Below are 279,943 nucleotides of genomic sequence, written 5' to 3' on the forward strand. Positions count from 1 at the left end.
TCAGATAAAACCTTTGATATAGATTCTTTTGAATGGATATGTTTCGATGGAGTGACCATGTATTTATTTTATACAGATGGAGTGCTTTTTATTTTAAAACAAATGATTTTAAAAACTATGAATCATTTACTCCATCTGTTTGGAATCCTGATACACGAAAGCCAATCATTAATCCAGAATTTTATATGTTGAATATAATAACGGTAAATTTATGGGAATGATAACAGTTGGAGATGATTTTTGCCCTTGTTATTCATTCGATTGTATCCAATGGTTCAAATGTAATTTAAATCAAGATGCTAAATTTAAATATCCAAATAATCCTATTAGATGTGTTAATAATAAATGGGTATAATTTATGAAGTCAATCAAATTTTCATTAGTGAGGATGGGATAAATTATTATATGTTTAGTATGATGTCATCAGATTTGAAAATTGATTATACAAGTAAGTGGTATTACATTAACAGCATGTATTTTATCCTACAAAATGATAAAATTTATAGATCATCTTCAATACCACAAGGTCAATTTGAACAAATTTTTCAAGCTGATGGAGACATTGAAGCTTTATGTTATGGATCAAATGTTTATGTTCTGTTTCAGGTGGTATGGTCTATTCATATCCTGTAAGTTATAACAGACATATTTATTTATCACAAGATTTATCAAATTGGGAATTGGTTTATTCATTCACTCCAAAACTTACTCGAAATTATAGATTTACTAATTTATTTTATATTGATGGGTATTTCATTGCTTTAGGATGTGGTGATTTAGTAAATAACAGTAATGATGGAAGAAATTGGTCTGAAATCACAAAATTTCAAGATGTTAGAAAAGCAATTTTCAAAAATAATACGTTAATATTGATAACAAGACCAGTTTTAAATACTCACCCAGTTTCAATATTATATAATAAATTCAATATTCATAATGGATTAAATACAATTCTTGAGATGATTTACCCCATTGGTTCTATTTATACGTCAATGAATTCAACAAATCCCGCAACAGTTCTGGGTTTTGGTACGTGGGAACAGATTGTAGATAAATTCCTCTATTGTGCGAACTCTTCGAAGCAAACAGGTGGTTCGAAGAAAATTAAAGAAGCAAACCTTCCACCGCACACTCATACAGGAACTACAAACTTTTCTGGCGACCATAGCCACTCATTAAGAGACCACCATTATACAACTCAGAATATTATGCTGGCAATGACGTTTTATCTCCAGATTATAACATTCGGCAAAAAAGACTTTTCGACAACTGAACCAGGAGGAAATCATGTCCATACTTTCACAACAAATCCAACAGGCTTGGGTAAAGATTACATGCCACCATTTATGACTGTATTCGCATGGTATAGAGTTCAATGAACGCTCGTCGACATAAGATTTTATAAATTGCACATTTGACGTAAATTCATTTCCCCAGTTATTCAATAATTAATTATTTTTGAAGAACTGAAGGTGTCACTACGTCACTCAGTGTCACTCGGTTAATTAACTTCTCTGAAAAAATGAGACAACATGACATTTTGACAACAGTCTTGGAAATTTGATGCAGCCCAAAAATAAAGTTAGTTTTAAAATTATTTTTATTTTTTTATTCCTATATAAATGACAACAACAAACAACAACAGCAACTTTATCGTTTCTGATGAAAAAGTTATTGATTCATTAGCTGAGGAATTAGTTGTGGCAGAAACTAAAACCCTCAACGAATTGGTGAAAAACAAGATTGATTTACATAACTACCTCAAACACGATGGAGGAAGAGGAAGGAAAACTGGTGTGGCTTTATTAGTAAATAAAATATCAAATTTAACGATTATAGATGTTGATATCAATAAATCATACAATGATGAACTTAAAGAAACAGTTAGAAAAGACATTTTATCAAAACTTTTGGATAAAGATGTTATCGTTAAAACCGCTTCAGGAGGTCTTCACATTTATTGTAACACTAATTTCTTCTATTCAGTTTCGAACAGAATGATTAAATGCTATTCCTGCAATGATTACGATATTGATATAATGACTTCTATGGATGATTCAAAGCGTTCATTAGTAGTTATGGCTGATTCAAGAGTTCGCAAGAATGCAACAGAACCAATCAATACATACATTCATTCGTGGAAGTTACGACTCGACCATAACCAGAACAGTGAATGATATATTAAATGATTTGAATATTAAGGTAAGAGTTGAACAGAAGAACGAAGAAATAAAGACTATCATGAATGAAAACAAAAATGTAAACATTGACGATAAACTTGCCCAGGCATAGTTGATGGTATTAGTGATTTTGAAGTACATAATGACGGTGGAAATATGAATTTAGAAAAAGAAGTTACATTATTCACACTGTTTAAGCAATTAATTCGTTACCTAATCATTTAATTAATGAAGCATACGATAACGTTTATAACTTCTGCAGCTTAACTGAAAATGCAAAAAGTTTTGAAAAAAGCACGTAGTAGATATGCATATTTAATGACTTCTCCATTTGTTTTGGTGAAGATTCTAAAACTATATCAAAAGGAATATTATGATGAATATGTTTTGCCTTTATTACGTAAAGCCAAAAATAACATTTGATATCAAACTTGATGACTCGTTTTTTGATAACAGATATTAGACGCAAGGCTGAAAATCATCAGTATAAAAACAGTTCTGAAGTAATTGAGGATTTATCACGTGTAATCCGTTTTTGTAGATTGTGGAAATAAATATTCATTCAAAAAGATTACAACATACACGACAAAATGAATCAAATATCATTTGTTCTTCAATCAAACATGAAAGAGTCACTCAAATGATTAAAATTATTTAAAGAAGAAGGTAAAACCATAACAGCATGGGATGTACTACTAAATCATTGTCTTCATTAACCGTTAAGGGTGTTTGCTTTAAATCTGATTCTCCAGATGTTTTCTCAACGTTTCAAGGTTATAAATACAACATTCTTGAAAAGCCTGATTACTCAAAAATTGAGAATGTTTATGAATTTCATTAAGAAGCCATTTGTGATAATAACGATGAAGTGTATAAATACCTTCTCGGCTGGATTGCATCAATGATTCAACATCCTGGAATCAAGAATGAAACAGCAATTTTGAAAGGACTTCAGGGAACAGGTAAAAACAGATTCACAGATATTATTTCTGAACTTCTCGCTGGTTATTCATGTAAAAACATTACCGAAATAGGTGAGCTACGGGTAATTTCAAATTCAGTAGTTGAGAATAAAATGTTTCTTGTACTTAATGAACTCAAGAATGTAGGTGAAGATAGACTCGCAAACTTCAACGCTTTGAAATCAATTATAACGGATAATGAGATTAGAATTAATGAAAAGAATCAACCCAGAAGAACAGCACAGAACGTTGCAAACTTCATTTTCGTAACTAATAACGTCTACCCTGTCAAAATTGAAGTTGGAGACAGAAGATACGTAGTTTTAAGGTTAATGGTAAATTTAAGGGTCAATTTGATTACTTCAAGAATTTAATGGATTCATGCACTAAAGAATTTTATGATAATTTACTGACGTATTTTATGCAATATGACCTTTCATCATTTAATGTACGAATCATACCGATGACTGAAGCCAAACAAGATTTAATTGAATTATCAACAAATCCTTTAGATGTATGGATAAATACACATTATGATGAATTGTGTGCAGGTATGACATGTAAAAATGCTCTATTCTGCAAACCATCAGACATGAAAGACAAAAACTTTCAAATGAGTATTAAGGATAAATGTGATAAGAAACAGAGAAGAATAGATGGTAAACAGACATGGTATTATGTTTTGAAAGAAGAAATGAAAGGATTATATAAACAGGTTGAACCAAACGATAATGAGGAATCATTTACTGACGATGAAATACCCGTAAATGAAGCTTTATAAAGTATGATTTGAATTTATTTTTGCATTAATCCTGTGATGTTGTCAAAATGTCATGTTGTCTCATTTTTTCAGAGAAGTTAAATAACCGAGTGACACTGAGTGACGTAGTGACACCTTCAGTTCTTCAAAAATAATTAATTATCGAATAACCCACTATGTTCAAAATGTCATGTTGTCTCATTTTTTCAGAGAAGTTAAATAACCGAGTGACACTGAGTGACGTAGTGACACCTTCAGTTCTTCAAAAATAAGTCATAAATACTTCTCCTGTGTTGTTGTCAAAATGTCATGTTGTCAAAACTTTAGAACGGCATAATTTAAATTTTTATTTTTATCATAAATGAATACCCCACAAGCTCAAAATTTACCACGAATCATAACAAGGGAGGAAATGATAAAAATGATGCAAGAACATGTTAAAAATAACAAACCACTAAAACTGAGAAAATGTGGTTATGCAGTAATGATGGAAAGAGAGATGTTGTCGAAGAGGAATAAAAATTAAATTTGGATAGAGTTTAAAAATTCATCTTTATTAAATTCATCTCTTCCAATCAATTTATTTATTCTATTAAATTCTTTTATTTTTGCTTCACTCAGTTTAAGGATTGAACGGTAAGTTTCTAATTTTTCGATTATTTCTTTCCTCGTTTTCAACCCCACCGCATTGCGACTTCTTTTTGTAATAGCATATTTTTGATTTAATTCTGTTTAGTTTCTTTTTATATTCATCGTCTGGACTCTTGGATGCTTCGTTGTCACTCATTTCTTACGAAATAAAAAAAATTAAATATTATTTAAATATAATGGAGTAATAAAATAAATCGGAATTTCTATTAATTTATTGTTAACTTCAACTAATGCATTGCCGTTAATATATCTAACAAATTCAGCTATTGTGTCAAATCTTCGTCTTCTTTTTGTCATTGATTTATCAGTTTTTCCATAATCGAGATGAATTAAAACTTTATCCCCTTGTTTAAAATTCATGAGCCCAATTAATTTGTTCACGTTTAACATCATTCAACCTTTCCATTTGCTTTCTAATATATTCCCATTCTTTTGAAATATCATTTTTCATTTCCACCGGTTTCATGTTTATTGTTCTATGCCATGTATTATTGTAATAATATACTAACTGCTGTATGATGGAGTCATGATTTCCATCCCAGTATATCTGACCGTTAACCCCTAACGCATCTCTAAGAGTTCTCATTACCGCATCAACTATTTTATTATGAAACGTATATGGAGAGGATGAAAAGTAAAAATTAATTTGTGGGAAATAATGAGTCATAGCTGCCTGAAATCCTTTATCACCATCACCCCTGATATTATCTACTCTTTCATGATCTAGTAAGTATTGAATAGCTCTTCTTGTTTCCTGTTCTGTTTTCCCTTTCACTGGAATGCAATATAAATATCTGGTGTTAATGTTAATGGCAAATAAATAAGTAACGTTTCCTTTTGAATATTCTAAATGATCGATTTCATATGAATATGGATATGGTGCAAATGAAGGGCGACTAAATTTTTCCTTTAACGGTTGAATTTTTGGGTCAATTGGTTTATTTAATATCTTGAAATCCTTTTTAAAATCTTTTTGTTTCTTTAATGTTTGAAATGGATATAATAAAGTGAATGATGAAGGATTAACTGAAGGAGGAGGCGGTTTTGGTGTTGCAGGTACTGTCGTTAGAGGTTTTGGTGTTGCAAGTGGTTTAATTTTATCTGCTTTGATTTTGGATGATGAAGTTTTGGAATTCATTCCTTCCTTCATTAATTCTGGATGTATTCTATTCATTTTTTTAAATATGCTGTATATAAAGGTTTAATATACTTTCCCGCTTCGAGTTTATGTTGAAGGATGAATTCCAAAAGTTGATCTTCATTTAAAAGTCGGGCTGAATATGGTTTAACTAATGAATCATAAATTAAAGCTTGTGCTTCATTTATGGTCTGAAGGACCTGGGCGTTTTGCACCTTTTGTTTTTGCTCCTTTTGCTTTTGCGGCTCAGGATTATATAATTTATATAATTCATCAATATCTTCTTCTGTTAATACTTTATTTTTAAAATCTTTCAATTGTTTAAGTTGTGATTTAGTTTTTCCCTTTGAATATTCATTATTTTTAATTTTGTCTTTAATTTCAGAAATTATTTTATTATGATATTTCAAAATTTCATTTTTATAATATGGATAATAATATTCCATATGATCACCCGTTATATTATTATTATATTTTTGGAGATATGATTTTAATTCATAATAACTAAGAAATTTTTGATTAAGTACTAAATCATCAATTAAATTTTCTAAATCTGAGTTATCCATTTATATAAAAATAAAATAAATGTTTTAAGGGTGCCCACCTCTTTGAATCATAGTATCAAAAACATCATTAACGGTTCCTTTTGTCTCTTCTGTGGCATTTTATTAAATAAATGGCATACAACATCCATTTTCACAACACACAGCCTTAGTGTGTGCTCCTGTTAATGCAGTCTTACCAATTGTTAAGCGAGTCATTGACCCATTTTTAAGTTGTAAATTAATATTCTGACCATCAAATATCACTTTATCATTTATTATATCCAAATAATTTTTAGGTGTTAATTGTTTATTTTGTCGTAAACTAACTCCTTTCATTTTTTGTGCAATCTTTTTAAAATCACTTCCATCAATTGAACCGTTGAATGATGTATAACACTTAGGACATAAAGCAACCATGTTATCGCCTTGTTTCTCAATTGCTAAACCCAATAACTTCTTCTCATGTGCTTTTTCTTCAGCTTTATTCTTTAATTTAGGTTTAAATTTCTCATCAAAACAGAAGAAATCAAATGGTGCGAATTTGTAAATGTTTTTATCATAAAATTGTTTATCAGTAACAATTGCTTGAAATGCTTGAGTGTTAGGAAGATTTGGGTCGCCAGCGATTGCCCAATAAGATGAATCAGTATCACCTTCAATGAAATGAAAACGATTAACATTCATGCATTTATACATAAAATCATAAATGAAAACCAAATACCAGTATTTTGCGTTATCTAAAGTGAAGAATGCCTCTTGTAAACATGTATCACATCTATAAAATCTATCTTTAAGCATCACTTGATACGTATCTTCACCTATTTCTCTTATGTTTTTAAACTTATTTGACATACATGCAACGCGTGCCTTCTGTGCATTCATTATTTTAGTCTTTGCGTAATTTTGTGTATTCATTGCATCGTAACCATATGATCCATTAAGTGAAATCTTGCAAAATAAACTTTTTCCTTTATTTCCTTCTAATTCAGCCTTTTGTCTTTCGTTCATAAATTCGTTCGCAAATTCATTAAAGCAAGTGTTTTTCGTAAATGTTAAAATTGATTGAATATCATCAATGATAAAATGAAATCTGTCTATTAGATACCAAAGATAATAAGAAGAAAATGGTTGATATTGGTTGTGTGTTGATGCTAACTGAGTTAATTTTCTCTGTTTCTGGTCAACTGGTAGATTGTTTGATTTCATGTAATTATACATAAAACTGCCAATTGTTTTTTCATCTGTGATAATATCTAAGTTTCTTATTATCGGTAAAAAGTTTATGTAATCATTAATGTATTTTTCATCAATGTGACCCTTTACTTCAGCCACGAATAAAGTATTTTTTTCTTCTAATTATTCCCAGTGCTTTTGCTTTCTTTGTTGCTGTATCACAAATGATAACACCATTCAATCTTCCCGGCATATACATTTTATGGTCAGTATATTGAATGAAATCATGAGGATTAGATGAAAATGATGAAGGATATAATGAATTAAAGTCAACTCCAACGAAATGAGTCATAATGTTGGTGGTGTCCTCATTTGATACAGTTTTAGTTTCTGGATTATATGAAAGTTTATTAATGTGCGTGATTCCTTTAAGATTAACACGATGTTGAACATTTGATAGACCACCAGTAATTCCATTACGGAGAATGTGATAAGCTTCAACTGAATCTAAAGTCATTGGTAAATTATTTTTTAATGCATAATTTCTTAAATTGATTCTTAAACGTTGAACATCTTCATCTTTATTTGATTTTACGACATTGCAATAACAACACATTAACTGACAATTTTCTTTGGTATGTGGTTTTTCATTATCGATTCTATCCAATGTTGGTTTATTAGCATATGTAAACGCTTTACCACACATTTTGCATTTAGATGAAAGGATTAAATCGTGATAGTATTGATAGTCATCATTGAAACATTGTTTTTAGTATCCCTTTCTGCTTTTTCATCTTGTTTCTTATATGATCAATTTTATATTTCCAATACTTTTTTGTTAATTCAAAACTTGATTCCACATTTTCTTCTTCTGGATATGTTTCGTTAGGATTGAATTCTATATGCGCGTAACGAATCATTGATGCATTCGATGATAAAGAAAGATTATGAAGCATGTCAATTTTATAAACAAATGTTTCTTCGATAATTTTATCAATTGGGTCAATCATAATTTCAACGTCTTTATTGCAATAATGAATAAAATATTCTAATCTATTCTCAAAATTTTTAGCATCATTGAGATATATTTGATAATCTGAATCGGATATAGTTTCTTGAGTTAATGCTGAATAAAATGAATCTTGAGTGAATGGTTCCTTTATATAATTCTCTTCGTAATTCCCCATGTGATGAATTGATAAGGGAAAAAGGATTTAACACGTGATTTATTGTTTCCGAAATCTTGAGTGAATTGGTCTAATGTCCACCCGCTATATAATTTCTGATGTCAATAAATCTTAATTCATATGGACAGTTTGTTTTCTTTACAATGATTGCTTAAATTGAGAAGATGAACCCAGCATTGATTTTATTTTCCATTTTGCAGTGTTTAAATCACGAAGAATTAAATTTAAATCAAACTTTCCCGAATTAAAACCTATGATATTCACTTTATTGAATTCCTCATCTAAAAGCTCTTTCATTGCTTCCTTTTGTTTCTCATTTAATGTATGGACAAAGTCCCCGCCGTTGGTCCGTTGCGGCTTCATTAATTCTTCATATTGTTCAATATTTGATTTAGCAACTAATGAACAGGTTGAAAATAAAAATCAATCCAATCAGAGATGAACGAATCACTCGATGTTAAGCAAAAATTCCTCGTAAATGTTTTATCACGGTCTACGACCTCGCCGCTTTGCGGCTTTATTTTGACAGTTGATGATACCATAAATGGTTTTAAGTAAGCGTTCAAAGTTGCACATTCAGAAAGTTGAAGTTCTTCTTTAGTCTCTAATGTTTCGAAGTCAAAAGTAATATAATATCTTGTTGGTTTATAATATTCCTGCAAATTATGTGCTAATAGCCATTGATATATCTTCTGTTTCGTGATATGTGGTGCATATGGTTGTTGTGTGTTTTGCAATTGAACGTCTTGAATTAATCTTCCATTATTTTCTTTACATTTCTCACAATGTTTTAAAAATCTTCTTTGGTTTTTCCTTTCTGGATCATCACGGATAGAATATACTTCTTCTTTGCAAAAGGGCAAACTTTATATCCTGTGAGTGCTTCAACGTCTGTAATTCTGTCAGCGTGAAGTTTTCCACATGGACTCTGTGTTAATAAAATATTTACTGTTTCAAATTCTGGATCTATCATTATTGATTCCACTAATGGAAAGTCTACCTTATTTATGTCTACGTCTTCTGGTTGAGGGTCACAATAATAAAAATCAATATTAACATTTAACATTCTCGCTAATCTCACTTTCTGATGAAATGTCAAACCTTCATATGCATCTATTGCTTCATTTAAATAGCTTCTACGAGTTTTAGGATTAACACCATCAGGAATGTTATAGAAGCGTTTAAATAACCTTCTACCTTCTGCTCTTATTTGATTATCATTCATTTTAGCTGTTCCGTTTTTGTTCATTTATGTAAGAAAAAAATTAAAAAATAAATAAAAATAAAGTTTATTTTTTTTAAAGTCCGAGACTCAGAGATCCAGGGCTAAAGTCCATAAAATGAATTAAGAACACATAAATTTTTATCATCTGCGACGTGACGAATACATTTTAATTTACTCAAGAATGCGTACCCTGATACATTAAATCTAATTCCTGTCTTATTTAATTTCACAACTTTGAAAAGGAATGTATGAATAGCTATAAAATGATGAGATGATGTTTTATGGGTTGCTTCCATTTTTTCTGAAATAAATGAATAAATATAATGTTTATAAGTTTTCATATCTTTTATGTTCTTAATAACGAATGGTATAGACCTTTCAACTTCGTCTTCCTTCGGTGCTGTTCTTTCATATGAAACATTATTGGTATCTTCAATAATGAAACCACAATCGCATAAAATTTTATATTACCAATTGTTTCTTTTGATATTTTATCTAACAAATCAAAAACTTTATCAACACCTGTACATTTATTTAAATAATAATTTGTGTAAATATCATGGTCTTCTTTCTTAATCGTATTTGTTGCATATGTTACATTTTTCAGTGCTTTTTTGAATTTTTCAGAATCAAGAGGAGGTGAAAGTAATATACATGGATAATCTCCATCGTCAATAAATTGTAACTTATGTTTATGAATAAATTTTGTGCCTTCTTCTGAAAGTGTTTCGTCAATATCACCATCTAATAAATTTTTAGTAGATTCCAAAAAGTAATTTTTATATCTTTCTTCATGAGATTTTTGAACTTCTGATTCTGAAGCTGGGATATTCATTAAACCCTCTACTTCATTCTCATTATATTTTTCAACTTCTCTTAATTCCTTAATTTTTTCATCTATTTCATCTCTTATTTTTTCCAGTCTTCAATTTCATCATATTCATCATCTTTAATCCGTTCTTCATAATATTCAGGGAAAACATCAGGTTCTTTAGGTTTTTCTTCTTCAGATGTGGGATATAAGAAATTTATAACATCATCTTTATTCATTTTTCCATCATAATCTAAATCATTTAAAAACTCCGCGAATTTTTGACAATTTCTTAAATAATATTTATCAACCTCATAACCTGCCTCCTCTAATATATCCTTTATTTCCCTGTTTGTGAATCCTAATTTTTTAACGTCGTTAGTTTTGACACTCATTTTCTACGAATTAAAAAAAATAAATTATTCAAAAATGTAAGACATGAATTTTTAAAGTTTATTTTTTTATTTTTTTATTTTTATTTCATTATGTATGGGTTTAGTGTAAATGTCTTACAATTTTGAAAATTTTTTAAATCTTGATTTATTCAAAAACGTAAGAATAAAAACCGTAAGAATCATACATTTTTTACTTCATATGTAAAAAAAATGATACAAAATCGCTCAAAATGTATGAATTCTTACGTTTACAAAAAAAGTCACAAAACCCGTCATATCCTACTACTAAGATTTGAATCAAAATCTTCGAACTAAGCCGATCGCTTCGCTCGCGGCTTTCTTTATTATTTTAAATTTGCATATTTCCATCAAAGTTCATAAGGTAAAAAATTTCGTTTATTTTACTAAGAAAAAAAAAAGGTTTTTGATAATAAATTTATTTTATTTCGAAAAAGTAGCAATAATCGTAAAAAGGGTATTGATAGGCTTGCTAAAGTAACTAATTTTAGCTGTCAAATACTTTTGTATTTTGAAGTAAATTAGTATAAATTTTTTTTACTTTTATTTCGAAAAAGTAGCAATAATCGTAAAAGGGTATTGATAGGCTTGCTAAAGTATAATTTTAGCTGTCAAATACTTTTGTATTTAAGTAAATTAGTATAAATTTGTTTTTACTTTATTTCGAAAAAGTAGCAATAATCGTAAAAGGGTATTGATAGCTTGCTAAAGTAACTAATTTAGCTGTCAAATACTTTTGTATTTTGAAGTAAATTAGTATAAATTTGTTTTTTACTTTTATTTCGAAAAAGTAAACAATAATCGTAAAAGGGTATTGATAGGCTTGCTAAAGTAACTAATTTTAGCTGTCAAATACTTTTGTATTTTGAAGTAAAATTAGTATAAATTTGTTTTTACTTTTATTTCGAAAAAGTAGCAATAATCGTAAAAGGGTATTGATAGGCTTGCTAAAGTAACTAATTTTAGCTGTCAAATACTTTTGTATTTGAAGTAAATTAGTATAAATTTGTTTTTAACTTTTATTCGAAAAAGTAGCAATAATCGTAAAAGGGTATTGATAGGCTTGCTAAAGTAACTAATTTTAGCTGTCAAATACTTTTGTATTTTGAAGTAAATTAGTATAAATTTGTTTTTACTTTTATTTCGAAAAAGTAGCAATAATCGTAAAAGGGTATTGATAGCTTGCTAAAGTAACTAATTTTAGCTGTCAAATACTTTTGTATTTTGAAGTAAATTAGTATAAATTTGTTTTTACTTTTATTTCGAAAAGTAGCAATAATCGTAAAAGGGTATTGATAGGCTTGCTAAAGTAACTAATTTTAGCTGTCAAATACTTTTGTATTTTGAAGTAAATTAGTATAAATTTTTTTTACTTTTATTTCGAAAAAAGTAGCAATAATCGTAAAAGGGTATTGATAGGCTTGCTAAAGTAACTAATTTAGCTGTCAAATACTTTTGTATTTGAAGTAAATTAGTATAAATTTGTTTTTACTTTTATTTCGAAAAAGTAACAATAATCGTAAAAGGGTATTGATAGGCTTGCTAAAGTAACTAATTTTAGCTGTCAAATACTTTTGTATTTTGAAGTAAATTAGTATAAATTTGTTTTTACTTTTATTTCGAAAAAGTAGCAATAATCGTAAAAGGTATTGATAGGCTTGCTAAAGTAACTAATTTTAGCTGTCAAATACTTTTGTATTTTGAAGTAAATTAGTATAAATTTGTTTTTACTTTATTTCGAAAAAGTAGCAATAATCGTAAAAGGGTATTGATAGGCTTGCTAAAGTAACTAATTTTAGCTGTCAAATACTTTTGTATTTTGAAGTAAATTAGTATAAATTTGTTTACTTTTATTTCGAAAAAGTAGCAATAATCGTAAAAGGGTATTGATAGGCTTGCTAAAGTAACTAATTTTAGCTGTCAAAATACTTTTGTATTTTGAAAGTAAAATTAGTATAAATTGATATTATTTTAACTCCCTTTGAAAAACCCCAATTTCCATACAGAGGAACGGAAATAGCATCCAATATTCCCTGAGAATGGTTGCGCATCTCAGTTCCCTCTATATTTCGAACGAAGCTCTCATCGGTCTTTTTTTTAAATACTAAACGTTTTTTCCCCTGTCACTTTTAGCTAAAATTTGGGTTTGCCCATATTTTAGAAATTCTAAACTCAATCCCAAAAGCAGCTGATAATTGATGCTCGAAAAAACTATAGTAAGATTAAATTTGATTTTTCTGCAAATTTTTATATTGAAAAGGGTAATGGATCAATTATACAGACATATGATTTGCGATTTGTTATTTTGAGGGGATATTAGGTCATTATTTTGAAAGAATTTCAAAAGAGTATTCAAAATGAAATCCAATCCGCAATAAAGTTTAAACTTTCGTTAAATTTACATTAATATTTCAAATCCATAATAAGGGTTTCGTTTTGCGAAAAAAAAACGTACAATACGCAATTTCGCTAAAAAACATTTAGCTAGCAATTTCGACCTTTGACTCCACTCAAGACGTCACTTTTTTAATTTTGCGGTATCATATTTTTGGAAAATCTTTATGAATATTATATAAAAAGTCTCTTTAATATCTATATTTCATATTTTTATCGATTTTTAAAGTTTTTGCGAAAAGTATTCAATTATTTTTGCTATTTGGTCGGGTAAATATCAGATTTGCGACATTTTCTGATATGATATTCAGATTCTACGTTGATAATAATGCTTATAGAATAAGGGTTTCGTTTTGCTAAAATTGTCACTTTTATAGCATATTTGTTTTTGGATGTTTTGCGAAACCAAAAAAAAAACTATGATATACAATGTGTGTGTAAAGAAAATACTTTATTTACTAGTTAAAAAATCATTTGGTATTGATCAAGTTATTTTTCTGGATAAGATATTATATGGATAATTGGATAGAAAATACAATTATATAATCTTGTACCTGGTTTAATTAAGCTAATTGTCATCAGAAACTTGTAATTTTTATGAATTTCAGATTTTCTTTTCATTACTGCTTTTCTTAATAGGTCAAGTTCTTATTTACGTTATAAAGTATGATATTTACAAATATCAAGTTATCATGTTTTTTGAGAAATTATGAGAAACAAACAAAAATGAAAAAGATAGGAATAGCAATGAATAGTGATGTGGGTTAGAAAATGTAAGATATGAATGCAAAGCAATCAGTATTTAGGACATTGACCATAGATTTCGAAAAAAAAAATGCTGCATATTGAGCGAAAACTATGATTATATTATAAGGCTGTCATTTAAAGCATAATGAAACTATTCCCTTTTCATTTTAATCGAATAAGATAGTAAAGATTTTTGAATTAGCTAGAAACTGATGAGATGTTTTCACAAATCAGATTTTTAATCTCTATAATGCATAATTCACTCAATATCTCAATTTTGATATTGCGAGATATTTTTGCTATCGGTTGAGTAGGTGACAAAAGTGCATACTCTTAAACAACCGTCGGATTTCCGGGTGAAATCGTGACACACTTTCGTCTTTCGTAGGCAGTGGTGGTTGTTACAAAAGGTAACTTCGAATGTAGCGTGAAATCTGCAAAAAAATTCTGAAATTTGAATGGAGAACACAAAAATTGAATAGTTTACGTCAATAAAAAAGAGAAAAATGAAGCCAATGTGTCTCGAACCTAGGACTTAGAGCAGCAATCCCACTGTTTATCACATTACATATTACACTACATGCATCTCTCATCTTAGTCAATGAGATCAACTATATGATAACTTTTTCCCCATTATATTCTTGTGGAAAAGTGACAAATAGCAACTTTGACCCTCTCTCCTATCGGTTTCGCAATTTTGACACAATAGCAAGAGGGTTCTATATAAGGGTTTCGTTTTGCGAAAAAAAAAACGTACAATACGCAATTTCGCTAAAAAACATTTAGCTAGCAATTTCGACCTTTGACTCCACTCAAGACGTCACTTTTTTAATTTTGCGGTATCATATTTTTGGAAAATCTTTATGAATATTATATAAAAAGTCTCTTTAATATCTATATTTCATATTTTTATCGATTTTTAAAGTTTTTGCGAAAAGTATTCAATTATTTTTGCTATTTGGTCGGGTAAATATCAGATTTGCGACATTTTCTGATATGATATTCAGATTCTACGTTGATAATAATGCTTATAGAACCCTCTTGCTATTGTGTCAAAATTGCGAAACCGATAGCAAAAATATCTCGCAATATCAAAATTGAGATATTGAGTGAATTATGCATTATAGAGATTAAAAATCTGATTTGTGAAAACATCTCATCAGTTTCTAGCTAATTCAAAAATCTTTACTATCTTATTCGATTAAAATGAAAAGGGAATAGTTTCATTATGCTTTAAATGACAGCCTTATAATATAATCATAGTTTTCGCTCAATATGCAGCATTTTTTTTTCGAAATCTATGGTCAATGTCCTAAATACTGATTGCTTTGCATTCATATCTCTTACATTTTCTATACCCACATCACTATTCATTGCTATTCCTATCTTTTTCATTTTTGTTTGTTTCTCATAATTTCTCAAAAAACATGATAACTTGATATTTGTAAATATCATACTTTATAACGTAAATAAGAACTTGACCTATTAAGAAAAGCAGTAATGAAAAGAAAATCTGAAATTCATAAAAATTACAAGTTTCTGATGACAATTAGCTTAATTAAACCAGGTACAAGATTATATAATTGTATTTTCTATCCAATTATCCATATAATATCTTATCCAGAAAAAATAACTTGATCAATACCAAATGATTTTTAACTAGTAAATAAAGTATTTTCTTTACACACACATTGTATATCATAGTTTTTTTTTTGGTTTCGCAAAACATCCAAAAACAAATATGCTATAAAAGTGACAATTTTAGCAAAACGAAACCCTTATCCATAATGACTTAACCGAAAATTTTTCATTCAAATTATGCCTCAGAAAATTTGAAATAATTATTTTATTTCCTTTGAAAAGTGAGTGATCAAAATTGAATTCTGATTGATTGGAAAATGATTTCATTTTAGGAAAATTTTATCCGCAAACTCTGTATTCCAACGCCATGCCCTTAAGGCATTCCAAGGCAATTACCAAGAGTTTAAGAACCTCATAAAGAATGCTCGTGATCTTGTTGTTATAAACTTCACTGCAGATTGGTCACTCCCTTGCCAAACATTAGCACATGATCTTAAAGAAGTTTCCAATTCTTTTCCCAAGATGACATTCATCAAGAGTGATGTTGAAGAGTGTGAAGAGATCGGAAATCATTTCAATATTGAAGTTGTTCCTCAGGTTAAAGTGTTCCGCAGAACAGCTACAGAATTACACGAAATTAAGACATACATAGGCCACGATTCCATTAAAGTTAAAGAATTACTCCAAACAATCACAGAATGAAAACCTCTTAATGTTCCTTAATATAAACAATAGAATATTATCTCCAAAACATTTTTTTTATACTTTTTGAATCTATTCTTTTCTTTTATAATGAATGTCACCAAAACTAAGTGTAATGATTGTAGATCCATTAACAACAATGGGTAATAGCTTTATACAAGCATAATTCCCAAAAGAAATCCAACTCTATAAAAGGAAACAAATTTTTATCATTGATTGTAATTGCTTTAATAAAGGATCATTATATTCTAACTCACTATCTTATTTTTGTAATACGAGCTTAGAATGGATAGAATAAGAACTAATACCCAAAAATTTTATAAAATTTAATTTCCATTTGATGGAAATCATTGAAAAATAAGAAATAAATGCGAAATACAAACATTTTAAATACAAAATAATATAAAATAATCTAAATATTATAATCAGCAGGTAATTCAGGAAGAATTATCGCTTTAACTTCGTCTAAACGCATTTCCTTGTTATCAAAGGCCCAACCTTCGATATCAGGGAAACTAGGAACAATTTTACTCTGCAAAACTGCTAAAACTCTATCAGGTTCAACTAAAATTTTTTGACAATTGATCAATCTGAACATTGCGTACATAAACCACTCACCTTGCATCTCAGGAACGACGTATTCATAGAATTTCCTCTTGTTTACGATGTTTTCTCCGAAAGCAAAGATATAAAGTAAAGAATGCAACAAAGGAAAGTTATATTCCTTGAATTCGTTGATGAGAGGTCCCATATTTATGTTATTTGTGTCCAAATCGAAGATCCATTTACTTACTACTCTGAAATCAACAATTTGCAACATTATCTGCATAATTGACTGAAAGAAATTCTGTCCGTAGCCACTCATTATCAACTGCTCTTGGAAAACTTCTATTTGGGTTATCAAAAGCTTACAATCATGGGCAACTCTTTGTATCGAGTTATTAAAGTAGGAAAGGAACTTAGATAATGTAGTTTGAGCTGCAGAATACAACATGGCAAGTAGACTAGGATATTTTCCAGGGAATTCTGAATGAATAAAACGAATAATATTATAACTTGAAGTTAATAAGTAAAAATTGAGGTCATCATTGGTTTCTTTTGTACAAGCAAGGTTACATACAATCAAAATAATACTTTCAAGGAAGTCTTCAGTAATATTTTTGTTGTTTTTAAAGAAATTACAAATAACTACTGATAAAATAGGAATTATTTGCCTTCCATGTAGTTGTGACATTGTTCCGATCTGATCATCCGGAGTTACGTATAATATATCCTTACTTGTTATCAATTTTGAGGTAATTAAAAGTAATTTTGTCGCATTATTGATATTCATCTCTTTATTTTCAATTCTAGTCTGTAAAACTTCAAGTAGACTTATATCTTCGAGTGTTCCGTCCGATTTTGATAGTACATCTAGTAAAGCAAACAATCCATTTGATCCTCAAACGTCGCTTGCAGGATGTATTTTGTCTGCTTGCGTTTTGAGCTGTGAAATGATCTCTGAATATTGCTCTAATGGTGCTAAAGTGCCTTTAACTGCAGGAGAATCTGCTGCATTTACTTCATCATCGTAAATTCCTTTTTCGAATTGAATTGTGATTGTAAATTTACCGATTTTAGAATCTATTTCGATTAATAATGTTGGTTTCTTCTCTGCACGAATAACTTCTATTGGAATTTGTATTTCTCCGTTTCCGATTTGATATCTGTAGCCGTTTTTGTTAAATGCGTTTAGCGATAAGAACATATTAAGAGGTTCTTTGGTATCCCACTCAAGAGCAATCTGATCTTCGGTCGTTAGAACAGGTTCATCTGCTGAATAACTGGGCAAAGATCCGGATTCTCCATTAAAAATGTATGAAACGTATATGTCTGAAGGTAATACACGTGGGATTGTAATACAAGTAATATGACATAGAATAGGTTCTTTCATTTTGATTTTGATAATTTCAGTTTTTGTGAAGAAAAGTCATTTGTCAATAAAAATGATAACCGCACAGCTTAACATATATATAATTCTTCATTCCAAATCGTTCTTCGAAAGATTTAGTATTTAATACGTTTTCCTTTCAAAATTAAACAAGATTCTGAACTGTAAAGGAAAAATTAATAAACAAAAATTTCAAAAATTTGATCAAATCGGCTTGATTGACCTATAATTTATGCATAGAATTTTTATTATTTACATAAGACAATTCAATTTTGGCATTTACCCTTAATAATTGTTGTATTGTTGTCATTCCAATTTACACCATAAGTTGTAAAGACAATAAAGCAATTATTTTAGATTCAGATTAGATGAGATAGTAAAATTCATTGCAATATTTACCATATACAAATATTTAATTAAAATCATCACTCACATGAAAATTAAATAATATTAATAAAATAATTCAAATTCACATGTGAATACAATGATAAATCCACAATTTGGCAAGACCGTGGATAAAATAAAAGCAATATCCAACTGATATTCAAATTCTTTAACCAGATTGTGGAAACCATATCTAATTCAACATGAGATTAGAGAATTATATCTTTCTTATTCAAAGTTAAAATCTCTGATCCAGAAATACAAAAATAATTCAACAAATTAAGAACCTTATATAGACTTAGCTCCAAAAATCAAATAATCAATATTTACATCCGAAATATTTTTGAGCCAATAATTTCAGTTGTATTGAAATTTTTTAAAATATTCAATTGATTTTTGAAGGTCTCATTTAAAATTAAATTTCGATATATGTATTCATATTGTATTGAATTGTACTATAAGGATCATTAAAAACCCGTAAAAATTCCACCAAGTCAATAAAATTTTAAACCTTTATTCAAGGAAGGCTATCTAGTGCTAAGGAATACAAAAACACTTTAATGGCAATTTCTATTTCTTTTGAATCTGCCAACCAATTTTATCTCCATTCTTCAATTTGATTGATTATGATTAATTTTATTTGCCTCGAAAATATTTTCAATTGAAGGCTTAAGTTTTCAATTGAAATATTTGTAATTAAACTTAACCTTCCAATAGTAGTATATGAGTGCGGGTTTAGTGACTTTTTTTGTTGCATCTATATATAGACGATGCATTAAAATATATTTATTTATAAATCATTAAAAAATTAACATTAATTTTAAAATAATTTATTTTTTATCTTTTATAAAAGAAACTATATATAGATGATGTCAGATATTCCGCGATTAATTAAACATTGTTTAAATCCTGAATGGGTTAAACTTCAATTTAAAAATGAAGATTGTGAATTATTAAATGAATATGAAAGCCAAAATAAGCTAATGAGGTATAAATATAATGATAAAGAATATTTAATTTCATGGAATCAATGGAGTCATAATCAAAGACCTCATAAACGAGAAGAAAAATTGAAAATAATGAAATGGAAATCATTGATGACATTAAAGAGGATGGAATTCCTAAATTTTGTAGAAAAACCTTTAGAACTAAGTTAGGAGCATATAAACGTAGAGTATTAAATCCTGAATATCTTAAACATCAATTTAAAAAGGAAGACTGTGAATTATTAAACGCTAATGAATATGAAAATGCTAAATCAAAACTGAGATATAAATATATTGGAAGTGATGAAAGGTGTAAAGATAAAGATAAAGTTTATACAGTTTCATATAATAACTGGCACACGTTAGGGATAAGAAAACATTTAGGAGATTATGGTAAAAGTTCCGAATTCTTCAAATCTAGTATGTACGAGAGAATAAAAGAAATCAGATATAATTATCATTCATGAATGAAAAATAAACTTTAAAAATAAATTGAAACTAATGATTATTTGAATTTATGAAATCAATAATTTGATTTATTCGCTCTTCAATAATTTCTATTCTTTTTGTTAAATCATCTATTTTCATTAATGAGGTGATTCTTGATTGGGGAATAGATTTCAAACTAACCACTCCTTTTATTTTTGAAATTTTGAATCCATGACCCTCCGGGTCTTGGACTCTGTCCTCAACTTTAAACATTTTATTCAATTTACATGTTGTCAATTCTTCAAATAATTTTTTATTATTAGCATAATAGTCATTAAATTCTTCAACAGATGAAAAAATTTTTATTTCAGTAATTGGTTTAACAACGTTTATTTTTTGTTGAACATTTTCACTTTCATTTATTTCTTCCTCCTCTGTTTCATTTATTTTTAAAATCGGTTTCATTTATTATTAAATAAAAATTAGAATATAAGTGATGAAATATATTTTTTAATTAATATTAAATCAGAAATGGCGGCAGGATTCTTTAAAAAATTATGGGAAGGAATTAAGAAAGCAGCAAGATGGGTTCATCAGAAAGTAATAAAACCCATTGCAAACTTTTTGGCACCAGTAGCGAAAACGGCAGGAACTATCATAGGTGGAGTATTAGGTGCTAAAGCAGGTAATCCAGCGATGGGAGCACAAGCAGGTAACGCAGTTGGTGGAATTGCTGAAGGAATACTTAATAAAATAGGAGGAAAGTAGTGGAAAAATAAATATTATTTTTATCTCAATATCGGTTGTAGTCGACGATAAACTTTATCTCCTTTATTTAATACTTCCCTTACCGGAACATTAGGTGCTATTTGTTCTGCAACGTCACTAATTGCTTCTTTATTCTTAAATATCCAATTTGCTCCCTTCTTCATTGTTTCCCAAACTTTATGTGCTCCTCTTTTTACTTTATCCCATAACTTTTTAAAGAATCCTGCAGCCATAGTTGATTATTTCATTAAAATTAAAAATTCATTTTCATCTTTTAATTTTGATTTTTTTATTTCATCATAAATGACGACTAACTATTTGGTGCCAAACACTAAACCGATTAATGGAAATGTATTTCATTCATTCGAAAAGATAAATGAAATATTCGCAAAGAATGACGGAAGAAGATATTATAGAGAACTTGAAAGTTCATGCTATGACTCTGATGCTCCATATTTTGATGATAAACAAACTCATTTAAGAATTACAAATCCGGCTCATGATGTGAACCAATTAGGTGACACATATATTAAACGCAAAGTTAAAGTAACTCTTGTTTCAAATAAAGCTTTCACATGTGATGCCGCTTTTAAATGCATGCGTTTATTCGTTGGTTACAAATCATCAAATCAAAGCTTTAAACAATTAGAAGCAGAAAGTGAAAGAGGTGATGTCGGTTATCTTCAGATGGATTGCGCCCGTGAATCTTTCGCATTTGCAACATATAAACCAAAATCAGAAAGGAAAGTTAAAAAGTTTGTTCATTCGCTATATAATAATGTTCAAAAATATGATAACTCAGTATGTGGTAAATATGTTGACCCTTCAGAAGTTTTCAAGAAAGCAAATGAAGAAGTTGATGTCACTTTTGATATGATTATTCCGATAAATGATTTGTTAGCATTTCAGGCGTTCGATGATTATCCTAAATCATTTGGTGATATCATTCTTAAATATTATGTTTTCAGGGATACTTTAGTATTTTGTCAGGTTGACCCATTAAGAGTTGCTGATTTACAAAATTACGTTTATGAAAAGATAACTGATGAAAATTATGAAAAGATTATGAATCATGTTTATAAATATGATCGCAAATTCCAACAAATCGGACTTCCTGCCAAATTAATTACAAGCTTAGCCGCTACATCTGCTGACGCAACAGTTGATGACGTTATTATTTCATGCACAAAGATGGAAGTTTTAGAGGATAAATGCATTACACCAGGATACGGTTTAATTGAAGAATCAGTTAAAGCAATACCACGTTTATTCAGTAAGGAAGATCCATTCATGATTCCAGCTCAACATATTGACGTTCGTTCACTAAATGGAGGTTGCATCACTCCTGAAGGTATCAGTTCTGATTTCTCATACGCTCTTCATAATGTTACAGATGTTGTTAGCATTTCCGAAGAATGCAATGCAAAGAACAGTTTTAGAAAATCCAATGCTTCGAGGTCTTCAAGTCACTATAGATTCCAGAAACTTCCCCGATCAAGCGATGACAACAGTGGGTGACATATTCTTTACACGTATGCTTCAAGCTTCTGATTTAGATGGAGTGAATGAATGCACAGAAGAATACGAGGACTCATTAACTAGACCACTGAATGATGATGATGGCACACCATTAGCTAGAACATGGAAAGACCAAACTTCATTCTTATGCACTATTCCAGTTCAACGTGATGGAGCGGGTATATTCTTTGATGGATTAGAAACTTTCAACTCACAAGTTACAGTACAAGTGAAAGCTTATCCAATCATTCAGGGTGTAAATGACACTTACTGTTCAAAGGTGACAAATCCTCCTCAGGTTTGGTTTACTAGGACTACATATTGGACATGGACACCGGATGAAGGTTTGAAATATCATCCAACAGGTACACCACCACAGTATAGAAGTTCATATGATGAAATATTGATGAATAGAAATGTTTAAAATTATAAATTTATTTTTGATTAAATGGATTTAAATTCTGAAGAATTAGCGGGAGTATATAATACATACGTAGATGATATGATTAATGAAGCATTGAGTGATAATAGAAATGCTCTATCTAAGGAAAAATTAATGAAAATTCCATATTCTGAATGTTACTTAAATTCAATCACTGCAGCAATTGGTAAACAAAATAAAGGTAAAACATTAACGATATTAAAACAAATTATCATTATTGCTAACACTTCACCCCATTCACATGTGTTAATTTATATCAACCATTCAGGTTCACCTTCAGATGATACATTTGAATCTTTAAAGCATTTAATCAAAATTCCAATTATTTATTTATCACAAGAAGAAGCAGAAGATTATTTAAAAAACTTTTTAATGTATAAAGAATTATATAATACAATCAAGAAGCAAGGATTAGAGGATAAAATTATTGATAAACAACGGGATGAATTATTTGAAACACTTTCTATTTCAAATTTTGATAGAGAATTTTTGCATTCACTCATTTTTCTAGATGATGCGGTGAAATCAAAACTAATAACAAATGAGAAATCATATTTTAATCAATTATTAACTCAATGTCGACACATTCAGTGTTCATTCTTCATGGCTGTTCAATACTTCAAAGCATTAAGCACAAACATTAAATCAAATCTATCAACACTTTTCATTTTCAGTGGGTTTAGTCGTCAACAGTTGAACGTTATGCTTTATCAAGTGAATTTACCAATGAGCATTAATGAACTTTACACACAATATCAGCAATTAGGTGAACATGGAAAAATAATAGTTGATTTAAATAAAGGAGGTGTTAAATTTGATTAACTTTTTATAATTAATTTTTATTTTTTATTTATAATTAAACATGACAGAAATAGCAAATCTTCTACAGGTTCCATTAAAACAAGGAACAAACAAAAAGGGTGCATATAATAGAACCATGAAAGTTCCTGATGGAATGAAAGAACTAGTTCATATTGTTGCTGGTCTTCAAAAAGATGTTAAACAAATGAGAAACGTTTTAACATTACCAGAAGCTCAAGCATATGCCAAACGTCATGGTCCAAATTGGGAAGCACACGAAGCAGACATTACGGGTCCAAATGGAAAACCTGATGGTATAAATGAAGTTTTCGTTACTGATGGTCAAGGAAATATTAAAGTCATAAATGGTTATAAATTAACTATGTCTGATTATCCTAAACGTAAAGCATATAATGAACGTTATCCTATGCAATTTGATGAAAATGGAAAAGCTGTTAAACAATACATTGGAGAAGGTGAACATGGTCCAATTAATTTATACCGTCATAATCCATATTCTTATTTCAATGAAGAATTAAATGCTATTGAAGAGGGACCGGATGGATTACCACGATATTCTAACCAGTTTGATGGTCAATATGCAAATATTAGACCTGAAATTCAGCTAAGAAATTCTTTAAAGTTTCTTTATTCGATCCAGTTTTCGCAAATGTTAAAGATGAACTTAAACAGCAATTCCAACCAATTATAGTAGCAAGAATTGCATCAGGTGCTTTATCTCAAGCATTCAAAGATTTAATTAAGAAACCATTTATCAGCAACGAGGTTTAACTTATGATTTAGTTAAGGAATCAGATAAAAGAAAATTTGAGAAATCAGATGATTATAAGAATGCAATTAATGAATATATTGGTCTTTAATTACGATAATGAAGCTAAAAATCAACTTCAAAACAAATACAGGAATAATAGATTCAAAAGTTCCGCAAAATAAAAGTTTAAATATATTTTTTTATTCGATATAAATGAGAAGACGTTTCACTAATCAAAAGAACACTAACGCAAAAGCAGAGATTACGGTTGGTTATAACGTAAATGATGATAAATCACGAATTATTCAAAATGTTAAAGTTAATGTTAGCCCTGAATTAACAAGGTCAGCAACTCAACCAAATTTATTAACTCGTGACTTACCGAAGAAAGGAGAATGAAGAAAACCATGAGAATGGAGACCCAATCATTTTATCTGAACCCGGTAAAGAACCTGTTGAAATTCCCACTTATCCAACATACCCCCACCTCTTTCATCAAACATCGAGAACCCATATAAAATAGACATTAATTCTGAATTAATGAAAATTTACCGTGATATAATAATTAATAATTATGATTCAATAATAAATTTAATTGACCAATCCGGTTTAATTATTTTACCTTATGAATCATTAATTCACATTATTGCCATTCTTTGTGATGTTCAAGATTCAGACGTTAAGATTCAATTTTTCATAGATGATGAGGTTTCATGCTGCGGAACAGTTGCAAAAATAAATCCTATAAAGGATATTAGCACAATTAAGATATCAAAGAACGGAACAACAACTGAACTTCATTTAACATATAATGATATTTATAATAAAATAGTTGATGAATATAAAATATCACTTGAAAAATTCTTTGTTAAGGCTATTTAATATTCAAGCATTAACATTATCGAATAATAATCCTTTGAATCATAATCGATAATAATTGACCTTTCACCAGTTTCTATCGTTTGTTTTATTTCTTTTTGTTCCCCACTATCTGGATCGGTCATTGTAATTGTTTTTGTTATAGTATCTACTTTATCTTTAACTTCATCTTTTTCCATCGGGATATTTAAACCAAAATTCCAAAAATTCGATATTGTCAATCTGTTCATATTTTAATCTATCAATTACATTTTTAATACCATCTGAAAATCTTATGAAATGGTCATTATATGGGTTTGATTGAACTAAATTTGAATGAAGTGAAATATAACCTGATGATGAATATGACATTGACTCGTATTTTCTGAAAACACTAAAATTTATAACATGAATGAATTTCTTATTCGTTGAATTTATGAATTCTTGAGGTAATCTTATTCTAGTTTTATTTATCACTGGAAAATAACGCTTTACCATATTTTTAATCGTAATAAAAAATGTCAATTATCAATATTATTTCGAATAATAACTGTGAATTAAATTTAACAGTTAGCGGAATTTATAATGTTACTCTCGTTTCTGTGAGTGGTAAATTTAATCCCATTCTTTTAGACCCTTCAGATTATATATCATTTATTAAAGATGACCATGAGCCGCATAGCGGCGGGGTCGTAGACCTAAAAACGTATGATATGTATATAAAAAATGTGATAACGAAATGGGATATTAACATGATTTTAAGTTATTTAAATGAATCATTTATCGTATGGTATGAAGAAAATTTTAAATCAAAACCTGATAAACTTTTTGAACTTGATGAAATAAATAACCTTATTAAATTTCCGCTGAAAATTAAATTTTGTACTCCTCATCTTCGTTCATTGTTGGGGATATTAAATTTTGAAAAAGATGTTGGGGATGTTTTGTATTCTGACACTGGTTCCAATTTCATTTTAATCAAATGTGATAAAGTTAATACCCCAATGAGATTTTCACATCAAACATTAGACCCTAACTCTTACCCATCAATACAAAACATTTTATCCATCAACTTAAACACATTTTCTTTATCATATCCATTTCAATTATCCGGGAATTCATTTATTCTTCATTCAAAAGATTTATCAAATATTAAATTTAGAATAACTGACCTATTTGATTGTGATTTAGAATTCATGAATGAAATATTATGGCAATTTCAAATAGAAAAAATAGCTGATGAGATAACGGATTAAATATTTATTTTTAAATCGTAATAAATGATTAAACAACAGCAACTACAACAACTTAAGGCGCAGACCATTACATACGCCATATATGCATATAATTCAAAGACGGCAGAACAAACGCAAAGGTTGAAATATGGAGATTTGGAGATAGTATTGAAAAATGACCATTTCGAATTCGTTTGCAAAGGTGGTGCAGTGATATCAAATATAAAAGAAATTTTATTTATGAATTCAAAATTAAAGGTATAACGGATGATATAACATCAATTCCACCAGAAGAACAGAGATATTACGCATTAAATGCATTTCCTAAAGTTTTGAAGATTGGAAGATTTAATTTAAATGAGGAATTCATAGAAGGTTTCCTAAATGACATAATGAAGAAAGCAAATTTGGTTTATGTTGATGAAAAAGATAATGAAATTAAAGAAAGGATTGATAGTGAATTAACGAAGAAAGCAAATTTGGTTTATGTTGATGAAAAAGATAATGAAATTAAAGAAATGGTTGAATGGTATCATGAATGGACATCAAAGATTTTAAAAACAAAAGCCGATACAGGATGGGTTTCAGGATGTTTAGACCTTAAAGCAGATAAAACATATGTTAACGATGAGTTAAATAAGAAGGCGGATAAGGAATATGTTAACGATGAGTTAAATAAGAAGGCGGATAAAACATATGTTAACGATGAGTTAAATAAGAAAGCAGATAAGGAATATGTTAACGATGAGTTAATGAAAAAGGCAGATAAAACATATGTTAACGATGAGTTAATGAAAAAGGCAGATAAAACATATGTTAACGAAATATACCAAAGTTTGATAGGAACAAAAAATATTGAAACTATTGTTGGTGACTTTTCTGTCAATGAAGAAAATAAATATTTTAGATGGCAATTGGTACAGTCCTTAAGAAATGGTATACGGTATAAACTCATTCCGAAAAATAACAATGAAATGTATGTAAGTTATAAAAAGAACGATGGTACACAAGTTAAAGTTCCATTAGACAACAACTGCTACTTAAACTTATATGGAGACGAACAAAAGAAATATTTAAGAGTTTATGAAATGACGGATATGACGTTGGCTGACCCAGCTCCAGCACCATATTATTATGACTATGGTGTTGACGCACGTGTAGACCCAAAAAAGCAAACATTATATTTAGAATATTATAGATATAAAAGATATAATGCAATAGAAAAAACGAGAATGGTATACTATTATGAAGATGACAGAAATAAATATTATAGTCAAGATTTTACCTACCCTGAAAACATAAGATTATATTATAAAAAATATTCTGACACAAACCAGAAGAAACCTGAAATAGTTACACTATATTTTAAGTTCAAAAGAGACAATCCTATAATATCTCATATGTTTGATTTAATGAACCCAGTAGGTTCTATTTATACATCTATGGATGCAAGAGGTCCTCAAGTAATGTTTGGTGTTGGTGCATGGGAACAAATAGTTGACAGGTTTTTGTATTGTGCAAACTCTTCAAAGGAAACAGGGGAAGTAAAACGATTACAGGTGAAAATTTACCTGCACACAGTCACTACATAGATTTAAGCACATCTCAAGCGGGTTGGCATAAGCATAGATATTGGGATTGGTCAGGAATGACAAAAGGTAAAGGATATGATGTTAAAGACAACGTTAAGTTTGCTATAGATTGTTACTGGAGTAACACTGAGGGAGGAGGAAACCATACACATTTCGTTTCAGGATATACGCAAACAACGGGACAAAGTAAAGAATACATGCCACCTTACATGACTGTATTCGCATGGTATAGAGTTCAATGAACGCTCAATGTTTGTGAAACAAACTTTAGGAGCTCCAAAAGAGCAAACGACATAATTTAAATTTTATTTTAGTATAAATGAAGATTCTACCATATGGTGTTATTGGAAGAGATAAAGATGGAAACCCAATATTTGATCCTAAAAATTAAAGTTACTGACAAGACAACAACTTGAAAAGTTGCTGAAACCAAAACAGAATGAAAAATGAGAAAATGAGAAAATGAGAAAGAAAAAAAATTTAAATTATGCAATTTTATTTTTATCATAAATGACCAAATTAATTAAGCCAACTATTTCTAAATTAATGATACCAATGAAATCATTTCATGGAGTACTTATCCCAGGTTCTTCACAATTAGCCGGGGCAAGTGTTGTGACTCAAGGTGGAACATTAGCGAATCCATTCAAATTATTAACTAAAGATGAACTTAATAAAATGATGATAAAATAACTGATAACAAAATTTTATTTCACTACTACCATAAAAACAGGTGAAAAAACAGGTGACATCTCACCTCTTCACCTAAATTATGGGCTTCGCCCTTGCCGCTAGCGGCTTATTTTAGGTCAAAGCTTCCACGAGAGAAAAGATTCCTCATTCGCTAAGGATTCCAAAAATGAAAAAATCATTGATTTCGGCTGAGAAAAAACAGCAAAACCCTTCTTCCACGGGAACAAAGAAATAAAGAAGAAATAAAGAAGAAATAAAGAAGAAATAAAGTAAATTTTTTATTTATTCCCGTGGAAGATAGAGCACTTTTATGATACTTTTTATTCACGACAAACAAGACAAACAAAGAAAATAAGAAAATACGGCGCTGTCGCGGTTCGAACCACAGACCTTGACCCCTCCATAACACCACCTTAGACCACTGTGCTACGTAGCCTGTCGACATAAGATTTTATAAATTGCATATTTGACGTAAATTTATTTCCCAGTTATTCAAAAAATAATTAATTATTGAAGAACTGAAGGTGCTACCATGTTACCATGTTGACAACATGACATTTTGACAACAGTTCAGGAGGAAGGTAGTTATGAATTATTTTTTGAATAACTGAAGGTGCTACCATGTTACCATGTGCTACCAGGTCATTTAACTTCTCTGAAAAAATGTGACAACATGACATTTTGACAACAGTTCAGGAGGAAGGTAGTTATGAATTATTTTTTGAATAACTGAAGGTGCTACCATGTTACCATGTGCTACCAGGTCATTTAACTTCTCTGAAAAAATGTGACAACATGACATTTTGACAACAGTTCAGGAGGAAGGTAGTTATGAATTATTTTTTGAATAACTGAAGGTGCTACCATGTTACCATGTGCTACCAGGTCATTTAACTTCTCTGAAAAAATGTGACAACATGACATTTTGACAACAGTTCAGGAGGAAGGTAGTTATGAATTATTTTTTGAATAACTGAAGGTGCTACCATGTTACCATGTGCTACCAGGTCATTTAACTTCTCTGAAAAAATGTGACAACATGACATTTTGACAACAGTTCAGGAGGAAGGTAGTTATGAATTATTTTTTGAATAACTGAAGGTGCTACCATGTTACCATGTGCTACCAGGTCATTTAACTTCTCTGAAAAAATGTGACAACATGACATTTTGACAACAGTCATGAAAGGATTAATGCAAAAATAAATTCAAATCATACTTTATAAAGCTAGACCTTCAGGTCTCGCCGCTTAGCGGCTCATTTACAGGTATTTCATCATCAGTAAATGAATCCTCATTATCGTTTGGTTCAACCTGTTTATATAATCCTTTCATTTCTTCTTTCAAAACATAACACCATGTTTGTTTACCGTCTATTCTTCTATGTTTCCTATCACATTTATCCTTAATACTCATTTGGAAATTCTTGTCTTTCATGTCTGATGGTTTGCAGAATAGAGCATTTTCACACGTCATACCTGCACACAATTCATCATAATGTGTATTTATCCATACATCTAAAGGATTTGATGATAATTCAATTAAATCTTGTTTGGCTTCAGTCATCGGTATGATTCGTACATTAAATGATGAAAGGTCGTAATTGATAAAATACGTCAGTAAATTATCATAAAATTCCTTTGTGCATGAATCCATTAAATTCTTGAAGTAATCAAATTGACCCTTGAATTTACCATTAACTCTTAAAACTACGTATCTTCTGTCTCCAACTTCAATTTTTGACAGGGTAGACGTTGTTAGTTACGAAAATGAAGTTTGCAACGTTCTGAGCTGTTCTTCTGGGTTGATTCTTTTCATTAATTCTTATCTCATTATCCGTAATAATTGATTTCAAAGCGTTGAAGTTTGCGAGTCTGTCTTCACCCACATTCTTGAGTTCATTAAGTACAAGAAACATTTTATTTTCAACAACTGAATTGAAATTACCCGTTAGCTCACTTATTTCGGTAATGTTTTTACATGAATAACCAGCGAGGAGTTCAGAAATAATGTCTGTAAATCTGTTTTTACCTGTTCCCTGAAGTCCTTTCAAAATAATTGCTGTTTCATTCTTGATTCCGGATGTTGAATCATTGATGCAATCCAGCCGAGAAGGTATTTATACACTTCATCGTTATTACACATATGGCTTCTTTAATGAAATTCATAAACATCTCAATTTTTGAGTAATCTGGTTTTTCGAGAACGTTGTATTTATAACCTTGAAACGTTGAGAAAACATCTGGGGAATCAGATTTAAAGCAAACACCCTTAACGGTTAATGAAGACAATTGATTTAGTAGTACATCCCATGCTGTTATGGTTTTACCTTCTTCTTTAAATAATTTAATCATTTTGAGTGACTCTTTCATGTTTGACTGAAGAACAAATGATATTTGATTCATTTTGTCGTGGATATTATAGTCCTTTTGAATGAAATATTTATTTCCACAATCTACAAAACGGATTACACGTGATAAATCCTCAATTACTTCAGAACTGTTTTTATACTGATGATTTTCAGCCTTGCGTCTAATATCTGTTATCAAAAACGAGTCATCAAGTTTGATATCAAATGTTATTTTTGGCTTACGTAATAAAGGTAAAACATATTCATCATAATATTCCTTTTGATATAGTTTTTAGAATCTTCACTAAAACAAATGGAGAATTCATTAATGTGCATATAGCTTACGTGTGTTATTTCAAAATTACTTTTTGCATTTTCTGTTAAACTGCAGAAGTTATAAACGTTATCGTATGCTTCATTAATTAAATGATCCGGTAACGAATTAATAGCTTGAAACAGTGTGAATAATGTTATTTCTTTTTCTAAATTCATGTTTCCACCGTCATTATGTACTTCAAAATCACAGATGCCATCAACTATGCTCTGAGCTAGTTTATCGTCAATGTTTACATCTTTGTTTTCATTCATGATAGTCTTTATTTCTTCATTCTTCTGTTCAACTCTTACCTTAATATTCAAATCATTTAATATATCATTCACTGTTCTAGTTAATGTTGAATCATAACTTCCACGAATGAATGAGTATGTTTTGATTGGTTCTGTTGCATTCTTGCGAACTCTTGAATCAGCCATAACCACTAAAGAACGCTTTGAATCATCCATAGAAGTCATGATATCAATATCATAATCATTGCAGGAATAACATTTAATCATTCTGTTCGAGGTTGAATAGAAGAAATTAGTGTTGCAATAAATGTGAAGACCTCCTGAAGCGGTTTTAACGATAACATCTTTATCCGAAAGTTTTGATAAAATGTCTTTTCTAACTGTTTCTTTAAGTTCATCATTGTATGATTTATTGATATCAACATCTATAATCGTTAAATTTGAAATTTTATTTACTAATAAAGCCATACCAGTTTTCCTTCCTTCCTCTTCCTCCATCATGTTTGAGGTAGTTATGTAAATCAATCTTGTTTTCACCAATTCTTTCGTTGAGGGTTTTAGTTTCTGCCACAACTAATTCCTCAGCTAATGAATCAATGATATTTTCATCAGAAACGATATAGTTGTTGCTGTTGTTTGTTGCTGTCATTTATATAGGAATAAAAAAATAAAAATAATTCATAACTAACTTTATTTTTGGACTGCATCATATTTCCTATGTTGTTGTCAAAATGTCATGTTGTCACATTTTTTCAGAGAAGTTAAATGACCTGGTAGCACATGGTAACATGGTAGCACCTTCGGTTATTCAAAAAATAATTAATTATTGAATAACCTAAAAACATTAACGATAAAATAAGTGATAACAAATTTTTATTTTTATCATAAATGAATACCCCACAAGCTCAAAATTTACCACGAATCATAACAAGGGAGGAAATGATAAAAATGATGCAAGAACATGTTAAAAATAACAAACCACTAAAATTGAGAAAATGTGGTTATGCAGTAATGATGGAAAGAGAGATGTTGTCGAAGAGGAATAAAAATTAAATTTGGATTGAGTTTAAAAATTCATCTTTATTAAATTCATCTCTTCCAATCAATTTATTTATTCTATTAAATTCTTTTATTTTTGCTTCACTCAGTTTAAGGATTGAACGGTAAGTTTCTAATTTTTCGATTATTTCTTTATCGTTTTCAACCCCACCACATTGTGACTTCTTTTTGTAATAGCATATTTTTGATTTAATTCTGTTTAGTTTCTTTTTATATTCATCGTCTGGACTCTTGACTGCTTTGTTGTCACTCATTTCTTACGAAATAAAAAAATTAAATATTATTTAAATATAATGGAGTAATAAAATAAATCGGAATTTCTATTAATTTATTGCCAACTTCAACTAATGCATTACCGTTAATATATCTAACAAATTCAGCTATTGTGTCAAATCTTCGTCTTCTTTTTGTCATTGATTTATCAGTTTTTCCATAATCGAGATGAATCAAAACTTTATCCCCTTGTTTAAAATTCATGAGCCCTGAATTAATTTGTTCACGTTTAACATCATTCAACCTTTCCATTTGCTTTCTAATATATTCCCATTCTTTTGAAATATCATTTTTCATTTCCACCGGTTTCATGTTTATTGTTCTATGCCATGTATTATTGTAATAATATACTAACTGTTGTATGATGGAGTCATGATTTCCATCCCAGTATATCTGACCGTTAACCCCTAACGCATCTCTAAGAGTTCTCATTACCGCATCAACTATTTTATTATGAAACGTATATGGAGAAGATGAGAAGTAAAAATTAATTTGTGGAAAATAATGAGCCATAGCTGCCTGAAATCCTTTATCACCATCACACCTTATATTATCTACTCTTTCATGATCTAGTAAGTATTGAATAGCTCTTCTTGTTTCCTGTTCTGTTTTCCCTTTCACTGGAATGCAATATAAATATCTAGTGTTAATGTTAATGGCAAATAAATAAGTAACTTTTCCTTTTGAATATTCCAGATGATCGATTTCGTATGAATATGGATATGGTGCAAATGAAGGGCGACTGAATTTTTCCTTTAACGGTTGAATTTTTGGGTCAATTGGTTTATTTAATATCTTGAAATCCTTTTTAAAATCTTTTGCTTCTTTAATGTTTGAAATGGATATAATAAAGTGAATGATGAAGGATTAACTGAAGGATGAGGAGGTACTGTCGTTGGAGGTTTTGGTGTTGCAAGTGGTTTAATTTTATCTGCTTTGATTTTGGATGATGAAGTTTTGGATTTGACACCCACTTTCATTAATTCTGGATGTATTCTGTTCATTTGTTTTAAATATGCTGTATATAAAGGTTTGATATACTTTCCCGCTTCGAGTTTATGTTGAAGGATGAATTCCAAAAGTTGATCTTCATTTAAAAGTTGGGCTGAATATGGTTTAACTAATGAATCATAAATTAAAGCTTGTGCTTCATTTAAAAGTTGGGCTGAATATGGTTTAACTAATGAATCATAAATTAAAGCTTGTGCTTCATTTATGGTCTGAAGGACCTGGGCGTTTTGCACCTTTAGCTGTTGAACATTTGCTACTTTCTCTTTTGGTGTTGTTTTCGGCTTTTTCTCTTTTGGTGTTGTTTTCGGCTTTTTCTCTTTTGGCTTTTGCGGCTCAGGATTATATAAATTATATAATTCATCAATATCTTCTTCTGTTAATACTTTATTTTTGAAATCTTTCAACTGTTTAAGTTGTGATTTAGTTTTTTCCTTTGTATATTCATTATTTTTAATTTTGTCTTTAATTTTAGAAATTATTTTATCATGATATTTCAAAATTTCATTTTTATAATATGGATAATAATAATCCATATCATCACCCGTTATATTTTTATTATATTTTTGGAGATATGATTTTAATTCATAATAATTAGGAAAATATTGATTAAGTACTAAATCATCAATTAAATTTTCTAAATCTGCATTATCCATATATAAAAATAAAATAAATGTTTTAGGGGTGCCCACCTCTTTGAATCATAGTATCAAAACCATCATTTACATATTGAATCACATCATTAACGGTTCCTTTTGTCTCTTCTGTGGCATTTTATTAAAAATAAAATAAATGTATTAAATAAATGGCATACAACATCCATTTTCACAACATACAGCCTTAGTGTGTGCTCCTGTTAATGCAGTCTTACCGATTGTTAAGCGAGTCATTGACCCGTTTTTAAGTTGTAAATTAATATTCTGACCATCGAAAATAACTTTATCATTTATTATATCCAAATAATTTTTAGGTGTTAATTGTTTATTTTGTCGTAAACTAACACCTTTCATTTTTTGTGCAATCTTTTAAAATCACTCCCATCAATTGAACCGTTGAATGAAGTATAACATTTAGGACATAAAGCAACCATGTTATCACCTTGTTTCTCAATTGCTAAACCCAATAATTTTTTCTCATGTGCTTTTTCTTCAACTTTATTCTTTAATTTAGGTTTAAATTTCTCATCAAAACAGAAGAAATCAAAAGGTGCGAATTTGAAAATGTTTTTATCATAAAATTTTTTATCGGTAACAATTGCTTGAAATGCTTGAGTGTTAGGAAGATTTGGATCGCCAGCGATTGCCCAATAAGATGAATCAGTATCACCTTCAATGAAATGAAAACGATTAACATCCAAGCATTTATACATAAAATCATAAATGAAAACTAAATACCAGTATTTTGCGTTATCTAAAGTAAAAAATGCCTCTTGTAAACATGTATCACATCTATAAATCTATCTTTGAGCATCACTTGATATGTATCCTCTCCTATTTCTCTTATGTTTTTAAACTTATTTGACATACATGCAACGCGTGCCTTCTGTGCATTCATTATTTTAGTCTTTGCATAATTTTGTGTATTCATTGCATCGTAACCATATGATCCATTAAGTGAAATTTTGCAAAATAAACTTTTTCCTTTATTTCCTTCTAATTCAGCCTTTTGTCTTTCGTTCATAAATTCGTTCGCAAATTCATTAAAACAAGTGTTTTTAGTAAATGTTAAAATTGATTGAATGTCATCGATGATAAAATTAAATCTATCTATTAGATACCATAGATAATAAGAAGAAATGGTTGATATTGGTTGTGTGTTGATGCTAACTGAGTTAATTTTCTCTGTTTCTGGTCAACTGGTAGATTGTTTGATTTCATGTAATTATACATAAAACAACCAATTGTTTTTTCATCTGTGATAATATCTAAGTTTCTTATTATCGGTAAAAAGTTTATGTAATCATTAATGTATTTTTCATCAATGTGACCCTTTACTTCAGCCACGAATAAAGTATTTTTCTTCTTAATTATTCCCAGTGCTTTTGCTTTCTTTGTTGCTGTATCACAAATGATAACTCCATTCAATCTTCCCGGCATATACATTTTATGGTCAGTATATTGAATAAAATCATGGGGATTAGATGAAAATGATGAAGGATATAATGAATTAAAGTCAACACCAACAAAATGAGTCATAATGTTGGTGGTGTCCTCATTTGATACAGTTTTAGTTTCTGGATTATATGAAAGTTTATTAATGTGTGTGATACCTTTAAGATTAACACGATGTTGAACATTTGATAGACCACCAGTAATTCCATTACGGAGGATGTGATAAGCTTCAACTGAATCTAAAGTCATTGGTAAATTATTTTTTAATGTGTAATTTCTTAAATTGATTCTTAAACGTTGAACATCTTCATCTTTGTTTGATTTTACGACATTGCAATAACAACACATTAACTGACAATTTTCTTTAGTATGTGGTTTTTCATTATCTATTCTATCTAATGTTGGTTTATTAGCATATGTAAACGCTTTACCACACATTTTGCATTTAGATGAAAGGATTAAATCGTGATAGTATTGAAAATCATCCATTGAAACATTATTTTTAGTATTCCTTTCTGCTTTTTCATCTTGTTTCTTATATGATTCAATTTTATATTTCCAATACTTTTTCGTTAATTCAAAACTTGATTCTATCTCTTCCTCAGGATATTTTTCATTAGGATTAAAGTCTTTATATGCTAAAGCGTAACGAATCATTGAAGCATTCGATGATAAAGAAAGATTATGAAGCATATCAATTTTATAAACAAATGTTTCTTCGATAATTTTATCAATTGGGTCAATCATAATTTCAACATCTTTATTGCAATAATGAATAAAATATTCTAATCTATTCTTAAAATTTTTAGCATCATTGAGATATATTTGATAATCACTATCTGATATAGTTTCTTGAGTTAATGCTGAATAAAATGAATCTTGAGTGAATGGTTCCTCTTTATATAATTCTTCTTCGTAATTCTCCCATGTGATAAATTGATAAGGGAAAAAGGATTTAACACGTGTTTTATTGTTTCCGAAATCTTGAGTGAATTGGTCCAATGTTCCACCCGCTATATAATTTCTGATGTCAATAAATCTCAATTCATATGGACAGTTTGTTTTCTTTACAATGATTTGCTTAAATTGTGAAGAAGAACCCAGCATTGATTTTATTTTCCATTTTGCAGTGTTAAAATCACGAAGAATTAAATTTAAATCAAACTTTCCCGAATTAAAACCTATGATATTCACTTTATTGAATTCCTCATCTAGAAGTTCTTTAAATGCTTCCTTCTGTTTTTCATTTAATGTATGGGACAAAGTCCCCGCCGTTTGGCCCGTTTGCGGTTTCAATAATTCATCGTATTGTTCAATATTTGATTTAGCAACTAATGAACAGGTTGAAAATAAAAATTCAATCCAGTCAGAAATAAAAGAATCACTTGAAGTTAAGCAAAAATTCCTCGTATACGTTTTATCGCGGTCTACGACCTCGCCGCAAAGCGGCTTTAATTTAACTGTTGATGATACCATGAATGGTTTTAAGTAAGCGTTCAAAGTTGCACATTCAGAAAGTTGAAGTTCTTCTTTAGTCTCTAATGTTTCGAAGTCAAAAGTAATATAATATCTTGTTGGTTTATAATATTCCTGCAAATTATGAGCTAATAACCACTGATATATCTTCTGTTTCGTAATATGTGGTGCATATGGTTGTTGTGTGTTTTGCAATTGAACGTCTTGAATTAATCTTCCATTATTTTCTTTACATTTCTCACAATGTTTTAAAAATCTTCTTTGGTTTTTCCTTTCTGGGTCATCACGGATAGAATATACTTCTTCTTTGCAAAAGGGGCAAACTTTATATCCTGTGAGTGCTTCAACGTCTGTAATTCTGTCAGCGTGAAGTTTTCCACATGGACTCTGTGTTAATAAAATATTTACTGTTTCAAATTCTGGATCTATCATTATTGATTCCACTAATGGAAAGTCTACCTTATTTATGTCCACGTCTTCTGGTTGAGGATCACAATAATAGAAATCAATATTAACGTTTAACATTCTCGCCAATCTCTCACTTTCTGATGTAATGTCAAACCCTTCATATGCATCTATTGCTTCATTTAAATAGCTTCTACGAGTTTTAGGATTAACACCATCAGGAATGTTATAGAAACGTTTAAATAACCTTCTACCTTCTGCTCTAATTTGATTATCATTCATTTTAGCTGTTCCGTTTTTGTTCATTTATGTAAGAACAAAAATTAAAAAAATAAATAAAAATAAAGTTTATTTTTAAAGTCCGAGACTCAGAGAGTCCAGGGCTAAAGTCCATAAAATGAATTAAGAACACATAAATTTTTATCATCTGCGACGTGACGAATACATTTTAATTTACTCAAGAATGCATACCCTGATACATTAAATCTAATTCCTGTCTTATTTAATTTCACAACTTTGAAAAGGAATGTATGAATAGCTATAAAATGATGAGATGATGTTTTATGGGTTGCTTCCATTTTTTCTGAAATAAATGAATAAATATAATGTTTATAAGTTTTCATATCTTTTATGTTCTTAATAACGAATGGTATAGACCTTTCCACTTCGTCTTCCTTCGGTGCTGTTCTTTCATATGAAACATTATTGGTATCTTCAATAATGAAACCACAATCGCATAAAATTTTATATGTACCAATTGTTTCTTTTGATATTTTATCTAACAAATCAAAAACTTTATCAACACCTGTACATTTATTTAAATAATAATTTGTGTAAATATCATGGTCTTCTTTCTTAATTGTATTTGTTGCATATGTTACATTTTTCAGTGCTTTTTTGAATTTTTCAGAATCAAGAGGAGGTGAAAGTAGGATACAGGGGTATTCTTCATTATCAATAAATTGTAACTTATGTTTACGAATAAATTTAGTACCTTCTTCTGAAAGTGTTTCGTCTATTTCACCATCTAATAAATTTTGTGTTGATTCTGAGACATAATTTTTATATCTTTCTTCATGAGATTTCTGAACTGCTGATTCTGAAGCTGGGATATTCATTAAACCCTCTACTTCATTTTCATTATATTTTTCAACTTCTCTTAATTCCTTAATTTTTTCATCTATTTCATCTCTTATTTTTTCCAGTCTTTCAATTTCATCATATTCATCATCTTTAATCCGTTCTTCATAATATTCAGGGAAAACATCAGGTTCTTTAGGTTTTTCTTCTTCAGATGTGGGATATAAGAAATTTATAACATCATCTTTATTCATTTTTCCATCATAATCAAACTCATTTAAAAACTCCGCGAATTTTTGACAATTTCTTAAATAATATTTATTAACTTCATAACTCGCCTCCTCTAATATATCCTTTATTTCCTCGTTTGTGAATCCCAATTTTTTAACGTCGTTAGTCTTGACACTCATTTTCATACAAATTAAAAAATAAATTATTCATAAATGTAAGACATGAATTTTTAAAGTTTATTTTTCATTCATGAATGATAATTATATCTGATTTCTTTTATTCTCTCGTACATACTAGATTTGAAGAATTCGGAACTTTTACCATAATCTCCTAAATGTTTTCTTATCCCTAACGTGTGCCAGTTATTATATGAAACTGTATAAACTTTATCTTTATCTTTACACCTTTCATCACTTCCAATATATTTATATCTCAGTTTTGATTTAGCATTTTCATATTCATTAGCGTTTAATAATTCACAGTCTTCCTTTTTAAATTGATGTTTAAGATATTCAGGATTTAATACTCTACGTTTATATGCTCCTAACTTAGTTCTAAAGGTTTTTCTACAAAATTTAGGAATTCCATCCTCTTTAATGTCATCAATGATTTCCATTTCATTATTTTCAATTTCTTCTTCTCGTTTATGAGGTCTTTGATTATGACTCCATTGATTCCATGAAATTAAATATTCTTTATCATTATATTTATACCTCATTAGCTTATTTTGGCTTTCATATTCATTTAATAATTCACAATCTTCATTTTTAAATTGAAGTTTAACCCATTCAGGATTTAAACAATGTTTAATTAATCGCGGAATATCTGACATCATCTATATATAGTTTCTTTTATAAAAGATAAAAAATAAATTATTTTAAAATTAATGTTAATTTTTTAATGATTTATAAATAAATATATTTTAATGCATCGTCTATATATAGATGCAACAAAAAAAGTCACTAAACCCGCACTCATATACTACTTCCAATGCAACGAAATCATTATCAAAACATCTCAATGGAACTTACTAGCCAGACACAAGACGAGTTGGACACTGTTAAGCAGACTACTGATATTCTCATAGACGATTTTGAGAATGCCACCATCGACTCCGAAAAAGTTGTTTTAATTGGTTGTAGATACTTAATGACCAAATATTTATGGTTAATACTATTTCTCTCCCTATCGTACCTTGTAATTATGACAGTTCCATCTCAAAATATCCAAAGATTTTCGGGATCAAATAATAAATTTAATTCGAGCGAGGATCCATCACTTTTCATTCATATGACAGATACACACGTAAGTTCTTCTAAACAAAACAACAACATAAATTACAATAATGCGTTAAATTTTTCAAAAAGATATAACCATACGGCAATTGTTAACAGCGGAGATCTTGTTGACGATTGGACATTTCCTGGTAAGACAAGTGCCTATTTGGGCACAAGGATTGCCATTCAAAACGAAAACGACTACAAATTATTAAGAAATTTCAAAGAAAACAGCAAAATCGATCCGAAATACTTCATTGAAGCAGCAGGAAACCATGACATGTTTAATACATACTCTCTTGATATAAGTTCTAACTTGTACATGAATTCAGTCGGAATTTTTACCAACAAAACTAGTTCTGAAACAGATTTTATCATTACAACAAGAATTTACGAAAATATTGCATTTCTTATAGTTAATCCTTATGATTTTCCTCGTTCAAGAGCTTTACTTGACATATTTATCCATCCTTCTAAGAAAATTCTTGATTTGATTGAAGCAAAAATTGTTGAAACATTGAGATTAAATGAAAAGAAACAAATAATAATTGTTACACATTATCCTGTTGGACAATGGGGAGAAAGGAAGTCTTCCAATGGTTTATCATTCAAAGAAATGATCATTAAATATCATATTTCTGTTGTCTTAACAGGACATTCGCATCCATATGAAATTCAGCCACAACATCATGAATCTTCTCTTGAAATAATTTGTTCTGATCTTGTTGGACACAGAAACATTGGAATAGTTACAAATGACAATGGAAATATCTTTTACCACAGCTATAAAATATATGATAATCCATCATTTGTTGTTACTTATCCAATAGATTATAAACAAATATCAAAAATGTCAATGTTTAGTTCAAATCACATCGATGTCAGAGTTATTGTTTTCTCTGATTCAGAAAATGAAACATTACTTTGTGATAGATTGAAAATGAAGTTTGAAAGACATTTGAAACCAGGAATGTCACTTTATCATGTTGAAATGTTCTTTAATAATGGATTTCAACATGTTGAAGTTGTTCACGTAAATTCATCAACAAAAAACATTGTGAATTTCTTTGTTGGTGGACTTTCTCCTTATATGAATGAAGTAATTGGTGATGAAAGGCAGATCTACAAATATACACTATACTTGCTAATATTATTGTTTATAATCATGCTTGTTGTTTTGATTCCTTTCAATATAGAAAGAAGATTTTCATTTTTAGAAAAGTTTTATATCAGTTGCATGGAATACATTGAAAACAAAGAGAAAGCACATAGAATATTAGATCATTTGAAATTCATATTATTCGGTTTCTTGTTTATCAGGTTCTATCTTGTTAAATATAACAGAAAAGTTCTTTTATATCTTTTCCTTTTACTGGTTTCTCCAATAATTATTCCAATTGGTGTCACAGATGTAGAAGGAAATTACGGAGTTTTTGGAATTCATGGCACTATCATTAAATGGAAATCATATCCAACACAATTTACATATGTATTCTTCTTGTTACATATAGGAGTAGTTACAATTCCATATACTTTTGTTTCAATGATGCTTTGCAAACCAAGGAGATTTAATATTATGTTTATTGTTGATGTTTTGTTTGCTCTATTTTGCATTGCTTTCACTGTATATTTCTCCATATATAGTATTTCTCATGCAACTACTTTAGCACTTGCTATAACAAACTTCTTATTTGTTCTTGTTCCTTTTGTTTTCGTTGTTTTTGTTACTAATAAATAGATTTATATTAGATTACATAAATTGAGAAAATTTCTTTGAAGAATCATTTAAAACCCATTGAATTAACTTATTGTTGTAAACAGAAATTCATCAAAAGTGACACCTCAGAAAAGCTAAAATATTGAATTTTTGGAACTTTTGATAGAGCACGTTTTTAAATATTAATTAAAGTAAATGTATATTTTGTAAAGATTCTTTTTAATAAAAAAATAAAATTTTGAAGAAGAACACAAAATCTTCTGAAAAATAATATCACATAAACTCATATTATTTTCTAATATATAACTATTTTATATAAAAATCAAATTCAATGATCTTAAAAGCGAAGGATAAACCTCAAAATTTACGAATATAATGGGTGGGAATATAATGCTTATCTATCATAAAACCATATGAAATATCAATTTTTGCTTTACGCCTAATTTTTGACGACAATTAGCAAAAAATGTTAAATGTTAACACTCAGTCCATTTGAATATGAAAAATAAAATTGACTTTGATTAAATGTTTTTATTTATCATGCAATTCTTCTTGCGACCAAAGATTTGAATCAAATTTCAAAAAATAAGATAGCTTAAAAGATAATATACGGTAGTGTTTACTAATAGATGAATAGTATATAAATTCCATTAAAATGGATTTGATCCAAAAAAATATATAAAATTTGATCATAAATAAAATCGTTTTAAATTACTTCTTCATTTAAATTATAACAATTATTTTTGGTTTTATATTTTTTTGGATCAAATCCATTTTAATAGAATTTATATACTATTCATCTATTAGTAAACACTACCGTATATTATTTTTTAAGCTATCTTATTTTTTGAACTTTTATTCAAATCTTTGGTCGCAAGAAGAATTGCATGATAAATAAAAACATTTAATCAAAGTCAATTTTATTTTTCATATTCAAATGGACTGAGTGTTAACATTTAACATTTTTTGCTAATTGTCGTCAAAAATTAGGCGTAAAGCAAAAATTGATATTTCATATGGTTTTATGATAGATAAGCATTATATTCCCACTCATTATATTCGTAAATTTTGAGGTTTATCCTTCGCTTTTAAGATCATTGAATTTGATTTTTATATAAAATAGTTATATATTAGAAAATAATATGAGTTTATGTGATATTATTTTTCAGAAGATTTCATTCTATATGCCTATGAAAAGTACTCTCAAAACTAACTTTTCCTAATTATAATTAAATCTAGAATATTGTATTATGCTTAGTATTATTTCATTTTTCTCATTCAATTTAGAATTTACAAATGTCAAAAAATTGAGAGCTGTCACTTTTGATGAATTTCTGTTTATTACAACTTATTAGAAACTACGAATATGATTGTCTGTTTATATTATTTTTTAACATTGAAGTTATTGCAGAGATAAATTTTATATCTTTGATGAGGCTTAACCTTCATTCTTTCATACCTTGAAAATTCTGATTATTTCTGTCATATGTCCATTTATGTTGTACTGATTCCTTCTATTGATAGACGAAAAATAATTACAAAATATTACAAATAGAAAAACATGTTTATTCATTAATATCTTCTACAGACAACATCTTTGTTGGTTCAGGAAGATTTGAATCCATAGCAACTTCGTATGAAACATTATCATCTGTGGCGTTACTTACAACAGAAGATTTAACTAAAGGACTGTCACAAGTATGAAGCGCCTCAACGTTGTTGCTTAATGAGGATATGGCAAACTTAGCAGTTCTTTCATCAGGAATCGAATCTGATGAGTCAGAATCTGAATCAGACGTAGAACTTTTCTTCTTTTTCTTCTTCGGTTTGCAATCACAACAAACAACAACAAAAACAACACATATTATTGATAATCCAACAATATTCAACAAAATTAAAAGTAATTTGTATTTATCTGAAATTAACTTGGACAAATCTTTTGGTTTCTGCTGTTGACCAATCAACATGAATGCATTGAGAAATTTGGATTGATTTTCTGGTAGAATCTGGAACAATTCAACCATGTATAAATGGATCAGGTAATCATCATGAAATGTTAGTGTTAGAGTTCAAAAGAAACAGAATGAGTGGAAATCAAACACAATCTGAATAATTTTAAACGTATACAATCTTTAAGTTTGTATTTTGAATTCTACATATATGATTGTGTAATTCGTTCTTTCAAATTTTCGGATTCAGGCATGTTTTGATAAAATTCATTCCCAAAAACGTCAATTAACAATTAAATTTAGTGTATTTTAAACATATATACGTATTATATTTTATAAATTATATTAAATTCGCAAAATTTTAAGTTTTAAACAAAAATAAAAAATGTTCAAAATATGAAATTATGCATAGGATATTAAAATTTACATGTTAGCAATTTTTTTGAATTGCTTTCAATTTTCATATTGAAATTTTTAAGATTTTTTTCTGAAATAATAAGCAAGAATATCAACCTAAATAATATTAAATTCCATGCGTTAATTTCCCCTCAAAAGTCATTGACCGCCTCTCAATCTAGATTTTGTGAGTACTTTAATATATTGGTCTGAAATTTTGATCGTAATTAGGTAGTTGTTATTAGAGAATGTATTTTCACCAGTTATGGTGAGACCGTTTTTGTTGACTGTTAACAAATTAATTGATTTGAGCTTCGTATTTGAAAAAGATGATGATCGTGCTTCAGAAAGTTTTGAAAAATCAAAAGTTGTAAGTCCAGAATTGGCAAACGCTTGTTCGTGAACATACAATTGATCTCCTTTGAAGTCGAAATTTTCAAAATTTTTCAAGTTCATGAAAGTTTGAGCTGGGATTGTAAGGGAATGTCCACTCGAAGTAAAATAATGTAAATTATAACATTTTGTGAACAAATCTGAAGGAAGTTTAGAAATTTTACCGTTAATTTTGATATCTTTCAAACCTGAACCATCAAATACATGCTCACCAATAAATTTGATGTTTTCAAGTATGATAGCATCAAGATTGTAGCAAGAATGAAAAGCGTAAGGCTCAATTTCTTCAATTTGTTCGAGAGTTATTTTCTTGATTGAAGATGCTTGAAAAGCACCTCTTCCGATTTTTGTTATTTTTGAATGCAAAACAACTTCCCGAATATCGGTATTTTTGTAAAATAAATGATCAGCAATTTCAGTAACGCGTCTAAACTTATGAGTTTTTCGTTAAAAAAGATATCAATAAAAATTCGAATCTAAAATGACCAATTTTATATTAACATCAAGATACAATTTTATTATTTGCTGAGGATCTTTGGTGTAGCACCACTCTTTTTGATTTTTCTTAAGATGTCTGAAATTGTTTTATCTTTTTTAGGAGCACCGCTGTTATCGATGATATTTCCATTTTCATCAACGTAAATCTTAAGATTTGGGGAAGGAGCTGGTTCGTCTTCATCTGAGTAATAATAATATTCTTCGACAACTGGTTTCGGCTTTGGCTGTGAATTGGATTTCCTTGGTGACTTGCTTCTCTTTTCCTTCTTCGCTGGTTTCTTCTTTACTTCCATATGACTCTTATGCTTCCTTGGCGATTTGAGGCTTCTTGATTTCTTCGGAGAATATTCTGGTAAAATTTTTGTATCTGGAACAGGAAGAGTGTTGATCAGGTCGTAATTACCAGCTGGTCTGAGGAAAGCTAACCTGACCTTGACATCCTGGACGTCTGGACCTGGATAAAGTGTATCAATAATCTGAATAATTCCATCAACGTTCTTCTTGACGAGTTTGACAAATACCATGCCTGGAAGTACTTGTTCGCCTGTAAATGAAGTGCTATTCTTTGGATTTGTTCTTTTGATATTCCAGTTTTCGAATCTAAAGGTATCAATGGTTCGTGGTTGGAGTCTTTTATTAACACAATCTAATATAATGTGTTCTGCTCCTGTGAATGCAAGCGATGTGAGTATGTCGACTTGGAAAGATTTATTTACCTGACAGATTAAAATTGATGGAGAATTTTTAGCTGTTTCTGGAAAGGCTTTTGTAATGTATCTGTTGCTTCCATCAATTTCAGTAACCTTACCTTCTTCGAAGTAGTAATATGGATAAGTAGGAGGAAGACGTCTTGGAACTGATATGACTTGTTGGAAAACAATGGAATTAGTGTAGTTTATTTCCGGTTTGCTTACGTTAACTTTAATCATTTCCGGAAATCCTTCGACCAACAATGATTCTATGCTTTCGAATGCCGATTGTTCAGTACCTGGCATAAGGATACGTAGAACTACGCCAGCCTTTGGAATCGGATAAAATGAATCGATTTTATTGTTGATAAAATTCAAATGATTGATCTCACCGTTCTGATTCGTCATTTTATCGAGTACTATAGATCCTCCTTCTGTTTCTCTTGTAATTGTTATTGTTGCTTTTGTTGGAATTAAGGAATGTGCAACACAAGTTAGATAGTTTCCATCATATCTTATGGCAACAGTGTACAATTGACCCTTTTTTAATTCAGCAAGCTTCGGCAAATTCTTTATTGTGAAACTTTCTGGCGATTTCTTAGATGATCGCTTCATTTTGTATTGAAATGAGCTTACCTCTTTACCGTTCTTACTTTCTTCTTGTGATATGATGTAGATATACGGATCGGCAGGGCCGTTATCAGTTTTCGATTTTGCTGACGTCATTTCCGTTCTCCTGTTACTTGCTATGTAATCAAAAGTATCATTTGGCGCATCTGAATACTCTGAATATTCCGAATAGTCTGACATCGTTGATAAAGAAAGCTGTTGTTTGATAAAAAAATTATATAAAAAAATTTCCGATCGAAAATAAAATATTTTGAAAGACGAAAATAATTTTGAATGGTAACGCTTTTTGGACATCGTGTTAGAGTTGTGAAATTCCACACTTTTGAAAAGTTTATAATAAGATCAATTATTTGAGACGGCCAGGATAGTTTTATTTTGATTTAATCTAAATATTTAAATGCTATTTCACTTTAATGAAATTGAAAGTTCTCTCAACTTTATTTATAAAAATCGCCTCAATTTTCAACCACAGTTCAAACATTATATTTTCAGATCAATATGCAAAATATCAATGCGTATAAATAAATATTCAAGTATTCGGAGAAACCTTAAGGGTGCACACGAGGGGATCATGTAAACTTCAGAATTTAGAACCTTATTTTTAGGCATTATCTTGGCTACCTATTTAGGCTCGAAAAGCAAAAAATATCAAAAAATACAACTTGACTCCATTATGACCCTTTCATGGAGGTAGTTTTTATCCGCTAGTATTTTCCCTTTGAATCTCTTTACAATTCGAAATCAAATTCAAAACTCAGTAGAAGAAAGGAAGAATCGACTTACTACGGTTGTAATACGAATAAATACATATATTTAATTATTTTTATTTACATAATAATTGTTTGAAGCTCATATTCCATCAAATTTTTAAATAAAAACATTAAAATGTTGAAAATGTTCATATATTTTAATAGGGTTTTGGCACTTTATTGAGGAATTACTACATACATAGTCGAACTGAACTTGATATTTTGAAATTTAAATTATTTATCAAAATTAAAATTTAACTTGAAATTTATAATTATTTAGTCATATTTTGCATAATTCTAAGTAGATTTTGTAAAAAATCAAGAAAGAAAAATTTTAACGTGCTTTATTTTTTCTTTTTTATAATAATACATATTATTGTTGCATGCTAAGTTCGGTCAACGATAGAAATTGAGTGGAAATTAATCGTCGAGGAAGTACGATTATGTAAAGTAAAAAAATGTTGTGGGATTTTTAATATTATATATTATTTTATAATAAAAATTTTTTGAGTCATTTTAAGAAGCACATATAATTTTTTGAATTTAAAAATTAAAGTAGTGTCAAACGAATTTATCACTTAATTTAATACTCAGATTTCTTAAAATTAATGAAAAAAAGGTTTTCTGAGAACTTTTGAGAATGGTTTTCAAATTCCATTATTGAAAATATATAGGTATTGTATGAAATTCAAACTCTATATTTATTAAAATTCTAAATTTTTAATAAAATAACTTTTCAGAGGAATATGATTTTGAATGGTTGATTAATAAGTATAAAAATGTCTACGATTTTAAGGAGGGAATTGTTCCTTATGAGGTATACATCATAACTATATACCTCATAAGGAACAATTCCCTCTTGATAGCTGGGAAACTTTCTCTGAATAACTTATCATTTGGAGAAAGTTTCCCAGCTATCTATTAGAAACTAAAGGCTGTGAGGCACTAATATATAATCAGTGCCTCATAGCCTTTAGTTTCTTATTAAAAACGAGAAAACTTGTTCGAAATGATAAACAATTTCGAACAAGTTTTCTCGTTTTAAGGAGGGAATTGTTCCTTATGAGGTATACATCATAACTATATACCTCATAAGGAACAATTCCCTCTTGATATCCTGGATATTTTTGAATATATTTTTTTAATTAAAGTTCTCAAAAGTATTATCAAAAGTGATTTTTTAAAAAATATCTCCAATTAATTAACTAATTAAAAGTATTATATTTTTTAAAATTAAATAGTTTTTCAATTTTTTTGAAGGAATTGAGATACTTCCCACGACAATAAAATTGAGAGGTTTACATTATGACTGATCTTAGCATGCAACATTATTATATAATTAACATATTCATAATGTTTCACCCTTTCAAAAATATAATCCTCCTCCTCTCAAATAAACGTACATATATGTGGCCTCTTTTTTCAAAAAATTAAAATTTGAAATTTTGGGCTCAAATATTAGAGATTTTTTCAACCTTCAACGATATATGTTGTCTATATCAGACCTCCTTTCTTTTTGATACTTAACATTGTTCCTAAATCTTAGCCGTTAAGGCTGTTCTGAAAATATTTTTTTTTTCGAAAAAATTCGAAAAAAATTCTTAAAATTCAAAAATCCCTTAATTCCTGAGGATTTTGGAAAAAAGTTTTTACATGAACATGTGTATATTATATGAAGTATATTGATAAGGTAAAAATCAAATTTTATTGCATATTCATCGAGAAAATAAACTAACGAATCCCTCAAAATTGAGAGGGTAATCCTCCTCCTCTCAAATAAACGTACATACGGGTGCACCCTTAATACACCAATATCTGAATATCCTTAAAATATCCATTTTTCGATTTCGGACTTGCAAATACATAAAGAACATCTCAATGGATGATATGTTGAAGAGTTTAATAATACACACAAGAACATTAGTAAGAAATGTTATTCGTAAAATATGCCCATCAACTCATAATTATCATGTACATGACTATCATTCCAACACAAAATAGTTTTCAACTCATTAATAAGAAAAGATACTGAATATAATCGAAATTTAGGTAAAATTATTTATTATAATCATTATTTTCCAAATATAAGTAAGACCGAAGGATTCTTTGACTCTTAGTTGCTGAATAGTTAACAACGATCTTCTCAAAAATCATAGTCCGAGTGTTTGAAAATGAATTTCGATTCGATAATGAGTTTAAAGCCATTACATTTCTTATTTAAAACTAAAAATCCATATGAGGGATTTAAGTGTTATTTCCTTGAAATTACTAAAATATTTTTTTATATGAAAACTTTACTAAAATCTACAGACATATTTCTAGCTGCATATACGATTCATAAAAGAGAGTATGCTCCAATGTTGTTAACTTGCATTTCTTGTTTCGAGGGGAACTTCTCTTATCCTAAGGAAATTTGTCACTTTTTATAACAAATCAAATTAAAGCCACTAATAACCGGGGAGCTTTTGAATCATCGAATTCAACTTCTTGGTCATTTAGCCTCATATCAGATAGTAGTTCAGATAAATTAGATCAAACCAATAAAAAACAGATGAATGATATCTTTTTATCAGAATCAGAATCATTTGTATCAGAATCTGATGTCGAACTAGATGCACCAGATTATTTATCTCCTAAACCATTTAGTTTTCTATCAAGTTCTACTTCATCTGCAATTCCTTCTCCTGTTAGACCAACTCCAAATCAGAATATCATAGATGAGAATACTACACCACCTGAAATTTGTGCAAAAATGAATTCAAATTTCCAAAAACCTTCAACAATTACAAATTTTTTAGAGAAAAAACAAATTATTCCGACCAAATCATCTGAAAAGCCGAAAACTGTCAAAGCGAATAACTTTTCTAGCGATGATTCTCTTGAATTAGAACTTTCTTCAGATAATTATTCTTATACGACTTCTACCACGGAAACAACATCTTCTATACAGAAACCGAATAAGCCAATTAGATCTCCACCGCGTAAGAAATTCAATTACAGGGCGAAACAGTTCAAATTAACTCAAGCAGAACATTCAAGTGATGACGACGAGGATGAAGAAGAGGATGTAATGAATAGTTCTGATAGACGGTTTATTGCGGATTCCAGTACAGCTTCACAGTCCCAAATCGATTCTACAACTCTTTATCGATTAATGGACATTTCCCAGTCATATGTTCCAATGAAAAAGAGAAAGGAGCCAAGGAGAGTTAATTTGTTGAACGAATACTCTCCTTCTCAATCAGAAAAAGAGTCTGAACTTGAAAATGCATGATTTTTTATTAGATTTCATGTATTGTTTATTAAGTAAATGTTTTGTATATTTATATTAGTAATCAACATCATATTTAAATGCTATTTAGTCTAATGTAAAAGAAATTTTTTACAATATTTGTATAATAGCCATTGATGAGAGTGATTTATCATATAAATTATCTAGTGGTAATGTTTCAAGTATTAAGCCAATCATTGTAAGTCTAAAATGAGATATTGTTATCCAATTTTTTAATTCTTTCTCAACATCGGATGATACAGTTGATTTTTATGTGTATCAGAACTTTTTCCAAATGAAACAAAATAATTTTGACTGCTATTCAAATATGAAGCATATTTTTTTCTCTTTTTCATATGTCTTGGCTAGATATGATTCTATCCTCCTTGATAGTTTCTTATTGCATGATACTTAATACAAAAGGATCGAGAAATGATAAGCGATCAATTTGGAATTGCTAAAAAATTGAATCTTTTGAATATGATTTCGGTATGATACAAGCCAAAGATCATTTTATCAAAAGCAGAACAATAAAAAAATTAAATATTTTTCTGCATCGACAATAAAAAATAAAAAATAATGCTTCAAGGGATTTTTTCAAATATTAAGGCTTCAAATAAATCGTCTCTTACCAAAATATTCATACTTCGAGACAAACTTGATAATGATGACGATGAAAAGATGTGGGCTGAATTGCGAAGTCAATTACCAAAAATAGATTCACAAACACTCACCAAAATAGAAAACGAGATAGGTCAAGGCAATTCAATTGAGAATGTCTTAGCAGGACGCTTTTCTTTTAAGTATGATCCCCGGGCTGTCAAACAATTTTCAAGCATTTTCTCGACAAGTTCATCCGCGAAGCCATCATTAACGCAACAAATGGTAATTTTATATCAATCACTTAGTTTTATTTGCAATATTTCAACAACTTTGACAAATGAAAATTTATTTGATTTAATATCAGCTTTAAACAAAGGATTCCATAGCATTTATGCATCTATATTTACATATATTTACATTTATACAATTCAAACTGTTATTAATGCAGATAAATTAAAATGGGCTAAAGCAACAGCAGATGCAGCGTTATCAACGTTCATTTCATCTAAACATTTTACAGTCGAGTCATTCGATGTATTTGTTTCTCTTGTCAAATCAATCCTTTCCAGTCATCAAGAAAATGAAACTAAAGATGTCGTTTTTACAATTCTTATCAACCTCATAACTACTCAGCGCAACAGAATTGAAAACTCCAGCCTTCAAAGACTTGTCGAAATCATTGAAAAATGGGTTTTAAACTACGATATTCTCGCATTACGGTTATTATGGGCCATTTCAACTACCCATAGCGTAGATACGAGTTTACTGATGAAGTCTCTCAGTATATCTCTCATCAGTCCCATTATTCCTAAAGCTCCAAAATCTGATGATCCAATTGTGACTGTAAACATCGATCACATTGATGCTTCACCGAGAACCATCAAGTTCAAGAGCGATTTCAATGGCGAAATACTACCACTTCCGTTTGAATATTATATATCAGATAATATCTTTGCCATTTTAGACGAAATCATCGATGTTCTTAATACAGTTAAAGAGTCCATGTCATTGACCGACTCCACGACCATTTTTGAATTTTTATCATTTTTTGATACAAATGACGAAATTATTCCACTTCTTGTTCTGTTATGGTTCCTGGGAAAGATGAATAGCAACATAACGAACATGTTTTTGGACAAAATCAAAAAATCATATTTATTCAAAATGGACGAAAGCGACATTGGTCCAATTCTGATGAACAAGTTTGTTTCACAGATGAGGACATACGCAATCCATTTATTCGCCAAGGAAAACTATGAAAGCATCATGGCGATCATTAACATCAACACTAATTTTTTAGTTTTTGTTGATGTTATGACGAGAATCATCATCATTGATCCGAAGAGGTTCAGGACATATGTCAATACACAACTTTGTGAACATTTAAGTATCTTGTACAGATTGATATCCAATGCTCAGCTCCAAAATCCAACAAACAGACAGTTACTTATTGCTAGATCTTTGATTTTATATGACATTTTCGAATTATCTAAGACAGGAAATGCGAAATTATTACCTTTGTTGATTGAAATTGCTTATGAACAATCATTGATTAATTTCGCATCATTGTCTATTATTAATGCTTATCCACATTTAAATGAAGAATCTGTTTTATTAATAGGAAAAGCAATGGATGAAAATCAAGAGTTTTCAAAGTGTTTGATACATCATTTCTCTTCTTATTTGAGAACAACGAAATCTAAAGTATTAATCAATCCTTTGATTGATCACATCATCCAGACTTTAGATACATTTTGCGATGTTGAAATAGTTTCAGATGTAATTGATATTTTACATACAACATCTATTGATTACAAATTATCTCCAAAACTGGCGGATATTATGATAAGAGCAATAAGATGTGTAAACAGAAAACACATCTATACGAAAGTGTTGACATTGAATACTATGGAATCTTTTGTTGGTCCAATGCTGGCTTTGCATCGACCAACTTTCATTGTTTTGATATTGGCTGATAATTCACCAGAAACTCAGGAATTGTTGATGAAATCTACTTCGGAAACACAAAATGTTGTGAACATGCAGGAGTCAAGGATTGATTCTATGTTGGTTTCTTATTTGGATGGAAATGGTCCGATCTACGGAAACTACAAATTGTTGATTGATTTGGATGAAGAATTTTGCATTAAATTGTTGTCAAAAATCATTTCAACTTCAACAACAAGAGAAGTTCTTTCTTACGCGTTGAGTGTACCGAAACTAATGCCAATGATAGAGAACATTGTGTTTAATAACGCTACATTCATGCAGTGTCCTTTATTCATTGGAAGAACTCATCAATTATCATCTAAAATTGATAATTCAGTTATTTCCAATGGATTTGCAATTTTGTTTTGGATCCATATTGATAGACATATTATTAAATCTTCTGAAGCTTTCGAGAAATATATTATAACAATTGATGATAGAGTGACAAACAAGTTCTCTTTGATGTTAAGAATGGAAGCATCAAGGATATTCTTGACTGTTGAATCATACAACAAATTTAGAACAAGTAGAGTTGATATCGCAGAATTTACGCGTCCTTTCGATTCCAATGACCAAAAATGGACTTTGATTTGCATGAATATAACTAATGAAAGCAGGGCAAGCGTTGACACAATGATTGCTGCAAGTTCAACAATGCAGGAAAGACATACAAAGGATTTCGATTCCATTAAAATGAATCCAAAACCTTCAATAGTTATCGGTTCAACAGAATTAACAAATATTGCAGGTTTAATTGGTCCGGTGTCACTTTTTTCAAGAAAAGTGACATCTCAAGAATTTGAATATTTCTATTACAATCCAAGTCTTATTCCTAGGGATTGTTCTTTCACTACAGCTAGATTCCACATGATAATTGATAATAATGATGGATTAATTGCATCGAAAGAGTTGAGTGATTTCATTAAAAACAATAATTTCATTGATTGTTTGTGTTCGAAGAAAAACGCCGAGTATTTGATAACAAACAAAATATACTCTATAGCGAGATTCATCTTCGAAAGAAGCTCGATATTTACTTCGGATAATTTCGATATCCTCAAAACTCTCAAAGGACAAAAACACGATTTTTGTTTGTATTATAATTTGTTTTTGTTAGTTTCACCTCATTTAAGAAGAGGTCAATATTTCAAACCATTGCTTTTCTTGTTGATTAATCCTTTCATATGGAAAGATTGTTTGAAAGATGTTTCGAAACATTGGGCAACTGTTTTAGTTACAAATATCTCTGATTCTATGTCTGATGACATTTTCTTCCATACTATTTCTATTTTGGCTTCTGTTTTCTCGTCAATTGATGATGTTTGCAAAGAAAATATTTATGAGTTCATTTCAAGACTCGCTCTTCATGATATAACAGAAAGAAGTGCTCAAACATTGGCCGCAATTATCTATAATTCAAGCGGAAAAAGAGCAAAAGCTTTCATTTATATCTCGAGAATTATTGGAAAGAAACTCAAGAATTTTCCAAATATTATTAATTTTGATTTGTTCGATAAGTTTTTGCAGGATAAAGACAACAACCGCGAAAACATCGAAATATTTGGAGAAACAATTCTTGCTTTATCTTCCATTTTCGGTGCTGCTTTCCATTCTTTCATTCCAACACTTTTGAAGAGATTTTCTGAGAATAATCAGAATCAAATACAAACAGAGATATATAAGTATCTCATGAATAACTTGGAAAATGAACAGAACATTTCGATTTTCTTGATTTGTTTGGATTTCGGAAATATCGACGAAATCACGAAAAAAGTCGAACCATTTAATATCCAAACAGAAGGAGATTGGTTTAGTAATTTAGTTATGTTGGCTTTGTCTTCGAATGAAGAAAAGATGAATAAGATAATCATATTCCTTTCGCAGGTTGTGAAATCAATTTCGGATTTAAGACACATTTTCTATTTGATGGCAAATAATAAGACAGAATCAGAAATGGATCCTGTTTTGATGTTTGCAAATAACATTTTTGCTTTTGCATCGACTGTTGGACAGTTTAATGAGTTGTTCATCTGGTGTGCGGCTACAACATTCTTCCATCCAATGACGAAAGAGAATTCGAGAGCTTTCGTTGATGTAGTGAATTCTTACGGCCACAATTGTGTCAAAGGAGAATTTTTGAAGTCAAATTTGGTTTACGAAGTTTTCAATGACGGAAAATCAATTTCTGATAAATCGAAATTGGATATGGCTATGGATGCTGCTGCGAAGATTCCTAAGGTTGATGATGACTTGTTTAAGATGGCAACACACACTTTGAACTCATTGAAGTTCAGAGCAAGTAAAGATGTAGTTGAATACAACGCATCTGTCGAAAGAACTTTGGAAAACATTTCGAAGTTGTATAGTACAGAACAGAAAATTTTGGATTCGTTGAACAATTTCAAAGTTTCACCAATTAATACTGAGAAAAAGACAGCTCTTGAAGATATTTACGCAAAATCTACTGAATATGCAGCAGCTTTTTGCGAAAACTATGATACATAAAAATTTTTATTTTATTTTATTATTGTTATATTCTAAATATCTTTTTATTTTATTATTTATTCGATAGCATAAAGAAGGTCGCTAAATTTTCTTATTTACCAAAGATTGATTTGATTTAATACAGTATCAACACACAATTGAGGCATGTAAATTGTCCATGAAATTGAGAATTCCTAATAATTAAACACAATTTCTCAAATTTCTCAAATCTAGTGTCAGTTCATACTTTAAACAGCAGTATATTAGACAATGCGTTCAACTGATATTTCCAAGTTCTCATTCGAAAGGTAAAAATGATACTTATACAAAGAAGAAATTTATCATAACATCGAAAAGAGAAAACGACGAAATCTACTTCTTCGATTTAAAGATAAAAACAAAGAAATATGATTATAATCAATCATATCTTGGATTTGATCAAGAATATAACAGTTCTCCATTTCTGGATTATATAGATTAAGCTGAAACTGCTGCGTTGTCATTTTGGCTGTGTCAACAGGTCCAGATACAGTTTTTAAATCCGATGTGCAGTTAATAACTGTTAATTGGGCTTTTCCATTAATCGTTTCGCAGTGAAAATAGCTAAAAACAATATTATCTTTTAATATGCAATCTTTTGTTTATGTTTTTGTATCAGCATATGATACAATCAAACCATACTCGCGTTTTGAATCCGAGTTTTTATTAACAATACACTTCGATACTTCAGCTTCTCCATAGCCTGTATGAAACATTATGGAACTTTCGCTTGCATTATTTGAAATAATACAGCAATAATTAACAGATATTTCATTACATCCCAAATTATATGCGCAATCGCTTATGCATTTATTATAAGTTATATTTGCTTTTGATACGACATCAATTCCATAACCAAGGCTTATTATTGAATAACCGAATTCCTCTTTCCCACATTTATAAATAGTGCTCTCGTATATAGAATTTTGATTCCAGCCATTATACATAGAGTTAATAAATGAATGATGGGCATACGAATATTTATCAGTGGTTACAGAGTTTATTGAACAGAATCGATTTTGAATAACTTTACTGCCACCAATAAACTTCAAACAGGGACCCCAACCGTCTTTAGAAATTTTTATAAAATAACAATCAGAATGAAGGAATTTAATGCCATCTTTATTAATCACTTCAATCACACCGTTAGTCATATTAAAAAAAGAAGATTCACTCAAATAGTATTGATTTGGGAAATCAGTGATTTGTTGATTATTTTCGATTTTTTCTTTATTCGGAACAGGTTCCCCATAGAATTCGATCCATGGATCAACAGGAGGATTATCGGACTTGATATGAAAAATATACACAAAGTTTTCTTCAACAATGTACTGATGTAAAATGTTAAGAATTTTAAAACTTTTGAAATGCTCATGAAGACAACTAATACTGGAATCATCATTTCTATATCTAAACAGTAACCGAATTCCATCATTATACCACAGATATTCAGTCCACACAATCAATAAAAACTTGAAACATTGATGATAAATCTTAAATGTCACTTTTGAATGTCAAAATCCTCACAAAAAATTTTCTCATTTTCTAAAACATATGAGCATATTGTTTCATAATTAAAACATTACAAATTATCGAAATGATCTCAAAACCTTTATTCTTTCTGAACTTATTTCAAAATTATTTTATTTGTTGTGTGAATATGTATTATATTGATAAGTTCATAAGAAGTGAAATGGAGTTCAGTTTATTAATGTCACTTTTTACGGTAACGAGGAACTTCCTTTGGGAATTTTGAATGAATAAAAAAAATTTTTTTAGTGACCAATCAAAATCATTATTTTTAGATGTCTCGTAGGAGAAGTAAGCGGTCAAACTACTATGGAGACGATGATGATGAGTTTGATCCCTCATATTATTCACCTCCAAAGTCAAAGCGCCATTCCAAACACGTAATTTCTTACGAAGAGTCGAATTCCAGTGATTCTTTGTCTGAAAGCGATTTCATTGACGGATCAACAACAGATGACGACGAAATTACAGAGGAAGAAGAGACAAAAGAGCTAATTCCTCAGACAATATTAGGCAAGAAAAACTTACCTGAAACAGAAGAAACGCAATACTATGTCAAGTTCCAAGGCTTATCATACATACACTGCAAATACTTGACCAGTCTTGACCTATCTGTCTCAATTCCAGGCAAAAATGCTTTATCAAGGTTTAATCAGCGTTTACAGCGAATGGATCTCGTCAAGAGTGATGGTGTATCCGATCTACTTGCCTTTGAAGACAAAGATCCACAAGCAGACTATTTTTTAGTCGATAGAATCATCGGAGAAAGGACAACCTCAAAAGGAGCCTCATTAGTACGTGTCAAATGGCAATCACTAGGCTACGACGAGTCCACGTGGGAGAAAATCGAAGACGTACAGTGTGATAAAGAAATTGCAGAATATCATGAGCGAATCAACAAATCGAATCACTCCAAAATACCTTCCAGATGGAAGCGCCCACCTAATACCAACTACAAAGAGTACAAAACATATCCAGAATCCAAAGATAAATTTTCATTACGTGATTACCAAGTTATCGGCGTGAATTGGCTCAGATTTTGTTACTACAACAAGCGGAATTCGATTCTTGGCGATGAAATGGGCCTTGGAAAGACCGCACAGATTGTATCAACACTTAATATTCTTTCCAAAGACGAAAACATCAATGGACCATTCCTTATCATTGCTCCTCTCTCAACATTACCTCATTGGCAGTCAGAATTCAAGAAATGGTCAAATCTGAATTCGATTATTTACCATGGCTCTCCAGAATCACTCCAAATCATCAATGATACAGAGATCAGAGTGAAAGACGACAAAGGAAAGTCTCTAAAGGGTTTCGTTGGTTTCGATGTTTTAATCACAAATTATGACACAGTTGTAAACCAAAGTAAAGAACTCCAGGAAATTGATTGGCAGTATTTGGTTGTTGATGAAGGTCATCGTTTAAAAAATCGAAATTCTTTACTTTACAAAACTTTACAACTATTCAATTTTGTACATTGCACGTTATTGACAGGTACACCGATACAGAACAATGTTGATGAGTTGTACAGTTTGTTGTCGTTCATTGACAAAGAGAATTTTAATTCCAGTGAAGAATTCGATGAAAAATTTGGAAACATGACAAATTCTGAACAAGTTGATGAATTAAAGAAATTAATTAAGCCGTATATATTAAGAAGACATAAAAGTGATGTTGATAATTCTATTCTTCCTAAGACAGAAACAATAATTGATGTAGAATTAACAAGACAACAAAAGAAAATTTACAAAGCTTTGATTTCTGAAAATAGAGAAGTTTTGATGAAAAAATTGACAAAAAATTCTATCCCAAGTTTGAATTCTCTTGCAACAGAACTAAGGAAAGTATGTAATCACCCTTATCTAATCAAAGGTGCCGAAGATTCTATTTTGGAGGAATTTCAAAATAAATTTGACAAAAATTCAATAAAAAGTGACAAAAATCTGACAAAAAGTGATATTGAAATTGAAGCCATGATTAATTGCAGTGGAAAATTGATATTGATTGATAAGTTATTGCCGAAATTGAAGCAGAAAAACGAGAAAGTGTTAATCTTCTCACAATGGACACATATCTTAGATATTCTTGAAGATTATTTAAGATATATATCGTTTAATTACGAAAGATTGGATGGATCTGTCAAACCGTCTGATCGTCAAACCGCCATTGACAGATTCAAAGACAATGCGAATAGTTTTGTTTTCTTGATCTCTACAAAAGCAGGAGGTGTTGGAATTAATTTAACAACAGCGAGTACTGTTATTTTGTTTGATTCTGATTGGAATCCACAGAATGATTTGCAAGCTGAAGCGAGATGCCACAGAATTGGCCAGACAAAGGAAGTGAAAGTTTATAGATTGGTTACAAGAAATACTTATGAATCTAAAATGGTCGAAGTGTCTTGTAAAAAGATGTTTTTGGAACACGTAATTTTCGATGGTTTGAATTCGAATTCTGACAAATTGTCTGCAAAAGAAATTGAAGAAATGCTGAGAACAGGAATCAATGACATATTTGGAAGTGATGACAAAGAAGTTGATAAATTCTGCGAATCAGATATCGACCAAATTCTTTCTAGACCTTCAAAAATCCAAAACAAACTAAATTTGACTTCTGATTCTGTTTTTTCCAAAGCAACATTCGAAGTTGATGACAATGGACCTAAAATGGATGCTGCCGATTTCTGGCAGAAAGTTTTGCCGCATGATGAATCAGAAAAAGTAATTTCACAGTCAGATTACGATAGACATTGTAAATTTATGTCAAATGACACAAAAATTAACGATTTGACACTTAATTCTGCCGTTGATTCAATTATTGACAGGGGCTTTCAAGGTAAAGAAGGGGAATTCCAAGTATTGAGTCGTGCAGCTAGTTGTTACAAGTCATTTACTGATAGTGACAAAGAATTAGTTTGCGAGATCATTGGAGAAATCCCAGAAGAAGAGATTTACGGATTAAATCCTGCTGATGCGAGAATTACCAGAAAACATGAATTGATCGTCGAAGGATTTCTGTTCTTCAGAAAATTGAATATGGCATTGAATTTCATTCAAGACAAAAATGACTGGCCAATAATTATTCCTTCCATTGGAGAACCTGAAGAAGAGTATTCCATAATGCTTTGTCTCGCAAGAAACGGATGGAATAACTTGCAAAAAGCAATAAATGATGAAATATATTTGGTAAAAAAGAAAAATTTGCCAAAAAGAAGTGATTTGAAACCGAAAATTCTCAAAATTTGTGAGAAAATCGGTTATAGTAATAAAGACATCGAATACTTAGAACCAAAAGAATGGCTAGAGAAGAATTTCACGCAGCAAATCATGGATCAAAGGAGATTTAAAGTTATTTTCGATTCTTTGTTGATGTATGGAATTTCAAAGACAGAAAATGAATTGGATCTCAAAAGTTTTTGTGAAAAAATTGGAATTGAATATGACGAAACGAACAAAAATCTGACAGAAGAAATATATGATAAAATAGAGAAGAAAGACGAATCTCTTAAATCTGTCACATCAAATATCGATGAAAGTAAAGAAATCATTGATAATTTCACAAAAATACATGAAACAAATGCAAAAATAATCAACAGAGAAGGATATTTCTCTCAAAACAATACATTACCTGACTGGTGGAACTCAAATCACTCAAAATGTTTCATTTCTGGAATGTCAAAATTTGGAATAACGAGATTGTCACTTTTCTTAATTGATGCATCATCTCCTTTTTTGGGAATTATTCCGTCAAAGATCATAAAATCTTTGCAAAATGATGCAAAAATGGAAGATGAATTATGTCATGTTGTCAAACCGTCCAAACCATCGCCTTTATCGTTTTTGTATGATATGGACGATAAAAGTCGTATTTCTTTTGCCAGTAAAATTTGTGACACTTTTTGTATCGGCGAAAATCCGAAAAGTGACGATAATTATCCAAGTTGTCCATTTTCTGCAGGAGATTCATTGACAATTGAGAATTTCGGACAGATATATGATGGAGAGGGATACAGTGGAAGATTGACACCTTATCCTGTTGGATTTCGCAGCGAAAGGAAGTTCAGAGTCACAGGAAGCAAAAGATGTTCTCAGAACTTCAGAAGTGAAATCACTGAAGGTCCGATATTTGTTGTTACTTTGTTAGGAAAGAATGGAGAAAAAGTCCTTTCAAGAGGAGTTTCTCCAAGTGATGCATGGAGTAAGGCAATCGACAAAATCTGCAGATCTGAGGGAATTGATCCGAGAAAAACAAAATTCTCTGGATCTCAACTCTTCGGACTTACTGTTCCTTGCGTCTACAAAGTTATCAAGAGCATGGAATCTGATCTGAAATCAGCAAAGATGTCCAAAGAAAACTCAATTAACTTTTGATATAATATTTTATTTTTTATATATATTTAAAAAGTTTGTATACTGTATGGAAAATTCAATTAAAGAAAGAAAATGTTTATTCTTAAATTACTATATCTTGTTTCAATATATTTATAGGGAAAAAATATTTTCTATTCTTAGCACCCATGTTCAACTAAGAATTTCACAATTTCCATTGAATTAGCTTTGATTGCAATACTATGTGGGCAATCATTAATATCGAGAGAACTTCATTGAACAATTATAAATATGAAAAGAAAGAGAATGCCATAAAACAATGATAATTATGAAAGGAAAGAGAATTGCACTGAATAATGATAAATATTAGGGAAGTCCATGGACGATTGGAGCGTCCGGGGACTAGATCGCTGTCCATGGACTTGATTCGTTTCCATGGACAACAACATGTCCATGGACTTGATTCGTTTCCATGGACAACAACATGTCCATGGATATGAATCAAGGCCATGTAAAGCTCCTTGTCCATGGATATGAATCAAGTCCATGTAAAGCTCCTTGTCCATGTAAATGATACCTGTCCATGGATGTGGCCAATTCCTTATAAAATGTCATTGTCCGTGAAAAAATATTAATATTTGAAATTAAGAAATTTTTGATCAAATAAATTTATAAGAGGATGTTTTATTGTCGTCTGGAAAAGTGACAAAATTATCATTGTCGTCTAAAAATAGATTTTTCAAGCATGTTTCGGTACCTAAATAAAGGAAGAACATCAATTCCATCTATGTATATAGTATGCAAACACGCATGATATATGGAGTAGCTCTTTATCTGGCTAAAAATCCTATTATTTGAAAATTCGCATTGTCGTCTAAAACCGCCAGACGACAATAATAATACCCCAATTTATAATGCACAATCAATAGAAGTATATCCTTTTAAATTTTTAAAATATAATTTTTAATAAGAATTTATATATAAATATTGCATAAATAATAGGAATATCTCCATATATATACTATTTTTATATGTTTAATTATATATATTATTTAAGGGTATATTGATAAAAATGTCAATAAATTATGTTAACCAATATATATCTATATACAAAAGATGAGCTTGTGTTTCATACGTTATATATATATTGCATATTTAAGAGGAGTTTATCCATATTTACTTATATATATATTGCATATTTAAGAGGAGTTTATCCATATTTACTTATATATATATTGCATATTTAAGAGGAGTTTATCCATATTTACTTATATATATTGCATATTTAAGAGGAGTTTATCCATATTTACTTATATATATATTGCATATTTAAGAGGAGTTTATCCATATTTACTTATATATATATTGCATATTTAAGAGGAGTTTATTCAAAATTTACTTATATATATATATTGCATATTTAAGAGGAGTTTATCCATATTTACTTATATATATATTGCATATTTAAGAGGAGTTTATTCAAAATTTACTTATATATATATATATTGCATATTTAAGAGAAGTTTATCCATATTTACTTATATATATAAAAATACATTTAATACATTGTCCATCATGCGTTGTTGTCTGTTATAATTGCCTTATCCATGGACAAGAATCAAGTCCATGGACAGCGATCTAGTCCCCAGACGCTCCAATCGTCCATGGACTTCCCTATTAAAAAAAAGAGATATTTATTAAAAAATGTATTTCTAACTATTGAAGTAACATTTCAGAATTTATCTTATCATATAATATTCTTTAATATTGGAATCAAATTAAATGTTCATATACAAGTAATGAACTAAGGAATGTAGTGAATATATATAAGTTAAGCAAAAACATTTAAATTCAATTATCAATGTCAATTTTTTTCTCAGTCGAAAGTGGACTAGTTTTTCAGTTTGAGCTATTAGAGAAGAAACTGATTTATGAACTCGCGGCTAACGGAGTTTTTTCTATAAAGAAATCTACTTATGTAGTAAAAACATATTATTACTATCAAATGACTCAATTTCCAAGTTTGAATTTCTAAATTTTAGCGAAAAGTTAATAGTTTGGTTATTTTAAATGCTTGGTTCTTACAATATCAACAATTTAAGTCTAAGCATTCATATCTTCAGTTTGAGATTAATTAATGAATAAAAGTTTTCTATAACATAAAAATTTTATAAGACGTGCTATGGCAATAAAAGTTATAAATATATTGCTTCATTTACAATTAGCATTCTAACATGATAAAATATGCAGAAAATGCAAGATAAAAAAATCAAGATATCAATTTCACATAAATCTTCACTGCATAAATCTTCGTCCTTATCAAAAATATCAACATTATCATTAGGATCATAATCGATGGAAAACATTATGAAATCAATTAAAGAACCTATTGGAGACTTGTATTTAGGATCCGCTACTTTAGTGAAATCGATAATGAATAATGAAAAATAAACTAATGATAATATAACTTCGCAGCATATTATAAATATTAATATATAAATAACATTCATGGCAGTTGTTCTGATACATATTCTATTTTTCAAAAGATTTATGTTTGTTATGAATGATAAAGTGCAAATGAGAAGTATCATTAACATTATAATTATTTGCTTGAAGCAAAAGCATGTGTTTGTTCTATGATTTAATTCCCCAATGAAGAATATCCAAGATGTTGTTATGATAAATATTTCAAAAATATATATCACTAGTGGTATTTCATATTTATTGATTTCATTGACTTTTTCATAACATTCATCGAAATTGCATAATCCAATGATAGTAAGATTAGAATCTTTTATGAATCTGATTTGATATTTTCCAATATATGAACCATTTGATGATGCATTGTTTGTGAATAGATTAAATTCAGAAATGCTATATATTTCCCCACGAAAAGAGAATTGATTGTTACGTTCTAAAACATCGAGAGAATATATTTTATCTAAGTCATGTCTCATGAAAAATCCTCGATGAACAATTGCTGTAGGCCGATATTTACCAGATAGATTTGATGATATGTTTATATCAGTCTTTGGTACGTAGATTCCCCAGAGCTTACGATGGAATGCTCTGGAAATAACGAAATCATCTTGGATATTAGAAACTCCGACGTAACTAAAGCCCTGATCTGGAAGTATTGACATGAATGCTGTATATCCAATTGTTTTTCCTTGATGGTCATATCCAATTATCTTGTCTGAATAGATTTGTTGGAACAATCCATGAGATATTCTAGCCGATTCTTTCGATATATTGTAAAACTCAATATATGTTTCCTTATTCTTAAAAATGTTATTTGTCCCTTCCTTCCAGATCAATGAGTCAACAAATTTGGACATGTCAGATATTGTTGATATAACTGATCCAGATGGATAAAATTGGTTCGAAAAGATCTCTGTCTCAATGATTCTCATATCTTCATTTTGAAGAGCATATGGTTTTGCCATGTTTCTGAGCATATCTTCGGAGATATCATTCCTTTGAGGATCAACAGAAGTCATATTCATACCCAGCCTTTTGAGTATGTTCATACGAACATATTTCCAATACTTCATCTTAGAAACTTTCTCAACGATAAGACCTTCAACTGCAACTCCATAATCAGAAAATGACACGAATGTTCCTGGTCGACAAAATTGTTGAGGTTCGTTTTTTCTGATGACATTTTCTAGGTTTACTTTAATTTTATTTCCATGAACAATTGATTTTTCTGCAGTCTCATCCCAGCCTGTATCATGGTTCATTAGATTGATGATTCTAATAGTATCATTGTATGAAAGTCGTTTGAAAAATTTTTTTCCTAAGTATTTCTTGATATCATCAGTTAGATTGAGCTTGCCTTCCTCATATAGTTGCATAATTGACACATGTGCCAAAACTGAGCTAATAGATGACCAATGGTATAGGGTTTCTCGATTTGCTTTAGTTTGTTTAGAGATGTCAGAAAAACCTTTGATGCTTTCAAATATGTTCTTTCCATTATAATTGACTGAGACTGCGCCGCTGACGAAATTATGATTTTTGAATCTTTCGACAATTCCTTCAAATATATCTTCGAATGAATCAGCTGATATATTACTTGGTGTTAAAATTGATGTAGATGCTTTTACAATAAGGCAAACAAAAGCCATTTATTCCTTTTAAAAATTCAATTCAAAAAAATTTAATGTCAAAAAAAAAGTTGTAAATATGATATTTACAATATTTATGTTGCTTAAAGATCTTAAATATGAATATATTCGTTTTGGGCATAAATTTTAACTTATTATCTCGAAATTACCTTATAATTAACTACAAAATACAAATTCGAGAATTTCTACAAAATAGGGATAACTACTCATAACCCAATATCTTTCCATCGGCTGTGAATTTATCAGTTTATCAAACATTTATTCCTGCTTTATGCATATGATTTTCATTGCATTTTAATGATTTGGGGGGAAAAAGATTATTTTCTTGTGAAATAAAGTTGTGAAAAATAGTCGCAAAAATGACATTATGAATGAATGCTTGAAAGTACAAAAACCAGATAATAAATGCATGAAATATGCAATTATATCGCACAATATTGATTTTGTTACATTTTTGATGAATGAACACAACATAGAAATTGATTTAGAATTATGCTCTAAATACAATAATCTTCAATCATTTTTAATTTATTTGGATCAAACACATGACATCAACACATGTTTTGTTTATTCTTCGAATTTCTATCTTTCATCACTTTCAGAATATTTTATTTCGAATGGTGCAGATATCAATTCTAAAGACAGATATAGATCTACCCCTCTTCATTATACAGTCAGGAATAATAAAAAAGAAATGGCAGAAATTCTTAATTCAAAGGGTGCAGATATCAATGCTAAAGACATAGATGGATGGACCCCTCTTCATTATGCAACCAGTTTTAATAGCAAAGAAATGGCAGAATTTCTTATTTTAAATAGTGCAGATATTTATGCTAAAAACAAAATTTTTATACCCCGTTATTCTTAGTCTAGCAAGGCGTTATAATAACGGAGAAACTGAAGAAATTCTTATTTCAAACAAGGCAAAATAAAGAGTCTTCTCATACATTCTATGCAAATAAACTTTTTTAGAAAGTTTATTCAAATTTTTACTTTTTCAATTTCCCTGAGATCAAAAATTTGATTATAACCGAGTCAGATTTTAGCATTTGTTCATCATAGTATTACCATTATAAAGGTTCTTTGATATCCTATACTTCCATATCAGTGTTGGTCTCTATTGTATTTCAAATAGTTCTATAATTTGAAAAAAATTATCCGTTTTGAGTTGCAAAAGTAAAAAATTGAGGTATTACTTATCATACAAGATTTATATAAAAAATTGATATAAAGATTTTACTGAGAAGCACGGTTAATATTCTCAACTAATATAAGAGCGACGTCGAGTGGTGTTTCCTTGTTTTTATTGAAAATATTTTATGAAATCATTTCCAAACAATATAAATATCGACTAAAGACATATATAATCTAGAATGAGCTGAAGGAAGGTTTTTTTGTTGAAATTTTTTTTTAATTTCGAAAATGAGTTACTTTGAAGATGGCATTAAGATTTACGTCAATGATTGGTCAAAATTATTAATCACCAATGTTATGATGAACAGTGGATTGTCATCTTCTCAGTTACAATCTCAACTTCCTTCTTTTATTAATTCTCCAAAGGCAAAAGGTACGAAATTGCCAATCGAAGAGGCATTTCAGATGTTCGAATCGTACGATCAGGAGCGTGCAAAGATGGAAATTGAGTCAACTCAGTCAATTATCTTCCAAATTTATCCAAACAAACTTTTCTCAAAAATATTCATCGATATGATGTTTACCACGCATGCAGTGTTTTCAATATTCGAGATTGACGACCCTAACGAGAAAAAACCTAACGCATTACACACAGATGCAATTATTGCTGAAGAACATCTCACAAATTTGCAAACTTTCGAATGCTCCGTTTTCATATTTTTATCCAAGTTCTTTTTAAAAGCAGCGAAATGCGCAAACCACGATTTCAGTGAATTTGAACAAAATGTCATTCAAAGAATCTTTAAATTCATGAATCATAACGAGCCCAATACCGTCAGACGCTCAGCAGGCGAAATTCTTGCTGCAATGTCCGCTCTTCCAAAACTTTGCCAAATTATCTGTGAAGTTTTCTGGAACCAATTCGGAACATGCAAGAAGGAAATAGAGTTCAGAAACTTCGCTACATGGGTTGATGGCGTCGTAAATCTCAATTTTTCATTCCATCCAGTAGAAGTTGCAGAATTATCGCTACAGTTTCTGAGAACGTTCATAACTATGTCGAAAAAGATCGATAGAGGCGTTTTACGAATGAAATTCCTTGATGCTTTGCTTGGAATCATTAAGAAATTAGTTATTGATTCGAAAGATCACATTAGGGACGATTTCAAAGCACTTGTTGTTGAGATATGGGGTGTAGTTATCAAATGGTCTACGAAAGGAAAGCATACAGTGTTCTGTTACCTGTTTTTGTGCAATTTAATTTCGGTTTGTCCATTTCTTTACCAAGAAAACGCATATAACTTCGCACAACTGCTTGCTAAGCTCGTTAAGAAGGGAGATAAGGACATTCTGGAGCTCCTTTCCCTGTTTTTCAACTCAATTCCGAAAGAAATTTCGGATGAATCCGTCAAAGACCTTTTCTTTGAGGTTTTCATACCGAATATAGTTGGTTCCAACGATAAAAAACGTGTCATTCGCTTCGAACTTGAAGAACAACACAATTTGATCGTAGATTTCTTCAAATCCGTGGGAGATAGGTCGTTAAATGTGTACTTGGACTTCATGAATGGCATTCTAAGTGTTGACAAACCAGCAGAAGAGCATAAATACGTCAGATTACTCACACTCAAGGCACTTTCTATGATGAAATGCTTCAAAACATATACAACCAGTATAAATAAATTGTCCGAATACTTTATCCCCCTTTTAAATGAAAACGGACCCGAAATTCCTTACATTTTGTCCGTATTTCCAATGATTAAGCCAAATGATCAGAACCAGTTGAAGGAAATGGTCCATATAATCTATACAAAGATAAATACAGAGGAAGGAAAGGCCGCAATTTCAAGATTTATCCAATATTGCGTTTCTCCAACGAAAAACTTTGATTTGGCAGTGACATTCTTAAAGGGAACCCTCAATAACCCACTAATTCTCATGGAATTTGGTACTTCTTTTGCTTCTGCGATGCAAGTTTCGAATAATTTGCCAAATTTGTTGACGGAGAACTCAGAAGAGGCCAAAATATGGCTTGACTTCAGAGTCTCACTCGATGCAGCGTTGTTGAAGCTAATAATCAACGGAAATAACGATGCAATAAATTGTTCAATTGTTTTTGCAGACGAATCCATCCACAGACTCGACAAAGAAGCAATTGGTGATAATAACGTTGTTACTTTGTCCCAAATCGTTAAAAATCGCGATCCAAACGCAGATATTTCTCTGGAATCCACCAAAATCGTTCAGGCCTGTGAGAAATATGCCATACGATTATTTAACGATAAAATTCCCACTCAAATGCCCGACGAAGGTGGTCCTAAGTGTTTAGAGTTCAAATTAGCACTTGCCATCGAAGCAAATGACTACAGCAGGGCCTATATAACATCAGTAATGAAGCTGGTGTCCGATGACCCTTCTTTCGCCATTTGTTTCACGAATTTTCCTTATCAACAGTGGTTATTCCTTCTAAAAACGAAAGGACAGCTACAGACAAGCGAGCACTGGCCCAGTTTCGTCAATGTTCTATACAGAATCTCTCAACAGCCGAATTTTCCAAAAATTTTATCCGAAAACTACGAATTAGCCCAAATTTTGACTCCTATTCTCCACAAATGGGCGAAGAAAAAGAAGAACGACTCCGTATTAGACGAAAGAGCCTTCAATTTCCTCAATCAGTACGCATTAGGTGGATCTCGTGCTTTAATGTGTCTCCACGAAGGCCATCTTGACAATTTCATATCGTATCTACTGAACAAATCCAAGGGAGCCACAGAAACAACGATCGTAGCGATGTTGGACTGTTTATCTACGCTTTTATCGAAATCTACCTTAGAAAGGACAGATTCATTCCTATCGTTTGGTAAATGGCTTTCGACACTAGCGCAGGAAAACAAGCACATAAATCTCATCCAGTCGAGAATTATCTCATTATTAACTTCGACTGTATCGCGCGACCCCCGTATGCTTCGGGAAGTGTTCAGGGCCTCATTAAACTCCGAAAACCCGGCGAATTACGTAGTTGCGATTTCGAATATTTTGAGTATGGAGAATTTTGATGATATTTACTCGGGCGGAAGGTCAGTAATACTCGCAACTATTGTCTCTCATATAGATTCCGACGACGAACACTCAAGACAAGCAGTTTTGAAAATAATATATCAGTGTCATTCGAAGAAATTCTTCAAATCAGAGAGTTTCTCGTCTGACATTGTGATAACTAGCTTGTCACCGTCAGGATACGTACTTCAGTCGAAGAATTTCATAAATTATTTGTCATTAAATGCGAGTGACATTGATTTAAAGGGCTGTATCATGCTTATTGCCGAAGATTTCGCATATTTCGAGGAGCAGCAGGAGCGAATCATCCCTAACATGACTCCATTAGTTAAGAGAATGGCTCATGACTCGGGAACACTGATCAATCTGCTTAACATGACAACGAAAGTTAGGCAGGATTCATCAAGCATCGCAACTGCAATGAAGAAACTCTGGAACGACTACTTCTTGGTATCAAATGAGTATTATCTGGCCCGACAAGTTTTTCAATACGCTCTTAACTTCCCTCAGAACTCACCAGAAGTTGTTGCGAGCTGCCACGTCCTTGCTGATGTCTTCATTGTCAAGCCAAAGGACGTTTCTGATGTTTTAATTCCTGTTCTCTCGAAATACGAAAGAAAAAGTCCGAAATCTTTCGAAGAATTTAGGAATTACATACAGAAAAGTGATGTAAAATTTGATATCACCACCAAAGAAGTTGTTGCAAGTAATACGATGTCAGAAATTTTGTTACAATTAGATAACCAAGAAATTTTTGAAAAGTTTATTTTGTCAAATTTGACAAGTTTGACATTTTTTGCCATAATTGAGTACCATACAGAAAATTTAGTATTAGATGGTTTCTATCCCTTGTTAGATGCAATCATTGATGTGTCTCTTTTACGATTAGGATCGAGTAACTTCACAGAGAACATTACGAACTTGCAAAAGAACAATTTGATGAAAAGTGCCGCATCTTTGGTCGAACAAAACACATTGATACTCAGTAACCCTGTGAAACAAATGCTATGTTACGATCACACGGCGGTTTTGACGATAGCAATTCTGATGAAACAAATTTTGCCAAAATTTCCAGAAGAAATTTTCGAAATCGTTTTCGCAAACGCTGTCAGATCAGCAAAAAGTGACAGATCAATGGAACCGATGGTTATGATGATGGCCTTATCAGAGTTATTGAATACAAGAACTTTTTTTCTTTTGTTGATTTATGCTTTGTATTGTTTGAATGAAAAAAGATTTGAGATGTTGGATCCAATAATTGATGTTTTGTCAGAAAGACTGACAAACAGTGATTTACAGACAGATTTATTTGAAAAAGAAGTTGTTGCGGTATTATGTACTTTAATTTGTATATTAAGTTGTGATTTGAAGAAGTCGTTTTTAGTTAATACAGTTAAAACAGGAATTAAATTGATTTCAAAAGTTGTTGAGAGAAAAATATCAATAAAAGAACAGATTTCAATGTTCATTGAAAAATTTGGTGGTGAAGAATATATTTGTTCTTTAATCCTTCCTTTCATTGTTGAAAGTGATTCTTTTAATGATGAATCTGTTGTTGTTTCCTGTCACTTTTTACTTTGTTTGTCAGAAATTTTGGGAGATGACGGTTATTGTTCGTTATTTGGCAGATTAATTGATGCTACGCGGTATTACTTAAGTGTTCAAGGCCAATGCGATATCAAAGTATTCCAGAATGATATGAAAACAGCGAAAGAATATATAGAAATGATGATTTCTCAATATCCTGACAAAACAAACTTCATTGTTTATTATTCTTTGAATTTAGTGACTGCGTTTAATGCTAATGATTTGTACATGGAATTCGTGTCTGCAGAGTTTCTCTGTCATTCAATTGAAAAAGGAAAACCGAAATTGTCAGAAAATGCCGTCAAAGATATTTCTTTTTATTTGTTCAATTTGCCGCTGAACGGAAACAAAGATTTGACAAGAATTGCAACAAAAGCATTGTATAATTTGATTTCTTTGTATCCAGACACGAAACTTGATTTGGATATTTCATCAAAAACTCCAAAGTTTTCCATGAAAAAGAGAAAAGTAATTGGAGGTTGGAAATTGACGGAATTTAATACAATTGATAAGAAATTATTGCCAATTTTGGATATGTTTGACACAGAGTTTCCTGAAGGTATCATTGAAGGAATGAATAAATTCTTAATTAACACGAAATTGCCTGATTTGACTGAAAATGAAAAAGAAAGTTATGAACCAGATTTCACAGTAAAAAGTGAAAATCAAAATGAAGAAGAAATTCCACAGGAAGAAGAAACATTCCACCTCAAATCACAGAAAGGAAATGACTCTCAGAACTTTGTGTTCGAACCTCCTCCAATTGATTCTTCGAATGTTTATGAAAATGATGAAGAAGAATCATCTGAAATTTCTGATTACTCTGACATGGAATCGATAAAGAAAACCGCAATGTCTTTCATGCCTCAGCAAAGTAGTGTGAATTCCCAGATTCCTACTGTTATTGTGCCTCCAATTGTTCCTCCAAGTCAAGAAGAGGATGATGACGAATCTTCAAGTAGTTTAGTACTTTCTTCGGATTCTGAAGATGTAATATTTACTTAGGATTTTTTTGTTTTTTATATTTTAGTTTTTTTCTTAAAAACAAATGTTTATTTTACTTTCAATTACCAAAACTTGGTTTTAATAAATTCACTTACAACCACTTGACATCCTCTCAATTTTTTCAACTCCAATAATATGTAACTCAATGTCACTCCGAGAACCAAAATTTATGAGTTTTTGCTGAAAGTTTCCATGGTAATAGTAATACTATTATATTAGATATTTATATTGTCAGCAATAGATAATGATGAGCAGGGAAAAAATGATGAGTGCGTAAAGTGATATTATTATTGTATTTGATTACATTAACCTTAAACTTGTTATTTAAGACTATGCCATACACGTTTAATTACACATTAATGATTATTAAATTTATCGGATCAATATTTGTATTCATACATCAATAGAATTCTGATCCGAATACAAATTTTTCTTTCTCAATTTTTATCAAAAAAGGGATTTTTTGTCATAATCTTAAAATATGATGATCTATCATTTATCAATTTAAATGCACAGGTGCTGCACAATATCTATTCTTAAGCCCAGCTACATATCTCATCCGTGTATGGGGAGCCCAAGGTGGATATATCTCAAACAAAAAAGGAGGGCTTGGCGCATACACCGAGGCAATTTTTCATGTAAAGCGACAAACAAAACTGAACATATATGTTGGTTCCCACGGCCAATGTAGTACCAAAAGGTTGACCTCGAATTTTTGGAAGGCAGGAAAAAATGATATCGGAAATGATGGATACAAATCGTGTACTGGTGGTGGATCCACATTCATAAGTGTTAATGATAATATTTCTGATGTCCTTATTGCTTCTGGATCCGGAGGTGGATCAGGGATGTATCAATATGAGAATCCTGGCGGTTACGGCGGTTATGTTGGCCAAGAAGGTCAGGATCTAGACTTTAATTTATATCATGCAGGAGGGGGAGATCAAACTCAAGGTGGCCACAAAAGCTATTTTTCAGGGAGTGCTAAATGTGAATCTTCTAAAGGAGCTTTTTTGCAGGGGGGTGATGCTAAAGACTGCTGGGGAGCCTCTTCTGGGGGTGGGGGAGCTGGTTACTATGGCGGTGGTGGTGGTGTTGACGTTGGACGTGGTGGTGGAGGAAGTAGCTACGTCCGAAAAGACTTAAAACACCCTACTTTTTTGAATGGGAGTCAAACATTCAAATCTCCGTCAGGTCCTCTTGAGCAAGGTCACTCAGGAGATGGATTCATAATAATCCAATCAATCCTTGTTTCATATGCCAAAGAGATTTATTATAAAATCTTTATTCGTCAATTTATAATATTGAATTAGAACATAATCTTTTTAAAGTTATGTTGTATAAATGATATGGTTTTTGTTGGAGAATAAATTATTAATATATAGGTAATTTAAATATTAATTTTTCCTAGATATACATAAAGCTTCTGATATAATGATGTTATATTGTGGTAAAACATTAAATATCAAGCAAATTTATGATTTTGTGCTAAAAAGTGCTTAATTTTCGTAACTTTTTGTGAATCATAAATATAATAAGAATAAGACTTTATTTGATATCTGATTTTAAAAAGTTTGGTGATAGTTATAAAAAACTATATTATAAAGTACTTAAAAATAATAAAATTTTAATTAAATTTCGAAATTCATAAGATTATTGTTTGATTTTTTGTCCGTATCATAGCTATAGCTATCGTATTTCATATCATCCGAATCATTTGTTATTGTCAAAGGATTATCGCGAGTTGTTTCATCAAGGTTGTTTTCAGGGTCACTTTCAATATCAAAATCATCTTTTTGTGGATCTATAACGTGGCCAATATCCTTTTCCATTTCAGTGAATGATGTTGATGAATCATTATCAACATTATCTTTTGTACGTCGATATAGATAAAGGCCCATCATAACGACCAAAAATACAAGAACAACACATCCTGTTGACAATAAAATGACTTTACCTGTGGAAAGTCCCGGACGAGTTTCAACATCATTATATTCAATCCAGATGTTTGTGTATGTCATTGTTACGATATCAATCAATGTTCTTATGTAAACAATAACATATGTCGTTGTCAATGAACTATTTGTATCTGTGATGGAAATTTCTGTTGTTTCAGTATCTGTTTCCGATTGTGTAACAAGTTCTGACAATGTTGCTGTCATTTGAACTGTTTTTCCATCATCTTGGACAGATAAAACTGGAGTTACTTGTTCAACGCTGTCTTTCTGCATAGCATTCTCTGAATTGATTGGTACGGGTGTTGGAATTGGTGTTGGATATGGTGTTCGAGGTGGATCATTTGTTCCCTTGCAATTCAGTGAACAAACCTTGGATCTGCAATTGAAGTAACGATAATCAAATGAGTCTACTTCAGATGGTAAAAATACAGTTGCACTATCACCGCCAGAGTTACATGTTTCTATCAATGAATCCATTGACTTCGGGTTTGCAATGATAGCATATTTTTGGCAATACGAAAGTGCATGTGGCTCAATTTTATATTCTGAGATGTTGAGAACTACATCTGATGCTGCAGGAATGTAGATCAACTCATATTGATCTGATTCTGCACGAAGTTTTCTTAAACCTCTCTGTATCTTTTTCAGCAAAAATTGTTCCCATTTGAATAGAGTATTATTTACATTCACGTTGATAGTGAGATTGTCACCACATTTGTTGAATGGACCAACATTGAAATCTGTAACGCCTTCATCTATGTAAATTTCATTAATTGTACAGTTGTTGAATGCACCCTTATTAAGTGCCAAGTTAGATGTAACTTTTAATTGTTTAATTGTTACGTTCTTGAAAGCATCTTCTAAAATAGTTATTCGTGATTTTGGTAGCATTAACTCAAATATTGAGTTAATATTTGTAAATGCACCCGTTCCAATGGATGATATTTTTGATTGTGATAAATCGAATCTTCGTAGTTTGTTCAATTCTTTGAATGAATTTCTTGGAATTGTTGCTTCGTTGCAAAACACAATTGAAATATTCACTATATCTTTGTACTTTAAACAATTGAGCTCTGATAGCTTGAATTGTTTTGATGAGATTACGACGGATGCATTGTTGATATCTTCAGGAGATGTAACGTAAGTTAGAAGTGCTTTAAATGTTTCGATGTTTTTACAGTTGATTAAAATTTCTGTAAAGTTGAAATCAACACCTTTTGGAAGTAAAATAGACTTAAGAGATGAACAATTTGTGAATGCACCAGACCAAATTTTATTGATTTTTGTCAATTCTGCATTAAATACTTTGATTTTTGAGTTAATGAACATATCTGAGTTGATGCTAGTACTAGTATCACTGACCAAATAAAGATTAACTGTGTCAACATTCTTAAAACATTTATCTTTAAGTGAAGAAATAGAAACATCTGTTGATAAAATATTCAAAATCATATTTTCATTAATTGCTTGACATTTACTTTCAATATCACTTTGATCACTGATATAGATGTTTTTGTTATCATTTTTATTAACATTGATGATATTAAGTCCTGTTAAAGCTAAACTTGCAAATGAAACATTGAAATTCTGAGAAACGTTGAACACTTTTATTCTTGTGTTATTAAATGCAAAATCAACTATTGTAACTTTTGCATTCTCTGAGATGTTGATAGTTGTCAATTTTGTGCATCCATTGAATGCATTTCCATCTATTGTAAGTGGATAATTTTTGGTAAAACTGATTGATGTAAGATTCGTGTTTTTTGAAAAACTAAATGAAGCAATGTGTTCTATATTTGTTTCAAATATTATATTGCTTACATTAAGATTATTAACACGTGTGATTTCTTTTTCTTTAAGAGAATTAAATGTAACATATGTGACATTTAATGATGGAACATCTTTCAATGATATTTCTGGATTTAAAAAGATAAATTTGGTGATGATTCCGTTATAATTATTGATTTCGTTTAAGTCTGTTATATTCAATGTGACTGCCTCATTACTACCACCAATGAACTCAATGTTTGGATTCTGGCTTAAAAGAGTCAATCTATCTGATGGAGAAAGATCGGTGAAATTAAATTTTACTTTCTCCACTTTTGAAAATGCGCCATCTTCGATGATTAATTATTTCGATTGTTATTGATTGTCCGCAATTTCTGAATGCTTCGCTGCTGAATTTAACTACAGGGTTGTCAATGTTGCTGTCTATAACGATCTTACTAAAACTTGTTTCGTTGAATAAATGAGTGCCGAATATTATATTTGGTGATTTGAATATGATTGTATTAAAGCTACTTAATTGAAATACACCATTATTGATGATTGAGTTCTCAGAATCATCATTAAATATGATGGCATAGTCTGAATAAATATTATTAAATGCATTATGTTGAAAATTACTGATTTTTTCATTGAAAATAACATTTTTTATAGTCAATTTGGATAAACTTTGAGAAATTGCTCTATAATTGCGAAGAACACTTTCTCTATTGATTATAGCATTTTCTCCGACAATTAAATTGTCGATATGAGTTCTAAAAAATGAATTTTGATTAATTGTTGAACGTGAGTTTTTTGGTAAAATAAATGATTTTAACGTCAAGCCCTCAAAAACAGAATTACCAAAATCAATATCTGTATTATCTTTTATTGTAATACTGTCTAATGAATGCAGACCATCAAATGTGTTTGCAACAAAATTTAACTGATTACTACCTTCGAAATGAATTGACTTAAGATTAGTTATATTTTTGAAAGGACTTGATTCAAAATTGCTGATATTCGCATAAAATGTGATCTTATTAACATTGAAATTAGGTAATTTCGAAATTTTTTCTTTTTTCAACATAAAAAATGATATTTCGTCGATTTCATTTTGTGAAAAATCAATATTTAAGCTGTTGATTTCACTTTGCCCTATGCTCTTGCTTACAAATTTAATATGTTTTGCATTTCCAATGTCTTGTAAATCTTCAGTATTTGAAATATATTTAATATCTGACCTACTGCTGATGACAATAATACTTTCAAGGTTTGGGCAGTGTTTAATAATACTCAAAATATCAAATTTTTCATATGTCTGATCTATTTTCCATGTCTTAATTTTTGTGTTTGCGAATGCATTTTCATTAATAACAAGATTTGTGTTTGGATTGATAATTTCAATTGTTTCGAACTTGTCGCACTTATAGAATGTGTTTGATTCAAATGTTACTAAAGCATTACTATCAATACTGTTAATGAAGATTTTTTCTAGGGAAGAAAGAACATTGAATGTATTTTCGTTGAATTGTATGTATTTTGAATTGATCGTGATGCAATTAAGATTATGAATAGCATTAAATGATTCTCTTATGAATGTAATATTTACTGAAGTGAAGGTGATTTGTTTCAATGTTCCAAAATGAAATGCTTGTTGATTTATTATCATATTCTCTGTAGATCAATTAAATATAATGTTTTCAAGATTTATGTTCTCATTGAATGCCGCGTTTTTGATTTCTTTGACTTCGACATTGAAAGTTATATTTTTTAAAGTAGTACCTTCAAATGTATTAGTTTCAATTATAGTGTAATTACATATTTCGAAAATAACTTCATCAGGTGTTAGTCCTGCAAACGTTAATGGTGTCAATTCCATTCCCTTTTTAACAACAATAATTTTCGTGCCCTGAGTAGAACTTCCATTATATAAAGAATATCCATTGTTCCATCCAAAGAAGTTAATGTCAATATTGTTATCGATGATGTTTCTGAAATTGATTTTTGTGTTATTTCCAACAAAAAATTTTGGATATTGCAATGAACAAATGATCTATCATTAACATTTGATTCTGAATTATATTGCAAATCAAGTAAATTAATTGTTTGATCTTTAAATGCATTTTCTCTGATTATGATTTGGCCACCTTTAAAATGAAATCCTTGAATAGAATCATCTTGCTTAAATGAATTCTCATTTATCGTCAGAATTTCATAGTCCTCGAAAAATAGGTTAGTTATATCAAATGGAGAATTATTGTTATTTCGTTGAAATTCCAAATTTTTCGTTTTAATATGCAGTTCTTTGAAGCGTAAACTACTTGTAAATGATATAATTTTTTCTACGCTTAATTGATAAATGTATGCGATATATTGTTTTTCTCTATTTGTTTCAATATCAATTGAATTGGAATCGATACTACTGTTAACGAAGTAGAATGGAACTGTATCTCTTACGTCCGATATTCCACCAACTAGAGAATTAGAACTATATTGAATATTTCCTTTAAAATATCCTTTATAATTTTGATTTATTGAAAAACTAGACAATTTTGGAACATTTTGTTTCAATTCTGTGCAATTTACAGTATACTGATCATTTATAATAATTGTTTGTAGGTTTGTATAAAATGATAATTGTTTTTTAAATTCAAGAAATGAATTTGTTAAATGTATTTCTTTTAAGTTTGAACCCTGAAGTTCAGAAATGTTGGGTGCATCATTAAAATCAATGAAATCAATTCTTAATAGGTTAGGGCAGTTTTCAAAGAGGTTTTTTAGATTAACCTGATAATTTCCATGAATATTTATCTTTTGAAGAGAATAACTTTGTAATGCACCATCGGAGATATTAACAATCGTATTTCCTGGTAATATAATCTCATTCACTTTAGATCCCGTTAGATTAAGGTATTTAATTGCTATCTTTGTAACTTGTTCTGTGGTAAAGTTTATTTTTTGTAAATTGATGAATTGTGGTAAGAAATTTAATTCGTTTTCATCGATTGTGTATGACATATCCTCTAGATTCGATGGAAAGATTCGAAATTCCATAAATGTGCAATCAAAATCGGAGTCTCCCAAACTTTGATATTTTGCATTATGATAGAGAAACGTGTCTAGTTTAACACACAGTTGTTTTAAAGGCAAATGATGATATCACATGAAATTATCAAATTATCAAATTTTGAAGTACCAGTCCAAAGGGTTAATTAGATCCTACACAGATGTGCTATAGTGAAACATATGTGTTCTTGATTTGAGAAGTCCTACTGATAGAGGTATGAATCTCACAGCTTTGTGTGAGTGTGTCTGACACTTGTATAGAGTGGAATATGCGCCGACATATATTATATAATAAATGTAGTTGATAATTATGAAAAAATAGAATTTGATGCGAATGATATTGAAAGTTGTTTTGTAATTTGATATTTTTCTTATATGTGTTAATTAGTAAATGGCTTGTTTGTTGTGATCGTACTGTGAAAAATGAAAGGTATTTTAAATTAAAAAAATGAGATTTTGAGATATCTCTAGAATTAAGAATTTATTATGTATTTGACTTTTATATAACTATGTGTAAAGGATCTCGATGTCTATATGCTTTAAATAAAATTAAATAAAATGAGATAAAAAATTAAAATGGACAAGAAGATATATGGAAATGTAATTTGTATTGTATTGGTTGTTGGCAAAATGATTTTAATACAGATTTAAGGATTTGGAATGGATTTGAAATTAAATGATTTTTATTCAAGGAATAATAAGATTTTGAACTGGTTTTTATTTTGAGAATGTAAACTCCTTCCAAAGGATATGTATTAGAAAGATCAATTTTAAACTTTTTGAAAGAATTGTTTTTTTGTTGAGCGATTTTCTCATATTTAATAATATTTTTAAGTTGGCGTATCTTACGCCCTTCCAAAAATATGTATTAGAAAGATCAATGTCAAACTTTTTGAAAGAATTGTTTTTTTGTTGAGTGATTTTCTCTCATTTGATAATATTTTTAAGTTGGCGTATCTTACGCCCTTCCAAAAATATGTATTAGAAAGATCAATTTTAAGGGCCCACTGTAAGGCCAAATAAGGCCTATCGTCGTCCCAAAAATACTGCTCGAGATGGTGTTTTACTAAGGCCCAAAACTTAAAAAAACTCAAAAAAAAATTAACTTTACTCTTTTGAGATCCTTATCAGATGTGCATCAATTTAATGCAGTATCGCAGTTCGAATCTGATTTTTGAATGTAGATATACTCTAACATTCTTGAAAAAATGCAAAATAATATTAATTAAGCTTTTCATTTCTGTATCATACACGAAACAAAATCATTCATTATACTAAAATTTATTAAAGTTTGAATAATGAAAAAAAATATATCTAAATTTTTACATTGAGTCTGCTATTGATATGGTTAATATTAAATCTTGTAACAACGGGCATTGGCCAGAATAATACCCGCTAAAATACACAATTTTTTAAAATTTTATCAATTTGTTATGGTACATATTTATGACAATGAATAAAATGCTTATCCTTCATAAGTAAATACATAATTTATGCTTAAACACAAAAAATAACACAAAAATTTTTGGCCAACATATCAAAACTAAGGATAATGTTTTGAATATATAAGCAATAATACTTTGTCTAGAGAATTAAATTTGTGCTATCTAATTGTCAATTCTTTGAATTTTTTTTTTAGTAGTAGGATAGGAAGGGTTGTGTGACTTTTTTTGTTACATCTATATATAGACGATGCATTAAAATATATTTATTTATAAATCATTAAAAAATTAACATTAATTTTAAAATAATTTATTTTTTATCTTTTATAAAAGAAGCTATATATAGATGATGTCAGATATTCCGCGATTAATTAAACATTGTTTAAATCCTGAATGGGTTAAACTTCAATTTAAAAATGAAGATTGTGAATTATTAAATGAATATGAAAGCCAAAATAAGCTAATGAGGTATAAATATAATGATAAAGAATATTTAATTTCATGGAATCAATGGAGTCATAATCAAAGACCTCATAAACGAGAAGAAGAAATTGAAAATAATGAAATGGAAATCATTGATGACATTAAAGAGGATGGAATTCCTAAATTTTGTAGAAAAACCTTTAGAATTAAGTTAGGAGCATATAAACGTAGAGTATTAAATCCTGAATACATAAAACATTTATTTAAAAAGGAAGACTGTGAATTATTAAACGCTAATGAATATGAAAATGCTAAATCAAAACTGAGATATAAATATATTGGAAGTGATGAAAGGTGTAAAGATAAAGATAAAGTTTATTCAGTTTCATATAATAACTGGCACACGTTAGGGATAAGAAAACATTTAGGAGATTATGGTAAAAGTTCTGAATTCTTCAAATCTAGTATGTACGAGAGAGTAAAAGAAATTAGAAATAATTATTTTCATGAATGAAAGATTCACTACCATAATGAAATAAAAAATAAAAAAATAAACTTTAAAAATTCAATGTCTTACATTTTTGAATAATTTATTTTTAATTCGTATGAAATGAGCGTCAAAACTAACGACGTTAAAAAATTAGGATTCACAAACGAGGAAATAAAGGATATATTAGATGAGTTGTGTTATGAAGTTAGTAAATATTATTTAAGAAATTGTCAAAAATTTGCCGAGTTATTAAATGATTTAGATTATGATGGAAAAATGAATAAAGATGATGTTATAAATTTCTTATATCCCACATCTGAAGAAGAAAAACCTAAAGAACCTGATGTTTTCCCTGAATATTATGAAGAACGGATTAAAGATGATGATGAATACAATGAAATTGAAAAACTGGAAAAAATAAGAGATGAAATAGATGAAAAAATTAAGGAATTAAGAGAAGTTGAAAAATATAATGAAAATGAAGTAGAGGGTTTAATGAATATCCAGCTTCAGAATCAGCAGTTCAGAAATCTCATGAAGAAAGATATAAAAATTATGTCTCAGAATCAACACAAAATTTATTAGATGGCGAAATAGATGAAACACTTTCAGAAGAAGGTACTAAATTTATTCGTAAACATAAGTTACAATTTATTGATAATGAAGAATACCCTTGTATCTTACTTTCACCCCCTCTCGATTCTGAGAAATTCAAAAAAGCTCTTAAAAACGTGATATATGCAACTAATACGATTAAGAAAGAAGATCATGATATTTACACAAATTATTATTTAAATAAATGCACAGGTGTTGATAAAGTTTTTGATTTATTAGATAAAATATCAAAAGAAACCATTGGAACATATAAAATTTTATGTGATTGTGGTTTCATTGTTGAAGATACCAATAATGTTTCATATGAAAGAACAGCACCGAAGGAAGACGAAGTTGAAAGGTCTATACCATTCGTTATTAAGAATATAAAAGATATGAAAACGTATAAACATTATATTTATTCATTTATTTCAGAAAAAATGGAAGCAACCCATAAAACATCTTCTCATCATTTTATAGCTATTCATACATTCCTTTTCAAAGTTGTGAAATTAAATAAGACAGGAATTAGATTTAATGTATCAGGGTACACATTCTTGAGTAAATTAAAATGTATTCGTCACGTTGCAGATGATAAAAATTTATGTGTTCTTAATTCATTTTATGGGCTTTAAAAAATAAACTTTATTTTTATTTATTTTTTAATTTTTTATTCTTACATAAATGAACAAAAACGGAACAGCTAAAATGAATGATAATCAAATTAGAGCAGAAGGTAGAAGGTTATTTAAACGCTTCTATAACATTCCTGATGGTGTTAATCCTAAAACTCGTAGAAGCTATTTAAATGAAGCAATAGATTCATATGAAGGGTTTGACATTTCATCAGAAAGTGAGAGATTAGCGAGAATGTTAAATGTTAATATTGATTTCTATTATTGTGATCCTCAACCAGAAGACGTGGACATAAATAAGGTAGACTTTCCATTAGTGGATTCAATAATGATAGATCCAGAATTTGAAACAATAAATATTTTATTAACACAGAGTCCATGTGGAAAACTTCACGCTGACAGAATAACAGACGTTGAAGCACTCACCGGCTATAGAGTTTGTCCATATTGTAAAGAAGAAGTTTATTCTATCCGTGATGATCCAGAAAGGAAAAACCAAAGAAGATTTTTAAAGCATTGTGAGAAATGTAAAGAAAATAATGGAAGATTAATTCAAGACGTTCAATTGCAAAAGACACAGCAACCATATGCACCACATATTACGAAACAGAAGATATATCAGTGGTTATTAGCTCATAATTTGCAGGAATATTATCAACCGACAAGATATTATATTACTTTTGACTTCGAAACATTAGAGACTAAAGAAGAATTACAACTTTCTGAGTGTGCAACTTTGAACGCTTACTTAAAACCATTCATGGTATCATCAACGGTTAAATTAAATGATAAAACATATACGAGGAATTTTTGCTTAACTTCGAGTGATTCTTTTATTTCTGATTGGATTGAGTTTTTATTTTCAACCTGTTCATTAGTTGCTAAATCAAATATTGAACAATATGAAGAATTAATGAAGTCGCAAACGGACTCTTTGAGTCCTGAAGGTCTTTCAGACCAAACGGCGGGGACTTTGTCTCATACATTAAATGAAAAACAGAAGGAAGCATTTAAAGAACTTCTAGATGAGGAATTCAATAAAGTGAATATCATAGGTTTTAATTCGGGAAAGTTTGATTTAAATTTAATTCTTCGTGATTTAAACACTGCAAAATGGAAAATAAAATCAATGCTGGGTTCTTCTTCTCAATTTAAGCAAGTCATTGTAAAAAACAAACGCTCCATATGAATTGAGATTTATTGACATCAGAAATTATATAGCGGGTGGGACATTAGACCAATTCACTCAAGATTTCGGAAACAATAAATCACGTGTTAAATCCTTTTTCCCTTATCAATTCATCACATGGGAAAATTACGAAGAAGAATTATATAAAGAGGAACCATTCACTCAAGATTCATTTTATTCAGCATTAACTCAAGAAACTATATCAGATAGTGATTATCAAATATATCTCAATGATGCTAAAAACTTTAAGAATAGATTAGAATATTTTATTCATTATTGCAATAAAGATGTTGAAATTATGATTGACCCAATTGATAAAATTATTGAAGAAACATTTGTTTATAAAATTGATATGCTTCATAATCTTTCTTTATCATCGAATGCTTCAATGATTCGTTACGCTTTAGCATATAAAGACTTTAATCCTAATGAAAAATATCCTGAGGAAGAGATAGAATCAAGTTTTGAATTAACGAAAAAGTATTGGAAATATAAAATTGAATCATATAAGAAACAAGATGAAAAAGCAGAAAGGATACTAAAAATAATGTTTCAATGGATGATTTTCAATACTATCACGATTTAATCCTTTCATCTAAATGCAAAATGTGTGGTAAAGCGTTTACATATGCAAATAAACCAACATTGGATAGAATCGATAATGAAAAACCACATACCAAAGAAAATTGTCAGTTAATGTGTTGTTATTGCAATGTCGTAAAATCAAATAAAGATGAAGATGTTCAACGTTTAAGAATCAATTTAAGAAATTATGCATTAAAAAATAATTTACCAATGACTTTAGATTCAGTTGAAGCTTATCACATTCTCCGTAATGGAATTACTGGTGGTTTATCAAATGTTCAACATAGAGTAAATCTTAAAGGAATCACGCACATTAATAAACTTTCATATAATCCAGAAACTAAAACTGTATCAAATGAGGACACCAACATTATGACTCATTTCGTTGGAGTTGACTTTAATTCATTATATCCTTCATCATTTTCATCTAATCCTCATGATTTCATTCAATATACTGACCATAAAATGTATATGCCGGGAAGATTGAATGGTGTTATCATTTGTGATACAGCAACAAAGAAAGCAAAAGCACTGGGAATAATTAAGAAGAAAAATACTTTATTCGTGGCTGAAGTAAAGGGTCACATTGATGAAAAATACATTAATGATTACATAAACTTTTTACCGATAATAAGAAACTTAGATATTATCACAGATGAAAAAACAATTGGCAGTTTTATGTATAATTACATGAAATCAAACAATCTACCAGTTGACCAGAAACAGAGGAAATTAACTCAGTTAGCATCAACACACAACCAATATCAACCATTTTCTTCTTATTATCTATGGTATCTAATAGACAGATTTCATTTTATCATTGATGACATTCAATCAATTTTAACATTTACTAAAAACACTTGTTTTAATGAATTTGCGAACAAATTTATGAACGAAAGACAAAAGGCTGAATTAGAAGGAAATAAAGGAAAAAGTTTATTTTGCAAGATTTCACTTAATGGATCATATGGTTACGATGCAATGAATACACAAAATTACGCAAAGACTAAAATAATGAATGCACAGAAGGCACGCGTTGCATGTATGTCAAATAAGTTTAAAAACATAAGAGAAATAGGTGAAGATACATATCAAGTGATGCTTAAAGATAGATTTTATAGATGTGATACATGTTTACAAGAGGCATTCTTCACTTTAGATAATGCTAAATACTGGTATTTGGTTTTCATTTATGATTTTATGTATAAATGCATGAATCTTAATCGTTTTCATTTCATTGAAGGTGATACTGATTCATCTTATTGGGCAATCGCTGGCGACCCAAATCTTCCTAACACTCAAGCATTTCAGGCGATTGTTACCGATAAAAAATTTTATGATAAAAACATTTTCAAATTCGCACCATTTGATTTCTTCTGTTTTGATGAGAAATTTAAACCTAAATTAAAGAATAAAGCTGAAGAAAAAGCACATGAGAAGAAGTTATTGGGTTTAGCAATTGAGAAACAAGGTGATAACATGGTTGCTTTATGTCCTAAGTGTTATACATCATTCAACGGTTCAATTGATGGGAGTGATTTTAAAAAGATTGCACAAAAAATGAAGGGTGTTAGTTTAAGCCAAAATAAGCAATTAACACCTAAAAAATATTTGGATATAATAAATGATAAAGTGATATTTGATGGTCAAAATATTAATTTACAACTTAAAAACGGGTCAATGACTCGCTTAACAATCGGTAAGACTGCATTAACAGGAGCACACACTAAGGCTGTATGTTGTGAAAATGGATGTTGTATGCCATTTATTTAATACAATTTAAAAACGTAGGGGTTGAGTCATGAATTTAAAATGCCACAGAAGAGACAAAAGGAACCGTTAATGATGTGATTCAATATGTAAATAATGGTTTTGATACTATGATTCAAAGAGGTGGGCACCCTTAAAACATTGATTTTATTTTTATATAAATGGATAACGTAGATTTAAAAATTTTAATTGATGATTTAGTACTTAATCAAAAATTTCTTAGTTATTATGAATTAAAATCATATCTCTAAAAATATAATAATAATATAACGGGTGATGATATGGAATATTATTATCCATATTATAAAAATGAAATTTTGAAATATCATAATAAAATAATTTCTGAAATTAAAGACAAAATTAAAAATAATGAATATACAAAGGGAAAAATTAAATCACAACTTAAACAGTTGAAAGATTTCAAAAATAAAGTATTAACAGAAGAAGATATTGATGAATTATATAAATTATATAATCCTGAGCCACAAAAACCAAAGCCGAGGTCTAAAGTAGCAAATGTTCAACAGCTAAAGGTGCAAAACACCCAGGTTCTTCAGACCATAAATGATGCACCAGCTTTAATTTAAGATTCATTAGTTAAACCATATTCAGCCCGACTTTTAAATGAAGATCAACTTTTGGAATTCATCCTTCAACATAAACTCGAAGCGGGAAAGTATATCAAACCTTTATATACAGCATATTTAAAACAAATGAATAGAATACATCCAGAATTAATGAAGGGGGGAATGAATTCCAAAACTTCATCATCCAAAATCAAAGCAGATAAAATTAAACCACTTGCAACACCAAAACCTCCAACGACAGTACTGCCTCCTCCTTCAGTTAATCCTTCATCATTCACTTTATTATATCCATTTCAAACATTAAAGAAGCAAAAAGATTTTAAAAAGGATTTCAAGATATTAAATAAACCAATTGACCCGAAAATTCAACCGTTAAAGGAAAAATTTAGTCGCCCTTCATTTGCACCATATCCATATTCATACGAAATCGATCATCTGGAATATTCAAAAGGAAACGTTACTTATTTATTTGCCATTAACATTAACACTAGATATTTATATTGCATTCCAGTGAAAGGGAAAACAGAACAGGAAACAAGAAGAGCTATTCAATACTTACTAGATCATGAAAGAGTCGATAATATCAGGGGTGATGGTGATAAAGGATTTCAGGCGGCTATGGCTCATTATTTCCCACAAATTAATTTTTTCTTTTCATCCTCTCCATATACGTTTCATAATAAAATAGTTGATGCGGTAATGAGAACTCTTAGAGATGTGTTAGGGGTTAACGGTCAGATATACTGGGATGGAAATCATGACTCCATCATACAGCAGTTAGTATATTATTATAATAATACATGGCATAGAACTATAAACATGAAACCAGTGGAAATGAAAAATGATATTTCAAAAGAATGGGAATATATTAGAAAGCAAATGGAAAGGTTAAATGATGTTAAACGTGAACAAATTAATTCGGGGCTCATGAATTTTAAACAAGGGGATAAAGTTTTGATTCATCTCGATTATGGAAAAACTGATAAATCAATGACAAAAAGAAGACGAAGATTTGACACAATAGCTGAATTTGTTAGATATATTAACGGCAATGCATTAGTTGAAGTTGACAATAAATTAATAGAAATTCCGATTTATTTTATTACTCCATTATATTTAAATAATATTTAATTTTTTTTATTTCGTAAGAAATGAGTGACAACAAAGCAGCCAAGAGTCCTGATTTAATTAAGATTCAGAGTCCAGACGATGAATATAAAAAGAAACTAAACAGAATTAAATCAAAAATATGCTATTACAAAAAGAAGCCACAATGCGGTGGGGTTGATGCCCATAAAACTAAAGTAATTGAAAACGATAAAGAGAAGAAGGAAATAATCGAAAAATTAGAAACTTACCGTTCAATCCTTAAACTGAGTGAAGCAAAAATAAAAGAATTTAATAGAATAAATAAATTGATTGGAAGAGATGAATTTAATAAAGATGAATTTTTAAACTCTATCCAAATTTAATTTTTATTCCTCTTCGACAACGTCTCGAATAACTGAAGGTGTTACCATGTTACCATGTGCTACCAGGTTAATTAACTTCTCTGAAAAAATGAGACAACATGACATTTTGACAACAACACAGGAGGAAGGCACTTATGAATTATTTTGAATAACTGAAGGTGTTACCATGTTACCATGTGCTACCAGGTTAATTAACTTCTCTGAAAAAATGAGACAACATGACATTTTGACAACAACACAGGAGGAAGGCACTTATGAATTATTTTTGAATAACTGAAGGTGTTACCATGTTACCATGTGCTACCAGGTTAATTAACTTCTCTGAAAAAATGAGACAACATGACATTTTGACAACAACACAGGAGGAAGGCACTTATGAATTATTTTTGAATAACTGAAGGTGTTACCATGTTACCATGTGCTACCAGGTTAATTAACTTCTCTGAAAAAATGAGACAACATGACATTTTGACAACAACACAGGAGGAAGGCACTTATGAATTATTTTTGAATAACTGAAGGTGTTACCATGTTACCATGTGCTACCAGGTTAATTAACTTCTCTGAAAAAATGAGACAACATGACATTTTGACAACAACACAGGAGGAAGGCACTTATGAATTATTTTGAATAACTGAAGGTGTTACCATGTTACCATGTGCTACCAGGTTAATTAACTTCTCTGAAAAAATGAGACAACATGACATTTTGACAACAACACCAGGAGGAAAGGCACTTATGAATTATTTTTGAATAACTGAAGGTGTTACATGTTTACCATGTGCTACCAGGTTAATTAACTTCTCTGAAAAAATGAGACAACATGACATTTTGACAACAACACAGGAAATGATTTGTCATGACTTCATCGTAATGAGTGTAAATCAGACAAAAATATATTTTAGGTGAAGAGGTGAGATTTCACCTCCTTTTTCACCTCCTTTTTCACCTCATTTTTCACCCTCACCGCTTAGCGGCTCAGATTGCTTTTGCTTTCTCGTGAATTTTCATGAATTTCCTTAAGATAGAAAAAATAAAGTTAGTTTTATTTATTTTTTATTTTGTATAAAAGATATGATTTCAACAATCGGCACAACAACAATTCAAACAACTACAGCACCAAACTCGCTAGTCATGAATCCTACGTCAATATTGGTAGAGATGAAAAGCTTTATTCCTTCTTCATATACTTTTGAGACAGAAATACAAAGAATTAAGCAAGAACTTTTAACAAGTAATTTAGACTGTAGTGCGAAAGATGAAACAAATGAACAGTATCTTTATGACATGCAGGACATTATTGACCATTTACCCAAATTGCCTGAAATTCAGCAGCAAAAACTAACTATTCATGAATTCGATGAAATAGAAGTGAAACCAACTGATTCAGTAGAAATAAAGAAGTTCATACGTAAAGTAAACTATGAATTCCTTGGTTTTCATTGCAACCATAAAGTTATGAACAAAGATTGCGACATGGTATATAAGAACATCTCTGACATATATAAATCTGGGGGGTTTAAGACATACGACAACTTTGTTTCATTAGTTGCTGAATGTGTATGGCAGATAAGAGATAAAGATAAAAGATGTAAAATATGGAATGGACAAATAAAACCAACAACTTTTGAGTTAAAGAAAACCATTGACGCCTTAGTTGTTCTAGCAGGTCAAATTTCAATGTATAACGCAAAAATGAATCCGCAATGTTCAAAATGTAAAGCAGCAATGAGGAAATATAACTACTCCGTCAAAGAGATAGAACGTATGAGAAACGACTATGCTGACTTAAAGAAAGAAGTAGAGAAACCAGCAGAAGATAAAATGGACATGTTAGCATTTCTGAACAAAAACTATCCAACAGCTGACGATTTCCTTCTATCTGACGTCAAGAAGAAGTATAAAGAGACTTTCGGCATGATTAAAACATTCGATGTACTAAAAGAAGAAATAGAAGCTACGAAATTGTTTAGAATTTCAAATATACATCGTACAATTCATGTAAAACGCTTATAAAATAACTGGGGTGAAAAATTAGGTGAGAAAGGAGGTGAAATCTCACCTCTTCACCTAAAATATATTTTTATTGAATTCAGCAACAAAAATAATGAATTTCATTAGTTAGAAAAATAAAGTTAGTTTTATTTTTTTATTTTGTATGTAAGAACAGAAATGACAAACATTGAGTTTGAAACAGTTAGAAAGATAGACAATGACACCAAAGTGGTTAGAATAGGTGATTTAAACGTAAGATACTCAAAGAAATACAACAAATATTCTTTGTCAGACATTATATCTCCCATCTGGAAAGAACACAAACGACTGGGTTAGAAATGCTTCAACTCAGAAAATTTTGACAAGAAATCCTGAGCTTATGATATCGGTAAGATTCTATGGAACTACAGCATATCTCATTGACAAAAGTCTTATACCAATAGTTTTGTTATGGTTAGACCCAGTTGTTGGATATAACTTCATAACTTATGGTTCATTCAATACGGAACGTTGCAGTGAAGGCTTACTTTACATCGTTCAGAAACCGAAGGACTTCAATACAAAGAGATATAAGATAGGAAGAACATATAATAACTCAAAGATATGACAGTACAGTCAATAGAGTCAAGGTTGTGTTCGTTAATGATATGAGAGCTGCAGAAACAGAACTACTTGAAAAGTTTGAGAAAAGGTATGGTGCTCCATGAAAGGTAAAGAAACGTTTGAAGTAGATGAGATAGATAAAGCTATAAAATTATTTGACGAAGTTGCTGAAAAATACATGTAAAGCGTTTATTTTTGGTCTTTTGTGAAAGTCAGAAAATAAAGTTAGTTTTTTATAAAATATTTTTTTTATCCGGAATATAAAGACAGATATGTCAACAACAGAGAACGCAACAACTGCTATCGTTCATGAAGCCATTAATGAAGAATATGAATACATACAGTATAACAAACAATTGAGACTCATTCGTTCAGTCAAAGATGACGTGTAAAAATGCTCTATTCTACAAACCATCAGACATGAAAGACAAAAACTTTCAAATGAGCATTAAAGATAAATGTGATAAGAAACAGAGAAGAATAGATGGTAAACAAACATGGTGTTATGTTTTGAAAGAAGAAATGAAAGGATTATATAAACAGGTTGAACCAAACGATAATGATGATTCATTTACTGACGATGAAAGACCTGTAAATGAAGCTTTATAAAGTATGATTTGAATTTATTTTTGCATTAATCCTGCTGTGTTGTCAAAATGTCATGTTGTCTCATTTTTTCAGAGAAGTTAATTAACCTGGTAGCACATGGTAACATGGTAGCACCTTCAGTTCTTCAAAAATAATTAATTATTGAATAACCTGAAAACATGAGACTTTGTCTCCGGACTCTTTGAGTCACTTAACGTAAACATTAACGTAAACATTAACATAAACATTATTTCTGCAGTTCATCCATTACTTCATTACCTAATTAATTACAGACATAAAATATATTTAGTTCATTCGGTAAGCCTTGACCCAAAGGTCTGGGCTCAAGCACATTCAATGAATGCGGTACCATGCGAATACAGTCACAAATGGTGGCATGTAATCTTTACCCGAGCCTGTTGGATTTGTTGTGAAAGTGTGTGAATGATTTCCTGCGGTTCCACAGAAAATACCTGTGCTTGAATCTACTGGGTCAGTTGTGATATCATATCTATTCATTCCCCATCTATCCGAACCCGCTGCAAGATTTATATAACCTCTTTTTGTTATTGAATGTGAATGATTACCTGTTGTGTTTGTCGTTCCTGTATGAGTGTGCGGTGGAAGGTTTGCTTCTTTAATTTTCTTCGAACCTCCTGTTTGCTTTGAATATCTAGCACAGTATAAGAATTTATCTACAATCTGCTTCCACATACCAAAACCTAAAACTGTTGCTGGATTTGTTGAATTCATTGACGTATAAATAGAACCAACAGGATATAATGTTTGAAGTATTTCATTTTTCATGCTTGTAATCACATCATTTACTTCCGACTTCTTTGCATAATTTTCATCAACATAAGTTTTATCTGCTTTAAGATCTAAACATCCTGAAACCCATTCTGTATCGGCTTTAACTTTAAAAGTCTCAAATGTCCATTCATGATACCATTCAACCTTTTCTTTAATTTCATTATCTTTTTCATCAACATAAACCAAATTTGCCTTCTTATTTAACTCACTATCCACATATTCCTTATCCACCTTCTTCATTATGTCATTTAGGAAACCTTCTATGAATTCCTCATTTAAATTAAATCTTCCAATCTTCAAAACTTTAGGAAATGCATTTAATGCGTAATATCTTTGTTCTTCTGGTGGAATTGATGTTATATCATCCGTTATTCCTTTAATTTTTGAATTCATAAATAAAATTTCTTTTATATTTGATATCACTGCACCACCTTTGCAAACGAATTCGAAATGTTCATTTTTCAATACTATCTCCAAATCTCCATATTTCAACCTTTGCGTTTGTTCTGCCGTCTTTGAATTATATGCATATATGGCGTATGTAATGGTCTGAAGGACCTGGTGTTTTGTGCCTTAAGTTGTTGTGGTTGCTGTTGTTTAATCATTTATTATGATTTAAAAATAAATATTTAATCCGTTATCTCATCAGCTATTTTCTCTATTTGAAATTGCCATAATATTTCATTCATAAATTCTAAATCACAATCAAATAGGTCAGTTATTCTAAATTTAATATTTGATAAATCTTTTGAATGAAGAATAAATGAATTCCCGGATAATTGAAACGGATATGATAAAGAAAATGTGTTTAAGTTGATGGATAAAATGTTTTGTATTGATGGGTAAGAGTTAGGGTCTAATGTTTGATGTGAAAATCTCATTGGGGTATTAACTTTATCACATTTGATTAAAATGAAATTGGACCAGTGTCAGAATACAAAACATCCCCAACATCTTTTCAAAATTTAATATCCCAACAATGAACGAAGATGAGGAGTACAAAATTTAATTTTCAGCGGAAATTTAATAAGGTTATTTATTTCATCAAGTTCAAAAAGTTTATCGGGTTTTGATTTAAAATTTTCTTCATACAATACGATAAATGATTCATTTAAATAACTTAAAATCATGTTAATATCCCATTTCGCTATCACATTATTTATATACATATCATACGTTTTTTCAAGGTCATCTTTAATAAATGATATATAATCTGAAGGGTCTAAAAGAATGGGATTAAATTTACCACTCACAGAAGCGAGAGTAACATTATAAATTCCGCTAACTGTTAAATTTAATTCCCAGCTATTATTCGAAATAATATTGATAATTGACATTTTTATTACGATTAAAAATATGGTAAAGCGTTATTTTCCAGTGATAAATAAAACTAGAATAAGATTACCTCAAGAATTCATAAATTCAACGAATAAGAAATTCATTCATGTTATAAATTTTAGTGTTTTCAGAAAATATGAGTCAATGTCATATTCATCAACAGGTGATATTTCACTTCATTCAAATTTAGTTCAATCAAACCCATATAATGACCATTTCATAAGATTTTCAGATGGTATTAAAAATGTAATTGATAGATTAAAATATGAACAGATTGACAATATCGAATTTTTGGAATTTTGGTTTAAATATCCCGATGGAAAAAAGATTGAAGTTAAAGATAAAGCTGATACTATAACAAAAACAATTACAATGACCGATCCGGATAGTGGGGAACAAAAAGAAATAAAACAAACGATAGAAACTGGTGAAAGGTCAATTATTATTGATTATGATTCAAAGGATTATTATTCGATAATGTTAATGCTTGAATATTAAATAGCCTTAACAAAGAATTTTTCAAGTGATATTTTATATTCATCAACTATTTTATTATAAATATCATTATATGTTAAATGAAGTTCAGTTGTTGTTCCGTTCTTTGATATCTTAATTGTGCTAATATCCTTTATAGGATTTATTTTTGCAACTGTTCCACAGCATGAAACCTCATCATCTATGAAAAATTGAATCTTAACGTCTGAATCTTGAACATCACAAAGAATGGCGATAATGTGAATTAATGATTCATAAGGTAAAATAATTAAACCGGATTGGTCAATTAAATTTATTATTGAATCATAATTATTAATTATTATATCACGGTAATTTTCATTAATTCTGAATTAATGTCTATTTTATATGGGTTCTCGATGTTTGATGAAAGAGGTGGGGGTATGTTGGATAAGTGGGAATTTCAACAGGTTCTTTACCGGGTTCAGATAAAATGATTGGGTCTCCATTCTCATGGTTTTCTTCATTCTCCTCATTCTTCGGTAAGTCACGAGTTAATAAATTTGGTTGAGTTGCTGACCTTGTTAATTCGGGGCTAACATTAACTTTAACATTTTGAATAATTCGTGATTTATCATCATTTACGTTATAACCAACCGTAATCTCTGCTTTTGCGTTAGTGTTCTTTTGACTAGTGAAACGTCTTCTCATTTATAATCGAATAAAAAAATATATTTAAACTTTTATTTTGCTGGAACTTTTGAATCTATTATTCCCTGTATTTGTTCATGAAGTTGATTTTTAGCTGTTTCATCGAAATTAATAGACCGAATATATTCATTAATTGCATTCTTATAATCATCTGATTTCTCAAATTTTCTTTTATCTGATTCCTTAACTAAATCATAAGTTAAACCACGTTGCTGATATAATGGTTTCTTAATTAAATCTTTGAATGCTTGAGATAAAGCACCTGATGCAATTCTTGCTACTATAATTGGTTGGAATTGCTGTTTAAGTTCATCTTTAACATTTGCGAAAACTGGATCGAATAAAGCAACTTTAAAGAATTTCTTAGCTGAAATTTCAGGCCTAATATTTGCATATTGACCATCAAACTGGTTAGAATATCGTGGTAATCCATTCGGTCCCTCTTCAACAGCATTTAATTCTTCATTGAAATAAGAATATGGATTACCACGGTATGAATTAATTGGACATTTTCACCTTCTAATGTATTGTTTAACAGCTTTTCCATTTTCATCAAATTGCATAGGATAACGTTCATTATATGCTTTACGTTTAGGATAATCAGTTATAGTTAATTTATAACCATTTATGACTTTAATATTACCTTGACCATCAGTAACGAAAACTTCATTTATACCATCAGGTTTTCCATTTGGACCCGTAATGTCTGCTTCGTGTGCTTCCCAATTTGGACCTTGACGTTTGGCATATGCTTGAGCTTCTGGTAATGTTAAAACGTTTCTCATTTGTTTAACATCTTTTTGAAGACCAGCAACAATATGAACTAATTTTTCATTCCATCAGGAACTTTCATAGTTCTATTATATGCACCCCTTTTGTTTGTCCCTTGTTTTAATGGAACCTGTAGAAGATTTACCATTTCTGTCATGTTTAATTATAAATAAAAAATAAAAATTAATTATAAAAGTTAATCAAATTTAGCACTTCCTTTATTTAAATCAACTATTATTTTTCCATGTTCACCTAATTGCTGATATTGTGTGTAAAGTTCATTAATGCTCATTGGTAAATTCACTTGATAAAGCATAACGTTCAACTGTTGACGACTAAACCCACTGAAAATGAAAAGTGTGATAGATTTGATTTAATGTTTGTGCTTAATGCTTTGAAAGTATTGAACAGCCATGAAGAATGAACACTGAATGTGTCGACATTGAGTTAATAACTGATTAAAATATGATTTCTCATTTGTTATTAGTTTTGATTTCACTGCATCATCTAGAAAAACGAGTGAATGCAAAAATTCTCTATCAAAATTTGAAATAGAAAGTGTTTCAAATAATTCATCTCGTTGTTTATCAATAATTTTATCCTCTAATCCTTGCTTCTTGATTGTATTATATAATTCTTTATACATTAAAAAGTTTTTTAAATAATCTTCTGCTTCTTCTTGTGATAAATAAATAATTGGAATTTTGATTAAATGCTTTAAAGATTCAAATGTATCATCTGAAGGTGAACCTGAACGGTTGATATAAATTAACACATGTGAATGGGGGAGTGTTAGCAATAATGATAATTTGTTTTAATATCGTTAATGTTTTACCTTTATTTTGTTTACCAATTGCTGCAGTGATTGAATTTAAGTAACATTCAGAATATGGAATTTTCATTAATTTTTCCTTAGATAGAGCATTTCTATTATCACTCAATGCTTCATTAATCATATCATCTACGTATGTATTATATACTCCTGCTAATTCTTCATAAGGGTGGATGAATTTAAATCCATTTAATCAAAAATAAATTTATAATTTTAAACATTTCTATTCATCAATATTTCATCATATGAACTTCTATACTGTGGTGGTGTACCTGTTGGATGATATTTCAAACCTTCATCCGGTGTCCATGTCCAATATGTAGTCCTAGTAAACCAAACCTGAGGAGGATTTGTCACCTTTGAACAGTAAGTGTCATTTACACCCTGAATGATTGGATAAGCTTTCACTTGTACTGTAACTTGTGAGTTGAAAGTTTCTAATCCATCAAAGAATATACCCGCTCCATCACGTTGAACTGGAATAGTGCATAAGAATGAAGTTTGGTCTTTCCATGTTCTAGCTAATGGCGTGCCATCATCTGCATTCAGTGGTCTAGTTCATGAGTCCTCGTATTCTTCTGTGCATTCATTCACTCCATCTAAATCAGAAGCTTGAAGCATACGTGTAAAGAATATGTCACCCACTGTGGTCATCGCTTGATCGGGGAAGTTTCTGGAATCATTAGTGACCTGAAGACCTCGAAGCATTGGATTTTCTAAAACCGTTCTTTGCATTGCATTCTTCGGAAATGTTAACACAACATCTGTAACATTATGAAGAGCGTATGAGAAATCTGAACTGATACCTTCAGGAGTGATGCAACTCCATTTAGTGAACGAACGTCAATATGTTGAGCTGGAATCATGAATGGATCTTCCTACTGAATAAACGTGGTATTGCTTTAACTGATTCTTCAATTAAACCGTATCCTGGTGTAATGCATTTATCCTCTAAAACTTCCATCTTTGTGCATGAAATAATAACGTCATCAACTGTTGCGTCAGCAGATGTAGCGGCTAAGCTTGTAATTAATTTGGCAGGAAGTCCGATTTGTTGGAATTTGCGATCATATTTATAAACATGATTCATAATCTTTTCATAATTTTCATCAGTTATCTTTTCATAAACGTAATTTTGTAAATCAGAAACTCTTAACGGGTCAACCTGACAAAATACTAAAGTATCCCTGAAAACATAATATTTAAGAATGATATCACCAAATGATTTAGGATAATCATCAAACGCCTGAAATGCTAACAAATCATTTACCGGAATAATCATATCAAAAGTGATATCAACTTCTTCATTTGCATTCTTGAAAACTTCTGAAGGGTCAATATATTTACCACATACTGAGTTATCATATTTTTGAACATTATTATATAACGAATGAACAAACTTTTTAACTTTCCTTTCTGATTTTGGTTTATATGTTGCAAATGCGAAAGATTCACGGGCGCAATCCATCTGAAGATAACCGGCATCACCTCTTTCGGTTCTACTTCTAATTGTTTAAAGCTTTTGATTTTGATGATTTGTAACCAACGAATAAACGCATGCATTTAAAAGCGGCATCACATGTGAAAGCTTTATTTGAAACTAGAGTTGCTTTAACTTTGCGTTTAATATATGTGTCACCTAATTGTTCACATCATGAGCGGATTTGTAATTCTTAAATGAGTTTGTTTATCATCAAATATGGAGCATCAGAGTCATAGCATGAACTTTCAAGTTCTCTATAATATCTTCTACCGTCATTCTTTGCGAATATTTCATTTATCTTTTCGAATGAATGAAACACATTTCCATTAATCGGTTTAGTGTTTGGCACCAAATAGTTAGTCGTCATTTATTAATAAATAAAAAATCAAAATTAAAAGATGAAAATGAATTTTTAATTTTAATGAAATAATCAACTATGGCTGCAGGTATATTTAAGAAACTGTGGGATAAAGTAAAAAGAGGAGCGCATAAAGTTTGGGAAACATTGAAGAAGGGAGCAAATTGGATATTTAAGAATAAAGAAGCAATTAGTGACATTGCTGAATCAATAACACCAAAAGCTGCCCCAATAAGAGAAGTTTTAAATAAAGGAGAAAAAGTTTATCAAAGACTTCAACCGATACTAAGATAAAAATAAATTTATTTATTTTTCCACTATCTACCTCCTATTTTATTAAGTATTCCTTCAGCAATTCCACCAATTGCGTTACCTGCTTGTGCTCCCATGCCGGATTACCTGCTTTAGTACCTAATACTCCACCTATGATAGTTCCTGCCGTTTTCGCTACTGGTGCTAAAAAGTTTGCTACAGGTTTAATAATCTTTTTATAACCCAACCGCAGCTTTCTTAATTCATCCCATAATTTTTTAAAGAATCCTGCCGCCATAGTTGATTTAATATTAATTAAAAAATATATTTCATCACTTATATTCTAATTTTTATTTAATGATAAATGAAACCAATTTTAAAAATAAATGAAACAGAGGAGGAGGAAATTAATGAAAGTGAAGATGTTCAACAAAAAATAAATGTTGTTAAACCAATTACTGAAATAAAAATTTTTTCATCTGTTGAAGAATTTAATGACTATTATGCTAACAATAAAAAATTATTTGAAGAATTGACAACGTGTAAATTGAATAAAATGTTTAAAGTTGATGGATTCAAAATTTCAAAAATAAAAGGGGTGGTTAGTTTGAAATCTATTCCTCAATCAAGAATCACCGCATTAATGAAAATTGATGATTTAACAAAAAGAATAGAAGAGATTGAAGAAAGAATAAATCAGATAATTGATATCATAAATTCAAATAATCATTAGTTTCTTAAAGTTCAATGTTGAACTCATCAAATTCTTTTTAAAGTTTATTTTTTTATTTTTTATTTCATTATGGTAGTGAATCTTTCATTCATGAAAATAATTATTTCTAATTTCTTTTACTCTCTCGTACATACTAGATTTGAAGAATTCAGAACTTTTACCATAATCTCCTAAATGTTTTCTTATCCCTAACGTGTGCCAGTTATTATATGAAACTGAATAAACTTTATCTTTATCTTTACACCTTTCATCACTTCCAATATATTTATATCTCAGTTTTGATTTAGCATTTTCATATTCATTAGCGTTTAATAATTCACAGTCTTCCTTTTTAAATAAATGTTTTATGTATTCAGGATTTAATACTCTACGTTTATATGCTCCTAACTTAGTTCTAAAGGTTTTTCTACAAAATTTAGGAATTCCATCCTCTTTAATGTCATCAATGATTTCCATTTCATTATTTTCAATTTCTTCTTCTCGTTTATGAGGTCTTTGATTATGACTCCATTGATTCCATGAAATTAAATATTCTTTATCATTATATTTATACCTCATTAGCTTATTTTGGCTTTCATATTCATTTAATAATTCACAATCTTCATTTTTAAATTGAAGTTTAACCCATTCAGGATTTAAACAATGTTTAATTAATCGCGGAATATCTGACATCATCTATATATAGCTTCTTTTATAAAAGATAAAAAAATAAATTATTTTAAAATTAATGTTAATTTTTTAATGATTTATAAATAAATATATTTTAATGCATCGTCTATATATAGATGTAACAAAAAAAGTCACACAACCCTTCCTATCCTACTACTTTTTTTAATGCAAGATATCCCGGCATTGGCCTCAATGAATATAAACTACATGCATCATAATATTAGTTTGTAATAGCATAAAAGCGAAATTCCTAATTTCTTCTCAAATAAATTCCTAAAAAAAACATCGGAATTAATGATTGGAAATAGGTCAAAAAAATTCCTAATATAAAACTTATTCTTAAGATAAAATCAAAATTCGAAAATATCTATTTTTCAAAACACGCATCCAAAAGCGAAAAAATTCGAAAAAATCATGTTCTTATAAAACTCGCCGATTTTGCAATTTTTATCCGATTTGAAGTTATAGAATATATTACCATCTTACAAAAACATATCTCATACCGAAATGGCTCACAAAAAAGTGACATTTTTGGCGCCAATAATTTGATTTTTCTGATTCTTTCTATTTAGATATATTTATTTAATATTCATATTCCTTTATATTGCCTCATATTATTTCCCATTTTTAATCATATTATACAAATCTTTAATAATTTTTAATGTTTTGAGCTTCAAAATCTTGTTCTAACTATTTTCATTCATATATCCTAGAAAAAATTAAAAAGTTTTTTAGAAATAAAAATGTTTGTATGTAAAGTATTGAAAATATTCTAGATGAGAAGACATTCTCCAGAAGAGATTGATATTGATTGGCTTTGTGCGAAAGCTAAAATAAATCATGAAGGCAGAGTTATATATAATATACTATCTTAAAGTATTCCTAGAAATTTCCAAAATTAACCGAAATATAACTGGACAGAATTACTATTTTCGAGATAAAATTCATATGGAAATACTAATTCATAACGCTTTATGTTATATAAAATTTAATTTATAAAAATTTCAAAATAAATCAAATTTAACACAATGAATATAACTGCAATCGAGGTTTTTGACGATTGATTCTTACGAGAAGTTTTCCAAACTTTGAGTTAATGTCAAGACATTAACTCAAAGTTTGGAAGTCTAATAAGGGGAATTGTAGGCTATGAGGTACTGATTATATATCAGTGCCTCATAGCCTGCAATTCCCATTAGAAATCGGAGAAACTTTGTCCGCATAACTGATGATGCGGACAAAGTTTCTCCCATTTCTACTTAGAATGAAAGGGCAAGAGGTATATAGGTACACTATATATCTCTTGCCCTTTCCTTCTTACCTAAAGACTTCCAATCTTATTTTTTTTTTCCAATTTTTCCCCTAAATTTAAATCTTATATAATATAAATAAAATGCATAATATCAATCACAAAAATTCATGTTTATTTTTTTAATTAAAATTGCCGCGCAATTTAAGGTTTTCTGTCACTTTTTTGTGAGCCATTTCGGTACGAAACACCATCTTACAAAAACATATACTTCATTATTGCATTCACAAAATATTAATCAGAACATTAGGAAAAGTGGATTTTCGAAAAAAGACGATAACGATTATTTGCAAATCGCCTCTCAATTTTGAGAGACTTTCAATTTTTACAGTGGACCCTTAAACTTTTTGAAAGAATTGTTTTTTTGTTGAGCGATTTTCTCATATTTAATAATATTTTTAAGTTGGCGTATCTTACGCCCTTCCAAAAATATGTATTAGAAAGATCAATTTTAAAATTTTTGAAAGAATTGTTTTTTTGTTGAGTGATTTTCTCATATTTTATAATATTTTTAAGTTGGCGTATCTTACGCCCTTCCAAATATTTCTTAAAAATTTAAATTTGTCTCATCTCCTACTCTTAATTTAAAAAAATTTCAAAATCCATAATAGTAAACATTTCTTATTTTTATTTAAATCTGAAAAAAATAAATTTAAACAATTTCTCTACACACGACGGTTTCGGCGGTTTTCAGAATGGTTGACAACTGAATTCATCAGGATAATGTCGGTTGGGGTGCCCTTCTTGGCCTCCTGAGTACTCACCAAGATGCCCCCAGCTCCCGCAAAACACCTCCCATAGGTGAGGATTAACTGATGAAGTTATTGACAACTTTATCTGATTTTTTTCTTTGTTTTTTTGTTAAGATTTCTTAACCAAAGACTCGAAAACAAAACTTCGCTTCAAGTTGCTGTCTTCCCAGTTACTCTGTCGCAATCTTTTGTCTGATTGCGTGCAAAGTTCTGCTCCTTTGAGACTTTGCCCGACAGATGCATCTGGGAGACAGCACCCAAGCAGCTTATCGCTTCAAGTTGCTGTCTTCCCAGTTACTCTGTCGCAATCTTTTGTCTGATTGCGTGCAAAGTTCTGCTCCATGAATTATCAAATATGTGCCATTTCAGGAGACATAACAAGCTCATACCTCCTGGAATGGCGGATTGTTCAACAATCTTCTTCTGATTGCAGAACTTTCAACCGACAAGAGGTGCATATGCACATCTTTTAGGTTGCAATCTGTGATCCCAGGAGACATAACAAGTTCATAGCCTCCTGGAATGGCGGATTGTTCAACAATCTTCTTCTGATTGCAGAACTTTCAAACGACCTCACGAAGAAATTCTAATCGATATCCTTTTCTATTGACTTATATTTGTGAATCATGACGTTAAAATCTTACGTTAAAATTCTGTACTTTATAAATCAGTTCATTTCTGCTTAAAGCATATTAATAAAGTTGTTCTTCAGATTAATGTTAGTAAGCCGGCGCTAGCAAATAATCTTTGCATCTTTATTATGCTTATTAGTATGAAAGATTTAACATATAATTCGCCAAAGTTTAAAGCCTTATGACGAAACTTACCAAAAACATCTTCTTCCAGCAAGATCCGCCTATACTCCCACATTTGTCTCTACAGCTCTCACTTTGTCAGATTGTCAAAAGATTTATATGTCAAAGCTCAAAACTTAATGACGAAACTTACCAAAAACATCTTCTTCCAGCAAGATCCGCCTATACTCCCACATTTGTCTCTACAGCTCTCACTTTGTCAGATTGTCAAAAGAATAAAAAAAACAAAAAAGTGACAAGACAAATTTTTAATGACTGACATAGACCATCTAATAAGAGAAGATCTTCCGCCAGATATCAAAGAAAAATTAAAATTCCTCGGCAAATTAGTTCCTGACCCAAGATTCAATGCGGCAACTCTGAGCGATAAAAAAGTCGAAGTTTTAATGGATCTTATAAAACCTCATTATCGAAGCATGGAATATGCATGAGGCTGATCTCAGAGAAAATGAAAGAATTCTCAGCAAAGTTACTGATGAGCAAGCTGCCGAATTTCTTGAGAAGATCGAACAAGTCAGGGAAGAATACATACACAAAGCCGAGCAAGCATTACCACAAGGTGAGAATCTGGATATGCTCCGAGACTTTAGTGAAATTCCTGAAAGAAGATATCGCAGGCAAGAAGGAGAAATCGACTCCGATGATGATGAAGTTAGTATACATATCAAGGGTACGGAGGCACTGCGCGCCTCCTTACCCATTATATGTGAATTTGACACTTTACAAAACCGTTAACGTATATTTTACAACACAAACGACAACACTAACTTAACCTTAAATATTTACAAAGCTGCCAACCACTTCACCTCACTAATGTAAAAAATAAACGTTCTCACTTACAAAAGTATTGCAACTCCTCCCATTGCTGTGCTTCATATAACAGCTCATAATCTTCTGACTCACTTTCTTCTTCATATAGGTCAAAATCACTGTCATAGTTTATACCTGTAAGTTTTGACAAAGCTAATGAAACACGCTTACCGTTTGTATCATATGCTTGTATAAACTTTCCATTATGCTTGTAGTCATAAACGCTCAAACTAACTTTACCTTTTCTCCCTCGTATCTGATAGAATGTATTTTCACGAGGAACGAAGAACAAGTTCTTGAACTCATGACCGTTGTAGTTTGTTATCTCAATAGTTTTCGTCATTTATATAAAAATAAAATAAAAAATAAACTTAAAAATTAATGATATCACCACTCCCACACGTATGAAAACATAGCACAAAAATAAATTTAGGTGAATTGATGAAATCTCACATCTTTTTTCACCCGGTTTTCACCCTGTTGAATTCATTGCTTTATAACTCTCTTCCTTTCTCCAACTCTTCTAACTTCTTCTTAAGTTCAGCAATGTTGTCCTCATGAAGTTTAATCTTCCTTAATATACCTTCTCTATCTAATGGTTGCTTTATCTTTCTAAACTGAACTCTACCATCCTTCATAGTATGAATGTAAAAACCTTCTGGAATAGTTCCTGATTTAATGTATTCTACCAAAAACTTTTGTTTCATTGCTTCAGTGACTTTATTTGTCATTTCAATCAAATAAAAATTTTAATATTAAATAAAAATAACGTTATTTTTTCAGTAAGGAAACGCAGGAGTTTTACGATTTATTTGAGGAGTAGGTTCTGGTTTAAATGTTGGAGTCGGTTTAGGAGTTGACTTTTGAACAGGAGTTTGTACTTCCATAGGTTCAGGAGTCATTGAAGGTTTTGCTTGTGAAGGCGTTGGTTTTGGCGAAGGTGTTGGAGTTTGTTTAACTTCAGCTACTTCAGTATTATTTACAACATTTGCTTTATTTCTTTTCAACATCATAACTGCTCCTGCTGTAGCTAGCAAACCTAGTGGGAGACCATATCTTATATAAGGACTTGACCAAATGCTATTTTTGACAGGAGCTGGTGGAACACCTAACCTTGGTGAGACTGCTCTTTGCCATTGTGCAGCTCGTAAGAAATATTCAATAGGTGCTCCATAATCGTTTGGTAAAGTTTGTTTCATAGATGGTGAAGGTTCACGAGAGCTTGATGAAGAACTCATTTATAAGCTTTAAAATAAACGTTCATCCTTTATTCCTCACTGTCGTCCGCAGCTAAGTTATAGTCATCTAATCTTATTATTGGGATTCCATTAGCACGCACCTAAATGGCAAAGCAACAATCCCTCATAAATCCAATAAGTGGCTTTGGTACATTTTCAGTTGCTAGTTCAATAGGTCCTTTAACAGACAATTTGTATGTTATTGGAGCAGTAGATGTTTGACCTTGCTGGAAGCAAAAGTCCACTTCTGTTGGAAAACCACATAAGAAATGTGTGTTGTCATAGCTATCCCATTTATGTTCCACACTACCATCATCCACCAATGACCTCATAACATCTTCATTAAATCCAATCATATCATTGTTTGTATTGCAAGCGTTCGCAACCATTTCATAAAATACAGGTCCATATGATTTTTCAGGTTCTGCAGGCATATTTCCATAAGCTCCCATGGAAAGCTGAAGATATTTAAACTTAGGGTTCTCAAAATTAACATAATAGTTGTCTTTCTTTCTAAATAGTACCCAAATACTTTTAACATTAATAGGCGTATAAGCTGCTGTAAATGTTGCACTTGAACTATCTGTATTCTTTGAGAATGAACCGTCCATAGGAATCCAATCCATAACTTTAACAGGAAAACATAAAGCCTCGTTTGTATAATGTTCTACAAGTTCTGTATAAATGTTAGGGTCTAAAGAGAATGATTTTGGATGAATGAAACATTCATTAAAATCCATCTTTATTCGAAATAGTTGCTGGGTTACAGTTGTAATAGTAACTGTTCCACTAGCTTCTATTGCCTTCGTTATCATAGTGAATGGTTCATTCCATGGAACAAATTTATTTGTCGGTGGATTTGAATCTGAAGCAAATGCAACTTTAAGAGTTGGATTGAAAGCAACGATATCATTTACAGATATAGATGTGCATTGTAAGGCGTCGCTACTGAACTTTACTTTAAGCTGAATGTTACCAGCAAATGCAGGAATAAATCTTATAGCTTCTAATGGAAGGAATCTTCTAACAGGAATTCTTAAACGAAGCTTAAAATCAAATGATTTTCCTGCTGTAATTGGACCACTAACAATTTGTCCTGTTCTGCATGTTCCCGAATGACTCCATACATCTTCATGTCGAGTCTTTGAGAAAACATCTACTTTCTTTATTTGTTCGGTAGTTTGTGAGTTTGAAGTTATATATGCTTCTTCTCTTGCGTTGTCTTGAGAATATACGATACGACCATTTGCAAGGATTTGATATCCAGCAACTGCATAGAAAGCGTCATCGAAACCAATCCAAAATCCTGGTGGGTTTGTTTTATTGGAACCTGAACCAATTTCTTTATCTACAATAAATTGACCTTCCATTTTATACGTAATGAATGTATTGTAAAGGTCCAACATATTTCACCAGGAGGTGAGAGATTGAATGTTACCCATGTGTTATCTTTAGCAGTTCCAGGTTGTGATGGAATCTTTGCGTCAGAATATTTTCTATTAGTGTCACCAATTTGAACTGCATTGTCTATGATATCGAAATATGAGCGAATCTGATGAATATGCTCTGCTGGAGTAAATTCGTTTAACTGTTCGTTCTGCATGTATTTACTTCAGATAAAAATATCTATTTACTTCATTATTCTCACTCTTCTTCTTGGCATTCGTGGTGGAAGTTGTTTCTTGACATTTTCAATGAACTGTACATTCTCGTTTGTCTCAACTTCTTTCACTGGTGGGTCAGGGTTCTTTGACTCGGTTTGTTTTTCAATGAAATTCACGAACTTTGCAATAAGCTCTTGGTTCGTTATTGAAAGTACATCTGGCTTCTTTTCTTCTGGTTCTATTGACTTTTCAGTTTGAATAGAAGGCTTAACATGGGCTTCGTGGGCTTCGCCCTTGCCATACACCTTAATGTTGTCGCTTTCTGCATTCGCTAATGGAACCTTTCTTTTTCTTACGTATATTTTACCATCTTTACTCTGACTTACATAATAGAAAGGATGTTGTATTCCTCTTGCGTCATTTAATATAATAGACTCTCGCTCTGATTTTGACAAGCTCATTTTACATCGGTTAAAGTTTTAATTTTGTTTTTTATCTGCAGTCAAATGACTCAGACAAGCCCTACGGACAAGACCCAAGGAGTCATAGATGTTGAAGCATTGAAGAAAGAAATTCGTGAGCAAATTTTATCCGAACTGAAGGAACAAAAACAAGAACAAAAGCCAGAGAGACCAAAGAGAAAACTTAGTGAAAAACAACTTGCTGCATTAGCTGCTGGAAGACAAAAGAACCCAAGACTACTGGCGAAAAAAGCTAGAGAAGAAGCTGAAGCAAAAGCTAAAGAAGCTGAAGCAAAGAAAGAGTAAATGGGTTATTTTTATCGGAACTAAATGTATAGACAAATACCTTTATCTGTTGCGTTCAGTAGTGAAAACCCTGACGTCAAAATAAAGGGGAACAGAGTAACGTTTAAGTTTCCAACAGACTGGATTGTGAACATAAATGAAGAGAAGTACATTGGCATAACATCTATGTATATAACACGTGCTTTCAGAAAGGTTGACTTTATACTTCAAGTCGAGATAGAAAATGACGAACAGTCTTTAAGCGCCCAAAACATTCACATATACAAATACTTTAAAGACGATACAACATTGTTGCAATGTATGATTTCATTTAATGAAATGTTCGAGAAAAAGTTTAACATTGAAGTACAAACTTTACAGCCTTTACGTGAGTTTCTTGCACAACTGAAAGAAGAAGGTAGTCAGCCACAACTTATAGACTTTCATTATGAATTTAATGAAAATGAAGATGGAACACATGACTGTCAGTTTGTTGTATTCTCACCATTCAATGAAGTCGCTAAAGAGAAAGAAAATCCATTACGTATAAGATTTCAAATCTCTGAACCAAGTGATGATTTCAAAAATGTTTTCAATTATGATGCAATGCTTCCGAGGAAAAATGAATTTTCAAAGATTGTAACACCTGGCATTTGGGATAGAAAGCAAGCTATATTATATTCAAACTTAAGTAAGGGAGTTGAAAATGAGTTTATTGGTCATACAAGAACTTCACCACTTCCTAACCCTAAATACTATAAATTAACTGGCTTCAATCGTGAGTTTTGGATAGACATGTTCTCCACTCATGACCATAACTGCCCAGTGTTCTTACCTCCAGACCATAAGGACTGTCTCTACATTGAAGCACAACTCTTAAACTCTACCATCGCAGTATTGTAAATGACCTCATGGGCTTCGCCCTTGCCGCTAGCGGCTTATTTTTATCACGAATGACCTCATTGCTGACAAAAATAAATGACCTCAGAACTTCAACTTACGAATAAAGCTTGTTTTAGTCGTTATTGAGAAGTTAAACTTTTCAGCAAAGCAAGGACTAGAAGACTTACATAAGTCGAATGCAATCTCTTGACCATCATGAAGTGCTTTATATAACTTCATAACACTGAACTCAGAGTCTTTGTCATATGTTCCTTGCGGAACCATTAAACCTTTATCTTCATCATAAAAACACTGAACAGAGTCAGGAAACATTTCATTAGCGGTTAAAGCAATAACATCTTGCTTCACGCCTTTCATTCTGCAGTGGAATGCAACTTCATTTAAATCATTCGTGAGTAAGTCTATGTAAGTCTTCTTTCCACAAAATATTGACTTGTATGCTAAACTTTGTTTTCCAGGTGTTATTTCTGCGAAGTCAGAATGAAATTGACCAAGGTTCTTTCCTATAAGTTCTCTACCGTATCTCTTCTCAAACTCTTCAGCTAAACGAGGGATATCTTCATTGTAGAGATGCATACTGTCCGTATCGCTATAAAAGATGTCCATTCCTAAGTCCTCAGCAGTACAGAATACTTCACACATTATTCTCTTCGACATAGACAGAATGTTAACACCAAGTGGACAGAAGTTAAAGTGTCTGCAAATGCTTTTCGTTAGCTTGAAAATAGTTTTATCTGAACCATCCAAACCTTCGAACTTCACTATATGGTTGTAGTTTCTGATGGCATATCTTATAGCATCTTTGTCATTTACTATGGTTATTTTTGACTCAATAGGAGATAGAATAGTTTTGCCATAAATACTGTTCAGAATGAGCTTTATATTTTCTTGCAAAGGATTTCCTTCTTTCTTATACTTTAACCTTAACTCAAACAACTTCTTTACTTCATCTCTTATTCTAATATCTCTGTTTCCATCGTAATAGTATCCTTGCAACACTTCACATTTGACACCTTGATATTTTATGAGGTCTTGTAATGTTATATGGTCAACATACATTAAACAGCAAGTGTTTGAACTTCTGGGAACGTTAAGTTCTGGATTTAGTTCAGGGTCACAAACTATTAAAGGAAAGTGTCTATGTATTCCAATCTCTGTTATCTTAATGAGAACAAAGAAGCCAGACATAAACTTTTCACCAATGGGTTCCTTTTGGTCGTCATCGAATAAATGTCTCATGAGATACTCTGTGCTTAACATTTCTTTCTTCATAACCTTTGGAATACCTTCTAAAGTATAAAGTCTTGCTATAGCTGATGGATATAATGAAACAGCGTCGAAGTCAGCAATGAGTTTCTTTTCGCTCTTTTGTTTAATGTTATCTGACAGCATAAATCTTCCACCTTGAATGCATCTCGAAATAAATTCTCTTGGTTTATTTGAGAGGTCATATAAATTTCCATTCGGGAAGTACACTCTGTTCTCAAATAATTTGTTAGCAATTGAACAAATGCTAACGTAGTCATAAACGTTTAAATCAAATTCTTTCAATATGTCATTGCGGAACTTAACAAAACCTTCTCTTAATATTCTTACATCTTGTTTGCAGTAAAACGTGCTATACTTTGCTAAGTCGAAGTGGTTTTCATCTATTCTGCAACCTTTGATGGAATCTATGTTCTTCATAAATGTATCCGCATCCTGGATAAACTTACACGCTTCAGAAATGACACCAGTTCTGTTGTCATTTGCTAACAAAGTACTGCTGTAGTAGTTGTATGGAAATACTTCTTTCGGTCCTGTTTGTAAGTTAAACATAGCAGGAAATAGTTTAAGCTTCTTATTTATAACACTGTAAGAGTCTTTTATAATAATTGCCCTTCCTTTATATAAGCCAGTTATTTGCATTGTTCGTGAACCTTTAATGATGGGAGTTCCTTTCACTTCTGTCATGTGTCTTAAGATGAAGTTTATATCATAGCTGAGGTTATGGAAATATATTAAACTCTTGTCAGGAAGTCGTTCCAAAAATTCTGTTGCACAGTTCTGACCCCAAATGCTTTGACTCACTGAACCATCTTCACTGTCGTAACAGATGTTAAAAGCTTTATGAAAGCCATCCGTACTACACTCAAAGTCAGCAAAGAAAACATGCTCAGGAATGAACTTACATTTAGCTTTATTTACTTCTTTTGACTCGGCTTTCTTCTTCAGTTGTACACAATACTTTGGAGCATATGTCAAATCTTTAAATGGTGCAAGGTTCTGTTTATATAAGTCAGTCGTATATGTGAAAAGTTCTCCATAAGAAATAGGTTCGAAATATTTGCACTCCACAATGTTTTCATAACATCCCATAGCGGTGTAGTTTCTATCCATGCGAACTACATATTTATCTTCTCTCTTTGTATAAATCTTCATCTGTTTCTCAATGTTCATTCCACCACACTCCTTCAAGATTTCTATATAGTTGCGAATGAAATATGTTGTCATTGGAAGTCTTTCATTTAGCATGTAGTGGTCTTCAACAAGAAGTAAGTCAATAGTTCGAACAGTTTTTACATTCTTTTGGTATGTATCTCTTTATTTCATTATGTCTGGAGTCATTGAAGTAACCAATGGTAACATTAAATGCTATACCTGTTGCGTCAGAAATTTCTTGTACTTTACTTTGAGGAAAGTCTCTAACACGAATGACTTCTCTCATGTGGTCAATAGTTTCTTCATTTACTCCAGCCTGAATGCAAGCATAAACGAAACAATTGTCTCTGTCATAAGTGCTGCAGTTCTTTTGTTCAGTTCATTGAAGATTTGGTAGCGTTCAAGATTTATAGGTAACGTGCAAAGATACTTCCAGAACTGACCGCTTCTCTTCTTATAAAACTTCTTTTCACCAAGGATTTCATTCCAGAAGTCATCTATATCTTGTTTATCTCCTGTTTGTTTAAGTCTGTTCAATAATCTTTTCTGTCTTTCTGTCAGTGTGCTTTCATCTCTATATGGTCGCTTCTGTGGCTTTCCTTTCTTAACATCTGACATCGTTAAGCCTTCATATTCAGTTAAATCATACATCTTTATTTCAGTAAGATTCTTTATGTTTGTCAAGAAGAAGTCATAGTGCATTTCAACAATACCTGCAGCATTTGCTTCTATCTCTGATATAAAGTTCTCCTTCAAGAGCTGATGTAGTAATGTTCCAATATTATTGAGGTTTAACGTAGAACATTCATACTTTCCACCAAGTTTATAACATACCATCCATCTTTGTTGGGAGTTTATTTTAATCTTCTCTAAGAGTCTCATGAAAATCTTACCGAAATGTTTGTGTAAGTAGTCTCTGTTTGGTTCATCTAAAGCTTCGATGTTAAAGTCAATGAGTCTATTGCCTGACTTCACATTTCTCTTCCTATTCTCTTCATCTTTCTTTTTAACCATCTCTCACCTTCTTTTGGTTTGTCGTCAATGGAACGAATGACAATTAGCTTTGCGAACTTGTTCTATAGCACTTTAAGCATCTCTCTTCTCTGTTGTTTCAGTGTGTCGTCTCTCTTTTCGTGTTTTCACCAACGTTTGAGTTCGTAAGTTCAAACATCTCTTGACGAAGAACATCATGCGAAAGAGCTTTACGAGTATGACCAACGTTTGCATTTGTTATGTCAAACATTTCTCTTCTTACTTCATGAGGTACTGAACGTCTATGATATAAGTCAATAGCAACGTCATTTAAAGGAAATGCTCTTGCATTTATGAACTCATGAATTCTATCATAAGTTATTTCACCATTGTAGTCATTGAGGATGTCAGCGAGTGATTTTTTGTTTGTCGCGTAATGTTTTGCAACATCTATGTTAGCTTCTGTAAGAAGTTGTTTTATTTCCGAGTGTTCTAACTTAGACAACTTCCGATACATCTTAGTAGGAAATAAAAAAATTTCTTAGAAAAAAATTAGCTTAGATTTTTTAAGGCTAGTTTTAAAATATATTTCGAACTTTTTATTATAATGAAACACATGCAAGATTGCAAGTTCTTTTCATACAATGCTCTCGCTACTGCCATCAAGAATGAGTTCAATGGTGCTGTCAAACGTCAATGTTATCTTTAACAAGAAGTTTGTGAAAGAATCTAAGTTCGGTCAGTATGTCAGACCATTAGCTATTGTCATTGAACCGCAACGTTATACTTCACAAGAGTTAGCAGTAGTTTTGAAACAAAAGAGTTTTCTTCGTGAATGTCAAAGATACTCATTTATACTGTCATAAAGAACTCTAACATTGACTTCTTCAGTATTGCTATGAATTTTCCGAACAGAAAGAATATAAGAAGGGTGAAACAAATGTGAAATATTATCCCTTCATCTCTGAAGACAATAACGAACAAAGATGTTATAACAGAAATTCTTACCAAGGTTGAAGAAGCTTCTATTGACATTGACGAAGGAAGTGAAATGGTTGAAGAAATTGACCCTGACGTCATTTAAGCAAAAATATATTTTTGGTTAGTCTTCATATCGACATTTTACAACACTTAAATGGTAAAAAACAAAATAAACTTGACGAAGTGAAGATTTGCACTTCGTCGATTATGATCGACATGGAGCGTTTTGTTTTTATCATGGTTTTCTCCACTATGGTTCTAACGTGGCACCCGACGAGATTTTTTTTCATTCTTCATATCGACATTTTACAACAATTAAATGGTAAAAACAAAATAAACTTGACGAAGTGAAGATTTGCACTTCGTCGATTATGATCGACATGGAGCGTTTTGTTTTTATCATGGTTTTCTCCACTATGGTTCTAACGTGGCACCCGACGAGATTTTTTTACATTCTTCCTCTTTGAAGTTATCGAAATATTCTGTTATTTTTTCCTTCAGTAATGTTAAGTCTTCTTTGAATGTAAGTATTGTGCAACCTTTGATGTCATAGTGTGTTTGAGGAAGTGTGTCTTGAACTATCTGTTTAACATCTTCATTCGGTGTCATTGAAATCGGTAAGTTTTCACGATAGAACCAATTTCTGTCAGATTTGTAAATCTTAACAAGGTCGTAAAAGCTTTTGTTGTTTCTTCTGACTAAATGCAACGTAACCATGTCACTGTCTTCTTTCTCCAACTCTTCAGTATATATCATATACTTATAACTCTTTTCCTTTCCTTTTGGTACTGAACGTGGTATTCTTTTCTGTATGCTTTTGTCTTTGGATTCAATGACTTCATCTTTTGCTTGAAGTTTCATTTCCATATCTTCACGTTCTGCTTTATATAGTTCATCTAACATCATGAAAATATAACAAGCATAACGAGGTGAAGCCCACATTGATACAGCGTCTTACTAAAAGTCTATGAACATAATAACCTTTCAAACAAGGAGCCAAATTCTTGCGATTTTCGAATGGAATCTCTTCCCTCGGTTTTCCGAGGGAAGCAATCATATGAGGAAATTCTTCTAAAAGTTCTTTTGTCTGTTGGTTTTCAAACCAATGATATGCTTGCTTTGTAGAACGAAGAGCATTCATTATACTTTGCATCTGGTACATATCGTCTTTGACCGAACGAAATGAGTCTCAATTGTTTGTATACTGTATGTATTCATATTCTTCATTAATGGCTTCATGAACGATAGCAGTTGTTGTGTTCTCTGTTGTTGACATATCTGTCTTTATATTCCGGATAAAAAATATTTTTATAAAAAACTAACTTTATTTTCTGACTTTCACAAAAGACCAAAAATAAACGCTTTACATGTATTTTTCAGCAACTTCGTCAAATAATTTTATAGCTTTATCTATCTCATCTACTTCAAACGTTTCTTTACCTTTCATGGGAGCACCATACATTTTCTCAAACTTTTCAAGTAGTTCTGTTTCTGCAGCTCTCATATCATTAACGAACACAACCTTGACTCTATTGACTGTACTGTCATATCTTTGAGTTATATTATATGTTCTTCCTATCTTATATCTCTTTGTATTGAAGTCCTTCGGTTTCTGAACGATGTAAAGTAAGCCTTCACTGCAACGTTCCGTATTGAATGAACCATAAGTTATGAAGTTATATCCAACAACTGGGTCTAACCATAACAAAACTATTGGTATAAGACTTTTGTCAATGAGATATGCTGTAGTTCCATAGAATCTTACCGATATCATAAGCTCAGGATTTCTTGTCAAAATTTTCTGAGTTGAAGCATTTCTAACCCAATGGTTTGTTTTCTTTTCAGATGGAGATATAATGTCTGACAAAGAATATTTGTTGTATTTCTTTGAGTATCTTACGTTTAAATCACCTATTCTAACCACTTTGGTGTCATTGTCTATCTTTCTAACTGTTTCAAACTCAATGTTTGTCATTTCTGTTCTTACATACAAAATAAAAAAATAAAACTAACTTTATTTTTCTAACTAATGAAATTCATTATTTTTGTTGCTGAATTCAATAAAAATATATTTTAGGTGAAGAGGTGAGATTTCACCAGTTTTCTCACCTAATTTTTCACCCCAGTTATTTTATAAGCGTTTTACATGAATTGTACGATGTATATTTGAAATTCTAAACAATTTCGTAGCTTCTATTTCTTCACGAAGAATATCAAAAATTTTAACTATGCCGAAGGTTTCTTTATACTTCTTCTTGACATCAGATAATAGGAAATCGTCAGCTGTTGATAGTTTTTGTTCAGAAATGCTAACATGTCCATTTATATTCTGCTGCGTTTCTCTACTTCTTTCTTTAAGTCAGCATAGTCGTTTCTCATACGTTCTATCTCTTTGACGGAGTAGTTATATTTCCTCATTGCTGCTTTACATTTTGAACATTGCGGATTCATTTTTGCGTTATACATTGAAATTTGACCTGCTAGAACAACTAAGGCGTCAATGGTTTTCTTTAACTCAAAAGTTGTTGGTTTTATTTGTCCATTCCATATTTTACATCTTTTATCTTTATCTCTTATCTGCCATACACATTCAGCAACTAATGAAACAAAGTTGTCGTATGTCTTAAACTCCCCAGATTTATATATGTCAGAGATGTTCTTATATACCATGTCGCAATCTTTGTCCATAACTTTATGGTTGCAATGATATCCTAGAAACTCATAGTTTACTTTACGTATGAACTTCTTTATTTCTACTGAGTCAGTTGGTTTCACTTCTATTTCATCGAATTCATGAATAGTTAGTTTTTGCTGCTGAATTTCAGGCAATTTGGGTAAATGGTCAATAATGTCCTGCATGTCATAAAGATACTGTTCATTTGTTTCATCTTTCGCACTACAGTCTAAATTACTTGTTAAAAGTTCTTGCTTAATTCTTTGTATTTCTGTCTCAAAAGTATATGAAGAAGGAATAAAGCTTTTCATCTCTACCAACATTGACGTAGGATTCATGACTAGCGAGTTTGGTGCTGTAGTTGTTTGAATTGTTGTTGTGCCGATTGTTGAAATCATATCTTTTATACAAAATAAAAAAATAAATAAAAATAAAACTAACTTTATTTTTCTATCTTAAGGAAATTCATGAAAATTCACGAGAAAGCAAAAGCAATCTGAGCCGCTAAGCGGTGAGGGTGAAAAAACAGGTGAGAAAACAGGTGAAATCTCACCTTTTCACCTAAAATATATTTTTGTCTGATTTACATCCAACGAAAAAGTTTAGAAGAATTTTCTTATTCTTTCTGGCATGTTTTTATCTTTCCAGTACTCCCGCTCTAATGGACCCAGATGAGTTGGTTTAGATTCTCTCAAGTTCTTAGATGGTATAACATCTTCAACGCCTCCTTCATATCTTACTTTATAAGTGTCATCGTTTATGTTATAGCCAAGTATTTCAATAACCACTCCTCGCTTTGCTTCGTCAATGGTTTCAGCAAGTTTGCCATTACTACTTTCGACTAATTTATGACGAGGGTAAAATGCAATGGAGTCGTCAGCAGCTTTTATAAGATATCCATTACCTTGCGTAGAGTCTACGATATAATAATTTCGACTTAACCTTAAACGTTTCTTTGTCAACGGTTTGTCGTCAAGAACTACACGAACTTTTGTACCAGGAATGAGGGTAAATTGTGTTGAATTTCTGATATTTTGTGTTTGGCTTCGTTTCTTTTGTATATACTTTTCTTCTTGTTGTTGTGTCATTGAATTTGGTGTATGTCCTGTTGTAGAATGTGTTGAGGAATTATATACTTCGAGAAAATGTTTCATTGTTTCTTCGGTAAAGTCTCGCTCTTGTTTAAATCTCTGAGCGTCCTTATGAAGCGGTTTATGATGCCGAGTATGTTATGGTTATGGTCTTCAGTAGTGTAGTGAGTTATGTTATGCTTAATGAGAAAATCTGTGATTTCATTGCTGAGGTATGCTGAATCCTGGTCTGATGTTAAAGTACTTGGGCTATGTTCTGCTACAAACTTTTGTAAAACTCTTAACACTTCACGAGTTCCTTTATTCCTCATTGGATATGCATATGCTTTCGAGTGTTAACATTAATGAAGATGAGGAATGGTTTATGTCCTCCTTTTCTGCTTTGAATGAGAGTGTCAAATTGGTATGCGTCAGGAGTGTTGGAGTAAATTGGTAAAAAGTAGTCGTAAGGGTTTATTTTTGTTTGATGTACAACATTTTTGTCAAAGAACTTTTTCACTTCAGCTCTGTTAGTAAATCCCCAACTTTTTGCTGCTTCATTGAACTTCTTAAATGACCTCCATGGATGTTGTTCGAATACTTCTTTCAAGCTCATTTATGTAAAGTTAAAGATTTTATTTAGGCTCAAGCGCGTTCATTGAACGCGGTACCATGCGAATACAGTCACAAATGGTGGCATATAATCTGCACCCGAGCCTGTTGGATTTGTTGTGAAAGTGTGTGAATGATTACCTGTGGTTCCACAGAAAATACCTGTGCTTGAATCTACTGGGTCAGTTGAAATATCATATCTATTCATTCCCTGTCTATCCGAACCTGCTGCAAGATTTATATAACCTCTTTTTGTTATTGAATGTGAATGATTACCTGTTGTGTTTGTCGTTCCTGTATGAGTGTGCGGTGGAAGGTTTGCTTCTTTAATTTTCTTCGAACCTCCTGTTTGCTTTGAATATCTAGCACAGTATAAGAATTTATCTACAATCTGCTTCCACGTACCAAAACCTAAAACTGTTGATGGATTTGTTGAGTTCATTGACGTATAAATAGAGCCTATAGGATATAATGTTTGAAGTATTTCTGTCTTTAATGTTTGAAGCTCTGTTTTGTCTGCTTTCTTATCTAACATTGTTGGTAGTTCATATGCTTCAAAGTTTCTGGCATGATCTTCGATATTCCTGCAACTGTTATCTAAATTGTTAAGAGTATCTTTTACGCTTGTACTTGGATTTTCTAATGGTGCACTTGAACCAAGGGTATAGTTCAATATTATGTCGTCTGCTCTAACAGTAGTGAAGGATTTATATGTATGGTTCTTGTCAGCTTTATTATCATATAAATCTTGAGCAGTGAATTTAACATTATTTTCATCATCCATGACATAAACATTTTTACAGCTAATTTCTTTCTTTGTTGTTATGTTTTCATTCGATGTTAAACCTTGTGGAAAGTTAGGAGGTTTATAATAAAGCATGCGGCGGGCTCCGCCCTCCCCACCAGTTCCCAACCGTTCCTTCAATACTTTCTATAGCAACAGTTGAGAAGGAGTTATGTGTATTTCTTTATCTGCTTTTTTATCTAACATTGCTGGTAGTTCATGTGTTTCAAAGTTTCTGACATGACCTTCAATGTTCATACATTTACTATTTAAGGAGTTTAGTGTATCTTTTACGCTTGTACTTGGATTCTCTAATAGTGCACTTGAACCAAGGGTATAGTTCAATATTATGTCGTCTGCTCTAACAGTAGTGAAGGATTTATATGTATGGTTCTTGTCGGCTTTACTGTCTAATGTAGCTTGAAGTTCATTTATATCGGAGATGTTGTGTTTATGAGATTTCAAAACTTTGTTCATTGCTTCGAGTTCAACTTTGTCAGCTTTACTTTTAATAGCATCTTCAAACGTTATTTTTGACTTAACTCTCAAAGTAAATCTTGGTTCAACTAATACACCTTTAACAGAGAAAGTAGAGGCATAAATTTCATCGTTATAACTAAATGCTTCTGGTGCTTTACCCGTGTCATACTGTACAGTACAGCTTATGTCATAACCTTTAGCACGAATGTATTTATATCTTCTTTCATTAACATCTTCCGTCTTCACTTCATCACTTCGTGTTAAATATCCATGGTAGTCCGTTATAATCTGTTCGTCTGAAGTTATATAATGAACGTGGTTCTTGACTTTATCACTCAGAGCTAAAAGCTCATTTTTGTCTGCTTTTTCGGCTAATTTCTCATTAACATCATTCACTTCTAATTCAACTCTTCCGCCAGAACTCTTATTATCATTAATCTTTTTCATTAATTCGGTAATTACGTCATAAAGACTATATTCTGTTTTCGGTTTTGTAAATAATGAGTCAAAATTTCTTTTCATCATTACATCGCTGACATTAATGATATCACCAATTCCTTTTTCATTTATTCTCTTCATTAATTCTGCAATAATGACGAATATATAATCTGTTAATTTATTCTCTTCATCGAGGGTTATAGAATGTTTTGAAATTGAATCATTAACTCCTCTAAATAAATCAATAACTTCAGGATACACGTTTTTAATGTCTCGAATAACCCGACCAGTATCCTGTTGTTCATGTTCTTCGTTCCCGTCGTTACGTGGTTTTATATCTCTAACCATCATCAACGCAGCCATAACCGGAGGGTTTGTTGCTACCTGTTCGAAAATCTGACCGTTATGTATGGTATATCTAAATAATTTCTTTGTGTTTGTTAAAACATTTGAAACAAGTCTTTTAAAACCATCTACAAAATTTCCTGTTTCACCTAATGTTCTTGCAGCATTTACAAGCTCACCCATTCCCGCTTTTGACCCCAAAAACGTCCATATTGCATTTATTTCACTCTGTATAGTTGTCCATTCAGCGAAACTAACACCCGCATTCGCTAAGCTGAAAATGAAATTCAGTGGATCGAACTTAATTCCACCTTCTTTTTCAATTTCAACGAACTCACTAACATGAGATTTTAAGTATTCTTTCGTTAAAATTGTTTTCCCCGATGTTATGTCATTAACGAAACTATCACCGTCAAAAGTTAACGAATTCAATTTCGTCGTTGATGCTTTTATTTCATACACCGCTTTATGATAGTTTTTGGCTCACCTTCTTTAGAAGCATATGAAACATTAATGAATGAATTATATGTATTCGTGAATGAATTAAAATCAATGATTTTCATTAATGACGCCTTTAATGATTCATTTACTGTCGAATCCCTTAAAGTAATTAATGAACTGTCATTTATGAAAGGTACACTGCAAACCGTCGAGTTTGGATCAAATGCTGTAGTTGGTGCAGGAATATTAATGATATAAGTCATTAAATCATTAAGTGACGTAAATAATGTTGTTGTTTTTGATTTAATTTCTTTAGCATCTGTTATATACGGTAATTTTATTTCTGTAGTTTCTGAATTAAAGATATTCGCTAAAATGTTTTGTAAACTGTTTTGAACAGCTGTAAACCGTTGAATTCGGAACCTTACGATTTCACCATCCTTAATAAAGGCATTGCACATGGCGTAGTGCTTGGGTCAAATCTTTCGGGATTATAATTCAACATATATTCTAACGCTTCATGAACAGACTTATATACTGTTGTGTCGTTCTTCATGACAACTTCACCATTTACAATGAATGGCATAGTGCATGGAGTTAAAATGGGTCAAACTTTTCATAGTCCTTCCATGTTATGTATTTCTCAGTATTTCCATCAGATAACAATATATTTGTCAGTAAGTGTGAGAGAGTATTGACCAAAATATAAACGTTTAGCTCTGTCAGCTTCATACGCATATGCAGCTATACTCATATTTTAATGAGAATAAAATGTTGTTCTATTTGCAAAGTACAGACCCAAACGAATACGGGACAGTAAACTACAAACAAACTTAGGTCTACAGAATGAGCACTTGCATTCAGAATGGTTGACTTTAATACTATTGCTTCATTCGTTATAACTGACGAAACAGATTTCATGGAGCTTGAAATAGATGGAAAGAAGCACGAAATAAGATTTCACAATAATGTAGAATATAAGATGGAAACATTAGCTGGAGTGTTAAATGCTCTCATAAATACTACAATAAACAAGGATAACGAGAAAACTTAATGAATGTTAAACTTATTGCAGGAGTTTTGAAGTTCAGTTATGCGAAGGAGTTTAAGATACACGAATGAGTCATAGAGTCAACTTCTGGGAGCATACCATATGACATTTCCTTTGAAAAGTGTTGACAAAACGATTGAGATGAAATCTGTTCCATACGTATGTTATGGCAATTGTTTGTACATTGAGTCAAAAATAGCTAATGTCACAGGTATTTCAGGAGTTAATAGTAAAGGTTCAGTAGAATATAAATCCTTCTGTTATGAAGTAAATTCAATGTTCATTCCAAACGTTCCTGTCATAGCAACTCATTTAGGTAAATGGGTTCGCATTAGTCCTCATAATTTGAAAGACATGCAATTCAGACTTGTTGACTTTCAAGGAGAGCCTGTAGAACTGAAGGCACCAGTGCGAATGACTGTTGAAGTTGACTTTTTAGAAAATATTAAATGCAACAGCTTACAAGAGAACTCAGAGCTAAAAATATAAAGTATGAATGTTATGTATTAGGTCATGAACTTTGGTTGTTGCTGTTTGATGAAACAAATGAGTTAGTTATGTCAGTCAAGAGAACAGAAAAATATTGTGTTAGTGAAAACTGCACCAAGTCAATAAGATTAGGTTTGCATTATGAAGATGAGTTCGATACTGTTGAAGAAGTTTTGGATAGATATTACAAATTGCTTTAATTTACTAAAACATATTTCAAACAAAGTTTATATTCTGTTGAAAGTTTTGTATACTCGTTCGAATATTTATACTTAAACTCAACTCCTGTAGTTCCTGGTGTTTCAATGATGCGGATGTTACCTATTTTCATGAATAGTGGAGTTTGACCACAGCATTCGATTTCAGGGTCGAGATAGTCAATGACACATTGTTTCCTGTTATTCGTGATATAACATTTTCAAGGTCCTCCTTTGTTAGAATTATTTGGTTCTTACTTATAAGATTTACCAAAAGCTTCTTATCGTCTTTGAGTAAAATTGTTTGGTATAACTGAAGAAGGTAATGGTCTACGTTATCTGAAGGATTTGTTTGAACATTTGTGTAAGGGTTGTCGTTGGCTTCTCTTGAAAGAATTTGGTCCAGTGGTGGATACTCTAACTTAACATCTGATGTAGCGTTAGCGTTTGAAGCTGAGTTTAAATTCACGGATTTCAGCTCTGGTTCTTTTTCTTTCAAACACTCTGAACTATAGTTCTTTATGACAATATTGTTTGTCGTTCGTGAGTCAACATTTGATGTTGGTTCAATTGGAACATTAACGGCACCAGCTAAGATGGATTTGCTTCTCATTTCATATAGAATAAAAACCTTTTATATGTATGAAATGAACAATATACTCGACAAGGGTTTGAATGTAAAGCTAACGAATGAAAATATTGTTGAATTCACTGAGACAGGTGCTGTGTATAAAGATGTAGAACTACTGAACAAAAGAGCTAAGGGAAGAAGCAGGAACATGAACAAAGGGTGGAAGCCTATAAAAATTTATGTCAATGATGGCTCAGGAGGTTCAAACATAAAGTATGCAGAAAGTTATAGAGTTTATGCTCTCAAAGGTGAAAAGCCTTCATTTAAGAACAGCTATTCTAACGCATATCCTCAAAAGCTAACGGATGGGGAAGTGGATGATATGAATGACAGCAAAAATATTAACAGAAATGGCGACAGAGATGCATGGAATTTGTTTACCATCAGTCAATTGAAGGTTAAACTTTAAAACAATGTTGGTCGTTCCCATGGAATATTTTTGACTTTAATGGTATTAGTCATGATATGAATCTCAAGGTATGAACGAGGAGAGATGAGAGACTTATATGCTTCCCAAATTTCTTCAAAAGGTAATGTTATACCTGACTGTTTCCAAATGAGTTCAATATCATAACGTGAGAAACCTTGAAAGATAACGAAGTCAGTTATGAGACGTTTTATGTTTAAAGCTAAAAACCTCCATGTTTGCATAAGTATTGCTACAGTTAAGTGGTAATGTCTGACTTTAGTATGATGTTAGCTAATGGTGAGTCAGGCTTTGAACTAAACCTTTTCCGGCGAAGTCGTCGCAAACGAGCAGAGTGTTTGAAGGATATTTTTTGAAGGGGTATTTTGAAAGTTTTGATAGAATGTAGTTTGTCAGTCGTTTCATATCGTAAACTCCTGAGTACTGACGTAAGTGGTGTTTGTCAATAATTCTTTCCATCTCCTCAGAAGTCTTTTGCATTCCTGACTGTATGAACTCTACGATGGCATAATATTTCCTCTTACGTCGAATGTAACGTTGAAGAAATTCAATGAGTTCACTGTCTGGAACTTTAACGACAGAGGCTTGAACTTTTGACATAAATGTTTTCGCTGTTGAGTCCATAGAGTCTGAAGTTGCTGATATAATGATTTGGTCATAGTAAGAGTCGTTTCCTAAACGCTCTGTTATGAGTATATGACGAATGAGGTTAAATGTCTTACCTGAACCCATCTTTCCACAATAGAAATAAACACCATTTGAACAGAACTCATAGTCCTTACTGAAAGGAAGAATGAGAGAAGAGTTAAGTTTGTCTGTAGTTTCATTCATGTCTTCATCTACGTCATGTATTAAATGCTTCATTTTATCTCCATTAAAAATGCAAGTCAGAAATATTCAGAACATAGCACCGAGTCTAACTGACAAGAGTATAAAGATATACTATGAACATGTTATGATGAAACCAACCAAAATTCAAGAAAGTCAGTATACTTATGAATATCCAAGACACTGGGTAGAGTATGTAGGAGGTGAGAAAGCTATTGAAATCAGACAGTTCGAAGTATTCCAGCAGGAAGAACAATATTATTGAAGAACTTTAATGTTTTGAGTATAATGATGAAACAAAGAAGCAAGATAGTTTTCCTGTTGCTGTGTATGTGAACCTAGACACAGGAGATGACATGAAAGTTTTTAATACAAAGCTTCAAACGGTAGTGAGAGAACAACTGACTGCGGAAGGGCATCCATTACCTTCAGAAGTTACCATAGCATATAATTTTGAAACAAACTCAATAGATTTTAAAGTCGTCTCTGCAAAGAAGTCAGGTTTTACATTTAATGAAGCAGATGTATATTCGAATGAAAACTTCAAAGCTATTGCATGGTTAGATAATGACGATTGCTTTAAGAAAATATTTAAATTCAGTGACTCAACGATGTCAATAGATGACCTTCGTGGAATGTTACCATCGACGTTTACAGTAGAAGGTTCAGCAGGATTGCTTACAAGATTGTCAATTGGTGGTATTTGGTCTCGTGAGAACATTGTTATAAAATCCAGTATAAGTGAATTTGCTGAAGAATCTATATTATGTCTTTCAAACTATATGTATTCGCCACCGAAGCATTATAGTATAACAAACTTTGTCAGTAAGTTTAACATAAGACTTGTCGAACCTTCTTCAATGAAAGATGTTGTGCTACCTAAAGACGGAAAGGATGGACTCATTATTGAGATGATTTTAATAGCATATTAAATGAGCTTGTTCTTGAAGGTCATTCATGATGAAATAACTGTTGTAGAAGATGTTAGCAATTGTTCAGACATTTTGAAGCGTATAGATGATATAAGAAATAAGTTAGATAGACCGCAAAGCGGTGAGGGCGAAGCCCGTGAGAACGCTTATGTTTCATTGACTTTCTCCAGTAACGAGAACTTTTATGAGATAATATTGAAGAGAGATGATTTTAATATGGTGTAAATGGTAGCTTGGGCAGCTTTAGGCGCAATGGGAACAAAAGCATTAGCATTTGGAGCAAAAGCACTTGGAGCTTATGACGCAGTAAATAAAATGAGTGGAGGAAGGGTTTCGAAGACATTAGATGCAAATAAAGGAAGATTGGAGGCTGGGTTGCAAAGAAGTTAAGATTAAATAAAATAGGGCTCATAAATAAAGCATCCAATTTGGTTGCGACTGAGTCAGAAAATGCTTTAGGAAAGGACGATGAGTTTGCAAAACACGCAAAAGACTTTAATGACCAGATGAAAGGTGAAACAATGCATTTAAATAGAGTCGATGGAACTAAAGAAAATGTTTCTTCTCCACAGTAGTTCTTCCGTATGGTCCCTATGGAATGTATGGAAACCCTTACGAAAGACCATTTGACCCATTGACTGGTGGAAGTAACTGGTATCATTATGGACGAAGAAGAAAGACAGTCAAGTTGGAGACAGACGTGAAGAAAGCAACTAAAAAGAAACCAAGGAAGAGAGTTATAAAGCAATGAATTCAACAGGGTGAAAAAAGAGGTGAAAAAAGAGGTGAGATTTCATCAATTCACCTAAATTTATTTTTGTGCTATGTTTTCATACGTGTGGGAGTGGTGATATCATTAATTTTTAAGTTTATTTTTTATTTTATTTTTATATAAATGACGAAAACTATTGAGATAACAAACTACAACGGTCATGAGTTCAAGAACTTGTTCTTCGTTCCTCGTGAAAATACATTCTATCAGATACGAGGGAGAAAAGGTAAAGTTAGTTTGAGCGTTTATGACTACAAGCATAATGGAAAGTTTATACAAGCATATGATACAAACGGTAAGCGTGTTTCATTAGCTTTGTCAAAACTTACAGGTATAAACTATGACAGTGATTTTGACCTATATGAAGAAGAAAGTGAGTCAGAAGATTATGAGCTGTTATATGAAGCACAGCAATGGGAGGAGTTGCAATACTTTTGTAAGTGAGAACGTTTATTTTTTACATTAGTGAGGTGAAGTGGTTGGCAGCTTTGTAAATATTTAAGGTTAAGTTAGTGTTGTCGTTTGTGTTGTAAAATATACGTTAACGGTTTTGTAAAGTGTCAAATTCACATATAATGGGTAAGGAGGCGCGCAGTGCCTCCGTACCCTTGATATGTATACTAACTGATGATGAAGAGTGGCATCCTGAAGCAGATCTTGACGGATTCAGTGATGATGACTTGGACTTCATTGATGAATACAACCTCAATTCAACTGAGGATGAGAGTTCAGTTGATCCTCCGTCGGATTACGAACCTGGTAATATCGCTGATGCTTTTTCACCAATTCCTGTTGAAGTCGAAGATCCTCCATCACACCTTCCAGATCAGATATTCTGCTCAATGGCAAGAGGAGGTGCCTCCTTTATCAATTGCGTAGATAAGGCTCCGCAGTTTGAAGCAATTTGCTTTTCTCAAGCGAAATATCTCAAAGAATTCGCGGATAGGAGAACTAAAAAAAACCACAGTGTCGATCACGTTAATGGCCTTGAAATACGTTTAAATGATGAACGATCTTCATTGAACGTAAGTTTACAAATGCTATTTACAATACTCACATTAGAGGCCTATAATCCCGAAGATATTAATGATGTATTTAAATTGTTTCATATTGAAAATGATGATGTTTACACAGATGTCCTCAGATTCATGGAAATTCTTCTACGAATGGGCAGATCAGTCAGGGTTTCTCCAGGACAGTTCTATCAGGATCTCGATTTCCGTGAACAGGGCGATCCAAGGCTGTTTATCACACATTTCTTCAGCCCAGATCTATGCGGTATTGTATATCTTGATGAAAATAACACTGTTCAACTTGTCAAAATGTTAAAACTGCCAGATGACGGAGATTTTAAAGATTTCATTAAGGAAAAGAAAATTATTAAGATGAGCAAATATTTGTTCATAGGAAGCAATCAACAATCCCAAGATGCGCAACCCGACATATTGGAGTTTTCCGATGGTAGCATTTATATTCGTTTTGCTATCATTTCATTAAAAATTGCAAGAAATGGATCACCATATTTTAAATTTTATAGAAGATTGGATCTTGAAGGTAAATTTGTAAGAATTACAAATCAATGGGTACGCGAGATGGAAAAAGAAAATGCAATCGGAAATCAGTTTATTTCTTTATATGTGAAAGGTAATGATCATAATGAATAAATGTATTTGTATCAAAGTTTTTTTTTTGGAAATAAAGTTAAGTAAGCTAATTGAGTAATTGTTGTAAACGAAAACGATAAAAACGGTTTGACATAAAAAGTGACACTTTACATGGCAAAAAATAGAGCCTTACTTTTGAGATACTTGAGATTGAAACTGAATCTTATGAGGCGGTGATCTTGAATCACTACCTCATAAGGTTCAGTTTCATATAAAATTTGTTGCAATTTGTTATTCTTTTGCAATTATTTCTTATAAGATTTTACATCTTTTAGCGGTAATGTTTGTTATCATGTATATATTATAAATATCTACACGATAACGAACATTCCTCGCTAAATTGCTGAGAAACTTTGAGGAAATGTCGAACAATTTCCTCAAAGTTTCTCAGATTTATATAGATCACTAGAGTCCCCTAGGCACTGATTCTGGTTCAGTACCTAGGAGGCTCTAGTTCTTTAACGAACTGATAAAATGTTTTTAAATTTTTGGATATTGCTACCTGTGAAGCACTGACTTCAAGTCAGTACCTCACAGGTAGCAATTACATTGAAAGATGGGAGAAACTTTGTCCGAATGTTAAACTATTCGGACAAAGTTTCTCCCATTTGTAGTGGAGATGGAAGGCTTTGAGGTATATTGTATTAATATATACCCCAAAGCCTTCCATCTCCACTTGAAAGTGTCCAAACTTTGGGTTAATAGTTTGCAAACTATTAACCCAAAGTTTGGACACTTTCTAGAAGGAATTGGAGGGTAAGAGATATACATTCATATGGTATATCTCTTACCCTCCAATTCCTTCTTAAAATGGGAGAAACTTTGTCCGAATGTTAAACTATTCGGACAAAGTTTCTCCCATTTTTGAAGGAATTGGAGGCTATGAGATACTGATGCAATGTCAGTAACTCATGGCTTCCAATTCCTTCCTAAAACTCATAAAAGTGGACATTACATGCATATAAAATTTGACATGTAAAGTCCACTTTTTGTGAGCGGGGATTTGACTCCGTCAAATCCCCTTTTTCGTTTACGAGATAATGGATATGATATCCATGTATATGGATATCATTAGTTATTAGAATGGAATGGATTGTTTAAAATAGGAGATTTTACATAATAGAATTTAAAGGAATTTGGATTTAAATGAGTGTATTGTGCACTCTTGTCGGTCACAGTGTCTCATTCTGGGAGACATTCAGAGGCAATGTCTCCCAGAATGAGACAATCTTCTGCAATCAGAATGTGATTGCAAAACTTTGACCGACAAGAGTGTATTGTGCACTCTTGTCGGTCTGCATGTCTCATTCCGGGAGACATTGTCACTGCATGTCTCCCAGAATGAGACAATCTGATGCAATCAGAATGTGGTTGCAAAACTTTGACCGACAAGAGTGCACAATACACTTAATGTTTTCAAATTTTCAGATTTAAATTTAATCTTTATTTTCATCATCATTTATAGTCTTGTTCCTTTATACAGTTATAATAAATTATCGTCAGATTCTAATATTTATGATTCTTACTACTCAATTCAATATAATTATGTTAGTCACTCATATTCAGGAGAATAATTTAAAAATCTATAGCTCATATTTTGATAGTTATATATTTAGATGATATATATTGCAATTCCGGTTTCAACACGATCAAATGCCAAACCAAGACAAAATATATATGAATTTTCAAAATATCGATTTACATTAGAATCTATATCTAATTTTATCAATACACAAGTAGTGAATGTTCAATACATCTTTGAGCAACGTGAATAGCACAATTTTATAGGATTATTAGTTGATTATATAAAATATAAGCCAAATCGAATCTGCTGTATAGTACTTTAGTTTATCATTGAATGTTAAATGTGTTCATATAAATATTTGAGTCAGATATCGCATTTTCTAATTTCAAAATTTATCTCATGAAGCTAGAATTTATTTGATCATACAACATCATGTTAGTCAAACCAGAGTTCAATGGCGATTCTAAAATGGAACAAATGCTTGTTTTATCAAAATGTTAAAATATTAATCTAAAAAACTTAATATCTAACCAAAACATTCTAGAATTATTATATACAGGTATGGGCAATCTAAATGCACACGGAATTCGGAAAATTAAAAAGAATATTTATGAGATTATTAAATCTTATGTAATTCAATGAAAAGTAGATAATATGAATATCTATAGGCTATATATCAAAATATGAGTTTTTGGTTTGACCAATACTATACTAATGTGATCAAATTAATCTGATTTCTTAGATTTTCATTTGAAGCATTTGCAGTAGTAGGAGTACCTTTATATATTAACATATTAAAAAATTGCGCTCCGATTCGCAGTTTCTTCATGATTTTGAGATTGCATTAGATTTCGCGATGCAGAAAAAAATCACTTTAGATTCCCGTCAAACTCTAAGTATAAGCATGTCTCTATATGTAGAAACTGTCTGCGCTATTTATTTCCCGGCTCAAAAAACCACGGTGTCTGTGTGAGGAAAATACCCATTTTAGGACCCTGGGTAGGGGGTCATGAAAATTTTCCAAGAGTTGGAAATATAGGGTAAAATTTAGTAAAGAATAAACATTTTATATATAAGTATATTATATTAAAACACACAAATATATTATAAGATAAAGAATCATGCTACATCAACATTCTTGAATTCATAATCGTGATTTTCTGTTGCATTCGAATCATTACGGAATCTTGGCTCAGCCCATTCAAATCCAGTCATTGTAGATTTACGAGGAATTAAAAACCTGAATCTTCCTGTGCCGAAAACTTGTCTCATGTTTTCTTCATAACAAAGATCGTACGGGCGATATTTGGATGATGAAAGAATTTCTACTACAGTAGTGTTTGTCTTCACGCGGTACATTACGTCCATTTTCAGACCGGTCAAGCAGATTAGTAAAACTAAAAGTAATCCAGCCATGCAGTAAACAATTATTACGAATTCGCCTAAATAGAAGTATGGAAAGAGCAACTGTACAAGGAAAACTGTTGTAAGTATTTGGCCCCATGTTAACATTACAAGAAAAGGCTGCATATTTTTCACTGCAACACATCTTCCAAGAGCCGGACAATGATGGTCCATTCTTAAGTGGCATTTATTGCAAAAGCTGCAATGATGGCATCTTGGTGGTTTCGGAAGACCGCATTTGTCGCAAACTGGTAAAGATCTGAGTAAATTTTCATTAATTCGATGATTTCGTACATTATTTCGGAGAGCTTCTTGAAGTGTTCCATTATCTCCTGAAATTGCATATATTATTGAGTATAAATACATGAAAAGAGGTGGAAGGTCGAGTATGAATAAAAGCATTACTATTACTTTTCCAGATTCTCTTGACATTGGAAAAATTAGAAAGATCCAATTCATAGCTGCAATTCCAACAATTCCAGCAGTCAGCATAGTTGGTCCAAATACTCTGAAGAAATAGTATGCTATTGTATGAAAGATGTCACGCTTTGCGGGCACAATTGCCATCTGCAACATTCATCAATAACACTTTTTAATGTAAATATAACTATACTATAATTGTAGAATCAATGCATCCATAAAATCCTACGAAATCAAAAGGTTTCAAATGGAAAATTCTAAGAAATTAGTTATTTTGAAAAATAAACTATGGGATCGTTTGTTATATATGATTTTAATAATAATTATCATTATAAAATATGAAAATATGATGAAATTAAATTGTGATAATTTTATTTAGATGTTTCCAAGTCATTCTTACGGGGAATTTATTTTACTCATGCTATTGTTTAGATTTTTTATGTTTTCACCTTGTGACCATCCCAACAACCGTTTGACAACGGTTTGGTCCTGCCTTTTTCTTCAAGTATGGTACGCACATCTGTTCTTGCTGATGCACTCAAGGCTATCACAAACGCTGAACGCCGTGGTATGCGTCAGGTTCTCATTCGCCCATCATCAAAGGTCATCATCGCCTTCCTTAAGGTTATGGCCCATCGTAACTACATCGGTGACTTCGAGGTTATCGATGACCACCGCTCTGGCAAGATTGTTATTAACCTTCTTGGCCGTCTTAACAAATGCGTTGCTATCTGCCCACGTTTCGATGTCGGACTCGGTGAGCTCGAAATGTGGCAGGCCAAGCTCCTCCCATCCCGCCAATTCGGCTTCGTTGTTCTCTCCACAGACAAGGGCATCATGGATCATGAAGAGGCTCGTAAGAAGAACGCTGGTGGCAAGATTCTTGGTATGTTCTTCTAAAAATTGTTATATTGGATGATTAAATTTATCCAAGTTCTACCTTACGAGTCAGCCATTCGTTGAATGGATTACATTGTTAGTTTGACAATGTAAGGTCTATTTTTTACCGGAAGCACCTTAGGGACTGGCAACCTCTAAGACTTCCAAATCATCCGCTCTGAGAATTGATTATGGAAAATTATCTTTGAGTTGAGATTAAGATAATTTATTTTTTTTTCTTGAGAATTAATTAATCTGAGTGCCTTCAAAATCATTTACTTAACTATCTTAAGTAATTCCATAGACCTGACTTAGATTTTTTATTAATAATCTTGAACTATTGATATGATTTCTGAGTTATTGGTCAATTTATGCCAAAATCAATTAGAAAACTTAGTTAGAGTTAGAGTTCATTAGAGTTTGCTTAAATATTCTTATATTTCATTTGATATTTCAAATTATGATAATATTTTTTTGAAAAAATAGTATTAAAAGAGATTGTAATTTCGTTAAAGAATTCAACATTTATGAAACGATTAAAAATAGAGCATGATCTTTCCTTTATTTCGTTGGGAAGAAGATTTCACAAAATTCATCGTAAGTTAATTCACCATCACCATCCTCATCGAACTCCTTGATTAAATATTCAACTTGCTTTTCTGTCTTGTCTTCTCCAACTAAATGGTAAGCAGCCAAAATATCTTTTACGCCAATCTTAGCGTTCTTATCAAAGTCAAACTGTCCAAATGCTTTCTCAACTACATCTCTACGTGTTTGCTCGCCGTATTGTTTGAGAGCAATCTTTTGGAAAATTTTGAATGGCATTCCATCTTTGAGGCATTCATAGTGCTCAAAGTACTTATCTGTCTTTGTTTTTGTCATTTCAAAGCCAAGTGAACGAAATGCGTATCTGAATTCATGTTTATCGAGTGTATTTGAGTTGTTTGTATCAAATGTATGGAAGGCCTTTTCGATTTCTTCTTGGTGATTCTTTTCTATGATTTCTTGTCTTGGATCGGCCTCTTCCTGCTTAATTCCACTGCGGCGAGAACTCATTTTTTGCCGTAACGGTTACTGCTCAAACTGAAAGCGATAATGTAAAGAAGGTGATATACATAATTTATCAATTTTGATACGTTCATATCCCATACATATTATTTACCAAAGAAAGCTTGCCTCAATATCAGCAATTTTCCTTTGATTCTTTTAATTTGTTTTATTTGGTTTTGTACAACATAAATACAAATTTCATGCATCGAATACATCTCATTTTTGCAGTCCCATATTGAAAATATCAATTTCAAAAATTAGGTTAATCTTTCTAGTATAATTGGGATGTGTTAATTATACTAGAGGAGTATAAGAATATTCTAAGCGATTCACAAATGGCATTTACCTCAAGATGTATCTTAGCAAATTTACAATATCATTTTCCCTCAATATTGAATTATTGCCGTTAAACCTCTGATTAGATCAAGAATTTAAATGTATTAGAATGGCTCTTCAATCTAACATTCGATTCATATGTGAAGAAATCTTAAATTACAGGATAAATCGATTGCTTTCCCCTATGATATAGACTCTATATACAAATTAAATATCAGATAAATCATTTAAATGTGATATATGCTTAATCACATGTACGTTTAAAATGATTTATAGATTTGTGTAGCAATGGCGCTTCACGCCAATGTTTGATGAAAATTTTGTTGAAAATTTTTTTTCAAATAATGAGTAAAGAATGCATTCAAGTTTTTGCAAGAGTTCGCCCATGCGGAGACCCTGCAAATGACTTTAATGGTGTTGCTATCGATGAGCTTGATGGGCATAGTCTCCGTTTCAACTTACCTCCAGGAGTTTCATCTGGAGTTCCAGCCACACACCATTTCAACTTCTCTGGTATATTCTGGAAGGATAGCGAGCAGACTCAGATATTCGATGTTGTTGGCAGACCTTTACTCGAACACGCTTTGAATGGATACAATGCAACTCTTTTCGCTTATGGCCAAACTGGCTCAGGCAAGACATTTACCATTATAGGCGATGGCACAAGAGAAAACGCAGGCATTGTTCCACGCGCTATTGAAGTCGTTTACGAGAAAAAGAAACAACCAGATTATCAAAACCTCGAAATTCAAATATCATACTTAGAAATATACAACAACGTAGCATATGACCTTCTTACTGCTTCTCCGAACAAGCAAATGAACAAATTAGAGGATTTAACAAAAGTTACATTCGTTGAAAAAGGAAATAAGACATTATTCAAAGATTTACTGACAGAGAAATCTCCTACATTCGAGAGTGCCCATAAACTCTTCTGGCTTGGCGAAACTGCGAGACAAAAAGCCGCAACAGTTAATAACAAATATTCATCACGTAGCCACACGATCTTTACATTCCATTTCACTCTCGAGACAGATACAAGGAAGCTCAAATCCCAAATCAACTTCGTTGACTTAGCCGGTTCCGAAAAATTTGGTTCATTAGAAGGCGAAGTCGATCAAAGGAAGCGAGAAGCACGAGCCATCAATATGTCATTACACAACCTACAGCAAGTCATTATTGGCCTAAACGAGAAGAGATCTCATATTCCATTCCGAGATTCCGTTTTAACAAGGTTTTTGAAGGACTCCCTCATCGGCAATGTCAAGACCTCCATGATTGCCACCATCTCTACCAACAAAAACCACATTCCCGAGTCAATTTCCACCTGCAGATTTGGCGAATCTGTTGCGGAGATCCAGACAAAGACATCTATCAACGAAATGGAGATGTCTCCCAAAGAAGTCATCGAGAGATTACGATCCGAAGTCGCCAGGCTAAGGGAAGAACTCGCATCAGTCAGATTTGGCGGTTCTACAAGCAGCGACAACCTTTCTGCGCCAACAAGTCTTCTTTCCAGCCGCGGCCGATTAAGTGCAGACGAATCCAAAGAGCTGAAAGAGAGGGTTGACGCATATCTCAACGATGACAAACAAACTCTTGAGCTTTCCAACATGAGACAAGCCAATTTCTGTCTGGATTACATGAAAGAGATCATCAAGAAGAACTATTCATCATCATTACAAGTTTCTGCACTTGCACAGAAGCTGAAAGACTCAGAACTGAAAGTTACGAGGCTTGTCAACATGATGAAAGAGAGACAGAAGAGCAGAGATGCAGGGGAAAGCGGGATATCAAGAGAAGCTGCTTTCATTCAGTTCCGAAACACTCATGAGAAGTATCAAGAGGAGTTATCAATCCACGAACAGTTGAAAGATGTGTTGAAACAGGCAGAAGCATTGGGAGACAGAGCAAAACAACTGAGGACACAAATGGACCTTCTTCACAACGAAATATCGAATTTGGAAGAGGAAGACGAAGAAGTTTCATCAGAACTAAATAACGCAGAAGGAATAGAAACAAATGAATTGCAGGCGAAACTGGAAAGAGTTCAGAATCTTGCTGTTGATAAAGAAGTAGAATTGGAAGAAATAACTTCTGAGTTTAATGAAACTGTTGAAAAAATTGGAAAGTCTAAGGAATTGGTTGCAAAACTGCAGAAAGATATAAAACAAGTGAGAGAAATTGTTCAGAATGATTTTAAGGAATTTTGGGAAAAAACTATTCTTGGATACACAAATAAAGAAGAACCTGGAACACCTTCAACACCTAGAAAGATTCCGCACGCAAAATATAACTCACTTAGACCTTTGACTCCTTCAAAATAACTTTTTTTATTTTTGTTGTTATTATATATTATATATATTTTTTTGTTTTAAATTTATTCATTGGAATTTATAAAATGTAATTTTATATAAAACTCAGTTTCTTTTTCTTTTTCGATAAAAATGTTCCTTAATTAACCTTCATACATCTTTCATGGGGTAAAAACGAATCATAGGGGTTCATATATACAAGAACTCAGGCTGAATAAATATTGTGCATATGGTTTGCAGAACTCTCATGATAATTAAATCCAAAAAAATGTGACATTTTGGGTGTATCGTTCATCCCAATGATGGCTTGTTCAAAAAATCGCATGTCATTTTTGGGAGTTGTAAATAAAATATGACACCCATTAATATTCATCTTGCACTATTCAAAATAAATTGAGGAACTATGAGTGATTTTCAGAGCTTCTGATTGAATTTTAGCACTCTTTATCTCATTGAGAAAAATTGATATGGAAATACTCCTCTTAATGGTGCACTTTCAATTTTCTGACATCTACTCGATTTTTTTCATGACAAAAGATGTTCAAATCATCTTTTTTATAACCTGATATATTATTCATTACAATGACAAGTCATAGACGTATATGCTAACGTTTTGACTGAAAAATAATCATATATGGAGCAAAAAATCGTACTATTTTTTTTTACCTTTTGAATTTACATTTTTAATTTATCGAGAAATGAATACAAGACAGAGAATATATATGTACTACATAATAATTAAAGGGCATAAAAGAGTTATGATATTAAAAGAAAATGTTTTGTAAGATTGAGATTTGCAATCAGGAAGAGGAATATAATGGATTATAGATGAATCTGCAGGTGTATTACGGAAAAAAGCATTTGAATCAATATTCAATTTATATTCTTTATTTTGAATTTCTATATATTCTATACTTTTACATGTATAAAAGAAATAACCTTGTATAGTTCTAACTGATGAAGGAAATATTACATATTTGGTAAAGTTATGAAAAGAAAAGGCAGCAAGCCAAATAAGCTCAACGCCTTGAGGAACTGCAATGAATGTTTCATTTCGATTTGGAGGCCAAAAATATAAAATAGTCTCATCTTTAGAAAATAAAGTTCCATTGATATCTTTAAAATATTTATTTGATTCATTTACAAAAATATTTTTGATAGTATATGTATAATCAAACGATTGATCTGATGATATTTTTTGCAATGATGATGGCAAATAAACATTTTCAACTTGTAAATTAAAAAAAAGTTATTATTTATTTGCATGAGTGAATTATCAAACGAAACATTGATTAACTTCGTGTCAAATATGAAAGCATTTTGTTCAATTATATTAAAACCTCGAAGCTCAAGAGATTTCGCATTTTGATTTTCGTTGTGTCCGGAAAATGTTCCAGAACCTTCAATAATGAATGCAGATTCGCCTGTAGTAGCATACATCTTATTGACTACTATTTAAAAATTATATATATTTCATTGGAATATCCTTTTGGAAAGTGTCACTTTTTATAATTTTAAAGGTTGGTAAAGAACTAATCATATAGTTATCATTAGTAGTATATGTTGATGGGTTTTGTGACTTTTTTTGTAAACGTAAGAATTCATACAATATCGAGCGATTTTGTATCATTTTTTTTAACATATGAAGTAAAAAATGTATGATTCTTACGGTTTTTATTCTTACGTTTTTGAATAAATCAAGATTTAAAAAATTTTCAAAATTGTAAGACATTTACACTCAGCCCATACATAATGAAATAAAAAATAATTTTTTAAAAAAAAATAAACTTTAAAAAAATTAAAGTTATTTTTAAAATAATTTATTTCATCTTTTATAAAAGAAGCTATATATAGATGATGTCAGATATTCCGCGATTAATTAAACATTGTTTAAATCCTGAATGGAATCAATGGAGTCATAATCAAAGACCTCATAAACGAGAAAAAGAAATTAGAAACTAATGATTATTTGAATTTATGAAATCAATTATTTGATTCATTCTTTCTTCAATCTCTTCTATTCTTTTTGTTAAATCATCAATTTTCATTAATGAGGTGATTCTTGATTGAGGAATAGATTTCAAACTAACCACTCCTTTTATTTTTGAAATTTTGAATCCATCAACTTTAAACATTTTATTCAATTTACACGTTGTCAATTCTTCAAATAATTTTTTATTATTAGCATAATAGTCATTAAATTCTTCAACAGATGAAAAAATTTTTATTTCAGTAATTGGTTTAACAACGTTTATTTTTTGTTGAACATTTTCACTTTCATTTATTTCTTCCTCCTCCGTTTCATTTATTTTTAAAATCGGTTTCATTTATCATTAAATAAAAATTAGAATATAAGTGATGAAATATATTTTTTAATTAATATTAAATCAGAAATGGCGGCAGGATTCTTTAAAAAATTATGGGATGGAATTAAGAAAGCTGCGGGTTGGGTTCATAAAAAGATTATTAAACCCATTGCAAACTTTTTGGCACCAGTAGCGAAAACGGCAGGAACTATCATAGGTGGGGTATTAGGTACTAAAGCAGGTAATCCGGCGATGGGAGCACAAGCAGGTAACGCAATTGGTGGAATAGCTGAAGGAATACTTAATAAAATAGGGGGTAGATAGTGGAAAAATAAATTATTTTAAAATTATTTTTATCTTAGTATCGGTTGTAGTCTTTGATAAACTTTTTCTCGTTTATTTAAAACTTCTCTTATTGGGGCAGCTTTTGGTGTTATTGATTCAGCAACATCACTAATTGCTTCTTTATTCTTAAATATCCAATTTGCTCCCTTCTTCATTGTTTCCCAAACTTTACTCGCTCCTCTTTTTACTCTATCCCACAGTTTCTTAAATATACCTGCAGCCATAGTTGATTATTTCATTAAAATTAAAAATTCATTTTCATCTTTTAATTTTGATTTTTTATTTATTAATAAATGACGACTAACTATTTAGTGCCAAACACTAAACCGATTAATGGAAATGTGTTTCATTCATTCGAAAAGATAAATGAAATATTCGCAAAGAATGACGGTAGAAGATATTATAGAGAACTTGCAAGTTCATGCTATGACTCTGATGCTCCATATTTTGATGATAAACAAACTCATTTAAGAATTACAAATCCGGCTCATGATGTGAACCAATTAGGTGACACATATATTAAACGCAAAGTTAAAGCAACTCTAGTTTCAAATAAAGCTTTCACATGTGATGCCGCTTTTAAATGTATGCGTTTATTCGTTGGTTACAAATCATCAAATCAAAGCTTTAAACAATTAGAAGTAGAAACCGAAAGAGGTGATGCCGGTTATCTTCAGATGGATTGCGCCCGTGAATCTTTTGCATTTGCAACATATAAACCAAAATCAGAAAGGAAAGTTAAAAAGTTTGTTCATTCGTTATATAATAATGTTCAAAAATATGATAACTCAGTATGTGGTAAATATATTGACCCTTCAGAAGTTTTCAAGAGAGCAAATGAAGAAGTTGATGTCACTTTTGATATGATTATTCCGGTAAATGATTTGTTAGCATTTCAGGCGTTCGATGATTATCCTAAATCATTTGGTGATATCATTCTTAAATATTATGTTTTCAGGGATACTTTAGTATTTTGTCAGGTTGACCCGTTAAGAGTTGCTGATTTACAAAATTACGTTTATGAAAAGATAACTGATGAAAATTATGAAAAGATTATGAATCATGTTTATAAATATGATCGCAAATTCCAACAAATCGGACTTCCTGCCAAATTAATTACAAGCTTAGTCGCTACATCTGCTGACGCAACAGTTGAAGACGTTATTATTTCATGCACAAAGATGGAAGTTTTAGAGGATAAATGCATTACACCAGGATACGGTTTAATTGAAGAATCAGTTAAAGCAATACCACGTTTATTTAGTAAGGAAGATCCATTCATGATTTCCAGCTCAACATATTGACGTTCGTTCACTAAATGGAGGTTGCATCACTCCTGAAGGTATTAGCTCAGATTTCTCATACGCTCTTCATAATGTTACAGATGTTGTGTTAGCATTTCCGAAGAATGCAATGCAAAGAACGGTTTTAGAAAATCCAATGCTTCGAGGTCTTCAGGTCACTATAGATTCCAGAAACTTCCCCGATCAAGCGATGACCACAGTGGGTGACATATTCTTTACACGTATGCTTCAAGCTTCTGATTTAGATGGAGTGAATGAATGCACGGAAGAATACGAGGACTCATTAACTAGACCAATGAATGCAGATGATGGCATGCCATTAGCTAGAACATGGAAAGACCAAACTTCATTCTTATGCACTATTCCAGTTCAACGTGATGGAGGGGGTATATTCTTTGATGGATTTAGAAACTTTCAACTCACAAGTTACAGTACAAGTGAAAGCTTATCCAATCATTCAGGGTGAAAATGACACTTACTGTTCAAAGGTGACAAATCCTCCTCAGGTTTGGTTTACTAGGACTACATATTGGACATGGACACCGGATGAAGGTTTGAAATATCATCCAACAGGTACACCACCACAGTATAGAAGTTCATATGATGAAATATTGATGAATAGAAATGTTTAAAATTATAAATTTATTTTTGATTAAATGGATTTAAATTCATCCCCCTTATGAAGAATTAGCAGGAGTATATAATACATACGTAGATGATATGATTAATGAAGCATTGAGTGATAATAGAAATGCTCTATCTAAGGAAAAATTAATGAAAATTCCATATTCTGAATGTTACTTAAATTCAATCACTGCAGCAATTGGTAAACAAAATAAAGGTAAAACATTAACGATATTAAAACAAATTATCATTATTGCTAACACTTCCCCCCATTCACATGTGTTAATTTATATCAACCGTTCAGGTTCACCTTCAGATGATACATTTGAATCTTTAAAGCATTTAATCAAAATTCCAATTATTTATTTATCACAAGAAGAAGCAGAAGATTATTTAAAAACTTTTTAATGTATAAAGAATTATATAATACAATCAAGAAGCAAGGATTAGAGATAAAATTATTGATAAACAACGGGATGAATTATTTGAAACACTTTCTATTTCAAATTTTGATAGAGAATTTGCATTCACTCATTTTTCTAGATGATGCAGTGAAATCAAAACTAATAACAAATGAGAAATCATATTTTAATCAGTTATTAACTCAATGTCGACACATTCAGTGTTCATTCTTCATGGCTGTTCAATACTTCAAAGCATTAAGCACAAACATTAAATCAAATCTATCAACACTTTTCATTTTCAGTGGGTTTAGTCGTCAACAGTTGAACGTTATGCTTTATCAAGTGAATTTACCAATGAGCATTAATGAACTTTACACACAATATCAGCAATTAGGTGAACATGGAAAAATAATAGTTGATTTAAATAAAGGAAGTGTTAAATTTGATTAACTTTTTATAATTAATTTTTATTTTTTATTTATAATTAAACATGACAGAAATGGCAAATCTTCTACAGGTTCCATTAAAACAAGGGACAAACAAAAGGGGTGCATATAATAGAACTATGAAAGTTCCTGATGGAATGAAAGAATTAGTTCATATTGTTGCTGGTCTTCAAAAAGATGTTAAACAAATGAGAAACGTTTTAACATTACCAGAAGCTCAAGCATATGCCAAACGTCAAGGTCCAAATTGGGAAGCACACGAAGCAGACATTACGGGTCCAAATGGAAAACCTGATGGTATAAATGAAGTTTTCGTTACTGATGGTCAAGGTAATATTAAAGTCATAAATGGTTACAAATTAACTATAACTGATTATCCTAAACGTAAAGCATATAATGAACGTTATCCTATGCAATTTGATGAAAATGGAAAAGCTGTTAAACAATACATTGGAGAAGGTGAAAATGGTCCAATTAATTCATTACCGTTATAATCCATATTCTTATTTCAATGAAGAATTAAATGCTATTGAAGAGGGACCGGATGGATTACCACGATATTCTAACCAGTTTGATGGTCAATATGCAAATATTAGACCTGAAATTTCAGCTAAGAAATTCTTTAAAAGTTGCTTTATTCGATCCAGTTTTCGCAAATGTTAAAGATGAACTTAAACAGCAATTCCAACCAATTATAGTAGCAAGAATTGCATCGGGTGCTTTATCTCAAGCATTCAAAGATTTAATTAAGAAACCATTATATCAGCAACGAGGTTTAACTTATGATTTAGTTAAGGAATCAGATAAAAGAAAATTTGAGAAATCAGATGATTATAAGAATGCAATTAATGAATATATTAAGTCTATTAATTACGATGAAACAGCTAAAAATCAACTTCATGAACAAATACAGGAATAATAGATTCAAAAGTTCCAGCAAAATAAAAGTTTAAATATATTTTTTTATTCGAATATAAATGAGAAGACGTTTCACTAGTCAAAAGAACACTAACGCAAAAGCAGAGATTACGGTTGGTTATAACGTAAATGATGATAAATCACGAATTATTCAAAATGTTAAAGTTAATGTTAGCCCCGAATTAACAAGGTCAGCAACTCAACCAAATTTATTAACTCGTGACTTACCGAAGAATGAGGAGAATGAAGAAAACCATGAGAATGGAGACCCAATCATTTTATCTGAACCCGGTAAAGAACCCGTTGAAATTCCCACTTATCCAACATACCCCCCGCCTCTTTCATCAAACATCGAGAACCCATATAAAATAGACATTAATTCTGAATTAATGAAAATTTACCGTGATATAATAATTAATAATTATGATTCAATAATAAATTTAATTGACCAATCCGGTTTAATTATTTTACCTTATGAATCATTAATTCACATTATCGCCATTCTGTGTGATGTTCAAGATTCAGACGTTAAGATTCAATTTTTCATAGATGATGAGGTTTCATGCTGTGGAACAGTTGCAAAAATAAATCCTATAAAGGATATTAGCACAATTAAGATATCAAAGAACGGAACAACAACTGAACTTCATTTAACATATAATGATATTTATAATAAAATAGTTGATGAATATAAAATATCACTTGAAAAATTCTTTGTTAAGGCTATTTAATATTCAAGCATTAACATTATCGAATAATAATCCTTTGAATCATAATCAATAATAATTGACCTTTCACCAGTTTCTATCGTTTGTTTTATTTCTTTTTGTTCCCCACTATCCGGATCGGTCATTGTAATTGTTTTTGTTATAGTATCAGCTTTATCTTTAACTTCAATCTTTTTTCCATCGGGATATTTAAACCAAAATTCCAAAATTCGATATTGTCAATCTGTTCATATTTTAATCTATCAATTACATTTTTAATACCATCTGAAAATCTTATGAAATGGTCATTATATGGGTTTGATTGAACTAAATTTGAATGAAGTGAAATATAACCTGTTGATGAATATGACACTGACTCATATTTTCTGAAAACACTAAAATTTATAACATGAATGAATTTCTTATTCGTTTGAATTTATGAATTCTTGAGGTAATTTATTCTAGTTTTATTTATCACTGGAAAATAACGCTTTACCATATTTTAATCGTAAATAAAAAATGTCAATTATCAATATTATTTTGAATAATAACTGTGAATTAAATTTAACAGTTAGCGGAATTTATAATGTTACTCTCGTTTCTGTGAGTGGTAAATTTAATCCCATTCTTTTAGACCCTTCAGATTATATATCATTTATTAAAGATGACCTTGAAAAAACGTATGATATGTATATAAATAATGTGATAGCGAAATGGGATATTAACATGATTTTAAGTTATTTAAATGAATCATTTATCGTATGTATGAAGAAAATTTTAAATCAAAACCCGATAAACTTTTTGAACTTGATGAAATAAATAACCTTATTAAATTTCCGCTGAAAATTAAATTTTGTACTCCTCATCTTCGTTCATTGTTGGGGATATTAAATTTTGAAAAAGATGTTGGGGATGTTTTGTATTCTGACACTGGTTCCAATTTCATTTTAATCAAATGTGATAAAGTTAATACCCCCAATGAGATTTTCACATCAAACATTAGACCCTAACTCTTACCCATCAATACAAAACATTTCATCCATCAACTTAAACACATTTTCTTTATCATATCCGTTTCAATTATCCGGGAATTCATTTATTCTTCATTCAAAAGATTTATCAAATATTAAATTTAAATAACTGACCTATTTGATTGTGATTTAGAATTTATGAATGAAATATTATGGCAATTTCAAATAGAGAAAATAGCTGATGAGATAACAGATTAAATATTTATTTTTAAATCGTAATAAATGATTAAACAACAGCAACCACAACAACTTAAGGCGCAAAGCGCCCAGGTCCTTCAGACCATTACATACGCCATATATGCATATAATTCAAAGACGGCAGAACAAACGCAAAGGTTGAAATATGGAGATTTGGAGATAGTATTGAAAAATGACCATTTCGAATTCGTTTGCAAAGGTGGTGCAGTGATATCAAATATAAAAGAAATTTTATTTATGAATTCTAAAATTAAAGGTATAACGGATGATATAACATCAATTCCACCAGAAGAACAGAGATATTACGCATTAAATGCATTTCCTAAAGTTTTGAAGATTGGAAGATTTAATTTAAATGAGGAATTCATAGAAGGTTTCCTAAATGACATAATGAAGAGGCTGGATAAGGAATATGTGGATAGTGAGTTAATGAAGAAGGCAAATTTGGTTTATGTTGATGAAAAAGATAATGAAATTAAAGAAAAGGTTGAATGGTATCATGAATGGACATTTGAGACTTTTAAAGTTAAAGCTGATACAGAATGGGTTTCAGAATGTTTAGACCTTAAAGCAGATAAAACTTATGTTAACGATGAGTTAGAGAAGAAGGCGGATAAGGAATGGACATTTGAGACTTTTAAAGTTAAAGCTGATACAGAATGGGTTTCAGGATGTTTAGACCTTAAAGCAGATAAAACTTATGTTAACGATGAGTTAGAGAAGAAGGCGGATAAGGAATGGACATTTGAGACTTTTAAAGTTAAAGCTGATACAGAATGGGTTTCAGGATGTTTAGACCTTAAAGCAGATAAAACTTATGTTAACGATGAGTTAGAGAAAGAAGGCGGATAAGGAATGGACATTTGAGACTTTTTAAAGTTAAAGCTGATACAGAATGGGTTTCAGGATGTTTAGACCTTAAAGCAGATAAAACTTATGTTGATGAAAATTATGCAAAGAAGTCGGAAGTAAATGATGTGATTACAAGCATGAAAAATGAAATACTTCAAAGATTATATCCTGTTGGTTCTATTTATACGTCAATGAATTCAACAAATCCAGAAACAATTTTAGGTTTTGGTACGTGGCAGCAGATTGTAGACAAATTCTTATACTGTGCTAGATATTCAAAGCAAACAGGAGGTTCGAAGAAAATTAAAGAAGCAAACCTTCCACCGCACACTCATACAGGAACTACAAACTTTTCTGGCGACCATAGACACTCATTAAGAGACCACCCATTATACAACTCAGACTATGAAGCTGGTTATGACGTTTTATCTCCATCTTATAACGATTCAACAAAAAAGACTTTTCGACAAACTGAACTAGGAGGAAATCATTCACACACTTTCACAACAAATCCAACAGGCTCGGGTGAAGATTATATGCCACCATTTATGACTGTATTCGCATGGTACCGAATGAACTAAATATATTTTATGTCTGTAATTAATTAGGTAATGAAGTAATGGATGAACGGCATAATTTAAATTTTTATTTTAGTATAAATGAAGATTCTACCATATGGTGTTATTGGAAGAGATAAAGATGGAAACCCAATATAGGGTGTCCAAAGGTGTGTTTAGCACAAACCTGAATACTGCGAATAGAAATAAACAAGTTACATATATATAAAGTTTATTTAAATATAATCACCATTGGATTCAATCACGCGTTCGCAGCGATCGATCCAGGCTTGAAAGACACGCTTATAAATCATCATGAGAAAATTGCTCAAATTGCTCTCTTACAAAATTTTCAAGATCATCTGGACTCGCGAATTCGCGTCCTTCAGCTCTCTTTTTAGCGTGCCGAATAAATAAAAGTCAGAGGTGCAATATCAGGTGAATAAATTGGGTTTGGAACAACTTTGACATTGTTTTCCACAAGTAATTCATTACCTTATGACTTTTGTGAACTGTTGAATTATCAAAATGAATTGCAAACTTTTGTTTTTGTTGTTTGGATTTCTCAAACTCATCAGAATGATAATTTGAGTAAGAACATTGTCAATTAGATACTGAGCATTCATCGTATTAGGTTTTTGAAGAATATCAATTGCGATGATGCCATTCACGCCCCAAAAAAACCGACAACATCATCATGTGGTCAATTTTTTTCTTCGGAATGTTTGCGGATTTCATCCTTCGGATCCACATTATTTTGGCTTCTGTTGCATATGAAAACCAAGACTCGTCCCCTGTTACTAAAAAGCGAAACTTCTTGATTGATACGCACCCAATATAGAGAGAAGCTCTTTCGAAGATTGACTCTAGATTTTTTTTTGAACTGAATTAAGTTGGCGGAACCCAACGTGATACGCTAGTTTGTAGTTCAAATAATTGTGCAGATAATAACTGACTGTTGTACGTGGTATCTTTGTCATCTCCTCTATCCTTCTGAGTGATGCTCTTGGGTCTTCATCTAGCGCTTTGAAGAATTGCTTTGATTTTTCTTTGATCCGGCGATTTTTTGTCAATTTTTATGATGGGCGCCTTTTTGTTCATGAAGTGATACATCCTAACATGATACGTTACAGTGGAATAGCTAGGAACATCCATACCGAAGCATTTTACCAATGTCTCGTATATTTTTTTACAGTCTTTGCATTTTTTTGCAAGAGCGAGGATGTTTTCTTTATGATTCATTAAAAAAATGAAAAAAATCCCGCCAAAATTTCCCGCGAAACCGCCTCTTGTCTCAAAATTCATTTTATATCCCGGCATGGCGCCAAAATACAACATACTCATCATATACATATATTAATATTTTTTATTATATATTTATAATCAGCATATATCTCCTTTAATAGTCTCATATAGAGCGCTGTGCTAAACGCACCTTTGGACACCCTATATTTGATCCAAAGTTAAAATTAAAGTTACTGACAAGACAACAACTTGAAAAGTTGCTGAAACCAAAACAGGATGAAAAATGAGAAAATGAGAATGTGTCAGCAGTTTAGGAAAGACTTTAGAAAGTTGTTGGAAAATAAGTCCTGGGAAGAGTATTATAAGGCGTTTTGTGAAGAATATAGCAACCGCCGGAATTCGGACTGTTGCTTTTTATACAAAATTCATGCAGGAATTCCTGATGAAATCAAACAGGTTAGAGGAACGTATGTAGACCCAAGACTTATAAACTATATAGCAATGTGGGCTTCTCCAAAATATTGCATAGCAGTTGGAAAAATTATGGACTCCATAGACAAGAAAGTTCATGAGAAGTTAGATGAAGAAGAACTCGAAGATACAGTAGAAAATGCAAAACATTTGTTTGAAGAAGAAGTTAGAAAAATGCATGAAAAACAATTAGAACATGAACGTGAGATATGTTATGGTTATAGAGATTCTCCATACGAACTAGACCAATGGGAACAAGAAGATTTAAAGAGAGAATTTAGAGAATATGAACTCGCTAAGATAGCATTAGAAACTGCAGAAAAGAAGTTAAAAGTTTGGGGTCGTTTTGTACAAAAATATTGTGAGTAAATGAACCATTTATTTTTATTGACTCCACCTCTTCACCTCAATTATATTTTTGGTCAAAGCTTCCACGAGAGAAAAGATTCCTCATTCGCTAAGGATTCCAAAAATGAAAAAATCATTGATTTCGGCTGAGAAAAAACGGCAAAACCCTTCTTCCACGGGAACAAAGAAATAAAGAAGAAATAAAGTAAATTTTTTATTTATTCCCGTGGAAGATAGAGCACTTTTATGACACTTTTATTCACGACAAACAAGACAAACAAAGAAAATAAGAAAATACGGCGCTGTCGCGGTTCGAACCACAGACCCTGACTCCTCCATAACACCACCTTAGACCACTGTGCTACGTAGCCTGTCGACATAAGATTTTATAAATTGCATATTTGACGTAAATTTATTTCCATCTGGCTTCCCACCGCATAAGATATTCATACGTGTTTGTAAGACATTCACAAAACATATACGAAGAAGTTTTGACAAAGTGTTTATGTTTAGTTTCGATGAAATCATGACAAAACATTTACGATGAAGTTTTGACAAAACATTTACGATGAAGTTTTGACAAAACATTTACGATGAAATCATGACAAAACATTTACGATGAAATCATGACAAAACATTTACGATGAAATCATGACAAAACATTTACGATGAAGTTTTGACAAAGCATATACGATGAAATAACTGATAACAAAATTTTATTTTTATATAAATGGATACCCCACAAGCTCAAAATTTACCACGAATCATAACAAGGGGAAAAATGATAAAAATGATGCAAGAACTAATTAAAAACAACAAACCACGAAAACCGAGAAGATGTGGTTATGCAGTAATGATGGAAAGAAGATGAGGAATAAAAATTAAATTTGGATAGAGTTTAAAAATTCATCTTTATTAAATTCATCTCTTCCAATCAATTTATTTATTCTATTAAATTCTTTTATTTTTGCTTCACTCAGTTTAAGGATTGAACGGTAAGTTTCTAATTTTTCGATTATTTCTTTCTCTCTTTATCGTTTCAGCCCCACCGCATTGCGGCTTCTTTTTGTAATAGCATATTTTTGATTTAATTCTGTTTAGTTTCTTTTTATATTCATCGTCTGGACTCTGAATCTTAATTGAATCGGGACTCTTGGATGCTTTGTTGTCACTCATTTCTTACGAAATAAAATTAAATATTATTTAAATATAATGGAGTAATAAAATAAATTGGAATTTCTATTAATTTATTGTCAACTTCAACTAATACATTACCGTTAATATATCTAACAAATTCAGCTATTGTGTCAAATCTTCGTCTTCTTTTTGTCATTGATTTATTAGTTTTCCATAATCGAGATGAATCAAACTTTATCCCTTGTTTAAAATTCATGAGCCCCGAATTAATTTGTTCACGTTTAACATCATTCAACCTTTCCATTTGCTTCTAATATATTCCCATTCTTTTGAAATATCATTTTCATTTCCACTGGTTTCATGTTTATAGTTCTATGCCATGTATTATTGTAATAATATTCTAACTGCTGTATGATGGAGTCATGATTTCCATCCCAGTATATCTGACCGTTAACTCCTAACCCATCTCTAAGAGTTCTCATTACCGCATCAACTATTTTATTATGAACGTATATGGAGAGGATGAAAAGTAAAAATTAATTTGGGAAATAATGAGCCATAGCTGCCTGAAATCCTTTATCACCATCACCCCTTATATTATCTACTCTTTCATGATCTAGTAAGTATTGTATAGCTTCTTGTTTCCTGTTCTGTTTTCCCTTTCACCGGAATGCAATATAAATATCTGGTGTTAATGTTAATGGCAAAATAATAAGTAACGTTTCCTTTTGAATATTCTAAATGATCGATTTCGTATGAATATGGATATGGTGCAAATGAAGGGCGACTAAATTTTTCCTTTAACGGTTGAATTTTTGGGTCAGTTGGTTTATTTAATATTTGAAATCCTTTTTAAAATCTTTTTGCTTCTTTAATGTTTGAAATGGATATAATAAAGTGAATGATGAAGGATTAACTGAAGGAGGAGGTACTACCGTTGGAGGTTTTGGTGTTGTAAGTGGTTTAATTTTATCTGCTTTGATTTTGGATGATGAAGTTTTGGATTTCATTCCTCCTTTCATTAATTCTGATGTATTCTATTCATTTGTTTTAAATATGCCGTATATAAGGTTTGATATACTTTCCCGCTTCGAGTTTATGTTGAAGGATGAATTCCAAAAGTTGATCTTCATTTAAAAGTCGGGCTGATGGTTTAACTAATGAATCATAAATAAAGCTTGTGCTTCATTTATGGTCTGAAGGACCTGGGCGTTTTTGCACCTTTAGCTGTTGAACATTTGCTACTTTCTCTTTGTGTTGTTTTCGGCTTTCTTCTTTGGCTTTTGTTCCTTTGGCTTTTGCGGCTCAGGATTATATAATTTATATATTCATCATATCTTCTTCTGTTAATACTTTATTTTTGAAATCTTTCAATTGTTTAAGTTGTGATTTAGTTTTTCCCTTTGTATATTCATATTTTTTAATTTTGTCTTTAAATTTTAGAAATTATTTTATCATGATATTTCAAAATTTCATTTTTATAATACGATAATAATCCATATCATCACCCGTTATATTGTTATTATGTTTTTGGAGATATGCTTTTAAATCGTAATAATCAAGAAAAATTTGATTAAATACTAAATCAAATTAAAATTTCTAAATCTACATTATCCATTTATATAAAAATAAAATAAATGTTTTAATGGTGCCCACCTCTTTGATCATAGTATCAAAACCATTATTTACATATTGAATCGCATCATTAACGGTTCCTTTTGTCTCTTCTGTGGCATTTTATTAAAAATAAAATTTTAAATTCATGACTCAACCCTACGTTTTTAAATTGTATTAAATAAATGGCATACAACATCCATTTTCACAACATACAGCCTTAGTGTGTGCTCCTGTTAATGCAGTCTTACCGATTGTTAAGCGAGTCATTGACCCGTTTTTAAGTTGTAAATTAATATTCTGACCATCAAATATCACTTATCATTTATATATCCAAATAATTTTTAGGTGTTAATTGTTTATTTTGTCGTAAACTAACACCTTTCATTTTTTGTGCAATCTTTTTAAAATCACTTCCATCAATTGAACCGTTGAATGATGTATAACACATTGGGCATAAAGCAACCATGTTATCACCTTGTTTCTCAATTGCTAAACCAATAACTTCTTCTCATGTGCTTTTCTTCAGCTTTATTCTCTTATAAGGTTTAAATTTCTCATCAAACAGAAGAAATCAAATGGTGCGAATTTGAAAATGTTTTTATCATAAAATTTTTTATCGGTTACAATTGCTTGAAATGCTTGAGTGTTAGGAAGATTTGGATCGCCAGCGATTGCCCAATAAGATGAATCAGTATCACCTTCAATGAAATGAAAACGATTAACATTCATGCATTTATACATAAAATCATAAATGAAAACCAAATACCAGTATTTATCATTATCTAAAGTGAAGAATGCCTCTTGTAAACATGTATCACATCTATAAAATCTATCTTTAAGCATCACTTGATACGTATCCTCTCCTATTTCTCTTATGTTTTTAAACTTATTTGACATACATGCAACGCGTGCCTTCTGTGCATTCATTATTTTAGTCTTTGCGTAATTTTGTGGTGTATTCATTGCATCGTAACCATATGATCCATTAAGCGAAATCTTGCAAAATAAACTTTTTCCTTTATTTCTTCTAATTCAGCCTTTTGTCTTTCGTTCATAAATTTGTTCGCAAATTCATTAAAACAAGTGTTTTTAGTAAATGTTAAAATTGATTGAATATCATCGATGATAAAATGAAACTGTCTATTAGATACCATAGATAATAAGAAGAAAATGGTTGATATTGGTTGTGTGTTGATGCTAACTGAGTTAATTTCCTCTGTTTCTGGTCAACTGGTAGATTGTTTGATTTCATGTAATTATACATAAAACTGCCAATTGTTTTTTCATCTGTGATAATATCTAAGTTTCTTATTATTGGTAAAAAGTTTATGTAATCATTAACGTATTTTTCATCAATGTGACCCTTTACTTCAGCCACGAATAAAGTATTTTTCTTCTTAATTATTCCCAGTGCTTTTGCTTTCTTTGTTGCTGTATCACAAATGATAACACCATTCAATCTTCCCGGCATATACATTTTATGGTCAGTATATTGAATGAAATCATGAGGATTAGATGAAAATGATGAAGGATATAATGAATTAAAATCAACACCAACGAAATGAGTCATAATGTTGGTGGTGTCCTCATTTGATACAGTTTTAGTTTCTGGACTATATGAAAGTTTATTAATGTGCGTGATTCCTTTAAGATTTACTCTATGTTGAACATTTGATAGACCACCAGTAATTCCATTACGGAGAATGTGATAAGCTTCAACTGAATCTAATGTCATTGGTAAATTATTTTTTAATGCATAATTTCTTAAATTGATTCTTAAACGTTGAACATCTTCATCTTTATTTGATTTTACGACATTGCAATAACAACACATTAACTGACAATTTTCTTTGGTATGTGGTTTTTCATTATCGATTCTATCCAATGTTGGTTTATTTGCATATGTAAACGCTTTACCACACATTTTGCATTTAGATGAAAGGATTAAATCGTGATAGTATTGAAAATCATCCATTGAAACATTATTTTTAGTATCTCTTTCTGCTTTTTCATCTTGTTTCTTATATGATTCAATTTTATATTTCCAATACTTTTTCGTTAATTCAAAACTTGATTCTATCTCTTCCTCGGATATTTTTCATTAGGATTAAAGTCTTTATATGCTAAAGCGTAACGAATCATTGAAGCATTCGATGATAAAGAAAGATTATGAAGCGTGTCAATTTTATAAACAAATGTTTCTTCAATAATTTTATCGATTGGGTCAATCATAATTTCAACATCTTTATTGCAATAATGAATAAAATATTCTAATCTATTCTTAAAATTTTTAGCATCATTGAGATATATTTGATAATCACTATCTGATATAGTTTCTTGAGTTAATGCTGAATAAAATGAATCTTGAGTGAATGGTTCCACTTTATATAATTCTTCTTCGTAATTTTCCCATGTGATGAATTGATAAGGGAAAAAGGATTTAACACGTGATTTATTGTTTCCGAAATCTTGAGTGAATTGGTCTAATGTCCCACCCGCTATATAATTTCTGATGTCAATAAATCTCAATTCATATGGAACGTTTGTTTTCTTTACAATGATTTGCTTAAATTGTGAAGATGAACCCAGCATTGATTTTATTTTCCATTTTGCAGTGTTTAAATCATGAAGAATTAAATTTAAATCAAACTTTCCCGAATTAAAACCTATGATATTCACTTTATTGAATTCCTCATCTAGAAGTTCTTTAAATGCTTCCTTCTGTTTTTCATTTAATGTATGAGACAAAGTCCCCACCGTTTGCGGCTTCAATAATTCTTCATATTGTTCAATATTTGATTTAGCAACTAATGAACAGGTTGAAAATAAAAACTCAATCCAATCAGAAATAAAAGAATCACTCGAAGTTAAGCAAAAATTCCTCGTATATGTTTTATCATTTAATTTAACCGTTGATGATACCATGAATGGTTTTAAGTAAGCGTTCAAAGTTGCACACTCAGAAAGTTGTAATTCTTCTTTAGTCTCTAATGTTTCAAAGTCAAAAGTAATATAATATCTTGTCGGTTTATAATATTTCTGCAAATTGTGAGCTAATAACCACTGATATATCTTCTGTTTCATAATGTGTGGTGCATATGGTTGCTGTGTCTTTTGCAACTGAACGTCTTGAATTAATCTCCCATTATTTTCTTTACATTTCTCACAATGCTTTAAAAATCTTCTTTGGTTTTTCCTTTCTGGATCATCACGGATAGAATAAACTTCTTCTTTACAATATGGACAAACTTTATAGCCGGTGAGTGCTTCTACGTCTGTTATTCTGTCAGCGTGAAGTTTTCCACATGGACTCTGTGTTAATAAAATATTTATTGTTTCAAATTCTGGATCTATCATTATTGATTCCACTAATGGAAAGTCTACATTATTTATGTCCACGTCTTCTGGTTGAGGATCACAATAATAGAAATCAATATTAACATTTAACATTCTCGCTAATCTCTCACTTTCTGTTGAAATGTCAAACCCTTCATATGCATCTATTGCTTCATTTAAATAGCTTCTACGAGTTTTAGGATTAACACCATCAGGAATGTTATAGAAGCGTTTAAATAACCTTCTACCTTCTGCTCTAATTTGATTATCATTCATTTTAGCTGTTCCGTTTTTGTTCATTTATGTAAGAATAAAAAATTAAAAAATAAATAAAATAAAGTTTATTTTTTAAAGCCCATAAAATGAATTAAGAACACATAAATTTTTATCATCTGCGACGTGACGAATACATTTTAATTTACTCAAGAATGCGTACCCTGATACATTAAATCTAATTCCCGTCTTATTTAATTTCACAACTTTGAAAAGGAATGTATGAATAGCTATAAAATGATGAGAAGATGTTTTATGGGTTGCTTCCATTTTTTCTGAAATAAATGAATAAATATAATGCTTATACGTTTTCATATCTTTTATATTCTTAATAACGAATGGTATAGACCTTTCAACTTCGTCTTCCTTCGGTGCTGTTCTTTCATATGAAACATTATTGGTATCTTCAACAATGAAACCACAATCACACAAAATTTTATAGGTTCCAATGGTTTCTTTTGATATTTTATCTAATAAATCAAAAACTTTATCAACACCCGTGCATTTATTTAAATAATAATTTGTGTAAATATCATGATCTTCTTTCTTAATCGTATTAGTTGCATATGTCACGTTTTTTAGTGCTTTTTTGAATTTTTCGGAATCGAGAGGGGGTGAAAGTAAGATACAAGGGTATTCTTCATTATCAATAAATTGTAACTTATGTTTACGAATAAATTTAGTACCTTCTTCTGAAAGTGTTTCGTCTATTTCACCATCTAATAAATTTTGTGTTGATTCTGAGACATAATTTTTATATCTTTCTTCATGAGATTTCTGAACTTCTGATTCTGAAGCTGGGATATTCATTAAACCCTCTACTTCATTTTCATTATATTTTTCAACTTCTCTTAATTCCTTAATTTTTTCATCTATTTCATCTCTTATTTTTTTCAGTCTTTCAATTTCATCGTATTCATCATCTTTAATTCGTTCTTCATAATATTCAGGGAAAACATCAGGTTCTTTAGGTTTTTCTTCTTCAGATGTAGGATATAAGAAATTTATAACATCATCTTTATTCATTTTTCCATCATAATCTAAATCATTTAATAACTCCGCGAATTTTTGACAATTTCTTAAATAATATTTATCAACTTCATAACCCACCTCCTCTAATATATCCTTTATTTCCCCGTTTGTGAATCCTAATTTTTTAACGTTGTTAGTTTTGACGCTCATTTCATACAAAATAAAGAAATAAAATAATAAACATAACTAAGTTTTAATTTTTCGTAAGACATGAATTTTTAAAGTTTATTTTTTAAAAAAATTATTTTTTATTTCATTATGTATGGGCTGAGTGTAAATGTCTTACAATTTTGAAAATTTTTTAAATCTTGATTTATTCAAAAACGTAAGAATAAAAACCGTAAGAATCATACATTTTTTACTTCATATGTTAAAAAAAATGATACAAAATCGCTCGATATTGTATGAATTCTTACGTTTACAAAAAAAGTCACAAAACCCATCAACATATACTACTATCATTTTTCTTAGTTTGTGTGAATGCTATTTGTATGATAAAAGTTTGCATTCGTTGAAAGTTTGTTATTTTTCATCAAAATATTGCACAACTATGAAATTCGAAAGCTGGCCAAAAAAAAATGGTTTTAATCCAGCTAAATAACAGAACACTCCAGAGGATTAATGATTACAATGCACAAGACAAAATTACTTTAACGATAAACAATATCGAAATCGTATTTAACAAATCTTTTGCAATCGCAATTTCTCAAAAGATATATTCTCAGTATCTTTTAGATAAAAACATCGATAAAATTGATGTAAATTCTGATGTTACTTCGAATGATACATACAATATATTAAAAGATTTCCTTCAATATCGAAATACTGAAATTGAGGTTGATAAAACAGTGCTGAAAGATCTTCTTCATGTTGGATTGTCTCTAGAAATCCAAGAGTTAATAGATTTATATAAAATGAATGTTATTGATAAAATGAAATTAGATATAACAAATTGCATTCAATTTCTTGAATTTTTTATTAAAATTTCTTGGAATGAGAAGTTTATTGAAAGCACAGATTTTATTGCAGAACATTTCTACGAAATCGATCAAAACCAACTTAAATTAGTTTCTAAAAAGCTTGGTGTTAATATTTTAAAGCAGATACTCAACAACAAAAAACTCCAAATCGCTGATGAAGATTCACTAGCTAAATTCATCATATCTCTTGCAAGAGAAGACATTGTTTTCAGTTCATTGTTTGAAAACATTTATTTTGAGTTTTGCAAAGAAGAAACAATCAGAGAAATGAAAGATTTCGTTACATCTGATAACTATCAGGATGTTGTCAATTCACTTGTTGACTCTATCATAAGATCAAGAGATCCTAAAAATAAAGATAGATGTGGTGGAAAAGAAGTAACAAACTATTTTGAGAGCGGCAATGTAGTGATGTCAGCTTCTTCCACTTCCAGTGAATCAGCCGAAATTATTAATAAATATAGGAATGATACCCATTTCCAAACTCGTAATGAACCAAATTCATGGGTTGAATGGAAATTAAAGCAAAACTATTTAATTCAGCCTACAAGTTATATTGTCAGAACGTCACACAATGGTAATTTTCGTTATAAACTTCAAACATGGAGAGTTGAGGGATTAACTACTAATGGGGAAACAAAAGTCATTCATGAAGTTTCTAATTCACTACTAAAAAAAGGTGAAATTCGCAAATATGATATTACATCTAATGATAAATTTGTGTCATTCAAATTAATTCAAACAGGCAAAAACAGTTATAATAATGATTACTTACTTATTGATGTTTTTGATTTCTCAGGCAAAGTATTTGAAATATAATTCCTTTCTTGGTAAATATCTCCAGAAAATTAATGATATCGCAAAACTACTAACTAAATTTCAATGATAATAATTTTGTTTGTTACTATAATTAGCCCATCTATATTTGAAAATCATATATTCCATGTTGATATTGTTTTTATTGGTTATACTCAGACATCAATGATTAATCGGCCAAACATAATTAATGATGCTTTTACTATTTTCTGACATTCTTCATTTATATTCTCACACAAGCTTTATATTCCAATTTTCTAAGGTAAAAAGTTATTATATATCACTATATATAACATAATATGGATATTATACTTTTTTTGTTATTAAAATTAAGATATATTGATTTTCTGATACCCTTATATTACTTATATAAAAAAACTAATTTTTGACAAGTAATAAAAACAAACAAATATAATTATATTTTATTTTGGAGTATAGTTAACATGGTCAACAGGATTGATGAAATCTGCCTGTGTAAAATTCTCTGGTTTATTAAGAACGGCGTATGATCTTGACTCCTTTATGTTCTTTCTCAATCTCTTCACGTGTTTCATAACCATTACGGGATTATATTTAAATTCGATTTTATCTTTCGTTGCTTTCATTCTTATATTATCATTCTGTATAGTCATCACACAAAGAGAAGGCGGTGGTTGTGGTTGTTCCTTTCTTATTGATATCGCAACGTTCTTTTCTTCAAGTTTTGTGGAATTTTCTTCAGAAAGTTTTTCAATTTTCTTGAAAAATGTTGGAACTGTTTCTTTCTTCTGTAAAACTGGGGATTTTATAGCAGAATTAGCTGGATTCTGCTGAGAGCTACTTTGCTCTGGAGTCTTAAAGCTCTGTGCCAAATTAAAGAAGGCTTTTCTTCGGTCAGATAATGAAAATGTGTTTTTTAGAACAGGTTTTTCTTTTTCTGGTTGTGATTGACGGGATTTGACAATAGAAATTGCATCGGTGTCTTTAATGATCGATTTTAAGAAATCTGTTGGGTTTTCTACGATTTTTGGATGAGGTGAATTTACACCTCTCAGATTATCACTGGACATTGAAGGAGTTAAGCGGGATTTCTTGGTCTGAGAAGGGAAATACATCGATTTGGAGGAAGAAATGATACTTTGAGAAGAAGATTTGTCATCTTCATCATCAGAATCTTTTACATCAATGATTTGCTTTGGTATTGATATCATTGCCTTTTGTTGTGGCGGAACCTGCATGATTTGGCCCGGTTTTTCTTGATTTTGGGATTCTTCTTTAATTGTATTGAAAATTTTTGTAAGAATCTTGGTATCGACAGCTCTGTTTTGCTTGATCTTTTTCTTGTATTCGATTTTCCTTTCCCTGGCTGCTTTTCTCTTGGCCTCTTCTAATTCCATTTTGAGACCTTCTTCTGGAGACATCAGACTAAGTTTTTTCTCTTCTGTATCAGTTGTAGATATAATGGTTTTCTCAGTTATGGGTGAATTAATTGTTCTTTTAGGAGATGATGGAATTGTTTTGATATTTTGAGGGTTTAAGTTCATTAATCCTGATGGGGATGGAAGAAATATCTTACCATTATCTCCTGCTTGAATAGAATTATCTTTTTCCTCTGAATTATTTTTTGGAGAAATATTTATTAAATTTTTAGGAGTTTCTACATTATCTTTCTTTTCTACATCTGCATTTTTTATTTCTTTTTCCATTTCTGTCTTTATTTGCGGCCTTTTTATAAATTTATCTGTATTTTGATTTTTATTTTCGGAAATACGATCTCCAAGAATAATATGCGGAGGAAGTTCTAAGCTTGGTACTAAATCAATCATATTTTGAACAAATTTTTGATAATTTTGTTGACATTCTTGAATAAAAACAAAATTCTGCGAAGGATCTGGTATAATACATGATATGAGATTTTTAACATGTAGTAGATTGCCATATGCTTCATTTTGAACCTTTTGAAGTGCTAATTTTTCTAAATTTGTTTTTTCTTTAAATTCTAATGAATTTTGTATTTTCTGAAGATCTGTTTGAAAATTATTGATTTGATCTCTGACTTTCCCTTCAGGAGACAATTTTTTACTTTTTGGAGTTTTTTTAACTTTTTTAATATTATTGAAAGTAAAAACTGTTTGAAAAGGAGGTGTAATAGCTATTCTCCATCCACCTCTTATGTTTGTAACAGCAATTGTTCCATTTTTGAGATTTTCATTTTCGTTATTTTCCGGAATTTCTGAATTTTCTTGTGTTTCAACAGTAACAACAGATGTGTCTGTCTGAGGAGGTAGAGAAATAGCTTTCGGTGTATCACTCATGACTTCAGATAAAGAAGGAGTTCTAATTAAAGATTCATTATCTGTAGATTTCTTTTTTGGAACTGTTTTAGGCATTTTTGACTTTTTGTCGGTAAGAAATTGAAATAAAGCATGTGATTTGATCGAATAATGTTCATCCAAAATTTCATTTGCAAAAATTTCTTGTAAATCAGGACGTGGTATTATATTTTCTGTTAAATACTTCTTTTCTAAATATATAGGAAGCATTACTGGGTTGGTTTTGAAAAAATTATCGATAATATTATAGTATTTTTTGTGCAATAGCTCAACACTTGTTGTTTTAGCTTGTAGTGACCCTAAAAATACTGGAACTGGAGATTTTTGTACACTTTTTTTCTCGACTTTATTTTTGTCGTTTGCCATTGATAAAGAAAACTGTAGAGTACTAGGCGACTTCATATTTGAAAGCCAACTAGGACCACTTGAAGTATCTGCTGCTCCTTTAGGCTGCCCTAAAAACAAATTCATCATAAATAAAAAATCTTGTTTTATAGGGAATTAGCGGCGTGAAGAGTGGATTTGTGACCATGTAGAATAGTATATTTTCAAATGCATACAAATATACTTTCATGTGATTTTGCAATGTGAGTAATTAAGACTTAAAATTATAGTAATATCTTTATATCGAAGTTCATCGATTCGAAGCTAGACTAGAATGTGATCTACCATGCATTAAAATTAGATGAGTAAGATGCATATAAGTAAATTAAGATCTCTACAAAAAAATATATCAAAAAATATCAAAATTAACATGTTTTATATGTAAAATAACATCAAAATGCAATATTTTATGAAAATTAGGTAAAATCCTTTGTATTGAAATGTATAAGAGAAGTATTTTATATTATTGATAGGAATCGAAATTTTAATCTAATTAAATAACAAGTAACTACGAAAGTAGTGAAATGACTCATGATGCATTGACATTTGATCTAAATTAATGATCAAAATAACGTTTTTGAATTTTAAAGGGCATCTTTAGGAACATTTCCATGGTGCTCACGTCTAAATAGAAGAATATTAGGCTCTGGTGCATGACGATGGTAATGTATCCAGCCAGGACTCATTTGTATTCCTAATGCTCTCCATTCTTCTTCACTTAAAAGATGATCTTTTGGATCTTTCCTACTTATCTCTTTAGGAAGAATTACATGACGATATTCATAGACATCATCGTAGTACTTATCAGAGTACCTGATATCGTCAACACTCATCGAAATTTTAAACCGACATTTCATGTCCTTTCACTCGAAAAGTTTGAAATTCACATAAATACTGCAGTTTAGAGAGCATTAAAGCTTTTTGTTTCATTCAATGAAGCTAGGATTGTAATATTTCAGAGAAAATCGGTTTTAAATGTTGAATTGAATTAGAAATTTTAGAACTGAAGAAGATTTTTTTTCCAAAACAGGATCCTTACTTCAATGTGATCTTTGACACGTGATCCAATATATTCCAAATTCTGATTATGCTCTTCATTCCTTATTTTGCCATAACTTTACAAATGTCAAAAAAATTGATGCTTTAAGTTTACAACGACAAAAATTTTGATTTTGACGGTTTACAAAAATGGTGAAATTAGCCAAAGATAGTTTACCTCCAGAGTTATTTCAAATTGCAGACTTTTTCGACGCGTTATGGAAAGTAGATGAAAACACTATTGATGCAGTATACGCAAATCTTTGTGATCTTCGCAAAAAGAATTTGATTTACGATTCTCAAATAGTAAATGCATTAAATCTTATGGCAGGAAGGTTATATAAGAAGATTAAGTTAATTTCCACAATTGCTGAACGATTAATTAATGACTTCAAAATAGATTATGATAGAATTTACGTACAGTCAAAAAATGAAATCCTTTATTCAATCCTTATGCACAAGAACCTAATAAACTACATAATTCCACAGAATTTACGCATGAGAAGTCTTCAAGATTTATATAATTATTTCCCAGTTAATTCTTTTGAGTATGCGATCCTTCATGATGATATTGGTCGATTCAAAGATTACGCTTCAAGAAGTAATTTCGACGTAAACATGAAACTCAATGATCGAGACACTTTATTAGATTTTGCTGTTTCTGTAGGAGCTCTTCAGATCTTTAATTATCTTTTTAACAACGGTGCTGACATTACCGAATATACAGTTTGCCAAAGTTACTGCGGAGGAAACATGGAAATCATAAATTTCTTTGAGCACTCATGCAAACCGATTTTAAGATCAATAAATAACGCTTGCATATACCATAATGAAAAACTTATTAAGCATTTGGCCGACAGATACAATTACAAAACAGATTTTTCAATTTGCGTACAATATTTTAACATTAATCATTTGATATCAATGATAACATCATTAGATGACATCAACCAACAAGATATTAATGGTGAAACAGTACTTTTTGCAGGTGTAAAACGAGATTTATTTTATTTGAACAAATGTTTAATGGAGAATGGCATTAATATTGATATAAAGAACAAGAACAATCTAACAGCATTAGATTTCATTGCTATTTGTCCCAATTCTCTTAGTTTATTCGTTGATAAAATTCCATTTAATAATCTCTTCGATGTAGAGATTCTTAAGAACATAATTGAGTTCGACAATGTTGAATTACTCAAACTACTTGTTGAAAAAGGCTGTAAACTTGATAATTCCTTAGTTTTGACTGCTGCTTTGAGTGGATCTTACGAAATAATGAAGATTCTGCTTGAAAACCATTGCGATGTTAATTATCCTGTCAATGATACCTATCCAATTTGCGCAATCCCTGATGATCCCGAATTATTAAAATTAATGATAAAATATGGGGCAGATGTCAACTTAAAGTCAGCCAAATTCTCTCCCATATCCACACATATGATCTACAGCCATTATAAAGTGGTAAATATCCTTGCAGACTACATTGACGACGCAAATCAAGTAAATTCTCTTGGAATTTCACTTTTAATGGACGCTGTCACAGTTTCCACCGAACTAGTCAACAAACTATTGAAGATGGGTGCGGATGTACACTACAAGAACACGAAAATGCAAGGTTTCACTGCAATTCACGTTTGCGCAATGTCAGAACAGCAAAATACTGAGATTATGGACATTTTGATCGACCACGGACTATCCGTGAATGAAAGGGATAGCGAGGGCAACACTCCTTTCCATTATAGTGTTGCTTTTGGCAAATTAAAAATGTCTCAGTATTTAATTGAAAAAAATTCTGACGTAAATGCAGTAAACAATGCCGGACAGACGCCATTAAACTATATTTGCACAGAAACAGAGGAATATCAGAAGATCATCGCTTTAGATAATCCGAATATCGTGAAATTCCTTGTAGAGAAGAATAAATGCGATAAAGAGCTTCCAGACAACAAAGGAATGACTCCTCTGATGAATTGCGCAAACACAAACAGATTGGAATCGTTCAAAGTTCTTTTGGAAAATAAATGTGACGTTGAAAAATTTTCAAAAGATGATGAAACGGTTTTAATGATTTGTTCAAGGTTAAACAACATTGATTTCATCAATATTATGAAAGACATGAAAGTTCTTAACCTAAACACACAGAATACTAAAGGACAGACATGTCTTCACATCAGTTGTATCAATAATCATCAGCAAACAATTATGAAATTGATACAACTTGGAGCTGATTTTAATTTGGTAGATTCGAATGGACAGAGTTTGTTCCACCTCGCATGCTATTACAATATGAAAGAGATTGTTTCTTATCTGATAAAGAATGGTGCTTTGTTTAATGTGCGTGATAAAAATAACAAATCTCCATTTTTAATCGCTTTGGAAAGAAACAACAAAGAAATTTGCATGCAGTTAATAAAAACAAACAAATGCGTGTTCTATGACATTGATTTGTTGGCTGTGTTTAAGAAGCCTAACCAGGTAATGATTAAGGCATTACATACTTATTATAGAAAAGAAATGGAAATAATTGTTCACAAAATATTATTTGAATAAAGATTAGATATATATAAATTTAGATCAACGAAATGAAAAGGATAAGTGGTAAGTCTATCCTTTGTATAACAGCTCATTAGTTACTGCATAGTGATATATAGTGATCTATAGTGGCTTTTTATGGGCATAAAAATATTATTAGAAAAGCTTCTCCAATAATATAGGACTTGTTAACCTATCTCGTCTCTGATTTTTCCATATGAGGGACTGATACTGTAATATTGATATCTATGTACTAGAATAAGATATTTTATAGAAAACACTTGGCACTTACTAATATGTGAATAAATTGTAGCAGATAACTTCAAATACCAAGACCGAATTTATTCCCATCTCATTGAATTCTGCTAATTATCATTAGTGAGATAACTCAAAGTTTTAAATATGATATGCGCTAATATTTCAGCAAGTATAAGTTAAAAAGATTAATGTAAATGATGATATTTTAATCTCATGGACCGAAAATAATATATGTTTTTAATATAAGCATATTTTCTTTCAAGATGGAATTCTGAAACGATCGGCGCTTGAAAAAAGTGACGGCTTGTCCGCCTTTCTAATGCCTGTCAAGAGGAGGAATCATGGCCGTTCCAAGATGAACCGTGGCCACACAAGAACAGTTAACTGCATGAACTGCGGCCGCCAAGTTCCAAAGGATAAGGCCATCACACGTTTTGCTATCAAGAATATGGTCGATGCTTCATCAGCTAAGGATGTTTCCGATGCTTGCATCTACCAGGGCTACGAGCTTCCAAAGACATACCAGAAGCAATACTACTGCGTTTCATGCGCCGTCCACCGCCACGTTGTTCGCCCACGTAACGTTAACGTTCGCCGCAACCGTGTTCCACTCTTCCTTAAGCTTCGTCTTGAGAAGCTCGAGCAGCGCAACGCACAACGCCTTTCCAAGGAGTAAATTTTGCTTAATAAAAATACAATTTGAAAGCTACCAAAAATAGTATAAATTTATGCAGGACCTTTGACAGTATATTTAAATATCATTTCGATGATCTACAAAAATAAGTTCCCATCATATGTCGGAAATTGAATTTCATTCAATTTCCGACATATGATGAAATACTTGAAGAATTTTCAATTTTTAGCCTCTTTTAAATTGAATGTAATTCAATTTTTGAGGCGGCTCATTGAAAATCCGTCAAGTATTCAAATATAATATTTCAAATTTTGTACTAAAATGAGATATTTTCATAACTAGCTTCTGCAAAGTTTGGTAGAAAATAAAAATATAATTAATAAGTATATAAAAAACAATTTATTTTTTGCCTGATTCCGCTTTAAGTTTCAATATTGCAGCGTGTTGTCTTTCTGCAATACTCTTGAGATTTTCAATAATCTCTTTCTTCTTTTCATTCTTAAATACCAATATCTTAATTGTTTCTTCCATTTTTTCTGGTGATAATTCGTTCGCTTTTGCTGTTGATTGAGCTTTGACTTTTGAAAATTTCCTCTTGAATTCAGACAGCTGACGATTGAGACTATTCCTTTCGTCTTCTAATGTGCGTATTTTCGAAGGAATTTCTTGAATAAAAACTGTAATTTCGTTTTCATTTTCTGGTTCACGTTGCTCTATCTCTTTGAAGGTGTTCCTAGCTGCAGATGGAAGCATAGAATTCCTGGGAGCTACTGAAACTGTTTGTCCAACTTCCATACCAAGAATTTGTGATCTAGCACCGGCTTGCGTGAGCTGGCCTTTCAGTTTCTGTAATTCGTGGTTATTCCACTTAGCTGCTGTTTCGAGTTCTTTAATTTGCCTTGTTTTTTGCCTTAGTTCGTCTTCTAATTGCGAAACTCGTGTTTTTGTAACAGCTAATTGATATTTATCGGAATCTGCTTTAGTTAAATCTTCTTCTAAACCAGTAACTGTTAGTTTATATTGATCAACTTGCTTTTGTAGTACTTGTTGATTCAAATTTGCATCATTTAATTGGATTTTCAACGCTCTGATTTGACCATTAAGATCATTGATTTGGTTTTTCAAATCTTCAGTGTTTTGTTGTTGCGTGGAACCTGATGAAACTGGTTGTTGATTTGCTAACAACTCGGCAAGCTTTTTATATTCTGCTTGAATAGAATCTCTCTCTTCCATTATGCGATTAACATCTGATTTATGTTCGTTTATTTCATTTTCCAGCATTTTCTTCAAATCTTGTTTATCTTGGAATAATTGGCGAAGAACTTGCTTCATTTTCTCATCACCAGATGGCTGTGCTTCTTTTGGCTTCTCTTCTACTGGTTTTTCTTGTTCATTTTGACTATTTATTGATCCAACTTCACTTCTTTCTTTACTCATAATTGAGAAAAAAATTGCCAAAATCGATTTTTTCAAAAATTTATTTCTAAAAAATAAACAAAATTCATTGATTTATATGAAATTATATATCTATCAATTTTTATGAATAAGGAGAAATATCTATTTTTATCAATATTTCATTTTCTATAAACCAATTTGAAATTTTCTATATTTTTCCAAAATATGAATTCGCAATTTTTAATAAATATGCAAAAGAGACACTTAAACCTAATAGTCACACATATGAAATAATGGTATAATCCAGAATGTGAACATATAAGATTTTTTTTACATTCATTTTCAAGGTGATTAGGTTTTATATAAGCTTCCTTTTCCAAAACTCATTATTATACTAAATTAAACCAAATCATTTACTCTACAGTAACAGATATGGAATGCTGTTCTATTGTTCTAAATTCTTCTCAAATTAGGAGTCAAAAATACGAAAACCAATATACAGTGCTTATAAAGAAAATGTTTCTGCAATCAAAATCTCCAACAAATTATCTTGAAAAACGGTTTTTTTGTCCGTTATAAAATATTACCCCAATGGCTCAGCCTCAAGTAAACGACCCAAATTTCAACCCAAAATTCATCGATATGGATGAAGAGAGAGTTGAAGAGGCTAAGAAAATAATTAAAGAGGCTGTTAACAAATGCTCCGATGAGCGTGAAATGGCTAAAATGATCAAACTACACTTCGACGAGCTCTACGGCAAAATCTGGCACTGTGTAGTAGGTAAATCTTTCGGTACATTTGGAACCCACGAAACAAAGAACTATTTGTATATTTATTATAAGCAAACAGCTGTCCAACTCTGGAAATGCGGTTATATTTACGAGAAAAAGGAACAGACAGAAGAGCAATCTGAACAGACTGCCAATAATTAAAATTTGCATATTATTTGTCTTCAATTCTTTTAGTTTTATCTATGTTTAATAAGTAATTTGATAGAATCAAATTTTAATTGATGGATATTTAAGTAAAAGCTACCAATTTTTTAAAAAATTTTGAAAAATATTATATTGTTTATCTGTATGACTTTTCATTTATCATACTATTTCAACATATTTCAAATGTTAACATTCTTCTTCCTAATTAACTTCATTCATTTAATATGTCAAATATTTATGTTATATCTTGGAAATTTTTATAATTAGTCTAGCACCCATCTCAAATCAGAAATCCTTAATTATACTGAAGTGATTTAGCAATAACCTTTAATATATTGATGAAGATGGAATGTTGGAAGTGGTTTATTGGTTCGATTGAGGCTGCATTATATTCGCTATGGCTATTAAACCTATATCACATACACAGTACATGATGGCATCATATTTTTCTCTTCAGAAATTTTACAAGCAAACTTTTTCTCGGAATGACTTCTTTGAATGAATCTACTGAAATTCAAAGAATCATTGACGCTGATAAAGAGATAATTATGTTTGCCAACTGGATGCCTATAACAGGCAACATTACAAAAGGCGATGGATTACTTATAATTTCAGATATAGCAATGTATGTTATGCAATATGATACTCAATGCCAGTTGATTTCTAGAGCGAAAGAGTACATTGTGTCCACCGAATCAGTTACATTTCAAGAACCAGATTCATTGAATTTCACATTTCCTAATGATCGTCAAATAATATTGAAATTCCCATATCCAAAGGATATCATGAGCATATTTATTACACAATTATGGCAAATCTCTATCCAAAATGAATTCCCTCAAATTTCTGAATCTCTTTCTATCTCTTTCAAGCAGTTTCACCCCAAAATTAACATAGCCAAGCGTTTTTATGCTAAATCCCTTACTAAGAATCGCACAATTTCAACAGAACTTTATAAAAATATACTTCATTATTTTGAATCAAAGCCAAATACAGTAGTTATATCGGAAATCAATGGAGTAGAGAATTTCATTGATGTTTTGCTCTTTGCGATATATCCATTTGATTATATTAAAAAACTTGTGATAGATGGAGAAACAACGAACTCCTACTTCAGAAATATATCACAAAACTCCGAGTATCTAGCTAATATACGTACCCTTGTCATTTCCGCTACTCCAGATGAGTATTTCCCAAATTGTATGCAAAGTTTATCAAATTTGACCATAGAAAGGATCGAATTCAGAGGTCTTGCAATCGGAAAAGAGCATCTTGATGCAATCTCATCATACTATCTTAACAGCAAGTGCCAATTCATCAATTTTGAAAGAATTTCATTTGATTGTCGAGAAACAGAAGTAAATCAGTTCTTTACAACACTTTCATCTGCAAGTAGTAATAGAATTATCGGTCTTACAACCGTCAGAATGGACAAACGCGATGAATTACTCAATACTTTCATGAGATTGAAGCATTTATACCTCAGAGGTACAGGACTCAATCTTTCCAAGATATTTAAGAGCTTGCAAGGCACAAATATCGTCACAGCTGACCTTTCCGGAAGCAGATGTCGAAAATTACTTGATCCATCGATAAAACTTCCATCAAAGCTTTCGAAATTGATTGTAAATGAGATATCATGGACAAATAGATCGTTGTTGGCCCTTTTCACCATGGTTGACAACCTTTCTTCCCAAATTTCTCTTTCAATTTCGCACGCAACGATGACAAAAGACCATTGGACGTCATTTTTCGGCGAAAAGGTATCAATGAAGAACATCCAAGCCTTCACTTGGAACGACAATCCAATAAATCAAGCTTTTGTCAAGAATATCTGCAAATCTCAAGTGAAATACCTCTCCGTTGGAGGAAATCTCGAAGGAGGGTCAGCAAATGACTTCTTCCAGTGCAGTAACAATATCGAATTCCTTGATATTTCCGGATATGGAGATAAAAAAGTTTGTAACTCTGTAATTGAAACTGTTATATCAGCTGCGAAGTCAAAACGTGTTAAATACATTGATTTCTCGGGTAACAATATAGGAGATTCGAAGTTTGGAACTTTAATTCCTTTCATTTCCAGATTTGATGGATTTTTGATGGACAAAAATTCAATTTTAGATCCGAAATCATATTCACAGCTCCAAACAGAGTTCCAAAAGAGGCAAATGCAAATTCCAACCATTGCTCCAATGTTTGATTACTACAAATCACCGAAAGGAGTTCTCGGAAAGGTTCCAGATTTCAAGGGTAAGTTCCATTTGAAGTTCGAAACAAGAAGTTTCCCTGAGCAATCAAGTGTTGCTGCAGCAGATTTCAAAGATCGGATAAAGTCAGAGAATAAGACAGGAGTTATCGAGGACGCGAAGTCAGTTATGATGATTCCAGCACCTTTATCAGATTATATGCCTCTTGTGAAGGAAAGAGAGCTAAGATTGGAAGATGATCCAGTCGAAACTGATAAATGGGCTTTGGATCTTGTAGAAATACCTGCTAACGAATTTGACAAACTCAAATCATCTATAATGGCTGAACTTAACTTCGATAATCTCAAAAAGAACCTCATGGAAATCGCTCAATAATCGTTTTTATTAAGTTATTTTGTTATAAAAATTCGGAATTAAGTTATATTTAACTTTTTTTAAAAGATTTCATATGAATAATTTTGTTGAAACTGAAGAGAATAAGTTTTGTACTTAGAATAAGCATGTCATTGGACTTAAATTGCATATTTTATTAATAAATTCTTGATAGATAGACTTAGAATAGAGCAATTAGGCAATATTCTGTCAAAATCTTGAAATGAACATTCAAAGTTTGAGCTCCAAAGAATCAAGGGAAAATTTTTCCAAAATATCTTTAAATGTGATTAAAATAGACAAATTTTATAAAAGATTGCAATCATTTCAAGTAATTTCAGATTATTTACAACAAACATAGAATGCCGAAACAAAATTAAATGAATTATGACAACAATTGATTCAAAACAATATAAAATTCTAATATCTTTATTTAAATATCTTCAAATTCATGTTTTCTCAACAAGTAATTGAAATTATAGAGAAACTCTTGTGCAAGTTTTGTACATTTATGCTGTAAATATGTGAAAGCATAAATTCTTGCGATAGTCGTTCCAAATCCGGAATAAAGTCCTTTGAAACCTCTTGTTTGGTACGTATCACGAATTACTCCAACAAAATTCATACCACGAACAGATTCATCAGCAATCATTCTCTTCCTGGCAACGTCAAAAGGATAAGTAGCGAATTGTGCACAGGTAAGTACAGTTCCATGCACGAGAAAATCTAATACTGGGGAGTTCTTGATAGGATACTTATGGAGAATTATCTCAGAAGCAAACATTACACTGCGATATGGAATGTATCCAATTAAAGTAGGATGAATACCTCGTAAAAATCCGTTAATTCCATCAGTTTGCCAGATTTTATATGCAGTCTTTGATATTGTTGGGTATTTAACTGGATTAGAGATCATCAAAGTATGAATAACATCAACAGGATGTGAAACAACTGACGCTGCTGTTGCTGATATCATATCAGCTATACTTCGATTCATAAAGTACCGTAATTCATCAAATAAAATGTATCTAAAAATTGTTTGGTTTGGAATTCGAATTAAGTCACATGCAAATCCATGGAACAATCTCGGAAATCCTTGCATAAGAATTTCATTCCAGAGAATAGAATTTGACTGACTTCCATGAATAATTTTTGATACTTTGATTGTATCTAAAGGAGCAATAAGATATTTAGGACCAATAACGCCTACAAAACCACTCATAAGCATTTGAATCGGAGATAATGAATCATCCGGCTTCTTTTTCCTGAAGAAGCTGAAAAGCATCGACTGCGATCAAAAATTTTATTTGAGAGGCACTTTTTACCTCATTGTCAAAATCAAAAAATGAGTAGATTATGTACTTCTGTTGGATGTGTGACTAAGTTTTATTCTGTATCAGATATAACATCATGTGTAGATAGAAAAGTATGATTTTATATGCAGAGAAGTTCATTAATTATACTGAATAAGATTATCAATTTTTTTTTGCAAAGCATCACTATTTTTTCTTTCAAACTATACATAATGACATCATGTATTTTGACTACTCAAGCGAAAAAAGGATGGATTCAATTTGAAGAGTATCCTTTGCAGATTATGAGGTTTTGTTGCTAGTAAACTTTACAAATTGTAAACTGTGATTTGTCAGAAATATTCCAAAAATTTTTGAAAAGGTTTGTTTGGTTCGACCTTTTTGTCTGATGTCTCGCCAAACAGTGAACGTCCTTACACAGGAAGGTCAGAAGGCTTCCACAATCGAACTCCCAAAGGTTTTCGACACACCAATCCGTGCTGAAGTCGTTAAAGAGGTCTACGTCAACCTTGCTAAGAATGCTCAGCAGCCACACGCCAACGACCCAATGGCTGGTAAGAAGGTTTCTGCCATCTCTTGGGGTACAGGCCGTGCTAAGGCTTGTGTTCCACGTGTCAATGGTTCCGGCTCCAACAGAAATGGCCAAGGTGCTTACGCTAACTTCTGCCGTGGTGGCCACCGCTTCAACCCACCAACACTCCTTCGCCGCTGGTTCCGCCCAGTCCCATCCCGCCAACGCAAGTTCGCCATCGCTTCTGCCATCGCCGCTACAGCTGTTGTCCCACTTGTCCAGGCTCGTGGCCACGTCCTCGGTGAAGTCAAGGAAGTCCCAATCGTTGTTGTCGATGCTGTCCAGGAGATCAAGCGCACACGCGATGCTGTTGAGCTCCTCAAGAAGGTCGGCGTTTACGGTGATGTCCAGCGCGTCCTCGATGGCTCCGTCCACCGCTCCTCCAAGGGCAAGTTCCGCCGTGCTGCCTACAAGACAAAGAAGGGCCCACTTGTTATCTACAACGAAGACAAGGGCATCGTCAAGGCTTTCCGCAACATCCCAGGCGTCGAGACAATCTCCGTCAAGGCTCTCGCTCTCGCTAAGCTCGCCCCAGCCGCTCAGGTTGGCCGCCTTACAGTCTGGACAGAGTCCGCTTTCAAGGCTCTCGATGGCATCTACGAGTCCAAGAAGCGCTTCTCTCTTCCACGCTCCATCATGACAAACGCTGATATCGAAGCCGTCATCACATCCGATGCTGTTCAGTCCGTCCTCAACGAGAAGAAGGAAGTCGTCCCACTTCCAAAGTGCCGCTGCTGCAAGAAGCTCTCCGTCGGTGCTTGCGAGGACTGGCAGAAGGCTCTCAAGGAAGTCGCCGAACTCCGTGCTGCTCAGGAAGCTAAGCGCACATCCCCAGAAGTTGTCAAGGCTGTCTTCGCTGAAGCCGTCGCCGCTCAGCCAGCTACACCAGACAACATGTCTACACAGATCATCAACCACATCCCACTCTAAACAATATAACAGCATATTTAATTTTCATAATCAAACAATAATTTTTTTTTAAATTTATTGTCTAATTTATATATTTTATTGATTGAAAATGATCTTTCTTAGTTAAATTCACTGATGCTTTTTCTTAACTGAAGGTTGATTATCTAATTTGGCTTGAAAAACAAAAAATGATATAATTTTTTTTGTATTCAGACATTTTGCACATTATTTGATGGCCGCACAGTTATGGGCCTGTAGAGACTAAAAGAACATCATGAATTTAATATGCTTCAACATGATATAAAAAAACTGAATCAATGAATTTCAACTTATAAGTATACGCGTATAAGTAATATGCCACAAATTAACGAATTTCTTTATATTTGTTCTAATCAGAACCAACATATATTAGATCAATTGATTTTTTTTTGTCACTTTTGAAAATGGATGTGATTTTTCATATCTCTAACGGTGATACAATTCATGAAAGATACGACGGAGATGTAACATTTAGCGAGATTGAAGAGATGTTTAAAACCAAATATTTGCATGAAGCAACAAAAATTAGATTTTTATATCAGGGAAAAATTCTTACAGGAGAAATGAAATTATCTGATATCGGTTATATTCATCCAAGAGAAATCATGACTTATCCAACTCCAATGCTGAAACCAAAGCCAAAACAAGAACAACCGTCAAACACCACAAACTCCACACAATCACCACAAAATCCTAAACAACCAGGAAATGCTGAACAATCTTCAATATCACAATCGCAAAATCAGACAAATAAAAATAAGTATGAACCTAAAAAAGAAAATTCGCCAGCGATTTCGGAAAAAACAACTACAAAAACCACTGCATTACCCACAGAAAAGAAATCTACTGAAACAAAACAAAATTCTACTCAAAATTCCCAAACACCGAGTAAATCTACATCAAATCCATCTTCATCACAATCATTTCAACCAAGCCAACCAAAGCCAGCTGAATCAAAACCAAAACAAGCAGAAAATAAAAATTCAATTCCGAAACCAAAACAACCACAGCCATTACCTGCTGGAGCTAAGCCTCCATCACAACAAGACTTAAACAAAGCCAGAAATCCAGGTGTTGAAAAAGTTCGAAAAATTGTTCTTGAAAAACCAAATTCAAGCCTATATGCAGTCATTAACTCAATAGGCAAGTCAGATCCTGTTTTGGCAGACAAAGTAAGAGCAAATCCTATTCCTTTCTTGACTTTACTCGGAATTCCATACAAAATTGAAAACGGAAAGATCGTGTTGCAGGAAAAATGAAATATATATTTCTCGTAATTAATAAATTGTTTATTTAGTAAATAAAAATGTTTAATATTTTTTTTTATATTCAATTTTATTAGTACTGCAAATGTATATTCATTGTCAAACTGCAATGTTCTACATGATGCATACATGTACAACAATTTTTATCTCTTCGCATTATTTGTCAAGTTGATACGAATTTACCAAATTCATGAGAATGCTAGAAAGTGATAAATTGCTTTTAAAATTAGATGTTATTAAGGGTGCACCCGTATGTACATTTATTTGAGAGGAGGAGGATTACCCTCTCAATTTTGAGGGATTCGTTAGTTTATTTTCTCGATGAATATGCAATAAAATTTGATTTTTACCTTATCAATATACTTCATATAATATACACATGTTCATGTAAAAACTTTTTTCCAAAATCCTCAGGAATTAAGGGATTTTTGAATTTTAAGAATTTTTTTCGAAAAAAAATATTTTCAGAACAGCCTTAACGGCTAAGATTTAGGAACAATGTTAAGTATCAAAAAGAAAGGAGGTCTGATATAGACAACATATATCGTTGAAGGTTGAAAAAATCTCTAATATTTGAGCCCAAAATTTCAAATTTTAATTTTTTGAAAAAAGAGGCCACCCGTATGTACGTTTATTTGAGAGGAAGAGGATTATATTTTTGAAAGGGTGAAACATTATGAATATGTTAATTATCTAATAATATGTATTATTATAAAAAAGAAAAAATAAAGCACGTTAAAATTTTTCTTTCTTGATTTTTTACAAAATCTACTTAGAATTATGCAAAATATGACTAAATAATTATAAATTTCAAGTTAAATTTTAATTTTGATAAATAATTTAAATTTCAAAATATCAAGTTCAGTTCGACTATGTATGTAGTAATTCCTAAATAAAGTGCCAAAACCCTATTAAAATATATGAACATTTTCAACATTTTAATGTTTTTATTTAAAAATTTGATGGAATATGAGCTTCAAACAATTATTATGTAAATAAAAATAATTAAATATATGTATTTATTCGTATTACAACCGTAGTAAGTCGATTCTTCCTTTCTTCTACTGAGTTTTGAATTTGATTTCGAATTGTAAAGAGATTCAAAGGGAAAATACTAGCGGATAAAAACTACCGCCATGAAAGGGTCATAATGGACTCAAGTTGTATTTTTTGATATTTTTTGCTTTTCGAGCCTAAATAGGTAGCCAAGATAATGCCTAAAAATAAGGTTCTAAATTCTGAAGTTTACATGATCCTCTCGTGTGCACCCTTAAGCATATGAATGAAAAAGATCAATGAGTTCTCTATGATAATAAATCACTGCATATCGAAGAGCAGTTCTTCCTAAATTATCTTTTTGATTGATATTTGCTCCATGAGTTAGAAGAAATTCAGCTGCTTCTTTACAAACACTTAATGCTGCCAAATGAGAAGTTTGTCCGTATTCACCTTTTCTCCATGTGAAAGAAGAAATTCAATTACTTTATTCTTAGGATATTATTATTGTGGTATGGTGGTTAAAGATATGGTTAAAATTTTTATAAATTAAATCATTTTATTTCACGTGATGGTCATATTAATGACTATGGACGACGTGCTCTTAATCATGCTCTTTTGAAAAAACATATAGAAAAAGTTAGATTTGAACTAACAGCTCTTCATCCAGCAGCATTTCATAATAGCTAAGAATCAGTGGAACTTCTTGTTTCACATGGTGCCAGTACCAAGGAAAAAGGCGTATCCGGACAAACAGCTCTTCATATTGCTACAAAAAATAATTTCACTAATTATTAAATGTCGGCTTTTAAAACAATTTTTTTTGTTTTATTTTTTAATAAACCTCGAAATGTTCTAGAACACAAGTTGGTAGGATTCCCCACTTTACATGCCGATTGTTCAAAACCCCTACATTCATATTAGTCATTATATAAAAGAGGTGGCTACAACAAAAATATACAATGCAAACTTGTTAAATAAAAACACATTAAACAATAATTTTTTTATTCATACATAAGTTTCTATTTTGAGTTTCTTATTGACATCTCCCCAGTTTTTTGTAGCAACACCGATCAATTTCTTAGGAGAAACTCCTTTGCAAACAGATTGTTCCGTAATTTTTTTAACATTAGGGAAACCTCCTCCAACAAGTTTCTTTTGGTCGACATATTTGAATGCTCCGAAAAACCTCTGGATGAAAGTTTTTTCTGTAATTACTGGAAATTCAACAACAAAAGCTGTATCAACATCCGAACACCATGGACCTTCTGCATATCCGCCAACAGCTTCCCATACCTTTCTATGGCAGCCTTGGAGGACTCCGTGGGTTTCCTTATTTGAGCCAATTTCCTTCCAAGGATTGAACCACGAGTATATCTGTTGAGTGGCTCCTTCAGAAAGGAATTTTGCCATTGCTTGTTCGTAGGACAAGTAAATTGGCTTCATTTCGGATCTGATTAATGCAATATTACTGAATTCTTTTCTTCTTGCTGCATCTAATAAGGATATAGGTATGAGAACATCTGTATTGGCACATATTATGAACTCACCAGAGGCCCTTCTTATGCCTACGTTGCGCATTAGATATTCTGGATTTGTTTCTTCGCTTTTGCTTTGATCAAATGGGACAATAATAACTTTTACATGTGGCTTGATATATTTACCTGGGAAAATAACTCCAACACCTCGAGAATGAGTCAATAAAACAATTATTACTTCAATTGGAGTTGCCGGATATCGTTTGACATAATTATCCAGCCATGCAAGTTGTTTGTTCATATTATCTGTTGTAAAATCAAGTTCATTTGTGACAAAAACAATTGATAAGTAAATTTCTTCAGTTGGAATCAATTGTTTTGCAGCAAAATCAACACCATCCTCAACTTCTGGATCGAGCTTTCCTAAAACACGCTTTCCATTCAATGTAAGGTCGCATTTTGGATATTTATAAGCAATTGTCTCAAATAACTTCTCTGTATCGGTTCGTGCAGGTATCATAATAGCTCTAGGGTAATCGTCGGTCTCTCCAATTATATATGGATAGAGTTTTTCTGTAATGTATTTTGCAGCTGATTTCGAACCAACTAAGTACTCATTTGGTTCGTTTACTGATGGATTTTCTGTAAGTGCACATCTAGAGACAATTACATTCAATAAATCGTTGTGGAAACTTAAATATTGAGGTCCAACAATTTTTGGACTATCTACAAGAATTGTTTCTGGTATCGCCAAATCTTTAGAAAATGTGTATGTTGGAACTTTAATTCGTCGAATAAAAGCTAACAAAAAGGCAGGATCTTCTAATTGTTCAAGACAAAGAAAAGCAAGTCTGTAATCTACGGATCGAAGTACATCGTAAGAAGCCATTTGATTTAAATCGATGTGTGATTTGCCTTTTATTTCAACGTAAGGAATATTTAATTCTTTAAGTTCTGAAACAAGTGAATATCCAATAGGAGTTGTTGATCCCACAACAAGTACATGCTTTTTCTTGGCAATTGGTGGTGCTATGTTTAAGATACATGACAATCGAGATGGATCATCACGATCTACACAAAATGAAGTATAATTCATGCGTCTACTGTATCTGTTATCTAAGCATTCAGCAACAAAAGGATCCGAAATTGTTTGATTAAGAATGGACATGTAAATATATGGAGCTGATGATACTATGATGGCTAATACGATTAAATAGGAAATTTGCTTCTTTTTAGATCCAATATTTGATAAGAAAAGAGAGCAAAGATTCCCACAGCACATGAAAAGTGCTGAATTTTATATAAAATGTCATCAAACTTATCATCCTATGCTATGGTATATCTTGTTTTAATTCCTTTATTTGGATATTTTTTATTTTTTTTTCAGAAATGAAATTTTGGTTATATTCTCATCAAACAAAAACAGTTAAAGAGTCGGACAATATTTTAAGCCTACTCTCACTAGGAAATCATGAAGTTATTTCTGTTGTTGGTGGCGGCGGAAAAACACATACAGTTTTCGAAATATCTCATGAGTTAGTAAAACAAGGAAAGAAAGTAATATTATGCACAACTACAGCAATGATGTTCCCTGAAGAACCAGTTTATACAGGAAACAATATCGAAGAAATTAAATCAATGTTTAAAAACTCGCTAGTCATTGTTGGCACCAGAATAGGACCTAAAAAGATGGGGCCACCAGACTCATCGATTTATGATCAATTAGATTCAATATGCGATTATTTAGTTATTGAAGCCGACGGCTCTCGTCAGCTTCCTCTTAAATTCCCTCGAAGTCATGAACCAGTTTTACATCCTCGCAGTACACTTGTAATTGGACTTGCTGGAATTGATTCTTTCGGTGCAAAATTAGAGGATGTATGTCACAAACCTCCAACAGCAGTTGAATTACTCCACAAAACGAATGAAGACATCATTGATGAAAAAGATATTGCATTTATTCTCGAAAGTGAAGATGGTCAGATGAAAAACGTTAAATGTAGATATATCGCTATAATAAACAAAGTTGATGACGACACAAGATATAACAATGCAATTCTTGTTGCTCAAAATCTGAAAAACCATGATTGCATCTTTTCAACTTATGATCTTTAAAAATTTCTTAGGAAATGCTTATATTATCTCATTTAGATACATATCTTAGTAAATTTTAATAGTTTTGATTTTGATATTTGCAATAAATTCATAATAACCATTATCATTTTTCGCACTGATGTTAAAACCATCTGATCGACATTTACTCAATATTTACAAAATTAACTTAATGAACTTAAGTGATTAAAAAGGAAATCTTCATGATCAGTGTTTTTCCACAGATACAATATGGCATTTATTTTCCTAAACGAATTTTAAAGATGTTTTATATGGTAAAATTGAAATGTGTCTTTATAAAAAGTTCTAAAATTGTTTCATGTCTGATCAAGGCATTCACCCAAATGTTTACAGTGAATTGCGAAGTTTATATAAATGCTACATCGATTCATATAATGCATTGTATCAGCTGAAAACTGAAAAAGAAGACGAAATAAACAAGATTTACAAAATGATCAAAACAGAATTGATTGAATCCAAGAAATGTCTTCCTCAATATATTATGCAAGACATATTAAAAATCATCCCCTATAATAATCGCTATACAAAATCATATTTATCTCTTGCCAAACTCATATATAATGATTATAAGTTAAATGAGGAAATCAAAATTTCATGTACTTTTGAATACCTATTTTATAAAGAATATGGAATTAAATTAAACGAATCGGATAATTTCGAAACAACTAAATTAGAAAATATCAATATTCATACAGAAAATACGATTTGTAGAGCAATTATGTATAATGACAAAGATAGATTCATCACATTCACTGAAAGAGATGATTTTGATAAAAATCAAAAAATTAAAAGTGATTTATATCAATACTCTCATGAAGGATATTCATTACTTGAATTATGTTGTTACCATGGAGCATTTGATTGTTTCGAATTATTAAGAACAAAATTTAACTCAAAAATAACTTATATGTGAGTGAATGTTTGAAATATCAAACACCAGATGAAGCATGCATGAATTTTGCAATTATTTCACACAACATTGATTTTGTTACATTCTTGATGAATACAATATAACGATCAATTTATATTTTTGCGAATGGTATGATAATTTGGAGTCATTTTTTATTTATTTCGATCAAACCAATGATTTGAACAAATGCTTTATTAATTCAGAGAGGTTCAATATTCCATCCTTACTCGAATATTTCCTTTCACATGGTGAAATATCAATGAAAAGGATAACGATGGAAATACCGTTCTTCATAAAGCAGCATGGAAAAATAGTAAAGAAACCGCCGAACTTTTTATTTCATATGGTGCAAATATTAATGAAAAAGATAAATTGGAAAGAACAGCTCTTCATACAGCAGCATTTTGGAATGGTAAAGAAATCATCGAACTTCTTATTTCACGTGGTGCAAATATTAATGAAAAAAAAATAATGGAAGTAGCGCTCTTCATATTGCAGAAAAAATGATATCAAAGAAACTGCCAAACTTCTTATTTCACATGGTGCAATATAAGATGACTATTGTTTTATGATAATCCTGTCTAAGAATAAAAGATAATATTTTTGGTCTTAATGAATCGAACAAAGTCAAAATGAAAAAGTAAAAATAAGCATTGAAAACAGCAGAAAAGATCCGATCGATGTAGATAAACAATTCAAATGGGAAACACATATGAATAATGAACAACTGATTAATCATTAAAAATGATAAAAATAATAATGGCATTATAAGCTGCTGTTCGAGAAGTCAAAGCTTCTGGGAGATTTTGAATAGCCTAATTAGCAAAGTAATAAATAGAACCATGCTGAATCCTGAGCAATCAAGGCGCAAATAAATTTGGAAAATTAAAAAGTTTTTAAAATTATATTGTAAAATTAAAAAGTTTTTAAAATTATATTATATAGCAAACTTTTACAAAAATTAACAACTTGTAATATAGATCCAAAGACAATAAAATAGCAATTAAGCAGTATGTTGCACAAAAATTGGATCTAGCTCAGTAATCCGAGAAAATAGATATTTAAATTTTTAATTCATGCTAAATTGTATATGAATTTCTGATTCAGTGCCGAAGTTCTGTATTAGCGTGTTGAGAATATCTTGTATCTTTATGAAATATTTTTTTGAAATGCAATATAATCTTTAATCCGTTATAAAATTTTGAGAAAGTAAGACATTTGTAATAGCTCATAGAGAGCTATCATATCGCGAGATTAGGAGGATTTTTATAGAGCCATTTTGAAGTCGAAAATTTCGACCCAACCAAACTAACTCTCAATAGCATGAATCTAAGGCTTATATGCTGGTAGGAGGCTGCGCTAGTTTATACTGAATTTCATGATGTCGAGTTAATTTCGAATAATTTCGGGAGTTAATTTTAATTGTGCTAAAAATTAGATAATGGAAATTCTAGAGTCTTGAGTATAGAAATAAACCACGTCAATTTCATAGCCGATAATTGATCACTAAGACCATAGCAAAGTGATAAAGAGGCATATGAAAATGAAATTTAGGTGTCACTTTTCGTGCAAGTACATTTGTTTAAAGCTAATGTTGTAAACAGAAATTCATCAAAAGTGACACATCAGAAAAGCTAAAATATTGAATTTTTGGAACTTTTGATAGAGCACGTTTTTAAATATTAATTAAAGTAAATGTATATTTTGTAAAGATTCTTTTTAATAAAAAAATAAAATTTTGAAGAAGAACACAAAATCTTCTGAAAAATAATATCACATAAACTCATATTATTTTCTAATATATAACTATTTTATATAAAAATCAAATTCAATGATCTTAAAAGCGAAGGATAAACCTCAAAATTTACGAATATAATGAGTGGGAATATAATGCTTATCTATCATAAAACCATATGAAATATCAATTTTTGCTTTACGCCTAATTTTTGACGACAATTAGCAAAAAATGTTAAATGTTAACACTCAGTCCATTTGAATATGAAAAATAAAATTGACTTTGATTAAATGTTTTTATTTATCATGCAATTCTTCTTGCGACCAAGATTTGAATAAAAGTTCAAAAAATAAGATAGCTTAAAAAATAATATACGGTAGTGTTTACTAATAGATGAATAGTATATAAATTCTATTAAAATGGATTTGATCCAAAAAAATAAAACCAAAAATAATTGTTATAATTTAAATGAAGAAGTAATTTAAAACGATTTTATTTATGATCAAATTTTATATATTTTTTTGGATCAAATCCATTTTAATAGAATTTATATACTATTCATCTATTAGTAAACACTACCGTATATTATTTTTTAAGCTATCTTATTTTTTGAACTTTTATTCAAATCTTTGGTCGCAAGAAGAATTGCATGATAAATAAAAACATTTAATCAAAGTCAATTTTATTTTTCATATTCAAATGGACTGAGTGTTAACATTTAACATTTTTTGCTAATTGTCGTCAAAAATTAGGCGTAAAGCAAAAATTGATATTTCATATGGTTTTATGATAGATAAGCATTATATTCCCACTCATTATATTCGTAAATTTTGAGGTTTATCCTTCGCTTTTAAGATCATTGAATTTGATTTTTATATAAAATAGTTATATATTAGAAAATAATATGAGTTTATGTGATATTATTTTTCAGAAGATTTCATTCTATATGCCTATGAAAAGTACTCTCAAAACTAACTTTTTCCTAATTATAATTAAATCTAGAATATTGTATTATGCTTAGTATTATTTCATTTTTCTCATTCAATTTAGAATTTACAGATGTCAAAAAATTGAGAGCTGTCACTTTTGATGAATTTCTGTTTATTACACTAATTTGAGAAATTGATATATATCTGTCCATATCAAAGATTTATTAAAAAAATTCTGATACAATTTCGTAATTTTTTTTTAGATGAGTCATAAGCTCATCCAGAATTATGAATATATAGCTGCACATATCAAAGATTACATTCAAGAGGAAAAGCTTTTTGATATTTTTGAACTCAAAGATTTAAAGAAAATCCTAAGATTAGCGAACTTTACATCAGAAGATTTCATTACTCTTCTTAAACAATCTGAATCTACCCTTGATGAAAATGAGTTATATGAATGCGCTCGAAACACTAAAGTTTCAATCCGCAATTACCAAGAAGTTATTTCAACACTTAAATCTGTTCGAAAATACATGAAATTAACTATGTTAGATGGAATTATTGGTTTTTTAGATGAAACTGATAAAATTATTTCAGAATCAACAGTGAAAATCCAAAAACTTCAAGCAGAGTTAAATTCCATTCAAAAAGCAAAACAAAAAAGTGACAACGAACTACAATTTCTTAAGGGTCCACTGTAAGGCCAAATAAGGACTATCGTCGTCCCAAAAATATTGCTCAAGATGGTGTTTTATAGAATTCTCTTTCTTTTAATATCAATCATCGTTTTATAGAATTCTCTTTCTTTTAATATCAATCATCGTTTTATAGAATTCTCTTTCTTTTAATATCAATCATCGTTTTATTACATTCTCTTTCTTTTAATATCAATCATCGAAAAAAAAAGGTAGTGGGGCTTCCAGGCGCGTTGCGCCCTCTAGCCCTGAAGATGTTTAGTATAAATGAAGTTTTTATTCGGAGGGCTTCCAGGCGCGTTGCGCCCTCTAGCCCATAAAAAATTTCTGAGGACGAGCCAGCCGTTGACTTTTTTGTAGAGCACTCAAAATAGTATAACTTTGTCCGGACAAGTAAGGGTCTATCGTCGCTACAGGAAAAGTTACAGGCGTTCCAAGGAAGTATACTTTGAGAAGCCTTTCCCCCCTTATAGAATGAGATAGGACGGTTATTTTACAAAACTGACAACACTTTGACCGAGTAGTTTTTTGTGCTGAACAAAAAGTGTCATATAAACATTGTCAAAAACCGTTTTTTACTTCACTTAAAATGCCACGTAAGCTACGTAAGAATATACGTAAGAGGAAGGGAGCATTGAAACATCCAATAGTAAAACTGACACCACAACAACAGTTGCAACAACAAATGATGAATGACCCCACTATGCTGCAACAAATGTCAAGCAACCCTATGCTTTTAAACCGAGTTATTGGTGCACAGAGTGGAGGTTTAAGAGCGGCACTTTTAGCGAAAATGACAGGCTATGGTGGAGCTGCAGACGGAACAGCTTATAACCCTCAAAGTCAAATGAATTTGAGTTCACTCAAAAATCAAATAACAGATGTCAAAAAGTCAAACATAGACATACAGAAACAAATAAGTGAAAACGAAAAGAAACTAGAATATGACAGACACACAAAGAAACTCAATGAGTTAAACGTAGAGAAAAAGAAGAAAGAAGAACAACTGAAAGAACTAAGTACAGAGGAATATGCGAAAAAAGTGTCAGAAAAAGCAGCAGAAGTAGCAAAAATGGAACAAGATGTTATAAATTTGAAAAACCATACTACTCAATATAAAGTACTGAAAGATGAAGAGATAAAACAAAAAGCCATGAAGACATATATGGATAGCGATGAGTATAAAAAAGAAGTTGAAGCAAATGTAAAGGCAGAAAAACTTTTACAGTTGCAAAACCAAACCGTACAGTATGAAAACTTAGCACAAGAAAGTAAAAATAACGACGCAGCCATGCAAAAGGCAATGAAAAGCGCAGAATATATAAAAGCTAATAATGACTGGTTAGATGCCCAAGCCAACGCTAAAGCAGCCCAACTTATAGGGTCAATAAGGACAAAAATACAAGCGGATGAAGACAGTTCAAATGAAGCTTTAATGAATGCTGACTTTAAGAATGCCTTCGAAGCTCTTCATAGTAAGGTGAAACTAGTGAACGACTTCTCATCTGGAAAGAAACTGAAGTCTGAAGGTTTCGACAAAGAGTTAAGAGAAGTAGCACAAAATATGACGAAAATAACAGATGCAGCAACGAGACAGGCAGTTCAAAGTGCCTATGACGCCGTTAGAGCAACTGTTGTGGAAAGTCAAGAAAAAGAGTTACAACAGACCAAAACAGACCTAGTAAATGCTTTCTTAAGAACGAAAAGTCAGGTAGGACATTATGCTGCAGATGGAACATATGTGCCAGCTGGTGGAACTTATATACCACCAAACCCTCCAAGAGAAGCACCTGCACCAGGACTACCTAAAACATTTACATCGTCACATGGACACAGACACAGGCATGCACCACAACAACAACCAAAACCAACAGTTCAAAACCCTGCACCACAACCAAAACCAGCACAACAACCACCTCCACAACCAGCACAGCAACCAACAGTTCAAAACCCTGCACAACAACAACCACAAACAGAGCAAGGACATAAAAGAAGTAGAGAAAAAGGAAACCAAGAATTCTTAAAAATGCTTAAGGAAGATTATGGTTACCCAGATACTCTTGACTTTAGTGACAGATATAAAGAAGCTATTAGAAAGTTCAAGGAAGGAAATACTGACCCGAACCTATTTAGCTTTATGGTTCAGCATCAAATCGGATATAATCTCAAACCTGGAAAATACAAGCTCGCTAAGGGATATGATTTAATAGCATATCATCCAAATGACATGAATGAATTTACTCCGAGATATTTGATGTCAGAGCTAAATGATAATTCAACTCTCTTCATGAAACGCGTAAAAATAGAGACGGAACGAAAGAAGAAAGGTTTATGAGTCCGGATGACTTAGATAGGGAACTTGTTAAAAACGGTCTCGGAATATATGAAATGCCACCAGATGAGGTACAAGAAACTCACAGGAAGAAGTTCAGATACAACCAGACATGGAAGAAATAGTTCAGCAACAACAGCTAGAAGAGCCTGAAGGAAACGAACAAGTCCCTCCTTTGGAAACTAACTTCACAGAACTAGATGAAGATTTGGAACAGCCGAAAAATCTTGACCCTCAACAAGAGTATGAAGTGAATATGGAATCTTTCCAAGAGTCTAAGAAAAATTCGGCTGACATAGTAGAAGAATATCGAAAAATGTTCACCGACATACAAAAGACTCCAACATCAGATGAAAATATTCAGCATAGAATGGAAGTACTGAAAGAAAATGTACGCAAATACAATAATCCTTTTTACTTACGACCATATAACGTTCAATCTTTGGCTGAACTCGGTGAAAATAAAAGGTTAAATTTCAACAAAACATATAGAAATGAAACATTGTTTAAAGTTCATTCAGAACCTAACCAATATGGAAACAAACCTACTTTTGTTTCTGCAGACTATGGAACTACAATGAGATGGGGTCATAAAGCTAATCCGGATAGGTGGTTCATAAACTTACAACCTCAATTCCAAGAAGTTGTAGACGCAATGGAAGTGAATGGTGAACCAGATATAACGGGTATTTTCAGCGCGGCTTTAATGCCATTGAAAGATATGAAAGATGCAGATATTTGGACCAGTATGAAATGAACATGGCTGAGGGAAATATAACACCTGACGTTCTAGAACATTTATCTCAAAGACTACACAGAACCATAGAGATGGTATATTTGGTGAAGAGTTTAGAAAGACAGCTAGGGAGAGAGAAGGAAGAGAACCTATTGTACATGACCTTGCAAACGAAAGTTTGCAAAATGTCATAAAAACTTACTTTGCAGACAATGAACTGAGAAGGGATGAATATTTCAGAAAACTCAAATGGACAGTACCAAATGAAATGTTAGTATTGAAAAACATGTTCCTTGACAAAATAAAACCAACTACAGAAATAAATGACGCAAGACTGAAACGTTGGGTAAAAGCTTTCCCATTCACAAAAGATATTATTGGTTACATGGAAAGAAAACCAGAATGGCTACAAAAACATATATTTGGAAACGAGCTTATTCCATATGGACAAGCTATATTTGAAGAGCTTGAACCGGAAACTCAGGAAAGAGTCATGCAAACAATAAGCGAAGACTCAAATACAAACTATGACAAAATCTTTCTAGGATATAGGTTACCTGAGATGGCGACCAGAGCCCAAAGGCAAAAAGGACATGGGAAATTTACAACATACTAGGTGAACATGAGGCAAAGATGCAACAACTTAAAGCAGAGGGCAAGTTACCAAAAGCGACACCAAAGAAGAAGAGTAGAACAAAGTGAAAATAGTGAAGAAGTAACTTCATCTAGTGAAAGTAGTGGCAATGAAGGAAAAAGAAGAGTTAAAAACTCAGTCAGGAAGAAAGTAAAGCTTGGTACGAGTGGGTTCTATTATGACACATAAATTCAACTATTCTATATTTTTACCCATATGAAATGTACGCCGCTCAGAATATAACGCCAACAGTTTTGGATGCCATGAACGGAAATGTTTCCGAATGGTATAACGAATGCGACAATGCCATTAGAAGGTCAGAAATAGTTCCTGGAACTTACGAATATACAACTGCTGTTTCTTATGGAAACGTAGGTGAGTTTGGAGAAGGTTCTTCAACAACAGTAGATATTGCTTGCGACAGGTTTCATATTATTTCTATTGACAACTCATTCTTATACGTGGAACAAGACATTGAAATAAAACCTTCTGCCAAGTTGTCTGACAAGAAAGGTTGCAATGGAATTTTCTATGTCGGATACCAATATGCTCCAGAAGTTTTCATGGGATATAAGATATATTCTAACTCTGACTTAGTTCAAACAGTAACATGGGCAAACTATGAATGGTTCGCTTTGAGAAACTCAGTACAACCACAAGCTAGAGAACAAACAGACCAGTATGCAACTATTGAGAAAATAAGAAGACTTGACCCTAACGTTCCAGGAGTTTATGTTAACCTTTCTGGTTCAGATGGAACTGCTGCCACTAAAGTAAAACTGAAACTTAGAGTTCCTTTGTCATCTTTCCTCATCTTCAGGTTTTAAGATACTTGCCAAACTGGGCAGGAAAATTTCTATCGAACTTACTCCAAGCAAAAATAACTTAGTCATTGCACCAACACAAGACCCATTCACTCTTACAGACGTAAAGGGAACAAATCAAACGTCATTCGCCGAATTTTGCAAAGACAAAGTTGACTTAGACTTTGGTTTCTCAAACTTCAACAATGAAGTAAACTATTATTTCAATGCTGCTGGAACTGCTTGGGACCCAGTTAAGTTTACATGCGAACAGTTTGAATGCAAGAGAATAGAAAGCAGACTTGCAGTCTATATGTTGGACCCAGATATTTCAAATGCTTTAGCTGCCAAATATATTGCAGTTCCACTTATGTTCCCTATACACCAAATATCTGTCAAAGACTTTGCAGGTGAAGTTGGAAACCAAAATCCAGGAGCCGAAGGTGCAAGAACAGATATTGCTTTAACAACTGCAATGAAACATGCAGATACTATGTTTGTACTGTTCAGACGAACTATAAATGACTATTCTTGTTTCTACAACCCTGGTATTAAATATCATATAAACATAGATGGCAAATATTATCCAGAGAAGAATATTCTACAGTTGAGGATATGAGTCATACAACTTGACATTAGATGCTATGAACTTTAAACAACAACTTCACAACAACCATTAACCCTGAATGCAAAGTTCTATTATGCCATATGTGAAAGTATTGGACTCATACAGGAGGTCAAAAAACTCAATATACAAATGGAGACCGTTCAAACTTTTGGCTTGGCATTCCATTTGCTGACTCAGAAGACTTTATGGGTGGTATTTCAACTGTTGGTACTGTACAAATACAATATACTGGTGACAGAGACGGTCCAGATGAATTGAGAGCAAAGAAGTTTACAAAACCAATAGCACTTTTCACGGAAGATGCTCTTTTGAAGATTCGTTCGATGAAACCTGCTGGGGCTCCTCAGATTGGCATAACGACAGCTTCCATCGAGCAGATTTTGGCAGCAGGTCAGTAAGTTGTTCTTGAACTGACTTCTCTCCGTCAAATATTGACAGTACGCCAGTTTTGACATAATATTGTATTATAAACTTTTCTTTAGTAATATCGGTCAGTTTTGAAGTTATATTTTTGTCTGCTTCAAGAACTTTCACCATCTCAGTTATACCAACTTTCTTTGCTTTATGAAAATATTTTGGTTCAGCAAAGACTGCTATTCTATAACATTTTCCATTGTTTGTGTAAAGAACTATTCTGTCAATGTATTTGTATTGTTTGTGAGTATAAACTTTGTTCTGCTTCAATTCAATAAGATATCCGAATACGTCCATCTTTTTATTCTAAGTAAAATGTCATTTCCGAAAAATAGAAGCGTAAGTGTTTCAAAAAGGTTTAATGGCGGTGGCAGATGTGAAGTTAAATTCACCAACTCAAACAAACAGTCAAAGTGTTATTGTCAATGTCAAAGACAGAGATGTTGAAGTGGGGAAACCATACGAAGACGAAGATGGTATAACAATTGTTCCTGTAAAAGAACCAACATATCCTGAAGTTAACAGAGACTTAAGTTCTGTTGCAGATATTCGAAACGACTACCAACAACTGAAAGACAAACTTCAAACTCAGGAGAAGATTTGTCAAGCTTTAAGTATAATGTTAAACTTGGTCGAACACAACCCTGTAAAAGTGAACTCATATGTCATTGCACCTCATGAAGTTTTGAAAGAACTATTGAAACTTTTGACAGAGGCAGACGATATAAACATCAAAGAAATAGAACCCGACATTGGTTGCTGTGGTGTTTCATATAATGTCATTGACAAGATATACGTTATGAAAGGAGGTGAAACGTTGAACTTAAAATATAGTTTCCCAGACGTTATAAAAATATTTGACGACCACAACATTTCATTAAAATTTATTTGCTAAGTAAATGGCAGAAGACATAATGGTTTATACTATTACGACTAAAAACCCTGAGTCAGATAATTCTATAACAACAAACTTACAAAGTCCTCAAGGACGATATTGTAAACTAACCTTAAACACAATGACGACTAAAGCCTGTTTTGCTCTTTTGACACCAGAAGACTTTATTGTTGTGAATGGTAAAAAATACTCCTTTGAAGATACTTACTCAGATATACCACCAACAGGTTTTGTTGACTTATTTAATACTTTAAGTACGGGTGTCACATGTGCTGCAACTAGAGCAGGTTTCATTATGTTTGGATGTCCGACTGAGTTTACTATAAACGATATGAGCTATAATACAAAACTTATTTCTGGTTTTTACTACCAACAGTTTCCTATAACAGGAAAAGGTGTCATACAAGGAATGTCTATTCCATTGACATTAAGCACACCAATCTTATATATTGTTTCAAACTTAGGTTCAAAGTGTTATTCGAATGTCGACAGAAACTATTATGACCAAAAGATACTTATGCGTATAAACAATACTTTCTCTGCTGGTTTGCCTATTGTTCATTCGAATGCAGAATTTTCAACCTTATTGAACTCAAACACTTTGGCATGTATAACGTTGACATTAGTTGACGCAAACTTTGTTCCTGTAAAACTTTTATGTCCTATGTATTTGTCAATGACGGCAGAAAGTTTCGAATTGGAAGATGCAACTGGTGAAAGTATTGTATTACAAGAACAACTTCAACAACAAATAGCTCAAGAACAACAAATGCAACAAATGCAACAACAAAGTCAAGAATAAAAAAATAATATTTTTTTATTTTTATAAAAATGTACAGAATAGATGTTTCAGATTTTTATGACTTCCAAGCATTCAGAAATATGTGTCCATTTAGAGACTATAACAAAGCAGTCGAGAATTTGAAACGTTTAGTCATTTATGTTGACTCTGCCCCAGAATGTTATGTCATGAAAGAATGGGATGTTGTCTTTAACAAACCAAGAGCAACAATAGTTTCAGAACAAGAATGTAGACAGAAACTTAAGAAAATAAAAGTCGTACAAGTTGGCATGAAGATGTTAGATGCTTGGGATATCTTATTGTTAAAGTTAGAAGATTTTTCAGTTCGTGGTATAAAGTTTTATACACCTTCTCCAAACTTCTATTCTATCTTCACTGGATATAAATACGAACAAGTAGAATGGAAAGAAAATATTATAGAAGCTTGGTTAGACCATGTCAAAGAAATTATATGCAATGGAAACGAAAAGGTTTATGAGTATATCTTATGTTGGTTTGCAAACATCTTACAACATCCAAGTGCTAAGAATGAAACTGCTCTCATTATAATTGGAAAACAAGGAACAGGTAAGAACACATTCTTTACAGATATCTTATGCAAACTATTAGAAGGTTATTCGAACCCTAATATGACAAACTTAGAAAACATCTGTGGCAAGTTTAACTCTTCTATTGAGAATATGAAACTTATAGTTTGCAATGAACTTCAAAGTATAGATACAACAAAAGTTTTAAACTCAGATGCTTTGAAGAGTCTTTTAACAGATAAAGTTGGAGTTGTTGAAAGAAAGTATAAAGACCAAAGAGTTTGTGAAAATGTTGCAAACTTCATTATGGTTTCAAACAATGCTGTTCCGATGAAGTTAGAAAGTTCTGACAGAAGATATGTAGTTGTCAGAACGTCAGATTCTCATATGCAAGATACAGAATATTTTGACGACTTAGCAGAAACTTTGACATCTGACTTTTACAACCACTTGTTCTCATATTTCATGACATTAGATATTTCTAAGTTCAATCCAAGACAAATTCCACATACCGAAGAGAGACAAACATTGTTAGAAGCAAACAAGAGTGTATATGAACTGTTCATAGATGAAACTGACTTTGTGTCATTAGATGAAAAGTCTTTATATGATGAATATAAACAATATTGTCAAGAGTATGGTTATATGGCAGCTTCTAAACGTACATTCTTGGCAAATGTCAAAAGTCTTTTAGATGTTCAGAATGGTGTATACAAAAAAAGAAAATTTTTTCTGAGTAAATTTTAAAAAAATATTTTTTTATCCGATAGAAAAGATGACGAAATTCATCTCGGTAAACAAGTACATGTAGGACTTAAAGAAGAACTAGACCCATTCACATATTTGAATGTTTACTTCTACCATTTTGAAAAGTCTTCATTCAGCAAAGTTTGGAACATCGAACCAGTTAAGTTTGCTATTGTGACTAAAAATGGTGCGAAATTTGAAGACTTAGACATAGAAGGTTTGTTAACAGTCAAAGAAAGTTTTGACAGAAGGTTCTCAAACCTTAAAGAAGGCAAAGCATACAAACTTGTTATACCTTATGAACCAAAGAAGACAGACGACTATGAATATTATGAGTCTAAAGTTGTAGAAGTTCAAGGTAAATTGGGTAAAAAGATTTTAGAGTCTAAGCCAGTGTTTACTCCTAAAGAGGAAGAGAACATTGACATTGACCCAGAAATGTTCTAAAAATAAAATTTTATTTTTACATGTCAAATTTCTTTTTCTCTGGAACTGGTTCAGGTTCTTTCTTCTCTTCTTCTTTTTTCTCTTTCTTTTCTTTCTTCTTCTTTTCTGGTGGTGAGACGTCAAATTTCTCAGAACCATATTTATGTAAAAGTTCTTTGTCCTTTAATAGCTCATCTATTCTGTTTTCTATTTCATCTTCAAGAACAGCGCATGTGTCTTCTTTGCATTCTAAGAACTTTTGTTGGACTTCATCTTTCCAATCGGCGTCATCTCTGTCAACAATCTGTCATTGACAAATTTTAAGACTGCTCTTTGTAATGTTTTATGGTTCTTGTCATATTCCCAGAAACAGAACTTTAGAACAAATTCACCTTTCTTGTTTACACTATGTAAGATTTTATGGTCGACAGATGTTTTGCTGTCAAAAGCTTGTCTCGAATATAGATAGCGAAATCGCTAGACATTTTCTAAAAGATAAAAATTTTAATTTTTCTAAAAATATGTTAGAAAAAAGTTTGCTGACATTGACAAAAATTTGAGAATGTTTTAAACAAGAACAAGAGGAAGTTAGAAAATGCTCAGATAAAGCCTATACATGACAAGTTCTTATTTGCTCAGAATGGTATAACAGGTCTAATTGCACCACCTGGGTCGGTAAGACTTTCACTTATCTTAAAATGGCTGCACAACAACAAGAACTAGATGAGAAGAACCCATTCTATGAGTTAGTAGTCATTTGTTCGACTTCTGGTCAATTTGACCAAACCGTCAATTCGTTCAAAGATATTATAAAGAAGTCTAAGTTAGTATGTATAAAGGATACTGAGTTGTTAGATTGGATAAAGAAGTACCAAAGAAGAGTTTTGAAGTATAATGCTATAAATGAGTATATAAATTCTAAGTTTAAAGACCCAAATGAGGAAATGCAGAGAATATTAGAGAAGAAACACTTCAGAAACAAACAGAAAGAGATAGAATACATTTCGAAGAAATTGCAATCTTACGATTGGAAGACATACCTCATAGGTGTCTTCTTATCTTAGATGATTTCGCCTCTCATCCTTTGTTAAAGAACAGAGAACAAGATATGTGTCGAATTCTTAAGAAGCTCAGACACTTCAACATCTCTGTTGTCATTTGTGTACAGACAGCAAAGAGTTTAAGTAAGGATGTTAAAAGAATACTTACTGACATAATACTTTTCCCCGGATTGTCCGAAGACGATTTCATGGAACTTATGAAAGAGTCCATGGCAGGTAAGTTTGACAGACATGAACTATGGGAGAAGTACAAAGTCATACAAGACCCTCATACTTCTTTCAGAATTCATATCTACGCAAACAAAGTTCAAATTGTAAAAAGTCAATAAAAATAAAGAGTGCATCTACCCTACTTGTTTGAAGTTGTCAAAATACTTTTTCTTTCAGTAGCGGTAAGTCTTCTTTGAAGGTAAGTATTGTACAACCTTTCATATCATAGTGTGTTTGAGGTAACGTATCTTGAACTATTTGTTTCACATCTTCATTTGGGGTCATTGAAATCGGTAAGTTTTCGCGATAGAACCAATTTCTGTCAGATTTGTAAATCTTAGCAAGGTCGTAAAAGCTTTTGTTTTTCTTCTGACTAAATGCAACATAACCATATCTTTATCTTCTTCATTTTCCAACTCTTCAGTATAAATCATATACTTATAGTTTTTTCCTTTCCTTTTGGTACTGAACGTGGTATTCTTTTCTGAATGCTTTTGTCTTTTGCTTCAATGACTTCATCTTTTGCATGAAGTTTCTTTTCCATCTCTTCACGTTCTTGTCTATGAATTTCGTCAAGAAGTCTGTAAATATACCAAGCATAACGAGGCGAAGCCCTCACATTGCAACAGCATTTACAAGAAGTCTATGTACATAAATCCTCTCAAACCGTTTGGCAATTTTTCACGATTTTCATAGAGTTTTGGCGACTGGGGTTTTTCTCCCACTCGAGTTTTTGCGACTACAGGATTTCTCGTAGTCGAATTTTCAGCTTCATTTAATAGTTCAATAGTGCTTTGGTTCCTAAACCAGTCTTGTGGTTTCTTATTGTCGGGTGCAAAACATGCTGTCAAAATACTTTGCATTTGGTACATATCGTCTTTGACCGAACGAATGAGACGTAACTGTTTGTTATACTGTATGTACTCGTATTCTTCATTTATAGCTTCATGGACTATAACTGTTGTTGTGTTCTCTGTTGTTGACATTACTGTCTTTACATACAAAATAAAAAAATAAATAAAAATAAAACTAACTTTATTTTTTCTATCTTAAGGAAATTCATGATTTTTGTGCTGAATTTAATAAAAATAATGTTTAGGTGAAGAGGTGAGATTTCACCTGTTTTTTCACCCCAGTTATTTTATAAACGTTTCACATGGTAAACGTTATTTTTTAAATTTTGTGAAAACTCAACGGTTTGACACATGCCCTAAAAATTATTTTACTCAGAATTTTGTTGCTGAATTCAATAAAAATATATTTTAGGTGAAGAGGTGAGATTTCACCTCTTTTTTCACCTAATTTTTCACCTCTTTTTTTCACAAGCGTTTTACATGAATTGTACGATGTATATTTGAAATCCTAAACAGTTTTGTAGCTTCTATTTCTTCGCTGAGGATATCAAAAGTTTTAACAATGCCGAAGGTTTCTTTATACTTCTTCTTGACATCAGATAATAGGAAATCGTCAGCAGTTGGATAGTTTTTGTTCAGAAATTCTAACATGTTCATTTTATTTTCTACCGGCTTCTCTGCCTCCCTCTTTAAATCTGCATAGTCGTTTCTCATTCTTTCTATCTCTTTGACGGAGTAGTTATATTTCCTCATTGCTGCTTTACATTTAGAACATTGCGGGTTCATTTTTGCGTTATACATTGAAACCTTACCTGCTAAAACAACCAAGGCGTCAATGGTTTTCTTTAACTCAAAAGCAGTTGGTTTTATCTGTTCATTCCATACCTTACCTCTTCTATCTTTATCTCTTATCTGCCATACACATTTTGCAGCTAATGAAACAAAGTTGTCGTATGTCTTAAACTCCCCAGATTTATATATGTCAGAGATGTTCTTATATACCATGTCGCAATCTTTGTCCATAACTTTATGGTTGCAATGATATCCTAGAAACTCATAATTTACCTTTCGTATGAACTTCTTTATTTCTACTGAGTCAGTTGCTTTGACTTCAATTTCGTCGAATTCAGGAATAGTTAGTTTTGCTGCTGAATTTCAGGTAGTTTAGGCAAATGGTCGATGAGGTCCTCCATTTCATAAAGATACTGTTCATTTGTTTCATCTTTCGCACTACAGTCTAAATTACTTGTTAAAAGTTCCTGCTTTATCTTCTGGATTTCTGTTTCGAAAGTAAATGAAGAAGGAATGAAGCTTTTCATTTCTACTAACATAGATGTTGGATTCATGACTAACGAGTTTGGTGCTGTTGTTTGAATTGTTGTTGTGCCGATTGTTGACATTTCTGTTCTTTTATACAAAATAAAAAAACAAATAAAAATAAAACTAACTTTATTTTTTATTTCGGGAAAATTCATGAAAATTCAAGAGGGTGAAAAAAGAGGTGAAATCTCACCTCTTCACCTAAATTATATTTTTTGGTCCGGGAACAACTTTCTCTCAATTGGAGCTGTAGCATACTCTTTGCGTAAGCGGTTCAGACCTTCTTCGAAGTCTTGGTCTCTCTTGGACTGAGATTGGAATTGCTGGGGTGGAGCTTGCATAAACATCCAAGGGTTGGGGAAGTAAGGCATAGGCTGAGGAGGGTAGTTCGGGAAGCCTTGTGATGGGTAGTAACCTTGAGGTGGAAATTGGTAGTAATTCGGAGGTACTTGCTGGAACTGAGGTTGCTGAGGAGACTGTTGTGGTCCTGCAGCTTTCGGTTCTTCTGGTTTGGGAATGGACTCGGTTGGTGGGACGTCGGACATTCGTTTGTGGCTTAACCGTCGGACCACAACGATAAAAATCTCTGCTACTAGCAGTACTTTTACTGACAGTAGCAGTACTTTTACTGACAGTAGCAGTACTTTTTCTGACAGTAGCAGTACTTTTACTGACAGTAGCAGTACTTTTTCTGACAGTAGCAGTACTTTTACTGACAGTAGCAGTACTTTATCGTCGAAAACCTCTCAAATTTTCCTTTTTTCTGCTCCTAGCATACTTTTACTGACAGTAGCAGTACTTTTTCTGACAGTAGCAGTACTTTTACTGACAGTAGCAATGGTCGAGGTCGAACCTACCGACGAGGCAATTTACCTAATTGAAATTAACGAGCTTGTTAAAGACTTCCTCAGGCAGAATGTAAAAGGCAAGCTTGTTAACGGTTGGATAACGGGAAGGGCTGCCTTGAACTCGAGATTTCGACTGGAATTCCAATTGAGGTACCAGAAGGCACTCCTTTCGACGACATAAAGCAAGCAAAGAAGGAACCATTATAAAGTTCTTGCCAAGCGTCCTTGGATACTACTTCCAAACAGAGAGAACCCTTTCCCAAGAATGAACCAAATTCTCAAGGGTCTCCTTCACTTCTCTGGTCAACCATTCTTTATAACTACAGAAGCGACATTCAGCCAGTTCAGTAAACATCTCATTTTAACTCACTTTTTTATGTTTTTGTGAAAGTGTCAAATAAATTGTTTCATGAGTTTTCTACGATGTTAGAAAAAATGTTATTTTCTAATATCTTCACATTCAATACTTTTTCAGCACTTTTCTGTAGTTATATATGAAAGACAATTCGAGATAAAAGTCATAGTACAATGGAATAATATGTTGCACACCATTTGTTGTGAACCAAACTTGAAAGTCAGAGAAACTGTTACTAGGTGGTTCGTAGAATTTAGAAGCAAAGTCATAAAGGTCCTTACCAATACATAGAAAACTATTGTTGCTTGAACTGAAACTTGCATGACACATAACATTTTGGGTCAAACACATTTCTATAAACCATCAAATCTGCTGGTGGAAGTATAAATTTAAATGGACCATCTGGTGGTAATGGTTCGTTCTGGTTTAGTAACCGAAGAAATTGTGCCCAAGAACGTTTGTCTACTTCCCAAAATAAAAACTCTGTATCTCTTGGAGGGTTAATTTCAATCTTTTGAAATGAAACGGTGGAGTTCATCTTGTCATATTCTAGTTTCAGATAGTATGTTCCATTTAGTAAAGAGTCGTATTTTTCTTGAAATTCCCAATAATATTTGTTCATTTGAGTTTGAAAGTCATCTAGAGTTTTCTCAAGACTTTCGTCTGAACGAACTGTAAAGATTCTCATTTCGTCAAATTTGTCTATTAGACCATCAGGACCTTCATACTGCCCATGAAAATATACTGCGACCATAAATGCGTTAGTTCTATTTGAAAACAAAACTCTTCTAAATCCTATTGCCTTTGCATCTGAAGGACTTTGAAGCCAACAAATTGGATAGTCAAACCTGTATGCTCGGGATGAAATTTCTTCATCTGAAATAGTCCTACCAGCATTTGTAAAGATATAGTCTAACGGTTTTGTATCTGCTACTTTTGTTCTTTGTTTTTCAACCTGAAGCATTTAATATATGTAAAAATATATTGTTTTAAAATGGTATGCCATATAGCTTCTTGAATTTGTTAAGAAGTATTTGAACGTATTTTCCATCTGTATCTCTAGTGTTTACATAAGTATAGCCCGCCTTAGTAAAATATACTTGTAATTTCCTATAGTTTACGCCGGTATAAAAGTAGAAAGAGTCTTGTTCTTCGCTATAGTAGTAAAACTCAAACGTATACTTGCCATAGTCTGTAATTTCAATTGTTTCATCTTCTAGTTCGTCGACAAATTCGAATACAATATCTCCAAATTTGCCTTTGTTCTTATTGTTTTCAGAACGAGTGACCCAACGTAAGTTTTCAAGTCTATTGTCGTTTCTTATATGGTTTATATGGTCTACAAAAGGTAAATTGTTAGGATTCAGTATAAAATGAGTTGCAATGACAACATGTTTAAGATAGTGTTTTCCACCCATCTTCATAATAGCATATCCGTCATTTCGCTCCTATTCGCTTAAAACTCTTTTTGTCTTTTTGTTTCTGACTTCAAATGACTCACACAGTGAATTTCATATTTCTCATCTAACAAACAAGTTTCCCAACGGTCTTCTCCAACAAACTCAGCGTACATTTCAAATAAAATAAAAAAATGTCACTTTTTTTAAAATAAATTTTTTATTTTATGCAATGTTTTATTTCTGTGCCGTCTTCAAGTATGCCCCAATATTTCCTTTTCGATATTACATGAACTTCGGAAAATACCTTATCTAGCTTAAAACAGCCCATCTTTTCACCGACCATTCCCATTTCAATGAGTTTGTTGTATCCTTCTTCGTTCGTCATGAGTGCGTCAATGTTCTCATAGTAAACCTTGACTTTGGATTTGACTTCGGAGAAGAATTTGTTGTACTCGTCAAGGACTGCCTTTGCGAACTGAGGGTAGACCAATGTTCGACAATAGGTTTTAATGTGGTTACTAAGCCACTTTGACCTTGAGTGAATTCGTACTTCAAAACAAAAGGAGAAAACCTTTCAACAAAGTTGTCGACCTTCTCATAATGTTTACTCTTCATCTCTTGAGGTTTCTTAATGGAATATCCCCATGTCGAATTCATAAGCAATTTGAGTGTCATTGCAAGTTTGGGGGTTGAAGCTTTCCTAATATCATACAGTTGTTGTATGACTTTTCCAACTGTATAGTTCCTTCCCGGGAACTCACCATCTTCGTTTGGAATTCCAGTCGGAATATATTGGACAAACCTCATGTATGCAGCGTTAAGGTCGACATAGTATATCTTTTCATCTGAGTCGAACTTGTCGCAACCAATTGGTCCAGTTTGTGGAAATTCAAGTGAGTCTCTTATCTTCTGAGAAACTTCTCCTGTTATCTCATAAACATCGTCGAAGCAACCTGTTTCATATAAAACCTTCTGACCTAACTCAGATGCTCTCCAATACAATTTGACGTCAATTGGATGTCTCAATGGAAGTTTGTTTATAGCATCTTGAAGTTCTTGCAACCTCATTGGAAGTTCTTCTGGTTCAGGTTGGTATCCGAACATACCAACCCCTTGTGGAACTGTGTACTTCTTTTGTACTAGAACTTTGTCTGGAACAACTTTTGGTCTTGCTAACAATGAAAAGTTTGTTTCGTCTTTTGGTACAAAAGTTTCTGTCAGCTTGTCATCTGGAATTGGTTCCAACAAACCTTTCTCGAAAAGAATGTTTACAGCTCTGACAATGTTGCACTTACTTTTACCAAAGAATGGGTTTGTAAGACTTTCGTTCAACATGAAGTGGTTGTGGACAATTACAATCTTCAACCATGGTAAGTCTTTGTCAACAACATAGTCGTCATGTGAAGAACCTTTAGCTGTAGGTATGTTGACTCGGATATTGACATTTGCCAACGGTGCAATTTTTGCCAATTGACCTCTGAGAATGTACCTTGTCTTCACGCATGACTCAAGATACTTCATCTTCTCATCTGTAACAAGACCAGAGTTCCTGAGACATGTAAGAATACAAGGTTCATTGACAATTGTTTCAATTGAATTGTAAATTCCATACCTTGTCAAGTCAATGTCAGACTTATTTATGAACGGGAAGTATCCAGCATGTTGTCTGACTGCTTGAGGGTTAGGTTGGTACCATTCGAACTTGACACTTGCAATTCCTTCAATTGCATTCAAAATGTCTGAGTCGGAGTCAACCATTTGTTCTCTCTTTGTAGTCTTGAAAGCGTCAAGAAGTTTTGCGGCTGTTTGTTCATTGCCATGTGCATAGTAAATGTGACCATCCAAATCTGTTATGGTCAATCTGAGATTGTGTCCTTTCTTATTTCCGTCTTGAATTGCAGCAAGTACTCCCATGAAGCCTTCTTTGTTCTTTCCTTCGTCAAAGTTTACTGTAAAGGTTCGACCAGATGTAATTTGACTTCTAACTTCACGGTACTTTTCATATGCATATCTTGTTCTTTCCATGGGAGCATGTGCGTCTTCACCTTTTCCTTTTTTCCTTCTCAAAGGATGCAATTGTTCGTCATGTTTCCAGTAGAATCTGGCAAAGCCGTCGTGTCCTTCAACTTGAGGTTCACTAACATCGAAAGGCATGTCCATAAGACGTTCTTCTTCTAACCTCTCTAGTCTGTTTGGATAATTGGCACGTGCTGTTTCCAAATCCATTTCGTAGCGAAGACCAGACAATTTGTCATAGACTTTTATGGGTCTTCCCTTCCTATATTTAAAATTCTTCGAAACTCTCCAACCATATCTTTGTAACTCTGCTTTTATTCTAGCAGACTTTCTGTCCATTCTATATGGGGCATTTTTATAAAAATATAAAAATATTTTTTCTTTACTTTACATAACCGCCTGCTGCCATAAGTCTTTGACGCCAACCCATACCAGCTAATGAAGGTTGACTTGGTTTAGTTTGGAAACTAAACTTTGGTTTTGGTTTATCTTCAGTTTTTGGTTTCTCTTCTTCTATCGGTTTTTCGTCACTTTTCGGTTCCTCTGACTTTACTTCACTTGCAGGAACAGTTGTGTCGTCAACATCTTCATAAATATCATATGCCATTTGTTTTTGTTTTCCTTTCAACTTTTTGTGTTTGTTGTAAAGTTTAGAATATTTCGACTCTAAGTCAATGAGATGTTCTATAATGAACTGTTGGTCAGTGAAGTAAACTTTTCCATCTGTTGTCTCGAAAGCTCCTTCAGACTTCAATATTTTATTTGTGAGAGTCTGTTTCTTTTTTGAGATACTAGCCGTTCCATTTCTATGAAAAGTGACTTTATAGTTAGGGTTTGTATTTCCAGACCTGGCACTTTCTATTATTGAATTTTTCTCTTCATCTGTAAGTTCTTTGACAGGTTTTGACAATGGTTCTGAACTTTTTGTTTGTGGTGTCAAATCTACCGTTTCAACTTCTTCGGTCATTTCATCTCAGTAAAAAATTTTAGTTTGGTTTGTTTTCAACTGTGTTGTTGTTGTGGAGTGGGATGGTTCCTTTAATAATATCATTCAGTTTCACATGCTGAGCCTGACTATATGGTATCGGTTTAAATGCTGGAAGCCGACAAATCCATCTTGAACTCATTTGTCTCAATGCTGCATTGTTCATTTCATCTCAATAAAAAACTTTACATTCCCCACGTTTGAGGCGGTTGAGGTTGGTTATTGTTTACCCACTGTTGTGCATGGTTATATCCTCTGTTAAAGAATCTTTCACCTTGGTCCATATAGTGTCCTGCTTGGTTATAGTAGTCATTTGCTTTGTTATAATAGTTTCCTGCTTGTCTTCCTACATTGTCCATCCATCCTTGAACTTTTCCTCTTGTTTCAGGATTTGGAATAAGATTTGTTGCATCTCGTGCTACATCCCAACCTTTCTGTACAGTTTGTATAATAGGTTGTGCTTTCTCTTTAAGTATACCTAATGTACTCAAAATCTTCCTTCCAACTCCAAATACACCTCTGGCTATTTTCCCACTGCGGGCAAAAATCTGGATGCAACTCCTGCTAATGCGCCAAATAAACCCATTTCTTATAGAGTAAAAAATGACGAATCCGAACAAGGACCCCTATGTTTCTAAAGCGACAAAGAAAGCACTCATGATAAAAATCTTTAGTTCAACACCAAATGCTTGGTTTATGGATATCTTGGAAAACATTCCGAGAGTTAGAACAGATGGACCTCCATACTGGTTAATATTTGTTGGTCAAAACACAAGATACTGTGAAGCCATACCATTATGGTCCAAAATATTTTAGATGTGAAAACTGCTTTGACAATATTCGTTGACAAATACCATCCAACAAAACTGACATCTGACTGTGAAAGTTCTTTCAAATCAGATGATGTAAAAAAACTATCTGCGTTCAAAAAATGTAAACCAATATTTCATTGTCGACCAAAACCATTCTGCTCTTGGTGTCATTGACGGTTGTATAAAAAATGTTAAGAGACTTAAACCAACCACAAGGTGGTGAAGCAAATGAAATGTCATATGACGACAAATATAGACACTTCTCCATGGCAAAGATGAGACAAGTTTTAAATATTTATAATAACCGTAAACAAAAAGGTTTGGGAAACCACTCCCCCGAAGAAATGAAAAACAACCCTGACTTAGAGAAAAGACTATATTTAATAATTTAGTCAAAAGAGACAAACAAGAAAGAATGCCGGGCTTCAAACTTCAGAAAGGTGACAAAGTAAAAATAGAAATACCTAAACGCGACCCATATGAAAATACTATTGACTATGACAACAATGGGAACCCGACAGGTACTCACATTCGTGTTCGTAAAAATAGGAGAAAGTATACAAGAGAATATTATGAAGTTTTAGGCAAACATGGCAAAATGTACACACTGCAAGCAGAAGATAAAACTACTATTGTCAGACCTCGTTTCAAACTTGTCAAAGTTCAAGGTGGTATACTTTCAAAGACAGTTCCTAACAAATATAAGACAACTCCTGACGAATATGCTAAAGAAGTTGAAAATGACGACTAAGCAATTCTATACCATGCGTAAACTGTCATGTAAGGGGCATGTATTCTTTACTTTGTCCCGTTGTTTGCGTATATCCTGAAACGAAATGTGTATGGTTTCCTTCTCCCTGAGTGTCACTCCAGTAACAATTTATAGCAAACTTAACGTCGTCTTTAACATCATATCCTTTACCTTTTGTCATTCCTGACCAATCCCAATATCTATGCTTATGCCAACCTACTTGAGATGTACTTAAATCTATGTAATGACTGTGTGCAGGTAAATTTTCACCTGAAATCGTTTTACTTCCACCTGTTTCCTTTGAAGAGTTTGCACAATACAAAAACCTGTCGACTATTTGTTCCCATGCACCAACACCAAACATTACTTGAGGACCTCTTGCATCCATAGATGTATAAATAGAACCTACTGGGTTCATTAAATCAAACATATGAGATATTATAGGATTGTTCTTTTGAACTTAAAATATAGTGCAACTATTTCAGGTTTCTTCTGGTTTGTGTCAGAATATTTTTATAATATAATCTTATGTTTTCAGGGTAGGTAAAATCTTGACTATAATATTTATTTCTGTCATCTGTATAATAATATACTATTCTCGTTTTTTCTATTGCATTATATCTTTTATATCTATAATAATCTAAATATAATGTTAGCTTTTGTTCATCTACATGTGGTGTTCTGTCGTCATCTCCATAGTCATAATAATGTGGTGCTGGAGCTGGGTCAGGCAATGTCATATCTGCCATTTCATAAACTCTTAAATATTTCTTTTGTTCGTCTCCATATAAGTTTAAGTAGCAGTTGTTGTCTAATGGAACTTTAACTTGTGTACCATCATTCTTTTTATAGCTTACATACATTTCATTGTTATTTTTCGGAATGAGTTTATGCCGTGTACCATTTTTAAGGACTGTACCAACTGCCATCTAAAATATTTATTTTCTTCATTGACAGAAAAAGTCACCAACAATAGTTTCAATATTTTTTGTTCTATCAAACTTTGGTATATTTCATTGACATATGTTTTATCTGCTTTATTTTCAAGGCTAACGTTTAAGTCTGTTATTTCAGAAGATGTATGTGTATGTCCAACGTCACTTTTCCTGTTTAAGGTTTCTTGTAAGTTTGTAATATTTGCAATGGTATGTGTATGTCCAACGTCACTTTTCCTGTTTAAGGTTTCTTGTAAGTTTGTAATATTTGCAATGGTATGTGTATGTCCAACGTCACTTTTCCTGTTTAAGGTTTCTTGTAAGTTTGTAATATCCGATATAGAATGTGTATGAGTCTTATCTGCTTTTGTCTCTAATGTTTCCTTAAGACTTGGTATTTGGTTAATATAATGTATATGAGTCTTTTTAGAATATTCATTTTCAGCTCTTGTCACTTCACTTGACATTTTATTGTCAACATATGTTTTGTCTGCTAGTTCAGGATGAGTATGTTCTTTTGTTGCATAAGCATTGTTAGCTCTTTCTTCTTCTTTTGCTATTGCATCGTCTACATTATTCTTTGTCAGCTTTATTGTCAACATCTGCTTTCAAAAGAAGTTCATTTATAGGTTTCTTCGTTTAAAGTTCCTTTTGTTGGATTTATACAGACAGTATTGTTCTTATTTTTTGAAATAGAAACTCATCTGTCATTGGGTTTATTGTCAGTTTTAAGTCACCCCTTTCAATGACTCAGATATCTTAGAATAGTTTGAAAAGTTTGTTGTGTTCTTATTTAGAGCTTGCATAATGAGTTGTCGGTTGTGTTGTATTTCTCTCATAGACGCTGTTTCATTTGACATTTTTATTCTAGATAAAATATGCTTTCAATAGAAAAAGAAAATTCTAGAGTTGCTACAACTAAACCATTAGATGAACTTTTTACTAATGTCGGTCAAAAGTTGAGACAGATACCGTAAAGCATGAAGGCTATCGTTTTGACTACCATTAAGATGGTTAAGAGACCCATCCGTCACAAAAGCTATTGGCTTTCGTAGAATGAAGTTCATTTCAGAAGCCATACATGGTTTCCCATTTACGGTCGGTTTTGAAGTTCGATACTATAACAAAGAAAAACGTATGTATGAGAAATTTGAACAGGGGAAAACTTTTACAAGTTAGTTTGCTTATAAACTTAGAAACAACTCTTCAAGCTTTTCAAGAAAAAATAAACGATATCTAATTGAATATGCAAACCAGTTTAACATTGACGAAGGAGAATACCATCTCGATATTATTTATGACAGGAAAAATGCAACTGTTAAAATCAATAAAATAGAAGACCTTGGAGAAAACGTTTATATTTCTACAAAATATAACAAACTTGGCATGGTATAGATTTATGAGGATGTTAAATCAGCCTGCAGCATATCCAGTACACCCGGACTATTATGAAGTCGAAAACCCTAATGGAACATATGAAAATATTTCGACCCAGATGCTATTATTGTTCATGCTTCATTTTCTGGCGCCCAAAACTCTTTTATGCTTGGCAAATGACTTTTACGAAAAACCTACAAAGTTATACGAACCGCCGAGTGGAAGTATTTCAGACTTTCAAGTATGGTTTACTACAGATGGAAGAAAAAGAATAATTCCATTATACCATGCGTTTTACTTAGAACTTAGTTTCATATACAACTACTATCGAACGGTAAAAATATAATTTTTTAATACGGTTGAGGTGTTGGATTTGGTTGCCAACTAGACTGTGGTGCAGGTTCAGGCTGTTGTATTACAGGAGCTTGTTCTTTCTGGTTCAGGGTCTTTAGGTATAATACCAACAAACTACCTACTCTTTTACCAATATTTTTGACTCCGTTCCATACTCCTCTTCCGACAGATTTTATTCCATTCCATATACCTCTTCCAACTCTTCTGAAGAAGTTTCCAATACTACTGAAGAAACCATTTTACTATATGTAAAAATCTAATGTCCGCCTAGTCTTTTGCGTTTCCTGTTGAGTTCCATAGCATTCTTTAACTGGAGCTCATACATTCTGTTTCTCCTCTGGTAGAAAACATATTCTGGGTCAACTCCTGTGTTCGCGTCATCTGCATAAAGTTGTTTATATCCCACTTCAGGGTTTGTATAAAACTCTTTCCATCTCATATTTGCATACCATGGTGGCAAACCTAACGCAGCGTCATTTGACATGGCAGTTTGCATTTGTACATCTGTTGGCACTTGACCATAGTTTGCCATTGCAGTTTGTATTCTAACTTCATTTGGAATATTCTCTGGGTTTGGTTGTCCAGGTTGCTGTGCATTCGCTAAGTTCTGTGCGTCCATTTAATATTAGATAAAAATATCTCTTACGAGTACATATACTGAACATTTGCAGGCATTGGTTCATCTTCATATTCTCTGTACTTTTCTGCCACGTCAAATAAATAAATGACACAATGGAAAAAACCTAAAACAAGTAGTCCTATTTCAAACCACATTTACTTACTAATAAAATTTCTTTATTGTGACACTTTCTCCGGTTTATAGGACCTCTCTCATATTCTATCTTGTCATATATAAACTCATAGTCATGTATGTCCTCTAACCATCTCATAACGGTTTCCAAACCACTTTTATCGGATGTAAAGTAAAAGCATGGATGGTTATGTATAACGTCTAAAGTTTCTAAAGAGTCTCTCAAAGTCCAGTCTTCTTGGTATTGAAAATCCCATGTGTTATAGAACGGCGGTCCACTATAAAGAAAACATTTTCCTTGTCTTTATATTTTTCATACAACTCTGTCCAATGACATCTCACAAACTCTATACCCTCAATATATTTTTCTATGTCCTCTTTGAAAACATTTGTATAGTTAAGATATAAAACTTTTGACATAAGTGTTTCAATGTCATGAACTCTTATAGCACCACTATATAATAGTCTAGCAGATATACTATCCCAGTCTATATATTCTGCTTTTTTCAAAACCTCTCTCACAATATTTTTCTTATCTAATGGTATACGTTCCATCTTACCTATAGGTATCTTTTCTTTTAACTCTTTCAATATATTGTTTGTGTCTGGAATATGTTTGAGACGGTCCATATAGTTGTCGAAGTCATTGCATATAATCTTTGAGTCTGGGAATATTGTATGGCACAAATGGGATATATAGAAACTTCCACCGAACAAATCTACAAATGTTAGACCATTCGGTAGTTTCTTAAGTTCTCTCAATATAATATCTTTACATCTACTCTTATTTCCAAAGAACGGTAACGGCGGTTTTGTAAAATTCATTTATATATAATAATAAAAATGTTTTTACCCGAAAAGTGACAGAAAAGTGACAAAACATGAAAACATATATAATTTGTGAAAAGTGAAACAAAAAGTGATATTTAAAAAGTGACACCATTAATATGATGTAAATAACAACGGTTTTGGTTTTGTCACCGGCTGGTCGGCTGGGGTTCGGTCCTCCTCTTGGGTCTTGGGCAAAATTTCTTATGGGCTAGAGGGCGCAACGCGCCTGGAAGCCCCACCTACCTGACCTCATCGTTTTATGAAATTCTTTTTATATTAACGAATGTCCACTTAGCATTGCAATTAAACAAAATTCACCTGAAATTATCAAATTATTAATAGAACATGGTGCAGATGTCAATATTAAACTTATCAACTTTTCTTTAATATCAATCATTGTTTTATAGAATTCTCTTTCTTTTAATATCAATCATCGTTTTATAGAATTCTCTTTCTTTTAATATCAATCATCGTTTTATAGAATTCTCTTTCTTTTAATATCAATCATCGTTTTATAGAATTCTCTTTCTTTTAATATCAATCATCGTTTTATGAAATTCTTTTTATATTAACGAATGTCCACTTAGCATTGCAATTAAACAAAATTCACCTGAAATTATCAAATTATTAATTGAGCACGGCGCTTCAAAAGAATTTTACCTTAGCACTTTCTAACATCCATATTTTATAAAATAAATTTTTGCGATAAAATTATTTCCAAATAGTAAATAAATTGCTATTATACTTCTTCCTATTAAAATAAAGATATATTGATTTTGTAAGACCATACCAGAAAGTGGTGTTCCTTAAAAAATTTAAGGATGCCCTCACCATGTCAGATTTTTTGTACATGTAAAACTTTTGATATACTTAAATTTAGAATCTGGTATTCTGCCATATATATTAATTTTTATAAGCTACTAACTCTAATAATATTTCTGAATAATAATTGTTTTTCACGATAAGCAGATTTGATTTATGGCCAAAATCGCACATAATCAAAATATTAATCCGTCACAATTTTTTAAATTCCAATGATATTCTACCATATTGATTATAAGGATACAAAATTAACATTCATGAAGTTATTAGATTAGGAAAATTGAATGAACTCCATTCAATTTTTTTGATTTTACTTTCAATTTTATAAAGGATATAACTCAAGAACATGTAACATCAGGAATTGTTCAAATATTTGAGTAGAGTCATTCCTTTTTGGATAAAAGCTTGACGGAACGATATTTTAAAAAAGATCTAATATGAAGAAATTAAAAAATCTAATTTTATCAAAATAACGGTTTATTCAACAGTATGCAAACCACAAAAAATTTGCATGCGAGAGAAAATTCTGGCATCAATGCTAGTAAACAATAACTATTATTCCGACCTCTGGATTTTTTTGAAAAAACGCGACAGACTTACCATCATGTTTTTTTGCATATTTGAAATGTGTATATAGTATATAATATGAGTTTCATCCTGGTTTTTTTTTCGATGAGTTTTTAAAATTTGATCAATCAAATATATTAATTTTTCACCAATGAAATACAATATTTTATAATTTAACATGAATTCATTGGTATCAACTCGATTATTTTAGAAATATAAGTATGATTGCATATTGATCTAACAATTCATGGAAAAATCTCTGGATTTTTGGTACACAGCTTTACGATATTGTACCTAAACTAGGTCGAACAACATAGTTAACAAAAGACATTAATGTGTCCCATATCTTGCTTTGTTTGGAAATTGTAAACGGCAATCCAAAAAAAGTGCTGTGCATTCTAGTGTAAGTAGAGAAAATTTCATAATTATTGTGAAATAATAATATTTACTTGCAACTCAAGTTTATTTTAGTAGAAATAAGGGGAAATATTATTCTATTTTTCAATTTTTCCACTTTTGAATACTCTTCAGAATTTCTTTGAAAATTTAAACTCATTCAACTCGACATAGAAAGCGATCTAGAGCCCCAAAGTTTTACTACAATAATAATCATATATTTCAAGTATTTTTATGGAATGTAAGGGCATCCTTAAGTTCAATAATTGATATTCATCCTATTTATAATAAAATTTATTTGAAATCAATATTGTTCAAAGAACTGGATAACAATGAATTCACTTTGAAACATAAAAAGCATGGATAAAAAATGTCTATTATTATTAAACAAATACCGTAGTTTTAATATCATAATAAATAATATTACATACAAACAAATAAAATATAAATTAAGATTAATGAGATGGCTTTGAAAGTGGGATTCTTGTTATCCGCATTGCGCCATCAAATGTGGAGAACTCTTTTCTTGGAGTTTTTCTCGAGTAATCTCTCCAGAATGGTTTTACAATTGCTCTGTTACTCACTGACTTTCTTGTACCAATTCTTTGTCTATTATTAGATATTCTTCTGTTTCTTTCTTTCCTTTCTAAAATGTATTTAAGTAGATCATCTTTTGCATTATTCTGAACAAAACTCATTGTTGCTCGTGGTGTAATTACAGAAGGATTATTCTTCATTGACTTTTCAATTTCTTCCTTCCTCTTCACAAGCAATTCTCTGATTTCTTTTGCAACTGGAGAAGCATCAGGAGGAGGCTCTTTCTCAATCAAACTCATCCAGAACGGAATATATTGCTTGCTTGTTAAGTTCTGTATTATCAATGGTGATTGACTGTAATCAGGCAAATAAGGATTATCAGTTTCATTTTGTTCAATTACATCTTGTTTTTGTATTGAACTCATATACAAATTCCTTCTTCTCGGTCTTACAATTGCAGCAGAATTTTGTTGACCTATTGGAGGTGGTTCTACATTAACAACATTTAATTGTTGTTGTTTTTCTAAATAATTAGAATTAACAACATTTAATTGTTGTTGTTTTTCTAAATAATTAGAATTAACAACATTTAATTGTTGTTTTTCTAAATAATTAGAATTAACAACATTTAATTGTTGTTGTTTTTCTAAATAATTAGAATTAACAACATTTAATTGTTGTTGTTTTTCGGATGAACCAGTATTAACAAAGTTAATATAGTCTGGATCAGCAGTGTTTTGTTGCTGAGGAATTGGAGGTGGTTTGGGTAAGAAATTCGTGATATCAGGAGGAGTTTGATCTGTTGGAGAATTCGTGAGTTTTTCGTCGATTACGGAATATTCATTCCTTTGATGTTGAGGAACAATCAAAGGTGGAGGACGAGGAATTTCATGCAAGTTATGGTTGATTTCCTCATTACTTTGCCGATTTCCGTAATAAATCACATTAAAAGGTAGTTTTTCTTGTTGACTTTCTGAATCAGTTTCATCGGAGAAAATTGATTCATTAGGAGGTGGATTTCTTGCAGAAAAAGGAGGTTGTGGATACAAAGGAGATACTTCATATCCTCCAATCATATCCTGATAAACATAGTCGTTTATGTCGATATCAAAATCATGATTTGCAAAAGAAAGAGTTTTTCTTTCACTCGACAATTTTCGACTTGAACTTGGTGGAGTCAAAGAACCAGGAACTGGCAAAAGAGTTGAATTCCTTCTTGTCAATTTCCTTGGACTTTGTCCTCTTGGTTCCGACGGAGGACTGACAGAGTTTCCACTGTAAAACAGTTTAGTGTTCATCAGTTCGTTTTCGTCAATTTCTCCGTCATTTAACAGCTTCTCTATTAGAGGTCTGAGGTCTTCCCAGCCTTTGCCGTACTCAGCAAGAACAGCGGATGGATCAATGACAATATTAGGGGGAGGCATTGTGAAGACCCTCTGATTTTTGTTGTTCTTGTTGTAATCGTATTTCGGATTGAACAACCTTTGCGAAATCAGTTGGTTTCCCCATCTGATGGGAGGAGGTGTCGGTGCCCTGCTGCGCAGATAATCAGGCTGTTGGGAGACACCTAATAAATGGGCCATTTGAGGGTCTATCTCCTTCATCCCCTTTTTTATTTTTGGCTGGTTATGAATGAAATTGTTGTTTGAAGGAAGACGAGCGGATAAAGGTGGTGGTTTGAGAATTGACCGGTCTGAGTTAGTTCTGTATGAGATCCTTCTTGGCCTGATTATCTTGTTTTTGTTTAATTCGGCTCTTCTTAGTTCTTTTGCCGAATTTGATAAATTTTCATCATTTATTTCATCAATTTCAGTCTCTTCGTCGGCTTCTTCTTCATTGAAATATGTTTCTTCGTTGTTTTCATTGTTTTCTTGGTTATTTTCCTCAAAATTATTTTGGATTTCATTTGTAAGAGGAGAAGTTTGAGAAGATTGGTCTGTTGACGTTTCATTTTGATCTTCTTCACCATGCATTAACTGAGGATCATCATTATTTGAAAATTGAACTGAATTTGTTTCAATTTTATTTGAATCAGCTTCATTTTGGACAGAATTAACTTCATTCTCTTCTTCATTTTTACTTCTGATATTTTCTCGACCGCCAATTGCTGTTTTAGGAGGAATTCTTGGAATATTATTTGTTCTTCCATGATTTTTAGTGGTTGGAGAAGAATTTCCTACATTATTTATCTTAGAATGATTCGATTTCGATGAAACAGACGAGGTTTCAGTTGAGTTAACCTTCTTTTGTAAAGGTTTTGAATTTTTCGATTTAATTTGCTTAGAAGAAGGTGGATTTGACTCCAATTTCTGTTTAGCAGACGGAATTGATGTTTGTGGACGAGTATTTTCTTGTTTCTTGGGTAAAACTTCTTTAGATTTTGTTGGTGATTGAATTTTATTTCTGTTTCTTGGAGACACGGGCAATTCATTGATATCTTCTTTTGGAGCAACTGGTTTTTGCTTTTTGGATGGTGCTCTCTCTTTCGGTTCTTCTTGAATTGTTTTTACCAATTTAATTTCAATTTTTACTTCTCTTTTTGGTGGAGGTTTATAGTCTTTGAACTCATCTTCACTATCCTCATTCTTTGTGTACAAGTCATTGATGTCTAAATCAGATTCTGCTGAAGATTCTTCTGGTTTTTCTTCTTCGACCTTTTCTTGTGTCTTTTTTGCTTTTCTCCTTTTTCTTCTTTCTTTTTTAGACTCGAGTTCTTCAACTTGGGCCAAGCTTTTGTTAATCAAATCTTGTGGACTGATTTCTGGTCTTTTTCTCTTCTTTGGCTTCTTCTGCTCCTTTTGAGGTTGTTGATCTTGTTGTTCTTGAGTTTGTTCTTGCTCTTTTTGCTCTTCTTTTTGTTGATCTTCTTTAATTTCGTTTTGATTCTCTTCTTTCTTTTCTTTTTGTTGAACAATTGGCTGTTTTACTGGATTTTCATTAGTCATTGCAGTCATTTCTTCAATTAAACGACGTTTTTCGTCATCATCTGGGTCATCATTTGAATTATTATTGTTAGAATCGCCATTTTGTTCTGATGACTTGTTTCCTGTGATTTCTGTTGTTTCTTTTTGATAACTCTTCAGTCTTTCCATTGATAATTTGTTCTCTTTTTCTAATCTGAGTTCAATTAGCTTCAATAAGTCTGGTTTTGAGTCTTTTTTAGAAATTCCCTTTAGAATATCATCCTGTTGTTCATCGTCGTCCTCTTCTTCAGGTCTAATTGAACTAACAGAAGATAATAAATCTAAAATCTTGTCAAAGTTATCAATTTCAGGTATTTCAGTATCCACATCATCACAAAATATCTCTGATCCATAAATTATCATTATTTCGTTATCTGTTGCCAATAATAAATCTCTTTTTCCATTTAAAAATTCCAATGAATAAATCGGAAGTGGTAATTCGATTCTTACAACTCCCATATAGTTGTAATCGAATATCTGTACGGTTCTATCCATTGATGAAGTCGCCCAATAAGATTCTCCAAAAGTGAATCCAGTGATCGCATCCATATGAGGACGAGGCATTGTATCTCCTCTAATGAATAGCTCTCTGTTTTTGATGTAGATTCTGCCTAAATGGCCTGTTTTGTATCCGAAATATATTTGGTCGTTGTAAAAAGCATGGATATTCGAGGATTGGAACTTCACACTTGATACAACTTGTGATCTGTTCAAGTCAAAGAGTACAGTTTCGTTCTGGTAAATGATTATCGCTAAATCAGATTCAGCATGATAATAAAAACCAACAATTATCTCTTTAGAAACTCTGAATCGCTTCAGTGATTTCAATGTGTCATAGTCATATATGTAAAAATCGGATTCTTTGCTGACAAAAGCGTAATTCCACTTTCCTTCGAATTTTACAAAGGTCATAATGTTACATTTAACGCTCATTGTGAATATTTCTTCTGCTGGTTGAACACTAGTATCAAAACTGACGACATCTCCGTTATCAAGTATGGTAAATAGCTGATCGTGAGCTACATCATCACGAATCTGGCATATCTCGTATTCCGTTTTGTTTTTTGACTGGTTAAACTTAGTAGAAATGTGAATTCCTCGGTCATATAATACTCCTATTGGCGGACTTGATGATTTCTGGGTTGCAGCTGTAATCAATGAACTATTCTGAGTTGCGTAAAGCTTAACAAACGAGTTATTTGTAAATACAACCACTCTTGCCGCATCATTATACCTCGGACTTCTCAAAATTTGTTGGCATTCACGTAAATTAAGAAGCCAGGCAGACCAAGGTATTTCAACGCGTAGTAAATTAAAGGAAAGATCTTGACAATATGCAATTTTGAGACCAGATAAGGTTCGAAAAACGAAAACCCGAGATGGAAGCTTGTCCATATTATAGCATGGGAAAAATCGTTCGGTGTATATATTAAGTAGATAGAAAATACCTCTTGAATCCATGTAAATAACGTTTTGTTCATCTAAATATTGAAGCATCAATAAATTAGGTATTGTAGATCCGATTCTTTTCTTTAAATTTCCACGAGTACCCCATATACATAGACCATTTTCTGAATCGCATGTCATATAATTTTTTCGATATTTATATTCGCCTGTAAGCTTTTTCTTTTTTGATCTTTCACACCACATTGCAGAAACACATGTTCTAATAGCTGTTGTAGGGTCAGCACTGTTCGAGCTGATAGAAAGAGTAGGATATAAACTTACAGCATTTTTCTGATTTCCATCTAAATCAAATGGACGTAATCCAGATGTTGTAGGGATTAAAATGTATTCACTTTCATAATCAAACGTTGGAGGATTTAAGATTTGAACTTGATAATCGGAAGCAAATGAAGAACGTAAAGAAATTGAGAGTGTAGGTGGTATTGATGTCTTTCTGTTATTCCAGCGATCTGAAGTTAATGTCCAAACCTTTACTCCATTACCTACTGTTAAAATTGCATGAGATTTTGGTGAATATATCATGTGAAATACGCTTATATGCTTTGAATCAATGCCTGATAGTAATAAATTTGTGCTTTCTGTATTATTGGTCTGAAACGCGATAAATTGGTTAGTATTCATTGTTAATCCAACAATGACATCTAGTTCTGGTATAAAAACGGTGGTTAAGCATTTGAATGGATATCTCGATTTTATCTCGCGTCCTTTGAAAATAACGATTTCTTTCTGAGTTGTAGCGACAAAGCTATCGCCACCTATCGAATATACTGAGTTTGTCCGTACCCGACCAACACTTGGAGTTGGTTCATCGAAAATACCAAACTGGATTTTCGAATGATCCATTCTCCAAAATATGAATAGAAATAAATTAAAATCAAGGACATACAAATTATTTAGTTGCGATTGAATAAATTAAAATATACAAATAAAGATTAAAAGGCGTAAGTTTTCAATTTTGATTAGTTTACAATTTTTTTTAATTGCATCCGCTGAACAAACAATCTTCACTCTAGAATGCGCAGAATGCAAAAAATAGTCAATATGATATATATGTTTTGGAATATCTTAATGCATTTTCGTTGTATCTCAATAAAAAATAAATTTAATTAATTGAATATTTTTCTTTATTTGGATGCTCAGATAATGAGTTTATCCACCCTTTAAGTCTGTGCAACTGTATAACCATTATGTAATAATAACTTAATCAACTTTAGTCGGATATAGCTGAAAGTTATATAAATGCAGGAAGAAATATTACTTAGTAATGTGGAGGAACAATTGAAATAGTACGTTTCAGAAAAGTCAAAGCAAGGAATGAATTTATTATACAAAGTATATCCACAAATAAGGGGTCGAGATTTTACAAAAGAAGATAAAAATTTGATTCTAGAAGATGCCGAATCACAATTAGAAAAACATAAATCGTTATCGAAGAAAATGTGCATGATTTATAAATTACTCGGTTCTAATCATTTCAATAAATTTAGTAGTAACGATCCACTTGAAAACTTACTTTATGAAAAATTTAAAGATGATCCAGAAAAAATATTGGAGGAAAAAATCAAGTGTGATAAAAAAGATTATTATTTATGAAAATAGATTAAAAGAAGTTTCCGATGTTTCGTTCGAATAATATATGATGTTTTTCAATATATTAGAAATAAGAGTTATAAAATTCTCCTATTTGTGTTAAATGGGTTGTGTAACGTTCAAACAAAGCAAATTTATATAATTTTTCTGATTCAATATCTGAGCATCCAAAGAAAGAATATCTGAACACATTCGGATTATTTTCAATTTCTCTAATTATTTGTTTTGTTCTATTTACGATGGCTTCTTGTTCCATATTACTTATACCATGGCAAGGAGCGAATTCAGTAAGCCAAATCAGTAAATTATACATTGAATAAATTTCGTTGATTATCCAATTATGATCACTGTAAATATCACCATAATAGTGAACCCCTATGAAATCAGGTTCTCTTAAATTATTATTAGTTTATTTCGATCAAACTAATGATATAAACAAATGCTTTGTTTATTCACCAATTTTTAATATACCATCCCTTACGGAATATTTTCTTTCTTTTGGTGCGAATATCAATGAAGAAAATCAAGATGGAAACAACGCACTTCATATTGCTGCGTTAAAGAATAGTAAAGAAACTGCCGAAGTTCTTATTTCATATGGTGCAAATGTCAATGAAGAAAATGAAGATGGAAACAACGCACTTCATATTGCTGCGTTAAAGAATAGTAAAGAAACTGCCGAAGTTCTTATTTCACATGGTGCAAATGTCAATGAAATAAATGAAGATGGCGATACGACACTTCATATTGCAGCATTAGGTAGGCGTGAAGGAATAGTTGAATTGCTTATTTCACATGGTGCAAATATCAATGAACAAAATAAATATGGAAATACAGCACTTCATATTGCAGCATTTAATAATAGTAAAGAAACTGTCGAAGTTCTTATTTCACATGGTGCAAATATCAATGAAAAAAATCGTAATGGAAAGACTGCACTTCATATTGCAGCATTTAATAATAGTATGGAAGCCGTCAAAGCACTTATTTCACATGGTGCAAATATGAAACTATATGAAAAGCAGACTTTTTTTTTCGTACACCCTCTCAATTTTTTTCCCAGTTTTCGTACTCATATGGTATTATTAGTGTATAATAATCTTAGAGCTTTCGCTATACTGCAGCATTAAAATATAGCTGTATTGTGATTATCTCCTTGAATTTGAGAGGATTCTAAGTTTAATGTCAAGATAATCTCAATTGAATTTAGCATGGAAGCAATATATTTACTATCGTCTGATTGCTCATGATAGATCTATGCTTGTTTTACAAAAATTTACGAAATATAATCAAAATACCGTATCACAGGAAGTTGAATAATAATAACTTTTAAAAAATTGTGTTTTTATATGGTTACAATTGGTAGACTTTATAATTATGAGTAGAAGCTCTATGTTTGCTCAGAAATATGAAATATAATCAAGATTGAAGGATGAATATAATTGTATGAGTGTAAATAAGTTGATAAAAGCATTTGTTGCATACTATATCTCTATGTTCTTGCAATTACGTACTCAAATCTGGATAATCTCTCACTTTTGTTCCGCAATGTGACATTGGGAACAAAGTTTCCGATCTGAGTACATATTTGCAGGGTCTTACAATGGCATCCTGCAATTACGTACTCAAATCGGGAGAATCTCTCACTTTTGTTCCGCAATGTGACATTAGACATTTGATTACCGAAAGGAGTTTACATTTGCAATATACTGTCATATCATATTGCAATTATAAACCCCTTTCGAAGAAAGCTAATTTTTTTCATATCTCAATGTTGCATTAGAAATTAGATTATCGAAAGGAGGTTACGAGTACAATGTTATACCATATAATATTGCAATCGTAAACTCCTTTCTAAAATATCTTCTTTTCAATATAATTTAATTTTCTCATTCTTCTTTAAACTAGTAAATTTTATTCACAATTTATTCTAAATCATAAATATTCATGTTTAGTAGAAACGTTTTTTTAACTCAAATCGTTTTTTCTTATCAAATTTTACATTTTTTCTTTTTATTTTCAGTTTTTTGAATTTTTTTAGGGATTTTTTATTCAATTTCAATGTAATTTAATTCTCTTACATATGTATTATAATTTTATTCATCTTTAAATTTTTAATTTTTGAATAGATACGATAATTATTCATTCAATTTTTAAATGAATGTTTTGATGGGACGAGCTTACTGATAATAGACTCATCCCATCAAAACATTCCCTTGAAAACTCTTGCCTTCATCGAGGCCAGAGCAAACAATTGATCTCCTCAGAGCCAAGTTCCTCGACGGTCTTCCTCATTAGGTTCGATCCGAGAGGAACTTAGCTCTGAATGAAATTCACAAGCTCTGGTCTCAGGAAATGCCAGAGCTTCGCAAACAATCCTTGGGGCTGGTTTCCTCAAAGACCGCCCTGATTCGGGGCGGCCGGAGAGGAATCCAGTCCCAAGAGAGTGCCCATACGAAGCTCTGGCCTTAGTAGTGGCCAGATCCTGCAAATACAATCCTCAGGCCCGAATTTGAGAGAGATCGTCAACATCATTGACGATCTCCCTCAAATTCGGGCCTGAAAGAAAGAAATACACAGATTCTGGCCTCAGAAAAGGTCAGAGCTTCGCTTACAGTCCCCAGGGCCGGCTTTCCCAAATGCCGCTCTGACCCCGGGCGGCAGGCAAGGAATCTGGCCCTGGGATACTTACCAAACGAAGCTCTGGCCACAATAAAGGCCAGAGCCTGCAAGATCAATCCTCAGGGCCGATTTTGAGGGAGATCGTCCACATTATTGGCGATCTCCTCTCATATCGGTCCTGAAGGACTTCAAAATACAGGCCCTGGCCTCAGCAGAGACCAGTGCTTCGCTTACAGTCCTCAGAGCCGAGTTCCCTGAGATTGTCCAGATCACGGACACTTCTCAGCGGAACTCGGCTCTGAGAAGCAACAAATACTAAGCTCTGGCCTCAGCAAAGGTTCAGGGCCTCACTTACAGTCCTCAGGGCCGGATTTCCCAAATGCCGTCCTGATCTAGGGCGACAGGAGAGGAATCCGACCCTGGGAAACAGCAAACCCGAATTTCTGACCTCAACATGTGTCAGAGCCTGCAATACTAATCCTCAGGGCCGAGTTTGAGGGAGATCGCCCACATCATTGACAACATCCTCTTATCTCGGCCCTGAAGGACATACAGATACAGGCTCTGACCCTTGTTGAGGTCATAGCATCTCTATAAAGGGCAGTTTTTCTATGTTCTTTCATTTTCTGAAAGATCATAGTGAAAAGGCTCTCTGATGCTTTATTGTTTAAAAATAGTACATGCTTGAGATTATAATTTTGCAGCAAAATTATTGATTGCATGCGAAAATTTGATCTCAATATTTCAAACATGCAAATTTAGGGTTTACCCGTTACAAATAAAATATTTGCTTAACAGAACTCTATTTATAATGAATAAACACTCTTTTTTATATAATAAAATATTTATTTCATTATCTATAATAATTGAATAAATTTATAACATTAATTGTACTTACAATAACAAGTACATATCATTCTCATATATGCTTATCTTCAAAACTCTATTTTAAAAAAGATGCCTAATTGCATATGCAATAAAAATCAAGTTTTATAGATTAACACATTGAAATTGTACTTTGCACAAAACATTATGCTTGTGCTTGTAAAATCTTTTAAACAATTGTGAATAATCAAATATGATATTTGATGTGATATATGTCTAGACCAGAGATTGAAATATGAACAGGAGAAAGACAAGTTCTGATCATAGGCAAACATTGGACATCAAATACTATGCTCTGTAAAAAAGTACGAAAACTGGAAAAAAATTGAGAGGGGGTACAAAAAAAGTCTGCTTTTCGTATCGACTCTGCAAATATCAATGAAAAAAATGGTTATGGAAAGACTGCACTTTTTTAGCAAAATGGTGTGGTTGTGAAAAAATAGCCGAATTCCTTATTTCGCATGGTGCAAAAGAATAGTATTCTTATTTAAGATACTATTCATTATTTTTCTTGTATTTTCGAAGATGAATTTTGTTAGGAATAAAAAAAATAATAAAGCTCTTCTCACTGATTCTATACACCAAGCACTTAAAGATATGAGCTCTCAATTTTCGACCCCCAATATACGTTTATTTTAGTTTCGGCATATTAACATGAAGCACGAGCCAAACCCTTAAAGACGTGTCCTCTAGTTTTGCCAACTCTTTCATATATTGTAACTATTTTCAGGAAAAAACGCAAATTCAAAATTAGAAATTCACATTTAATCGAGTATAGTATTAAATTACTATCTTTCGTACACGGACCAAGCAACAACTCAAGGTGCATGCTCATTACAGACAAAATCCCCTCTAGTGCACTTAAATTGGGTGAGTTAGCACCAAACAAGCCATAAGTTAAAGATCTGAACTTGCTCCAGACAATGTATCACTTTAGTTATGAATGCACCAGAAATCCGTCCCAAACTCATACATTTCTACGCTAATCACGATAATAAATATACTATTTTGTACTTTTTACAATAAATCTCTCTTTGTTACACTACAAAATCAATGTGCATTTCGTTGCACCAGTTTTGAATCTTGTTAAATAATGATTTTTGTTACTTTCATGATACAGTCCCATTTATAGATCCAAGGTGATGTGATTTTTGCATCCCTGGGATGGACGATACACCCAAAGTGTCACCTTTTTTGGGATAACATGAATTTTAAATATCATGAGAGTTCTGCAAACCATATGCACAATATCTATTCAGCCTGACTTCTTGTATATATGAGTTAGACTTCTTAAATATTGTGCTTGGGGCGATATAAGCATTTCCGAGATTACCATCGTGCTCTATAGTATGCTACTTCTCCCTGGTTCTAGCTCAGTTCCAAGGATATTGGCGTTCAAGGATTTGGCAAGGTCCTTCCGAAGTCTCTCATTCGATGAGAGATTTCGGAAGAATCTTGCCTTAAAGTACTCCAACTCTTGTTCTTTTGTTCCTAAATAGTGAGAAAAGTTATTTGACTACTTAAGGTAGAGATTATCCGAGGTCCCTCATTTGATGAGAGGCCTCGGATAATCTCTGCCTTAAAATTGTACACTTGTAGTCCATGAGAGTGTAAGTATACATTGATAGGACAGCTTTCTTCTAAAGTCTTAGATTTGATGAGAACCTCAGAAGAAAACTGTCCTATTTTATAGTAAAAGGAGTTTCAGGAGCTCCAAAGCTCCCTTTCGTAAGGATTAGGAGCTTTGGAGCTCCTGGTTCGTAGATGTGTTTCGCATCTTTCATCAGCAAAGGACATTTACCATCTGGGACTCTGTTGATGGAGACTCAGGAGCTCCAAAGCTCCCTTTAGTAAGGATTAGAAGCTTTGAAGCTCCTGGTTCGTAGACGTGTTTCGCATCTTTCATCAGAAGAGGCCCAAATGGTAAATAGCCTCTGCTGATGAGCTTCAGGAGCTCCAAGGCTCCCTCTCGTAACGATTAGGAGCTTTGTAGCTCCTGAAGGTAAGGTAGGATTGCTCTGATCTCTAATCAGTAGATGCCATGCCTCATTATGAACTCTACTGACAAGAGATCAAGAGCTCCAAGGACTCCCTTTTTAGTTAGTGGCGTTCTCACCATTTAGTAGGATTGCTGATCCTACTAATGAAGTGATCACTTAGTATACGTTTTGAATAAATTGAATTTTTTTTAGAATTTAGTATTTTTTATAGACATCACATGTATATTATAAATACATAAATATATTCTTTAATTCAAAAAATTCAATTCGGTTTTGGGATGGGTATCCCAGCCCCAAGTATTCAATTTTATTCAATTTTTTAAGAATTTTGGGTTGGGATGCCCAGACCAAAACAAGCTTTATATTTTGATGTGTAGATACGTATGTGTGCATCATTGTTGTGTTATATATTATGTTTTTAATGAAAAAAAAATCTGATTCAAAAAAAATTATCACTAATTAGTTGATAATATAAAGAAAAAATAGATAAATTGTATGTTTTGAGAGTATTTATCCACATTCACTCATATGAATTTCATTAAATAGTGTCTTTTTACTCCCAAATTTATTTTGAATTATTGAAATCAAAGAAAAAAAAATCAGAAAAATTTCTCGAAATTTTTATTTTCAAAAAAAATTTGGATTTTATATTGAAAACTGACACTGGGGGGACGATAGGGCTGGGATTGGAGATACCCCGCTCACTTGGGAAAAATACGGATCTATAGTCCCATTTAGTAAACGGATTATTTACAAAATAAAAATACAAAATATATTTTTTATTTACGATTTTTTATATTTGGATTTTTAAGGCATAATTTAGAAAATATTAATAATTTAATCGATTTGATATTAAGAAAGACATTTAAAATTCATAAAAGATCCAAATAATTTCATATCCAAAGTTATTAATATTTGAAGATTTGAGGAAAGAAAAGGAGAAATATTGCATATGAAATGTTTTCAAAAAATACATCAGAAATTGTAAAAGAATTTTAATAATTAATAAGATTTGGATGGGTTAAAATTTGTGATGAAACCACCCGATGCTAACTCACGCCACACATACACAGAAGCATTCTATCACGAATCCACCCGATGCTAACTCACGCCACACATACACAGAAGCATTCTATCACACAACCACCCGATGCTAACTCACGCCACACATACACAGAAGCATTCTATCACGCAACCACCCGATGCTAACTCACGCCACACATACACAGAAGCATTCTATCACGCAACCACCCGATGCTAACTCACGCCACACATACACAGAAGCATTCTATCACGAATCCACCCGATGCTAACTCACGCCACACATACACAGAAGCATTCTATCACGCAACCACCCGATGCTAACTCACGCCACACATACACAGAAGCATTCTATCACGCAACCACCCGATGCTAACTCACGCCACACATACACAGAAGCATTCTATCACGAATCCACCCATTTTGACATTAATTTTTATTAATATATTTTTCATTACTATATGCAACCAACCAATTTGACATTAATTTTTATTAATATATTTTCCATTACTATATGCAACCACCCAATTTGACATTAATATTCATAAATATATTTATCAAACTTATATGCACCCAACGAATTTTCAAATTCCTATCAACCACTTCTTTATTTTTATATTTTACAATTCTCTTATATACAAATTTAATACAAAGTTTTTATTCACTCATCATCTCTACTTCTTTATTATCTTCAATCTCATTCTAGCAGCTCTCGCATCTTTTACTTCCTTCATTAATTCAGGCAAGTATTTTTCCAACCAAATTTCTGGTTTATTTTGTAATGCAGATTCATAATTTTTTGATTGTTTTTCCAGAGAATTGATTAAATCTTTGGCATCTTGGAACGTTTCAAGATTATAAAGCAGTTTTACGACTAAAACTGCTTTATTTTTATCGTCAATATCAATAAATTCTGCGTATTTTGATATTTCGATCGGCGAACTCTTTTCTTTGTGATCCACGAGTTCATCCTGATCACCTACATTTTTATCGATTGGGAATTCTATGATTTCACCTACGTTTTCTCCTATTTTCATAACATGTATGCCTGCAGAGGGAACATGACTCTTATTCATAAAGAAATCCTTGCAATATTTACAATGATTCTTATCAGTATTAATATCATTATAGGAGAATCCGCAATGTATGCATTTTTCGTTTAACAAGTCATTCTTCTCGCGTTTTTGCTTATTAATGGGATCAATTGATTCATTAATCCTAATGATAGTATCATTCAGAATGAATTTGATGAAAGTAGAAAAGTTTCTTGCTTTTTTGCAAGTTCGTTAATGTGTCTATGCTTACCCTCTGCACTATTATTAGTGCTTATAGGTGGAATGCGGTGGTATGCTGCTAAATGCTCTTGATCTTTATATATCTGCTTCCATTTTTCCAGCTGCTCATCTGATATATTCTTTGTAGCATACATTTTCTGAACCGATGGATCAAAACATTTGTAATTGTCCTCAAAATCTTGGGCCGATTTTGATAATAATACTATCAGAGCAAAAACATGTAGTAAAGTATTATTGCCCATGGTTCCGAGATAGTGCCTAATACAGATATAATTTTGGAAATGATTCGTATTCAAAAATTTTAAAACTCCAGTACCTAAATCGCTCATCCATTTGATTCTTGAAAAGTGCTCCATAATGTTTAATGATTTAAATTCAATATTCATGGCTGTAAGCCACCGTTGATAAGCAGCGGATGATTCGCTGCGCCCTATGTATATCCCTAGAGGGTAACCTCGCATATAGTAATTACCACGAGGAAAAATAAATATATATTTCGGCCATGAAAAAGTAGCATCTAAGTGAATTAAATTACACTCCAACGCCAAATTTCCTGATTCGCTTGGAATATATATAAGAAATTCTATAGGATTTCCATTGACGAATAAACTATCACTTCTTATCGTTGTGCTATAATTTACATAAAATTTCCCGGGATATGAAGTTAAGATATCACCAATCTCATTATCATGCTTTATTTTTTCCTGTATTTCATCTTGCAGAGGATGTCCTGGGAGATCAACTTTCGTTATTTGAATGTACCATTTTAACCTCCCTGAAAACTCTTTGGGTAATTTTATGTTTTTCATGTTTTTTGGTACAGTAATCATCCACAACGTATCTGATACTTTTGAATATTCAAAGGATACGATTTTGTCATACAATGTGATCTTAAAGTAATAATAATTATCTGTAGAAATTTTTAAAGGGGAATAATCTTCGTTTTGAAGTAGAAAATAATTTAAGTTTACAGATCGATCAGAACTTATATTGGAAAGGCCCAAATGAATAAATGCTGGCATTTGTTCCAAAAACTTCAATGTTTGTTCATAAGTTAACACATTGATATGAATACCAGGGCTTATTAGAATTAATTGCATTGATTTGAGTTTTTCAATATCAGTATTTTTAGAGCATTCAAAACAAATATGGCAACCATCTATTGTAATTGGAGACCGATCAACTGGAATTTTTTCTATGGATTCATGAAATTGTTTGATCGCTGTAAATTTAATACCCATGATTTGTTCAAAATCTGCTTGAATTTTTTTGTCAGCTTTCAAACAAGCTTTTGCTAAAATTTCCAGAAGGTCATTGTTTTTTATTTGATTCAAAACATTAAAGTTCTTGTACATAAAATCATTATTTTGAATTAGGGCCTCATGGAAGATTAAATGAATCTTTAAACGAATAACTTTGCTTTCATTCAAATTCATTACTGATATAATATTATTTGTTGAAACAATCGAAGAGAGTAATGGATTTCTAAATGTAGAAAATAACTCTGAGATATTGTATGCAAAAGATAAAACATACTTGATTTGGTTTGTAAATTGATAAGTCTGCAAATTGAATTTATCATTCATTTTGAAAATTGTTTCGTTTGGGCTTGACATTATCAATGCTTTCATGATTGGTGTAACATTATCTATATTACACGAATTTAAAATATTAATTGATTCAAATTTAACTGCTAGTTCATAGAAAGAATATTTACTATTATCCAATATAGATCTGATACGTATTTGATAATATTCTTCACCATTTTGATTTGTTTGATCTGAAATTAAAACATTAATAAAATCTTCGATTGTTAAATCACACGATTTTCCTGAAAAAGCAAAAATATTCGAATATCTTTTATCGCCATTAATTATTGCTTGTATTAATGGTTTAGAAATTCCTGCTTTTGAGTATAATTCCTGGTCAAATGAAAAATTTTGTAAGAAACCTATAACCTGTGCATAAAATTTGGGGCGGGCAATTATAAATGCTTCTAAAAATTTAAGAATATATTGTTCCCCTAGACGATGGATTTTGATTTTAATTTGACTGAGATCTGTTTGCAAATATTTTTCACTTATAATCATATTTACCATTTCTGTAAAAGCTTCAGCGGATTTCTGAAATTTAGGTGTTGTTTCATATGTTTGAAGATACTTTACTTCATCGCTATTCGAGATAAAACGCTCTTTGAGTTCCTCCAAATAACAAATGATAGATTTATTTTCAAATCCAAATAATTTATGTCCAAAATTATATACATTCTTAATATTTCTGTTTAATTCTTTGATTTTTGAAACGATTTGTCCCCAAGGATATGATGGTGAATCTCCGACATATGCATTTGATAATGAATCCAAAACAGTGAATTTAGGTTTACCATCTTGATAAGTTATTTTATTTGTATACCATTCTTTTTGATAGGGTTTATTGGAAGAATAATATAAAATTTTTGAAATATACCCATCTGGATAAATTGTTGAATCAGAATTTACACTATTACATCTAATAGAACCCAACTGAATTAAAATCAAATCATCCGAAACATTTAATGGTAGATGAAGATGGTTTAGCATTAAAAAAATTGTCACTTTTTTAAAATTTCGGATTTTTAAGAGTATGTTGAAAATTAAACATACTCTTAATATATGTTAATAATTATCATTTGATAAAATTATTTAAATAGTAATCAAAATATTGTTATAAATATTAATGGAGTTGAAAAATTATGATCATAAAAGTAAGATGTTAGCATCTAGCCTCAGTAGATACTAAGTCATATCAGAATAGACACATATTCATCCTCAATTGACTCTTACTCATCTTCAATTGATTCTCACAAATAATCAATTGATCCTCACTACTGATCAATTGATTCTCACAAATAATCAATTGATTCGCATTAATTATCAATAGATTCTCACTAAGAATCAATTGATTCTCAGTCACCCTAAATTGATTCTCACTACTTATTAATTGATTCTTACTCATCCTTAATTGATTCTCGCTAAGAATCAAGTGATTCTCACTCTTCCTCAATTTCTTCTTAGTATTATTCAATTGATTCTCACTGATGTTCAGTTGAATCTCACTAATAATCAAATGATTCTCACTCATCCTCAATTGATTGTCACTTATTCACAATTTATTCTTAAACAACCTTAATTAACTCCCAGTATTCTTCAATTGATTCTCACTAATTATAATTTGATTCTCAGTCATCCTCAATTTATTCTAACTCAATAAGAATATGAATATGAAAATGGATTGGAATAGGTGATAATTAAAATATATTGATATGAATTTGTGAGAGTGTCTTTAATAAAGAAAAATTTGTCAAAGAACAATAATGTCAAATTGGGTGGGAGCATATAGTAATGAAATATTTATTGATAAATATTAATGTCATAATAATTGAGAGCATGTAGTAATGAAAAATTAATTGATAAATAATAATATTAAATAGGGTGATTGCATTGATCAATACATATATATGAATGAATTTCGATGTCAAACCGTCAGTCATATTGTTAGTCAAAACGTCAGTTATATTCTCATTCATACACTCCCTCAAACCGTCAGTCATATTGTCAGTCAAACACTCAGTCATATTGTCACTCAAACTGTCAGCCAATTGTCAGCTAAACTCTAAGTCATATTCTAACTAAAGCCGTCACTCATATTGTCAGCCAAAACGTCAGTCATGTTGTCACTCAAACTATCAGTCTTATTCTCACTAAAACCATCAGTCATACACTCTCTTAAACTATGAGTCATATTGTCACCCAAACTCTCAGTCATATTCTAAATAAAACCGTAAGTCATAGAGGCTGTCAAACAGTCAGTCATATTCTAACTAAAAAGCTAATTCATAGTGTGTAGTTAGTATGGTTAACTTGGGTACGGCGGCACTGCGTTCCACCTTACCCAACCTAACCTTAAATATTTACAAAACCGTCTGACACATAAATGACTTCACTAACGACTTCACTAACGACTTCACTAATGAAAAAATAAACGTTCTCACTAACGTTCCCACTAATGTTCTCATTTACAAAAGTATTGCAGCGCTTCCCATTGCTGTGCTTCACACAATAGTTCATATTCTTCAGTATCGCTGCTGTCACTCCAATCGTCAGAGTCAAAGTCACTGTCAAAATAAATGTTAGTAAGTTTTGACAAAGCTAATGAAACACGCTTACCGTTTGTATCTATTGCTTTTATATATCTCCCATTATGTTTGTTGTCATAAACGCTCAAACTAACTTTACCCTTTCTCCCTCGTATCTGATAGAATGTATTTTCACGAGGAACGAAGAACAAATTCTTGAACTCATGACCGTTGTAGTTTGTTATCTCAATAGTTTTCGTCATTTACATCCAAATAAAATAAAAATAAAATAAAAAATAAACTTAAAAATAAATGATATCACCACCCTCACACGTATGAAAACATAGCACAAAAATAAATTTAGGTGAAGTGGTGAGATCTCACCTCTTTTTTCACCTCTTTTTTCACCCACTTGAATTCATTGCTTTATAACTCTCTTCCTTGGTTTCTTTTTAGTTGCTTTCTTCACGTCTGTCTCCAACTTGACTGTCTTTCTTCTTCGTCCATAATGATACCAATTACTTCCACCAGTCAATGGGTCAAATGGTCGTTCATAAGGGTTTCCATACATTCCATAAGGCCCGTATGGATAAACCGCTGGTGGAGAAGAAACATTTTCTTTAGTTCCATCGACTCTATTTAAATGCATTGTTTTACCTTTCATCTGGTCATTAAAGTCTTTTGCGTGTTTTGCAAACTCATCGTCCTTTCCTAAAGCATTTTCTGACTCAGTCGCAACCAAATTGGATGCTTTATTTATGAGCCCTATTTTATTTAATCTTAACTTCTTTGCAACCCAGCCTCCAATCTTCCCTTTATTTGCATCTAATGTCTTCGAAACCCTTCCTCCACTCATTTTATTTACTGCGTCATAAGCTCCAAGTGCTTTTGCTCCAAATGCTAATGCTTTTGTTCCCATTGCGCCTAAAGCTGCCCAAGCTACCATTTACACCATATTAAAATCATCTCTCTTCAATATTATCTCATAAAAGTTCTCGTTACTGGAGAAAGTCAATGAAACATAAACATTCTCACGGGCTTCACCCTCACCGCTTTGCGGTCTATCTAACTTCTTTCTTATCTCATCTATTCGCTTCAAAATGTCTGAACAATTGCTAACATCTTCTACAACTGTTATTTCATCATGAACGACCTTCAAGAACAAGCTCATTTAATATGCTATTAAAATCATCTCAATAATGAGTCCATCCTTTCCATCTTTAGGTAGCACAACATCTTTCATTGAAGAAGGTTCGACAAGTCTTATGTTAAACTTACTGACAAAGTTTGTTATACTATAATGCTTCGGCGGCGAATACATGTAGTTGAAAGACATAATATAGATTCTTCAGCAAATTCACTTATACTGGATTTTATAACAATGTTTTCACGAGACCAAATACCACCAATTGACAATCTTGTAAGCAATCCTGCTGAACCTTCTACTGTAAACGTCGATGGTAACATTCCACGAAGGTCATCTATTGACATCTTTGAGTCACTGAATTTAAAGATTTTCTTAAAGCAATCGTCATTATCTAACCATGCAATAGCATTGAAGTTTTCATTCGAATATACATCTGCTTCATTAAATGTAAATCCTGACTTCTTTGCAGAGATGACTTTAAAATCTATTGAGTTTGTTTCAAAATTATATGCTATGGTAACTTCTGAAGGTAATGGATGCCCTTCCGCAGTCAGTTGTTCTCTCACTACCGTTTGAAGCTTTGTGTTAAAAACTTTCATGTCATCTCCTGTATCTAAGTTCACATACACAGCAACAGGAAAACTATCTTGCTTCTTTGTTTCATCATTATACCTCAAAACATTAAAGTTCTTCAATAATATTGTCCTTCCTGCTGGAATACTTCTAACTTGTCTTATTTCAATAGCTTTCTCACCTCCTACATACTCTACCCAGTGTCTTGGATATTCATAAGTATACTGACTTTCTTGAATTTTGGTTGGTTTCATCATAACGTGTTCATAGTATATCTTTATACTCTTGTCAGTTAGACTCGGTGCTATGTTCTGAATATTTCTGACTTGCATTTTTAATGGAGATAAAATGAAGCATTTAATACATGACGTAGATGAAGACATGAATGAAACTACAGACAAACTTAACTCTTCTCTCATTCTTCCTTTCAGCAAAGATTATGAATTCTGTTCAAATGGTGTGTATTTCTATTGTGGAAAGATGGGTTCAGGTAAGACATTTAACCTCATTCGTCATATACTCATAACAGAGCGTTTAGGAAACGACTCTTACTATGACCAAATCATTATATCAGCAACTTCAGACTCTATGGACTCAACAGCGAAAACATTCATGTCAAAAGTTCAAGCCTCTATCGTTAAAGTTCCAGACAGTGAACTCATTGAATTTCTTCAACGTTACATTCGACGTAAGAGGAAATATTATGCCATCGTTGAATTTATACAGTCAGGAATGCAAAAGACTTCTGAGGAGATGGAAAGAATTATTGACAAACACCACTTACGTCAATACTCAGGAGTTTACGATATGAAACGACTGACAAACTACATTCTATCAAAACTTTCAAAATACCCCTTCAAAAAGTATCCTTCAAACACTCTGCTCGTTTGCGACGACTTCGCCGGAAAAGGTTTAGTGTCAAAACCAGACTCACCATTAGCTAACATCATAACTAAAGTCAGACATTACCACTTAACTGTAGCAATACTTATGCAAACATGGCGTTTCCTTGCTTTAAATATAAAACGTCTCATAACTGACTTCGTTATCTTTCAAGGTTTCTCACGTTATGATATTGAACTCATTTGGAAACAGTCAGGTATAACATTACCTTTTGAAGAAATTTGGGAAGCATATAAGTCTCTCATCTCTCCTCGTTCATACCTTGAGATTCATATCATGACTAATACCATTAAAGTCAAAAATATTCCATGGGAACGACCAACATTGTTTTAAAGTTTAACCTTCAATTGACTGATGGTAAACAAATTCCATGCATCTCTGTCGCCATTTCTGTTAATATTTTTGCTGTCATTCATATCAGCCACTTCCCCAGCCGTTAGCTTTTGAGGATATGCGTTAGAATAGCTGTTCTTAAATGAAGGCTTTTCACCTTTGAGAGCATAAACTCTATAACTTTCTGCATACTTTATGTTTGAACCTCCTGAGCCATCATTGACATAAATTTTTATAGGCTTCCACCCTTTGTTCATATTCCTGCTTCTTCCCTTAGCTCTTTTGTTCAGTAGTTCTACATCTTTATACACAGCACCTGTCTCAGTGAATTCAACAATATTTTCATTCGTTAGCTTTACATTCAAACCCTTGTCGAGTATATTGTTCATTTCATACATATAAAAGGTTTTTATTCTATATGAAATGAGAAGCAAATCCATCTTAGCTGGTGCCGTTAATGTTCCAATTGAACCAACATCAAATGTTGACTCACGAACGACAAACAATATTGTCATAAAGAACTATAGTTCAGAGTGTTTGAAAGAACCAGAACCAGAACTGAAATCCGTGAATTTAAACTCAGCTTCAAACGCTAACGCTACATCAGATGTTAAGTTAGAGTATCCACCACTGGACCAAATTCTTTCAAGAGAAGCCAACGACAACCCTTACACAAATGTTCAAACAAATCCTTCAGATAACGTAGACCATTACCTTCTTCAGTTATACCAAACAATTTTACTCAAAGACGATAAGAAGCTTTTGACAAATCTTATAAGCAAGAACCAAATAATTCTAACAAAGGAGGACCTTGAAAATGTTATCTCACGAATAACAGGGAAACAATGTGTCATTGACTATCTCGACCCTGAAATCGAATGCTGTGGTCAAACTCCACTATTCATGAAAATAGGTAACATCCGCATCATTGAAACACCAGGAACTACAGGAGTTGAGTTTAAGTATAAATATTCGAACGAGTATACAAAACTTTCAACAGAATATAAACTTTGCTTGAAATATGTTTTAGTAAATTAAAGCAATTTGTAATATCTATCCAAAACTTCTTCAACAGTATCGAACTCATCTTCATAATGCAAACCTAATCTTATTGACTTGGTGCAGTTTTCACTAACACAATATTTTTCTGTTCTCTTGACTGACATAACTAACTCATTTGTTTCATCAAACAGCAACAACCAAAGTTCATGACCTAATACATAACATTCATACTTTATATTTTTAGCTCTGAGTTCTCTTGTAAGCTGTTGCATTTAATATTTTCTAAAAAGTCAACTTCAACAGTCATTCGCACTGGTGCCTTCAGTTCTACAGGCTCTCCTTGAAAGTCAACAAGTCTGAATTGCATGTCTTTCAAATTATGAGGACTAATGCGAACCCATTTACCTAAATGAGTTGCTATGACAGGAACGTTTGGAATGAACATTGAATTGACTGCATAACAGAAGGATTTATATTCTACTGAACCTTTACTATTAACTCCTGAAATGCCTGTGACATTAGCTATTTTAGACTCAATGTATAAACAATTACCATAACATACGTATGGAACAGATTTCATCTCAATCGTTTTGTCAACACTTTTCAAAGGAAATGTCATATGGTATGCTCCTAAAAGAAGTTGAACTCTATGACTCATTCGTGTTATCTTGAACTCTTTCTTGCTACTGAACTTCAATGTTCCCTCAGAAGAGAGTTCGACATCTATGTTGTCAATAGTTTCTTCATTTATGAGAGCATTTAACACTCCAGCAATTTTATCTATTCTATACTCTGCTCTGTTAGGAAATGTTATAAAACTTCTTTTGTCATCTATTTCAAACTCCATGAAATCTGTTTCATCTCTTATGACAAAAGTTGCGATAGTATTAAAGTCAACAACTCTGAAAGCAAGCGCTTCATTCTGAAGACCTAAGTTTGTTTGTAGCTTTACTGTCCCGTATTCGTTTGGGTCTGTACTTTGCAAATAGAACAACATTTTATTCTCATTAAAATATGACTATTGCTGCATATGCGTATGAAACAAATGAAGCAAGAAGAGCACATGAACTAGTAAACGAAAACTCAACTTTAACCATTGAAGGCAATGATTTAGTCATTGACGATGGAAAAACTAAAAAAGTCATTGATTTCGATACTTTTAACACTTATGACCCATTCATTACAACAAGCAAGGTTCCCATCATAAATGATGGAACGGTGCAATATATAAATTCTACAGTAGATGCCTCATTAGTGAAAGTATTAATGTTCTCATTGAATTGTTAAAGAGCTTTCGATTTGACGACAACATTAAATGCCTAAAGAATTTAGTCATGAATGAGAAACAAATTCTCGGCGTTGCTGGTAGCAGTAATGATGTACACCTTATGACATTAGAATATTATAACGAACATAAAGATGAACTGAAAGGAGAGAAGGGTGACACCGGACCACAAGGACCACAAGGAATACAAGGAATACAAGGAATACAAGGACCTCAAGGCGAGAACGGTTTGGATGGAAAGGATGGAAAGGATGGAAAAACTGCTAAATCATGGATATGGGACCTTATAAATACTGGTTTAACAGCTGCTTCATATGGAGTTCTTCAATACCAAATCGGAAAGATATGGGCAGTACTTGGTGAAGAAGCTTTAGATGACGTTAAAAATGCTTTGAACTTCATTTCAAATGGTTCGGATACTATTAAAACTTTATCTGGTTGGATGCAAGAAACAAGGAGTCAAATAGATACTGTAAGACGTATAGCAAACAATGCACGTACGGGATTGGATACTTTACAAGAAGCACAAAATACACTAAAGGAAGCAAATGATATTCTTGGCTCAGTATCAGACATGCATGAAGATTGGCTTAAAGGTATTGACAAATCTTTAAAAAATCACAGTCAGTCTATTGCTGACTACAAGAAAAGTATAGATTTTTTACATAGTGCTATGGACGTACATGATGGAAGCATAAGGAACTTACTTAATGCTAACAATAACTTACCAGGAACTATTAAAGCATTTATAAAGTCCTTTGTAAAACCCGGTGCTCTAACATTTAGGTCTTTGAGAGCAAGAGCATTGAAGTCAAGAGATGCAGAAACTCCAACAGAAGGAACTGAAACAACAGAAACTCCAGAAGAACCACCAAAACCAACAGCTAATGAAATATTGTTCGAATATTTTCCAAGGTACTCTGTTCTCATTGCATACATTCAAGAAATACTTAAGAAAGCAGACTTGACTTTAGGAGATGATGAAAGTTCTGTATATCTTTCGTTCCAGTTTCAAATAGCAGAACTTTTGAGACAGATATGCTTAATGTATGACAACATCTCTGATTTCACAAGATATGATGACGACCATGACCCCGAACACGGTGAAGAAGAAGTTTTACAAACATCCATTAAGACAGGAAAGGTTTTAACTCAAAGTCTCATTATTGACACCAAAGATGGCGAAGTGGACGTTCTTCAAGAGCTGAAGAAAAATACTTCTTCGGGAGGTGGTGGTAGGCATGAACTTGAAATAAATGAGATAGAAGAGAAATTAGCCGAAAAAGCAGATAAAGAACATAAACACAATATCTCCGATATAAATGAACTTCAAGCTACATTAAATAGTAAAGCAGATAAAAACCATGTTCATTATATAACTTCAGACGAACAGATTATAACGGACTACCATGGATATTTAACACGAAGTGATGAAGCGAAGACAAAAAATGTTAATGAAAGAAGATATAAATACATTCGTGCTAAAGGTTATGACATAAGCTGTACTGTACAGTATGATGTAGCTAAAGCACCAGAAGCATTTGGTTATACCGGTGAAATTTATGCCTCTACTTTCAATGTTAACGGTGTATTAGTTGAACCAAGATTTACTTTGAGAGTTAAGGCAAAAATAACGTTTGAAGATGCTATTAAAAGTAAAGCTGACAAAGTTGAACTCGAAGCAATGAACAAAGTTTTGAAATCTCATAAACACAACATCTCCGATATAAATGAACTTCAAGCTACATTAGACAGTAAAGCCGACAAGAACCATACACATAAATCCTTCACTACTGTTAGAGCAGACGACATAATATTGAACTATATCCTTGGTTCAAGTGCACCATTAGAGAATCCAAGTACAAGCGTAAAAGATACACTAAACTCCTTAAATAGTAAATGTATGAACATTGAAGGTCATGTCAGAAACTTTGAAACACATGAACTACCAGCAATGTTAGATAAAAAAGCAGATAAAACTTATGTGGATGCAGAACTAACAAGAAATTTTCGAAACCAGATACAATGACATTTACAACAGAAATTATAAATGGTGAACCAGCAACTCCATTTGAATTTGTTAGAGGTCTTCAACCAGATACTTTTGAATTTTTCTTGGATAATTCTATTGAACTAACATTACATTATAAAGTGGAACAAATGCAACATTTCATCCGGGAGATACATTCCAAATGGTATTTGACATAAGTTCTTTAGAATATGTTTATAGAGTTATGAGCATATATGATTTAATATATCCTATAGGAGCTGTTTATACGTCTATGAATCCAATAAATCCAAACACTTTATTTGGTGGTAGATGGTATGAAATAGTTGACAGTTTTCCATTCTACACTAATACGCAGTCAATGAAGATGGGAGGTTCAAAGAAAATAGGTATTGAAAACCTTCCTTCACATATGCATAGGTTCAGTGGAAGAACATCTGTGGAAGGAAACCATTCACATTCAATAACAAAAAGAGGTTATATAAATCTTGCAGCGGGTTCGGATAGATGGGGAATGAATAGATATGATATCTCAGATGACCCCAAAGATGTTAGCACAGGTATTTTCTGTGGAACTGCAGGAAATCATACACATGTTGTAGCTGGTATTACAGACCCAGCAGGTAATGGAAAAGATTATATGCCTCCTTATATAACAATGCACGCTTGGATACGAGTTGGTTAAACTCTTTAACTTTACATAAATGAGCTTGAAAGAAGTATTCGAACAACATCCATGGAGGTCATTTAAGAAGTTCAATGAAGCTGCAAAGAGTTGGGGATTTACTAACAGAGCTGAAGTGAAAAGGTTCTTTGACAAAAAATGTTGTACATCAAACAAAAATAAACCCTTACGACTACTTTTTACCAATTTACTCCAACACTCCCGACGCATACCAATTTGACACTCTCATTCAAAGCAGAAAAGGAGGACATAAACCATTCCTCATCTTCATAAATGTTAACACTCGTAAAGCATATGCATATCCAATGAAAAATAAAGGAACTCGTGAAGTGTTAAGAGTTTTACAAAAGTTTGTAGCAGAACATAACCCAAGTACTTTAACATCAGACCAAGACAGTGCATACCTCAGCAATGAAATCACAGATTTTCTCATTAAGCATAACATAACTCACTACACTACTGAAGACCATAACCATAACATACTCGGCATCATAAACCGCTTCATAAGGACGCTCAGAGATTTAAACCAAGAGCGAGACTTTACCGAAGAAACAATGAAACATTTTCTCGAAGTATATAATTCCTCAACACATTCTACAACAGGACATACACCAAATTCAATGACACAACAACAAGAAGAAAAGTATATACAAAAGAAACGAAGCCAAACACAAAATATCAGAAATTCAACACAATTTACCCTCATTCCTGGTACAAAAGTTCGTGTAGTTCTTGACGACAAACCGTTGACAAAGAAACGTTTAAGGTTAAGTAGAAACTATTATATCGTAGACTCTACGCAAGGTAATGGATATCTTATAAAAGCTGCTGACGACTCTATTGCGTTTTATCCTCGTCATAAATTAGTTGAAAGTAGTAATGGCAAACTTGCTGAAACCATTGACGAAGCAAAGCGAGGAGTGGTTATTGAAATACTTGACTACAACATAAACGATGACACTTATAAAGTAAGATAAGAAGGAGGTGTTGAAGATGTTATACCATCTAAGAACTTGAGAGAGTCAAAGCCAACACATCTGGGACCATTAGAGCGGGAGTACTGGAAAGACAAAAATATGCCAGAAAGAATAAGAAAATTCTTCTAAACTTTTTCATTAGATGTAAATCAGACAAAATATATTTTAGGTGAAGAGGTGAGATCTCACCTGTTTTTTCACCCTCTTGAATTTTCATGAATTTCCTTAAGATAGAAAAAATAAAGTTAGTTTTATTTTATTTATTTTTTTTATTTTGTATGTAAAGATATGATTTCAACAATCGGCACAACAACAATTCAAACAACAGCACCAAACTCGTTAGTCATGAATCCTACGTCAATGTTGGTAGAGATGAAAAACTTCATTCCTTCTTCATATACTTTCGAAACAAAAATCCAGAAGATAAAGCAAGAACTTTTAACAAGTAATTTAGACTGTAGTGCGAAAGATGAAACAAATGAAGAATATCTTTATGAAATGCAGGACATTATTGAACATTTACCCAAATTGCCTGAAATCCAACAGCAAAAACTAACTATTCCTGAATTCGACGAAATAGAAGTGAAACCAACTGATTCAGTAGAAATAAAGAAGTTCATACGTAAAGTAAATTATGAATTCCTTGGTTTTCATTGCAACCATAAAGTTATGGACAAAGATTGCGACATGGTTTATAAAAACATTTCTGACATATATAAATCTGAGGAGTTTAAGACTTACGATAACTTTGTTTCATTAGTTGCAAAATGTGTTTGGGAAATAAGAGATAAAGATAGAAGAGGCAAAGTATGGAACGAACAAATAAGACCCGCTATGTTTGAGATGAAGAGCAATTGACGCTTTTAGTTGTTTAGCTGGTTTTATTTCAATGTAATAACGCAAAAATGAACCCGCAATGTTCAAAATGTAAAGCAGGAATAAGAAAATATAACTACTCAGTCAAAGAGATAGAAACGTATGCGAAACGACTATGCAGACTTAAAGAAAGAAGCAGAAAAGCCAGCAGAAGATAAAATGGACATGTTAGCATTTCTGAACAAAAACTATCCAACAGCAGAAGATTTCCTTCTGTCTGACGTCAAGAAGAAGTATAAAGAAACCTTCGGTATTGTTAAAACTTTTGACATACTGACAGAAGAAATAGAAGCTACGAAATTGTTTAGGATTTCAAATATACATCGTACAATTCATGTAAAACGCTTGTGAAAAAAAGAGGTGAAAAAGAGGTGAGATCTCACCTCTTCACCTCAATTATATTTTTGGTCAAAGCTTCCACGAGAGAAAAGATTCTCATTCGCTAAGGATTCCAAAAATGAAAAAACATTGATTTCGGCTGAGAAAAACAGCAAAACCCTTCTTCCACGGGAATAAAGAAATAAAGAAGAAATAAAGTAAATTTTTTATTTATTCCCGTGGAAGATAGAGCACTTTTATGACACTTTTTATTCACGACAAACAAGACAAACAAAGAAAATAAGAAAATACGGCGCTGTCGCGGTTCGAACCACAGACCCTAACCCCTCATAACACCACCTTAGACCACTGTGCTACGTAGCCTGTCGACATAAGATTTTATAAATTGCATATTTGACGTAAATTTATTTCCATCTGGCTTCCCACCGCATAAGATATTCATACGTGTTTGTAAGACATTCATTAAACTTCTTTTCTATTGCATCTAATCTTGCGTTATTTTTTTCAATAACTTGTCTGTATTCTTCATCATCTCCAGCAGTGTTTGGGTCTTCACGTTTAAAATATTCATTGTTAACCAATTTTTTATCTACAAATTTTATTAGTGTTTGATTCACTTCGTTATGATAACGGTCATATTCTTTCAATACGTAAGTGAAGACAAAATGCGTCGTACCTTCAATCTTAAAGCTTAAAGAACTTTTCAACACAGTTTTGAGGGTCTGTCAGTGCGTCAATGAGATAGTATTCGAAGTCAGTCAATAATCTTTTTAAAGTCATTTCATACAGGATAAAATTTAATGTTGTGAAGAAATAGTGTTTATCTCAGAAAAAAATAACGCTAATTTTATTTTTATTTATTTTTTTATCCTGTATGTAAGAACAGTAATGTCAACATTAGAGAAACACAACAATTGCTATCGTTTCATGAAGCCATAAATGAAGAATACGAGTACATACAATATAACAAACAACTTCGCCTCATTCGTTCGGTCAAAGATGACATGTACCAAATGCAAAGTATAATGAATGCTCTTCGTTCTACAAAGCAAGCATATCATTGGTTTGAAAACAACAGACAAAAGAACTTTTAGAAGAATTTTCCTCATATGATTGCTTCCCTCGGAAAACCGAGAGAAGAGATTCCGTACGAAAATCGCAAGAATTTGGCTCCTGGTTTGAAAGGTTATTATGTTCATAGACTTTTAGTAAACGCTGTAGCAATGTGGGCTTCACCTCGTTATGCCTGTTATATTTTCATGATGTTAGATGAACTATATAAAGCAGAACGTGGAGAGATGGAAAAGAAACTTCAAGCAAAAGATGAAGTCATTGAATCCAAAGACAAAAGCATACAGAAAAGAATACCGCGTTCAGTACCAAAAGGAAAGGAAAAGAGTTATAAGTATAATGATATATACTGAAGAGTTGGAGAAAGAAGAAGACAGAGATATGGTTATGTTCATTTAGTGAGAAGAAACAACAAGAGCTTTTATGACTTAGCTAAAATATATAAATCTGACAGAAACTGGTTCTATCGTGAAAACTTACCGATTTCAATGACACCGAATGAGCAAATAAAGGAAATTGTCAAAAAATACTCTTCCCCAAACACACTATGGACATCAAAGGTTGCACAAACTTACATTCAAAGAAGACTTACCATTGTTAAAGGAAAAAATAACAGAATATTTCGATAACTTCAAAGAGGAAGAATGAAAAATCTAAGCTAATTTTATTTTTTTTATAAAATTTTATCTCATATGAAAGAACATGAATTTAGAATATTCGGAACTCATGACAGAAGAAGAGAACGAACAACATGTAAAAGATTATGCAAAATTTCTGAAGACATACAAAGCATTTAAACAATATCTAAATGCTTCTAAAGATTATGCAAAATTCTGAAGGTATATAAAGCTTATGAAAAAGCGTATGAAAAGTTTATACATTGGGGAATTGTTGTAAAATATCGATATGAATACTAACCAAAAATATATTTTTGCTTAAATAGCTTCAGGGTCAATTTCTTCAACCATTTCACTTCCTTCGTCAATGTCAATTGAAGCTTCTTCAACCTTTTGGTAAGAAATTTCTGTATAACATCTTTGTTCGTTATTGTCTTCAGAGATGAAGGATAATATTTCACATTTGTTTCACCCTTCTTATATTCTTTCTGTTCGGAAAGATTTAAAGCAATACTGAAGAAGTCAATATTAGAGTTCTTTATAACAGTATAATGAGTATCTTTGACATTCACGAAGAAACTCTTTTGTTTCAAAACTACTGCTAACTCTTGTGAAGTATAACGTTTGCGGTCAATGACAATAGCTAATGGTCTGACATACTTGACCAAACTTAGATCTTTCACAAACTTCTTGTTAAAGATAACATTAACATTTGAAGCATTATTGAACTCATTCTTGATGGCAGTAGCGAGAGCATTGTAATGAAAAGAACTTGCAATCTTGCATGTTGTTTCATTAAAATAAAAATATTAAATTATTTTGAAAAATAACTTTAAAAAATCTAATCTAATTTTTTCAAAAAAATATTTTTTATTTCCTACTAAAGATGTATCGGAAGTTGTCTAAGTTAAACACTCGGAAATAAAACAACTTCTTACAGAAGCTAACATAGATGTTGCAAAGCATTACCGCAACAAACAAAAAAGCACTCGCTGACATCCTCAATGACTATAATGGTGCAATAAGTTATGATAGAATTCATGAGTTCATAAAGCCGCAACACGGCGAGGACGAAGTCCATGCAATAGCATTTCCTTTAAATGACGTTGCTATTGACTTATATTATAGACGTTCAGTACCTCATGAAGTAAGAAGAGAAATGTTTGACATAACAAATGCAAACGTTGGTCATACTCGTAAAGCTCTTTCGCATGATGTTCGTCAAGAGATGTTTGACATAAACAAATGCAAACGTTGGTGAAACAAGAAGAAGAGACGACACACTGAAACAACAGAGAAGAGAGATGTTTAAAAGTGCTATAGAACAAGTTCGCAAAGCTAACGATGTCATTCGTTCCATTGACGACAAACCAAAAGAAGGTGAGAGATGGTTAAAGAAAGATGAAGAGAATAGGAAGAGAAATGTGAAGTCAGGCAATAGACTCATTGACTTTAACATCGAAGCTTTAGATGAACCAAACAGAGACTACTTACACAAACATTTCGGTAAGGTTTTCATGAGACTCTTAGAGAAATTAAAATAAACTCACAACAGAGATGGATGGTATGTTATAAACTTGGTGGAAAGTATGAATGTTCTACGTTAAACCTCAATAATATTGGAACATTACTACATCAGCTCTTGAAGGAGAACTTTATATCAGAGATAGAAGCAAATGCTGCAGGTATTGTTGAAATGCACTATGACTTCTTCTTGACAAACATAAAGAATCTTACCGAAATAAAGATGTATGATTTAACAGAATATGAAGGCTTAACGATGTCAGATGTAAAGAAAGGCAAACCAAAAAAGAGACCATATAGAGATGAAAGCACACTGACAAATGACCAGAAAGCCATTTTGGAAGCTCTTAAGCAAACAGGAAACCCAGCACTTATAGAAAGCTTTTGGAAAGATAATGGTGAAAAGAAGTTTTATAAGAAGAGAAGCGGTCAGTTCTGGAAGTATCTTTGCACATTACCTATAAATCTTGAACGCTACCAAATCTTCAATGAACTGAACAAAAGAACTGCAACACTTATGACAGAAGACAATTGTTTCGTTTATGCTTGCATTCAGGCTGGAGTAAATGAAGAAACTATTGACCACATGAGAGAAGTCATTCGTGTTAGAGACTTTCCTCAAAGTAAAGTACAAGAAATTTCTGACGCAACAGGTATAGCATTCAATGTTACCATTGGTTATTTCAATGACTCAAGACATAATGAAATAAAGAGATACATACCAAAAGAATGTGAAACTGTTCGAACTATTGACTTACTTCTTGTTGAAGACCACTACATGCTAAATGAAAGATTACCAATGACAACATATTTCGCAACTAAATAGAAATTCTCAAAGCTTGTGGTGGAATGAACATTGAGAAACAGATGAAGATTTATACAAAGAGAGAAGATAAATATGTAGTTATGATAGAACTACACCGCTATGGGATGTTATGAAAACATTGTGGGAGTGCAAATATTTTGAACCTATTTCTTATGGAGAACTTTTCACATATACGACTGACTTATATAAACAGAACCTTGCACCATTTAAAGATTTGACATATGCTCCAAAGTATTGTGTACAACTGAAGAAGAAAGCCGAGTCAAAAGAAGTAAATAAAAATAAGTGCAAGTTCATTCCTGAGCACGTTTTCTTTGCTGACTTTGAGTGTAGTACCGATGGCTTTCATAAAGCTTTTAACATCTGTTATGACAGTGAAGATGGTTCAGTGAGTGAAAGCATTTGGGGTCAGAACTGTGCAACAGAATTTTTGGAACGACTTCCTGACAAGAGTTTAATATATTTCCATAACCTCAGTTATGATATAAACTTCATCTTAAGACACATGACAGAAGTGAAAGGAACTCCCATCATTAAAGGTTCACGAACAATGCAAATAACTGGCTTATATAAAGGAAGGGCAATTATTATAAAAGACTCTTACAGTGTTATAAATAAGAAGCTTAAACTATTTCCTGCTATGTTTAACTTACAAACAGGACCGAAAGAAGTATTTCCATTAACTACTACAGCAGTACTTTGTTAGCAAATGACAACAGAACTGGTGTCATTTCTGAAGCATGTAAGTTTATCCGGATGCAGATACATTCATGAAAAACATAGATTCCATCAAAGGTTGCAGAATAGATGAAAACCACTTCGACTTAGAAAAGTATAGCACATTTTATTGCAAACAAGATGTAAGAATTTTAAGAGAAGGTTTTGTTAAGTTCCGCAATGACATATTGAAAGAGTTTGATTTAAACGTTTATGACTACGTTAGTATTTGTTCAATTGCTAACAAATTATTTGAGAACAGAGTGTACTTCCCGAATGGAAATCTTTATGACCTCTCAAATAAACCAAGAGAATTTATTTCGAGATGCATTCAAGGTGGAAGATGTATGTTGTCAGATAACATGAAACAAAAGAGCGAAAAGAAACTCATTGCTGACTTCGACGCTGTTTCATTATATCCATCAGCTATAGCAAGACTTTATACTTTAGAAGGTAATTCCAAAGGTTATGAAGAAAGAAATGTTAAGCACAGAGTATCTCATGAGACATTTATTCGATGACGACCAAAAGGAACCCATTGGTGAAAAGTTTATGTCTGGCTTCTTTGTTCTCATTAAGATAACAGAGATTGGAATACATAGACACTTTCCTTTAATAGTTTGTGACCCTGAACTAAATCCAGAACTTAACGTTCCAGAAGTTCAAACACTTGCTGTCTTATGTATGTTGACCATATAACATTACAAGACCTCATAAAATATCAAGGTGTCAAATGTGAAGTGTTGCAAGGATACTATTACGATGGAAACAGAGATATTAGAATAAGAGATGAAGTAAAGAAGTTGTTTGAGTTAAGGTTAAAGTATAAGAAAGAAGGAAATCCTTTGCAAGAAAATATAAAGCTCATTCTGAACAGTATTTATGGCAAAACTATTCTATCTCCTATTGAGTCAAAAATAACCATAGTAATGACAAAGATGCTATAAGATATGCCATCAGAAACTACAACCATATAGTGAAGTTCGAAGGTTTGGATGGTTCAGATAAAACTATTTTCAAGCTAACGAAAAGCATTTGCAGACACTTTAACTTCTGTCCACTTGGTGTTAACATTCTATCATGTCGAAGAGAATAATGTGTGAAGTATTCTGTACTGCTGAGACTTAGGAATGGACATCTTTTATAGCGATACCGACAGTATGCATCTCTACAATGAAGATATCCCTCGTTTAGCTGAAGAGTTTGAGAAACGTTATGGAAGAGTTCTCATTGGTAAAAACCTTGGTCAATTTCATAGCGACTTTGCAGAAATAACACCTGGAAAACAAAGTTTAGCATACAAGTCAATATTTTGTGGAAAGAAGACTTACATAGACTTACTCACGAATGATTTAAATGAAGTTGCATTTCACTGCAGAATGAAAGGCGTGAAGCAAGATGTTATTGCTTTAACCGCTAATGAAATGTTTCCTGACTCTGTTCAGTGTTTCTATGATGAAGATAAAGGTTTAATGGTTCCGCAAGGAAAATTTGACAAAGACTCTGAGTTCAGTTTATGAAACTTTACAAAGCACTTTATGACGGTCAAGAGATTGGATTTGACTTATGTAAGTCTTCTAGTCCTTGCTTTGCTGAAAAGTTTAACTTCTCAATAACGACTAAAACAAGCTTTATTCGTAAGTTGAAGTTCTGAGGTCATTTATTTTGTCAGCAATGAGGTCATGAATGAGGTCATGAATGAGGTCATTTATTTGTCAGAAATGAGGTCATTCATGATAAAAATAAAGCTAGCGTAGATTTTACAATACTGCGATGGTAGAGTTTAAGAGTTGTGCTTCAATGTAGAGACAGTCCTTATGGTCTGGAGGTAAGAACACTGGGCATTATGGTCATGAGTGGAGAACATGTCTATCCAAAACTCACGATTGAAGCCAGTTAATTTATAGTATTTAGGGTAGGAAGTGGTGAAGTTCTTGTATGACCAATGAACTCATTTTCAACTCCTTACTTAAGTTTGAATATAATATAGCTTGCTTTCTATCCCAAATGCCGGTGTTACAATCTTTGAAAATTCATTTTTCCTCGAAGCATTGCATCATAATTGAAAAACATTTTTGAAATCATCATTGGGTTCAGAGATTTGAAATCTATACGTAATGGATTTTCTTTCTCTTTAGCGACTTCATTGAATGGTGAATATAAACAAACTGACAGTCATGTGTTCCATCTTCATTTTCATTAAATTCATAATGAAAGTCTATAAGTTGTGGCTGACTACCTTCTTCTTTCAGTTGTGCAAGAAACTCACGTAAAGGCTGTAAAGTTTGTACTTCAATGTTAAACTTTTCTCGAACATTTCATTAAATGAAATCACATTGCAACAATGTTGTATCGTCTTTAAAGTATTTGTATATGTGAATGTTTTGGGCGCTTAAAGACTGTTCGTCATTTTCTATCTCGACTTGAAGTATAAAGTCAACCTTTCTGAAAGCACGTGTTATATACATAGATGTTTATGCCAATGTACTTCTCTTCATTTATGTTCACAATCCAGTCTGTTGGAAACTTAAACGTTACTCTGTTCCCCTTTATTTTGACGTCAGGGTTTTCACTACTGAACGCAACAGATAAAGGTATTTGTCTATACATTTAATTCGGATAAAAATAAACCATTTACTCTTTCTTTGCTTCAGCTTCTTTAGCTTTTGCTTCAGCTTCTTCTCTAGCTTTCTTCGCCAGTAGTCTGGGTTCTTTTGTCTTCCAGCAGCTAATGCAGCAAGTTGTTTTTCACTAAGTTTTTCTCTTTGGTCTCTCTGGCTTTTGTTCTTGTTTTTGTTCCTTCAGTTTGGATAAAATTTGCTCACGAATTTCTTTCTTCAATGCTTCAACATCTATGACCCCTTGGGTCTTGTCCGTAGGACTTGTCTGAGTCATTTGACTGCAGATAAAAAAAAAATTAAAACTTTAACCGATGTAAAATGAGCTTGTCAAAATCAGAACGAGAGTCTATTATATTAAATGACGCAAGAGGAATACAACATCCTTTCTATTACGTAAGTCAGAGTAAAGATGGTAAAATATACGTAAGAAAAAGAAAAGGTTCCATTAGCGAATGCAGAAAGCGACAACATTAAGGTGTATGGCAAGGGTGAAGTCCACGAAGCCCATAACCTTCTATCAAACTGAAAAGTCAATAGAACCAGAAGAAAAGAAGCCAGATGTACTTTCAATAACGAACCAAGAGCTTATTGCAAAGTTCGTGAATTTCATTGAAAAACAAACCGAGTCAAAGAACCCTGACCCACCAGTGAAAGAAGTTGAGACAAAAGAGAATGTACAGTTCATTGAAAATGTCAAGAAACAACTTCCACCACGAATGCCAAGAAGAAGAGTGAGAATAATGAAGTAAATAGATATTTTATCCGAAGTAAATACATGCAGAACGAACAGTTAAACGAATTTACTCCAGCAGAGCATATTCATCAGATTCGCTCATATTTCGATATCATAGACAATGCAGTTCAAATTGGTGACACTAATAGAAAATATTCTGACGCAAAGATTCCATCACAACCTGGAACTGCTAAAGATAACACATGGGTAACATTCAATCTCTCACCTCCTGGTGAAAATATGTTGGACCTTTACAATACATTCATTACGTATAAATGGAAGGTCAATTTATTGTAGATAAAGAAATTGGTTCAGGTTCCAATAAAACAAACCCACCAGGATTTTTGGATTGGTTTCGATGACGCTTTCTATGCAGTTGCTGGATATCAAATCCTTGCAAATGGTCGTATCGTATATTCTCAAGACAACGCAAGAGAAGAAGCATATATAACTTCAAACTCACAAACTACCGAACAAATAAAGAAAGTAGATGTTTTCTCAAAGACTCGACATGAAGATGTATGGAGTCATTCGGAACATGCAGAACAGGACAAATTGTTAGTGGTCCAATTACAGCAGGAAAATCATTGATTTTAAGCTTCGTTAAGAATTCCTGTTAGAAAGTTTTAATTAGAAGCTAAGATTATTCCAGCTTTTGCAGGAACATTCAGCTTAAAGTAAAGTTCAGTAGCGACGCCTTACAATGCACATCTATATCTGTAAATGATATCATTGCTTTCAATCCAACTCTTAAAGTTGCATTTGCTTCAGATTCAAATCCACCGACAAATAAATTTGTTCCATGGAATGAACCATTCACTATGATAACGAAGGCAGTAGAAGCTAGTGGAACAGTTACTATTACAACTGTAACCCAGCAACTATTTCGAACAAAGATGGATTTTATGAATGTTTCATTCATCCAAAGTCATTCTCTTTAGACCCTAACATTTATACAGAACTTGTAGAACATTATACAAACGAGGCTTTATGTTTTCCTGTTAAAGTTATGGATTGGATTCCTATGGACGGTTCATTCTCAAAGAATACAGATAGTTCAAGTGCAACATTTACAGCAGCTTATACGCCTATTAATGTTAAAAGTATTTGGGCACTATTTAGAAAGAAAGACAACTATTATGTTAATTTTGAGAACCCTAAGTTTAAATATCTTCAGCTTTCCATGGGAGCTTATGGAAATATGCCTGCAGAACCTGAAAAATCATATGGACCTGTATTTTATGAAATGGTTGCGAACGCTTGCAATACAAACAATGATATGATAGGATTTAATGAAGATGTTATGAGGTCATTGGTGGATGATGGTAGTGTGGAACATAAATGGGATAGCTATGACAACACACATTTCTTATGTGGTTTTCCAACAGAAGTGGACTTTTGCTTCCAGCAAGGTCAAACATCTACTGCTCCAATAACATACAAATTGTCTGTTAAAGGACCTATTGAACTAGCAACTGAAAACGTACCAAAGCCACTTATTGGATTTATGAGGGATTGTTGCTTTGCCATCAGTGCGTCAGGCATCCCAATAATAAGATTGATGACTATAACTTAGCAACGACGACAGTGAGGAATAAAGGATGAACGTTTATTTTTAAAGCTTATAAATGAGTTCTTCATCAAGCTCTCGTGAACCTTCACCATCTATGAAACAAACTTTACCAAACGATTATGGAGCACCTATTGAATATTTCTTACGAGCTGCACAATGGCAAAGAGCAGTCTCACCAAGGTTAGGTGTTCCACCAGCTCCTGTCAAAAATAGCATTTGGTCAAGTCCTTATATAAATATGGTCTCCCACTAGGTTTGCTAGCTACAGCAGGAGCAGTTATGATGTTGAAAAGAAATAAAGCAAATGTTGTAAATAATACTGAAGTAGCTGAAGTTAAACAAACTCCAACACCTTCGCCAAAACCAACGCCTTCACAAACAACACCTTCAATGACTCCTGAACCTATGGAAGTACAAACTCCTGTTCAAAAGTCAACTCCTAAACCGACTCCAACATTTAAACCAGAACCTACTCCTCAAATAAATCGTAAAACTCCTGCGTTTCCTTACTGAAAAAATAACGTTATTTTTATTTAATATTAAAATTTTTATTTGATTGAAATGACGACTAAAGTCACTGAAGCAATGAAACAAAAGTTTTTGGTAGAATACATTAAATCAGGAACTATTCCAGAAGGTTTTTACATTCATACTATGAAGGATGGTAGAGTTCAGTTTAGAAAGATAAAGCAACCATTAGATAAAGAAGGAATTTTGAGAAAGATTAAACTTCATGAGGACAACATTGCTGAACTTAAGAAGAAGTTAGAAGAGTTGGAGAAAGGAAGTGAGGATAAAGCAATGAATTCAAGGGTGAAAAAAGAGGTGAAAAAAGAGGTGAGATCTCACCACTTCACCTAAATTTATTTTTGTGCTATGTTTTCATACGTGTGAGGGTGGTGATATCATTATTTTTAAGTTTATTTTTTATTTTATTTTTTTTATTTGGATGTAAATGACGAAAACTATTGAGATAACAAACTACAACGGTCATGAGTTCAAGAATTTGTTCTTCGTTCCTCGTGAAAATACATTCTATCAGATACGAGGGAGAAAGGGTAAAGTTAGTTTGAGCGTTTATGACAACAAACATAATGGGAGATATATAAAAGCAATAGATACAAACGGTAAGCGTGTTTCATTAGCTTTGTCAAAACTTACTAACATTTATTTTGACAGTGACTTTGACTCTGACGATTGGAGTGACAGCAGCGATACTGAAGAATATGAACTATTGTGTGAAGCACAGCAATGGGAAGCGCTGCAATACTTTTGTAAATGAGAACATTAGTGGGAACGTTAGTGAGAACGTTTATTTTTTCATTAGTGAAGTCGTTAGTGAAGTCGTTAGTGAAGTCGTTAGTGAAGTCGTTAGTGAAGTCGTTAGTGAAGTCATTAGTGAAGTCATTTATGTGTCAGACGGTTTTGTAAATATTTAAGGTTAAGTTGGGTAAGGTGGAACGCAGTGCCGCCGTACCCAAGTTAACCATACTAACTTGTGTGTCAAACCGTCAGTCATATTGTCACTCAAATTGTCAGTCATATTCTAACTAAAAAGCTAATTCATAGTGTCTGTCAAACCGAAGTCATATTGTCACTCAAACTCTCAATCATACACTCACTCAAATCAACAGTCATATTGTCAGTCAAACTGTCAGTCATATTGTCACTCAAACTGTCAGTCTTATTCTAACTAAAAAGCTAATTCATAGTGTCTGTCAAACCGAAGTCATATTGTCACTCAAATTGTCAGTCATACACTCACTCAAATCAACAGTCATATTGTCACCCAAACTGTCAGTCTTATTCTCACTAAAACCTTAAGTCATAGAGGCTGTCAAACCGTCAGTCATATTGTCACTCAAACTGTCAGTCTTATTCTAACTAAAAAGCTAATTCATAGTGTCTGTCAAACCGAAGTCATATTGTCAGTCAAACTGTCAGTCTTATTCTAACTAAAACCGTAAGTCATAGTGTGCGTCAAACCGTCAGTCATATTGTCAGTCAAACTATCAGTCTTATCCTAACTAAAAAGCTAATTCATAGTGTGTGTCAAACCGTCAGTCATATTGTCAGTCAAACTGTCAGTCTTATTCTAACTAAAACCGTAAGTCATAGTGTCTGTCAAACCGTCAGTCATATTGTCAGTCAAACCGTCAGTCTTATTCTAACTAAAACCGTAAGTCATGGTGTGGTCAAACCGTCAGTCATATTGTCAGTCAAACTATCAGTCTTACTCTCAATAAAAAGCTAATTCATAGTGTGTGTCAAACCGTCAGTCATATTGTCAGTCAAACTATCAGTCTTATTCTCACTAAAACCATCAGTCATACACTCTCTTAAACTATGAGTCATATTGTCACTCAAACTCTCAATCATACACTCACTCAAATCAACAGTCATATTGTCAGTCAAACTGTCAGTCATATTGTCACTTAAACTGTCAGTCTTATTCTAACTAAAACCGTAAGTCAAAGTGTCTGTCAAACCGTCAGTCATATTCTCAGTCATACTGTAGTTCATACTATCACCCAAACTGTTGTTCATACTGTCACTCAAACTCTAAGTCATATTGTCAGTCAAACTGTGAGTCATATTCTCTCTCAAACCTTGAGTTATACTGACAACCAAACCCTCATTCAAAATGTCACTCAAACTGTCAGTTATATTCCTAGACACATTCAAACTTTCAGGCATATTGTCAGCCAGATACTCAGTTATAGAGTCACTTTTTTGTCATTAATGAATTCAGTTATAGATTCAAACATACATTCGGTCCAATATTGGATCATGCAGTTAATTCTACATTTTTTAACTTGTAAGTCATTATTTATGAAAATATTTAAAATAGTGTAATTGCACAATGATGTGCAGTATTATCTTTAATATTAATATTGTAATATGATATTAGATTTTATCATATGAGATATTAATATTGATTTATGGATTACTGCACAATGATGTGCAGTATTATCTTTAATATTAATATTGTAATATGCAATGTTATATTCTAATTTGAATGTTCCTTTTTAACCTCATGATTTCTTCTCACTGATCTGCCTTTTTATGCAGCATTTTGTATTTAATCTCTCTTATCCTTTAGATTCTCTATGCTTTCCATCTTTCTAAACCAGATTCCATTGTTAATTCTTAAATTAACACAAATCTTAAATTTCATATTAGTCATTGCTCTGAAGTTATTGAAACATCTGACGTCTTTAGATTATCTTATCTAATATTAAAATGATTGATCTATTTACATTTTTAAAATAGTCCTAAAAAGTCTCAATATTTATAAAAGCATAATAAAATTAAATTTTTTAATATCATTTTGTAAATTATTCGTTTACTTTATGGCATAGTCTTGAAAAAGTATCAAAAAACATTATATTAATGGTCTCTAAAGAGGTTAAGTAGCATACACACAGATATGCTAATGTGGTAAAAAGAGATTTATTGCAAAAAGTCCAAAATAGTATATTTATTATCAAGATTCGCGTGGAAACGTACGAGTTTGGGACGAATAACTAACATTCTTAAACATTTAGTAATACTCTGATAAGTACAAGTCCTTAGATGCGACATATGGCTTCTTTTGTTCTAACTTACCAAATTCAAGAACTCAAGTTGGCAGTAACTCTGTACTAAACATACTCTAAGAGCTTGTCATTATTCCGTGTATGACAAATCATACTTTAATGTTTTACTCGTTGAATAAAGAATGCTTGATTTTGAAATCGAATGTTTTTGCTTAAATAGTTCCAGATTCTTGAACTAGGGACGGAATTAGAGGACACGTCTTTGCTGGTTAGTCGCGTGCTTGATGACAATATGCTACAATTATAATAAACGTACAAAAGGGACGAAAATTGAGAGCTTGTAACTTTCAACCATACACCAAGCGATTTTTTTATCTCTATACCGATGGGAACAATAAGTGACTAAATCCATATTGTAATAGAGCTGCAGAATTGAGCTCCATTTATCAAATGCTTATAATATCAAAATAAACTTTACAAACGCAAGAAATAAAGATGTTTAAACACGACCACCAATTTATCCATCATAGTATAGCAATTTATATATACAATTTCTTTTTATTATCATAGCAATTTCTTGATTATTGTTATTGATTGAATAAGAATTAGTTTTTTTACTTTTTAAATATGTTTTTTAAAAGTTACTTAGTTATTTTTATATAGTATGCTAGTTATAACCTCAATAAATAATCAATTAAAAATGAAAATTTTAATTAGCTTTAGATTTGCCACTAGTATATTTTAACATTTTTCCTAAATGTTAGTCACCGTTACGGTTTTTTCTTTGGGGGCGAGCTTGCGAGCCCCCAAAGAAAAAACCGTAACGGTGAGCTCACATTTCGGCATAGTTTAAGTCTAGGTTTTGCATTTTAAAATGTTTGTTACCTTATCTTCTTTCAAAAAGTGGCAAAAATTTGTTTGAAATTTGAAAAAGATATTTTTATTTGCATAAATGACATTCAACTAAGCTGTAGCATGATTCTTTTGCATGCTCTAGTTTTTTTCTCAGTTCAATCTCCTTCCATACTCTTGCTTGTACCAGTAAGATCGCACCAAAATTCTCAAAAATTAAGATCTCCAAATTTTATGTCCAACTCCAATTATCAAACGCCCTCATTAACGCCACTCATAGCCATCTTTCATGCATGAGAAATCGTTATTAGAAGATTTTTTACGGCTAATTATCTGATTCAATTCAGATCAATACTCAAAGCCCCATTATTTATTTATAAATCCTTGTTTGTCGCCTATGCGAATAAAAATTCTTTTTATATTTTAAACAATTTTTTTCACTTTGGAAGGAGAAAGGTGACTAACATTTTAAAAATGCAAAAACCGACTAAACTATTTGAAAATTTTTATATTTTTTTTTCAAGTTTTTATTAAAACAATAGAGATTTAAGTATATATCCTCTAAAGTAAGTGTTAATAGTATAAAATTAGGTAAAATTTGATCTAATATGAGTAAAAATGTAAAAAAGCACTCACTCATTTTGCATGTAAAGGAATAATCAGAGTTATCCAATAACATTTTACGTATTAAATTATGGAATTACTATATCTTTTGAACAATTTTCAACGTAATTAGCAGATTGTTCTAAGAATGATGTACATTGATCATGTATTAAAGTATCTTAATAAAAATGCAGTAATATACAATGATGATCAAAGCAGATTTGAATCAGAAAGAAGATTTGCTTAAAAAATGAGTTGAGTCTTCTCTAGTTTTCATATTGCCTATTCCTGTTTAAATGCGGTTATTCCTATTCCTGTTTTTGGTGCTTTACCATGATAACCAAATTGATTTGGCTATCATAGAAAAGAGACCATTATCATTCTTAGAATTAAGTATGATTAGGGCTGGTTTATTGGAATAAGGAAGTTTATAATACGTGAACACTTGTTTCTTCATCGAAAAGTCATTACGCATAAAGTCGATGTTTCCTTAGTACAAAAAGTGACATTTGACGCATACCTCTTTATTCCAGATAATGACCATATTTATGGGATTAAAAAGTTTAGGAAGCTTCTCCCCATTAATAAAGACTCTTATTTTCATACTATACTTGAAATCGTTGAGAAACATATTTCACACACTTTGTATGTATATTGAATTAATTCAGATATGGTGATACTGTTAATTCGAAAATGGAAAGATATTCAAAAATAAACTAAGATTATTTCCAAATGAATTTTAAAAATTAGCCTTTTTAAGGCTTATTGTGCGTACTCTATCAAATATATCCTTTTTCCAATCTACAAAAGGTTGAATTATCTTTGAACAAAAATTTCTAATTTACTAATAGAGCATGGAGTTGATATCAATTATAAAAACAAAGATAATACTCCAATCCATATTGCTAATAAGTTCTTCTGATGTTTTTCATTTAATGCGAGACTTCAGAAGAACTTTGTGCTATTCGAAAAAAATTACATTTCCTACACTCCAGAGAGTCTTAGGCTCCAAGTATGATACCTTAGGATAGAATCCTTCCGATGCCTCCCATCAAATGAGATACTTCGGAAAGATTCTATCCTATTCGATCAATTACAGAATTCCCAGCCATTTAGTGACCAGGCAAATTTCATCCGATACCTCTCATTCAGTGGGAGACTTAATTAACTAAGGATTACACGTTGAGTACATTGGGATGAAGTACTTCTGAGTACTTATATATGATAATTCTAAATTTTTATAAAGGTATTGTATTAAAAAACATGATTTAGATTTTTAAGAGAGAAATAGTATTTTTTAACATAATCACAATAAAAATAATTTGAGAAAAAAATAAAAGAAGGAGTAATAAACAAAATAAAAATTAAATAAATAAAAAAATCATCTATGTCCAAGAGGTGAAAACAGAGCGATTGGAACTCTATACTTCTCCATTAAAGTTCTTTGCAAAGCACCAACGAACATGAATCCATCCTTGCAGAATTTCTTATCTATCTTCAAATCTGGATCATCAGGATTCGACATGCAGTACAAAAATCTGATTTTCTGTCTTGCGAAAATGAGTTTCATGTCAGCGAAAGCATGTCTAATTATAGAACCAGGAATGAACATGAAGAATGTCGAAGGATACTTGTACATGAGATTACTGATTACGTCAGGCAACTCAACTAAATCAGCCAATGTGAATATAACCAATGACGCGTCTTTTATCTGTTCATTTGGTCCTTTTTCGTCTGGAATATCAACGAAATGGCAGAAATCGAATTTTTCTGAGTAAATCTGATTCGATTTGTTACTTGAAAACAGAGGGAAAGGCATCGGAACTCTTCTTCCACTTGTAACAATAGACTGAATAACAGGAAGTCCGACACCCAACGCGTTCAATGTTGTCCTGCAAATGTCGACACTCCTTGCAATTCCGTCGTTATGCAACTGTTCCGGATTTTCGCTGTATCTGAATGCGTATGCGTGTGGATAACTCGTCAAAGGAACTTTGTGGAGAACCAAACGAGTGAAAGACTGTGCTCTTACAACGAATGTTTCTGGGAAGAAGAACTCAACAGGGAGAGCGGCCAACTCGAATCCGAGAATGAAAACTAATGGGAAACCTGGATCTAACGTTGTCAATGCTCCTTTGATTTGACTTGATCTGAAAAATGATTCATCGCCAAGAGAGTTTTCATCAGGAATATTAAGAGATTTAACACCGAATATCTCTTGGTTTGTGAGCAAATTACCAAACAATCTCAAGCAGTCTTCTTTGTAATCTTCGACTTTCTTCGGTAACAAGTTTTTGTTCTTCTTATCGATGAATATGAAATTCGATGTTTGTTCCAACAATTTTGTGCTGAAAATGGAAGAACTCGCTTGAAACAAAATTTGTTCTCCATTTGCTTTGATGTTAAACTGTTCAACATTTTCTGCAGAACAAACAGGAACCAATCGGACATCGCCTGTGAAAGGAATGTAAATGGCGATGTTGTTGAACAATCTTGAAATGAAGATCATTCGCTTCAAACATTGTTGGTGTCTCAAACAAACAGAGAAACTGGAATCAACAGGATTAAATGATTCACTTTCATGGCGCTGTGATTCCGCGTATTTCTCCATTTGAAGACAAATGTTTCTGTTCCTTTTGTGGAGTTCATCTTCTGTTATCTTTTGTGTTTCAAACTGTCTGATGTTTGCATTGATGATTCTGAAATATTCCCTGTATCCGCGTTTCTTCTGCAATGTTGAGTTTTCTTTGTTCATTTCCAATGCACCAATTTCCTTCAAAACATCGGTGAAATCAGGAACTTTCGGGTTTTCTAGTTCGAGGATTCCATTGTCCATGTCCACACTTGGCGCGAAAGGATGTTTTGTCTCCATTGTCGCATTGGATTGGTTCATATGGATCAAACTCAAAACATTTGACAAAAGATCGAAAGCTACCAAATGAGAGTTGATGAATTCCGTTGGGAACTTAAGTAATGAATCGCACATCAATGTCAGGATATCTCTAAACATCTGCATTGTTGAGAACGTGAGATGTCTTGGTGCAAAGATTTGTCCATTTGCAAAATGTTTCGTGAGATTTGCCCAGGCGAATTCGTAGTAAGTTTTCGCTTTTTCGAAATCCTTCATCATGATGTTGTATCTGCAGTTCAATATCTGTGAGTAAATGATGAAGACGGGGTTCATCAATCTCGATGTATTTCTGTCAACACTTTTTAAAACAATTCCGACTTCGTCCAAAAGATTTTCTTTGTTTATGGAAATTATCGATTTCGGAATTTCCAATGATTTGTTGGCAGCAATTGTTGGTGTAATCAAATATGTCATGTACCCAATTTCTATCTGCATGTTCTGCTTCTCTGGCAAATGAAAGAAAAACCGTAAAAGTGCATCAACATATAAAAGTGACACTTCGGCACTTTTCTTAATTTTTCCCACTTTATCGAAACATTGTCTCGCCATTGACAAACTCGATAGGCATTCACTGACGAGTTCATCAATTGGCCACACTCTTTTATCGTCAATGTATTTAGCGACTTTTGCCATTTTCGTTGACGATCTCAAGAAGAGATTTATTGGTTTCTGATTTGATAAACAAGTGTGAGCGGCCAAAAGGAAATTCTTTCCTCGGAGGTAATATCCTTCTCCAAGTTCTCTCAGTGAATTCCTTTGCGATGTGAGGATCATCACTTCACTCCAGAATATTCCCTCTTTGAAAGAATCACGTTCTGAATAAGCTCTTGCCAACATTCTTACTAAAGCGGCTCTTGAATCAAATGCTGCACCGGAATCAATGGAAATTGCACGGCCTGTGACACGTCTTTCGCCTGTATCTAACTGTGGAAGATTCTGTATGAACTCGTGGAACTTGTTCTGTTTCAAAAACAGTTTGGATCTCAAAAATGAAGTCATTTTGTTCATGATTGAGCCGCATTTATCTGTGATTGAGTCTAACAATGAATGTGCTTGCGGAAACATGCGGCAGGAAAGCATGAACTCAACAGCTTGACAGCCAATCAGCACAGTATTGATAGATTTCGGATCAGGAATGAATTCATTGGTGTCACTTTTTTGTTGAGGGGGAGCAAATTGAGCTGTTTTTGTTCTTGGCTGCCTCATTGAGCCTGCTTGGTTGATTCCTGAGAGATCTCGTGCAAGGGACGTTCTCAAAGTGGAATTGATGCAGTAAGTGTTCTTAATTAAGTAAGATAATAAAGATATAGCGTTGGAATCAAGGCCATTGTCGGAGTAGATGGAGGAAATGGTTTTGCCGAGGTAGAGGGCTTGGTCGCATGACTTTTCTTCGATTAAAGCTTTGATGGCTTCGGTATAATGGAAAACGGCTCGGACAAGGTCGCTGTTTCTATGGCAGACTTGGGCAATTGCGGATGCTGATGATGCATCTTTGATATTTGATCTGAAAAAGTTATCAAAGGCAAGAACAGCGTGGAAATATCGATCTGTTCTCTCTAATTGTTCGGCAAAGAACAATGTAGCGTGGCGAACTGACTCTGCATTAATCAGTTGTGGTAGTATGGATGTAATAATCGATAATGCTTCGAAGCAAAGGTTACATGAGTGATTTGGATTTGAATCTGCGATGCTGAGTGCCGTAGCGAATGCGATTTTGAATGCTATGTAAGGCGCGAATTCTTCTTGAGTGTAGAGTTGAAATAGCTTTGAAGAGCGAAAAAGTTTATCTGTTGCTGGATGTTTGTATTTTTCGCCATCGATCATTCCGGCGAATCTCTTACCAGTAAGAGGTGAACGGCCATCGAGGACAAACTCAAGATCTGCAAGAGCAAGCGCCTGAATCATTTTTGAAGATCTATCAAGGTGATCCGCTGGCATTTTGCGCTTTGTCTTGAGTGGCCCGACTGTCTGGAACTCCCACTCCTCAATGTTAATCATTCCGAGGAATATTGGGACTGTTTCGAGAATTTGTTGAGAATTCGAGTTTACGAAGCCCGTATGAGCATTAAATTCCGCCTCGATGAGCGATGGGTACAAGCAGCCACGTTTTATTGCTGTCATTGACCTCGCATTGACGTTTTCTAATGTTGGATAATATAATGGGAAGAAAGACGCGATTTCTGTTGAAGGAAGTAATCCGAGAATTTTTGAAAGGTCGTCTAGATGATCGAATAATGAAATTAAGTAAAGTTCGTCGTATTCTTTTAATTTAGGGGTTTCGTCGTCCCCGATTTGCGCATTGAATAGCGGCTGTGATTGGTAACTGTGGGAAGTCTGTTTTGGCTTCGTTGTGTCTTGAGCAAACATTGGCATTGTTTTGTCCCTTTGATTTAACAGCCAAGTTGAGAAAGGCTGAGGTCCGAGCGAATCAGAACCATCAGGAAGTAAATATACGAGTGTGCAAGGAGGCTGGTTGACCGAAACCTTTTCTATTTTTTGTACAGCGGAGATAGAATCTAATTGGTTAATAATAGTATCATCGATAAAAACTTGAAATGTAGGGGCTTGTTTCTTATCAGCAATAGCCTTCAAATCATTGAAAAACGAGTCGCTGTCTTCGTCTTCGTCTTGTTTTGAAAGCAAAGCTTTTTGTTGCTCCATAACTTGGTTGGCGATTGGGTCTATACCAACAAGGCTATGGATGACGGACTCAAGGATAGGATGCTTAGGGAAAAGTTGAATTAATGTTTTTGTTAATTTTTCGATGACTTTTTTAATTGTAAAATCCGGATATAAATGACAAACTGGAGCGAAGCTGGGAAACTTAATGAATTCTTCGAGACAGTTTAATAAATGGAAAGCGCTAATGCCTTTATCTGAACAATCCGACAATAAATAATTCAATAACGCTGATACGCGATAGTCTAACTTGCACTTCGTATATTTGTCAAGCGATATACTTTTATCTTTTGTAAATTTAATTAAATCGATCTGACACAGAATATTGTCATCGTAGGCGTCGCTGTCCATGATAAGCGCATTGGATTTACCAGTAGCATAAAGATTAATGGGCTTTGTGAGTTCTGTAGTCGCTTGAGTTTCGGGAATTAAATAAATTTGATCTATCTCGGGTTGTGATTTGGGATAATTCGAATATAAGCCAACAATTGATGTAATTCGGTTAGATGCATCTGTGAAGCTCTCTACTTTGTTTTTTACGATGGCTTTTTCTTGAGTTGGATTTATATTTGTTTTTAAATTGGAGTTAGCAACTAGTTTTAACGAAGGCCCATCGTCAAAGTCGGAAGAAAAGAAATTTCCGTCTGACTCTTCGTCCCCGTTCACTGCCGGTAATGTATCTACCTTAAGTCCGAGGACAATCTTTGGGCGCATTGAACTTTCACAAAAAGTGATATAACGTAATTATCAAAATGCCGTTTTAATGCGGTATCTATGCTCTATATGCTTATATGTTACTAGTTTTATAAAAATAATAGATCGGCTAAATAAAATTTTAGTTTTTCTGACAAATTCAGCAGACTCATCGAAACTTTTCATTGAATTTTTATTTTTTTAGAACTCAATTTTCTGAATACGAATGAATAATAATGGATAAAAGAATGGAATGAATAGAATTGAGATAGTTATTTCAATTATTTTTCATTCTCATTTTCTTCCAAAGATAAAATTTTGTCAACAATGCCTAAAATAGTATGTGCATCATTAATCCTTACGATTTGATGTGTTTTTGGTCGATCAAATGTAAAACTTGAAATTGGCTGGTTTTATTGCCTGATACGACTTTCTATATTTGTTGGATAATTTCTGATTATCATGTTTTTATATTCGCCGAACATGATATAAATTTGTAAAGTTAACAAAAAATGTCACTTTCTAAACAAATTCCACCTCTCAAAAATCAAGATTTTGATTAACTGAATAATTTATATTAAAATATCAAAAAGACTATAAAATAACCTTATTCTATACAAATATCGTCCACTTTAGAAGTTCATCGATCAATGGGTCATTTTGAGCTGAAAAAACTTATTTACTGCATCACAACACTTGTTACAATACCTACACTTCGTAGCTCTGAGCTGTATTAAACTTTTTTTCAAAGATCAATATCAAAAAATATATGAACTATACGATAAAAAACATATAAACAAGTATTTTAATTTTGTATATACAAAACAAACACAATAGCTGTAATCATAAATCTTCCATCATTTTATACATTCCTGCTAAACCAACTCCATCGAAATTGGGTGGTCCTTCTGATACTTTCTTTTTAGCTGTAGTTTTATGCTGAACTGCTTTCTTCTGAGGTTTTGCTGCATGATTTGAAACTTTTGGAGGAATTTTCGGAGTTGCTTTTGCTTTTGTCTTTAATGATCCGGATACAATTGTCCCTGCAGCAGACATAAGCGTGGATTTGTTCTCATCCGGGATTTTTTCAACTGAAATTTCTCCATCAAAATAAAGTTCAATGGTAAAATCAACATCTATCATTTCCTTTTTGCTTGTTGATACGCCTATACCTATTATATTGACTTTAGTACTATCAATATCATAAAAATCATCGCCATTTTCAGAACTGATCGGATAAGTATGAGAAAATGGTCCGGAAAGTGAACAACGACCTTTTGACGTTTGTGTTGCGAAGAATATTGTGTAAGATCCAGTTTTTGCTGTCTTTTTAATCTTAAATATTATTCTTCCGCTTTTGTTGACATTTATATACCATTGTGGAGAGTTTCTTGATGTCTTTGGAAGATGATGATGTATTACAGCAGATTTCATCATGTTTAGATCCAGTTCTTTTATTGGATTCAAGTCAAATTCAGTTTCGCATTCAATTCTGCAATAAATATGAACTGGATTCTTTTCAGGAACTTTCCTTGATATACAAATTGTATAAGGTTTATCAGGTACGGATGCTTTATTCTGTTGAATTATGGAAGATCCGTTCATTGCGTACTTAAATTCAACTTGTTCCAAAGGTTTATAACTGACTTTAGTTCCACAATTTTGGCACATGCAGAATCCAAGAACATTATTCGATTTTGAAGAAGCAATACAATATAATCTGAATAAACAGTTCTTTTTGTGGAATGTAGCTGTCCATTGAGGTAAAGGACCGACATAAGGACCATTTCCAGAAAAGAATCTTCCGTCATTTTCTCCTGGTTCGATATCAAACTCAAATGACTTCGAAGACCATCCATTAGGAGTAAATATTCCATATGACAAACTTTCAAAACAAGTAGAGATTAAAGATTCATGAACTAATAAATGGCCATTTTTGTCGGAAATTATCATTTTCTTATTTTTACTTTCTGTAGCGCCAATTCCATGTGGATCTTGCAAATGAATGTATTTAGATCCATTGACTACTTCTATTGATAACAATGCATAGCTGTGATTCGAAAATAATTGATGTTTTTCTGGAACTTGAGTTTTGAACGTTGAAAGAAAAACAAACTCGGTTTCTTTCAAAATACTATCCAAATGAGGTATAATATTCTTAACCTCGGATAATTTTTGAAATTGGTTATAAATTCCAAAAATATTATTCATTGCATCGGCTGGATTTCCGCCTACCTTTTTCCATCCGCCAGCGAGCTTTGCATAAGCTTTCTCAACTAAGCAAAACCAAATTGAATCGGATTTCGATCTTGGATGCGCAAATTTAGGACAATTGTCCACAAAAGGAACAGTTGTATCAATTATTACATAGTATGGTTTGCCAATAAAAGAGAATTTCAAGCAACAGCAGCCAGTAGAAATGTCTGGATCAACAAAAATAGATTTAATCATATCTGGATGCTTTGAAAGGTGTAATAAAATAGAAATAAGAAAACAATCTTGGTAATTTCCTTGAAAAATACTATCTGAAGAAATATTTGATAAAAAATCAGGATTGTATACGTTTTCTAAGTACTCAAGCTTTATAGAACCTGATGAATTCCCATCATTGAAAACATCTCCTGAAGGTAGTGAGTTATCAAAATCTTTATCAACAAACTTAAGATTATTCTGCTTACAATCTTGCTGAATTGCATGATACTTGGAAATAACTTCATCGGCTATCATTGTTTGTTCCAGTAAAAATTGATAAGGATATTGACCAATCATGGAAAAACAAAAATAAAAGTCGTAAATCTTCAAAATCTATCTTAGAATTATCGATAGAGAGTTCTTGATTTCGTATTTCTGTTTTAATGTCAGATATATTTTGCTAATTTGATTTACGATTCTGTTACAGTCTTCTTGCAGGTGAATCTAGTTTATTTATCTGTTTCCGGCATTGTAATATATGCAGATAATTCTAAACTCCTTTTTTTATTTAGGTACCCTATTCAATTTCTATCGTCACCATATCATAAAACATTAAGTTTGGACTTACTAAGACATGTAAGAATTACCTTGCTTGTATAGGGGCATTAAATACTTTTAGATGCTAAAATCTTCAAAATTAATTTAATTTGATATTCAAAATATGCACGAAAACGTAAATAAATACGGATCTAGCTCTCACATATCTCTATTTTAAGCATTGATAAGTATTTCTACATTCTATTTTAAAAAATATTCAAATTTCACAATATTCTTTTCATTGATAATCTACATATTAACGAGAATGATATAACTTTTCATGTGTTTAGAAGTTCTTAGCTTTAGTACTGTATTGTTGAAAAAATTATTGAAGACTTTTTTCTTTTTGAGAAATTAATGCAATAACCAAAGAGGAATTGCATATGCTGCGCACTAAAATTATAGAAATGTCTCTAATTAGACACAAATAGAGATATTCGGAAATAAAAATTTGAAATTTTGATCAAAAACGCTATTTTCTAATCATTTTTATTTTAACTATATATAAAGTATCTTTTTCTATAATTTATACTTGATGGTTTAAAAGACGTTTAGACTCAAAATTTTACTGCATTTCATGTGGTAACTATGCTTTATCACTAACTACCTCCTTGTTTCAACCCTGAACAATATATTATACCTCCCAATGCAGGTATTACTCCAACAAAATTAGCAATTTGGCTATTGTCTAAAATTTTCTCAAAGAAAGAGGAGTAAAGTCCCATTTTTAGAATTCGAGCTATATTAGAATGCAACTTAGACAAAAGGTTACGGTTTCAATACACATATTCAAAAAATTTGCATTCGAAATTTAAGATAAAGTACAATTTCCCAAAAAGAGTATCGAATCAGTGCACAAATATGCATTTACATGCTTACACTAGCTTGCACTAGTATTAATAATTTTGAAATTAATTTTCAAATTATTCCCATACCTTTTGCAAAATTATTATGCTTATGATTCTAAGCATAGTTAAGCGATCTCGAATTTGAATTGCTAAGAAAAAATAATTAGTAAAAAATTTGTCTATGCATTCTGTATGATGCTACTAACTATATTAGCAGCATACCTAAAATCTTTTCAATATTTTTGAGGGAATTTGAATGGTACCGGTTGAGAGCTTTTTTAATTAAGGTACTATTTCGATAGAATTTGAATGGTACCCCTTCAATTTTGTGAGGGACCCCCTTTCATTTTTTGAATAGGGTACCTTAAATGAAAAAAGGACCTTATATAGAATCCAAAAATGCAGAGTTTTCAATTTTTAAATAATTTACAACATTTAATCGTCATCGGATTTCTTGAAAATCAACTTTTTGGACGGTTCCTCTTAAAATTATATATAGAGGACAAATTAAACACCTTATACAATAGTATTACTACTACCCTGAACATTTTCAGACCAAAATTTGGAAAACTCATGGACTTTGTTTTATGGAGTTTACGTATCGTCAGAGTAATCTTTAAAATTTATGATAAAAGTGACAAAATTTTAATGTCATCAAATTCCAATACTGATAACAACGAAGAGTTTGTTTGGTATGATTGTAGATTCGTTACTAACCCAGCCGTCCATGATTATTTATTGGATTCGCTCAGACCTAATTTTAAAGAATATTTAGATTACTTGAAAATTCATAGAAAATGTATATATATAAAGCCGATACCTTTCTTTGTATCTCTAAATCTTAACGATCCTGTTAATGTTATTGTTGCTCAATTAGTTAGAGAGGAATTAATTTGTACCGAAGGATTATTTTACTTTTATCTAAAAGTTCAAAATGTTGCATCTCATAAAACGATCTTTGATTTATTTTCACCACAAAATAGTACAAATTGCTTAAATGATTTTCCAATCATCATTATAAAGGTTATTCCTCGTAGAAAGAACGAATCATTCTTTATTGATAATTTGACACGTGCTAAGCACAATGTCCATAAAGTTTATGGTGCAATGGATGATATCAGAAATCATGACTATATGTTTTATCTATTCAAAGATATTCACTTAAAATACGAGTACTTTGATCTAATCGGGCTATTAACAGTAGGGAAAAACAAACGAGAGAGTATTCGTTCTTCTGAAATACGGAATGAGTCCGTAATTCCGCCATTACGAATTTTGGCATCGAAAGCATTCAAAAGAGCAACAGAATGGATCACACAAAAGTTGACAGATTTATCTAATGCATTAACTTATACTGAAAATAACTGAGCATCAGACTAAACACCAAAATAAAGAATGAATTTTAAAAATTTATTCACAAACACCAATCAATTCAAAGGGGAATTCATTTTAAACAGATCTATTATCGAAATGCAAATCATGATATATATATCTTGAACTAACCTTTCAATAAAATCATGATATTATTGATTACTTTCTAGTTTTTCACTATGATTTTTAAACATCTTCGCAAGGATATTGAACAATTGAATCTACTGTTTTACGGGCAAGCTTTCAATCCATCTTGTATTGTGATGAATTTGTAATTGTAATTTTCTCATTACCCAGAAAAGGTCTGTGTAGTTGAGAAGGCCGTCATAATCAATGGTAGTTGCTCTAATATTTTATGCTGAATATTCAGTACTTATTGATACAACTCATAGGAATATAAATTTGTCACTTTTCAATATTCTTCTTTCGAAAATATAAGCAAAAACATGGTCAAAATATTCGTTTTCTTTGTCCATTTTTGCTAAGTATAGTTATAATTGGATGTTTTATGAAACTAGACGTATATATAGATCTTAAATACAATATTTATGCAGTTAGACAAAATGTAAAAGTCGGAATCACTATAAAATATACATCAAGGTTTTTTTATACGTTGATCAAAAGAATGGATGATAAATTAACAGTGCCTACAAGTGGGTATTTGATGATGTTTGGAAATAATACGAAATTAAATCCAGAAACTCTTACAGCATTCATGCCAAATACAGACGAATATAAACAGATTGTTCATCATCGAGGTGAAATTGTCCTCTTTAAAGGCGCTTACGTCTCAGGATTTAATACAATTATTCAAGGAACAATTATTTTCAAGGTCAAAGACAGATTTAAAAGCTACAGATATGGAAACAAGCCAGGAAAGGTACTAGGACACTATACAGATGTTATTGCAATCGGTCATCATAACGAGAAAATTTATGGTCACTTTGTAATGGATGTAATGTCGCCAGTATTCTCTATTCCAGAAGATATAAGAAAAAGATCATATATAGTTATTCTTACAGGCTGTGAAAAATTTATTGGAATTTTGAAGTCAATCGGATTCGATGAAGACCGTGTTGTCGTTTTAGATTACAATGAATACGTATTTGCTACAAACTTATATACGTGTTGGAACCCAAGAGCCCACGGAGGATACTGGGGACCTCCATTATACAGATTGTCAAAGCATTTACAAGAATATTACAATACTACGAACTTGAAACCAACTTATATTGGTTTCCATAAGCGTGTTTCTGGATTTCGAGTTGTTGCTAACATATTTGAAATAATGGAGTTAGCAAAACAGAAATATCCTAATGAAAATATCGTAAAAATGACCGATTCATACGAATCATTCGCCTCCGCTGCAAAAATTTGGGCGGAAATGAAAATTGTTGTTGCTTCTGCAGGAAGTAACTTAATGAATGCGATGTACATGCATCCGCAAACATGTATTTTGCATATAGCTGCTAGAAATACGTTGAATTTCGCTATTACCGCTGAAATTATTACTTTTGAAATTTTCCAAGTAATGGTAACTCATCCAAAAATGACTCACCTTAGTTATGCCCAAGAACCAATTGATCCTGAAGAGGTTTTGAAGGCATTGGATGTTTGTTTTTATGTTATTCAAAACAAAAAATGGCCAGAAGTTAGTGATTATCACATAATTAGATAATATATTATTGTTTGTTTGTTAAATGTTTATGTATTATAGACTTACCCTGAAAATCTCAATTTTTCAAATCTCAAATTTCAAAATTCAAATTGAGTTGAATATATTTTAATGCAAGCATAGAGTCTAGTAGTATAAGCATTTGAAACAGGATTTTTGATATATTACTGATATAAAAGAAAATAAAAAATATGAAGAATCTTATTTTTATTTGAATGTGATTACGATGATGACAAACTTAAGTTGACAAAATGAAAAATAATATTAGTGATTTGTCGTGGAAACATGTATTGTGAATTTGTAAGAAATTGACCAATAAACTTTATAATGGAAGCTGTTTTTAGTAAATTTGTCTTTATATTGAACTAGAAATCATTCATCTATTACCATTTCTATGCTATAAGTGAAAATTCTAAAATTATATTTTTGAAATTTGAGTTTAAAGAAAAACTGTATTAAACGATAAAACACATATTTATTTTAATTAAATAACAAACAATTTTAATATAATTAGTAGACCCAGCCTTGATCTTTGAAAAATTCATAAATATTCTTTATGTCTTCTTCATATTCAGGTGACAATGCAATGGCATCTTTAAGTGTCAAGTTTTGATCAACAGAAAACTCACGAATTATCAAATCTTTCAAAGCCATGTATTTTGGAATAGGAATTCGATTGGTTTCTATGAACTGGTGTTCATCATTACTTAAATCATCAGGAAATGTATCAACCTGACGCTGTTCTAGCAATGAAATGTAATGATTCCAAATTTCTACTTCGGAAATCTCTCCGTTGTGCACGCATTTCTCTAAATTGTCGACAAGCTTGCCTTCTTGGAATGTTTTGACCCCTTCTGCAAGATATTTATGACAATTTTGAATTTGAGAGAAAATTGCTTCGCTTTGATGCATCTTATTGATATTATCTTTAAGATACTTCTTATCTAAGTAGGGCGCAAACAAAAACATCGTTTTATCTTTTGCCATTTGAGATTCTGTCATTCCTCCAAGATTTGGAGTATTATTTTCTATCAATTGAAAGTCTTCAAGCACTTTGGTACGGATTACACGCTCTTCTAAATGGTTATTGTATAGATTTAATTGATTAATTTTCTTTTTAAAGGAATTCTTATCGTCTGAGTAAGAAAATGTGAGGCCTGAGACAAGTTCTTCAGCATTATCGATGAATTCTTCGCCAAATTCGTGTCGCTTTGGCATATATCTGTTATGATTTGGTAATTCTGGATTAGAGCTTTGCGCTTCTGTAGTATATTCAGGAACAGGTGGTTTTGGAAATGTTTCTGGTATTTTATCTTCATCAGGAAATATAGCTAAAGGAGCTGTTTTTGATTTTAGATAAATATTAGTGTAATGTGTTTGAATATCAACAGGATCATGATTAGGAATTCGTTTCGCTATATCATTCCAGTTTCCTACGCCTAAACTATTTATACATCCTAATAATAAAGCTTCATCGTTTAAATCCCAATCTTTTGTAAAAACATTTGTTGTCTCTTTATTAACTGCAACATATGCAATAGAATTTTGTCTAGGACGATCCTTAAATTCTGTTAAAGGATATTTTGCGCTAAAACAATCGAGACAAACACTGATTTTTTTATCTTGCATAAAAACCATGTGACAGTCTTCATCTGTGAGATTTTTTCTACAATGAAAACAGTGCATGTAGTCATGAGTTTGCTTCTTTTTATCCATTTTAATTTTTTGTAAGGAAAATTATAGGAAAAATAAAAAGAAAAATTTTGGTTCCACCAGGAATCGAACCTGGATTTAGGGATTCAGAGTCCCCAGTGATAGCCATTACACTATGGAACCTTTACGAATTCCATCAAATAATTTTAATTATTAATATATAAAAAGTTAACCAAATAAATTTTTCCACGATCAAGAATATAAAGGTACAGTAACATCTTAAACTTAAAAAATACCTTAGGTAACTATATATATCTATACCTCCTATGTATTTTATCAAATTTAGATTTCTTAATGCTTATTTCTGTAGATAATTCATGTCGATAATATAAATCAAGATTGTATTTGCCGATTTCCTTCAAACTCAATATTCTACATAAACGTGCTATGTTTCATCTTCAGCAACAGTTTTAGGCCAAAATTTTGGTTGGAAGGAAATGAAATATACATTTAAGAATTCATTGGTACTTCCGGCCGTATAATCCTAAAATGTATTGAATGTAATGTAGTGGTGACTTTGTTATACAGATTAAAATCGTTCGATGGAACTTAGATAAGCTTTATTTACAGGGAAATTAATTTTTAATGGAAGAACTTCACGATGTTCAAATTTGAAATTTTAACAATCAAACATCGCGTTTGAAATGAATTAGAGAACAATTTCTCCAATTCCTAGAGAACCTTCTCTCTTCATGATATCATTCTTAGTTAATTTTTAAAAAAATGACTAATTCATATAGATGCAATTTTAGCAAAAATATAAATTACATACAAATACGATTGCAGTGATTAATCGGGTAACTTAATAAATGCAGCACGCGATCGAACTTGATATGAAATAAGAAGTTGTACTGTTTCTTTACTATTACAATTTTGTGCATAATTAAGAGCAGTTCTTCCTAAAATATCTTTTTCATTGATATCTGCACCACGTGAAAGAAAATATTTGCAAAGTGATGGAATTTCAAACAATGGGGAATAAGTAAAACATTGGTTAAAATCATTAGTTTGATCGAAATAAACTAAAAATGATTCAAGATTATTATAATTTCCACAATTCAATAAATTGATCGTTATATTGTATTCGTTCATCAAGAATGTAACAAAATCAATGTTGTGTGAAATAATTGCAAAATTCATGCATGCTTCACTTGGTGTTTGATATTTCAAACATTCACTCATGATCTCTTGATTTCCTCCTAAAAATGATAAATTTAGACACATATAAGTTATTTCTAAGTTAAATTTTGTTCTTAATAACTTGAAACAATCAACTGCTCCGTGGTAACAACATAATTCAAGTAATGAATATCCTTGATAAGAAGCTGGATATAAATCACTTTTAAGTTTTTGATTTTTATCAAAATCATCTCTTTCAGTGAAATAGATAAATTCTTCCTTGTCATTATACATAATTGCTCTGTAAATCGTTTTTTCTGAAAGAATATTGATATTTTTGAATTTAAATTTTTCGAAATCATCAGATTTGTCTAACATAATTCCATATTCTTGATAAAACAAGAATTTTGAAAGGGATAAAACTTTTTTGACCTCTTTAATGCCATATTCATCAGAAATGTGTTTGGCAAGAGATAAATATGACTTTGCATAGCGATTATTACATGGGATAAAATATTTTGAGGAAGATGTTTCTTGGATTCAATCAATTCTGTTTTGATCATTTTGTAAATTGAGTTCAAATCTTCTTCATTTTCAGTTTTCAGCTGATACAATGCATTATATGAATCTATATAATATTTATAGGTACTTCGCAATTCACTGTATGTATTTGGATGAACGTTTTGAACAGACATGGAAAAAATTTAAGGGTGCACACGAGAGGATCATGTAAACTTCAGAATTTAGAACCTTATTTTTAGGCATTATCTTGGCTACCTATTTAGGCTCGAAAAGCAAAAAATATCAAAAAATACAACTTGAGTCCATTATGACCCTTTCATGGCGGTAGTTTTTATCCGCTAGTATTTTCCCTTTGAATCTCTTTACAATTCGAAATCAAATTCAAAACTCAGTAGAAGAAAGGAAGAATCGACTTACTACGGTTGTAATACGAATAAATACATATATTTAATTATTTTTATTTACATAATAATTGTTTGAAGCTCATATTCCGTCAAATTTTTAAATAAAAACATTAAAATGTTGAAAATGTTCATATATTTTAATAGGGTTTTGGCACTTTATTGAGGAATTACTACATACATAGTCGAACTGAACTTGATATTTTGAAATTTAAATTATTTATCAAAATTAAAATTTAACTTGAAATTTATAATTATTTAGTCATATTTTGCATAATTCTAAGTAGATTTTGTAAAAAATCAAGAAAGAAAAATTTTAACGTGCTTTATTTTTTCTTTTTTATAATAATACATATTATTATATAATTAACATATTCATAATGTTTCACCCTTTCAAAAATATAATCCTCCTCCTCTCAAATAAACGTACATACGGGTGGCCTCTTTTTTCAAAAAATTAAAATTTGAAATTTTGGGCTCAAATATTAGAGATTTTTTCAACCTTCAACGATATATGTTGTCTATATCAGACCTCCTTTCTTTTTGATACTTAACATTGTTCCTAAATCTTAGCCGTTAAGGCTGTTCTGAAAATATTTTTTTTTCGAAAAAATTCGAAAAAAATTCTTAAAATTCAAAAATCCCTTAATTCCTGAGGATTTTGGAAAAAAGTTTTTACATGAACATGTGTATATTATATGAAGTATATTGATAAGGTAAAAATCAAATTTTATTGCATATTCATAAAATAAACTAACGAATCCCTCAAAATTGAGAGTGTAATCCTCCTCCTCTCAAATAAACGTACATACGGGTGCACCCTTAAAAATGCCAACAAAATAAATTCAAAAGTCAGTTGAATTTTTGAAAGATCAGTTAGAGTATATTGTTTCTGCATTATCTGATCATTGAAACGGAATCGATCTACGTGATGAGTATGAAACAATGATATACTAGGGACTAAAGAATATTAATATTGCAAAAATAAAATTATTCGATGTTCAACTCATCATATCTTGCATTAAAGTTGATACCTTTATTTTTTCAAAATATTACAATGGTATCAATCTTACGTATTGCCAATGATAGCCAAAATACTATTTTGGCATAATAAATTTAAAACGATATTAAAACAACAGTTTTCGTCCATAAGCAGACAATGACTTATAAAACCCAACAATACAGAGTATTCTATTTTTAAATGGTTTATTACATTTAATCGTCATCGTATTTCTTAAAAATCAGCTTTTTGGACAATTCTGCCTGATATTATCTTTTGAGGACAAATTAAATGCCTTATATAATAGTATTTCTACTATATTGAACATTTTCAGATCAAAATTTGAAAAACTCGTGAACTTTGTATTATATGGTTTACTTATCGTCAGAGTAAACTTTAAAATTTTCAATAAAAGTGACAAAAATTTAATGTCATCAAATTCCAATACTGATAACAACGACGAATATGTTTGGTATGATTGTAGATTCGTTACTAATCCAGCCGTCCATGATTATTTACTGGATTCACTCAGACCTAATTTTAAAGAATATTTAAAACCACTTTAATTTTCATAGAAAATCTGAATATCTAGACACTACACTTTTCTTCGTATCTCTACATCTTAACGATCCGATTAATGTTATTGTTGCTAAATTAATTGTAGAGGAAATTACGTGTGAACAAGGAATATTTTACTTTTATTTAAAAGTACAAAATGCTGTATATCATAAAACGATTCTTGATTTATTTTCACCACAAGATAATACAAATCATCTCAATGATTTTCCAATCAACATTGTGAAGATTATTCCTCGTAGAATGAAAGAATCATCCTTCATTGATAATTTGACATATGGCAAGTACTCTATCGATGTAATTTTTTCTGCAATGAATGATATCAGAAATCATGACTATATGTTTTATCTATTCAAAGATATTCACATAAAATCCGAGTACTTTAATCTAATCGGGCTATTAACAGTAGGGAAAAACAAACGAGAGAGTATTCGTTCTTCTGAAATATGGAGTGGGTCTGTAGATCCGCCATTACGGTATGTGGCGTCGAAAGCTTTCAAAAGTACAACTGAATGGTTCACACAAAAGTTGACAGCTATATCTAATGCATTAACTTATACTGAAAAACCTGAGCCTCAGACTAAACACCTAAAAAAAGAATGAATTTTTTTTTCAAATTTTTATTCAAAAACAAAAAAAAGGGGGAACTTCGTCGACAACAAAGGTATCGACCAAAATTGTTCCCATTATGCTTGGTATATGAAGTGTAGTAATAGTGTGTATGGACTCATAGAATGACTTTCGTTTGATTTCGAGATAAATTATGATCTTCTAAAATATCCATATTTTACTTCATAACGCATATGTTTTATCGTATTATGAAAATTAAACGAAAAAGATCAATCAAGACGAGCAAAATTCGATGTTTAAAAAGTACATGTGTTTTTTGATTAGGCTGCTTTCAGGTATTTTTTTTTCTTTTTTTTTTTGAAGTAACACTTTACTCATTTCTTCTTAAAATGAGACTCTGGTAATGGTAACTGTGTATGAGAGTTGGAGTATTGTTAAATTGCGCGAAATGTTGATAAGTTTGAAAAACGTTTTATAGTATGTTCAAATATATTAGAATTTGATAATATGCGATAAAATCGACTGCAAATAATCGATTTTAAGTGATCGATGAAAATCGATGTCAATATTTAAAATTTTCGAGAATTTTTTGACTGAAAGCAGTTGCTTTGGACACCTAGAATGAAGTTCTCCTTAGTGAATTTCTCCAAATTTTTACCATTTTAGAAAAAGCCTAAGCAATTTTCTAGAAAATGATTACGTTTTTTTAATTCATAAATTTTATGGAAAAATGAAGTTAAAAAATATGAAAATTTAAATTTTAGAGCAAAACAAAACATTTTGATTGTTTTCTAAATCGATAAGGCCTTTTCATTTTTATTATTTTATAATTTTTCTACTAAGATATGTCAATTCTACAGCGAATTAAATAATTATTTTTCAATGACATAGAGAAGAGGCATATTTTCCAAAATTATAATTCACCAATATTTTACTATCAAATATAGTATGCAATTCTATATAGATAACCAGCCATTGTTAGTAATATAAAATTATTTCTGGTTCAAATTAAGGATTGGCTTCACATAATTAGAAATAATAATAAGCATCTAGAAAGTAATCAATAACATCATGATTTTATTCACAGATGAGTTCAAGATATATATTGTGATTTGCATTTCGACAATAAATCTGAATAAAATGTGTATTAAACTCCCATATTTAGATATCTTAACATAATCATGTTATCAGTTAGTGACTATTGCTCCAGAACAAGCAAAATTAGATCTGTATCTCATAATCAAACGGAAGTTAAGGTAAGATATTTGAGGCAATATCACCTGATAGTATGCATAATACTATACCAGAGTGATTAGTCAATCCGTTGTTTTAATATCGTTTTAAATTTATTATGCCAAAATAGTATTTTGGCTATCATTGGCAATACGTAAGATTGATACCATTGTAATATTTTGAAAAAATAAAGGTATCAACTTTAATGCAAGATATGATGAGTTGAGCGTCGAATAATTTTATTTTTGCAATATTAATATTCTTTAGTCCCTAGTATATCATTGTTTCATACTCATCACGTAGATCGATTCCGTTTCAATGATCAGATAAAGCAGAAACAATATACTCAGATGCCACTTATTTGGTCTAAAAAATGAGTTCCCCCCTTTAGTTTTTGAATAAAAATTTGAAAAAAAATTCATTCTTTTTTTAGGTGTTTAGTCTGAGGCTCAGGTTTTTCAGTATAAGTTAATGCATTAGATATAGCTGTCAACTTTTGTGTGAACCATTCAGTTGTACTTTTGAAAGCTTTCGACGCCACATACCGTAATGGCGGATCTACAGACCCACTCCATATTTCAGAAGAACGAATACTCTCTCGTTTGTTTTTCCCTACTGTTAATAGCCCGATTAGATTAAAGTACTCGGATTTTATGTGAATATCTTTGAATAGATAAAACATATAGTCATGATTTCTGATATCATTCATTGCAGAAAAAATTACATCGATAGAGTACTTGCCATATGTCAAATTATCAATGAAGGATGATTCTTTCATTCTACGAGGAATAATCTTCACAATGTTGATTGGAAAATCATTGAGATGATTTGTATTATCTTGTGGTGAAAATAAATCAAGAATCGTTTTATGATATACAGCATTTTGTACTTTTAAATAAAAGTAAAATATTCCTTGTTCACACGTAATTTCCTCTACAATTAATTTAGCAACAATAACATTAATCGGATCGTTAAGATGTAGAGATACGAAGAAAAGTGTAGTGTCTAGATATTCAGATTTTCTATGAAAATTAAAGTGGTTTAAATATTCTTTAAAATTAGGTCTGAGTGAATCCAGTAAATAATCATGGACGGCTGGATTAGTAACGAATCTACAATCATACCAAACATATTCGTCATTGTTATCAGTATTGGAATTTGATGACATTAAATTTTTGTCACTTTTATTGAAAATTTTAAAGTTTACTCTGACGATAAGTAAACCATATAATACAAAGTTCACGAGTTTTTCAAATTTTGATCTGAAAATGTTCAATATAGTAGAAATACTATTATATAAGGCATTTAATTTGTCCTCAAAAGATAATATCAGGCAGAATTGTCAAAAAGCTGATTTTTAAGAAATACGATGACGATTAAATGTTATAAGTCATTGTCTGGTTATGGATAAATTAATATGATCGCCAGCATATAGTACAATTCCAGAAACAGATAAATAAACTAGGTTCATCTGCAAGAAGACAGAATTAGCAAAATATATCTGAAATTAAAACGAATAAAGCTCAATTATCACCGCCCCGCCAGAAATACGAAATCAAGATCTCTCTATCGATAATTCTAAGATAGATTTTGAAGACAATTCAAAATCGCCAAATAGTAAACATGATTTGATAGGCAATGCTCCATATATCAAATCAAAAATGTTTGGTGCCGAAATTGAACCTGATTCAATGCATTTACTATATCCATCATATTATCGAAGTATTAGAGAAGCAAGACCTATTCTTTCATTTGTTACACACATAAATGAACAATTACAAAGTGAAGCCATGCAAAAACGTCAAGATAATGATGCTACCGCTATGTTATTTTATATTGAATTCAAAATTTTGAATAATAAATAATCGTCCTTTATCAAATTCAATTTTTTCAATGTCATTTATTTTGAAAGGAAGTAAAATTTTACAAAGATTTTGATGAAAGCCATTATAAAGCATCCCCTATTATTTGATTTCAAGACTTTATTAATCAGTATCCATATGTCCATACTATTGATTATTCTAATTAGAGGTTTTTCTATTTTTATTTATCACATTCACTTGAATTCTTTTATCAGAACACCATCAAAGCTTTCACAACTTACATTTCACACAGAAAAAGAAGAAGTTAAATCAGAATTCTTTTCAGAGCAACTCAAAGTGAAAGAAATGGAAATTTTAATTTCAAATTGCATATTTTCGAAATGCTATTCAAATATAGGACCTGCATGCATGGAAATTACATATCAAGGGCTTTTACCTGAATCGAGATTAACAATTGATTCATGTCATTTTTCTTTATGTTATTCTGCTGAAATAGGTGGGATAGCATCATTAGCACCTTATAATTGTTTGATACAAAAGCTTTGCTGCTCCGGATGCAAGTCACATAAGCGTGCAAATTCATTTTTTGCTTATATAGGGAACGATATCAACTTTACTGAGAATTCATTGGATAAATGTGGTCCAAAAACAGCTCCCGGTGAAACTGAGCTAATGATGCTCTATGGAGGCCTTATTACATGCGAAAATAATAATTTGACAAGAAATTATTGCAATGAACTCAGAGCTTTTGGATGCTTTAGACCAGCGATTAATATTATATACAAATTTAATGATCATGTCAACTCTTCTGCGAAATCTTTGTTTGCATTTTTTGGATTCTTCAGAATGCAGATGGATATTTCAAAATGCTATGTAATTAAGTGCAGTATACTTCCTAATATCGGTCTTGCAACATATGAATACATGCAAAGTTTAATAATTCAAAATTTCTACTATGTTGACACAAATGATGAATTTTCTTTTGTTTCTGTGCTTGATGTTGCTGCAAATTATGGTCCGATTTTCATTAAATGCTTTACAAACAGACCAAAGGCAGAAACTCAAATAAATGGAAGTACTGATTTATCAAATGATGCCATATATATGTATTCGTATAACAGTACAAGGCATGTTCAAATTTGCAGCATAAATACAAGAAAACCAACAAAAATTTTGCTGAAATTAAACAACACGAAGAACAGCTTTGGAAAATTCAAACAGACTGAAAGGACATGTTTACCAATTCCTGATGAAAACGTCGAAGTCGAAGGCCAAGAAAAATTTGATTTCTTCATTTTGTCTGAAATTGGTCTTGTTTTGCTTATCGTTGCTGCAATAGTTTTGTTTTCATTGATATATATTAAGAAGAAAAAGAAATTAGGAAATTCAACTCATCCCAAGAAAGATAGTCCAGATTCACCATTCTTGCATTAACTATTATTAGACATACCAAAACTGAATAATATTAATTTGTAATCTCCTTTAAATTCAATAGAGAAATATAGATATTTTGTTTGTTAAGTAAATCTTTGTTTTTTATGATAACAGTAATATATTTTGAATTTACCTCTACTCATATAAGATAGATATATGTATCTTCAATAATATTTTCTTCTAATCTCAAATTATAATTCTTGCAAAATGGTTAATATGCACTTACAAATGAATCACCCTATACATTTCACTATGGAACTTGAAATTATGGCTCCATATAGAGAATTACTATTAGTTATTTTGATTATTCTCTTCTAATACTCCTGAATAACATGATTTATGGATCTATAAAGAGATCATATATAAGCTATCTTAATAAGAATCAGAAGATAAATTTGTCTCTATAAAAAAAATGTATCTTTTTATAAATTTAATGCATTACACACAATCGTTTAAGAAATAACCAAATAATATAAATAAAATTAAAATTCAAGTATACTTTGTACCGCAACCATTCGCTTTTGAACAAATTGATCTGCGCATTCGAACAAAATCAAGAAATTCTTCAGATTTGAGACCCTTGAATTCGGCTTCAACGATCTCTGCTTCAATTCCCTTGTTGCCCTGTTCAGACTGTTCCACCAATTAAATGCTGACTTTACATCAGTCAAAAGTTGGTCGTAGTCCTCAACTGAGTCGGCGAACTGTGTTATTCTGTCCTCAGATGCTTCGAGGAGGAATCTCATGAGAGTTCCAGTAGTTACGTCGGTCTGATTTCGAAATGGTTCTTCCGCGAGTATAGAAGTTAGTTCTTGTATGTTCGGCTGTGGCGCGAATTCATAGTAAGTGTCGGCAGCGATAAGGCGGTATAATAAAATCAAAGCGTGGTTTATGAGTTTCGTAATATTTTGGAATGTGTTGATTTTTTCTTTCAAATTCGGTGGCGGAGGGGTTTTTGTTGGAAAGAATAAAAATGTTCGTTCAATGATCTCTGTAACTCCTACAGATCCGGCTAATGCCGAATCGACTTCTGCATCCATTGCATCAGCTCTGACCATCTCTATGAAATTAATGGTGACGACATCATAGCCAGAGTTTGAGTTAAGTACTGCTCGTCCCCAAGGTGATAATCCACCACCTGGAGCGATATATTCATGCGCAGTAAGAAATCTGCGGACAGATTCAGTAATAACCTTATTTCTGATGTTATCGTTGGTCGAAGGAACGCTTATTTGGTCGTTTGTCGAGATTGACCGCATTGTTTCAAACAATGTAGTGAAACTACGAGAAACGATGTTCTGTGCTGCAAGGACATTCGATATTATCCTGTTATTATCCTCTAAAGGTGTCGAAAGAGGGTTTTGTTGCAGCATTAATGGTAGAAATTCGTCAATTCTTGGGCATTCCTGGTTTGTAAAGAGTTCTGAGAGCGTAACACCGCTAAAGTTCTTGAAAATGGATATGTAGATATCGCTAATATCGTTTAAATATGCAACACAGTTCCTTGGTAGTGAAATGATGGGATTTTCAGCGGAAGGACCGCATGGTGGGCGCGGAATACGAGGTGGACAGATAATTCCCGCACAAATACATGATTCCGCCTTGGAATTAATAATTGATGGGGTAATAAAATTCTGATTTTCAGGGAGTTTGTCATTTTTAACAGTAGATCCATCGTCTACTTGAGAAAATACTGCATTGGATGCATGAGGGATTTGCATTAATTGCTTAATTGTCGATGGAGTCGCTTGGAATATTAGTGCCTCCATTGTTTCGAATTTTATGTGTGAAATCCAGGAGGAAATATCCTGTAGAGCAATTGTAGTATCTGAAAATATCGCATTTAACATTTTGTTTTTGTACATGTAAGATAATTGTTTTTGGGAGTAAGATGGAGCGTAAATAATCTTAACATCGTGTTCCTTTAAGAACTGTGAGATCGTTGAAAAAAGAAAACTGTAGCAATACGAAAAAAAATGTTGGATTATTCCATCATAGACGAAAATTGGTTCAACATTTTTGCTTCTCATGGCTGTAAGGGAACTATCAAGCATCGTTTGCACGGTGAAAACGATATCGGCTAAGCTACTTCCCGTTGGAAATGATTTTAGCAAATAAGTCTGGAAAAAATGCGTCAAATCGATGCCAATATAAAACTTTTGTCCAATCCCCTCGAGCTTGACAGTTGATGCTATGACCGGAACCGAAATTTCCCCTACTTTCGCTTCGATCTGCATTGCAACTATTCAACACAGGCCGGCCGTGTCACTTTTGTGTTAAAAGATTAATTAATCAAAAAAAATTTACACGCCCGTTTGACACTTAAGTCAAATTTTCCGATTACAATTGACAGGACACGCCTGTAAACGATATAAACTTATATCAAAAACATGTTTTGTCTTTTTTTAGTATCCAGTAAAGCAGAAATGGAAACCACACAATATAAGAATCTCAGATTCGATAATTCTCTCACTACCACCCAAAATTTCACTGTTTCTCATTGTTCATTTTATAATCTTTATAATACAGAAGCAGGTGGATCAATTCACATCGAAAAACGATCGAATCTCATTTCAGTATCAAAATGCATATTTTGGAATAGTACATCACTTGGAAGAGGCGGCGCAATTTACGCTCAAGTATTTGAACTCATAATCTCTTCGAATTGCTTCGGATTGTGCGTGGGAGGCAAAACTAATGGATGTGATGGATCTACTATTTATGCTGAAACTGAAAACGGTATTACTTTCCACGAAATGAATTCATATCAAAGTTGCCCTGACCATTCAAGGACCACTTGGTACGGATTATGCATTTTCTGGCATAACAACCAAACTTCTTTAGATATAAACGTCTCACATTCAACGGTAGATTATTCTGCAGGATTAGCTCACGGAAATAGCAAGATTCTCAAAGTACGAAGATACATAGCAGTCGATGAGAGGAAAGGTGCTGCTCTTTCTTTCTCTTATCAGCAAAAAACTGTTGGAGATGCAATTTACGGTGCTTTTGTGAACAACTCATGCTCCCAAGGCATCATCTATCTACAAGGAGCAGATGCTGTTGTCAAAAACTTTGTTTTTTACAGGAATTCCGGAAGAATTTTGTCTGAAATTCAAGGTGGAGGCTGCCATTTGTACGATTGCGTATTTGATTCACCTAAATTCAACTTTGACAACGTTCTGAGAACAGGAGTTGGCTTAGTTTTCGATAAAACAGACATTAATTTGACAATTTCTGGATTCAGAGAAGTTGACTGCGAAAAAGTTGGAAATATAGTTGTTGTTGCTAGTGATTTCCAGGTTCTTTTGGTTGCTATCTTTGTTTTCTTGTTTATTATTGGAGCTGCTTTTGCTATTGCTCAATTGGTGCATTTCGCTAAATCTAGGCCTATTAGTATGTATACAACGCTTAGAACTAAATAGACTTATTCTTATATTATTTGTAAAAATTTAATTTTATATCGAATTTCAAGTTTTTTTACTTATGAACCCTATTTTAATCGATAACTTGTGTAGGTACTAAACTCATAGATACTTAAATTTTAAAATTTCAAGTTCAATGAAGGAAAAAATGTAACATATTCTACAAGAATTTCACACAAAGCATTTTAGTGCATTATCTTGTTAATTCGAGAAATTGAAATTCAAATTCTCTTTTATTTCAATATTGGATTAGATTACACTCAATGGATACGACAGTCCATTTCAATATATGCTCCATTTTTAAAATGCATTGAATCCTGGGCTGAGATTAATGAAATTGACTACATAATTTATCAAGAAAGTGAGAAAACTTTGGTACAATCGTTGCTAAATTTTCTATCCATATTCGGGTTTTATTTTTTTGCAGCAACACGGGTGTAACACGGGTGTAAACTATTCAATTTCTCTCAAATATTGAGTACTTTTGGGCAACACGGGGATAGAATTGAATACCTTGGGCAACACGAGATTTTTTATTAAACGTATACTTTTATGAAAAATGATTGCTAACTCTATATCAAATTAAAATTTGGATATAATAATTATAGCAATGATGCGCCTTCAATTCTCCATTAAATCTAGATCGTCGAAATTGCACAATTCAAGATTTCATAATTGCATTTCAAATATTTTAAAAAATGTTTTATTAGCATCCATCGAAAACCATTCCACGCTAGATACAATGCATATACAATCAAAAGGCTAAACATAAATTAAAGATTTCTCCCTTTAAATATACCATTATTTTAAAAATTAACTTTGAAGCTTAGCTAACATCGAAATACAGAAGGAAACTAGATAGATTCTTAGTATCCCTGCAAAGATTCGGTGATAATTACCAAAGATTAAATTTCGAATACAATAAGAAGAGTACATAAAGTTTCCTTCAAAGATTAACTTCTTACCGATATCTTTATTATAAATGTTAGTCATAAATCAATTGGATGGAATTTAACTTTTCATTCTCAAATTACGAAACTCAAACTTAGATTTGAGTAGGTTTTGACCATTTTACAATCATTTATATGTATGGGTTTGTTATAAAGCGTGTAAAAAAATATTGTTCAATTTGATCTAATGAAAATAAATTTTTTTGAATATGATAAAAGTTCTTCTTCTCACCAAGTCATATTGTAGCACATCCTAGTTGAGAAATGATAATATCATCTTATTAAACATAACATTCTCTTAAAAATAGTTTAATTCATTGAATACCTCACTTTGTCTCAGCATAACTTTTATCATATGTGTATAGAATGAGACATATTTCTTATAATTGCTCATTATATTTCTGTTTTGAGAGAAATTTTCAAAAAAGAATGCTTGTTTACAACATTTTGCATAACAATATTTATGTAAAGCTAATGTTTGAATCCCTATGATTAGACCAGGTATGCATTATATTTTTATTCACTTATATACAAAGCTCTTAATAGTAAAAAAAAGATTGACATCGAAGTAAAATTTTTACTGCATATATAATATCTACTTATTAGACAGTGCAATTTAAAATGAATGGTAGGGGTCTAAATGATAAATCAAAGATTTTAGTGAACGTTTATATTATCAATTGATAATGCTCTATTTACTTTTGACCTTTGCTTATTCACTAACTATTAATACCACAGGATACTATAACCCACATGTTGATCCCACAGGTACGACTATTGAATTCAATCTTCCTGATAAACGAGACGGATTTTATTATATTGCCTTTGTAAATAAGGATCCCAGTCTCCATTTCAACAGTACTTCAATCAATAACTCGGTTTACAAAATAATAGAACTCAATGCAAAATATATAGCTACAGTTTCCAGCGGAAATATTATTAATTTTGGTGTTTTCCTTGCTCCAAAAATACTCTAGATCCTGGATTTCTATTTACGACCATCAGGGACAGACAGATATTTTATTCCTCCAGAAAATCCGCATGTCCAGATTGATTATATTTTATGCATCGTTAATGACTATGAAACAAATGTTACAATTGAACAACATAGACGCGACGAAAACCTTGCTTATATTAGCACAAATGGAGGCATACCCATTGAAAGAATTACTAATGTTACAAACGAACACCTAATTTTGCTTAGATTTAAATACATTTACATTGTTACTCCAGTTACTTATTACACAATCACTTCAAACAATCCTGATTCCAAAAGTGTTGAAAAATAATATGATAATTCCACAGAAAATCATGTTTTTAATACACCAATCATTATTGAAACTCTTCCACAAACTAAGTCCAACTCACTTCCTGTTTATGCTATTGTTCTCATAGTTATTGCTGCTTTTGTTATTATTGGTATTGCTATTGCTATTTGTTGCTGTATTTGCTGTAAACAAAAGTGTCGCAAATCATCATTAGAGTCACCTTCATCTACATATTCTAAAGCATTTGATTCAACTTCATCAGATGACATTTATCAAGAAGAGCCGCAGCAACAACAACAGCAACAGCCGCAGCAACAACAACAATCAAACAATATTACTCCTTCAATATACTAAGCTCTTCAACAACAACAATCTCCTATTTGTCCAATCTTCATACTCTAGTCCCGAAACTAAGCCTGAATATGATAACCCTTATGCTTAAATAACAATCAGATATTTGTGATGACTTGTACTTTATAAGCACCACTGAAATGCAGATTCTCCAATAGATTGTAGTCCTTATTGAAAAGAAAAAAAAATTTTATTATCTGAAGAAAGTTAAAATATTATCTGATATAAATGTTATATTCTTTAAAGTAATGATTTATTGTTTTTATGAGATGAAATCAGAAAGTGGTAAGTGAATTTTATTAAAAAAATTATTTAATTTATTCTTAAGATTTCTTTGAGTCAGCAGAATCAGAAGCTTTTGTTCTAGATATAATTCTTACGTAGTACTTCTTGAGTGTTGAAGGCACAGACGAGTTGTTTATCTGTTCCTTGCAGAAGTCCACAATCTGGTACTTTCTGAGAGCAGCTCTTCCGTAGTGGAATTTCGATGCTTCATCCAAAATCGCGAGTGCTCTTTCTCTAAATGCAGGAATAGAAGTGAACTTCGACATTGCCTGCACAACGCATTTGATGTCATGGTTTGTATCCAATGTTCCTGCACTACTTGGATCAGAAACAATGTTTTCAACAGTAGAAAACGTTGTTTCCAATGTTTCATCATCATCATTTTCGAAAAGTTTC

General features: G+C 31.7%; 99 protein-coding genes, 1 non-coding gene and 24 pseudogenes across 124 annotated transcripts in view, besides 37 other annotated features; 61 read left to right on the plus strand and 63 right to left on the minus strand.

Annotated features, from left to right (window-relative positions):
• Positions 1 to 10,990: part of a mobile genetic element that runs on past the window's edge.
• TVAGG3_0035070 (keratin-associated protein family) lies at positions 993 to 1,379 on the plus strand (the record flags this gene model as incomplete). Its single annotated transcript, XM_051220561.1, has 1 exon — positions 993 to 1,379. The coding sequence occupies one exon, from the start codon at positions 993 to 995 to the stop codon at positions 1,377 to 1,379; it is 387 nt and encodes a 128-aa protein (XP_051105547.1).
• On the plus strand, positions 1,623 to 2,177 carry TVAGG3_0035080 (uncharacterized protein; the record flags this gene model as incomplete). The annotated part of the gene is made up of 1 exon (XM_051220562.1): positions 1,623 to 2,177. The coding sequence occupies one exon, from the start codon at positions 1,623 to 1,625 to the stop codon at positions 2,175 to 2,177; it is 555 nt and encodes a 184-aa protein (XP_051105548.1).
• On the plus strand, positions 2,771 to 3,755 carry TVAGG3_0035090 (annotated as a pseudogene). The gene has a single exon. A coding segment is annotated over exon 1 (985 nt).
• On the minus strand, positions 5,063 to 5,703 carry TVAGG3_0035100 (uncharacterized protein; the record flags this gene model as incomplete). Its single annotated transcript, XM_051220563.1, has 1 exon — positions 5,063 to 5,703. A coding segment is annotated over one exon (641 nt), but the record flags the coding sequence as incomplete, so codon positions are not given.
• Positions 5,779 to 6,257, minus strand: TVAGG3_0035110 (uncharacterized protein; the record flags this gene model as incomplete). The annotated part of the gene is made up of 1 exon (XM_051220564.1): positions 5,779 to 6,257. A coding segment is annotated over one exon (479 nt), but the record flags the coding sequence as incomplete, so codon positions are not given.
• A 324-nt stretch (positions 10,991 to 11,314) lies between the features above and the next one.
• Positions 11,315 to 13,196: a mobile genetic element.
• Positions 13,167 to 13,196: a terminal%2Cinverted (terminal inverted repeat of MuDR-3_TvMULE3 transposon ID:TVAGG3_0035130).
• Positions 13,197 to 14,494: 1,298 nt separating this feature from the next.
• Positions 14,495 to 14,524: a mobile genetic element.
• Positions 14,525 to 16,289: 1,765 nt separating this feature from the next.
• TVAGG3_0035150 (glutaredoxin domain-containing protein) lies at positions 16,290 to 16,469 on the plus strand (the record flags this gene model as incomplete). The annotated part of the gene is made up of 1 exon (XM_001296858.1): positions 16,290 to 16,469. The coding sequence occupies one exon, from the start codon at positions 16,290 to 16,292 to the stop codon at positions 16,467 to 16,469; it is 180 nt and encodes a 59-aa protein (XP_001296859.1).
• Positions 16,470 to 16,881: 412 nt separating this feature from the next.
• Positions 16,882 to 17,802, minus strand: TVAGG3_0035160 (uncharacterized protein; the record flags this gene model as incomplete). The annotated part of the gene is made up of 1 exon (XM_001296857.1): positions 16,882 to 17,802. One exon carries the CDS (start codon positions 17,800 to 17,802, stop codon positions 16,882 to 16,884), a length of 921 nt encoding a protein of 306 aa, XP_001296858.1.
• Positions 17,803 to 17,910: 108 nt separating this feature from the next.
• On the minus strand, positions 17,911 to 18,402 carry TVAGG3_0035170 (uncharacterized protein; the record flags this gene model as incomplete). Its single annotated transcript, XM_001296856.1, has 1 exon — positions 17,911 to 18,402. The coding sequence occupies one exon, from the start codon at positions 18,400 to 18,402 to the stop codon at positions 17,911 to 17,913; it is 492 nt and encodes a 163-aa protein (XP_001296857.1).
• Positions 18,403 to 20,729: 2,327 nt separating this feature from the next.
• On the plus strand, positions 20,730 to 20,966 carry TVAGG3_0035180 (N-acetylmuramoyl-l-alanine amidase family; the record flags this gene model as incomplete). Its single annotated transcript, XM_001289503.1, has 1 exon — positions 20,730 to 20,966. The coding sequence occupies one exon, from the start codon at positions 20,730 to 20,732 to the stop codon at positions 20,964 to 20,966; it is 237 nt and encodes a 78-aa protein (XP_001289504.1).
• Positions 20,967 to 21,269: 303 nt separating this feature from the next.
• On the plus strand, positions 21,270 to 21,827 carry TVAGG3_0035190 (uncharacterized protein; the record flags this gene model as incomplete). Its single annotated transcript, XM_051220565.1, has 1 exon — positions 21,270 to 21,827. A coding segment is annotated over one exon (558 nt), but the record flags the coding sequence as incomplete, so codon positions are not given.
• A 1,219-nt stretch (positions 21,828 to 23,046) lies between these two features.
• Positions 23,047 to 33,863: a mobile genetic element.
• Positions 23,789 to 24,128, plus strand: TVAGG3_0035210 (uncharacterized protein; the record flags this gene model as incomplete). Its single annotated transcript, XM_051220566.1, has 1 exon — positions 23,789 to 24,128. A coding segment is annotated over one exon (340 nt), but the record flags the coding sequence as incomplete, so codon positions are not given.
• Positions 24,713 to 25,136, plus strand: TVAGG3_0035220 (annotated as a pseudogene). The gene has a single exon. A coding segment is annotated over exon 1 (424 nt).
• Positions 27,567 to 28,426, plus strand: TVAGG3_0035230 (annotated as a pseudogene). Its single transcript has one exon. A coding segment is annotated over exon 1 (860 nt).
• On the minus strand, positions 30,113 to 32,442 carry TVAGG3_0035240 (annotated as a pseudogene). Its single transcript has one exon. A coding segment is annotated over exon 1 (2,330 nt).
• Positions 32,843 to 33,106, minus strand: TVAGG3_0035250 (uncharacterized protein; the record flags this gene model as incomplete). The annotated part of the gene is made up of 1 exon (XM_051220567.1): positions 32,843 to 33,106. The coding sequence occupies one exon, from the start codon at positions 33,104 to 33,106 to the stop codon at positions 32,843 to 32,845; it is 264 nt and encodes an 87-aa protein (XP_051105553.1).
• Positions 33,864 to 34,930: 1,067 nt separating the features above from the next.
• Positions 34,931 to 35,687, minus strand: TVAGG3_0035260 (annotated as a pseudogene). The gene has a single exon. A coding segment is annotated over exon 1 (757 nt).
• Positions 35,688 to 35,902: 215 nt separating this feature from the next.
• Positions 35,903 to 38,431: a mobile genetic element.
• Positions 36,953 to 38,152, minus strand: TVAGG3_0035280 (DNA/RNA polymerase superfamily; the record flags this gene model as incomplete). Its single annotated transcript, XM_051220568.1, has 1 exon — positions 36,953 to 38,152. A coding segment is annotated over one exon (1,200 nt), but the record flags the coding sequence as incomplete, so codon positions are not given.
• Positions 38,432 to 39,188: 757 nt separating the features above from the next.
• Positions 39,189 to 39,583: a mobile genetic element.
• Positions 39,584 to 40,307: 724 nt separating this feature from the next.
• TVAGG3_0035300 (helicase related family) lies at positions 40,308 to 42,492 on the plus strand (the record flags this gene model as incomplete). Its single annotated transcript, XM_001306500.2, has 1 exon — positions 40,457 to 42,451. The coding sequence occupies one exon, from the start codon at positions 40,457 to 40,459 to the stop codon at positions 42,449 to 42,451; it is 1,995 nt and encodes a 664-aa protein (XP_001306501.1).
• Positions 42,493 to 42,522: 30 nt separating this feature from the next.
• Positions 42,523 to 42,560: a mobile genetic element.
• Positions 42,523 to 42,560: a terminal%2Cinverted (terminal inverted repeat of Banshee-A3 transposon ID:TVAGG3_0035310).
• A 1,177-nt stretch (positions 42,561 to 43,737) lies between these two features.
• Positions 43,738 to 43,774: a mobile genetic element.
• Positions 43,738 to 43,774: a terminal%2Cinverted (terminal inverted repeat of Banshee-A3 transposon ID:TVAGG3_0035320).
• Positions 43,775 to 43,995: 221 nt separating this feature from the next.
• On the minus strand, positions 43,996 to 44,454 carry TVAGG3_0035330 (uncharacterized protein; the record flags this gene model as incomplete). The annotated part of the gene is made up of 1 exon (XM_001306501.1): positions 43,996 to 44,454. The coding sequence occupies one exon, from the start codon at positions 44,452 to 44,454 to the stop codon at positions 43,996 to 43,998; it is 459 nt and encodes a 152-aa protein (XP_001306502.1).
• A 1,225-nt stretch (positions 44,455 to 45,679) lies between these two features.
• Positions 45,680 to 47,198, minus strand: TVAGG3_0035340 (uncharacterized protein; the record flags this gene model as incomplete). The annotated part of the gene is made up of 1 exon (XM_001306502.1): positions 45,687 to 47,165. The coding sequence occupies one exon, from the start codon at positions 47,163 to 47,165 to the stop codon at positions 45,687 to 45,689; it is 1,479 nt and encodes a 492-aa protein (XP_001306503.1).
• A 340-nt stretch (positions 47,199 to 47,538) lies between these two features.
• Positions 47,539 to 48,112: a mobile genetic element.
• A 1,780-nt stretch (positions 48,113 to 49,892) lies between these two features.
• Positions 49,893 to 51,008, plus strand: TVAGG3_0035360 (uncharacterized protein; the record flags this gene model as incomplete). The annotated part of the gene is made up of 1 exon (XM_001306503.1): positions 50,286 to 51,008. The coding sequence occupies one exon, from the start codon at positions 50,286 to 50,288 to the stop codon at positions 51,006 to 51,008; it is 723 nt and encodes a 240-aa protein (XP_001306504.1).
• A 554-nt stretch (positions 51,009 to 51,562) lies between these two features.
• Positions 51,563 to 56,102, plus strand: TVAGG3_0035370 (uncharacterized protein; the record flags this gene model as incomplete). Its single annotated transcript, XM_001306504.1, has 1 exon — positions 51,585 to 56,102. The coding sequence occupies one exon, from the start codon at positions 51,585 to 51,587 to the stop codon at positions 56,100 to 56,102; it is 4,518 nt and encodes a 1,505-aa protein (XP_001306505.1).
• A 1,696-nt stretch (positions 56,103 to 57,798) lies between these two features.
• TVAGG3_0035380 (helicase protein) lies at positions 57,799 to 62,091 on the plus strand (the record flags this gene model as incomplete). The annotated part of the gene is made up of 1 exon (XM_001306505.1): positions 57,926 to 62,026. One exon carries the CDS (start codon positions 57,926 to 57,928, stop codon positions 62,024 to 62,026), a length of 4,101 nt encoding a protein of 1,366 aa, XP_001306506.1.
• Positions 62,092 to 64,179: 2,088 nt separating this feature from the next.
• On the minus strand, positions 64,180 to 66,114 carry TVAGG3_0035390 (beta-lactamase family; the record flags this gene model as incomplete). The annotated part of the gene is made up of 1 exon (XM_001306506.1): positions 64,180 to 66,114. One exon carries the CDS (start codon positions 66,112 to 66,114, stop codon positions 64,180 to 64,182), a length of 1,935 nt encoding a protein of 644 aa, XP_001306507.1.
• Positions 66,115 to 66,481: 367 nt separating this feature from the next.
• TVAGG3_0035400 (proteasome regulatory particle assembly) lies at positions 66,482 to 66,982 on the plus strand (the record flags this gene model as incomplete). Its single annotated transcript, XM_001306507.1, has 1 exon — positions 66,482 to 66,982. One exon carries the CDS (start codon positions 66,482 to 66,484, stop codon positions 66,980 to 66,982), a length of 501 nt encoding a protein of 166 aa, XP_001306508.1.
• Positions 66,983 to 67,514: 532 nt separating this feature from the next.
• Positions 67,515 to 72,944, plus strand: TVAGG3_0035410 (armadillo (ARM) repeat-containing protein family; the record flags this gene model as incomplete). Its single annotated transcript, XM_001306508.1, has 1 exon — positions 67,537 to 72,897. The coding sequence occupies one exon, from the start codon at positions 67,537 to 67,539 to the stop codon at positions 72,895 to 72,897; it is 5,361 nt and encodes a 1,786-aa protein (XP_001306509.1).
• A 1,584-nt stretch (positions 72,945 to 74,528) lies between these two features.
• On the minus strand, positions 74,529 to 76,307 carry TVAGG3_0035420 (BspA type Leucine rich repeat region (6 copies) family; the record flags this gene model as incomplete). Its single annotated transcript, XM_001306509.1, has 1 exon — positions 74,529 to 76,307. One exon carries the CDS (start codon positions 76,305 to 76,307, stop codon positions 74,529 to 74,531), a length of 1,779 nt encoding a protein of 592 aa, XP_001306510.1.
• A 628-nt stretch (positions 76,308 to 76,935) lies between these two features.
• On the minus strand, positions 76,936 to 78,291 carry TVAGG3_0035430 (BspA type Leucine rich repeat region (6 copies) family; the record flags this gene model as incomplete). Its single annotated transcript, XM_001306510.1, has 1 exon — positions 76,936 to 78,291. The coding sequence occupies one exon, from the start codon at positions 78,289 to 78,291 to the stop codon at positions 76,936 to 76,938; it is 1,356 nt and encodes a 451-aa protein (XP_001306511.1).
• A 200-nt stretch (positions 78,292 to 78,491) lies between these two features.
• TVAGG3_0035440 (L domain-like family) lies at positions 78,492 to 79,676 on the minus strand (the record flags this gene model as incomplete). The annotated part of the gene is made up of 1 exon (XM_001306511.1): positions 78,492 to 79,676. The coding sequence occupies one exon, from the start codon at positions 79,674 to 79,676 to the stop codon at positions 78,492 to 78,494; it is 1,185 nt and encodes a 394-aa protein (XP_001306512.1).
• Positions 79,677 to 82,127: 2,451 nt separating this feature from the next.
• Positions 82,128 to 82,592: a mobile genetic element.
• Positions 82,593 to 84,133: 1,541 nt separating this feature from the next.
• Positions 84,134 to 84,320: a mobile genetic element.
• A 1,740-nt stretch (positions 84,321 to 86,060) lies between these two features.
• Positions 86,061 to 86,819, plus strand: TVAGG3_0035470 (DNA/RNA polymerase superfamily; the record flags this gene model as incomplete). The annotated part of the gene is made up of 1 exon (XM_051220569.1): positions 86,061 to 86,819. The coding sequence occupies one exon, from the start codon at positions 86,061 to 86,063 to the stop codon at positions 86,817 to 86,819; it is 759 nt and encodes a 252-aa protein (XP_051105555.1).
• Positions 86,820 to 87,796: 977 nt separating this feature from the next.
• Positions 87,797 to 97,044: a mobile genetic element.
• Positions 88,555 to 88,875, plus strand: TVAGG3_0035490 (uncharacterized protein; the record flags this gene model as incomplete). Its single annotated transcript, XM_001296916.2, has 1 exon — positions 88,555 to 88,875. One exon carries the CDS (start codon positions 88,555 to 88,557, stop codon positions 88,873 to 88,875), a length of 321 nt encoding a protein of 106 aa, XP_001296917.2.
• TVAGG3_0035500 (uncharacterized protein) lies at positions 91,916 to 92,083 on the plus strand (the record flags this gene model as incomplete). Its single annotated transcript, XM_051220570.1, has 1 exon — positions 91,916 to 92,083. The coding sequence occupies one exon, from the start codon at positions 91,916 to 91,918 to the stop codon at positions 92,081 to 92,083; it is 168 nt and encodes a 55-aa protein (XP_051105556.1).
• TVAGG3_0035510 lies at positions 94,708 to 95,026 on the minus strand (annotated as a pseudogene). Its single transcript has one exon. A coding segment is annotated over exon 1 (319 nt).
• On the minus strand, positions 95,066 to 95,377 carry TVAGG3_0035520 (uncharacterized protein; the record flags this gene model as incomplete). Its single annotated transcript, XM_051220571.1, has 1 exon — positions 95,066 to 95,377. One exon carries the CDS (start codon positions 95,375 to 95,377, stop codon positions 95,066 to 95,068), a length of 312 nt encoding a protein of 103 aa, XP_051105557.1.
• A 1,855-nt stretch (positions 97,045 to 98,899) lies between the features above and the next one.
• On the plus strand, positions 98,900 to 99,115 carry TVAGG3_0035530 (uncharacterized protein; the record flags this gene model as incomplete). The annotated part of the gene is made up of 1 exon (XM_001295166.1): positions 98,900 to 99,115. One exon carries the CDS (start codon positions 98,900 to 98,902, stop codon positions 99,113 to 99,115), a length of 216 nt encoding a protein of 71 aa, XP_001295167.1.
• A 2,470-nt stretch (positions 99,116 to 101,585) lies between these two features.
• Positions 101,586 to 101,792: a mobile genetic element.
• A 2,209-nt stretch (positions 101,793 to 104,001) lies between these two features.
• Positions 104,002 to 104,183: a terminal%2Cinverted (terminal inverted repeat of Maverick-1B transposon ID:TVAGG3_0035550).
• Positions 104,002 to 125,823: a mobile genetic element.
• On the minus strand, positions 104,184 to 104,504 carry TVAGG3_0035560 (uncharacterized protein; the record flags this gene model as incomplete). The annotated part of the gene is made up of 1 exon (XM_001295962.1): positions 104,184 to 104,504. One exon carries the CDS (start codon positions 104,502 to 104,504, stop codon positions 104,184 to 104,186), a length of 321 nt encoding a protein of 106 aa, XP_001295963.1.
• TVAGG3_0035570 (uncharacterized protein) lies at positions 104,656 to 104,892 on the minus strand (the record flags this gene model as incomplete). Its single annotated transcript, XM_051220572.1, has 1 exon — positions 104,656 to 104,892. The coding sequence occupies one exon, from the start codon at positions 104,890 to 104,892 to the stop codon at positions 104,656 to 104,658; it is 237 nt and encodes a 78-aa protein (XP_051105558.1).
• On the minus strand, positions 104,941 to 105,399 carry TVAGG3_0035580 (repellent protein 1 family; the record flags this gene model as incomplete). The annotated part of the gene is made up of 1 exon (XM_051220573.1): positions 104,941 to 105,399. One exon carries the CDS (start codon positions 105,397 to 105,399, stop codon positions 104,941 to 104,943), a length of 459 nt encoding a protein of 152 aa, XP_051105559.1.
• On the minus strand, positions 105,501 to 105,851 carry TVAGG3_0035590 (uncharacterized protein; the record flags this gene model as incomplete). The annotated part of the gene is made up of 1 exon (XM_051220574.1): positions 105,501 to 105,851. The coding sequence occupies one exon, from the start codon at positions 105,849 to 105,851 to the stop codon at positions 105,501 to 105,503; it is 351 nt and encodes a 116-aa protein (XP_051105560.1).
• TVAGG3_0035600 (uncharacterized protein) lies at positions 107,030 to 107,464 on the minus strand (the record flags this gene model as incomplete). Its single annotated transcript, XM_051220575.1, has 1 exon — positions 107,030 to 107,464. One exon carries the CDS (start codon positions 107,462 to 107,464, stop codon positions 107,030 to 107,032), a length of 435 nt encoding a protein of 144 aa, XP_051105561.1.
• Positions 107,621 to 107,770, plus strand: TVAGG3_0035610 (uncharacterized protein; the record flags this gene model as incomplete). Its single annotated transcript, XM_051220576.1, has 1 exon — positions 107,621 to 107,770. A coding segment is annotated over one exon (150 nt), but the record flags the coding sequence as incomplete, so codon positions are not given.
• TVAGG3_0035620 (uncharacterized protein) lies at positions 108,089 to 108,652 on the plus strand (the record flags this gene model as incomplete). The annotated part of the gene is made up of 1 exon (XM_051220577.1): positions 108,089 to 108,652. The coding sequence occupies one exon, from the start codon at positions 108,089 to 108,091 to the stop codon at positions 108,650 to 108,652; it is 564 nt and encodes a 187-aa protein (XP_051105563.1).
• Positions 108,734 to 109,228, minus strand: TVAGG3_0035630 (organellar and viral DNA polymerase type B; the record flags this gene model as incomplete). The annotated part of the gene is made up of 1 exon (XM_051220578.1): positions 108,734 to 109,228. The coding sequence occupies one exon, from the start codon at positions 109,226 to 109,228 to the stop codon at positions 108,734 to 108,736; it is 495 nt and encodes a 164-aa protein (XP_051105564.1).
• TVAGG3_0035640 (organellar and viral DNA polymerase type B) lies at positions 109,516 to 110,560 on the minus strand (the record flags this gene model as incomplete). Its single annotated transcript, XM_051220579.1, has 1 exon — positions 109,516 to 110,560. A coding segment is annotated over one exon (1,045 nt), but the record flags the coding sequence as incomplete, so codon positions are not given.
• On the minus strand, positions 111,269 to 112,316 carry TVAGG3_0035650 (annotated as a pseudogene). The gene has a single exon. A coding segment is annotated over exon 1 (1,048 nt).
• On the minus strand, positions 113,441 to 113,929 carry TVAGG3_0035660 (uncharacterized protein; the record flags this gene model as incomplete). Its single annotated transcript, XM_051220580.1, has 1 exon — positions 113,441 to 113,929. One exon carries the CDS (start codon positions 113,927 to 113,929, stop codon positions 113,441 to 113,443), a length of 489 nt encoding a protein of 162 aa, XP_051105566.1.
• TVAGG3_0035670 (organellar and viral DNA polymerase type B) lies at positions 114,457 to 115,001 on the minus strand (the record flags this gene model as incomplete). The annotated part of the gene is made up of 1 exon (XM_001292720.2): positions 114,457 to 115,001. A coding segment is annotated over one exon (545 nt), but the record flags the coding sequence as incomplete, so codon positions are not given.
• On the minus strand, positions 116,303 to 116,788 carry TVAGG3_0035680 (integrase core domain containing protein family; the record flags this gene model as incomplete). Its single annotated transcript, XM_051220581.1, has 1 exon — positions 116,303 to 116,788. One exon carries the CDS (start codon positions 116,786 to 116,788, stop codon positions 116,303 to 116,305), a length of 486 nt encoding a protein of 161 aa, XP_051105567.1.
• On the minus strand, positions 118,618 to 119,612 carry TVAGG3_0035690 (keratin-associated protein family; the record flags this gene model as incomplete). Its single annotated transcript, XM_051220582.1, has 1 exon — positions 118,618 to 119,612. A coding segment is annotated over one exon (995 nt), but the record flags the coding sequence as incomplete, so codon positions are not given.
• On the plus strand, positions 120,989 to 121,410 carry TVAGG3_0035700 (annotated as a pseudogene). Its single transcript has one exon. A coding segment is annotated over exon 1 (422 nt).
• On the plus strand, positions 122,391 to 122,644 carry TVAGG3_0035710 (annotated as a pseudogene). The gene has a single exon. A coding segment is annotated over exon 1 (254 nt).
• TVAGG3_0035720 lies at positions 122,644 to 123,496 on the minus strand (annotated as a pseudogene). Its single transcript has one exon. A coding segment is annotated over exon 1 (853 nt).
• Positions 124,105 to 124,425, plus strand: TVAGG3_0035730 (uncharacterized protein; the record flags this gene model as incomplete). Its single annotated transcript, XM_001325553.2, has 1 exon — positions 124,105 to 124,425. The coding sequence occupies one exon, from the start codon at positions 124,105 to 124,107 to the stop codon at positions 124,423 to 124,425; it is 321 nt and encodes a 106-aa protein (XP_001325588.2).
• Positions 125,151 to 125,320: a terminal%2Cinverted (terminal inverted repeat of Maverick-1B transposon ID:TVAGG3_0035550).
• On the plus strand, positions 125,321 to 125,641 carry TVAGG3_0035740 (uncharacterized protein; the record flags this gene model as incomplete). The annotated part of the gene is made up of 1 exon (XM_001325551.1): positions 125,321 to 125,641. The coding sequence occupies one exon, from the start codon at positions 125,321 to 125,323 to the stop codon at positions 125,639 to 125,641; it is 321 nt and encodes a 106-aa protein (XP_001325586.1).
• A 1,097-nt stretch (positions 125,824 to 126,920) lies between the features above and the next one.
• Positions 126,921 to 127,899: a mobile genetic element.
• A 1,537-nt stretch (positions 127,900 to 129,436) lies between these two features.
• On the minus strand, positions 129,437 to 130,392 carry TVAGG3_0035760 (cysteine S-palmitoyltransferase protein; the record flags this gene model as incomplete). Its single annotated transcript, XM_001325549.1, has 1 exon — positions 129,506 to 130,366. One exon carries the CDS (start codon positions 130,364 to 130,366, stop codon positions 129,506 to 129,508), a length of 861 nt encoding a protein of 286 aa, XP_001325584.1.
• A 182-nt stretch (positions 130,393 to 130,574) lies between these two features.
• On the plus strand, positions 130,575 to 131,460 carry TVAGG3_0035770 (Chain W Ribosomal Protein S15a; the record flags this gene model as incomplete). The annotated part of the gene is made up of 1 exon (XM_001325548.2): positions 130,718 to 131,110. The coding sequence occupies one exon, from the start codon at positions 130,718 to 130,720 to the stop codon at positions 131,108 to 131,110; it is 393 nt and encodes a 130-aa protein (XP_001325583.1).
• A 133-nt stretch (positions 131,461 to 131,593) lies between these two features.
• TVAGG3_0035780 (calcium ion binding) lies at positions 131,594 to 132,195 on the minus strand (the record flags this gene model as incomplete). Its single annotated transcript, XM_001325547.2, has 1 exon — positions 131,651 to 132,145. One exon carries the CDS (start codon positions 132,143 to 132,145, stop codon positions 131,651 to 131,653), a length of 495 nt encoding a protein of 164 aa, XP_001325582.1.
• Positions 132,196 to 132,813: 618 nt separating this feature from the next.
• Positions 132,814 to 134,803, plus strand: TVAGG3_0035790 (microtubule motor protein; the record flags this gene model as incomplete). Its single annotated transcript, XM_001325546.1, has 1 exon — positions 132,820 to 134,802. One exon carries the CDS (start codon positions 132,820 to 132,822, stop codon positions 134,800 to 134,802), a length of 1,983 nt encoding a protein of 660 aa, XP_001325581.1.
• A 2,646-nt stretch (positions 134,804 to 137,449) lies between these two features.
• Positions 137,450 to 137,665, minus strand: TVAGG3_0035800 (uncharacterized protein; the record flags this gene model as incomplete). The annotated part of the gene is made up of 1 exon (XM_001325545.1): positions 137,450 to 137,665. One exon carries the CDS (start codon positions 137,663 to 137,665, stop codon positions 137,450 to 137,452), a length of 216 nt encoding a protein of 71 aa, XP_001325580.1.
• A 1,860-nt stretch (positions 137,666 to 139,525) lies between these two features.
• Positions 139,526 to 147,021: a mobile genetic element.
• Positions 140,264 to 140,603, plus strand: TVAGG3_0035820 (uncharacterized protein; the record flags this gene model as incomplete). Its single annotated transcript, XM_051220583.1, has 1 exon — positions 140,264 to 140,603. A coding segment is annotated over one exon (340 nt), but the record flags the coding sequence as incomplete, so codon positions are not given.
• TVAGG3_0035830 lies at positions 143,098 to 144,506 on the plus strand (annotated as a pseudogene). Its single transcript has one exon. A coding segment is annotated over exon 1 (1,409 nt).
• Positions 144,639 to 144,666: a terminal%2Cinverted (terminal inverted repeat of Mariner transposon ID:TVAGG3_0035840).
• Positions 144,639 to 145,931: a mobile genetic element.
• TVAGG3_0035850 lies at positions 144,719 to 145,835 on the minus strand (annotated as a pseudogene). The gene has a single exon. A coding segment is annotated over exon 1 (1,117 nt).
• Positions 145,904 to 145,931: a terminal%2Cinverted (terminal inverted repeat of Mariner transposon ID:TVAGG3_0035840).
• TVAGG3_0035860 (uncharacterized protein) lies at positions 146,019 to 146,567 on the plus strand (the record flags this gene model as incomplete). Its single annotated transcript, XM_051220584.1, has 1 exon — positions 146,019 to 146,567. One exon carries the CDS (start codon positions 146,019 to 146,021, stop codon positions 146,565 to 146,567), a length of 549 nt encoding a protein of 182 aa, XP_051105570.1.
• A 406-nt stretch (positions 147,022 to 147,427) lies between the features above and the next one.
• On the minus strand, positions 147,428 to 147,722 carry TVAGG3_0035870 (annotated as a pseudogene). Its single transcript has one exon. A coding segment is annotated over exon 1 (295 nt).
• Positions 147,723 to 151,589: 3,867 nt separating this feature from the next.
• Positions 151,590 to 152,936, minus strand: TVAGG3_0035880 (DNA/RNA polymerase superfamily; the record flags this gene model as incomplete). Its single annotated transcript, XM_051220585.1, has 1 exon — positions 151,590 to 152,936. A coding segment is annotated over one exon (1,347 nt), but the record flags the coding sequence as incomplete, so codon positions are not given.
• Positions 152,937 to 153,664: 728 nt separating this feature from the next.
• Positions 153,665 to 154,174: a mobile genetic element.
• Positions 154,175 to 154,519: 345 nt separating this feature from the next.
• Positions 154,520 to 156,010, plus strand: TVAGG3_0035900 (spectrin binding; the record flags this gene model as incomplete). The annotated part of the gene is made up of 1 exon (XM_001325542.2): positions 154,520 to 155,740. One exon carries the CDS (start codon positions 154,520 to 154,522, stop codon positions 155,738 to 155,740), a length of 1,221 nt encoding a protein of 406 aa, XP_001325577.1.
• A 149-nt stretch (positions 156,011 to 156,159) lies between these two features.
• Positions 156,160 to 158,520, minus strand: TVAGG3_0035910 (uncharacterized protein; the record flags this gene model as incomplete). Its single annotated transcript, XM_001325541.1, has 1 exon — positions 156,160 to 158,520. One exon carries the CDS (start codon positions 158,518 to 158,520, stop codon positions 156,160 to 156,162), a length of 2,361 nt encoding a protein of 786 aa, XP_001325576.1.
• A 96-nt stretch (positions 158,521 to 158,616) lies between these two features.
• On the minus strand, positions 158,617 to 159,509 carry TVAGG3_0035920 (cyclin-dependent protein serine/threonine kinase activator protein; the record flags this gene model as incomplete). The annotated part of the gene is made up of 1 exon (XM_001325540.1): positions 159,018 to 159,266. The coding sequence occupies one exon, from the start codon at positions 159,264 to 159,266 to the stop codon at positions 159,018 to 159,020; it is 249 nt and encodes an 82-aa protein (XP_001325575.1).
• A 112-nt stretch (positions 159,510 to 159,621) lies between these two features.
• TVAGG3_0035930 (spectrin binding) lies at positions 159,622 to 162,043 on the plus strand (the record flags this gene model as incomplete). The annotated part of the gene is made up of 1 exon (XM_001325539.1): positions 159,622 to 162,024. One exon carries the CDS (start codon positions 159,622 to 159,624, stop codon positions 162,022 to 162,024), a length of 2,403 nt encoding a protein of 800 aa, XP_001325574.1.
• Positions 162,044 to 162,466: 423 nt separating this feature from the next.
• On the plus strand, positions 162,467 to 163,084 carry TVAGG3_0035940 (Chain a 40s Ribosomal Protein S26; the record flags this gene model as incomplete). Its single annotated transcript, XM_001325538.2, has 1 exon — positions 162,584 to 162,940. The coding sequence occupies one exon, from the start codon at positions 162,584 to 162,586 to the stop codon at positions 162,938 to 162,940; it is 357 nt and encodes a 118-aa protein (XP_001325573.1).
• A 66-nt stretch (positions 163,085 to 163,150) lies between these two features.
• Positions 163,151 to 164,377, minus strand: TVAGG3_0035950 (uncharacterized protein; the record flags this gene model as incomplete). The annotated part of the gene is made up of 1 exon (XM_001325537.1): positions 163,298 to 164,335. The coding sequence occupies one exon, from the start codon at positions 164,333 to 164,335 to the stop codon at positions 163,298 to 163,300; it is 1,038 nt and encodes a 345-aa protein (XP_001325572.1).
• Positions 164,378 to 164,883: 506 nt separating this feature from the next.
• On the plus strand, positions 164,884 to 165,329 carry TVAGG3_0035960 (positive regulation of ATP-dependent microtubule motor activity, plus-end-directed; the record flags this gene model as incomplete). The annotated part of the gene is made up of 1 exon (XM_001325536.1): positions 164,885 to 165,226. One exon carries the CDS (start codon positions 164,885 to 164,887, stop codon positions 165,224 to 165,226), a length of 342 nt encoding a protein of 113 aa, XP_001325571.1.
• A 374-nt stretch (positions 165,330 to 165,703) lies between these two features.
• TVAGG3_0035970 (ribonuclease inhibitor domain-containing protein) lies at positions 165,704 to 167,849 on the plus strand (the record flags this gene model as incomplete). The annotated part of the gene is made up of 1 exon (XM_001325535.1): positions 165,715 to 167,811. The coding sequence occupies one exon, from the start codon at positions 165,715 to 165,717 to the stop codon at positions 167,809 to 167,811; it is 2,097 nt and encodes a 698-aa protein (XP_001325570.1).
• A 308-nt stretch (positions 167,850 to 168,157) lies between these two features.
• On the minus strand, positions 168,158 to 169,099 carry TVAGG3_0035980 (mitochondrial transport; the record flags this gene model as incomplete). The annotated part of the gene is made up of 1 exon (XM_001325534.1): positions 168,242 to 169,030. The coding sequence occupies one exon, from the start codon at positions 169,028 to 169,030 to the stop codon at positions 168,242 to 168,244; it is 789 nt and encodes a 262-aa protein (XP_001325569.1).
• A 387-nt stretch (positions 169,100 to 169,486) lies between these two features.
• Positions 169,487 to 170,622, plus strand: TVAGG3_0035990 (structural constituent of ribosome; the record flags this gene model as incomplete). The annotated part of the gene is made up of 1 exon (XM_001325533.2): positions 169,510 to 170,622. The coding sequence occupies one exon, from the start codon at positions 169,510 to 169,512 to the stop codon at positions 170,620 to 170,622; it is 1,113 nt and encodes a 370-aa protein (XP_001325568.1).
• A 422-nt stretch (positions 170,623 to 171,044) lies between these two features.
• On the plus strand, positions 171,045 to 171,899 carry TVAGG3_0036000 (ubiquitin-like family; the record flags this gene model as incomplete). Its single annotated transcript, XM_001325532.1, has 1 exon — positions 171,045 to 171,899. The coding sequence occupies one exon, from the start codon at positions 171,045 to 171,047 to the stop codon at positions 171,897 to 171,899; it is 855 nt and encodes a 284-aa protein (XP_001325567.1).
• Positions 171,900 to 172,145: 246 nt separating this feature from the next.
• Positions 172,146 to 173,175: a mobile genetic element.
• Positions 173,176 to 173,438: 263 nt separating this feature from the next.
• On the minus strand, positions 173,439 to 175,666 carry TVAGG3_0036020 (nucleotide-diphospho-sugar transferases family; the record flags this gene model as incomplete). Its single annotated transcript, XM_001325531.1, has 1 exon — positions 173,910 to 175,547. The coding sequence occupies one exon, from the start codon at positions 175,545 to 175,547 to the stop codon at positions 173,910 to 173,912; it is 1,638 nt and encodes a 545-aa protein (XP_001325566.1).
• Positions 175,667 to 175,757: 91 nt separating this feature from the next.
• Positions 175,758 to 176,724, plus strand: TVAGG3_0036030 (putative selenium-dependent hydroxylase accessory protein YqeC family; the record flags this gene model as incomplete). The annotated part of the gene is made up of 1 exon (XM_001325530.1): positions 175,769 to 176,494. The coding sequence occupies one exon, from the start codon at positions 175,769 to 175,771 to the stop codon at positions 176,492 to 176,494; it is 726 nt and encodes a 241-aa protein (XP_001325565.1).
• An 86-nt stretch (positions 176,725 to 176,810) lies between these two features.
• TVAGG3_0036040 (protein of unknown function (DUF3447)) lies at positions 176,811 to 178,280 on the plus strand (the record flags this gene model as incomplete). The annotated part of the gene is made up of 1 exon (XM_001325529.1): positions 176,811 to 177,425. One exon carries the CDS (start codon positions 176,811 to 176,813, stop codon positions 177,423 to 177,425), a length of 615 nt encoding a protein of 204 aa, XP_001325564.1.
• A 734-nt stretch (positions 178,281 to 179,014) lies between these two features.
• Positions 179,015 to 179,052: a mobile genetic element.
• Positions 179,015 to 179,052: a terminal%2Cinverted (terminal inverted repeat of Banshee-A3 transposon ID:TVAGG3_0036050).
• Positions 179,053 to 180,227: 1,175 nt separating this feature from the next.
• Positions 180,228 to 180,264: a mobile genetic element.
• Positions 180,228 to 180,264: a terminal%2Cinverted (terminal inverted repeat of Banshee-A3 transposon ID:TVAGG3_0036060).
• Positions 180,265 to 180,349: 85 nt separating this feature from the next.
• TVAGG3_0036070 (histone-lysine N-methyltransferase family) lies at positions 180,350 to 180,790 on the plus strand (the record flags this gene model as incomplete). Its single annotated transcript, XM_001325528.1, has 1 exon — positions 180,350 to 180,790. One exon carries the CDS (start codon positions 180,350 to 180,352, stop codon positions 180,788 to 180,790), a length of 441 nt encoding a protein of 146 aa, XP_001325563.1.
• Positions 180,791 to 181,373: 583 nt separating this feature from the next.
• Positions 181,374 to 183,119, plus strand: TVAGG3_0036080 (protein of unknown function, DUF4106 family; the record flags this gene model as incomplete). The annotated part of the gene is made up of 1 exon (XM_051220586.1): positions 181,374 to 183,119. One exon carries the CDS (start codon positions 181,374 to 181,376, stop codon positions 183,117 to 183,119), a length of 1,746 nt encoding a protein of 581 aa, XP_051105572.1.
• A 517-nt stretch (positions 183,120 to 183,636) lies between these two features.
• Positions 183,637 to 201,634: a mobile genetic element.
• Positions 184,708 to 185,870, plus strand: TVAGG3_0036100 (annotated as a pseudogene). The gene has a single exon. A coding segment is annotated over exon 1 (1,163 nt).
• TVAGG3_0036110 (protein of unknown function, DUF4106 family) lies at positions 186,693 to 187,226 on the plus strand (the record flags this gene model as incomplete). The annotated part of the gene is made up of 1 exon (XM_051220587.1): positions 186,693 to 187,226. The coding sequence occupies one exon, from the start codon at positions 186,693 to 186,695 to the stop codon at positions 187,224 to 187,226; it is 534 nt and encodes a 177-aa protein (XP_051105573.1).
• Positions 188,058 to 189,102, plus strand: TVAGG3_0036120 (uncharacterized protein; the record flags this gene model as incomplete). The annotated part of the gene is made up of 1 exon (XM_001325527.2): positions 188,058 to 189,102. A coding segment is annotated over one exon (1,045 nt), but the record flags the coding sequence as incomplete, so codon positions are not given.
• Positions 189,331 to 189,749, plus strand: TVAGG3_0036130 (annotated as a pseudogene). The gene has a single exon. A coding segment is annotated over exon 1 (419 nt).
• TVAGG3_0036140 (uncharacterized protein) lies at positions 189,766 to 189,996 on the minus strand (the record flags this gene model as incomplete). The annotated part of the gene is made up of 1 exon (XM_001325525.2): positions 189,766 to 189,996. A coding segment is annotated over one exon (231 nt), but the record flags the coding sequence as incomplete, so codon positions are not given.
• Positions 190,250 to 191,118, plus strand: TVAGG3_0036150 (annotated as a pseudogene). Its single transcript has one exon. A coding segment is annotated over exon 1 (869 nt).
• TVAGG3_0036160 lies at positions 191,156 to 191,543 on the minus strand (annotated as a pseudogene). Its single transcript has one exon. A coding segment is annotated over exon 1 (388 nt).
• On the minus strand, positions 191,615 to 191,985 carry TVAGG3_0036170 (annotated as a pseudogene). Its single transcript has one exon. A coding segment is annotated over exon 1 (371 nt).
• Positions 192,319 to 193,253, minus strand: TVAGG3_0036180 (annotated as a pseudogene). The gene has a single exon. A coding segment is annotated over exon 1 (935 nt).
• Positions 193,380 to 193,718, minus strand: TVAGG3_0036190 (uncharacterized protein; the record flags this gene model as incomplete). Its single annotated transcript, XM_051220588.1, has 1 exon — positions 193,380 to 193,718. The coding sequence occupies one exon, from the start codon at positions 193,716 to 193,718 to the stop codon at positions 193,380 to 193,382; it is 339 nt and encodes a 112-aa protein (XP_051105574.1).
• Positions 194,724 to 195,340, minus strand: TVAGG3_0036200 (uncharacterized protein; the record flags this gene model as incomplete). The annotated part of the gene is made up of 1 exon (XM_051220589.1): positions 194,724 to 195,340. A coding segment is annotated over one exon (617 nt), but the record flags the coding sequence as incomplete, so codon positions are not given.
• Positions 195,366 to 195,794, minus strand: TVAGG3_0036210 (His-Me finger endonucleases family; the record flags this gene model as incomplete). Its single annotated transcript, XM_051220590.1, has 1 exon — positions 195,366 to 195,794. The coding sequence occupies one exon, from the start codon at positions 195,792 to 195,794 to the stop codon at positions 195,366 to 195,368; it is 429 nt and encodes a 142-aa protein (XP_051105576.1).
• TVAGG3_0036220 (uncharacterized protein) lies at positions 197,350 to 198,131 on the minus strand (the record flags this gene model as incomplete). The annotated part of the gene is made up of 1 exon (XM_051220591.1): positions 197,350 to 198,131. A coding segment is annotated over one exon (782 nt), but the record flags the coding sequence as incomplete, so codon positions are not given.
• Positions 198,175 to 198,759, minus strand: TVAGG3_0036230 (phage tail repeat-like family; the record flags this gene model as incomplete). The annotated part of the gene is made up of 1 exon (XM_051220592.1): positions 198,175 to 198,759. One exon carries the CDS (start codon positions 198,757 to 198,759, stop codon positions 198,175 to 198,177), a length of 585 nt encoding a protein of 194 aa, XP_051105578.1.
• A 519-nt stretch (positions 201,635 to 202,153) lies between the features above and the next one.
• On the plus strand, positions 202,154 to 202,893 carry TVAGG3_0036240 (annotated as a pseudogene). The gene has a single exon. A coding segment is annotated over exon 1 (740 nt).
• A 369-nt stretch (positions 202,894 to 203,262) lies between these two features.
• TVAGG3_0036250 (uncharacterized protein) lies at positions 203,263 to 203,625 on the minus strand (the record flags this gene model as incomplete). Its single annotated transcript, XM_001325520.1, has 1 exon — positions 203,263 to 203,625. The coding sequence occupies one exon, from the start codon at positions 203,623 to 203,625 to the stop codon at positions 203,263 to 203,265; it is 363 nt and encodes a 120-aa protein (XP_001325555.1).
• A 1,783-nt stretch (positions 203,626 to 205,408) lies between these two features.
• Positions 205,409 to 206,626: a mobile genetic element.
• Positions 206,627 to 206,766: 140 nt separating this feature from the next.
• Positions 206,767 to 212,204, minus strand: TVAGG3_0036270 (WD40 repeat-like family; the record flags this gene model as incomplete). The annotated part of the gene is made up of 1 exon (XM_001325519.2): positions 206,829 to 212,183. The coding sequence occupies one exon, from the start codon at positions 212,181 to 212,183 to the stop codon at positions 206,829 to 206,831; it is 5,355 nt and encodes a 1,784-aa protein (XP_001325554.2).
• A 1,103-nt stretch (positions 212,205 to 213,307) lies between these two features.
• Positions 213,308 to 214,060, plus strand: TVAGG3_0036280 (myotrophin family; the record flags this gene model as incomplete). The annotated part of the gene is made up of 1 exon (XM_001325518.1): positions 213,308 to 214,060. The coding sequence occupies one exon, from the start codon at positions 213,308 to 213,310 to the stop codon at positions 214,058 to 214,060; it is 753 nt and encodes a 250-aa protein (XP_001325553.1).
• Positions 214,061 to 217,564: 3,504 nt separating this feature from the next.
• Positions 217,565 to 219,164: a mobile genetic element.
• A 988-nt stretch (positions 219,165 to 220,152) lies between these two features.
• TVAGG3_0036300 (uncharacterized protein) lies at positions 220,153 to 220,554 on the minus strand (the record flags this gene model as incomplete). Its single annotated transcript, XM_001325517.1, has 1 exon — positions 220,153 to 220,554. One exon carries the CDS (start codon positions 220,552 to 220,554, stop codon positions 220,153 to 220,155), a length of 402 nt encoding a protein of 133 aa, XP_001325552.1.
• Positions 220,555 to 224,816: 4,262 nt separating this feature from the next.
• Positions 224,817 to 225,305: a terminal%2Cinverted (terminal inverted repeat of Maverick-1A transposon ID:TVAGG3_0036310).
• Positions 224,817 to 245,986: a mobile genetic element.
• Positions 225,306 to 225,833, minus strand: TVAGG3_0036320 (protein of unknown function, DUF4107 family; the record flags this gene model as incomplete). The annotated part of the gene is made up of 1 exon (XM_001325516.1): positions 225,306 to 225,833. The coding sequence occupies one exon, from the start codon at positions 225,831 to 225,833 to the stop codon at positions 225,306 to 225,308; it is 528 nt and encodes a 175-aa protein (XP_001325551.1).
• On the minus strand, positions 226,341 to 226,939 carry TVAGG3_0036330 (uncharacterized protein; the record flags this gene model as incomplete). The annotated part of the gene is made up of 1 exon (XM_001325515.2): positions 226,341 to 226,939. A coding segment is annotated over one exon (599 nt), but the record flags the coding sequence as incomplete, so codon positions are not given.
• On the plus strand, positions 226,989 to 227,843 carry TVAGG3_0036340 (protein of unknown function, DUF4106 family; the record flags this gene model as incomplete). Its single annotated transcript, XM_051220593.1, has 1 exon — positions 226,989 to 227,843. One exon carries the CDS (start codon positions 226,989 to 226,991, stop codon positions 227,841 to 227,843), a length of 855 nt encoding a protein of 284 aa, XP_051105579.1.
• Positions 228,267 to 228,881, plus strand: TVAGG3_0036350 (uncharacterized protein; the record flags this gene model as incomplete). Its single annotated transcript, XM_051220594.1, has 1 exon — positions 228,267 to 228,881. One exon carries the CDS (start codon positions 228,267 to 228,269, stop codon positions 228,879 to 228,881), a length of 615 nt encoding a protein of 204 aa, XP_051105580.1.
• Positions 229,078 to 229,503, minus strand: TVAGG3_0036360 (uncharacterized protein; the record flags this gene model as incomplete). Its single annotated transcript, XM_051220595.1, has 1 exon — positions 229,078 to 229,503. One exon carries the CDS (start codon positions 229,501 to 229,503, stop codon positions 229,078 to 229,080), a length of 426 nt encoding a protein of 141 aa, XP_051105581.1.
• TVAGG3_0036370 (organellar and viral DNA polymerase type B) lies at positions 230,180 to 231,177 on the plus strand (the record flags this gene model as incomplete). The annotated part of the gene is made up of 1 exon (XM_051220596.1): positions 230,180 to 231,177. A coding segment is annotated over one exon (998 nt), but the record flags the coding sequence as incomplete, so codon positions are not given.
• TVAGG3_0036380 lies at positions 233,378 to 233,929 on the plus strand (annotated as a pseudogene). Its single transcript has one exon. A coding segment is annotated over exon 1 (552 nt).
• On the plus strand, positions 234,089 to 235,024 carry TVAGG3_0036390 (annotated as a pseudogene). The gene has a single exon. A coding segment is annotated over exon 1 (936 nt).
• Positions 238,400 to 241,424, plus strand: TVAGG3_0036400 (annotated as a pseudogene). Its single transcript has one exon. A coding segment is annotated over exon 1 (3,025 nt).
• TVAGG3_0036410 (uncharacterized protein) lies at positions 244,980 to 245,210 on the plus strand (the record flags this gene model as incomplete). The annotated part of the gene is made up of 1 exon (XM_051220597.1): positions 244,980 to 245,210. One exon carries the CDS (start codon positions 244,980 to 244,982, stop codon positions 245,208 to 245,210), a length of 231 nt encoding a protein of 76 aa, XP_051105583.1.
• On the plus strand, positions 245,259 to 245,494 carry TVAGG3_0036420 (uncharacterized protein; the record flags this gene model as incomplete). Its single annotated transcript, XM_051220598.1, has 1 exon — positions 245,259 to 245,494. A coding segment is annotated over one exon (236 nt), but the record flags the coding sequence as incomplete, so codon positions are not given.
• Positions 245,495 to 245,986: a terminal%2Cinverted (terminal inverted repeat of Maverick-1A transposon ID:TVAGG3_0036310).
• Positions 245,987 to 250,973: 4,987 nt separating this feature from the next.
• On the minus strand, positions 250,974 to 256,010 carry TVAGG3_0036430 (uncharacterized protein; the record flags this gene model as incomplete). Its single annotated transcript, XM_001325509.2, has 1 exon — positions 251,073 to 255,995. The coding sequence occupies one exon, from the start codon at positions 255,993 to 255,995 to the stop codon at positions 251,073 to 251,075; it is 4,923 nt and encodes a 1,640-aa protein (XP_001325544.1).
• Positions 256,011 to 256,643: 633 nt separating this feature from the next.
• Positions 256,644 to 258,743, minus strand: TVAGG3_0036440 (calcium-dependent cysteine-type endopeptidase protein; the record flags this gene model as incomplete). The annotated part of the gene is made up of 1 exon (XM_001325508.1): positions 256,818 to 258,743. The coding sequence occupies one exon, from the start codon at positions 258,741 to 258,743 to the stop codon at positions 256,818 to 256,820; it is 1,926 nt and encodes a 641-aa protein (XP_001325543.1).
• Positions 258,744 to 260,479: 1,736 nt separating this feature from the next.
• On the plus strand, positions 260,480 to 261,199 carry TVAGG3_0036450 (uncharacterized protein; the record flags this gene model as incomplete). Its single annotated transcript, XM_001325507.1, has 1 exon — positions 260,480 to 261,199. One exon carries the CDS (start codon positions 260,480 to 260,482, stop codon positions 261,197 to 261,199), a length of 720 nt encoding a protein of 239 aa, XP_001325542.1.
• A 423-nt stretch (positions 261,200 to 261,622) lies between these two features.
• TVAGG3_0036460 (glycosyltransferase family) lies at positions 261,623 to 262,919 on the plus strand (the record flags this gene model as incomplete). Its single annotated transcript, XM_001325506.1, has 1 exon — positions 261,828 to 262,880. The coding sequence occupies one exon, from the start codon at positions 261,828 to 261,830 to the stop codon at positions 262,878 to 262,880; it is 1,053 nt and encodes a 350-aa protein (XP_001325541.1).
• Positions 262,920 to 263,067: 148 nt separating this feature from the next.
• Positions 263,068 to 264,593, minus strand: TVAGG3_0036470 (positive regulation of histone acetylation; the record flags this gene model as incomplete). Its single annotated transcript, XM_001325505.1, has 1 exon — positions 263,388 to 264,593. The coding sequence occupies one exon, from the start codon at positions 264,591 to 264,593 to the stop codon at positions 263,388 to 263,390; it is 1,206 nt and encodes a 401-aa protein (XP_001325540.1).
• A 48-nt stretch (positions 264,594 to 264,641) lies between these two features.
• On the minus strand, positions 264,642 to 264,713 carry TVAGG3_0036480. The gene has a single exon. It is a non-coding gene; the product is annotated as a tRNA-Gln (tRNA).
• Positions 264,714 to 265,328: 615 nt separating this feature from the next.
• Positions 265,329 to 266,396, minus strand: TVAGG3_0036490 (protein of unknown function (DUF3447); the record flags this gene model as incomplete). Its single annotated transcript, XM_001325504.1, has 1 exon — positions 265,380 to 266,087. One exon carries the CDS (start codon positions 266,085 to 266,087, stop codon positions 265,380 to 265,382), a length of 708 nt encoding a protein of 235 aa, XP_001325539.1.
• Positions 266,397 to 266,417: 21 nt separating this feature from the next.
• Positions 266,418 to 267,454: a mobile genetic element.
• A 606-nt stretch (positions 267,455 to 268,060) lies between these two features.
• On the plus strand, positions 268,061 to 268,811 carry TVAGG3_0036510 (annotated as a pseudogene). The gene has a single exon. A coding segment is annotated over exon 1 (751 nt).
• Positions 268,812 to 270,429: 1,618 nt separating this feature from the next.
• On the minus strand, positions 270,430 to 271,179 carry TVAGG3_0036520 (uncharacterized protein; the record flags this gene model as incomplete). Its single annotated transcript, XM_001325502.1, has 1 exon — positions 270,430 to 271,179. The coding sequence occupies one exon, from the start codon at positions 271,177 to 271,179 to the stop codon at positions 270,430 to 270,432; it is 750 nt and encodes a 249-aa protein (XP_001325537.1).
• A 1,000-nt stretch (positions 271,180 to 272,179) lies between these two features.
• On the plus strand, positions 272,180 to 273,372 carry TVAGG3_0036530 (uncharacterized protein; the record flags this gene model as incomplete). Its single annotated transcript, XM_001325501.2, has 1 exon — positions 272,180 to 273,268. The coding sequence occupies one exon, from the start codon at positions 272,180 to 272,182 to the stop codon at positions 273,266 to 273,268; it is 1,089 nt and encodes a 362-aa protein (XP_001325536.1).
• A 330-nt stretch (positions 273,373 to 273,702) lies between these two features.
• TVAGG3_0036540 (temperature dependent protein affecting M2 dsRNA replication family) lies at positions 273,703 to 275,533 on the minus strand (the record flags this gene model as incomplete). Its single annotated transcript, XM_001325500.1, has 1 exon — positions 273,751 to 275,505. The coding sequence occupies one exon, from the start codon at positions 275,503 to 275,505 to the stop codon at positions 273,751 to 273,753; it is 1,755 nt and encodes a 584-aa protein (XP_001325535.1).
• Positions 275,534 to 275,632: 99 nt separating this feature from the next.
• On the plus strand, positions 275,633 to 276,730 carry TVAGG3_0036550 (uncharacterized protein; the record flags this gene model as incomplete). Its single annotated transcript, XM_001325499.1, has 1 exon — positions 275,695 to 276,693. The coding sequence occupies one exon, from the start codon at positions 275,695 to 275,697 to the stop codon at positions 276,691 to 276,693; it is 999 nt and encodes a 332-aa protein (XP_001325534.1).
• Positions 276,731 to 278,254: 1,524 nt separating this feature from the next.
• The window catches only part of TVAGG3_0036560 (protein kinase protein), a gene marked incomplete at both ends in the record, with an annotated part of 4,762 nt that continues 3,073 nt past the window's right edge, over positions 278,255 to 279,943 (minus strand). Inside the window, one exon of the mRNA XM_001325498.1 lies at positions 279,586 to 279,943. This exon is cut by the window's right edge and continues 2,996 nt beyond it. Within this exon, the coding sequence (XP_001325533.1) occupies positions 279,586 to 279,943 (358 nt within the window).

Source organism: Trichomonas vaginalis, chromosome IV (assembly GCF_026262505.1).
Source record: "Trichomonas vaginalis G3 chromosome IV, whole genome shotgun sequence".
Taxonomy (NCBI): Eukaryota; Parabasalia; order Trichomonadida; family Trichomonadidae; genus Trichomonas; species Trichomonas vaginalis.